Raw genomic sequence first — 288,358 nt, 5'->3', positions numbered from 1 at the left:
AGTCATCAAAAATAATCACCCCTAAATCCCTTTCCTCAGATGTTGAGGTTAGGACTCTATAAAATATTCTGTACTCTGCCCTTGGGTTTTTACATCCAAGATGCATTATCTTGCACTTATCCACATTAAATGTCAGCTGCCACAACTCTGACCATTTTTCTAATTTACCTAAATCATTTGCCCTTTGGCTTATCCCTCCTGGAACATCAACCCTGTTACATATCCTAGTATAATCAGCAAAAAGACATACCTTACCATCAAGACCTTCTGTAATATTACTAATAAAAATATTAAAGAGAATGGGTCCAAGTACAGATCCCTGAGGTACCCCACTGGTGACAAGCCCAAGCTTCAAATATACTCTACTGACTACAACCCTCTGTTGCCTGTCACTCAGCCACTGCATTTCCCATTCCACAATATTGGAATCCAAACTTAAAGATTGCAGTTTATTGATAGGCCTTCTATGTGCAACAGTGTCAAAAGCCTTACTGAAATCTAGGTAAGCAATGTCTACTGCACCACCCTGATCTATTATTTTGGTTACCCAATCAAAAAAAGCAATACGATTAGTTTGGCATGATCTCCCTGAAGTAAACCCATGATCTTGACTCGGCTGTGGTATTCGTTTTGGTTATTCTCTGGTTCGCTTTGACTTAGGTCTGTTTCTGACTATTCTATTTACTATCAGTCCGGCCATTCTAAGGACCGGCTTAGGTATTTATTGTACCTATAGAAGAGTTATTATTCTGCGTATTGGGTTACCCATTTCGTGACAGTAATGCAGCTCTGTGTAATCCATCTCAGTGATCCTGGCTGTATGAGATAGTTATGTATGTCTCTTTTTTGTGCCAGGTTTTTGTGTTGTATCAATGTATTTTACTCAGCTCTGCCTGTTGTAGGAGTATCTCAATAGTCTAGGTCAACAGTTCTGTGTATTTAATTTGTATATTTGTGTTGTGCCGAGCTGTGTATATTGTGTGAGTAGCTCTGCATTATACTCAGCTCCTCTAGATTGTAAGCACATTTAAGTAGGATTCCTCATCAACCCATTGTTCCTGCCACAATTTGTAATAGTTTTTTTAAATTTGTTGTTAAAGTCCCCTTAATCAGATTGCAAAAGTTCCAGAATAAGCTGGTGTTATAAAAATACCATTAGTGATAATAATAGTTCTCTGTATTGTACCTGGATCTGTGTATTGCATGGGTAACTATTTATTGTCCCCAGTTCCGTGTTTTCTATATGTATCTCTGTATTGTACCTTGCTCTGTGTATTATATGGGAAACTCTGTATTGATGAAGTGCCCTACCATCTTAAAACTTCACCAGGGGCCACTGCTACAGTCTGTGATAAACTTTTTATTAACAGAGCAGTAAATAAAAACTTCTAAAGTAAACAAACTGCACTGTAATAGCGGATTGGGTGCTCAGCATGCCCCCTTAAGTAATATGTCACCTTTAGTTGTGATATGTGTGCTTGTGGTGTCATCAGAATATGTGCGCAGACGATTTGCACACGTGGGAGGTTATTAACCCACTTCAAAATAAAATGTTTTTTTTCTGAATAATATAACATTTATTTCAAACAGGGATTGCCTAGCCAGCACATAAATGTAGTATAACAATGTTATGTATTGCTTTCTACCTGGGAATATCTACAAACAACCCTTTTTACTTAAAAATAAGATAGTTACACATCTACACAGTAAGATTGGTTGAATAATTACTAATTACTAAGGTCCATCAAGCTCTAACTACCAAAATAATTTTGAAGTAATTCAAATCCAACTGTGTCAAAAACAAACAAAGTCCAAATCAGATTTCCATTTGAATCACCTGTTTATATCATGCATATTAACTGACTTACCGTATTTTTCGCTCCATAAGACGCACTTTTTTTTTCCCTCAAAAGTGAGGGGAAATGTCTGTGCGTCTTATGGAGCGAATACTTACCTGTCTTGTAGCGTTGGCCGGCAGCACAGGGCGCACCGCGGTACTGGAACTTGAATTTCAGGTTCCGGTTTCCGGCGGGACTGAAAGGAAGTGTGCACACGCTGAGTGCACACTTCCTTTCAGTCCCGCCGGAAACCGGAACCTGAAATTCAAGTTCCAGTACCGCGGTGCGCCCTGTGCTGCCGGCCAAAGCTACAAGACAGGTAAGTAATTATGGGACAAGGGGAGGGGGACAGTATGGGAGAGAAGAATATGGGAGGGGGGGGATGAAGTCTATGGGGAGGGGGGGAGAGAGATGAAGTCTATGGGGAGGGAGGGGGGGAGAAATGAAGTCTATGGGGAGGGGGGAGAAATGAAGTCTATGGGGAGGGAGGGGGGGAGAGATGAAGTCTATGGGGAGGGAGGGGGGGAGAGATGAAGTCTATGGGGAGGGAGGGGGGAGAGATGAAGTCTATGGGGAGGGAGGGGGGAGAGAGATGAAGTCTATGGGGAGGGAGGGGAGAGAGATGAAGTCTATGGGGAGGGAGGGGGGGGAGATGAAGTCTATGGGGGGGGGGAGAAATGAAGTCTATGGGGAGGGGGGGAGAAATGAAGTCTATGGGGAGGGAGGGGGGGAGAAATGAAGTCTATGGGGAGGGAGAAATTAAGTCTATGGGGAGGGAGAAATGAAGTCTATGGGGAGGGAGGGGGGGGAGAGATGAAGTCTATGGGGAGGGGGGGGAGAGATGAAGTCTATGGGGAGGGAGGGGGGGAGAGATGAAGTCTATGGGGAGGGAGGGGGGGGAGAGATGAAGTCTATGGGGAGGGAGGGGGGAGAGATGAAGTCTATGGGGAGGGAGGGGGGGGAGATGAAGTCTATGGGGAGGGGGGGGAGATGAAGTTTATGGGGAGGGAGGGGGGGAGAAATGAAGTCTATGGGGAGGGGGGGAGAAATGAAGTCTATGGGGAGGGAGGGGGGGAGAGATGAAGTCTATGGGGAGGGAGGGGGGGGAGAGATGAAGTCTATGGGGAGGGAGGGGGGAGAGATGAAGTCTATGGGGAGGGAGGGGGGAGAGATGAAGTCTATGGGGAGGGAGGGGGGGAGAGAGATGAAGTCTATGGGGAGGGAGGGGAGAGAGATGAAGTCTATGGGGAGGGAGGGGGGGAGATGAAGTCTATGGGGGGGGAGAAATGAAGTCTATGGGGAGGGGGAGAGAAATGAAGTCTATGGGGAGGGAGGGGGGGAGAAATGAAGTCTATGGGGAGGGAGAAATGAAGTCTATGGGGAGGGAGGGGGGGAGAGATGAAGTCTATGGGGAGGGGGGGGAGAGATGAAGTCTATGGGGAGGGAGGGGGGGAGAGATGAAGTCTATGGGGAGGGAGGGGGGGAGAGATGAAGTCTATGGGGAGGGAGGGGGGAGAGATGAAGTCTATGGGGAGGGAGGGGGGGAGATGAAGTCTATGGGGAGGGGGGGAGAGATGAAGTTTATGGGGAGGGAGGGGGGAGAGATGAAGTCTATGGTGAGGGAGAGATGAAGTCTATGGGGAGGGAGGGGGGGAGAGATGAAGTCTATGGGGAGGGAGGGGGGGAGAGATGAAGTCTATGGGGAGGGAGGGGGGTAGAGATGAAGTCTATGGGGAGGGAGGGGGGGAGAGATGAAGTCTATGGGGAGGGAGGGGGGGGAGAGATTAAGTCTATGGGGAGGGAGGGGGGGGGGAGATGAAGTCTATGGGGAGGGAGGGGGGGGAGAGATGAAGTCTATGGGGAGGGAGGGGGGGGAGAGATGAAGTCCATGGGGAGGGAGGGGGGAGAGATGAAGTCTATTGGGAGGGAGGGGGGGAGAGATGAAGTCTATGGGGAGGGAGGGGGGGGAGAGATGAAGTCTATGGGGAGGGAGGGGGGGGAGAGATGAAGTCTATGGGGAGGGAGGGGGGAGAGATGAAGTCTATGGGGAGGGAGGGGGGGAGAGATGAAGACTATGGGAGGGAGGGGGGGAGAGATGAAGACTATGGGAGAGAGGAGAAGACTATGGGAGGGGGGGGGACACTATGGGACAGGGGAGAAAAAAAATATTCTGAACAAACTGTCCCATAGTAAGAAACACTATGGAACAGTTTGTTCAGAATATTTTTTTTCTGGGTTTCTTCCTCTAAAAACTAGGTGCGTCTTATGGTGAGGAGCGTCTTATGGAGCGAAAAATACGGTATCTTTTAATATCCTGCTTTGCCTCCAGACCCTTTTTTTAAAAAAAAAATAATATATCTACTGATTCTGATAAAATAATGTCTGCAGTCAGACAAGAGATCTGCAGCTTTTGAGTATTGTTTTAGCAATGATAAAATACACAATAAATACTAGGGATCGACCGATATTGATTTTTTAGAGCCGATACCGATACCGATATTCTGTGAACTTTCAGGCCGATAGCCGATATAATTTGCCGATATTCTGTACATTTACCATTTTGGAAAATAAAAAACTATTTCTAAAGGTAAATGCACAAAATATACATGCCACGTGTAGTGGATGCAGTGTGTTTAGACAGGGGAGCTGTGTATGTGTTTGTAGTGGATGCAGTGTGTGTGTAGTGGATGCAGTGTGTGTGTAGCGGATGCAGTGTGTGTGTAGCGGATGCAGTGTGTGTGTAGCGGATGCAGTGTGTGTTTGTGTAGTGTGAGTGGTGTGGATGCAGTGTGTGTTTGTGTAGTGGATGCAGTGTGTATTTGTCTAGTGTGTATATAATGAAAGCAGCGTGTCTGTGTAGTGTGTGTGGGTAGTGTGCGTAAAGTGAATGCAGTGTGTGTAAAGTGAATGCTGTATATACTAAATGCAAAGTGTGTGTGTTTGTGTAGTGTGTGCATATAAGGAATGCAGAGTGTGTGTATTTGTGTTGTGTGTATAGTGAATGTAGTGTGTTTATATAATGCAGAGTGTGTGTGTTTGTATAGTGTGTGTATATAATGCAGTGTGTTTGTGTAATGTTTATATAATGCAGTGTGTTTGTGTAGTGTTTATATAGTGTGTGTGTATATAATGCAGTGTGTTTGTATAGTGTGTGTGTATATAATGCAGTGTGTGTTTGTATAGTGTGTGTGTGTGTGTATATAATACAGTGTGTTTGTGTAATGTTTATATAATGCAGTGTGTTTGTGTAGTGTTTATATAGTGTGTGTATATAATGCAGTGTGTTTGTATAGTGTGTGTGTATATAATGCAGTGTGTGTTTGTATAGTGTGTGTGTATAGAATACAGTGTGTTTGTGTAGTGTGCATTATATACACATACTATACAAACACACTGCATTATATATACACACACACTATACAAACACGCTGAATTATATATACACACACACTATACAAACACGCTGAATTATATACACAGTGTGTTTGTGTAGTGTATGTGTATAATAATAGTGTATGTGTAAGGGGGCATTTTTTAATAATTTTTTTTTTTATATTAATTTTTTTTTATATATATATTTAATTATTATTTCTTTTTTGTTGTCCCCCCTCCCTGCTTGTTTCCTTGCCAGGGAGGGGGGATATGTTAATCCCTGGTGGTCCAGTGGCATTAGTTTAGCGAGGGGAGGGGGGGTGGGGTGGGCAGCAAGCATTTACTCACCTCCCAGCAGCTCCTCCAGCTCCCCAGTGTAAATCTCGCGAGACCCGCGGCCGTCAGAGCTGGCCGCAGGTCTCGCAAGATTTACACTGGGGAGCTGGAGGAGCTGCTGGGAGGTGAGTAAACGCTTGCTGCCCGCCCCCCCAGGACCGCCGGGCTTGTAATGAGCCCGGCGGTCCTGGGAGGTATTATCGGCAATATCGGTATCCCTATTGGCCGATACCGATATTGCCGAAAATACCGAATATCGGCCGATTATATCGGTAAAACCGATAATCGGTCGATCCCTAATAAATACAGTGGGTTACATCTACAAAACAGTACTTTTTTATTTTAGCAGGGGAGGGTCCATTTACCAGTATACTTAACCCCTGAAGGACAGAGGCAAGTTCAGATCTTAGAATTTGAGCTACATGTTTGTTCAACCACAATATACCTCTTTAACCCCTTCAGGACCGGCCTGTTTTTGCGATGTTTGTACGTTAAGGACCAGAGCAGTTTTAACACTTTTGTGGTGTTTGTGTTTAGCTGTAATTTTCCGCTCTCTCATTTACGGTTCCCATACAAGTTATATATTGTTTTTTTCAAGACAAGAAGGGCTTTCTTTACATACCAGTATTTATATTATGTCATATATTGTATTTAAAAAAAATAATGAAATATGGTGAAAAATAAAAAAAAAAACATGTTTTTGGACTTTTACTTGAAAAATCTTTTACTTATCTACAAAAGCTAATGAAAAAAACTGCTAAATAGATTCAAAATTGTGTCCCGAGTTTAAAAACACCCAGTGTTTACATGCTTTATTGCTTTTTTTTGCAAGTTATAGGCCTATAAATACAAGTAGGAAATTGCTGTTTCAATATATATATATTTTAAATGTATCAATAGTGACATTGTTACACCGTTATCTGTCATAAATCCCCGAAACACACCTAACATGTACATATTTTTTAAAGTAGACAACCCAGGGTATTTAAAATGGGGTATGTCCAGTCTTTTTTAGTAGCCACCTAGTCACAAACACTGGCCAAAGTTAGCATTTATATTTGTTTGTGTGTTAAAAATGCAAAAACCGCTAACTTTGGCCGGTGTTTGTGACTAAGTGGCTACTAAAAAAGGCTGAACATACCCCATTTGCAATACCTTGGGTTGTCTTCTTTTGTAAATGGTATGCCATCATGGGGCTAATTCTCATTCCTTGGCTACCATACGCTGTCAAAGGCAACCTAACCAATCTGACAAATTTCAATAAAAAAAAAAAAAGTAAAATCAAGCCTTATATTTGACCCTGTAACTTTCACAAACACTATAAAACCTCTACATGTGGGGTACTGTTATACTCAGGAGACTTCGCTGAACACAAATATTAGTGTATCAGAACAGTAAAATATATCACAGCAATAATATCCTCAGTGAAAGAGCTGTTTGTGTGTGAAAAATGCAAAAAACTTCACTTTCACTGACAATATCATCGCTGTGATATGTTTTACTGTTTTGAAACACTAATATTTGTGTTCAGCGAAGTCTCCCGAGTAAAACAGTACCCCCATGTACAGGATTTAGGGTGTCATAGAAAGTTACAGGGTTAAGCACAGTGCTAGCAAATTAAATTATCTGGACTTTTGGCCTGGGTTGGCAGGCAGGTCCCTCAAATTGCAATCATTAAAATTACTTAATTAGGTAAAAATATTACATAAATATGCACGTAGAATTTTAATATATATACATATTTATATATTTGACGTCTACGTGTATATTTATGAAATTATTAATGTAATTTTGTATGTGGACATATGTATATTTCGTATTATTTTTATTTATTTATTTATACATAGATATATATATCATTACATTCTAAGTGTATTTTGATATAAATATATATATATCAATATCAAAATACTGTTAGAATAAAATTGAATATATATATATAATTTTTTTTTAATTATTAAAAATTATTTTTATTTTTTGTTATTTATTTTTATTAACATATTATTTGTATTTTATAATAATATATATATACCATATATATAGTTATTATATATATTGTATATATTCGTGTGTAATTTAAATATAAGTGTATTTTTATATTAATATACGTATATATAAATATAAAAATACACTTAGTGTGACATTATATATATGATACATATACATATATTATATATATAGATATAATACATGTATATATATCATATATATATACACATATTATAATTTTTTTTACACTGATTTTTTTTTTTACTTTATTTTATGATTTTACACTTGCAGGGAGACTGCCTGTCAGCACAGACAGTCCCCCTGCAGGCAGATACAAAGACCCCTATTGCGGTCATGTGATCGAGTGATCACATGGCCGTGGGGTCCTGATCTGCCGAGGGGGGACTGCCCGGGCAGACAGGCAGTCCCCCTGGACCGGGAGGAGAGCTGATCGCCGCCGTGGGACCGACGGCGATCAGGTAAGTAGCCCAAAACCGTTATGACGGTTCAGGACCGTCAGCGGTCCAAACGCACGTTTTACCGCTGACGGTCCTGAACCGTCAGCGGTCCTGAAGGGGTTAATATTAAGTGCACCCGCACTAATTGTATATCATTTTGTTCAGAAGTAATAGACCTTTATTTCACATTACATATTTATATATGAAACCATTTAATTTGAATAAAATAAAAAAATAAAAAAAGTGTGAGACATAAGGAAATATTATTTTCCAAGTTGAAAGGGTTAATTTAAAAACAAAATTGAATTATATTTATTTTTTTAGAATTCTTAATTTTTCTTGTGTAAGGAACATACAAGCATGCCTACAATGCCACAACAGCGTTTATATGCAGTACATCAGGAACAATAATGTGACATGAGTTAGCAATGCACATTTTTAAGGTATAAAGCAAGTCTGTGCTTATTCTGCCAGTAAACAGAAGAGTAGGAGTTGTAATCATGGCTAGTTAGGTACACTGGCACACTAGTAGACATGTGCAATATGTACATTCAGACGAATTTCGTGCAATTCGGACATTCGGATGCTTACGAATTGCCGAAGTGCCCCATTTTTTAAGGAATTGCCGAATATAGGGTTAGGTTTCGAATTGCTGAAGTTTCGAAGTGCTGCGGATTTCTGTGGCAAAACATGTGGTTAGGGGTTAGAGTTTAGGGTTAGGGTCCTAATTGCCGAAGTGCCAAACCGAACCAATTGCCATTGATCCGAATTGCTGAAGCAGACTAATTTTTTCACGTACCTGAATTTCCGAACCAAACCAAATGTTTTGCCCATGCACATCCCTACAGACTAGGAAATCACACAAAAAAAAATTCAACTAAAGTGTGACATAAGTCATTTGTCAGGTCTCCATATTATGCTTAGGCCAATAATGCCCAGGAAAACAAACTACTTAATTCAAGAGCTCAAGACAAGGGACTTGTTTTTCATTCCAACAAATTAGTGAGGGGCTAAAGCTTGTCTCGGAACAGTGGAAAGCATACCGACATCCCGGGGGAACGCCAGCCAGTGTCCTGTTTGACTTGGCTAGCCGGAAGCAGCCATCAACTTGAATGCCTTTGCAGTCAATTGTGGCAGTAGAGTAGCCAGTAGGCGTTTGAGGAAGTGGGGCAGTTTGTGCTCAGTAACGGATTCGGCAATACCCCTGATTTTAAGGTTATTGCGCCTCCGAGCGTCATCCAGAGTATCCAGTCTAACCTGCAAGGCTTTGTGGGCTGCCTGGAGTTGTTGTATCAGCTTGTTGGTGTCTGTCTGCTTTTGGGCTATGAAAGAGATGTTGTCCTTGTTGGTCTGTACTCTGGCTGTTACTGCTGTCATATCCTCTCGGATTATGTCGACATCAGAATTGAAAAAGGCTTTGCTGTTGTTCATCAGAGCCTTGATATCCCCCTTAGTGGCTAGGGCTGTCAGGTCTTCCCCCTGTTAGGAGTGATTAGACCCTCTGAGCGAGGTATGTCATCATGTGCATCGAGGAGTTCTTCCTCAGAGGAGGAATTGTGGGGATCTGGCTGCGGTGCCATCTTTAGCTTAGGCAGCGGTTTCAGGAGGTCGGCTTTGTCTTCTTTCCCATTAGGTTCTAAGGTGCTGGTCCCAAGCACAGGCGGAATTTGGGTATGTAAGTGCCCCAAACCCGGTGTGTTCAGTGCCAGTTGCAAGAGCTTCGTCGACTTGCGTCTGCACCCGTTAGTGTCTTAATTTATTTTTTTAACATTGGTTTTTAACAGTTTTTGACATGGTACCAGTGATCTCTCTGCCTCTCAACAAAGTGACGAAAGAGAGGAGCAGAGAACAATGTACAATGAATATTGTAACAGTGATCACTGACATTGGCTGCCAACAAGATCACGTGACATGATCACTGACATTGGCTGCAAGGGGACTGCCTAGGTTGCCAGTCAGACCCTCGGGCTGCAATTGAATTCTGGGTAAGTAGGTGGGCCAGATCGTCAGGACGTGCTATGCCGTCCAAACGTCTTTACAGACCTCCTTTTTTGTACGACGGCATGGCATGCCCTAATGTTAGTAAGGGGTTAATGGATCGCAGAATGTATGTTTCATGTTTATTCTACTTACTCAGACTTGCGGCAGGTTTATGGACTCTGGAAAAGTTATTTCAAACATGTATACATGCAGAGATCTGTGCACCGAATTATGTCTCCAAACTTGCTAGCACTCATAAATAATCCTGAAACAGAACATGGAAAGCTTAAATAAAATATTTTATTTCCTACAATGCTCTTACTTCTATGTGCTCAGATGTCTACTTCCAAATGAAAACAAAAACTATTTTAAAATAGACTTGCAGGAATTTCCAAATGTACAAGTTCAATAATTAAATGTCTGGAAACCATTATCAACTAATAGTGGCATCTGTCAAGTTAAATTGAAACACACTATTCACTAATATTCTCAGTTAAGTTGAAATATAGATCAGAATTTACAATATTTTGTAGTACAAACTGAGAGAAGTCCAGTGAACAAGCTCTTTTCTTGTTACATTTAAAGGGACACTATAGTCACCTGAACAACTTCAGCTTAATGAAGCAGTTTTGGTGTATAGAACATGCCCCTGCAGCCTCACTGCCATTTAGGAGTCAAATCCCTTTGTTTATGAACCCTAGTCACACCTCCCTGCATGTGACTTGCACAGCCTTCCATAAACACTTCCTGTAAAGAGAGCCCTATTTAGGCTTTCTTTATTGCAAGTTCTGTTTAATTAAGATGTTTTTACCCCCTGCTATGCTAATAGCTTGCTAGACCCTGCAAGAGCCTCCTGTATGTGATTAAAGTTCAATTTAGAGATTATTTAAGGTAAATTACATCTGCCTGCCGGCCATTGAGGTGTTTTGTAAATTTTTAACTTCACAGTACCCCTTAGCATTACATTATTATATCAATAGATGTAGTTATTTAGTTTTTTGTGCTCTTGTGCCTTTCTGTATGAATTTGCATTCATTGTTCAACTTGTCCTTATGCATGCATATCTCTCTATTTCTGTGCAAATTAACCTATTGTTAACCGATTAAGGCATGTTTTAAACTATGCTACATTGCTACTGTTATTGGAAATCAATTAAATATAGTTTTTGTATGGTTTCTTGAATTTTTGATTTGACATATCATTTGGTTTCTTTATGATCAATTATAGGCAGTATCTCTACCCGGTTAGGAAATACAAATGCAACCTGTGGTGGAAATTAGGTGGCTTCCTTTTGTACAGAAATAAAATAGATATGAGTCATGTGTGAAGACTAGTGTTTATGAGCAAGAGCCACACAGAGCATGACTGCTGACCCATCACACATATTACCATTGTTGTCCCCCAATAGCACACCACTTCTTTAGTGGATAAGGGCAACAGCCACAGCTTTATATCAATCTTTAACATTATCCAAAACCCTGTCAGCTGATGAGCAGATGCCCAACAGACAGTTCTCCAACCTTTTCTAAAGAGCCTAAACAGCCGGCACTTGCCATTAGCTCCTGTGCAGGCTGTCATCTCTACAAAGAGACTCTTTGTTTTGTCCTTTTTTTCCCTCGGCGCTGTCCAGGAAACCACCAAACTGGGACAAAACAAAAACACACATCAAGACCACAAACGTCCCAAACTAGGGTGGGAGGGAGGGAAAGTCAGTCTGCTCCTGTTCCTTGACTCTGCTGACTGGTAAGTCTCCTCCCCCAGCATCTTTCAAAACCATCCAGTTTGCAACATTAATATAAATTTTAATCCAGCCCACTAGGCATGGGCATCAGTTATGCTGCACCTTCCCAAGTTGTTCAGGGGAAACTTGATATGTATTATTTTGGATTTTTTTGTTTATATTTCAACCCTCTAATATTATGGTATGTTATGCAGAAATCATAAAAGATGAGTAAAAGAATACCAACTTAGTAGTAAACAAATAATAAACTGCTTAGTAATAAACAAATGCATACAGATATATACTTGATTTTTTTGCTCTTCACCTTCACTTAGAATATGTTGATTGAAAAGTGCAGGTAGAAAACGTTATAGAGGACAAGGAGGGTGTTAGAACATCCTGTTGGTTATCACCAGAATTACCTGCCATGGCCTTGTAGTTCTATCCAGACCGAGCCTGCACAAGTACTTGTGGAACACTCAATGATTAGACTAAACAACAGAGTCAATGCTAAAAAATGTTAATGTTTATTAGACAGGACAAAGGTTTTAAGGAATTCTACTAAGAGGCAGTCTATGGGTGTCTCATTAATTAGTAATCAAATAGTGACAGTTGTTAAAGGACCACTATAGGCACCCAGACCACTTCAGCTTAATGAAGTGGTGTGGGTGCCTGGTCCAGCTAGGTTTAACCCTTTTGCTGTAAACATAGCAGTTTCAGAGAAACTGCTATGTTTACATTATGGGTTAATCCAGCCTCTAGTGGCTGTCTCATTGACAGCCACTAGAGTCGCTTCCGCGCTTCTCACTGTGATTTTCAGAATGCGCCATGGCTCTTGCCGTGCATGCGCATTCAGCCAGGGACGTCAGAATAGGGAGGAGAGTCCCAGCGCCGGGATTATCCCCTTCCTCCCCCTTCAGCGCCACGGGAGTGGTACCCTGAGGGTGGGGGCACCCTCAGGGCACTATAGTGCCAGGAAAATAAGTTTGTTTTCCTGGCACTATAGTGGTCCTTTAATTAACAGCATGTAAAGCTTTTGCAAAGACCATGGTAAATGTATACAACAAATCATTGAAATAAAACTTATGTAGAGGGTATAGGGATGGTCGTGTGCCAAGACTAAGTATGTGATGTTGTGGCATGGTCAGATGCAAAACTACGCATGTAATGTCCTTGTAATGTACATTAATCAATAACAAGAAATGGCATACTGAGAACTACAAAGCAGCTTAGTACATTAATCCTTTCAGTGCTGGAATGTTAGCCAGTTTCACATTAACTCTTTCAGTGAAGGAATGTTAGTCAAGCTCATATTAAACCTTACAGAGGGAAATTGACTTTCTGTTTGGGTGTGCCTAGCTTTACCTGTTACACACCTCGTGCATGCTCATGATACCTGGATACTTTTTGAGAACCAGAAACAACAACCTTGGATTGAATTCAGAGGATTAACGTTTTGTGTCCTCATTGAGTTTGCTGCAAGTTACAAGACATTTATATCAACATGTCATGCAACAAAACTTGGTAATCTAATTCTAAATCAAAGCACATGGAATCCTTTTACCTGTTTCACTGGGTTTGTAAACATCAATATTCCCTAAAAATCACAGAAATAAACTGCAAAGTCACTGTTTTCCCATATAATCTTTCTAAGATAACATAAGCAACAACAAAAAAATATATAAAGCAGCTAGCATTACTCAGAGTTTTACTTCCACTTTAACCAATCAAATAGTTCCTGGAAATAATAATAATGTGATTTCGAGTTCTCTAAAATTGTTTGTACTAAGTAAAAATATTCAAGGCAGCACAGTTTGTCCCTAGAACTTTGCATTTCAAAAGCAGGAATATTTCCAAAATGAAATAAATACACAGACTAAGTGTAATAAAAATAAAAACAGAAGATACTTCCAGAACATGGTTTGTATTATGGACTACAATTTACAACGTCCTCGGATTTATTCATATTTCTCAATTAATGAAAAGTTTCTGATTTGGCATTAGCATGACAGTGAGTTTATACTATGTATATTATGCTTAAAGGAAAACTATAGTGTTAGGAATGCAAAACTGTATTCCTAACATTATAGTGCCTTCTGCACTGCCTCCCCTCAACTCACCCAGAGCCCCCCAGTGGCAAAAACAGGGCTCTAATGTCCCTTGACACTGGATCAGGCTCTTCTTCCACTGACATGAACTTATTGGTGGTGGGGACCTAATGAGCATGCACGGTAAACCTCAATTCTTTCCTCTTGGAATTTCAAACATGCTGGACGTCCTCATGCTAAGAATGGATCCGGATCATTTCTTGGAGTCACTCTGTAAAACTCCAAGAAGCACCTCTAGTGGCTGATTGGTAGACAGCCACTAGAGGCAGTCTTAATGTACAACATTGTAGTTTCTCCAAAAAAACTACAATGAGAGAACAGGGACACTGCAAATATCAATGAGATAAAGTGGTATGGGTGCTTATTGTGTCCCTTTAACTCACTGAACATAAAATATAATTCTTGCAAAAGTATATAATTCAGTATGCCTACTCATAATATTTTCTGGTATCTCACCTTTGTTAGATACAAAACATGTCAACTAAATACATTCTTGACAAAAATAGAAGTGTTCACTGATCATCGATAAACTGTGGAATAACAGTAGGTTCCTAGCTAGTACTTTATGTTTTGCATGAACTGCTATATGTGAGTGTATGTGTTAGTTATTAACTATACAGAAAATTAAGAGAATTACTAAATTTGTAATCCAAATACTTTTTTGGTGGGTGGAGTGAATTTTAAAACCCTCTGGTTTACTGAATGCAAACATGTTTTAGAAAGTCTTGAGACTAAAATCCATAAATCCCGAGAGAAAAATAGTCAGGAAGGTAGCAACCTTGAATAGCCGATTTCCATAGAGGGCAGAAGATATATACGTTACTTTACTTTTGCTGAGCACTTCGCAATGAATGAATTAAATAATATTGCACATGAATTTTAATACTAGGAGTACTGGAATTTCAATATTGTGTCAAAAGCACAATATAATAAGCTCATTCAAAAATATATTATACAGAAAAAAAATATAATTGCTTAAGAGAAAACGTCTAAAAGTATAATTCATCAAAATAGTCAAGAAGGGGAAGTTGAATATATCTGTTACATCAATATATGGCTCATTTACACTAATTTCAAGCAAGTTTCAACACCGTATTCTCCATGTCAAAATGCTTGACTGAGTATGAAATATGTGATACTGCTGATAAAAATGTATGGATGAGAATATTTTCTTTAGCAGGCCAGAGATAGCAGGTTGTAAAAAGAGCCAAAGGCATGTACCACATTAAATCTCAGTTTTATTTTTATTCTTCAGTTATAAAACAAGTATAGAAAACACACAAGAACATGTGTATACACAAACACACACAAAATAACAAACTGGTAGTAAAATAAAATATTATATTAAACCTCAGTTTTTTTCTTATGGTCCCCAAAAAAGCTTATGTTAAATATTTAATTAAAATGAAAGTAAAATTGTTAAGAAGGGGAAATTATGCTTTTCAGTAGACTTGGAGATTTTTTTTTAATTCTGAACTGCAATTTGTCTGAATTTGGGCTGGTTGTGTGATCATATGAATTCCTGAACTCCAAGTCAATATGTATTGTCAAAACAATTGACTTCCCCAATGGCTGAGCATGTATGTTATGATTTGAGATTCTGAAGTCCACGGATGGCTCCATAAAAAGAGATTGCAAGGGAACAGTCACTAAATGTTGATGTAATTCACTGATAAAGTGAGAAGTGTATAATTCAAAAAAGGAAGGGCAGTAAAACACAACAAAAAAACTATATATATTATATATTTAAAACATATATTATAGATCTATGTATAAATATAGATTTTATTTTACTGCTTCTCCTGTTTTCTCTCAATTGGTTTTGTTTTCCCAATTGATTTATGAACCAAATGCTGGGAAAATGCTTGTATAAGTGTAGTGCAAAAAATATAAATAATATTATGTTGTGTTTATGCTTTGCAGTACACTGATTGGCCCATTTTCCTGCCCTTCTGTTTCATCTGATATTTTTTTTTTAAACCGGGTTTAATTTTCAATATTCTGCCGAGCCAAACCACCATATGCCAAAATTACACTGTCCATAAAAAAATTATATTTTTGGAGAATATTATTCAGCTGAACAAACTGTTCCGACCATGCACAAGCATAGTTAACGATATATATTCTTTTTTACAAGAAATATTTTGTCAGTTTAAATAATCAAGTTAATTTCTGTTTACTAGTTTACCAAGACCCATTTGCCTTCCTTCTGTGTTTTCAACATGGCAATGAATGCATTTATATGATTCAGTTCCTCTGCATTTATGCAAATATATTGTAAATAGTGCCCCTTTCTCTTCAGACATCCTGTTACAATCATTGTAAGTTAGACCTGAAAGGTAACCTATGGTGCTAGGCATATAAAGTTGTATTCCTAGCACTATAGTGCCCATTAGTACCCCATTCCCTTTGCAACTCTGAAAGCGTTAAAAAAAACAAACCCTTAATTCACTTACCAGATTGCAGCACCAATGCACCTCGGTGGTGGGTTGGGCTCCACCTCTGCTGCTTCTCTGCCTGTGTCAGCAAATGGGGGGTACCTAATGAGCATACGCAGTGAGCTCCATGAGACTTCTCCTAGGAAAGCATTGAATCAGTGATTTCCTATGGGTTTTTTTTCACTGACACTGGATCTCCTCATGTAGAGTGTGGGGATGTCCAGAATAATTTAGTGAACCTGAAGTCCACTAAGAACCTGGAAGTGCCTCTAGTGGCTGTCTGAAAGACAGCCACTAGAGGCAGTCTTAACCCTGCAAGGTTATTATTTCAGTTTCTCAATAACTGCAATAATTACAATTCCAGGATTAAGGGAACAGGGGCACTGCATCCAGACCACTTCAATGAGATGAGCTGGTCTGGATACCTATAATGCCCATCTAAGTGTCCAATCTAGCAATCACAAGTGGAAAAAAGGATAGGATTACAGATATTCTGTCTCTACGCAGATACTGACCATTACAGACCCAGAAAACTCGTTACCACAGTTGTTACAAGAGATAACGCAATATGGGGAGGTCTCCAATTTTAAAATGAATATCAATAAAACCTCAGCTCTAACCACAAACATAGATAAAACACAGTTACAAAGATTAAGACAAAATTACCAATTTAACTGGTGAATTACACAGTTACCATATTTAGGCATTCTGTTAACATCCGATGTAGACCGTTTAATGGAAATAAACTTTATGAACCAATTAAAAGAAATGAATAGACTCTTGAGGGAATGGAGGCTCTACGAAATTTCATGGTGGGGCCGCATAAACACGATAAGGGCCTACATAGTCCCAAAATGGATCTACCTATTCCGTATGATACCTCTCAAGATCTCAACTCACTGGCTAAATCTAATACAAAAAAGTTTTACAGACTTTATATGGAGGGGCAAGAAACCCAGAATTAATTCACTAACATTAGCGAACAAAACTCACCGGGGTGGCTTGGGGTACCCATTAATAATAAATACCTATCATGCAATTATGACGTCACATGCCCTAAACATACAAGCTAAAGATTGCAAAGAACAAGCATGGTACAAATTAGAACTATACAGAGAGGAGGTGACAAATCTAGAAATATTACTTTGGACCAACATAAACAAAAGGGCCTGTTTACCAGAAACCAAAAGTATAATTATCTCACAAACAATAAACGAATGGTATACAATAAAAAAAAAAACTGGGAATAGCGGATCAAATCCCAGACACTTTATCTATAAATTTGGTAGAAAATATTATGGAGGATATAAATATGGAAAATTGGTATAAAAATTTTGATACCTGTATCAATGATCTATATAGAAACGATCAGATAGAAGACTACTCGACCATAAGAACAAGATTAGACTTACCATCTAGGGAAATTTTTAGCTATTTACGTATTAAAAGCTTCCTAAAGAAGCACCTGATAAAATACAATGGGGATACAGGAAAGTTACTTAGAAAGATCCTAACCAAAGAAACCACGAATAAAAAATACTCCACAATAATAGAGTTACTTAATCTCACAAACCAACCAAATACTCCCGTGATCTTTAAAAAATGGGAAAGAGATTTGGATAGCAAAGTCGACTTTAATTCATGGTGCCAAGCTTTTCAAAAAATTAAAAAAAAACTCCACTCCCTAAATATATTGGAAAACTTTATTAAAGTCAGCTACAGATGGTATATGGTTCCAAAGAGACTAAATAAAATTTGTCACACTAACCCTCCAAATTGTTGGAGATGCTTTAATCTAGACGGCTCTATGCTACATATATGGTGGAGCTGCCCAAGAATTCAACCAATATGGGAGCTTATATATAAAATAATAACACAGATAAGTAATATACAGCTAAACTTTACACCAGAAACTGCTATACTGCATATCTATAATAACAAATTAAACAAAAAAAAAAATGAAATATTAGTTATTCACTGTTTTATGGCCCTAAAGCTGTTGATTGCAAGATCATGGAAAAAAACAGAAATCCCTAACTTACATCATATAAAAGAACAAATTCTGAACCAATTAGAGATGGAAAAAGGAACAACCTGGTATAACGATAACAAAAATCAAAACCTACTAAGAGAGATATACAACTCTCTTATAATAGACATAAAACAAATAGAATAGAATAGAACCGGTCTAAAATCACAATGAGATAGAGATCACCCATTATATACTGTTAGATATTAGTATATTTTAGTATATGCTGGATAGTATGAATGTAGATAAACTAACCATAGATAAGAGACAACAAATGCAATTAATAATAATTTTCTTTTTTGTATATGGATTAAAAAAATTATATGGCTAGGATATAAATGTATGGTAATGTATTGCATGTTGGATTCATAACAGAATCATGTTTTATGGATTAAGTACAAATGTTAAAATTTAATGTTTTGTAAAAAAAGAAAAACTTAATAAAAAGGAAAACTTAAAAAAAAAAAAAAAAAAAAAAAAAAAAAAGGATTACAGATATTCTGTCCAGGTTGCCTTGTTGCTGAAACGTACCTTACTGCATGAGTAATATTTTTGTAAAGGATAACGGAATAAATGAAAAAATTTAATTGTGTAAATGTGCGTAATTTAATATCTTAGGTTTAATTGAAAAACAGTCTATACGTAACAAATAGTTTATAAACATTTTATATTTGCATTCCATTTTTGAGTTATGTATCTTATGTTTCAAATAAATGCTAAAAAATATTAATGAAAAAAAACAAAACATAGTAGCAAATGGGTTAATGAAAACAGGATGCTTACATTACTTTTATAGTCCATGCAAAAATCAATGACAAGGATCCTTTACAATTATTTCTGCTTTTGTGGTATATTTTTTTTGTTTTACGACATGTAAGCTCTATCCCCAAACTGCACGCTCCATTACTGAATTTGAAATTCAAATCAAAAAGGTTAAGAAAACATTGTAATCAACACTATAACCTTCATTAAACAAGAATCTAAATTTCACAATATTTTTCAAGGAATTTAGTAAAGCAAAATAATTATCTTATTTTGCCTTGAAATGTGATCCAAACAGCATTTCCTCTCATCTTAAACCACAATACATTAGTTTGAAAAATGAAAACAAGACTTTTATTGGATTCAGGATTTGCTAAATGTGCCAAGCAAAACATCCTTGTTTTCATTAAAAATTGAAAAACAAAACTTTGATGTTTGAATTCACAATATATCATCGTAGTCAGTGTGAGTTTATGTTGAGATGTAAAATGTACATCTACTGGAAGACTATTCATTTTAACTTTGCCTTTACATTTGAATTAGATTTTATATATCAGGAATTAAAGGACCACTATAGGCATCCAGACCACTTCAGCTCAATGAAGTGGTCTGGGTGCCAGGTCCCCCTAGTTTTAACCCTGCAGCTGTTAATCCAGCCTCTAGTGGCTTTCTCACTGACAGCCACTAAAGGCCGCTTCCGCGATTTACACAGAGTAAATCGCACTTATTTGACGCTGGACGTCCTCACGGAGTCCAGTGTCAAAAAAGATCTCCATAGGAAAGCATCAGCTGTTCCACTGCCCTTTGCAACAGCCTGATTTTAAAACTTACTCAGCCCAGCAAACAACCCAGTGCTCCATCAGCTGTTCCACTGCGCTTTGCAACAGCCTGATTTTAAAACTTACTCAGCCCAGCAAACAACCCAGTGCTCCATCAGCTGTTCCACTGCCCTTTGCAACAGCCTGATTTTAAAACTTACTCAGCCCAGCAAACAACCCAGTGCTCCATCAGCTGTTCCACTGCGCTTTGCAACAGCCTAATTTTAAAACTTACCCAGCCCAGCAAACAACCCAGAGCTCCATGAGCTGTTCCATTGCCCTTTGCAACAGGTATCCTTCTGGAAGACCGTTTCCCTCCCACCCCAAGCTAATTTCCTCATTTATAGATAATCTCCCACACAACTTTCATTCTCCTGAAATGACAGGTACAAACACTGATCAGCATATCCCTCTAATCTCTTAACCCTATAGAACACATACCCTCTCTACCTACACACACCAATATTATATACTTTTATTGATTTATTTTATTTATTTTTCACTATTTGTATTTCCTTTTCATCTACACACCTCATACCACTAGCATGAATCCAAATCTAACCCTGGTCCCCCAGCTAAATCTAGTCCTAATCTCCCCACTAAAAAGGCCTCTCTTTTGTGCACTGCAACATCTGTAGCTTGCTCCTTATGGACTGGATGGACTACAAGCCTGGTGTTCCCATAACAAACCAAAATCATTGTGCTCTCAGAATCACGGTTAACAACTAAAATATCAGACTCTGCCAATGCAATACAGGTTTATTCATGTTTTAGAAATAACAGAGCAAAGAGAGGAGGAGGCATTGTTATTTATGTTGACAAGTCCATAAAATGTACTCCTTTAAAAAACAATAACTCCCCTTCTGTTTTGATTTCCTTTCTGGCACAATTGAGATCCCTTTCACTAAAACTATCATTGTTGCTGGAATCTACCGTCCACCTAGCTTTTTTTAATGTAATTTTTTTTATTTTATTTAATTTCGCTTTTTTTTTTTTTTTAACAATTACTGAGTGCCTCGACCCCTCGAGGCACTCAGTAAGGGTAAGAGCTCTGAAGCCTGCGGATGCTTCAGATGCTCTTTCCTACACTGCCGGGTGCCACGTGCGGCAAACCCGGAAGTGATCGCTTCCAGCGCTCAAAAAAGCCGCGGACATACCAGGTACGTCCGAGGTCCTTAAGGACCATTTGATGTCGCCCGTACCTGGTACGTCCGCGGTCCTTAAGGGGTTAAATGATGTCCAGTAAAAATGGTGACTTGCTATATTAAAGGGACACTGTAGTCACCAGAACAACTACAGCCTATTGCATTTGTTCTGGTGAGTAGAATCATTACCTTCAGGCTTTTTGCTGTAAACACTGTATTTTCAGAGAAAATGCAGTGTTTACATTACAGCCTAGTGATAACTTCACTGGCCACTCCTTAGATGGCTGCTAGAGATCCTTCCTATCTCAGTCTTGCTTAGGGGGAAAGTCCCTGGTGGCCCTCGGCCTAAGTAGGCAATTTGCCCATAGATCACAATGATTAGAGGACATTCATCTCATGACCATAGTAGACTAATTGAGCACAGATATTTAAATGGAATCCTGGATCTGGAAGACATCACAGCCAACTGAAGAAGCTTTCACAGCGAAACACGTTTTGGCATACAAGGACTGCACTACCATAGACTGATAAGTCCCTTTTTATTTTGCTTTTATGTATTTTTATTCACCTTTGATTTTACATTAATAAATAGTGGATTTAAGTACTATTTGGTAGTCTGTCCGATTCCAGGTTCCAGACTGGGCAGTGTAACCCCACAAATTGACACCAGGCATTTACACCTGAGAGCCAAGGCACATATTGGCTCTTATGAAGGTGAGAGTCCCCTTTTATGAAGTGATTTGAGCTTATTATAAACACAGACATACTGCACCATAATCTACTATGTTTTGCTTGCTTTGAGATTCCTGTTTATCCAAAAAGGTGGGGTGCTACCTATAACAGCACAGCTGCGTTATTATAGAACCTTATCCTCAGGTTCTGAAGATTGTGAGTGTGTCTACCTTTATTTATTTTGCAATTAATATATTGCAAATATCATCTGCACTAGATTTGTTTTACGTTTTTTTCTCTTTTATGTATCACTCTACTTTAAGGTTTACATTACCATACAGAGGGGTAAGCGAATACCTGCTTGTCTGTTATTCAGCGCTCCACCCACTGATTATAGGGTTTATCCTGTTAATCGTTTTTCTCTATGTATTTATGGTGAGGGAAGAAAGGTATCCCCTCACGGGTGTTTAAGAGCAGCTATTCACACGTTGATTTTGAAGCGCTACTTGTGAGTCACTTCTGCTATATAGCATGGGTAGTTGGAGCGTGAAGAGTTGCTGTGCCCGAGAGAGACCCTTTCGGGCCCGGTCTCCGGTCCTCCCCACCTTCTTCTCTGTGGTGGATGGTATCAGAGGTGTGCGCCTCTCCAACTCCTCCCAGAAGTGCCGGAATATCCTTTTAAGCCATACTTGCATGGCTCATCTGTGTCACAGTAGTAGCCAGAGGACTGTGTTGTAGGCATATGCAACTGTGTGGGAGGCCCCTCCGCCATCTTGTATGGACCATGCTCCGAGTGGAGTCTGTGGCTTTCAGCAGGAACTGCCTGAGGTCTGTGTATCGGGTCAGTGGGGACCAGGAAAACCTCCAATGGTCCAGAGGGGGGGGGGGGGGGGGGTCAGCGGAACTGCTTACAAGTCGCTTCATGCCACGCGTCTGTAGCTGAGAGATCGGCTGCCTCTCCCAGCTATCCGTCCGCAGGAACCAGTAGGCCGAAGATCTGGAGAACCGTGTCTCACTTCCAAGCCACTGCTACTCTGAACCAGAAAGGTCTGCACCGTGAGTGTCGGTCTGCCACGTATTCCGGATCGATTCTGACGGCAATAGGGTCAGGTAAAACAGAATATTTGCTAAAAATTACAGGAGCTGCACGAGAGTACCTCCAGCCATCTTAGAGGTCAGGCTCAACCCCTCCCGCCCCTCACCCCCCCATTTTTATCTTATTTCTTTCTTAAGGGTTAGCCTTACCATTAGTTGCAGTCACTACTAATTATTTGCTCTCTCGAAAAATATATTTGTGTGCGCCATGATATTAACATGTGTCTTTCCACCATAACCATTTCAGTAAGAAGTGTTCAGTGACCCATAATTTTCAGAAATGGACCTCTAGAGAGCTGATTTACTGCTCTCTTATAGTTGACAGGAATAATGGAGGTAAACTAGTTAATGGGACTACATTGTGCTGAGCAACTTGCTCAATCCAGCTGTTTAAGTTAGTTATAAATACATGCACAGAAAACAGAGAATTAATAAAAACACTATGGAAATATAAAGCTATATGTAACTGTTATGCTGTTGTCACCATGCAATGACAAAATGTAGCAATAAGGAACTATACAAATGAAAATAAGGTTAAAGCAAGGACTAACTATTGCAGAAATACACAGTAAACATTACAGAATCATATATGCTTATCTTTTTACAAGAGTAATTGGTTTTATAAATCATACTGTAAAACATTTTAGACCAGAAAGCGGGGAATTGCAAAATAACGTGGTAAATAAAACCCAAAGATAAAGTACAACAGCACAATTTAATCTCTAATAGGCCATAAAATATCATAAGATAAACTTGTTTACGTTCAGATAACATTCTGTATTATTTTCTTTAAAGTTTATTTGTGAATACAATACAGTATTTGTTGTTGTTCATCTGGGATGTGTTTTAGTTCTGTTTTTTTCTTAAAGGGTGTTTGATTAGGGTGCTCCTAAAGTTCCATCTTGCTAAAGGCACACTGTAGGCACCTAGACCACTTAAAGGAGCACTATAGTGCCAGGAAAACTAACTCGTTTTCCTGGCACTACAGGGTTATTAGGTCCCCCTCTCCCTTGTGACCCCCCCCCCCCCCCTCCCGCTGGGATGAAGGGGTTAAAACCCCTTCAGCCACTTACCTTAATCCAACACCGGGCTCCCTCTCCTCCCACTGACGAGGTCAGCTCCGAATGCGCATGCGTGGCCAAAGCCACTAGAGGGACTTTCGGGTGCCTAGGCAACTTTTGGTCAGCTAAATGACACTGGAGGTCCTCACGCTATGCATGAGGACTTCCAGCATCACTGGAATCCCCATAGGAAAACATTGCGAGTCCAGCCATTGCCACGCATACGCAATAGGTCTTCCCCGCCAGCTGATGTCGGTAGGGGAGGAGTGAGGGCGGACCTGAGCCTGCGCCGTCTACACCATCGTGGGGAGAGCATTGACGGAGAGGGAAGCTATAGTGCCAGGAAAACAAGTTTGTTTTCCTGGCACTATAGTTTCCCTTAATCAGAGTGCTACATGCTCTTTGATGAAAGAAAATGAACCTATAAAGAGGAAATAACCGAGTGCTAACTCTATCATTTAGTTAAAATTTAAACATTCCCTAGTTATTTTGTGAGAAAAACAAACGTATAGCGTACTGGATATAGTAAAGATTTAAATACCAGTACTGGTATGCAAAGAAAGAATTAAAGAAATAATGCACTAGCTGGAATTCATGAGCTGAAGCTTGATACTGTATTTTATCTTTTTGTTTAGTTTCATATGATACACTTATTACTTCTTTTCCAAAGTCCCCTGTAAGAAAAAGGAAAATTGTTGAATACTGACTACAATTTTCTTTTTCTTATCAATCACCATGACACAATGAACTGAGTGCTAATCGTTCTCATGAGAGGAACAAATTCAAGAAAGTGGATGTGTGCAAACATATATAAAATTAATTTAGAATATTAATTATATATATAAATATGCATTAAGTTATTATACTCATATACACAATATTTTAAATAGTTTTTTTATTCATTGTTTCAATACATCTTGTGTTTTACGAAATAATAACTTTGCTTCCTTCATCTCCTGTCATCCCTTAATCCATCAATTCCTAATTAATTCCAGAATCTCGTTGTTCTTCTGTCTTTGAGAGCTAATGCAGAAAATTGACACACTAAACGGCACATTCTAAGCTTAAGAATTACCTATTGCTATTACCTATTACCTAAGAAAATTCCGTGACCACTGCTCCTAACAGTTTATTAATTTAATTTGCCACAAAAAAAAAAATTCCGCTAAAGGCTCACCTGGCTGTCTGCATAATTTATTTTACTATAGGTACTTTTGCCATAGCTTTCTGTGACAGAGCACAATCTGCAGCTGTAGGCATGAACAGCCAGAAATAGCTTCACTCATGAAAAATCTTGATAATACATTAATTTGTATCTTTTCATGAATTTAAGTACTCATCACTACATGTGCTCTAATCCCTGATCTGCAGGCTATCTCGAATATGCACAGCACTCTCACTGAAAAAAGCAGGAGACAGAATTGGCTGAGGAGTCTCAACTTTTTACTAATTTACTGGATTTTCAACAAGTTGAGGAAATTCAAGAATGTTTTTGTTTCATTTGTATGTTGATATATATTTTTCATGCATTAATTCTGTACTACTAAATAGTAACATGCCCAAACCCATACTCCACTGCAAACAGCCCCATCCATACATGACACACAACCACACAAGCAGCATCTCCCCCATACACACGACATCCCCACAAGCAGCATCCTCAGAAACAAGCAACATCACAAATAGCCTACTATCACAAATGCAACACAACAAGCAGCAGCCCCACACAAATCCCCACAAACAGCATCTTAACAAACCTTGCATTATGGCATCCAATTGCATACCCAAACCTTTTGCAAATATGTGTAATATATATATATAATATATTTAAAACATACACCCTGTTCCAAATTATTATGCAAATTATATTTTACTCATTTACCTAAATAAGTGATGTAAATAACAGTCAGCATAATTCTCATGTTATCAACTATTAAGAGTACAATTCAAATTTTATTGAACAACCCTCCTAATGATAACAGTATTTTTTTTAAATATAAAAAACTTACAATGCACTGTTCCAAATTATTACGCACAGTAAGTTTCAAAACACTTTATAGGTTGTAAAGAACTGAAAATTGTCATTTGTTGTGTTTGCAGCATATTTACTGAAATCAAAAGCTATTTCAATCAAATTTATAACAACATTTTAACTTTTTAAACATTTTAACAGGTCACGTTACATTTAACATAGGACCCCTTATTTGATAGCAGCTTCACAAGTCTTGCATCCATTGAACTTGTGAGATTTTGGACAGTTTCTGCTTGAATTTGTTTGCAAGATGTCAGAATAGTCTCCCAGAGCTGCTGTTTGGATGTAAACTGCCTCCCACCCTCATAGATCTTTTGCTTGAGGATGCTCCAAAGATTCTCAATAGGATTGAGGTCAGGGGAGGATGGAGGCCACACCATGACTTTCTCTCCTTTTATCCCCATAGCAGCCATTGATGCAGAGGTATTCTTTGCAGCATGAGATGGTGCATTGTCATGCACGAAGATGATTTTATTACGGAAAGCATAGTTCTTCCTTCTGTACCAGGGAAGAAAGTAGTCAGTCAAAAAATCCAAATACTTTGCAGAGGTCATCTTTACACATTCGGGGACCCTAAAGGGGGGGGACCCTAAAGGGGCCGACCAGCTTTCTTCCCATGATTCCGGCCCAAAACATGACTCCACCACCGGCTTGCTGACGTTGCAGCCTTGTTGGAACAGGGTGGCCATCCACCAACCATCCACTACTCCATCCATCTGGACCATCCAGGGTTGCACAGCATGAATAGAAGGTTTATGCACAGTTGCAAGACTCTGGAGGACTCTACACCTTGATGTCCGTGGGACTCCAGAGGCTCCAGCAGCTTCAAATATCTGTTTGCTGCTATGTAATGGTATTTTAGCAGCTGCTCTCTTGATCCGATGCATGGATCGGGGAGAAATCTTCCTCAATGTGCCTTTATCTGCATGAACCCGTCTGTGCTCTGAATCTCTTAATAGTGCGATGATCACGCTTAAGTTTTCGTGAAATATTGAATGTTTTTATACCTTGTCCAAGACATTGAACTATTTCACTCTTTTCGGCAGCAGAGAGATCCTTTTTCTTCCCCATATTGCATGAAAATGGTGCTCTGCTTAATAATGTGGAACACCCTCCTTTAGTAGTTTTTCGTTAAATTGGGCTCAGCTGGCAATCTAATTATCACAGGTGTCCTAGATTGTTTTCAGTGATCAAAATAGCCCTGAGAGACAATGCCATCCATGAGTTAAACTGAAAAACAAAATATTTAATCTTTGTGACACTTAAATAGAATTTGCATAATAATTTGGAACAGGGTGTATACATTGAGAACACTGGCCTTGGGGCAGCAAGGAGGGTATATCTGGTCTTGATGGTGGGTTTGTTTTTCCTATTACAATAAATGTGAGGTATAAATGATTGTGTATTGTGTACGCTAACACAACCGTATTTAGCAAAAATAGGTGTTTGCGTTGCAAACAAGGTTGGTACTTGTGGATTTACAGTTATAAAGTTATTGTGCTTGATTTTAAGAAGAATTGCACGTTGCTCACACACTTACACAGCATACAGTAGTCTGAACAAACAAAAAAAATAAAAGTATTTTCTTCCTGCAATCCATTATAAAACAATACTGTGAAACTGTAAATTCATGATTCCAAGTTGGTGTTAAATGCTAGAGGCTAGCAGTAGGATGCTGCACTAACCAATGACACCAGCCTCTCAATGAAAAAGCAGGCTATCTCTATCACTCAATGTTTTTGTGAGTGCCACTGTGGCAGTAGCTAGGCAAGAAGAAAATGTTGTCCTTTTCTGTTTTCCTCCACTGGTCACTTCTCAGATGGTACTACAGTGTGCAGCACTGCCATTCAGTGTTGCCACCTTCTTCAATCAATTGTATTGATTCAATTTATCTCTATGAGGAGATACTGATTGGCCAGGGCTGTGTTTGACTTGTGCTGGCTTTGCCCCTGATCTGTTTCCTTGACAGTCTCAGCCAATCCTGTGGGAAAGCATTGTGATTGGCTCAGAGAATCACTTGATGATGTCAGCCAAGCAGGCAGAGCCAGAAGCAGCAGACTTGAATACAAGTAAGATTTTATAATACTTATTCTGGTAAGGGAGGGAGGGCAGGGAGGGCTAGATGGTGGTTTTTACACTATAGGGTCAGTTTGACGAACTGAACCTTGTTACAGGTGCTTGGATGGGCCTGCTGGCCAGCCCCTTACCAAAAGACTACGGGCCAAGTCAATGACTGTAAAGACCCATATTTTATTCCCCCTGATTCGGCACTTTCCATAGAACTGAGCGCTAGCTACCTGGCCGTTCGTATGGACCAAAACCGCGAATAGACTTCAGGGGGACTTAGCCGTGAATGCCCTGGAACTATTTTCAGCATGAAGACTTCATGGTTCCCGGTCGGTCCCCCAGCGGCACTTAGCCGCAATTCTATGGAACTATTTTCAGCATGAAGACTTTGCGGTTCCCGGTCGGTCACCTGCGGCACTTAGCTGCGATTCTATGGAACCGTTTTGAGCATGGGATCATGCGTTTGGTCGGTAAAAACTATGACTTCCATAGAATTCCTAAACCCCTGAACTGATCTGGGTGATTTTTGGATATGTTGGTCACCCAGATCTGGGCTATCAGGGGATGTAACATTTGTTGGGATATTATGTGTTTTGGGGTACTTTTGGGACTGGAGATAATTGGGTTAATACAGTATCTGACTCAATTATCTCCCAGGCAGAGGAGAGGGATTGTATGCTATATGTGTGAGTGTCGTGCATTGGAATACTGTTCTTATTGGTCTGTGAATATTGTAACTCAGTTCCTCACAAGGTCCATGTGGGCGTACCCCTTGCATGGGGATTGTCATATAAGGCCAAGAGTGGCACCATTAAAATCAGTCCAGCTTTACCCTCAACATAGAGCCTTGCCTCGTGTTTGTAGGGACTTGCTATGCAAGCTATAACCACTAGCTCTTATAAGAGCTTCACAGCTATAGTAGTAGGAGCTGGAGTAGGAGAGGTTCACCCACTGGAAGCTGGATCCTGGTCTTGGGTCCAGGGTGGGTGGAGGACGGTGAGACCTCAGCCAAGCTGCGGCGGTTTTTGGGGTCTACAGTGCTTATGGTGTCGTGGAGTACTTGGAGTCCTCGGTGAGCACTAGGGGCATCGACTGACAGAGGCACCCGGTCGGGGTGTCAGGCGGTCCGTCACAGTCAGGAATATATGTTTGTATTGACCCTATAGTGTTTCTTTAAGTGCCACTGACGGCTAGCTAGGTAGATAGATACAGCACTACCTTAAAGGGACCCCATAGTCACCAAAACAACTTTAGCTTAATCAAGCAGTTTCTGTGTATAGATCATGTAGTTTCATTGCTCAATTCTCTGTCATTTAGAATTTAAATCAATTTTGTTTCTATTTATGCAGCACTAGCCACACCTCCCCTGGCTGTGACTGACACGGCCTGCATGAAAAAAAGTGTTTAATTTTCAGTCAGATGTAACTTTAAAAGCTTTTATCTTCTGCTTTGTAAGTTGAACTTTAGTCACACACAGAAGGCTCCTGCAGGGTATAGCAAGCTATTAACTGAGCAGGAGATAATTAATTCTGAATTAAACAGAATTTGCAAAAAAAAAATTAAACATTAGATAACTCTTTACAGGAATTCTTTAGGAAGGCTGTGTAAGTCACATGTAAGGATGTGTGGCTAGGGCTGCATGAACAAAGTTATTTAAGTCCTAAATGGCTGTGAATTGAGCAGTGTGACCGCACGGACATGATCTATACACCAAAACTGCTTCATTAACCCCTTCGCGACTGATGACGGTTCAGGACCGCCATCGGAAAAATCCCCCTGAACCGTCTTAAAATCCTTACTCTCCCGGTCGCCCGTCGTATGTCTATATGTATATATATATATATATTATAAAATAAAAATAATAAGTAAATTAAAATAAATTAAAAAACAAAATATAATAAAAAATTTAAAGAAAATGATATATCTATATGAAATTTTATTCTAACTGTATTTTGATATTAAAATAAATTTATATATATATATATATTTATATCAAAATACTCTTAGAATAAAATGATATATACATCTATGTATATATAAATAAATCAAAAAAATACAAAATATATATATATATATATATATATCCGTATACATAATTTCATAAATAATTTCATAAATATACACGTAGACTTCAGATATATAAATATGCATATATATTTAAATTCTACGTGCGTATATATGTAACATTTTTACATAATTAAGTAATTTTATTGATTGCAATTTGAGGGACCTGCCTGAGAACCCAAGCCAAAAGTCCAGAGAATTTAATTTGCTAGCACTGTATTTAACCCTGTAACTTTCTATGACACCCTAAAACCTGTACATGGGGGGTACTGTTTTACTTGGGAGACTTCGCTGAACACAAAAATTAGTGATTCAAAATAGTAAAACATATCACAGCAATAATATTGTCAGTGGAAGTTACTTTTTTGCATTTTTCACACACAAAGGGCACTTTCACTGATGATATAATTGTTGTGATACGTTTTACAACACTAATATTTGTGTTCAGCAAAGTCTCCCGAGTATAACAGTACCCCCCATGTACAGGTTTTATAGCGTTTTGAAAGTTACAGGGTCAGTCAAATATTTTTCATTGAAAATTGCCAGGTTGGTTATGTTGCCTTTGAGAGCGTATGGTAGCCTAGGAATGAGAATTACCCCAATTATCAGGGCCGCCATCATGGGGTGACAACCATAACGGTTGTCACGGGCCCGGCGACCCTGGGGGGCCCGGCTGCCAGGGCCCCACGTGTAGCGCTCGATGATGGGGCCCATCGGGTGGCCCACTCACCTAGGGCCCTGTATCTTCAGGGGCCCGGTCAGCGCTGCGGCCGTGCAATAGCGCGACCAGGCCCCTTTTAAAAAAATCTCAGCCGCAAAGTACTGCTGAGAGGAAGTGGCCATCGCCTCCTCCCAGCTCCCTCCCCTCAGCGCCGCGCGGGAGGGAAGAAAGACAACCGCCGCTGGAGCCACGCCGACTCCCATCAGCCACAGCCTTCGACCTGCAAAAAAAGGTAAGACAAATTAGCTGTATTTGTGTATGTTAGTATGTATGAAGGTAAGAAACAGGAGCACTCACTTGGATTTTTCAAATGTGTATTAACCGTTTAACCACAAATCAACATCAAAGTATGTATGTATGTATGTATGTCAGAATGTCTGTATGTATGTCAGAATGTCTGTGTGTATGTCAGAATGTCTGTGTGTATGTCAGTAAGTCTGTGTGAATGTCTGTATGTATGTCAGAATGTCTGTGTGTATGTCAGAATGTCTGTGTGTATGTCAGAATGTCTGTGTGTATGTCAGAATGTCTGTGTGTATGTCAGTAAGTCTGTGTGTATGTTAGAATGTCTGTGTGTATGTCAGTATGTATGTGTGTATGTCTGTATGTATGTATATATGTATGTATGCCAGTATGAATGAATGTATGTCTGTGTGTATGTATGTAATGTCGGTGTATGTATGTGTAAGTCCTCATGCATGTGTGTCTGTATTTATGTTAGTATGTGTCTATCTGTCACTATGTATGCCTGTGTGTCTGTATATGTGTGTATGTCTCAGTATGTGTGTGTCAGTACGTATGCCTATTTGCGTGTATTTCTGTTTCAGTATGTGTGTCTGTTAGTATGTATCTTTGTGTGTGTGTGTGTGTGTGTCTTTGTCCTTTTGTATCAGTGTGTGTTGTTGTGTCTGTGTGTGTGTATTCCTGTGGGCGGGATTTGGAGGCGGACCCTGTGGGCGGGATTGGAGGCGGGCCCCATGGGGCCCAGACCCTGAGCTTAGTTAGGGGCCCCAAAATGTCTGGTGGCGGCCCTGCCCATGATGGCATACCATTTGCAAAATAAGACAACCAAGGTATTGCAAATGGGGTATGTCCAGTCTTTTTTAGCAGCCACTTAGTCACAAACACTGGCCAAAATTAGCATTAAATTTAGTTACAATTTCACTATTGATAAATTTTAAATATATATATTTTGAAACAGCAATTTCCTATTTGTAATTATAGCCCTATAACTTGCAAAAAAAGCAAAAAAGCATGTCGACACTTGGTGTTTTTAAACTCAGGACAACATTTTTAATCTATTTAGCTGTTTTTTCATTAGCTTTCGTAGGTAAGTAAAAGATCTTTCAATCAAAAGTAAAAAAAACATGTTTTTTTTTAATTTTTCACCACATTTTATTTTATTTTTTTTAAGTAAATTATATGACATGATACAAATAATGGTATTTAAAGAAAGCTCTTTTTGTCCTGAAAAAAACCCAATATATAACTTGTATGGGAACAGTAAATGAGAGAGAGGAAAATTACAGCTAAACACAAACACCACAAAATTGTTAAAAGAGCCCTGGTCCTTAACGTACAACATGGACAAAACAGGCCGGTCCTGAAGGGGTTAAGCTAAAGTTGTTTTAGAGATTTTTGTGTCCCTTTAAAGGGACACTCTAGGCACCCAGCCCACTTCTGCCCATTGGAGTAGTCTGGGTGCCAACTCCCACTACTCTTAACCCTGCAAGTGTAATTATTGCAGTTTTTTATAAACTGCAATAATTACATTGCAGGGTTAACTCCACCTCTAGTGGATGTCTATTAGACAGCCACTAGAGGTCACTTCCTGGGTTCTAGCACGGGAAACCTGTGCTAGAGCGTCGCTGGACGTCCTCACGCTGTGTGAGGACCTCCAGCGTCGCTCAAAACCCCATAGGAAAGCATTGAAATGATTTTTCAATGCTTTCCTATGGGGAGACGTAATGCGCATGCGCGGCATAGCCGCGCATGCGCATTAGGTCCCCTCGGCCGGTGGGCGAGATCAGTCTCGCCCACCGGCCGACGCAATGAAGAGGAGGAGCGTCGCGGAGGCGGAGACAGCGACGAGGGACATCGCCGCTGCCTCAGGTAAGTCACTGAAGGGGTTTTCACCCCTTCAGTAACCGGGGATTGGGGGGTGGGAGAGGGACCCTCCAGTGCCAGGAAAACGGATTGTTTTCCTGGCACTGGAGTTTCCCTTTAAACCTAGTCTCACACAAGGATCAATGACACAACAGCAATCTTCTGTCTTCCACACAAAGTTGTTTGACGTTTCCCTGGCTATAGCTAGTTAACTAGATACTGCAGTAAGCTAATTTAAATTTTTGTCTTGTGTCTCTCACCACTGTACATATCCGGACGACTCATACACATATGTGCAAAAGTAAATATATCTCCCGACTCTCATCCCATTTATATAAGAAGTCCGTATGATTTTACATTTCATTACATTTTAAACCATAAATAACATGCATTCCCAAATTCTCTTAGGGGTCTTACCCAACCAAGAAATTTATTTTAGTTGGTATTTCTTCTTCATCTTACTGCATGTATTCTGCATGGTAACAACTCTATTTCACAATATACATAAATCATAGTGTTTATGTTATACTATACTAAATAGTAAATGCTATATGTATGTGGTTTGTATAGGTATATGTAATTCAAGTTTAAGGAATATGTATACATTGATTATCATGATACCATAAAACCTAGTTTGTGGTGTTCCTTTATTATGGAAAATCTTTAACTGTGAAAGGGTTAAGCCACAAGCTTTAAGTTTCATAGACTTCAGTTAACAGCTCAGCCTCTGAACTAACACACTGTTGGAATTTGAGCAAATCCTTTAATTTCCCTGTGGACCTCACAACTATAAATCAGCAATTAGAAAAAAGTCAAATTATACCAGAATTCCACTTAATGAGAGTTGCTGTTTACATTAAAAAAAATTACTAATCTGATGTATTATGTCATTGGTGATTAGCCACCAGGAATATAATTAGATTGTTGATATAATGGCTATACAAATAAGCCTATATATATATATATATATATATATATATATATATATATAGAGTTTGTATATAATATGTAATTCCAATATCCCTATTGATCTTGCCAATAGACCTATTGCTCTTAATGAAAATCACCATTAGTTTGCAAGGCTGTTAGAGCTAATTAAAGCTAATTAATGCTAATAATCAAGGGGGTTATTGATACTGTTGATATGATACAAAATGCAACATGGATTTAGAATATGGTTTCAAATAAAGGTGAATCTCTTTCTTTCACACTTTAATCGGACTATAAACTATATGTAAAAATAATAGGGGGATATCATTCTACTATCCATGCACTATTTTTTTTTAATTTTTATTTATGAGTGAAAATATTGATTGTAGCCTCACCTCCATTTAAAGGGATACTCCACTGCCCCCCTCCCTCCCCCCCAAAAAACAAATGTTATTTAGTAGATATACCCACAATGAAAACATTCACAAACTGAAAGGGACTCTATAGGCACCCAGACCACTTGAACTCATTAAAGTGGTCTGGGTGCACGGTCCCTGTCATTTTAAACCTGCAGCAGTAATTATTGCAGTTATTGATAACAGAAATAATTAGAAAGAATTACCTTGAAGGGTTAACTCCACCTCTAATGGCTGTTTACCACTTTTGATTGCCTAACTGATACTGGACGTCCTCACGCTCTGCATGAGGCCATCCACCATCAGCTAAAACCCCATAGGAGGGCATTTATTAAAAGGACATCAACGCTAGAATCCAGTAAGTAACAAAATGTTTTTTAACCCTTTCTGTGCTGCAGGGGGGTGCACAAGCGAAGGGGGCACTACAGGGTTTAGTGCTCGAAATACAACTTTGTATTCCTAGCACTATAGTTTCCCTTTAATTATGCATTTGTTGATTGGGGGTATATTTTAGAACAGTTTGCAAAAGCTGCTTATCTCTTTTTTCCAGCTTTTGCAATCTCTTCCCTTCTAACCCAGCTCACACATTCTGTGACCGCTATCCAATCACAGACTTCCCAATGCAGCTCAATTAGAAGGCTTTGCAAGGCACATGCTCTCAACAATTTTCTGCTGCTTGAGGTAAGCCCCACTGACCTAAACAACCATGACTGCAGACCACTTCCATTCCCGTTGCCCCCCAATAACGACAAGACACCTGAGTATTGGATAAGGGCAACGGCCACAGCTTTATTATTCCAACGTATCAACTCAGCCAGCTTTATCACCACCTGTCGGCTGTTGGGGTGACTACCCAACAGACAGATATACCGGATAATTCCAAGAGTCCGTACAGTCTGCCTTCTGCCATCAGCCCTGGCAGCTGCGACTCCCCAAAGCCTTGTCTTGCATTACTTGTGCTGGCCAGGACCTCCGCCATAGCTGTGACAAAAAGAAAAGAGAAACAACAAACCCCGCAAAACACAGAACCACATACATAATCATCCTAAAGGGAGGGAGGGAAGGGAAAAACCTGATCCAGCCTTCTTTCTAGGAATGGTGAGTACCCTCCCCTTGCACACATACTTATACGGTCCCCAATATTGCCACAATTGTATCCCATAAGTCCACACCCCTTACTGTGTGGCAGCAGTCATGCCTCCCCTTCCTTACAGTCCAGGGGATCCCTTGACTGCTGACCACTTCCATTCCCGTTGCCCCCCAATAACGACAAGACACCTGAGTATTGGATAAGGGCAACGGCCACAGCTTTATTATTCCAACATATCAACTCAGCCAGCTTTATCACCACCTGTCGGCTGTTGGGGTGACTACCCAACAGACAGATATACTGGATAATTCCAAGAGTCCGTACAGTCTGCCTTCTGCCATCAGCCCTGGCAGCTGCGACTCCCCAAATCCTTGTCTTGCATTACTTGCGCTGGCCAGGACCTCCGCCACCGCGGTGCCGACCCTGATCTCCATTTGTCGGCATCGCGCCCCCCGCTGACAGCGCCGTTTCAATCCCACCTTGGATACCCACGTTAAGTATATCCAGCCCAATCGGATTCAGATGAACCCCATCAGCCCTCATTAAACTCCGATTGTCCCCTTCCAACTCCGTGTGTCGAACCGACACACCGCCAAGGCAGCGAACAAACCTCGAAATCGCAACGTTAAATTTCCGCCTAGCCCTCTCCAACCCTTTAGCATGCGGCAAGGCTTGCCAGCATGGACGGGGGACAATCTCTGACCACACCAAACAACATTCTGCAAATAATGTCATGCACCGAGCCAAGTCCTGCCGTACATCGTGTATTAAATCCACTGTCCTTACCCTACCCAGGTCATTTCCCCCTGCATGGATTACAATGACCACTGACCCAGACACAAACCTGCTGAGAGAAACGCACTCCGGGTAGATTTGGCACCATGACAGACCCCGGATACCCCTCCAACGAACCCTTGCTAACTCGGCTGGGATCCCCAAATTTCGACCATATGAACGTGACTCTGCCCGTCGAGCAGCCCAATAGATGAAAGAGTGTCCTACAATCCAAACATACCGGGAAGAACACCCTAAAACAAAGGACAAGTTACAGTAAATGAGGCCGCACGTACAGCTGATACCTACGAGATGACCATCTACCCAATCGCTGCACCTGCGACCCCGAATATCCTAAAACACTAGCCTGAGTGGCTGTTCCAATCCTAAATGAATGAGGAGAGAAACCGGTTGGATCCCGACCACAATACTGCAACGCCTTAACCAGCATTGATGCAAAGAAGCAACAGGAGAATGCCCCCTGAAACAGCAGACACTCACCTTGTGATACACAGACGGCCTGAAGAGCCGCCAACAATTGACCCAGCAAGTCGAAGGAGATCGGCCGACGTAGGTCCGGACCTCTCCGACTCCTCCAACCTCGCATTACCCTCTGTAAGCAAAACTCTCTGGTGATGTCCCTCCATCCCAGAAACCGAAACAGGAAAGACAGGGCAGACAACGCCTTGTCTGCCGCCGAACAAGACCTACCAGCAGCGAGTAACGCATCCAGATACCTTAAAGTGATCTCCACCCGGGCCGCCTCAGATGACAGCCGCACTGACCCATCCACCAAAGCCAACCAACCCACCCATACCGACCTGTATGCCTTCCAAGTAGGGGCTGACAAGGAGTCCGACACCAAGGACATCAAGCCGCCGAAATTAGGTCCCATAAGTAGGAAGGGCAGCGAAGATCCTCGCGATCCGCCTCTGGAGCTGACTCCCGAAACCGGTCCCACTGAAACCGAGAAAGAGAGTCAGCTACCACGTTCAGCTCCCCCGGTACATGCCAGGCCTGCATCCACACATTAAATTGCAAACTAAGCAACACCAGATGCCGCAAGAGAGCCAGAACCGGAGGAGACGCAGAAGACGATCGGTTAATCACATGGACAACACTCATATTGTCCGTGTGAAAAACCACCACCCGATCCCGCAGGTTCTCACCCCACAATGCCAGGGCCACTACTATGGGGAAAAGCTCCAGGAAGGTAAGGTTACGCATAACAGGTAACTCACGCCATTGTGGAGGCCACGCCGCAGCACACCACTTGCCCCTAAAAAAGGCCCCAAACCCGACTGAACCAGACGCATCAGTGAAGAGATTCAACTCTGAATTTGACACCGCTTCATGCAACCAGCATGACCTTCCATTATATTTGCTTAGGAAGGAACTCCATACCTGTAAGTCCGCCCGCAGCTTGGCCGTGACTCTGATGTAATGATGTGGCTCCCTAATACCAACCGTCGCCAACGACAGGCATCAACAGAAAGCTCGACCCATAGGTAGAACGCGACAAGCGAACGCTAGATGACCAAGCAACACCTGTAACGTTCTGAGCTGGACCTTCCTAGCCCCTTTTACCAGATCTACCATCCTCAACAGAACCACAAATTTTTCGTCGGGCAGGCGAAAAATCATACGAATCGAATCGATTTCTATACCCAGAAACTACTTTCTTCTGCTCCGCCACCGGCACACCAAACCTGTGCGTGTAGCGTTACTTACCTTATCCGGGGGCCGGCCGCGGTCCTCTCTTCAAGACGCGCGCGGTCCTGCGGCTGCAAGAGCCGCGTGCGGCTCATCCGACTCTCCTAGCGGGAAGACGGGCAGTGACCGCGAGATGCGGTCACGTGTCCCGCCTGCAGCTAAGAGCGCGCCGCGAGTCTCGGGCGCGCTCTTAAAGAGACAGTGGGAGCCTAAATTGCAAAAAGGCTCCCATTGGCTCCTGTCATGCCAATCACCCCATACACTTACCTGTTGGGGGTGTGGAAGTGACAGGAGCCAATCACATTAGATTGAAGGCTACTTATACTCACCCTTTTCCCTTAGTTCCTTGCCCTATCGTGGTTTCTGCTACAGTTCCCTTTAGTGCTTGTTGTGTTCAGTTGTGTTTCTCCGTATTTGACCTTGGCTTTGTATTCTGACTTCGTTTTCGCTTTATCCTTGTCTGTACTGTTTGCCGGCTTGCTGATTCCTGTGTACCAGACCCCAGCTAGTTCTCGTTTACGCTGTCTCTTTGTGCCCTTGACCTCGGATCGTTCCTGACTCTGTACTTCTCCTATTACGTCGAGTCCGGCCACTCTAAGGTCCGGTAGACGTATCTTTCCTCTGTGCTGTCTTCTGTTTGGCTGGATCCTGCGTGTAGGGGTATATACTCGTTACATTACGATAGGGCCATGGACCCCGCAGATTTAGTTCAACAGATGGCGTCCCATGAGGCTAGATTTGTAGAGCAGGATCACCGTATGGATCAGATAGCTCAGGCTCTCCAGACGCTCTTAGCTAGAACCATTCCAGCAACCGCACCTAACCCTCCTACACCTCTGCTTCCTGAAGTATCGACTGTGTCTAATGCTACAGCCCATTTAACGCCTCCTCCTAGGTATGGAGGGGATTCTAAGACATGCAGAGGGTTTATTAACCAAATAGAGTTTCATTTTGAGATGTATCCACGTTCATTTCCCACAGAGAGGTCTAAAGTTGGGTTCTTTATGCACCAACTTACCGACAAAGCACTTGAATGGGCAAACCCTATTTGGGAGGCTAATGGACCTATGGTGCATGACTTTCACAGTTTCCTTACAGCTTTTCGCAGAACTTTTGACACTATGAAAAGGTCTAAGAATGCCGCAAGAGCATTAATGAGGGTTAAACAGGGTTCTAGGTCTGTGGCTGATTACGCTATTCAGTTTCGTACCCTTGCCTCACAGATAGATTGGACCAATAATGGGTTAACTACTGCCTTCATGGAAGGCTTATCAGACTCTATATTGGATGAGGTAGCAGCTAAGGAGCTTCCTATTGCCTTAGAGGACCTTATTGACTACCTAATCGATATAGATAATAGGATTCGTGACAGGCTCTATACCAAATTCACCAAATTAGATCTTAGAGGAGCATACAATTTGATACGTATAAAAAAGGACCACGAATGGAAGACAGCCTTTAACACTAGGTCAGGTCATTATGAGTATACCGCCATGCCATTTGGGCTTTGCAATGCCCCAGCAGTATTCCAAGAATGTATTAATGATGTCTTAAGGGACTTTATTCACTCATTTGTTATTGTGTACTTGGATGACATTTTAATATATTCTACAGACTTACACACTCATCACAGACATGTTACGACAGTTCTGAAGACCCTTCTTGCTAATGGTCTTTATTGCAAACTAGAAAAATGTCTATTCGACCAATCCGAGGTCCAGTTTTTAGGGTATTTGATTTCCGCTAAGGGTTTTCGGATGGATCCCCAGAAGCTCGCTGCGTTCATAGAATGGCCTCTGCCGCAAGGTCTGAAAGCCATCCAGCGTTTTCTGGGTTTCTCTAATTATTATAGACGTTTTATCAAAGGTTTTTCGTCTATCGTAGCACCTATTACTCGTATGACTAAAAAGGATGGCAATACACGTGCCTGGTCTACCGAGGCACTTCAGGCTTTTGACTTTCTTAAGACTACGTTCGCCTCTGCACCTATTTTACAGCATCCTGTCCCCTCATTGCCATATATACTTGAGGTTGATGCTTCCGATATAGGGGTAGGTGCTGTCTTATCCCAAAGAGAGTCTCCAGACAAGCCATTGCATCCTTGTGGCTTCTTTTCTAAACAAATGTCCAAAGCAGAAAGGAATTATGATGTGGGTAATCGCGAACTCCTTGCTATCATTTTAGCACTCAAAGAATGGAGACATTTGTTAGAGGGCACTAAGGATCCTATCCTCATATTTACGGATCATAAGAACCTATCCTACCTTAGCGAAGCTAAAAGATTGTCTTCCAGGCAGGCTAGGTGGTCACTGTTCTTGTCTCATTTTAATTATATAATCACCTATAGGCCAGGTGATCGGAACACTAAAGCGGACGCTCTGTCCAGACAGTTCGAGACTATTGACAAACAGGAGATTGATGTCACTCCTGTCATTCCCCCAGACAGGATAATAGCAACTACTATATTGTCTATTTCCTCGTCCCTCTTGCAGGCCATACAAGCGAAACAAAGCATGGCACCTAGCGAGAGGCCTAATGATAAATTATTCGTTGACATTCCCGAGAGACGGGATATTCTGTCACTGTATCAAGATACGAAGACTGCTGGACATCCTGGTATTTCCAAAACGGTGTCAGCCGTTTCTCGGTATTTCTGGTGGGATACCTTACGTAAGGATGTTACTGACTATATAAGTGCTTGTACTACTTGTGCATGTATGAAATCCTCTCGTAGAGTTCCTTGTGGGCTGTTGCATCCGTTACCCATTCCCGAGAGACCTTGGTCTAATCTATCAATGGATTTTATTGTTGAATTACCCCCTTCGAATGGTAACACAGTCATCCTAATGATAGTAGATCGGTTTTCCAAAATGGCTCACTTTGTGTCTCTTCGCAAGTTGCCCACTTCCAAGGAACTGGCTCTTATCTTCGCTAGAGAAGTGTTTCGATTACATGGTATTCCCTTATCTATTGTATCCGATAGGGGTAGCCAATTTATTTCCAGGTTCTGGAAAGCCTTTTGTTCGGAGATGGGTATTTCTCTCTCGTTTTCTTCCGCTTACCATCCCCAGTCAAATGGAGCTGCTGAACGTGCCAACCAGTCTCTGGAGCAGTACCTCCATTGTTTTGTGTCTCACCATCAGGACAATTGGTCTGACCTGCTTCCTTGGGCTGAATTTGCTCGGAATAACGCCACTCATGATTCTTCCGGCAAAAGCCCTTTTTACGTTGTCTATGGCCAGCATCCCGTGGTTCTTCCGGCTGCATTCTCCTCACAGGGCATGCCAGTTCTGGATGAGCATTTGGCTGGTTTGCGTAATACTTGGGAGCAGGTACAGCGTTCTTTGGTGGACTCTGCTGCCCGCCAGAAGGCTCAGGCTGACAAGCATCGCAGAGCAGCTCCTTCCTATGTTGTGGGGGACAGGGTTTTGCTTTCCACACGGAATATTCGCCTCCGGGTGCCTTCTATGAAATTGGCTCCCCGCTTCATTGGTCCTTATCGCATTATACATAAGGTTAATCCCGTTTCTTATGCCTTGGGTCTGCCTAAGAATCTGCGTATACCTAATGTATTTCACACCTCGTTGTTGAAGCCTTACGTACGCAACCGCTATACCCGGCATACTCCCCCTCCTGTCTCTGTGGAGGGTCATGAGGAGTTCGAAGTGTCTGCTGTTATTGACTCTCGTTTCCTTAGGGGTCGGCTTCAGTACTTGGTACATTGGAAGGGTTATGGGCCTGAGGAGCGCAGTTGGATTTCTGTGGATGCTGTTCATGCTCCCCGCCTTGTACGTTCTTTCCATTCGCGTTTTCCTGCCAGGCCTGGTCCTGCCCGCCCGGAGGGCGTGTCCTCAGGGGGGGGTACTGTAGCGTTACTTACCATATCCGGGGGCCGGACGCGGTCCTCTCTTCAAGCCGCGCGCGGTCCTGCGGCTGCACGAGCCGCACGTGGCTCATCCGACTCTCCTAGCGGGAAGACGGGCAGTGACCGCGAGATGCGGTCACGTGTCCCGCCTGCAGCTAAGAGCGCGCCGCGAGTCTCGGGCGCGCTCTTAAAGAGACAGTGGGAGCCTAAATTGCAAAAAGGCTCCCATTGGCTCCTGTCATGCCAATCACCCCATACACTTACCTGTTGGGGGTGTGGAAGTGACAGGAGCCAATCACATTAGTTTGAAGGCTACTTATACTCACCCTTTTCCCTTAGTTCCTTGCCCTATCGTGGTTTCTGCTACAGTTCCCTTTAGTGCTTGTTGTGTTCAGTTGTGTTTCTCCGTATTTGACCTTGGCTTTGTATTCTGACTTCGTTTTCGCTTTATCCTTGTCTGTACTGTTTGCCGGCTTGCTGATTCCTGTGTACCAGACCCCGGCTAGTTCTCGTTTACGCTGTCTCTTTGTGCCCTTGACCTCGGATCGTTGCTGACTCTGTACTTCTCCTATTACGTCGAGTCCGGCCACTCTAAGGTCCGGTAGACGTATCTTTCCTCTGTGCTGTCTTCTGTTTGGCTGGATCCTGCGTGTAGGGGTATATACCCGTTACAGTGCGCCACTGCACGTAACGCCGACAATAACTGGGCACACTCCACCCCCTCCCGAGGACCCACAAACAAAAAAATCATCGAGATAATGCGTAACTGACGCAATACCTGAGAACTGAACAACTACCCATTTCAAAAACGAAGCAAACATTTCGAAATAGTAACAGGAAATGGCACAACCCATGGGAAAGCACATGTCATAAAAATATGACCCTTGAAACTGACAACCCAGAAGGTGAAAACATTCCGGGTGAACCGGCAATAACCGGAATGCCGATTCAATATCAGATTTTGCCATGAGTGCCCCTACTCCCGCTTTTCTAACCAGCGACAGCGCCCGATCAAAGGAGGCATACCGGACCCTGCTGAACTCTCTGTCAATGTCATCATTCACTGAACTCCCAGCCGAGTAGGACAAGTGATGAATCATCTGAAAAGAGCCAGCCTCCTCTTTTGGGACAAGTCCCAAAGGGGAGACCCATAAGTTAGAAAAAGGGAGAAAATCGAATGGCCCAGCCATGCGACCCAACGCTGTCTCCTTAGCCAACTTTGCGCCCAACAGGGGCTCCCTGTCCTTGACTGACCGGAGATTGTCAGCCCAACGTGGCTCTGGGGAAAAAACAAAGGGGATCCAAAAACCCATGGAAAACCCTTCCCCCAGCACCACCGCGTCGTGGCGTCTAGGGTAAAGCTCGAGCCACGGCAACATCCTTGCCACGCTCACTGGAGTCTTCCCCCTTTGCCCCGTCGTCTCGCCCCCCCTGCCTTAGGCACAGGCTGCCTCGCCTTCTTAAAGCACCGCATTGCGGGGTGAGCCCCTCCACAATGCGAGCACTCATGCCTAAACCGACAGGAGGAGTACCACCTGCAGTGGCTCTCGTTAAAGAGCCAGCACACTCCTTTCTTTGGACCAGCCGGTGCCTCTGAAGGAGCCCCGGCTGCTCCTGAAAAGGGGGAAGGACGACTGGGAGTCATTATCAGCAGCCATAGGCTACCATCCTGGGTACTAAAATCTAACCCGGGACACGCCGCCATCTTTTGGCGGAACTGCTGGTCATACCGGTACCAGCTCTGACCGCCATAAACCTTATATGCACCCCAAATAAGGTCTAGGTAGCCGAACAAGGAAGGCGCCTGCTCCGGAAAACTCCTGGTTATGATAGTAGCGAACACGGCAAAACCTTGCAACCAATTCCCAAATGTCCGTGGGAGTTGCTTGCTCTTCTCCGTGTCCTGGGGATCGCCACGACGTGGCCTATCCACGGAGTCCTTCTCAGGAGGGACCAGTGAGAGGAAATCTATAAACTCTCCCTTTAAAATCTTATCACATGTCTCTACTGGGACATGCATGCCCAAAGGAGACAATTTACAGCTGGGTAGTGGAGGGCGGAACACCCCTCCCCATGCCGGCGTTGCTGGGGCCTGCACCCCTAGGCCCCTATGTGTCTCGCTGTGCGCAGTGGGTGGCAACCTAGGTACAACCTCCCTATGAGTCTCACTGTGCGCAGCGGGTGGCAACCTGTCTACTACCTCCTTAAGCAGGCGCAGCAAGTCCCCTTGATCCTGATGTGACCCCCCAGCTAGGCTACCCAAGCGCTAGCGCAGGCCAACTGACCGCTGACAGGAGCTGCCACGTGAGCCCGCTCTCCAGGGCAGTCGCCACAATCTCCTTGTTGGTCCTGGTCATCTGAGTCATGGGATCCTGACTCCGACTCCTGTGGGTCAGCTGTCATCCGGCCGGTCCGCCAGTTGCTGGGTCCACTACCAGCTGGGTTGCTGGTAGTGACCATTCTTCTTCTTCCTCCATTGCCTTCAGCTGCCAGGGGCCGACCCCCCGCCACATTGCCTCTCCGGTGACTCCCTTCGCATGTTGTGGCTCTCTCCTGGCTCTCCCGAGCCTCTCAGCGCCGAATTTGCCCCACTTCCGGGTTCCTCTGCCCCACTTCCAGGTTTCGCTGCATTTGCGCACGTGATGTCATCACGTGCGCGCCGCACATCACTGCCGGCGCGACCACGCTCTGTCCCGCCGTCCTGGTGAGCGCGTCATTTCCGTTGCGGCCGGAAGAGAAGGAGGACTCCTCGAGCGCTCTTCCCGCGCTCCGCGGCCGCCTCCTGGCAGCCCGGGATCCACTGCTCACCACGCCATCAACGATCCTGGTGCTTCTCTCGACCGGAACAGCCACCTCACCGCCACCTCGTCTCACTGGGCTTGGAGAAAGACGAGTAGGAGGCCTAGACCGCCTAGGCCTCCTACCACTCGCCAGCGATGGGCTCTCTGCATCCCGCAGGTCCTCTCCTCTGACCTCCTGGGGTAAACCGGCCATCACTTCAGCCAGAGAGCCAGCTCCATGAGAAGAACGGTAAGCCTGCAGCAATCCCAATCAAGGCAACCTTAGACACTGCAGCCATCTTAAGAATCAGCAATCAGGTAAGAAAATAAACTCCTCAAATCTGAAATTTTCTTTTTCTTTTTTTTAGTATATGGAAAGAAGGGAAAAACCTAATCCAGCCTTCTTTCTAGGAATGGTGAGTACCCTCCCCTTGCACACATACTTATACGGTCCCCCATATTGCCACAATTGTATCCCATAAGTCCACACCCCTTAGTGTGTGGCAGCAGTCATGCCTCCCCTTCCTTACAGTCCAGGGGATCCCTGGAAGTAACAGGATCTGTTGTCTGATTGACTGCCAGAGAGGTATATCAATGGTAATTTATAACTAAAGCTAAAGTGTTTTAGGTGTTGAGAGTTTTCCTTAATATAGCACCATTTCTGAATTGTTATATACTACAAATCTTTAATGAAAACATGAATAAAAAATGTATGTGTGGTGAAAGTAACCTTGCCACTTGTACTTGAAGGGGCCTGCTTGCCAGCCTCCTGCCCACAGACTATGGACCCTGCAGGGAAACCTGTAAAAGACTACCGAACTTGACCAACTGTTAGCACTGATTTCCCTGAAGCTGTTTTGGGTATAGGACCATGTGCACGGTCGGTCAAAATTCCTGAATCGATCTGGGTGATTTTTGGATATGTTGTTCACCCAGGTCGGGGGTATCAGGGGATGTATTTTTAAGGTACTTTTTGTGGTTTCATAAAATTGTATGTTTTTTTTTGTGCTTGGAGGTAATTGAGTTAGATTAGTACAGTTCCTGATTCAATTATCTCCCAAGACTGGAGGAGGGATTCTATTGTTTGTGTATGGGAGTGTCTCACTGTATGACTCTGTTTTTATTGGTTTATTCACTTTGTGTGCCTGTGCCCAACAAGGTCCACCTGGGTGTCACCCTTGTTGGGAAACTTGCATAAAAGGCCAGTGTGCCTCCATTAAAATCTTGTTCCTGCTTACCCTCAACATAGAGTCTCATCTCATGTGTGGGGGAAACGGCTGAATCTATCCTGGGGATTGCTATGTCACTATACTCCCCAGGAATTATAATCACTAGCTGGATGCTAGATCCCGGCCTTGGGTCCAGGGTGGGTGAAGGATGGTGAGACCCCAGAACAGCTGCATCGCTGGAAGTGGGGTCTGCAGTGCTTATGGTGTCTGGTGGAGTGCTGGAATTCCTCGGCGGAGGAATTCCTTGGCGGAGGCACTCGGTTGGTGTGCCAGGCGGTCCGTCACAGTATGTTAAATACAAAAAGTCCTTGCACTTTTGGTTCTAAAAAAATTCAGAATCCCTCGTGCTAGTCCTTGGCATACATATACAAAATAAAAAAAAATGTCTGCAGAAAATTATATAATTTTATTTACCCATTAGTAGATGAGTTCCACTATACTGTGTGGCATATAATACAGGTGAAATTGATGATAAACGTGACTGTGCTACTTGCATGATCATACAAATTTGTGTTGAAAAAGAAGTGCAAAATGGAATTATATCACAAACCATCATAATACACAACAGAGGTATACTTCTCTAGGTTACTTTTTGTACAGTACAAGATCTCCCAGTAAAAACATATGGGGTCTAAGATATACTTTACCCCATGACTGCCATCCTCTGGTGGCAATATATATATATATATATATATATATATATATATATATGTATTAAGGCCTTTTGGCCTGTAATTGTGGGAGGGGCGTATGACACACCTCTTCCCTACTTAAGGGACACCCCTTACCTGGCTCCATATCGTTCGAGGTCAGCGCTGCATCATTTCCACTTCCGGGTCATCCAGACGCCATTTTACCTCATTACTCCATGAGGTTTTTTTAAGCAGAGCTGTGTCAGGAATCCAGCCACAGGCTTTTCCGGCCTACCACCTTCTTTCTTCAATCCATCGCCGTGGATGGTGTCCAAGTGACTCACAAACTGTAAGTCAACCTACCCGTTATGCCAGGCATCAGTCCCACGGCACCATGCACGGGTCAGGTCCTCACTTTACGGCTGCATTTTGTCTAAGTCTGTTCTAAAACCATTGCATGTTCATGCATATCATTCGTTTAAACCCCCTACCGGTCTTTGGGTGTACTACAGGCTTCTTAGACATTATCGCATTTCATGTACAAACCAACGAACCACTGCATTTTCACCTACACACTGACCCCTACCGGTCATTCGGTGTACTACAGGCTTCTCAGACATTATTGCATTTCATGTACAAACCATCGAACCACTGCATTTTCGCCTACACACTGACCCCTACTGGTCATTCAGTGTACTACAGGCTTCTCAGACATTATTGCATTTCATGTAAAAAACAACCTTGCTTCATTTAAACGATTGTCATTTCGGTTTGTGTTTTCTGGTCGGCACTTATTCATAGTATATTCTATGCACGATTGCTGTTCACATTAAAATGCATACGGTTAAGCTATTCATGCTAACTTCTGTTTCCCTTCATACTAAGATTCGGTTATTCTGCTCTGGATCTTTTTCGTGAGTTACATTTCATCATTTCATGTATTTACATTTGGTTAAAAAGTTGCTTGGTTAAATAGACAGACCATTTTCATGCTATTTTTAAGGTATCACTTATTACATCAGGGTATGAAACCAGCTAACATTTCTGTATAGACATTGGACTCCCACGCTTACTGGAGTTTTTTTTTTTTTTTTTTTATAATTATCCATTTCATTACAATTACATCAGCCTACGTTACAGGCCTCATTTCTTTGTTGTTAACCATGACACAAGGATTTAATTCCTTTTCATGTATACTCGGGTTGAATCACACGTACTGATCCAACCAATCATACGTTTCCTGCACAGTAATCGGTTAAACTTTGAAATACTTATTTTACACGATCTTAGGTTGTCTATTTTGTTTCAGTTTGCTTATTATATATATATGGTTTTAATAATAATAGTTATTTTATTTTACAATGCAGATATTACTGTTATGGTTAGCCTACATTACGGCTACTTTTTCTGTCATGCTCGTACGACATACCACGAGTTCAAGGACACGGTCCTATTTTCAAAGAGTATAATGGAGAAATGATGTTATTACAACCATGTACATTAAGATTACATGGCACTAACTATTCAGGCCATTTCTTATCATACTCATACGATATACCACGAGTATATAAGAACACGGTCCTACCTTCCACAGAGGGTTTCGGGTTGAATCACACGCATTGGTTCAACCACTCATACGTCACGTTACAACATTTTCTGCATAGATTGTCATTTCACATAATTTCACATGGCATTTACAAACTCAGGCCTTTTCTTGACACACTCAGACGACGTAACACGAGTATTCAAGAACACGGCATATACGTCTCACAAGACTTTCGGTTTTTGAATCACACGTTCTGGTTCATACATTCTGCATATTGTCACTTCACATTAAAAAGTCCCTTGCATTCCCAGATCAGTTTAGTGACATGCATATCATCTGATCACCTTCCATATATACACATTACACGGCCAATCCCCTGCTGCCAGGTATCGGACTCAGCGTAACGCTTGTCACCAAGCATGGGCAGTCATGTCACTATCATACTCATAGATTTTACACCTCCCACACATACTGCTAGAAGTCCTAATCACAGCCTATACAGATTACACAGGTCTCACAGGATCCATTCTCACTCTATCCCTTTTTAGGTTTATCCAGGTTTTCATACCTGTCGAATCTCAAAACTGCATAGATACTACCAGGTACGTAAGCCTGCTCACGTTGTAGTTCACATACGTTTCATTCTTCTAGGCCATAGAGTACTGGCAAGTTAGGGGTATAGGCCCAAATAGGTACCTCCCTTCTTGGCATTTCTGCCTATCGTTTAGTGGTCCGCGAGGCCAACACCCCGCCTCAACGTTTCGGAGGCAAACGCCATCGGGCCACACGTGAGTTAGCCGCCTCGCAATATTATAGAGAAGGCCTCACCTGTCACTCCCTCCCCCTGTTTTCTTTTACAATCACCGAGAGGCCTACGATTCCTGCCACTACGACGGGTGGCCTCAATAACCCCTCGCGCCAACTCATAGACAGAGCCTCTCATAGCCACTTGGCAACTAGCAGGGCCTCACCTGTCACAAAACAAGATTAATTTTTCGCCTTTCAGGCCTAGTTAGCCTGCCAGTATCACCCCTGGGGAATCGGTCACTACACCCCTTACCATGGCTGGGTCGGCCGCTGCGACCCCTCCAGCACTGGTTGAGTTGCAATCACTTTCTCCAGCCATCTGTTTCAGGGCACATGCTAAATCTGTGTCCAAATAAAATGTATCTCAAAACTATACTTAACATCAATAAACATTTCTGTACTTACGACATTACTGCCACATCATCCATCTAGACATTTGGTGGAATTCATTATCTCGGGTCTATCAGAAGGATTCACACAGGCCTCATACACATGCCTTCCGGAATCCTGGAATGTCCTAATTTACAATCCGCACAACAAACCCTACAGCGGTGGAGACACTCATAGCCAGGAAGTGGCAGAGGACTTCCTATGGGGGCCCTTCCAGTCCCCTCCGTTCACCACATGGCGGACAAACCCCATCGGTATTGTCACGGGGAAATCTTCTCACAAACAGAGACTTATCATTGATCTATCAACACCTCACACCTCTGCCACTCCTAGTCTGAACTCCCTCATACCCTCTGAGGAATTTTCACTGCAATATTCCACCATAGATCACGCTATTACGGCTATCATGCAGGCAGGGGCCGGAGCATGGCTCAGTAAGACTGATATCACAATGCTTTCAAGTTACTGCCTATCCACCCTACACTGTGTCACCTGCATGGGATCAAGTGGGCAGGGAACTACTATTTTGCTCACGTTTAACATTTAGGTTCCAAAGTAGTCCGGCCATTTTCGACGTATTCCCCGAAACCCTATGCTGGTTTTATTAAATATAGCCAGATGCCCTACAGTTATACATTATCTGGATGATTTCTTACTGGTCGAGGAGAATATTTCCCCTCCCAGTAGCCTAAAAGAAACCATCAGTCTATTCGAACAGGTGGGTGTCCCAAGTCTCCTCCACCAAGACTGAAGGACCAGATACCTTCATCACATTCCTGGGTATCATACTAGACTCAGCCACCATGCAAGCTAGCCTGCCACGCCCAAGGTAGAAAACATTCTGATCAACATAATCTCTACATACAACTCGGTACTTGCAACCGCAAGAATTACAGTCTCTGCTTGGGTCACTGAATTTTGCCATTCGCATCATACCTCAAGGCCGGGCTTTCATCTCACAACTCCTTTACATTTTTCCCACTTTTAGACATGATGGACACAGGTCACCCCTGGATACCCAAGCCACGGCAGGCGTAATTATGTGGAGAAAATTTTTAACCACCTTGAATGGTAAAAGCATGTTCCTTCCAAAATTGTCTGACTCCTCACCTACCATTTGGTCAGACGCGGCGTCTACCACAGGTTTTGCAGCAATTTTTCAGGAACGAATGGCTTTGGGGCAGCTGGCCTTCAGAAGTTCAGGACCTGGAGGGTTTTTCCACTACCTCAGCTCTGTTTGAGATATATCCCATCGTGACGGTTGCATGGGTGCATTTATGGGCAGGTTCGTCTGTACGTTGCTACTCAGACAACCAAGTAACTTGTCACATTATAAACAAGGCCGATCCAAATCACTGCCTATTATGAGATTCTTGAGGAAACTCACTTGGCTGGCTGCATGTCATAATTTCTTCTTGTTTTGTGTTCATGTTCCAGGTGTATGTAACACTGCTGCTGACAATTTGTCTCGCTTTAATTTCCAGGCTTTTCGTCAAATACTCCCGTCAGCCGCACTCACAGCCACGAACACCCCACTATTCCACCATCTAGTAATGGACTAGATGCTATTATGCAACATAGCAGAACATTGTCCCAATTAGCACTGTCTACTAATACCCGGGAAACTTACGATAGAGCTTTCATTTGATTTAAAGATTCCTTTCTGAACACAACATCTTACAACCTTTCATCGTGACATCCTGGTTGGGCTTTGCTTCTTTTTGCCACCTCAAACTCATACTATCATACAACACAATCAAACCATATCTGACAGGCATCCAACATCACATGCTAACTTTACAACCAGACAAATCAAGTGTCCTTCCACCAATTAAGAACATCCTTAGGGGTATTCAGATATCCGAACCCCCACGTACGGCCCAGAGGCTACCCATAGATTTCCATATTTTTAAAGACTTATACAATTCACTAGATTTAAACCCTTTGCCAACAACACAAACCTCATCGTTAAAACCGCCATATACGTAGCCTTGTTTATGGTTTCTTGAGACCAAGAGAATTTACCGCCATCAGCACAACACAGTCCACTCACATCCTATTTCATTCACACTTAACAAAACACATGGACTATTATATCTTGACTCTGCCTCACTCCAAAACCAGTCAACATGCACTTTCAGTAGAGGTTAAGTACTATCCTACTCACAACAGGTGGAGCCCCGTCAAACTACTGGACTGATATACCCAGCATAACAACGAACCACCATCTCAACCACTTTCAGTCTATAAGGTTCGGTACTCACTACCACCACCTTTATGTCACACGTCAGGTCTTTACTTACACAGCTGGGCCTCAAATCAGCTAACTATTCGGGCCACTCCTTCCGCAAGGGAGCGGCCTCCACAGCATCCAGTGCAAACATTCCAGTTCATGTTATCAAGTCTCTAGGGCGCTGGAAATCATCGGCTTACTCTAGATACATACCTAACCCGGTACAAGAAGTAAGAAATGCCTTTCAAGACATGTCTGGTTAAAGTATGTATATTGCTGGTATGTAATAAATTTGATTTTCTACTTTTGCCCTCTTTATTTACAGGCCTACCTCATCGTCGGTTCCGGCACACCACAACCGACTTGCTCTTTTAATACCATCCTACACTTATCAGTGTTTGTATCTTCTGTACTATCATGAGCCCTTAACACAAGTATTAAGGCCTTTTGGCCTGTAATTGTGGGAGGGGCGTATGACACACCTCTTCCCTACTTAAGGGACACCCCTTACCTGGTGTCAGGGTACCTGGAGTCTCTACCTTTGAGAGAGGTAGAGACTTAGAAGGTTATCCGTCCGGACGCCATGTCAACTCGGTCTCCCGCGGTTCACTCGGTCTTGCTAACGCCGGCCGCGAGGGAGTCACTTCCTTTTATAACAGAAGGACCGGAGGTAGACGTCATGACGCTAACCCGAAACATCCTGCCACTCAAATCTCGGGAGACGAATCAGGACTCGCCGGAGGCGTGTCCCCTCTCCCTAGCCAGGATACTTAACGGTGGTTCTCTCATTCACTCATTGCCCTGTCGTGGTTCTAGTCCGCCTAGTCACACAGTGCTTTATGATTCACTTGTCTTTTGGTTCTGACCCGGCTTTGTTGTTTACTCTCCTGCCTTTCTGTTATCCTTGACCCGGCTTGTCTCTCGCTTACCTGTCCTCTGTTATCCTCGACCTCGGCTTGTCTCTGACCATTCTATTGTAGTTCTACGTTAGTCCGGCCATTCTAAGGACCGGTATACGTATCAGCTACTCTTTGTACTCTGCGTGTTGGATCCCTGACCCGATCCTGACATTACGACAGGGCCATGGATCCTGCAGGTACAAATTGTCAGCTTGGTTCTCCTGATCCTAGGTTTGACGCCATGGATCATAGGATGGATCAGATGGCTCTAGCACTACAGGCGCTACTGTCTCGCCCTATTAATCCACCTGAGGAGAGGCGTAACACTTCTGCTTCTTCTGTGGGTTCGGGGTTAGAGGTAGCTACTGTAGGTGCTTCTTCCCAAGTTACCCCACCTGTACATTATGCTGGTTCTCCTGAGAGGTGTCGTGGCTTTTTGAACCAGATCAGTATTCATTTCGAGCTACAGCCCCGTTCATACCCTACTGATAGGGCAAAGGTGGGATTTATTATTACCTTACTCATTGAGAAAGCTCTGAGATGGGCGAATCCATTGTGGGAGAATGATAATCCATTAGTCTATAACTATAATTCCTTTGTAGCTGCTTTTAAAAGAACTTTTGACCCTCCTGGCAGGAAGGCCAATGCAGCCAAATTACTGTTGCGCCTTAGACAAGACAACCAAACACTTGTGGATTATGCACTAGAGTTCAGGTCTTTGGCGGCAGAGGTAAAATGGAATGAACAGGCCTATATAGACGTATTCTTAAATGGATTATCTGATGTAATACTTGATGAGGTAGCGACAAGAGAACTTCCCGAGAATCTGGAGGACTTAATTTCCTTTATCTCTCGTATTGACGAACGTCTAAGGGAGAGACAGAATACTCGAGAGAGAACCGCTAAATCTTTCTCTAGACTAGTACCATCATTTCAAGTTTCTGAAACCAAAGATCCACAGGTTTCAGAACCTATGCAGTTAGGCCTTACTCGTCTCTCAGAGGAGGAAAGACAGTACAGGAGAAGAGAGGGACTGTGTATGTATTGTGGGTTCAGAGGTCATGTACGTTTGAGCTGTCCCAGCCGTCCGGGAAACGCTCGCACCTAAGTTTCTCTAGAGGACAGACCTTGGGTGTTTCGATTTTGTCCTCTACTCATAACTACAAAGAACATAGACTCCTATTACCGGTCTCTTTAACTTGGGAGAAGGGAACTTTAGAAACTATGGCATTGATAGACTCCGGCGCTGCTGAGAGTTTTATCGACCAAAAGTTTCTCACCAAACACACTATCCCATCCCAGTTAAGGAAGACACCCTTGGCTGTTGAAGCCATTGATGGTAGACCTTTAGTTGAGCCTGTGATTTCCCGGGAGACCACACCTCTTTACTTAACTACTGGTATTCTACATAAGGAGGAAATATCCCTACTACTCATTTCATCCCCTTCTGTTCCCATAGTCCTGGGATACTCCTGGCTTAAGAAACATAACCCCGTTATAGATTGGAGATCAGGGGAAATAGTTTCATGGGGCCAGAATTGTCAAGAGAATTGTTTAAAGAAAGTGTCACCGCTTTGTAGTGTCAACTCAATTAATGACGCTACTGACTCTACCAAAGCACAGATACCGTCCTTGTATCAAGATTTAAAGGCAGTATTTGACAAAAGAAAGGCTGATACCTTACCACCACATAGGCCTTTTGATTGCAAAATTAATTTACTTTCTGGTACCATGCCCCCCAGGGGTCATGTATACCCTTTGTCCACGAATGAAAACTTAGTTCTAGAAGAGTATATTCGTGAAAACCTAGACAAGGGGTTCATTAGAAGATCCTCCTCACCTGCTGGGGCTGGATTCTTTTTTGTTAAAAAGAAGGATGGTTCTTTAAGACCTTGCATTGACTACCGAGGTCTTAACAAGATAACCATCAGAAATGTTTATCCGATTCCCTTGATCACCGAGCTTTTTGACCGATTAAAAAGTTCTAAAATTTTCACCAAGTTAGACCTTAGAGGTGCTTATAATTTGGTGAGAATCCACGACGGTGACGAGTGGAAAACTGCATTCAATACTCGATATGGGCACTATGAGTATACTGTAATGCCTTTTGGTCTCTGCAATGCTCCGGCAGTATTTCAGGACCTTATTAATGAGGTTCTTAGGGAGTTTCAAGATGACTGTGTAATTGTATACCTTGATGATATTCTTATACATTCCAGGGATATTGAGACTCACCACAGACAAGTCAGGAGGGTTTTACACAAACTTCTTCAGCATGGCTTGTACTGCAAACTAGAGAAATGCAGCTTTGACCAATCCCAAACTACGTTTCTTGGTTATGTGATTTCTGGGGAAGGGTTTGAAATGGATCCGGAGAAGCTCCAATCCATATTAGAGTGGCCTTTACCTCAGGGTCTCAAGGCTATCCAGAGATTCATTGGTTTCTCTAATTACTACAGACGTTTCATTAAGGGATACTCCTCTATCATTGCTCCCATCACCAACATGACCAAACAAGGGGCTGAGACTAAGAATTGGTCTACTGAAGCTCTTCGGGCTTTTGAGACACTCAAAGAGCTGTTTGCTTCCGCACCAATTTTAGTTCACCCTGATACTACTCTACCTTTCCTACTCGAAGTAGACGCTTCTGAGACAGGTATAGGTGCTGTTCTGTCCCAAAGGTTGGGTGTAGATAAACCATTACATCCTTGTGGATACTTTTCCAAAAAATTGTCCGGTACTGAAAGCAGATATGACATTGGTGACAGGGAACTACTAGCGGTTATAATGGCCTTGAAGGAGTGGAGACATTTATTGGAGGGTACTTTGCATCCTGTTACTATTTTGACAGATCATAAAAACTTATCCTATATTGGGGAGGCTAAACGACTATCATCTAGACAGGTTCGTTGGTCCATATTTCTCACTCACTTCAACTACGTGCTCACATATAGGCCAGGTTCTAAGAATTCTAAAGCCGACGCCTTATCTCGCCAATATGAACCTGCTGCCGTATCTGAGCCGGTTTTGTCCTCTATAGTACCCAAGTGTAACATTATCGCTAACACTACTCTCAAAGTTCATTCCCCGCTACTTGATCAGATAAGGAACTTGCAGCATCTGGCACCTAGACTGACTCCGGCTTCCAGACTTTTCGTTCCCCCTGAACTTCAATTGGAGCTCTTACAGTGTCTTCACGAGAGTAAGGTGGCTGGTCATCCGGGTGTCCGCAAGACGTATTCTTTGATCTCCAAGGATTTCTGGTGGCCGTCGTTACGGAAGGATATTAAGGATTTTATCGGGGTTTGTGTGGTCTGTACCAAAACCAAACTACCGCATACGCTTCCTTGTGGTCTTCTACAACCGCTGGAAATTCCTGACAAACCTTGGTCCTGTGTGGCAATGGACTTTATTGTGGATCTGCCGGTTTCTAAAAAGCACACTGTTATCCTCACCGTAGTCGATAGGTTTACCAAGATGGCACATTTCGTACCTTTGCCTAAACTCCCGACTTCTCCTGAATTGGCGGAGGTCTTTGCTAAAGAGATTTTTCGTTTGCATGGGATTCCTTCGGAGATCACTTCTGATAGAGGCTCCCAATTTGTTTCACGTTTTTGGAGGTCGTTCTGTTCTCAATTAGGCATCAAATTGAATTTTTCGTCCGCCTATCATCCTCAGTCTAACGGAGCTGCTGAACGAACTAACCAGAAGATTGAGCAATACTTACGTTGTTTTGTTTCCGAACACCAGGACGATTGGGTCGGTTTGATTCCTTGGGCAGAGTTTGCGCACAACAATCTTGTTTGTGACTCCACGCATTCAAGTCCCTTCTTCATGAACTATGGCTTTCATCCATCCATTCTTCCCCCGGTTTCTCCTTCCCAAGGAGTGCCGTCGGTTGATGTCCATGTGGTCAATTTGAGGAAGTTGTGGGATCAGACTCGACAGATTCTTCTACACAATTCTGTACTGGTAAAGAAACATGCTGACAAACGTAGAAGGGCGGCTCCGAATTTTGTTCCGGGCGATAGAGTGTGGTTGAGCACTAGGAATATTCGTCTTAAAGTTCCTTCCATGAAATTCGCTCCTCGTTATATTGGTCCCTACAGGATCTTGACTCGAATTAACCCAGTGGCATATCGTTTAGCTCTTCCAGCTACTTTACGCATCCCGAACTCCTTTCACGTGTCATTGTTGAAACCTCTAATCTGTAACAGATTCTCCTCCACAATCGCCCCTCCGCGCCCTGTTCAGGTGGAGGGTCAGGAGGAGTATGAGGTTAACTCCATTATTGATTCTCGTGTCTCCCGGGGACGAGTACAATATTTAGTTGACTGGAAGGGATATGGTCCTGAGGAGAGGAGTTGGGTACCACAAGAGGATGTTCATGCTCCTCGTCTTCGCAGGGCATTTCACTCCCGCTTTCCATCTCGCCCCGGCTCCTTCCGCCCGGTGGGCGTATCTGAGGGGGGGGTACTGTCAGGGTACCTGGAGTCTCTACCTTTGAGAGAGGTAGAGACTTAGAAGGTTATCCGTCCGGACGCCATGTCTCCTCGGTCTCCCGCGGTTCACTCGGTCTTGCTAACGCCGGCCGCGAGGGAGTCACTTCCTTTTATAACAGAAGGACCGGAGGTAGACGTCATGACGCTAACCCGAAACATCCTGCCACTCAAATCTCGGGAGACGAATCAGGACTCGCCGGAGGCGTGTCCCCTCTCCCTAGCCAGGATACTTAACGGTGGTTCTCTCATTCACTCATTGCCCTGTCGTGGTTCTAGTCCGCCTAGTCACACAGTGCTTTATGATTCACTTGTCTTTTGGTTCTGACCCGGCTTTGTTGTTTACTCTCCTGCCTTTCTGTTATCCTTGACCCGGCTTGTCTCTCGCTTACCTGTCCTCTGTTATCCTCGACCTCGGCTTGTCTCTGACCATTCTATTGTAGTTCTACGTTAGTCCGGCCATTCTAAGGACCGGTATACGTATCAGCTACTCTTTGTACTCTGCGTGTTGGATCCCTGACCCGATCCTGACACCTGGCTCCATATCGTTCGAGGTCAGCGCTGCATCACCCTCCCACCCACTCCTCATTATTAACTCCTTTTCTCTTTACATTTCTTCTTGGTGGGCCCTCTTTATTTACAGGCCTACCTCGTCGGTTTCGGCACGCCACAACCGACTTGCTCTTTTAATACCATCCTACACTTATCAGTGTTTGTATCTTCTGTACTATCATGAGCCCTTAACACAAAAATAAATATATATATATATATATATATATATATAAATATTTTAATTAAATATTAAAACGATGGCAAAAACTGCTCAAAAAAATTCAATTAAAACAATAATACTAGGATGTTCATGTACATATGTAAGAAATGTCTGAAGGATTCATATATACATTTTCAATAGCGTATATGTCTTGTGGTTTGTGTGTGCATATGTGCTTATGGAACAAGCATACTTACCCAGGCTTCTACAAGTCTGGAATTGTAATATTAAGTTTCCTTAATCCTTATATATATTTATAACCGTTTAACGCACCGCAAACAACCGCAAACAGTCCATTTGCACAACCGCAAACTCCTCATTTGCACAAAGTTGGATACCAAGATAGCCATGTCCCGTTCCTTGTCCTCACTGATGTAATTGAAGGGCTCTTCCTCCACCCAGCCACATACAACACAAGTGGCAAAAAAATTCCCAGCTCCGCAGAGGCTGTCCTAGCACCCCGGTCATACAAATAGTTGTTAACAGCTTTTTCTTGTTGGAGCAGGCGGTCGAACATTAGGAGTGTTGAATTCCAACGTGTCGGGCTGTCGCAAATCAAGCACCTCACTGGCATGTTATTTCGCCGCTGGATATCTGAAAAGTGCGCCATGGCCGTGTAGGAATGCCTGAAATGGCCACACACCTTCCTGGCCTGCTTCAGGACGTCCTGTAAGCCTGGGTACTTATGCACAAAGCATTGTACGATCAGATTACACACATGTGCCATGCACGGCACATGTGTCCACTTGCCCAAATTCAATGTCGCCAACAAATTTCTTCCGTTGTCACAAACCACTTTGCCGATCTCCAGTTGGTGCGGAGTCAGCCACTGATCCACCTGTGCGTTCAGGGCGGACAGGAGTGCTGGTCTGGTGTAACTCTCTGCTTTCAGGCAAGTCAACCCCAAGACGGCGTGACACTGCCGTATCCGGGATGTGGAATAGTACCTGGGGAGCTGGGGGGTGCCGTTGATGTGGAGCAAGACGCAGCAGCAGAAGAGGACTCCGCCGAGGAGGTTATGGAAGAGGATGGAGTAGGAGGAGTAGAGGAGGTGGCAGCAGGCCTGCCTGCAAGTCGTGGCGGTGTCACCAACTCCTCTGCAGAGCCACGCATTCCATGCTTGGCAGCCGTCAGCAGGTTTACCCAATGCGCAGTGTAGGTGATACACCTGCCCTGACCATGCTTTGCAGACCAGGTATCAGTGGTCAGATGGACCCTTGCCCCAACACTGTGTGCCAGACATGCCATTACTTCCTTTTGCACAATCAAGTACAGGTTGGGGATTGCCTTTTGTGCAAAGAAATTTTGTCCGGGTACCTTCCACTGCGGTGTCCCAATAGCTACAAATTTTTGGAACTCCTCAGACTCCACCAGCTTGTATGGTAAAAGCTGGTGGGCTAAGAGTTCAGACAAGCCAGCTGTCAGATGCCGAGCAAGGGGGTGACTTTGTGACATGGTGTTTGTGATGTGCGATCATGTGCCTTCGCAAAGCAGTTGTACCTAGGTGGGTGTTGGACTTCCCACGACTCAGTTTCTTTTGGCATAGGTTGCAAATGGCATTGCTGTTGTCAGAGGCAGACACACAAAAAAAATGCCACACTGCTGAGCTCTGCAATGACGGCATTCTGGTGGTGGCAACAGCATGCGTTGATTGCCGTGCTGTCTGGCTGACCCCGGGTGCCGATGCATGCTGTCTGACTGTGCCACTAGCTCCTTGCGACGACCTCCCCCTGCTTCCAACTCGTCTCCTCCTCCTTCTCTCTGTCTCCCCATCTGAACTTTCCCCCTGTTCTTCTTCTGTTCTAGCAGGCACCCACGTGACATCACGGACGCATCGTCATCATCAACCGCTTCACTTGTATCTGACAACTCAGGAAGCAGCAGCGGGTACATCATCATCATCATCATCATCATCATCATCATCATCACACCGTACGTCCATGTGTGTAATGCTGCCTGACTGAGACATATCCCTGTTATCTACATCCTCTGGCAATAATGGTTGCACATCACTCATTTCTTCCAACTGATGTGTAAATAACTCCTCTGACAGATCAAGTGAAGCGGCTGTGGTGCTAGTGTTGGTGGTGGCGGCAGGCGGGCGAGTGGTAACTTAAGAGGTGCCCGAAGCTAAGCTGGAGGAGGATGGTGCGTTGAGGTTCCGAGTGGAAGCTGTAGAAGATTGGGTGTCCTGTGTTAGACAGTCAACTATGTCCTCAGAACTTTTCGAGTTCAGGGTACGTGGCCTCTGAACACTGGGCATTATTCTAGGGCCAAAGGGAATCACAGCACCACGACCACGACGGCCCCTGCGGGGTGGCCTAAAGTACTTCACCATCCCGCCATTTCTCATACCCAGTTACTACCCCCCACTCCCTATTATTGGTAGCAAACTTAACATGAGAGTGTTTATAAACTGAAGTACATATTATTACTAATATATAGATGTCATTTGATTGTGATGCACCAATGGGATGCGGTGTGTAACTTTTATGTACTACAGTCTTAACAAAAAGTTATTATTTTTCTTTAGACACAACTGGGTGGCTTGATAACTGGTTTAGAAACCACTGTACTTGAGTGAGATTTTTGAAAGTGAATTTCTAACTTAAGGCTAAGCTGACAGAGAATATTGCAGCTGAGCTATTTTGACTTTAATTTGAAATTCTTTTTGAATTCACTTGAATTCTCACTTTAGTATATAAACCTATCAGTGTTTCACTAAAATGGAAATTGGAGGCAAGGAACAATGAATTACATATTATTATTATTATTATTATCATTATTATTACATATTTTAGGCCACGTGGACAAATTGGGGGAAAAAATATCAGATCAGTGTCTAGCTCACCTGATTTGTCCTTTAGTTTGAACTGACCTGTGTCTTCTACATTCACGAGGGGCCATGTTTCTGAGATTTATGTTAAAAGAATGAACCTAGTTAAGGTTCTATTTATAAAATACAATTAAACATGAGAGTATCTCACTGCAGGAAACATGTAGTTTATGTATAAGGTAAAACACACATGTATCTTACATAGAACATAATCATATCACTGTGGTACAAAATGTAATTCGTTATATAGTCAATGTAAAAAAAAATGGCTTTTAATTAAATTTCATATGTATATCAGCACATTAAAACACTAATGGAAATATATAACAAATATTGTTTTTCTGTATTTAGTCTTGAATATGGATGAGATGATCACTGCCTTTCATATTTATGCTATAATCTATCTTGCTAAGCCATAAATTGGCAGTTTTTTTTATTTCCAATATTTAATATTATTGTATCTTATCCCTTTCAAGTGAAATTGTTTTGTGTATATTATTTCATACCACTCACTATTTTCAGCCAAAATAAAAGAACATAAAACTAGGTCAGGGATATAATTAGAGTGATATTACATTTATCACAGTGCCAGCAGAGAATACTTACCATAAACATCTCTGTTTTACAACTCCAAAAAGCTTATAACAGTGTAATCAGCAGCCACTTTAAAATGTATATCTTTAAATAAACTTTAATATTATTTTTCCTTTGATTCAAAAACCGTATGGTGCCACTCTAAAACATGAACATTAATCTATCCATTGTGGTGATCAACTTATATTAAATGTATAAAAAGTAGAATATTAAACTTATAAACTAAATATATGCCAATGATGGTAGAGGGTATTTTATATCAGCATGCAGCCACAGTCAGATCTGCCACTAGGGGGTAACAGCCAGTACAGGCCCGGTCGATCAATTGGCCCACATAAGGCAGTCTGCATTGCGGTTTTCAAGCAGAACATGCCTCTTAATATACCACAATAAGTGACTGCCTGCCCCTTGTGCAGCAGCACTGGGAGGGAGTGATGTCAGATTAATTCCCCCCAATGCTTTTGGAAACCGAATTGGAGTTTTGAAGTGAAGCAAAGAGCCCACAGCCCTTTAACTGGTCGATTCCCCACTAGACTCCAGGAAAGCCACCCTCCAGCTACAAACCGTAACTTAAATGGGGAATAGCTAAACAAAATATACATTTTACTGCGTTACTAGTATGTGTAGTACTGTATATTTGTAGCATTGTGTATGGGTGTGTGTAGCGGGTGTGTGAATATAGAAATGTGTTTGTGTTTAGTCTTACAGGGAGAAAAGCACTATAAAAATCGAAAATTATTATTATGTTAGTGTGTGTATATATAAATGTTTATATATGCAGCAGAGTGTGTGTTTAGCAATGTGTGCAGTAGAGTATGTGTGTGGCAGTAATGTGTATGTATAGTAATGTGTGTGTAACTGGGCACATGTTCATCTGCTTATCAGATTGTGTGTAGACGACTGTGTGTAACGGTGTATGTCTATATGTGTAGTGGGTGTGGGAGTATCTGTAGTAGTGTGTGTGTGTATATATATATATATATATATTAGTATCCTTGTGTGTATGTTTAGCAAAGTGTGCATATAGTATTATGTGTTGTGACAGACTGCCACGTACCCAGGCTGGGTACCTCCACCATGCACGCTTCCTAACAAGAACCGGGACACCCGTAGCGCTTCAGCCACTAGCTGCTGCAGCTTGGCTGTGATCTATCCGAAGTTTCCCACCCTGGAACAGTGTCCTGTGTTACAGCTCCAAGCGATTAAGCTCTCATGCAGAGAGTATAGCTGTATAACTGTCTCACCCAAACACTAGCCGAGACTCAACAGAATTATCTCCCATAGTACAAGAAAACTCCTAAGACACACATAATACTATACAGCAGACGAAAGGGGTCTCTGGAACAATGTGACAACCACCTTCCGGGAAAGGGGGGGGGGGGGGTGGAAGGAGAATAACTAACAAACAAATGCATCACACACCCTGTACCATAGGAGTAATCTGGGGACCTAAATAAAGTGTCCATCTTCAGCCCCTAGTGATGGTGACTACAGTCACATGTGTGCCTGCTAGTATGTATTGGGGTGTGAGTTTGTGTCCTTCAGTGTGTATCTGTAATGGTGCTTACCTGTGTTTGTGAGTATCCTGGTGTGTGTTAGTGTGTGTATCCCATGATAGTGTCTAAAATGTATACCTGTGTATCAGGGGCGTACCTAGAGCATTTGGCACCCCATTGCTTGGCATCCCCCCCCCCTCCTGCACCCCCCCTCCCTCCCAAAAGAACCTGTAATTTTTTGTTTAATGTTTTCCTTTTTTTTTTCAATTTGTAAACTGTCAGCCCCTCCTACAAAACCCTTGTCCTGCACCGCCCCCTGCTACAAAACCCCTGTCCTGCCCCTTCTACAAATCCTGTACTGCCCCCGTCTATAAAACCCCTGCAACCCCCTTCTACAAATCCCCTGCTTATCCCTCCTTATAAACACTCCTGTCCCAATACAAAACCCCTGCCCCTTCTACAAAATCCCTGCAGTCCCAAACACACATTTACAGGCGTACAGTCACACACAGTTACAGGCAGACAGTCACACGCACACAGTCAAATGCAGACAGTCACACATACAGTCAGCCGTGTGTGTGGGTGTTGTGTGTGCAGGCAGTGTATGTGTGTGCAGGCAGTGTATGTGTGTGCAGGCAGTGTGTGTGTGTGAGGGCACTGTGTGTGTGTGAGGGTGCTGTTAGTGTGTGTATGTGTAAGGGTGATGTGTGTGTGTGTGTGTGTGAGGGTGCTGTTAGTGTGTGTGTGTGTATGTGTAAGGGTGATGTGTGTGTGTGTGAGGGTGCTGTGTGTGTAAGGGTGCTGTTAGTGTGTGTGTATGTGTGTGGGTGCTGTTTGTGTGTATTGTGTGGAGGTGGGTGGGCCATTTAGTTAATATCTCCCCTCCCTTCTTACCTTATGTAGGGAGGGGGGACCGTGCTGCTGCCATCCCTAATGGTCTAGTGGTGAGTGAACTTTACACCCGCAGCTTGCGGGGCTAGAGTTCACTCTCGCGAGATCTGAGCGTTGCCGTGGCAACGCTTAGATCTTGCGAGAGGAACCTGGCGGAGCTGCTGGCTAAAGCTCCCTGGGTCCTCTCCTGCCTCCCTCCATGCTGCTGTGGGCTGGTGAGGGAGATCTTTGATCTCCCTTACCGGCCCACAGAGGGAGGCACATAGCGTGTGCCGCAGGGATTAGGGTGTGCCCAGGCACGCCTGGCACACCCCGTGCGCATGCCTATGCAGACAGACACACACACGGTTACAGGCAACATCAAACAGTCACAGGCAGACAGTCACACATACATAGTCACATGCAGTCACACACACAGTTATAGGCAGACAGTTACACACACACACAGTCAGTTACAGGTAGTCACACAGAGTTACAGGCAGACAGTCACATTTACAGTCACGCACACACACAGTCACAGACAGAGAGTCACACACACTTACAGTCACACATACACAAAGTTACAGGCATGCAGTTACACACAAATACACACAGTTACAGGCAGTTACACGCACACACAGTCACACACACACACACACACACACACAGACACACACTCTTACTTACAGACAGTGGGCTGGAGGAGGAGTGGATTCCCTGAAGTCCTTCCCTGAAGCCTGTGGAGAAGCAGACATTCCATCTTACTGCACCTCCATGTGCAGCAGTAACCGGTAAGGGCCGTATTAAGCCCCACCCCCGCCACCGGTTTGACTCCACCCCCGATTTATGTTAGCTCCGCCCCCACTTTTCCTCCGTGCGGCCAGTTCAGCAGCTCTTTGCTTGTGTGAGCTGTTCTGGCCGCTCGGCACCCTAACTAACATGGTTGGGGTACTGACCGGCCACAGCTCATACAGCCCCCTCCAGCCCCCAGACCAGGGTCATGACACCCCCCACCCTGGTGGCACCCGGGGCGGACTGCCCCCTCCGCCCCCCCCCCCCCCTTAGTACGCCACTGCTGTGTATGTGTTTTTATGTATGAGAATGTTCAACTCTTCATGGGTGCTTGTGTTGAAGCAATGTCTGTTTGGAAGTATTTGAAGAGTGGCCCGTCCAGTAGACTTGTAAGGGTCCCATCCAGTAGGCTTGTAAGGGGCCCAAAGAATTTCGATGGTCACAAGGGTTTCTGGGGTTTCCTTAATGCATTATTGAAGTGCACAGATGCCCTTAATCCATATGTACACACCAGGATAAAAATATTTAAAGCGGCACTGTCATGCCGAATCCCGTTTTTTTTTTTTAACCCCCCTCCCACCTCCACTACATTCAATCGACCCCCTAGTCACCCCCAAATGCCCCTAAGCCCCCCAAATTACCTATTTTTTATTCTTTATCTTCTGCCCCGATCTATATTCATCTTTGTGTGGGTAGGTGAAGTCCCTATGGGACACGTCATCTACCCACACTACACAGACTGTAAGATTCCCGCACATGCCCAGTGAAACACCTGGACATGCGAACGGGAATTTCACCTATTCATTCATTCATCAGACAGACGAATGAATGAATAGAAAAAATCAGATGAACAAACTAACACTGAGTATCAGTGTTAGTTTGTTCGTTCAGTTTATTACAAGGAGGGAGCTACCGGCGTGCAGCTCCCTCCTTGTAATATGTAACTATAGAAGCGGCAGGGAGCAGAGCTCCCCACAACTTCATAAGCCCCCCAGGTCCCCCCCTCACTCTATGGGGGTCAATATGACCCCCATAATAGCACAAGGGAGATTCAAATCTCCCCAATGCCCCTACTCGCTATACCGTAGGGGCATGTCCACTGTAAAATAAAAAAATGGTAATAAGGGGGGGGGGGGGGGGACAACCTACTGTCCTCCCCCCCTGGCCCCCACCCCTGCGCGGTGCGTGGGGGCCCTGATAAAACAATAAGGGGGGAGACCTACTGTCCTCCCCCCCGGCCCCCACCCCTGCGCGGTGGGTGGGGGCCATTATAAAACAATAAGGGGGGGACCTACTGTCCTCCCCCACGGCCCCGACCCCTGCGCGGTGGGTGGGGGCCCTGATAAAACAATAAGGGGGGGACCTACTGTCCTCCCCCCGGCCCCCACCCCTGAGCGGTGGGTGGGGGCCATTATAAAACAATAAGGGGGGGACCTACTGTCCTCCCCCCCGGCCCCCACCCCTGAGCGGTGGGTGGGGGCCCTGATAAAACAATAAGGGGGGGACCTACTGTCCTCCCCCCGGCCCCCACCCCTGAGCGGTGGGTGGGGGCCCTGATAAAACAATAAGGGGGGGGACCTACTGTCCTCCCCCCGGCCCCCACCCCTGAGCGGTGGGTGGGGGCCCTGATAAAACATTAAGGGGGGGACCTACTGTCCTCCGCCCCGGCCCCCACCCCTGCGCGGTGGGTGGGGGCCCTGATAAAACAATAAGGGGGGGGACCTACTGTCCTCCCCCCCCCGGCCCCCACCCCTGCACGGTGGGTGGGGGCCCTAAATGAACCCCCCCCCATCAAGGTGACTAGGGGTCCCAAGCCCCTAGTCACCCCCCCACCCAAAACATCCCATACCTACCCCCCTCACCCTAAAAATAGTGAGGGGGGAATAAAATAACTAACCTGTAAAAAAAAAAAAAATTTAACTTACCATTTGACGTCTTCTTTTTTCTAAATTCTTCTTTCTTCAGCCCCCCAAAAGGCCAAATAAAAATCCATCATACCCGTCGCACTTTAAAAAACAAAACAAAAAACGAGCGCAAACAAAAATTAATCCATGTTCACCCATGGAGGGCACGCCGCGTACTGAGCTCCGCAGGGCGGGTCAAGGCTTATAAAGCCTTGCCCCGCCCTGCAATTAGGCTTAGAACACACTGATTGGTTGGTTTAAGCCAATCAGAGTGCTCTGTGTCATTTTACACAGCGTGGGAAAATTCAAAAGAACTTTCCCACGCTGTGTAAAATGACATAGATCATAGCAAGGAGAAGGAAGGGTCTGCAAGGAGCAGGAAGGGTCAGCAAGGTGCTGGAAGGTGAAGCAGCACAAAGGTAAAGTAGAAGGAGCAGAAAGGATCAGCAAGGAGCTGAAAATAGCAGCAAGGAGCAGGAAGGGACATGAGCACAAAGGTGAAGTAGGTGAAGGAACAGAAATTAGCAGGAAGGGTCTGCAAGGGGCAGCAAGGAGTAGGAAGGGTCTGCAAGGAGAAGGAACGGTCTGCAAAGAGCAGAAAGGGACAGAAGGAGCACAAAGGTAAAGGAGCAGAAAGAATCAGAAGGAGCACAAAGGTAAAGTAGGAGAAGGAGCAGAAAAGGGTAGCAAGGAGCAGAAAGGGACAGCAAGGAGCACAAAGGTGAAGTAGGAGAAGGAGCAGAAAGGGTCTGCAAGGAGAAGAAAGATCAGAGAGAGACAGGAGCAGAAGGGGGAGCACAATAAGCAGAAAGTAGCAGAAAGGTAAAGGAGCAGAGGGAGCCAAGGAGGAGAGAAGACAGTGTCAGAAGAAAAAGAAGACTTTGTCAAATGAAGGAGAAGAAAAGGAGATTGGAGCAGGAAGGACAAGTGAAGTGAACCCTCCACTTTATTCTGGACACCACATCATAAGGCTTTGGTACCTGGGCCTGGCAGGGAAACTTTGGACCTTCTCATCTCCCCAGGTAAAAAAATATCAGTGTTAATGTGTTCACTTTTATTTACTGAGTGTCAGGAAGCACAGAGGGCCGCTGGGGAGAGGTGTCGCTGATTGGCTAGAGTGGTCAGCTAGCACTCTAAGCCAATCAGTAGCTCCCCATTCAAAAACATTTTTATGAACCGGGAACTAGCGATTGGCTTAGAGCATCAACTGACCACTCTAGCCAATCTGTAGCACCCATCCTGACCTCAAACTGCACTTCCTGACACTCTGTTTCAGAAGCCGAATACCACTGAGCGACCTGGAAATCTGGAGCTGGAGGAAGCCTTTAGGGTTAAAACATTTGAGAGTGGGGGCTTCAGGGGCTTCCTGGCATCATAGCATTTTCATTTAGATGAAGTTGTTATGGTGACCAGAATGTTTCTTTAATTTGCTTAAAGGAACACTATAGTGTCAGGAATACAAACATGTATTCTTGACGCCATAGTTGTGAAAATGCTATTCACCCTGGCTTTATGTGATAATGACTATGCTCCTCCCCTTCATGACACTGTCAAAAAGGGACCAAGCATGGATGTCATTACAATTATGCCCCCCCTGGAAAAATTCCTGCGGACGCCCATGATGTCAGTGTTTGTCTGTATCTGTGTATGACTGTGTTTCTATGTAACTGCATGTGTGTACCTATGTGTCTGTGTATATGTGAATACATCTCAGCATTTTGTCTACACTACACACAAATACAACCCTGCATCCAAATGTCAACACTATATAAAAACACACCACCATATTCAAAAACCACACTACAGAAAAATGCACACTTGCATTCAAATGCCAATACGTGCAAACACACCTGTACATTCACTCACACATACTCCATACAAAAACATGCTTAAATTCAAACACACAAACACTGCTCGGTGCTAAATACATAAAAAAAAATACAAACACTGCTCTGTGCTAAATACATTTTAAAAATTGCGGGTGTTTTTTTTTTACATTTTTTAGCTGGGGGGTGCCAAATATCGGATCCGAAATAAACTCTTTCCACCGGGCATGACAGCGAAGCACTTCCTCGCATTCGACCAACGCGACATATCACGACTACTCCACCTATACCGCCAGGGAGAAATCTTCAAATACAACGAACTTCTCCAAGCGGACACCTTAACCACATCGGACCATTTCCGATATCTACCGCTCCGGGACCTGGCGCAACAGCCCATGATCAAGCAAGCAGGCATCTCACCTCCGACGACATTCGAGAAGCAGTGCTTCGACACACCCCTAAAATCGGGACAAATCTCCGCCCTCTACAACACACTGACGACCCACGCCTCACAGGTCAACCTCACCTACATCGCCGCGTGGGAGCGAGATTTGGGACCACCAGACGACCCGAGCGATTGGGCAGAAATCTGGGAAGCGACAAACTCTATAACGGTCTGCGTCACGCATAAAGAACAAGCATATAAGACGCTGCACCGTTGGTATCTAACCCCACAAAGACTATAAAATGGGCCAAAAACCCGACGATGGGTGCTGGAAATTGTGTGTTGCTACCAGCTCCTACCTACATTGCTGGTGGACATGCCCCAAACTCAAACCACTCTGGGGTCAGGTAGGTAACCTCATAGAAACGATTATAAACAAACCAGTCACCACACAACCATGGACCATGCTTCTCAGCAAACCGTTAGATTCACTAACAAGGAGTGAAAACAAACTAACCGCCCGCATCAACCTAGCGGAACTGTGGGCCGACCCGAAAATCCCCACGACCACAACCCTAATAAGCAAAATCAAAGAAACCCGCGATCTGGACGAACTAACGGCACAAATAAACGATACGTATAAAGCGTTCCACCGCATATGGGACCCCTGGGACGCGAACCACGCGAAACTGAACGAGAATGCAACGAATTAACGTTTAACAGCTCAAATCAATGACCCCGACGAACCTCGCCCCAAGCCGAACGAGCACCGCGGCCACGCACAAACCAGACGGAACGGGCATCCCCTCTCAACTTGAACCCCCCCCCCCCCCTCTGGAGGGGGGGGGGGGATGTGTGTGCGCTTTTAATTACTTTTTTTCTCTTTTCCCCTCTCCTCCCCCTGCCCGCGCGAGGCGAGGAACGGCACCTCCCGCCAAGCCACCCAACACAAAACCAACCAAACGCGGAAACCCGCCCCCGCCCCGACCCCCTAGTCACCCTGTCCAAAAGCACACGGGGTCCAGACCCCCGATAGCAACCCTACCCAAGGCATGCAAACAGCACCTAACAGCCATCAAAATACCCAGGAGATACAGGCCTTGCAACCACGGACATGTCCCTAGAACACCCATCCCTCGGTGACCAATGGACCACTACACGCCTGCAACAAAGGGCAAGAACACACGCCCTGAACCCTAGAGCGCACTGACACACAACAGCTAAAAACGGAGGGTTCCCAAACACCTGAAGGCTGTAACATGAGGGAGCACACAAATGGAACCACACGCCAACCCGCCCCTCCCCTCCTCTCAGCCCTCGATCTCCCGCACGGTCGCCCACCCAGCACAAACACAATACAGACCCTATAAAAGGGCGGTGCGGCTGCGGGGGGGGGGGGGAGGGCGGGGGGTAGGGGGAGTAAACCGATAGGACACCCCTATTCCCTCCCTTTTATTCTGTACCCTTCCCCGACCCAAAGAGCTAGAGTCATGATAAATGTCATGTACAGGGCAACTTCGAACAAGCAACTACCAAATGACGAAAACGCTGAATGAACACCAAACAAGAATTACAAGCATGACTGTTATACCCCACAAATGCAAAATGTACTCTATGCAAAATGTACCAATACTCTTATTCCCTTGTTGTCTTCTGTACCCCAACCCGAACGAACACGAAAATCTTAAAAATAAAGAATTAAAAAAAAAAATGAATTGGATTAAAAAATATCTGTTGGCCATGCTTCCATCCTTAACATTTTAAAGATGGTAGTTCATAAGAACAGGGTCAAGCAGTAAATAATGGGGGCAACAAACCTACAGACCAGCAGAGGGTAAAAACAACTCTTCACTTTCCAGGATGACCACCAACTCATTTGAATGTCACACAACCATAGGATAACATCTGGTGACCTACAAAAGAATGGCAAATATCAGCTGGAGTGAATTGCACAGTGAGGACAGTTCAACAGGATCCTAGGGTCAAGTCTGATGTTGAACGAAGGTAGAAAGATACTCTTCATCAATGAGAAGCAAATAAGAGTCATACTGAGGTTGCAAAAGACCATAAGGATTTGACAGAAGAGGTCTGGCGTAAGGTCTTTTTCTCTGATGAGTGAAATTTTCAGCTTTTTCCAACACCTGGAAAAGCCTACAAGTGACATGGACTTGCCCCCACTTTCAGCAATCGGCAATGAAAAAGACTGGTAGAGAGTATGCCAAGACACATGTTGTGATTGAAAATATACAGATTTTACTATTACCGTGACGTAAAGTCATGATTTTATTAACGACACGGAGGCGAGTATTATGCTGCACTCTTTCTTTATTTCCCTCAGCAGCAAAGAATTTTTTTTCAAAACATAACCAGTATATAACATTAAAGTCTGAGAGTAGTATCTCCTTAGCAACAAGAACAGCCAATAAGGTTTCTCTCTCTAGCATAATAGGCTCTGTCAACTAATCCTATTATTCTTTATTTGCGATCCCGAATAACAATAACCGTCCAACCGAAAAATGGTCCGAGTACAAAGGGAATATCCGTAACGATATGCAGATTAGGCTGTAAAAGAGGAGAAATATGGTAATATTCTAGTATAAAACTGGGCGTATGCATGAATCACTGGTCATTGTGGATAGCGTTTAATTATTTAAAGCTATTGTGAATAAGTATTAAGGATTGAGAAACATAACCGGAGGGAAAAACTTCATGACATCAGGACTTACTGTGAACCAATTTACCCCTAATCCGTCCCTTGTGGTTAAGATGAAGTAATGACAAACATAGCATGAAGAGAAAAAACTCCATAAATCAGGACTTACCGTGAGATCAACTTACCCATATTCCCTCCTTCTTCGGGCTGGGAGGGAGGGATAATACTCGCCTCCGTGTCGTTAATAAAATCATGACTTTACGTCATGGTAATAGTAAAATCTGTGAATTTTATTAAGACACGGAGGCTCCTATTATGCTGGTTTAAAGCTGGGAGACTACCATTCCCGCAAAGTGTTGAATGGGTTTAAAATACAAAATCACGAAAGGTGGATTCTGATGACCAATCGGCCGCTTTCAGAATGTCTTCAAGTTGACAACCAATCGAAGAGGCCTTGGAAGCCATCGCTCCCCGTACAGAGTGAGGTGAGAATAATGAAGTGTCAATGCCCGCTAAGGGCATAATCCATTTAACCCAGCGAGCTAGGGTAGGAGTAGATACTGGAAGGTGTGTTTTTTGGAATGAAACAAAGAGTTCATGTTTCGTTATGTCTCTTAGTGTGGAGGTGCAAAATTCATAAGTTTGCAAGCATTTGACCGGGCATAGGAGCGGCCTGTTAGGAAACGCTGGGTATGATACTCTTTGATGACGTCTTTGTTCTTTGAGAAATATCGAAAGTGACCCCTTCGGGGGTGTAGGAACGTGCGGTGAGGTCCAGAGCTCTGACATCGGAAACCCTCTTGCAGGATACGAGGCAAAGGAGCATAACCAGTTTAGCAGACAGCTGTTTCAGGGATAGAACGGCATTGTCTGGCCATGATTCTAGAAAATTGAGGATGATGGAGATGTCCCACAGTACCGAATATCGTGGAAACTGGGGACGTGCAAATTTGATGCCGCGTAAGAGTGTACATATCAGCGGATGGCGTCCTATCAGGATTCCATCTAAACCTCGGTGTGTAGCCGAAATGGCCGATCGGTACAGGTTCACTGTACAGGGAGTGCAGAATTATTAGGCAAATGAGTATTTTGACCACATCATCCTCTTTATGCATGTTGTCTTACTCCAAGCTGTATAGGCTCGAAAGCCTACTACCAATTAAGCATATTAGGTGATGTGCATCTCTGTAATGAGAAGGGGTGTGGTCTAATGACATCAACACCCTATATCAGGTGTGCATAATTATTAGGCAACTTCCTTTCCTTTGGCAAAATGGGTCAAAAGAAGGACTTGACAGGCTCAGAAAAGTCAAAAATAGTGAGATATCTTGCAGAGGGATGCAGCACTCTTAAAATGGCAAAGCTTCTGAAGCGTGATCATCGAACAATCAAGCGTTTCATTCAAAATAGTCAACAGGGTCTCAAGAAGCGTGTGGAAAAATCAAGGCGCAAAATAACTGCCCATGAACTGAGAAAAGTCAAGCGTGCAGCTGCCAAGATGCCACTTGCCACCAGTTTGGCCATATTTCAGAGCTGCAACATCACTGGAGTGCCCAAAAGCACAAGGTGTGCAATACTCAGAGACATGGCCAAGGTAAGAAAGGCTGAAAGACGACCACCACTGAACAAGACACACAAGCTGAAACGTCAAGACTGGGCCAAGAAATATCTCAAGACTGATTTTTCTATGGTTTTATGGACTGATGAAATGAGAGTGAGTCTTGATGGGCCAGATGGATGGGCCCGTGGCTGGATTGGTAAAGGGCAGAGAGCTCCAGTCCGACTCAGACGCCAGCAAGGTGGAGGTGGAGTACTGGTTTGGGCTGGTATCATTAAAGATGAGCTTGTGGGGCCTTTTCGGGTCAAGCTCAACTCCCAGTCCTACTGCCAGTTTCTGGAAGACACCTTCTTCAAGCAGTGGTACAGTAAGAAGTCTGCATCCTTCAAGAAAAACATGATTTTCATGCAGGACAATGCTCCATCCCACGCATCCAAGTACTCCACCGCGTGGCTGGCAAGAAAGGGTATAAAAGAAGAAAATCTAATGACATGGCCTCCTTGTTCACCTGATTTGAACCCCATTGAGAACCTGTGGTCCATCATCAAATGTGAGATTTACAAGGAGGGAAAACAGTACACCTCTCTGAACAGTGTCTGGGAGGCTGTGGTTGCTGCTGCACGCAATGTTGATGGTGAACAGATCAAAACACTGACAGAATCCATGGATGGCAGGCTTTTGAGTGTCCTTGCAAAGAAAGGTGGCTATATTGGTCACTGATTTGTTTTTGTTTTGTTTTTGAATGTCAGAAATGTATATTTGTGAATGTTGAGTTTCACTGGTTGGTTTCACTGGTAAAAATAAATAATTGAAATGGGTATATATTTGTTTTTTGTTAAGTTGCCTAATAATTATGCACAGTAATAGTCACCTGCACACACAGATATCCCCCTAAAATAGCTAAAACTAAAAACAAACTAAAAACTACTTCCAAAAATATTCAGCTTTGATATTAATGAGTTCTTTGGGTTCATTGAGAACATGGTTCAATGATAAAATTAATCCTCAAAAATACAACTTGCCTAGTAGCACAGGTGTCGACTTAAGCAAATCTTAATCCTATATATCACACACGAAATGTCTATATAATGCCTGAAACCCTTCAAAATATACTAAGCAAGCCTCTAATCTTGTTGTTATACCTGTTAAAAAAAAAAAATGTGCAGGATTCTCTCACTACATCACTACGTATAAGCTATGTATTGTGAATCTACTGTTGGCTGATGTGGCACGACAAAATGTGTGATTTTTATTCTGCACTACAAAAATAAAGAATTAAAAAAAAAAAAAATACAACTTGCCTAATAATTCTGCACTCCCTGTACGGTAGGCTTTGCCATCTTCAAACAGTGAAGTTAGGAATTGGAGGATCGAATTCAGAGGAGCTGATATGGGATCCAAATCTCGTTCCAGGCACCAATCACGCCATCTGTTCCATGAAGACTTATAAGCCTGTCTCGTGCCAGGTGCCCATGCGCCCTTGAGAAGCTGGAGAGTTGCTTCCAAAACTCCCTGGATTGCCCAAGGTCCCCTGAAATCAGCCAAACTGTGAGATGTAGAAGGCCTTGTTGTATCAAGGGATGAGGGGATCCGTCCGGGTCCTGAAGGAGGTACTCGAAGTGTGGGAGAATGCAAGGTATATCTATCGCCATCTCTAAGAGGGGGGAAACCATGGTTGGGAGGGCCATAACGGCGTCACAATCACCAGGGTTCCCGTCTGGCGTCGCAGCTGCAGTAGGCAACGTGGGATCATTGCAAACGGTGGAAAGGCATAGTTCCTTGTGGACGACCAATCTTGGGTGAACGCATCTGTTGCCAGTGCTGATGGGTCCGGTCTCCAGCTGACAAATCTGGGCAGTTGTGCATTCAAGCGGGAGGCAAAAAGATCTTTGTCCATGGGGCCCCATAATGACCGGATATCTTCGAAGACCCTGGTGTCCAGTCACCAGTCGCTGGGGTCCCTGAGGTGTCGTGAGCACCAATCCGCCGTGGTATTGCAGAGACCGGGGATATATTCTGCTCTGACAGAGATGCCGTGTGTCAGGCAGAATTGCCAGAAATCTCGTGCCATGTTCGCCAGGACCCTCGATTTCATGCCCCCTAGGTGGTTGATATATTGGACTGCTGATATATTGTCCATCTTCAGGAGGATAGAGCACTGGGCTTGAGTTGGCGAGAAACTGCGGATCGCAAAGGATCCAGCCAGAAGTTCCAGGCAATTGATGTGGAGGGATGATTCCATGTCGGACCATCTGCCACCTGTAGATCCGTTTCCACAGCGTGCACCCCAACCGAGTAAACTCGCGTCGACTCTATTATGAGATCTGGTGTGGTGCCGAAGATGGCGCGACCATTCCAGGCTTCCATATGGAAGAGCCACCATTTTAGTTCATCTTTCGCTTCCGAGTTTAGGGTGATCCAATCCATGTAGGCTACCCCGTCTCTCAAGTGGGAAGCTTGTAGACGTTGAAGTGCCCGATAATGGAGGGCGCCCGGAAAAATGGCTCGTATGGAGGCCGCCAGAAGACCCATCACACTTGCCAACTGTTTGAGAGTAAGCTGGGGAGTTGCCAGCGTGCGTTTGATTTCCTTCTTTATACTGTTCAGTTTTGTCATTGGCAGATGTAGGGTCTGCAGCGTAGAGTCCACGATGAGACCCAAAAACTCTATGTGTTGTGTGGGAACCAAAATGTATTTCTCCCAATTGATGAGAAAACCTAGTTTTTGTAATAGAGTCTGTGTCCAGTTTAGATGGGTCTTGATGAGTTGGCAAGATTGACCCATGATGAGGATGTCGTCTAAGTAGATTATGAGACGTACTCCTCGACTTCGTAGTAAGGCGACCACGGGCTTCATAAGTTTGGTGAAGCACCACGAGGCTGAAGATAGTCCGAAAGGGAGACAGGAGAATCTCCATTTCCTTCCCTGCCATATGAACTGCAGGAAGTAGGGCAATCGGCACCGTAAGGTAAGCGTCTTGTAGGTCTAACTTCACCATCCAACCTGATGGTTGGAGGAGATCTCTTAGACAGTGTATCCCCCTCCATTTTGAAATGGTTGTATGATACGTAAGTGTTGAGGTGTTTCAAATTGATCACTGGGCGGACACCACCGCCTTTTTTGGCAACTAGGAATAGGTTGCTCACATACCCTGTTTTGGTCATAGGGATTTCTGTGATGGCTTTTTTTCTTACCAAGTCCCGGACCTCCTTGGTGACAAGGGTTGCGTCTTGTTGTGAAAAACAGATTTCCCGTGGTGGGGAATGTTGCATTGGTATAGACAGGAAATCTATGACATATCCTTTTACAGTGTTTAGTACCCAAACATCTGATGAAATGTGGGACCATACATGGAAAAAATGACGGAGTCTGCCCCCCACTGCCCCTAGGGAAGAATGGAACATGAGAGGACTTACCATAAGGTCGTCGTCCTGAGTGAGCACTTCGTGGTCCGCGAGCAACCCATGGCCGCCCACGTTGTGGGAAGAAGGCCGGGGCGTTGCAATGTTCCTGCAAACTAGCTCACCCAGTATAGGAGCCTCAGTTCTGTCTAAATGAACTCCTGTTAACACGGCCGGACAGGCGGCTCCTGGCTCTTGCGGCCCCACCAAAAACCTTGGTGGGTGGAATACTTTGCGCATGTTTGATTGCGCTTTATCAAGGGCAGTAAACATATGGACGAAGGAGCCGAGCTCCTTGACGAAGTTGTCTCCGAACAGGAGACCTTTAGCTTGGGTGCCCGGCTCATTCAGAGCCATATTCACTAATTTGGGTTCAATTTTCAACAATATTGATTTGTGACGCTCCGTGGCCATCGCAGTGTTGGCATTGCCAATTAAACAAATGATTCGTTGGATCCACCCGCTTATGGCGGCCCAGTCCAAATCTTGGTTATCTTCGACCATTTCAAAAATCTTAGTTGCCGGACCCAAGATGTCTAATACTTTATCCTGGCAGTTGCGCAGGGAAAAATCCAAGCCTTTGTTAGGCTTCCAACCTGTCTTACTCAGGAATTGTATCATTTTTGGGTCAACTGCAGGTGTTCTGCAGGCATCATCAGGGACCGTGGGTCATGGGCATTCTGCCCGGAGTTTATTTCGCGTCGCCTTATCCAAAGGCTTGCGTACTCTAGACGCTTTATATCTCAGAAAACACACAAAGAACATAAAGTTATATGTCCCTGTGTAGCACCCGTACACAGGGCCGCCATCAGGGAGTGACAACCATAACAGTCAGCGCTGTGGCCGTTGTATAGCGCGACCGGGCCCCTTTAAAAAAAAAAAAAAAAAGCAGCCGCAAGTGCTGCTGGGAGGAAGTGCTCACTTCCTCCCAGATCACTCCACGCGGGAGGAACGCGCCAGCCCAGCCAGCCCAGCCAGCCCAGCCAGCCCAGCCAGCCCAGCCAGCCCAGCCAGCCGTGAAGAGGGAGAGCCAGGCAATGAAGAGGGAGCAGCGCCGACTCCCATCATCCCCAGCCACCCTCCTGCAAAGAAAAGGTAAGAGACAGGAGGGTGGCTGGAAAATTAGCTGTGTGTGTGTGTGTATGTATGTGTATGTGTCTGTGTGTCTGTATGCATGTATGTGTATGTCTGTATGCATGTATGTCTGTATGCATGTATGTGTATGCATGTCTGTCTGGATGCATGTATGTCTGTGTGTCTGGATGCGTGTATGTATGTCTGTCTGTGTATGTATGTCTGTATGCATGTATGTCTGTCCGTGTGTATGTCTGTGTATATGTATATGTCTGGATGCATGTCTGGAGGCATGTCTGTGTGTATGTCTGTATGTCTGTATGTATGTCTATGTCTGTCTGACTGCATGTATGTCTATGTATGTTTGTGTATGTCTGTATGCATGTCTGTCTGTCTGTATATATGTATGTCTGTATGTCAGTATGAATGTATGTCTGCATATTATTATGAACGTAGGTCTGTGTGTATGTGTGTATGGATGTCTGACTGCATGTATGTCTGTCAGTATGTCTGTATATATGCATGTATGTCAGTCTGTATGTCTGTCTGTATGCCAGTATGTATGCCATTATGAATGTATGTGTGTATGGATGTCAGTGTCTGTATGTATGAATGTGTGTGTGTGTGTGTATGTATGTCGGTGTCTGTATGTATGTTATGTGTCTGTCTGTCACTATGTATGCCTGTGTGTATGTCTCAGTATGTGTGTGTCAGTATGTATGCCTGTATGCGTGTGTGTCTGTTTCAGTATGTGTGTCTGTTAGTATGTATCTGTGTCCTTTTGTATCAGTGTGTGCGTTTGTGTCTGTGTGTGGACCCAGTGGCCGGTATTTGGAGGCGGGCCCCAGGGGGCCCAGACCCTTAGCTGAGTTAGGGGCCCCAAAATTTCTGGTGGCGGCCCTGCCCGTACACACTACCCCAAGGTCTCCCAGGAGGGGGCAGTAGTGTAAGGAGCTACCCAGAGACAGAAGTACCGATATGAGACTCCAGATGTCTCAAAGGGGCTTAACCCCAAATAGAAACACACTAAAACAATGAAGTATGCAAACAGTCTCAATATGTAAGTGAGACTCTCTGCATAGTCTGGAAAAATATATATAGCGTGGTTAAGTCTACATACAAAACCTGGCTATCAAAATAATATGGTCAGAGACCCCCAGACAAACAAAGTATATACAAGTGATCCTACAATCCTATGCCAACCTAGAGTGGTATAGAAAAGGAGATAATTAAGTGGATATCCTCACTCCACCCTAATAATAAGCTGTATTGTGATCTGCTATAGGGATATGAGTGCCAAATATCTGTATAGCTGAATCTCCATAATCTATACACCCTATGGGATGTCAATGTTAGACAAAAAATTAGTGGCTCAAAGTTTGAGCTATCTCCAAAACAGAGAGAGATGGAAATTAGTATAGAAAAGAAGGTCAGTCAAAATCAGACTGATAGTTTAAATTAAAAAAGCCTCTCTCCCTGTAAAACTAACTAGGTTAGTTAAAGCAGAGCAATTTCTTTGCTATGCAATCTAAGGAATTCTGGAGGGCTTAGAATATTTTCCAGTTACTTCAATATTTTATAAAGCCTGTAAGTGCAGAATACAAAAGATGCACTGAAACACATCAAACTATCAATGTTGACAGAGGATCTAAAAAGTCAACATTAGTCGAATTTAAGGTATCATTACATTTGTACATTAGTACAGGCATAGGAAAGAAAAGAAAGAAATTAAATCAAATAGTGATCATGGTGCTACAAACACCAGTGCCCAGTGCAGAGAAAACGCCCAACGTACGTTTCGGTGCTAAGGGAGTGCACCTTTGTCAGGGACCAACATATGACTGATGGAAAGCCTCTTAAATATCCAAGCTGCCAGGAGACATGAATACCTTGTGGCCAATAGGATGCAGGGGTGTGTGACACCAGCTGTCCGTAATATCCACCCTAAACAACTACCACATCAAACCACGAATCCCGTGGTAAGTGTGGAGGAGGAGTCCGGAGCCGGTCACGTGACCCGCCGCGTCGCGCGTCACATGACGCAGCCGGCACTTCCCCAACTAGGCGGGACCCACTCGTCAACGTCACACGGCTCAGCCCATCATCCTCACGTGGGCGGACCCCAGATGACAGCGGGGCGGAGTTGAAAATGTGCCGATATCGGGATAAACCTAAAGTGCCAATATATGTAAAAAAATGCATGCAAGTCCCCCTCCATATATATTCTTTAGAGGGTGGAGTATCCAGTCTTACTCCTACAACAAGTATGTCAGGGGGTACTGTGGTACATGATCTCCTACTGATATTGTGAACAGTAGGAAAAAGTGATAATGCTAATAACACATGTATAAAGAGAAATAGATGTAGATATGTATACATGTGTGAGCATTTATACACTTACAGTACGGTCACACCGATGCTCAATCTATATGGTGGAGTATTTTGAAATACAGGCAAGAAAGTTCAATTTAAAGTGATAAATCCAGCCTATATATCTTCCTTACTGGATGAGCTTTATACATATATCTGAAAAACCAGATAGTAGTGCAGCTACCAAATCAAGGTGTATCCCACATAATTTTTTTAAAAAGACACTGGGGGATTTTGTCTAGAGATCAGTACACATATATAAGTGCCTTAGGTATACAACTGTTTCCTAATGGCAATGCTGGCATGCTAGGTTTAATGGTCATTATACGGTATTCATGTCTAAATAATAAAGTAATAGTGATGAAAATAAAAAAATGATGACAGTAAAAATAATAATTAAACTAAAATATGCACACTGTGAAACAAAACACACGCTATATTTACAAATTTACAAGTGTATCAGGTCAATTTATATCTCTCAAGATAAGCATGTACATATATACTGTACAAGGAGCAGAGACAATTACGGGTATATAGGTCTCCAAAATGGTGTCACAGGTCTACAATGAAGGGTGTGTATGAAAAACCCTCATTTAGTCCAGAGGGTGACAGAGTTTTGAGCTTATAAATCCAGAAGCTCTCCCTTTGGAGTAGCTTCTTATCCAGGTCCCCACCTCTTGGTCCCAATGTAACCCTTTCAATACCACTGAATCTAATCCCTTCAGATGAACCACCATGGTACAATTTCAGATGTTTAGAGACTGGAGTGTCAATTAGTCTTTTGGGGTTAACAGAGTTGACATGTTCCCGTATTCTGAGTTTAAACAACCGGGAAGTTTTTCCCACATAGAGTTTTTTACATGAGCAAGAAAGAAGGCTTTATATCTCGCCACATGGTCCGAGGGCGACCATTACGCTGACCGTGGGTGGCACAGATCATCGGGGTCAAATAGGGGTTCCCCATGGGGGTCCAGAATCGTATCCGCGTCCCCTGGGGCTTTTTGCTCCACATGATATGTATCGGCTTGAGACGCAGTGTGGTCTCGGTCAGGACCGTATCCTTCTGCCAGGCTATCTGATTCCAGATCCGAGGGATCTTCCGAATCCAGATAGGTCTCCTCCTCAATATCGCTGAGATCCGACTCAGAATCTAGTTGGGCTTTTGCCCTTTTCCATAATCTAGCCGATTTTGTCCGGCTAGTGGCTCTTTTGCACGGTGGCGGAATTGACGCACCATCTGTGACAGGTGTATAGCTGTCCATCTGTGATATTGAGCAGTGTTTTGCTTTGGCCAAGGCCTTGCGGACAGCCTGAGGCTGTACAGGGGTCGTGGTTGGTAAAGCCTGGGTAATAGCCGGTTGAGACGATTTCTGTGCCTGAATGAAGGCATGTTTCAGTGTCTGTGACAGTGAGTCAGACATCAATCCCATGGCTGAGGTAAAGGCTTTAGTCATAGCCTGTGACATCGTTTTGTCAAATAGAGTCGGCGCGTGGTGAAAGTCCCGAAAGGGAAGCAGGAGCGTTCGTCTAAATGGTCGCCACGAATGGCGAAGGTTAGACAAGTGGTCGTGTCGGGGGAAACAACCGAACGCACAAGTTCATGGACTTAAGCGTTCGTGGGAAAACTACACGAATGCCGCGATCCGGCAATAGGCTATTAGGTTCGGTGAATGAAGCGTCTAAAAACAGGTGAATGGCGGTCGGACCTGACAGGCTAAGATAGCACGAAAGCGCTGTGACAGGACACCAAGAATTCCGTTAGACTTCCCTGCGCCCGATCAATAAAGACTGGGCTCAGGGTGTCAGGTCTGGAATCAGGGCTCAGAGTGTATTACAAAACGTAATATAAAAAGGAAACAATTAAGTAGTAAAGTAGAAGGAAAACTGTACATGACAGGGGGGAATCAGTTAAAGGGAGACTTGAATCAAACTGGTATCTGGACTTAGAAACCTAATAAACCAAAGAAATTAGATAATAACAATCAGTAATTACACTAATAGTTACAACAAAGATTACAATATGATAATTAGATTAATAATACAAAGTAAGATCCCCACAGTTAAGGAACCATTGGGACCTGATGTTACTTAACTGAGGGAGCAGCAAAGAAAGAGGAATAGGATTGGTTGACAGAGCCTATTATGCTGGAGAGAGGAACCTGATTGGCTGTTCCTGTTGCTAAGGAGATACTACTCTCAGACTTTAATGTTATATACTGGTTATGTTTTGAAAAACATTTCTTTGCTGCTGAGGGAAATAAAGAAAGAGTGCAGCATAATAGGAGCCTCCGTGTCTTAATAAAATCAGGATTATTCCACTTTATATTGATATATTTTTTTTTTAAAAACAAACATTCGTATTATGTTGTTTAAAAATTAATATGAACTTTTTTTTGCATTATATGAGGTCTGAAATCACTGCATCTTTTTTTAGTATTTTAAGCAGTTGTTATTTTCTGCAAATAAATGCTCAAAATGACATTATTTCTATTTGGCATTTGGGAAAATGCTGTCAGTTAATTTTGTTTAAATACATACCTATAAATAGTAAAAAATGAAAAACATTTTGCAGTGATCTTTTATTTTGGTTTTTAAGTCAATCAATCTATTTATATATACATATCATTAATAATTATAAGAATCATAAGAATTATATTATATGTAATAAGTAGTATACATAATTCGTAATATATATATTTTTTTCTTAACCTGTAATGTTTTGATTAAATAAAATGTGAATTTCAAAGCCGGAGTAACAAACAAAGTCTTACGGGGGAAAAAAATAATAATTTTTGTTTACAAATCGCACAGCCGTTTTACCATCTTCTCCTATAAGCATGTAGTAAGTGATGTTTTATTTCAAAGAATTGAAGTAGGCAGTTTCATCTTTTTCTGTTGACTTTCAATTCTTAAAGCAGAGTAATTTCTTTGCTATGCAATCTAAGGAATTCTGGAGGGCTTAGAATATTTTCCAGTTACTTCAATATTTTATAAAGCCTGTAAGTGCAGAATACAAAAGATGCACTGAAACACATCAAACTATCAATGTTGACAGAGGATCTAAAAAGTCAACATTAGTCGAATTTAAGGTATCATTACATTTGTACATTATGCCATCTTGTCCTTTATAAACAGATTTAAAACAAGTTTAAAGCATGTTTAAAACAATGCTCTCATCTGATTTTTTTTTGTTTTTTTGGGCCCAGCAAAATCTTAAAATATATGTCCACGCTCTAGAAAGATATACAGTCTTATACACAAATATAGATACACAAACAATGCAAGAACTGTACACAGGGAGTATGTAGGTGAGCCAGCAGTGTCCATTGGTTTAGTAAACAGGGGCAGCTGTAAGCGCAGTTGGTTCCCTTATTTACCACTATAACCAGGGCCGTCTTTAAAATTGATTTGGCCCTGGGCAAGAATTTGATGGGGCCCCCTGACCCCACTCCCTGACATGCAATCACGCTCTCCACTTCCCAACGCAGTAGCGGAACCATTTTCCCATGCTTGCAGAGTCGTATTTAGCACTGAGTTGTGTTCGTGTGTTTGAATGGAAGCATGTTTGTGTATGCAGTATGTTTGTGTAAATGTAGGGGTGTGTTTGTATGTGATGTTGGTGTTTGAATGGAAGCATGCATCTATGTGTAGTTTTTTTTTTGCTTGTTTTTTTAAATGCTGGGGTGTGTTTATATATATAATTTTGGTGTTTATGTATTGTTGACGTTTCAATGCAGGACTGTGTTTGTATGTAGTGTTGAAGGTTGAATGCAGGGGTGCCCTTGTGTGTAGTGTTGGCGATTTGAATGATGAGATGTATGCACATGTACACATAGATTGCCACACTCACACACACACACACACTGGAACACATGCAGATACACAGACAAACACTGATACTAACACACATGCAGATACACACTGACACAGATACACACACTAACCCATACAGACACACATACATAGACATATATACAAACACTGACACATATGGATACTCAGACACACTGATGCATATACTGACACACATGCATACACAGATAAAAACACTGACTATATACAGATATACACACGCAGGTACACACACTGACAACATACAAATACATACAATGATAACATACAGATACACACACTGACTCACATACAGACACGCAGATACACAACCTGACACACATGCAGATACACACAGCCCACATAGAGAAACATAGATATACTAAATACAGATACACCGATATACATACTGACAACAGAGATACACACAGACACCCTGACAGACATACTGATACACACACAGACACCCTGACAGACATACTCACATACATACACAGACATACTGACACACATGCACAGTTTACATTTTTACACACTGACAGACATACTGACACACTGACATACTGACAGACAAACTGACATGCACACTGACGGACAAACTGACATGCACACTGACGGACAAACTGACATGCACAGAGATATACTGACACACACAAAGGCCCTGACAGACATAGTGACACACGCACAGACATACTGACACACACAGAGACATACTGACACACAGACATAGTGACACACACAGACACCCTGACACACATACTGACACACACAGACATACTAAGACACACATACACAGAAATGGTGACACACACACAGACACCTTGACAGACATACTCACGCACAGATATACTGACACACACAGACAGACATACTAAGACACACACACACAGAAATGGTGACGCACACACACACACAGACACCCTGACAGACATAATCACACACATACACACATACTAAGACACACATACACACTGACAGACATACTGACACACACACACACACGCACATAAATGGTGACACACACACACAGACACCCTGACAGACATACCTACACACATAGTAACACACACACACACACACATGCAAAGTTTACATTTATAAAGCCAGCCTCCAGCCTACCTTATGGGTTCCCTGGGGTCCAGTGGCAGGCTGAGGTCATTGGGAGTGTGAGGATCTGGCACTCCAGCACCCTCCTGACGGCCTTATCCTTCCTCCCGCGCGGCTTCATTCTATCTGGGAGGAAGTGACTCACGGCAGTCACTTCCTCCCAGCCTGCTGCGGTAAAACAAGGGGGCCCGGTCGCGCTGTTAAAGGGTCACAGCACACGACCGGGCCCTCTTAATGTCGTGCGCTGGGCAGCTGCCCCGTTTGCCCCGCTTTAAAGACGGCCATGACTATAACGTCTTAAAGCATAGAACTTAGCAGGGCTAACCATACAGATATCTTAGCCATAATTTTATATAGTCAGTAAGAGATTATCTATTTAAAATATCTAAATAATTGAGAATACAATATAAAATAAGGATTGTCTTGAAAGCAATAAAGTTTTGTCTTTTAGATATTTATTATATAAAAATATAAATATAGACATAAAATCTATTACAATAATTTATAGCAGAGTTTATAAGATTAAACGATATGCTTGCAATATCATTAATAGAAGAACATAACCTCCTGAATATGTCATCATGTCAGCCTCTCAGTCATTATAAGATGGAGCAGCATCTGCCTCCAAATCTCTCCTCTCTGTGTGTTAACATTTAAAAGGTACACATATTTATACCTTAGGTGTCTTCATTTTAGGGTTACCGTAGTTCATATATGAAAAAGTAAAACTTTTTATTTTTGTTCATACTAGGGACCTCCCTTAACTTGGCAAAAATACAAGTCCATAACTAAAACGTAAGGGTGCACACGTCATGGGAAATTCCCTGACTTTGGGCAAGATGGAATCTTAAAGTCCGAACATCTTTATCTATTTAGGGTTACCGCAGTATATTATGTACTGAACGGGTCGTAGCATAGCCTTGAAACTTGTTTATGCATTATTAAGTGTTCTTGCATAGCAAGACCACTTAATGTTCTCACATATATATTATTCTTATTATAGCCAAATTTACCACCCTAACTCCTCCCACAGTTTTTACATTACATAGACAGAAATATACCAAAACATGCGGATTGTTCCCGATTGGTGTGAATGAATGGCAAAATGTTCAAAACTAGAGTGGGAGCTGGCAAAAGCTGAAAAATCAGGACATGATTTATAAACTGCCACCACTCCCTCATTTTCAAACCCACCTACACAAATCTTATATCAAAACGTTCCGCTATCCCCGCTGCCACTAAAACTGTCCACGGCTAAGCCATAGTCCTGATAGTTTTCACGATATGACCATTTGTTTGCAACTCACGCCGTCCATTGACAGTCATTAAAACTCTACTCTAGCCAGCTCAAATTTGAAGGGCAATTTCTAAACTGCGACTGTGCCTCCATTATTAATGTTTCAGAGACATACTATGCATCAAAATGTAGGTGATGTAGGTGATTCTAACAATATAAAGCTCTTCACTGTAGGATTTATAGTTTTTAAAATACAACTGTTTGAAGATGGCAACTGCCAGTGAAGTGAGCAATTTGGAGCAGTTTGTTTTGTTTTGCCCTATTTGAAATCTATTAGTTCCTGTTGGCAGTTGGTGGAATGAGGGATTTGAAAGATTTGAAAGCTCTTCTCTGCCCTTGCTGTAGAGTGAGTGAACCACACTCCAGCCTTTCCCCAGTTACTCCAGCCACTCCAACCACACAACAGTTACTCAAGCCACTCCACCCAGTTACTCCGCCCACTCCAGTTATAGATTACTGGTGGAGGCAAGAAAACTTCACACAATTTCCCCAGAAATTTTAGCTTTTCTAGTTGCTGTTTGTTTTCGGTTTTTATTACATGCACATTTGAGGTACATTTCCTTTATATTAGCACTTATTATGAGATCTTAGAAAGATATTCATAGGATAGCCCAAAAGCGGACACACATTTAGATAAATAGGATGCTTTTTGCTAAGTTGATGATTAGATATATTTTTATAAATATGAGGATTCAGTTCCACCATATGGCCATATTGTGTTAGGCCAACACTACTTCAAAGTACCCCAATATCACTGGGTCCTACACTAATTCTACCATGGGAGAAAAATTAAATAGTGCGGGTACTAAATAAGCAAAAGTGTATTTTAATAATCTGTTGTAAGAACTTTTGTATATATTATTCCTCAGGGGTCACCCCCACTCATGAGTTTTACAGTTACCAATTTCTGTTCTTCATTTTTATTGTAAGAACTTTTATAACAGATTATTAAAATACACTGCAACGTACTTAGCACTAGCACTCTTTGATTTGTCTCCTACACTGGAATTAGTGAAGGACCCACTGATATTGGGATACTGTGAAGTAGTGGTGGGCTTAACACAATATGATATGGCCATATGGTGGGCATGAATCCCCATATTTGTTTGCTGAGATACGTGATTTTAAGTAGCCTTATAAAATAAAAAATAGATTTGTATGTGTGCCCTGTTCCTTCTGTATGATGTATATATTTTGCTCTCTATGGAAGCACCATTCCTGTGAAATGCATGTTCTGGGTGTGCACTCAATTTCCTTTTTGTCTTTACTGTTTAGTGATTGATAGAGTTCATAGTATAGTGTTTAGACATTACTCCCAATCAGTTAGCGCAATCAAGATTTTTCTTTGAATTGCTTTGCAGGAATACACATGATACAACACGCAAATACCAAGAAACAAAGCAAATACAATTTTCAAATAATTTTTATTAAGCCACAATTGAAGAATCCCTGATGACATGAATGCCCGATTTTATGAGTTAAAATATGAAGTTTGTGCTTATTTGCCTTGTGTATAATGGTACCAGCAAACACCTTGAATTGTATCTGATTAAAGGCCAATCTGTATGATTTTTTATATTGTTTGTTAAAGTAACACTGGAGGAAGGCACTAAAACCGCTTAATCTCATTAAAATAGATAAAGTGCTTGGAGTACCTGGGCGCTGAATCGTTTTCAATTTGTTAAACACTGAATGAAGGTCCCCGGACGCCTGCTGTCCGGCCCCTCTCTACTGCTTAGGTTCATACTTAAACATTAGTTCAAGCAGCAATAGTTGGCAGTGATAGGAACGCCACCTGCTGGCTCTCAGAGTATCACAGACATCTATTGCTGCTATACACTGGTATAGCTAAGGTGGAGTTTAACTACTCCAAGCAAGGGATGTGCAGTAGGCCCCTCATTAGGTGTTAAACTATTCATGATTTAACATTAACCATGGAATAGGTGCCGTGGATTGCAGACGTTACAACCAATTCAATTAGACAAAATTGTTATAGTGCTAGAGTGTTTCTTTAAATAAAATTTCATATTTTAACCCACATGTTCGTATGATGACATTTTTTCATATGTTCGATCTGTTTTGCAGGAAATCACCTGTGGCAAAATCGTCAAGTAGTAATTAAGTTTTATTAAGAAGTATGTTTTCTAACTAACTTGGGATTATCATTGGTCGAAGACGAATTTTCTCTATCTTGTTTCTCTAACTTCTAAAAAAGAAACAGATTATTATTATTTATTCATCTTTTTAAAATTATTTTTAATTTGAGTAGCTAAGTATCATCCCACTGAAAATTACACTTTGTCTACTATGTTGACTGTTTTTGCTATAAATCTGAATCCAACTTACTTTTTTCATTTTCTTTCTATGTATGCTTGAGAGGTACTCCCTGTACTCGTTGTACTCTTTTAAAGAGCAAACAACCTAAACAAGAGATTTTCTTTTAATTCAATGTCATTCAGTTAAATTTATGTACGCAATATATGTTAGCGTAAAATTAAATGGTAGTGGCATGTTGCTTGTTTTGGTTTTTTATCCTACCTTATCATCGCTGGTGATAAATCCCTGCTGACGTATCCGTTGTCGAGGGATTTTACTCTGGTAATATTCTTTTAAGCATGGGTCATGCAGGTTATTGTAGGTTGTCCTCATCAAACGACAATATGGATCCTCAAGGTCAAATGATGGACTTGGCTTATAAAGCTGCAAAAACATTATAACATAAAACATGTGTGCACTCACTCTGTAAACCTATTCTGAAGAACAACCATTAGCATAAAACAACCAATATATAAAATAATTGGGGATTGTTTGAAAGGTTAAACATAGTAGGTTAAACATAGTAGACTAATGCTTATCCACTTCAGCTATTTTGTTATATGGTAGAAGAGTTAATAATCTACAATAGAACTAATGATTGATGTGAGATAGTAATTTATAAAATCTTTTAATGCTTACGTACTTTAATTGATCATTTCCATGGTTTGGCATTAAATATACAACCTTTCATATCAATCCGTAGCCCTATTTCAATTGTCTTGAAAATATCTGCTTACTAGTCTGGATTAGTATTAAATACCTTTTCCGAGAGCTTGGTGGTACAGAACTGGACAGGTTGTTTAGGACTCACTGGAAATTTCACTCCAGAAGGAACGCTCACAAATTGTTCTGCTGGGGGTGCTCTAATGAAATCCACCTAAGCAAATATAAATTCAGTTAATGTAGATTGCAGAACATATGTAATATACATATTAATGTGATTTTTTTTTATAATTTATACTTTGTTGAAGAATGACATTCACAATAAACTAAAAAAAAAGAAAAGCATCAAGAAAATGACGATGTAAAAAAAAATCTCAGGTTCACAGCCTGTGTCTGCAAAATGTTCCCTTCCTAATATGAATCGGACTATGGATTTAAATTGTAGTGTATACCTTTTCCGAGGGTTTTGTGGTAAGCATCGGGATCCGATTATTAGGACATGGTGGGAGTTTGATCCCCGAAGACGTATTTTTGTGTGTTGGCCTGGCTCTGATGTTAGATGCCTAAAATAGAGAATCATTTTATAACGATTTTATGCATGCATATATAGGTAAAGTAATCCCTTCTATGACTATTCACATTCCATTTTATTTTTTCTGATGATGAGGCATCAAATTAGTCACCAAAATTATTATACTTATATGGGGGGTCCATATGGATCTTAATAATTATACTTATCGCCATACATTGGACATAAAAAGGAAATCAACGGGGTTAGAAGGTCAAATGGGCAGGGGGCTGCATGGATCTAGTGATTACATAACCCCCATTCACCTTGCCATGTGTTGTTTCTCTCGAAAGAGCTGGAAACATCTGATTCTTCTTGCTTGCAAATCTTTCTCCATGGTTATACAGTAATAACTGTTAAGGTAGGTCCTGGGCAGCAGATATATATAGCCTAAACTGTCAATGACATCACCACAATGCTGTGACCTCATCAGATACCTTTAAAGGACATCCCACTGCCCGAATACAAAATTCATTAAAAATCACTGTTAGATATACCCCAAATTAAAAATTGCATATATTTTATAATGCATTTTTTTTTATTCGGGATATATCTAAAAACAGTATGCAAAACCTACAGTTCTCTGTCCACTGCCTATGGAAGTCCTCCCCTTCTAACCGCGCCCAGACTTTCTGGGCTGTCCAATCACAGACTTCCCAAAACAGCTCAATGAAAAGTATTTGCAAGACAGGTGCTCTGATTAATTGCTGCCTCTTGAGTTTAGCTACTATAATCTTTCACTATTAAAGGCAGGTAGTTAGTAGCAGCTACTAATTAATAACTGGCTTAAAAACTTGCAATTGCAATTTTTTTCTGGCTGTCCATTAGTAATGTCTGCTTGCAGTGATACCAACCACTTGTAGATGTGTTGCTCATTGGTAAAACACAAAAACATATGGTTTGTAAGCTGATTCTAACCACAATGTGCCTGTAAGGGATCCCAGTGAGCGTACTTTACTCTATGATTGGCCAGTTAAAGTGTATGGCATTCCACTGTACACATGGTTGCTATTAAAGGAACACTCAAGGCACCATAAAAACTTAATCAAAATGGTGCCAGGAGGCCCCTAGACACATTCTTATTTCAAGTTGTTTCACCCCTTTAGGTATGAGTGTGCCAGGGGCCTCTGGCATGCTTGTAGCTGGTAACTCGCTGGAGTTATTGGGCAACACACACTCTGCATTCACTACACTAACACACACTGCATTCATTGCACACTAACACACTCTCTGCATTCACTACACTATGCACACACTCTGCATTTACTACGCTGACATATACTATGCATTCACTACACTGACACACACTCTGCATTAACTACACTAACACACACTCTGCATTCACTACACTAACACACACTCTGCATTCACTACACTAACACACACTCTGCATTCACTACACTAACACACACTCTGCATTCACTACACTAACACACACTCTGCATTCACTACACTAACACACACTCTGCATTCACTACACTAACACACACTCTGCATTCACTACACTAACACACACTCTGCATTCACTACACTAACACACACTCTGCATTCACTACACTAACACACACTCTGCATTCACTACACTGACACACACTCTGCATTCACTACACTGACACACACTCTGCATTCACTACACTGACACACACTCTGCATTCACTACACTGACACACACTCTGCATTCACTACACTGACACACACTCTGCATTAACTTCACTGACACACACTCTGCATTAACTTCACTGACACACACTCTGCATTAACTTCACTGACACACACTCTGCATTAACTTCACTGACACACACTCTGCATTAACTTCACTGACACACACTCTGCATTAACTTCACTGACACACACTCTGCATTAACTTCACTGACACACACTCTGCATTAACTTCACTGACACACACTCTGCATTAACTTCACTGACACACACTCTGCATTCACTACACTGACATACACTCTGCATTAACTATACACACAACATCCTCTACACAAACATCTTGTATTCACAGTACACACACACTACATCCACTACACATTCAAACACTCTGCATTCACTATACATAGACACTGCGTCTAATACACACACTACATCCACTACACAAACACTACACAAACACACACTACTTCACTGTACACACACTACATCTACTACTCAAACACACTCTGCATTCACTATACACACTGCATCCGCTACACAAACACACACTCTGCATTCACTGCACAAACAGTATCTAATACACAAACACTACATCCATTACACACATTCTAATTCATTTCCAGTATACACACCACATTCAGTCCTGTATCATTGTCAGCGGACTAGGTAGGAGTCCTGTGGGTGTTAAGTGTTTCTTGCATAGCAAGACCACTTAATGTTATCTCACATATATATTATTATTACTAGAAAAGGTACAATTTCTGGGGAAATTGTGTGAAGTGTTCTTGCCTCCACCATTAGTCTACAACTGGAGTGGGCGGAGTAACTGTTATCATTTATATAGCACATTTAATTGCAATGTTGTTGCACAGTTACATTAAACCATACAGTTATAAAAACATTAGCAGGTGTAAAAGGCTTTGTCTTTGACATCACTTGCTGCTGCAGCCTTGCACAGGTCAGAGTATTTTTGCGGTTGCTATCTTCAAACGGTCGTATCTTAAAAACTATAAATCCTACAGTGAAGAGCTTTATACTGTGAGAATCACAAGACCCAGGCCTACATTTTGATGTATATAGTATGTCTCTGAGATATTAACAATGAAGGCACAGTCGCAGTTTAGAAAGTGCCCTTCAAATGTGAGCTTTGCAGAGTGGAGTTTCAATGAATGTCAATGGACTGCGTGAGTTGCAAACAAATGGTCATATTGTGAAAACTATAAGGACTATGGCTTAGCTGTGGACATTTTTAGTGGCAGCAGGGATAGCTGAACGTTTTGATATAAGATTTGTGTAGGTGGGCCTGAAAATGAGGGAGTGGTGGCAGTTTAGAAATCATGTCCTGATTTTTCAGCTTTTGCCAGCTCCCACTCTAGCTTTGCCATTCATTCCTATGGGACAAATTGCGCCACAAGAACGACGATATTCCGTGAACCATTTGGCGAAACGTTCCACAAAGTAATAGCAATCCGATCGGGAACAATCTGCACGTTTTGGTAAATTTTCGTCTATGTAGTGTAAAAACTGGGAGGAGTTAGGGTGGCAAACTTGGCTATAATAAGAATAATAATAACTAGAAAAGCTACAATTTCTGGGGAAATTGTGTGAAGTGTTCTTGCCTCCACCAGTAGTCTACAACTGGAGTGGGCGGAGTAACTGTTATTATTTATATAGCACATTTAATTGCAACGTTGTTGCCCAAAGTGCTTCACAGTTACATTAAAACATACAGTTATACACACCATTAGCAGGTGCAAAAGGCTTTGTCTATTATTATTATTATTATTATTGCCATTTATATAGCGCCAACAGATTCCGTAGCGCTTTACAATATTTTGAGAGGGGGGGATGTAACAATAAATAAGACTTGAAGACTTGATAAGGTTGAAGAGGACCCTGCTCAAATGAGCTTACAGTCTATAGGAGGTGGGGTATTAGAAACATTAGGATAGGAAATATCAAGTAGGAGTGAAGCAGAGCTGGAGGAGAGAGCAAAGCACTATCCCATAGGGACAGGTATGTAAGGGAGAGATTACTCTGGGAGGCCATACGCTTTCCTGAAGAGATGGGATTTAAGGCCCTTCTTAAATGATTGAAGACTAGGGGAGAGTCTGATGGCAGTAGGCAAGTTATTCCATAGGAGAGGAGCCGCCCGTGAGAAGTCCTGCAAGCGTGAGTTGGCCGTACGGGTGCGAGCAGCGGTCAGGAGGTGGTCGCGGGCAGAGCGGAGGGTACGAGGAGGGGCATACCTCTGGATCAGTGAAGAGATATAAGAGGGGCTGGAATTGTTCAGTGCTTTAAATGTATGGGTTAGCACTTTGAATTGACTCCTATAGGATACAGGGAGCCAATGTAAGGACTGGCAGAGGGGCGAGGTGTGAGAGGACCGACTGGATAGGAAAATCAGTCTAGCTGCAGCATTCATTACAGACTGTAGCGGGGCAGTACGGCTTTTGGGGAGACCAATCAGGAGAGGGTTACAGTAATCCATGCGGGAAATTACTAGAGCATGGACAAGCTCCTTGGTAGCATCTTGCGTAAGAAAGGGGCGGATGCGGGCTATGTTTTTGAGTTGGAACCTACAGGACTTGGCAACAAACTGGATGTGAGACTCAAAGGTGAGACCAGAGTCAAGAATGACGCCAAGACAGCGTGCTTGTAGGGATGGACTTATGTGGATATCACTGACTTGAAGGGAGAGTGAGAGAGGAGGATCAGTATTAGGAGGAGGAAAGACAAGGAGTTCAGTTTTAGAGAGGTTAAGTTTGAGAAAGCGTGACGACATCCAGTCAGAGATGGAAGAGAGGCAAGCAGTGACACGTTGCAGGACGGCCGGGGAGAGGTCCGGTGAGGAGAGGTATATCTGAGTGTCATCAGCGTACAGGTGGTAGTTGAATCCAAAAGAGGCAACAAGTTTTCCAAGAGAGGCAGTATAAAGAGAAAATAGAAGGGGACCAAGGACAGAGCCTTGGGGAACTCCAACCGAGACAGGGCGAGGGGAGGAGGTATCCTTGGAAAAGGAGACACTAAATGAGCGTTGGGAGAGATAGGAGGAAAACCAAGAGAGGACAGAGTCACAGAGACCGAGTGATTGAAGAGTTTGAAGGAGGAGAGAATGATCAACTGTGTCAAAGGCAGCAGAGAGGTCAAGGAGAATTAATATGGAGTAGTGACCTTTGGATTTAGCGGAGATTAGGTCATTAGTCACTTTGATAAGAGCGGTCTCAGTAGAGTGGAGAGGGCGGAAGCCAGACTGAAGAGGGTCAAGGAGAGAGTTGGAATTAAGGAAGTGAGACACACGGGTAAAGACAAGTCTTTCCAAAAGCTTTGATGAGTAAGGGAGCAGGGATATGGGACGATAGTTAGAGGGGGAGGACGGGTCAAGAGATGGTTTTTTCAGGATAGGTATTACAGTGGCATGTTTAAGGTCAGCAGGAACAGTGCCAGAAGAGAGAGAGCAGTTAAAGATGTGTGTTAGGATAGGCACTTGCTGCTGCAGCCTGGCACAAGTCAGAGTATTTTGGCAGTTGCCATCTTCAAATGGTCATATTTTAAACACTATAAATCCTACAGCGAAGAGCTTCACATTCTGAGAATCACAAGACCCAGACCTACATTTTGATGTATAGTATGTCTCTGAGATATTAACAATGAAGGCACAGTCGCAGTTTAGAAATTGCCCTTCAAATGTGAGCTTTGCAGAGTGGAGTTTCAATGAATGTCAATGGAAGGCGTGAGTTGCAAACAAATGGTCATATTGTGAAAACTATCAGGACTATGGCTTAGCTGTGGACATTTTTAGTGGCAGCAGGGATAGCTGAACGTTTTGATATAAGATTTGTGTAGGTGGGCGTGAAAATGAGGGAGTGGTGGCAGTTTAGAAATCATGTCCTGATTTTTCAGCTTTTGCCAGCTCCCACTCTAGCTTTGCCATTCATTCCTATGGGACAAATTTCACCACAAGAACGACGATATTCCGTGAACCATTCGGCGAAACGTTCCACAAAGTAATAGCAATCCGATCGGGAACAATCTGCACGTTTTGGTATATTTTTGTCTATGTAGTGTAAAAACTGTGGGAGGAGTTAGGGTGGCAAATTTGGCTATAATAATAATAATAATATATATATGTGAGATAACAGTAAGTGTACTGTCCCAGTACATGTGCCCGCTCTGACAGCATATCTGAGCGGGCACATGTGCTCTGTATACTCACCTCCGCCTCCCTGCACTTCCGGGTTCAGTGTGAAGTGCAGGGAGACGGATCAGTGTTGATCCTGCCCCCTGGTGTTAAAAAAATAAAGTTTATTTAAAATCCCACCCCCCTTTACCCATTTTAATAAAAAATTAACCCCTTCCCTGCCAATTGATCACTGACTACAGTGATCAATTGGCAGGGATTACATTTTACTATGATCTGATTTTTTTTTAACCCCCTGAGGGTTAATTATTTTTTTTAACCCTCAGGGGTTAAATTAATTTTATTAATTAATTTAAATATTTTCAAATTATAAATTTAGCTAGCTGGGGAGGGTGGAAGTTAGTGGGGAATTGGGGGATTTAGTATTAGGCTAACTAGGGTTTAACGTTAAAAAAAAGTTTAAAAATAAGCTTTAAAAAGTAAAAAAATCAAGTTAAAAAAAGTTTTAATAACGTTTAAGTAAAAAATTAAAAAAAATAAACCCTTTACCCAGTCCAAATAAAAATGAACCCCTTCCCTGCCAGTCGATCACTGCCTACAGTGATCAAAATACAGATCACAGTATTATACTGTGATCTAATTTTTTTTTAACCCCTGACAATGAACTTTTCTTTATTTTTTAACCCTCAGGGGTTAAATTTATTTAATTAACTAATTTAAATATTGTATAATTAAATATTTTGCTAGCTGGGGTGGGTGGGAGTTATGGGAAAATTGGGAATTTACTGTTAGTGCTGCTTACTACTAGTTAGGGGTCCACGTAAAAAAAAAGCGTAGAAAAATGTTAAATCTGTAAAAAAAAGTTTTACGAAAGTTTAGGAAACTTTAAAAAAATTAATAAGCAAAACAAAAGTTTAAAAAATAGTTTTAAAAAGTAAAAAAAAATACATTTAATAACGCTCATTACCACTACACCTGGTACAAGCTAGCGGAAAAATGATCCCACGCTAAGGTTCAAAATATGCCTTTTGAAATACCCTGGGATGTCTTCTTTAAGAAATGGTATGGCTTTATGGGGTATTTGGATTATATAGCCTGGTAAAATACTCTAAAATGGGACATGGGCACAGCGTAAAAATTGAAAGTTGGAAAAAAAAATGGAATGGCTGTGTCCCAAATGTGCCCCTCCGATGTCCACATATACCTGGCAAAGGTACATACGGGGGTATTTTTGTACTCAGCAGACATAGCTGAGCAACATATGAAGTATTATACAGTGGTAGTACACATAAGGTTTGCAAAATATACTGTGTAAACTCACTTTGTGTGTCAAAAAGGCAGAAAAAACGCTTATTACCTCTACACCTGGTACACGCTAGCGGAAAAATGATCCCACGCTAAGGTTCAAAATATGCCTTTTGAAATACCCTGGGGTGTCTACTTTAAGAAATGGTAGGCCTTTGTGGGGTAGTTTGAATTTAAAACCTGCGAAGATGCTTGGAAATTGCACTTAGGCCCGGCGTCAAAATTCAAAGTTCGGTAAAAACTGATATGGCTTGGTCTCCTATATGGCACTGTAGCTTCACGAAATAGTGCCATAGACATACAATGGGGGTGTCCTTTTACTCAGAAGACTTAGCTGAGCATAATTTGGGGGGTTTGAACTTAGTGGCACATATGAAATATACAAAATGCCCAGCAAAAATGCAATCCGTATGTTAAAAATGCACAAAATTACTTTTTACCACATACTTTGGCATGTAATGGTAAAAAAATGGGGGCATGTTAAGGCACAATATGCACCTTATGAGATACCCTGGAGTGTCTACTTTTACAAATGGTAGGCCTTTGTGGGGTTTTTTTGAACAGTCAAACTGTTATAATACCCCAAATGGAAGCATAGGCTCATTAAATCCGTCTCTCAAAATTCTACTGTGAATAGTGAAAAGGACAGGTCTCCTACATGGCACTGTAGCTTGACAAAATAGTGCCAAAGACATACAATGAGGGTACCGTTGTACTCAGCAGAAGTAACTGAACACATAATAAAACTTTGTACAGGAATAGCACACACCAACTTTACAAAATACACATGAGAAGTTCTTTGTTATAAGTTTGTGTGCGAAAACTCCCAAAAAACAGAATTTTACTCCAATATTTAGCAGAGGTTGGCGGTAAAATGGCTACGTAGAAAGTGTCAAAACAACCTTAGGTAAATAGCCTGTGGTGTCTACTTTATATAAATATATACTTTTGTGTGGCAATTTTGTTTTCTTTTATGGCTATAAAGCTTACAAGACAAACATACCAAATTCTAAAATCGCTCCATATTAAAAGTTTATTTTACTCCTTTGTGACCTGTAACTACCAAAAAAAACTGAAAATCCCAGACACGTTATATATTCTGTAAATCAGAACAACTAAATGAATTTATTTTTAATTACTTTCCTTAACCTGCACTAATTATGTACACATTATTATTGCAAAAACTGTAAAAAAAAATCAAAATTTTTCATTTTTTTGCATTTTTTCTGTATTTTTTTTATAATAAATAAGCATATATATATGTTACATCAAATGAAAGCCCTTTCTGTCCTTTAAAAAACGGTATATAATATGCGTCGGTGCAATAAATTAGTCAAATGCAAATTGCAGTTGAACGCAAACAGCAAAAAATGCAAAAAATGCCGTTGTCATAAAGTGAAAGACAAGCTTCCGAAGCTCTGTCCTTAAGGGGTTAAATGTGCTTTATAAATAAATACTAACAGTTACTCCACCCACTCTAGCTGTAGACTACTGATGGAGGCAAGAACACTTCACACAATTTCCCCAGAAATTGTAGCTTTTCTAGTTGTTATTGTATTTCGTCTGGGACAAAATGGTGCAAACATATTGTGCACTGCAAGTAGGTAAAAGGTTATTGCTTAAAGAAACATGTATGAAAAACAATATGTTCCATTTCTAACATCTTGTCAGTTTGCAATATCACTTAAAGACAAAGTACACAGTTTGAGAAATATAATATTTGCATTTTGCCCATAACACAGCTAGACCCCTGTAGACCAATAAATAGAGAGACTTTAGAGACTTTAGTAAGAATATATTTAAATCTTTATAATCTTAATATTTTGGTGCACCTGCAGTTACTCTGCAATACAATATTTGATTCTCAATAGGCTTCTCAATAGGTTTAAGCCATCCAATCAGAGTGCTCTGACAGGTAAATGAAGAGACTGACAGGTAAGTCTCTACATTTACCTGTGACAGCACTCTGATTAGTGCTCTGTGTCATTTTACACAGCGTGGGAAAGTTCTTTGGAATTTTCCCACGCTGTGTAATTTGACTCATAACTCTCTTATTGGTTACTTAATCCACCAATCAGAGAGTTATGAGTCAAATTACACAGCGTGGGAAAATTCCAAAGAACTTTCCCATGCTGTGTAAAATGACACAGAGCACTCTGGTGGATTTCAAACCAACCAATCAGAGTGCTGTGACAGGTAAATGTAGAGACTTACCTGTCAGTCTCTTCATTTACCTGTCAGAGCACTCTGATTGGATGGCTTAAATCCACCAATCAGAGTGCTCTGAGCCTAATTGCAGGGCTGGGCAAGGCTTTATAAGCCTTCCCTCGCCCTGCAGAGCTCAGTCTGCACGGAGCCCTCCATGGGTGAAGAAGGATTATTATTTTTTTGCGCTCGTTTTTTTTTTTTTTATTGCGTCGGTTATTATGGTTTTTTATTTGCCCTTTTTTGGGGCTGAAAAAGAAGATTTTATAAGAAAGAAAACATTGAATGGTAAGTTTTATTTTTTTTTACAGGTACTAAGTTAAAGGTCCCCCACTCATTATTTTTAGGGTGAGGGGGGTAGGTAGGGGGTTAATTTTTTGGGGGGGGAGGGGTGACTAGGGGTTTAGGAACGCCTAGTCACCTGGGAGGGGGGTTAACATTTTTTTTAGGGCTCCCACCCGCCGCTCAGGGGTGGGGGCGGGGGGAGGACAATAGGTTCCCCCCCCTTATTTTACTGTAGGGCCTCCACCCACCGCTCAGGGGTGGGGGCCAGGGGGAGGACATTAGGTGTTCCCCCCTATTCTAATTTAGGGCCCCCACCCGCCGCTCAGGGGTGGGGGCTGGGGGGGTCAATTGGTCCCCCCTTTAGTTTAAAAGCACGGGTGGGGGCTCGGGAAGGGGACTCCTTTTTTTATTTATTTTTAAAAAAAAATTAACAGTGAGCAGCCAGAGGCTGCTCACTGTTTACTAGACATGTCCCTACTCGCGGTATAGCGAGTAGGGGCATAATTTACTAATACTAAGTAATCTTTACTTAGTATTAGTAAATTTGTCTGAAAGACCAATTTAGATCTTTCAGCCTTTTAGTAGATAGCTCCCTAATACCGTGGGAATTAGGGAGTTATCTACTTATTCATTCCTGTCATTACACTGACTGGCCAAGTAACATTTTATATGAATGTATGTTACTTGATTGTTGTAAGTGTTGCAAATGCTTACAGGTGAATCCTGGCTATGTTTTTATACTTTTTATTTAAAATTGTATACAATGTAACATTCTTCTCTTTTCACTGGGTAAGTATATTAGTACTTAGGCAATACTGTGCTTCGGAACTTTGGCACTTTGACACTTCGGAACTTAGGCAACTTCGGCACTTCGGAAATTCAGTAATTTCAAACTTCGGGACTTCGACAATTCGTCACTTCGGCAATTTGGACATTCGGAAGTACCCGAATGTCCGAATTGCCCGAAGTTGGTCCTAATTCATATTCGGACCGAAACGAATTGCACATGTCTAGTGAACAGACTGATTAAAGTGGCACTATAGTCACCAAACCAACTTTAGCTTAATGAAGCAGTTTTAGTGTATAGATCATGACCTGTGGTATCTCTGCACTAAACTCTTTGCCCTTTAGGAGATAAATCACTTTTGGTTCTGTCCATGCAGCCCAGCTACACCTCCACTGACTGTGACTTCCCCACCCTGCTTTAAAAAAATAGTTTAATTTTCAGTCAGATGTTAACTTACTGTCAGGAGGGGGCAGTGGCCCAACACGAAGAATCAAGTCAACTAGAAAAACATATTACCGGGCCTTAGAATGGTTGGATTTAACGTAGACAGAATAGTCAGAAACAAGCCGAAGTCAGGGACACAGACAGGAACATAAACGAGAAGACAAAACCAAAGGGTCAGCGATACCAGAAATATGGATAGTCAGAATAAGCCAAGATTAAAAAAAAAAACAGGAATAATACTAAACGCGCTCTCGGATAACCAAATAAGTAGAAACCACGACAGGGCAAAGAAGACATAAAGAAATGGGCTTATATAGCCCTTCCAAATCATTCATTGGTGGACAGGGATCACCGGACTCCAGAACGTGCATGTGCGCTCATTGTGTGGCTGCACACGAACATCTGCGTGACCTCTAACCCTGTTGGAGGCAGGGCTATATCTTATGCTGCTTTTACAGTGGCCGGCGTCCATAGGAACACCACGCTCGCTGGGAATGGACGTGCCGGCGGATCTGACCGTGATCCGCAGCAACTTAGATAAGTTTAGTCTTTTGTTTAAGTGGCCGCACCGCACAGTGCCTTGCAAAAGTATTCACCCCCCTTGACTTTTTACCCATTTTGTTACATTACAGTCTTAAGTTCAATGTTTTATTAATCTGAATTTTATGTGATGGATCAGAACACAATAGTCTAAGTTGGTGAAGTGAAAAGAGAAAAATATATACATAAAACTATTTTTTAGAAATAGAAAACAGAAAATTGGAATGTGCGTATGTATTCACCCCCTTTGTTATGAAGCCCATAAAATGCTCTGGTGCAACCAATTACCTTCAGAAGTGAAATGATGTCCACCTGTGTGCAATCTAAGTGTCACATGATCATTACATATACACACCTCAAACCCAGACCTCAATCCAATAGAAAATCTGAGGTCAGACTTAAAGATTGTTCACAAGCGCAAACCATCCAACTTGAAGGAGCTGGAGCAGTTTTGCAAGCAGGAATGGGCAAAAATCCCAGTGATAAGATGTGGCAAGCTCATAGAGACTTATCCAAAGCGACTTGGAGCTGTGATTGCCACAAATGGTGGCTCTACAAAGTATTGACTTTAGGGGGGTGAATAGTTATGCACATTGACTTTTTCTGTTATTTTGTCCTATTTGTTGTTTGCTTCACAATAAAAAAAAAAAAAAAAGTTGTGGGCATGTTCTGTAAATTAAATGATGTAAATCCTCAAACAATCCATGTTAATTCCAGGTTGTGAGGCAACAAAACACGAAAAATGCCTAAAGGGTGAATACTTTTGCAAGGCACTGTAAGAACTAGACTTGAATGTAGCGGAAACATTTGTTTTTTGACCGAATCACTTCTGCAGAAAAAAAAATATTTTTTTGGGATGGCTGGATTTCTTTTTTTTTCTTTTTTTAAATTCTTTATTTTTGTTGTGCATAGGAGATTGCAACAGTGCTTGTACAGCCACATTAGCTCTCACAAGCGCTATTTTCATATAGTGATAAACATATATGTGGTATATAGATAACATGCACATTTTTGTAATTTGGCTTTACATATTATTACTAACAAGCTTAACAAAATAATAACATTAAAAAAAGAAAAATAGGTAGACAAATGCGTATAATCGAGTAGGATTTTAACAAGTATGTGCCATGAGGAACAGTGCTATACTAGCGTGATGGAGCAGTAGGTTATCCGCACATATTGATAATGAAGGACAAAGTTAGATTGTATTATAGGAATGGTTTGGGTTATGTGGGAGAGTACGATTAGTGCCTTAGAGTTAGCGTTAGATAGGTCACGTCGTGGTGAGGTAACCAGGCCTTAGATATAATAACAACAAAAGTCATAGTTTAAATGGGTAAAGTAAATGTAAATAGGGTCTAACATGCAATGCTAGTATCTATTTTGGTCAGTTTTATCTGGCGCAGGTTGAGCGAGTGATGGCTTCTAGCAGTTCTGAGGTGCCAAGCCCAGTGGTAGGATAAAAGCAGAATACTCTCGTTGCTGTTAGGATACTGGACATTGGAGTCATTAAGGTGCTAATGGGAGTCACCAATAATTAACATGGTGGCCTAAGGTTGCTAGGGTAGGCTGTGTTACAGGCATTTTTAATTGAATTTAAGTACATTCAGGTAAAGGCGGACAGCCAGTGGTTAACCAAACATAAAAAAAACAAAAAGATCAATTCACAACAATAACTATGACATCTTTTAAGCAGCATTGTTCGGCTTGGTACCAGTAGGCTGGGCCACAACTGCAGTCAATACCTCGGCATGGTATTTTGCTCTACTGTGTTTAATTATGGAGAGTAAGGCAGCAGCTATAATTTTGCCCTAGGTGCTTGTAGGTACAGTTAAAGCATGACAATAGCTGAGGTTAGGTTAGCAAGTAAACAGCTAGTGACTGTTGTTAACTAGGGCTCACCCGTGCCCCTACACAAAGCAACCCGTCAGTATAGGGTCACTTGTGGCGCTCCCGGTGGCGCTTGAGGCCATTAAAGTGTGTCATGCTTTCGGTAGGATAAATGTGCCTCAAGAGCTCGATGTTGAGATTGACAGGCTGCTATATAGGGTGTTCGGTGGGCCAATGTGTAGGGTATATACCCATATTGCACTAGGAACATTAGTGTATTGTGCAGCGATCTGGCGAAGGGCACATAAAAGTGAGCGAGATGGCAACTAAATGGCAAGACAAGTATATAAGATAGCGTGTGTGATGTTAATCATCATTAGTATTGTCAAATTAGGTAACCTCATAACTTATTCTAAGCCTGGATAATATCTGCCCTACTGGACTAGACTGGCCTGGCCATTGGACTACCGGTAAAGGGATTCGGCAGTGTCAATGGCACCTTTACCCATAGTCCAGAAGGCCGTGTGAGCATAGTCTCTTCGGGGTTGTGCTACCGGCAGAGGATGCAGTCTCTGGGTCTGGGTAGCTGCCTGGGTATCAATGTCACTATTCGAAGTCTTATGGGAGCTCGATGGTGTGTGGTAGCGGTGATCCCGTTCCCGCACTCTGTGTCCCGGAGTGCCGCGGCTAACAAGGGTACACTGTTGGTGATCGCGGTAGGCGCTTGTTGCATTCCCCTGACAGCCGGGGTCCCTTTGGGTGATGTCGGGTGTTGGCCTTAAGTGGTGACCACTGCGTATGAGTCCGGCGTGGATCCTTGTGGTATGAATGGGGTCACCTTGGCCGGATTCCACGTATGGGTCGGTGTGGCATTATTGAGTGGTCCCTCCTGGGAGAGTGAGTCGTGCGGCAGGCCGAGGGTCCGCAGTAGGGCCGAAGCCTCCTGTATGTCTTGTATCATATGCGTGTTCGCCCCCTGTTGTACTAACAGGGTTCTGGAGGACTGCCATCGGTATTCAATTTTGCGTTGTTGGAGTATAGCGGTGAAATGGCGTAGTGACCTTCACCATGCCAGGGTGCCGCTGGACAGGTCTGCAAAGAAGGTAAATTTCATGGTCTCATAGTGGAAAGGGGTTTTACCCCTTAGGGCAGAGAGGATCGCCGCCTTGTCCCTGCCGGTTCGGAAGGACGCTATTACGTCTCTCGTGGCGGTGGCAGGGGCCCTCGTTGACTTGGGGACCCTGAAGACCTCCTCCGGGGTAATTTTGCCTTGTCTGTGCGGCATTAGTGCGGAGAAGATGTGTCCCGTGACTTTTGGCAGCTCGGTTGCTGATACTTCTTCAGGGACCCCTCTAATCTTTATGTTATACCATCGCCTGGAGTCCTCCTGGGACGCAAGGCGACGCTCATATTGCTGGTTTTGCATTTGCAGGTTCTGCACCGTCTGTTGCAGTGTGGCTATGTTCAGTGCGTGGGATTGAGTGGATCCCTCCAGTTTTGTAATGCGGCCTGTCATGCTTTTCAGGTCCGTGCGTTGCGCTGCGACATCATCGTGGATATGTTGCTGCAGGTCTGCCAGCAGTGCCTTCAGCACCGCCGTGGTTTCCGGCTCTGAGTCCGCTTCTGCGCCTTTTTGTTTCACCTGCCTTGTAGGGGTGGGAGACGGCTGGTCCTCCTCATCCATGTCTTCCGACAGTTCTTCTGAGAAATCCGAAAAGCCGCCATGTTGTGCCACGATGCTGGAGCTGCATGCACCTCGTGCTTGACTCCATAACTCCCCAATCGTGAGCCCCGAGGTAGGCTTCTTTGGTATGGTTTTTTTCCCCTTTCGCCCCATGTGGTGTTTGGGTACGATTCAGTCGTTTGTGAGGGGATGAGGGGGTATTGCAGTCGTGTTTTCTCCGTTTGGTGCTTGGAGCGATCAGCATGCGACCGTTCTCTCCTGCAGTCAGGCTCTGCCCCCGAAATGGGATGGCTGGATTTCAACAACATGGCACTTGAGATTGGTATTTTTGTGTTCGAGAAAAAAGATTCAGAAAAACAAATCAGACAAACCAAAAAGCTGTATAAGTTGGCCAATTAGTGTACTGCAAAATACATAAACATAAATAGTATATTTAATAGTATTGGCTGGTTAGGGCATTGGTAACATCGCCTTTGCTGGTGCAAGACAACTAATGATATATATCCACCTACCATAGATTGTAAACCTGTTTGAGTTGGGCCTTCCTCACTTCTTTCTCTAATTGTAAAGTGCCGCAAGAAATGTTGGAGATATATAAATAATAATATTTTATATTTTACAGTACGATGATACATTTTCTCACAATTTGGTTCACATATCAAGTGAGAAAAAGTAACCAATAGGGGGAAAAAAGAGAAGGAGCATTAAACAAAAATCTGTATTCACATAGATAAAGAGTTATACATTATACTTTTTTTTTTTTACTTGATCTATGAATAAGTTCAACATTTAGAGATTGCACTTATTCATTCATCATCTTTTTCCCCTTCAATCATTATCTTTTTTGGAGCCATGGTTGGAATTCAGTATCACAAATTAAAATGAACATACTCATCTATTGCACATTTGGGGCTTTGTAATTTGGTTTGGCTTGGAACTTGGGAATTTGAACAATCACCCAATCAGCTCTAATTTGGACAAATTTCTAGTACATAACAAAACAAATCTCGAAGTCTAATAAAAACTGCATTTAGAGATATTGTAGCTGATACACTTGTAGCTAATCATTTCTTCTACTTACTCTGAATCATGGAGATGGTTATATATACAATAATGATATATAATAATGATAACAGATGGTGAAAAAAGTGATAAGTGCTCTCTATCCAATAAAGCAGCTATTCACCAACAAGGAGTTCATTTTACCTTGTGAACAATAGAACAAAACAAGCAAGTAAATTAGGTGGACAGCGCTAAGAATTATTATAATAAAATCATACATACACAGATAGCAGCAGATTTCGCAATTATGTGTCTTACTCTTAAAAAAAGGGAAATAAAAGTACAATGATAGTGCAGTATGTTATGAATAATATGGTTATAAAGATATATTCCAAAGGGGCACTCACGTTTTCCAGAGCTTAATAAGCTCTATTTTAGGAGCCTGGACGGAACAATCCCCGTCTAAGGATTTCTTTTTGCTGGTATCAGATTCCCAAGGTAGTGCGATTCATCATATGAAAAAAATAAGGATGTATACCAATGGTACAGTACGTATGTAAAAGTAGGATGAGTAAATAATATTTGACCTACTTACATTTGCTAGAGCAATGACCTGCTCTAGTGTATGGAGCTTTAGGTGGAACAATCCCCACCTAGGGATATATGTAGATCAGGAACAGCAGAGTGATGGTGAGAGTATAAGGAGCTCAAGAATGACTGGGTATTAAAACAGAATCTTTATTAGTAAACAGAATAAATACAACTATTTAAAAGTGAACTATATAGTAAAAAGAAGTATAAATAAAACCAGTCCTTGTAGGCAATCCTTAATCTCCACTTGACATGTTTCGCTTAAAGCTTTCTCAAAAGTGAATGTCTGCTGTTCAGGTCAGTTGATGTTTAAATAGTCTCTTAATTTCTCTATTCAGTTCTGGTGTGTATAGTCTGTAATTCTATTTCCAGGTCATTTGTTACATCACTTCCGGTTTGGTGGATATCTCCATGATGATATGTCCAGGAAGTGATAGTAGCGCCATTTTGGATAAGGGCAAAAGTCCAGTTAACTAAGTGAAAGTAGCGCCATTTTGAATAAGGGCAAAAGTCCAGTAAACTACGTGATAGTAGTGCCATTTTGGATAAGGGCAAAAGTCCAGTAAAACAAATCTGTACTCCTGGTTTCAGGTAATTCGTTACATCACTTCCGGTTTGGTGGGTATCTCCATAATGGTGTATACAGGAAGTGATGGTAACGCCATTTTAGATAATGGCAAAAGTCCAAGAAAAAGAGGGGTTAATATAAAAGTAAATTAAAACAAACAAATCAAGGTGTAATCTTGCATATTTTCTGCATATATAGTTATAGAGATTATAATAGTGCTAAATGCTGAATAGGGATCGCCGTGTATCACATGTATTTACACAGCGATCTCTTCTAAATAGTACTAATAGACATCTGGAACAAGTCTGGATGTATATAATAGAAATCCAAAAATTTTTAGATAATATATGTATAAAAGTCGAAGGAAATTTGGTTAAAAAAAAAAAAAAGGGGGAAAAAATCATATACACAAATGAATTATAAAAAAACTTATTTAAAAAAAATCTAAATTCTATATTGTTCCAGATGATAGTACAATTTTGCAATCCAAACATTTTATGATTGATTGTGCATAACTTTAAAAAGAGTGTATTATAAAAAGGATATTATAAAAAATGTATTAGATCGAATTCTATATTGAGACCGCTTGGGTGCAGGGTGTCTAGGCGGTGGACCCATTCCATTTCTAGTTTACTTATATTTTTAATATTGTCACCTCCTCTCCAATGAGGTTTATATTTGGCGATTCCTATGAATTTTAATTGACTAGGGTCTTTATTGTGCAGTATAAAGTGGGCGGAAACAGAGTGGCTCATGAGTCCTTTTTCTATATTTCGACAATGTTCGCTTATTCTCACTTTTAGTGGTCTAATTGTCCTGCCAACATATTGTAGTCTGCAAGGACACTCTAACAAATATATTACATTGGTACTGTTACACGTTTTTACATCACATATGCAAAAAAAAATGTTCGTATTCATTGATTTAAAATTTGGGATGAATTCGTCATTTTTTTGCGTTTTGGTACATGCTGCACATACATTACATTTTAAAAAAAAACCTTTCTTAGTGTTTAAAAAATTCTGTTTGTTTTTTTCCTGTGTATGTTTATGTTTAGTGTAGTTTTTAGTAAGTTTCATTTTTAGATTGGGGGCGCCTCTAAATATTGTGGTTGGTTTATCGGGTAAGATCCTTTTTAGTAGATTATCCTCTTTTAGTATGTTCCAATGTTTATTTATTATTCTTTTAATCTGTTTGCTTTTATTGTTATAATCAAATATCAAAGGGAGGGAAAATTTATTGTCTGGTCGAATTTTGTGAATTTTCTTCGTCAATAATGATTCTCTATCTGTGTTATCTATTTGTTCTATTTCTTTGTCTAAATACTTTGCGTTATACCCCTTTTCTATAAATTTCTGTTTGATATTGTTAGCATGTAATTGAAGGGTGTCTTTTTCGGAGAAATTTCTTCTTAATCTAAGGAGTTGACTTTTTGGTACCCCATTTAGCCATACTGGGTTATGGCAGCTATCTTGGCTAATAAAAGTATTAGCATGTACTTTTTTAAAATGTGTTTTTGTTGAAAGAGTGCAGTCTTTAATATAAATATCTAAATCTAAATAGGTTACTTCCTTTTGACTAAAATTGGCTGTTAAAACAATGCCCTCTGTATTTGTATTTAAATAATTGATAAAATCTTTTGCTTCGGATATGGGACCATCCCAAATAAATAAAAGATCGTCGATGAATCTAACGTAGGAGACCAGGCTTGCTCCCCAGCCATGCCCCTCCCATACATATCTATTTTCCCATTCTGCCATGAAGAAGTTGGCATAGCTGGGGGCAAACCTGGTTCCCATAGCTGTGCCGTTTGTTTGAAGGTAGAAAGAGTTGGCAAACCAAAAGTAATTGTTATGTAATATTAGGTTTATGCCCTCTAATATAAAATTTACTTGGGTTGGGTTCATATCGTTATATTTTTCCAGAATAATTTTAATGGCTGTGGTACCTTTATTATGTGGAATAATAGTATATAATGATTTTACATCACACGTGATGAGGATGTAGTTTTCTTTCCATGTGATAGTACTAAGTTTGTTAAGTAGGTCTATTGTATCTTTGAGGTATGATTTTGTTAATTTTACATATGGTTGGAGCATAACATCGATGTACTCAGAGAGATTAGCTAGAATAGAACCTATACCGGAGACTATTGGTCTACCAGGTGGGTTATTTGGGTCTTTATGAATCTTAGGTAAAAAATAAATTACTGGGATTTTGGGATATTGTATATTGATGTATTTATATTCTTGTGGGCTTAGAATTCCTTTTGATTTGCCTTCATCTAGAAGTTTTATTAGGCGGGTTTTTATATTGTTTGTGGGGTCTTTGTTTAGTTTCTGGTATGTTTGTGTGTCATTTAGTTGATTATATGCTTCAGTCTCATACATATCTTTGGACAAAATCACTAAACCTCCCCCCCTTGTCCGCTGGTTTGATTACTATTGTTTCGTCATTTTGCAATTCTTTAATGGCTTCTCTTTCTTTCTTGTTTAAATTAAATTTGTCATATTTATGATTTGTTTTCACTTTGTTTAAGTCTCCATTGACTTTCTTTTCAAAAATTTCTAGTGCACCTGATTTGTAATAAGAAGGATAAAAAGAAGATTTATTTTTTAAAAAACTATTTTTATAATTATCATCATTTGTCATTTGGTTGTTCAATTCTGTTGTTTCTACAGAGGTATGTTGTTTATCTTGTTCTGCGTTTTTAGTAAGATAAAATCGTTTTAAGGTTGCGTTTCTCACAAACTTGTTCAAATCTATAAAAGCCTGAAAATTGTTGAAAGTTTTAGTTGGTGCATATTTTAAACCTTTGCTTAGAACACTTATTTGTAGACTGGTGAGAACTTTATTGGATAGATTGAATACCCCTGTATCTTTGATATCTTTTTTTATTTCTAACATCGGTCTGTTCTCCCTTTTTTTATTATAGTTGTGCTTTCTTCCTGCTCTTCTTCCTCTAGGGACCTTTTTCGCCCTAATACAGGAGTAAATGGAAGGTGATTCGTGTGTCGTTCTTTGTTCATGGGTATTTCTAAAAAAGATGTCTCATCCAAATTCTCTGAAAAGGATAAGGTGTGATATCTATTATTCTTTAACAGGTCTGTGGGTGATCTTAATCGTGTTGTTTCACTTTTTTTGTTGTGATGTGTTTTTGAGGTAACATTATCCCATGAATATTTATCCTGTTCCCTTCTTTTCTTGGGGGATATATATCGGTGCGTGTATCTATTTGTTTTGGGTCTAACTACTAGTGGTGTAGGCTCACATGGTTTGGATCTATATTGTGTGATATCTGTCTTTTTTGTTGCCATATGTGATGATCTGTTGTGAAATAGATCTTTATCTTGGTTAAGTGTCATTTTTGTATTTTTTTCTCTATTTTTATGCCTGTAATTGGGTGTAGGTGACCTACGTGTTGGGGAGTGTCTTCTAGGAGAATATAGTTTGTTGTGTTGACGGTTAGATCTTAATCTTTGTCTATATGGGTAATTTCTAGAGGTAGTGTAAGTTGTTTTTTGTTTATACTGTTGGTTATAATTTCTTGTATAGGAATATTTCTCATTGCTTTGTGTTTTCTGGTGTTGTATGTTCTCACTTGTTCATGTGCATAGTCATATTTATCTCGGTTGTATTTACTTATTTTGATTTTTTTAGTTTCAGTCTCTATTTTTTCTACATTTCTTTTAATCTTTTGTGAAGAATCATAGAATTCCTGTGTGTCACTGAAAGGGGTTAATTGTTCTTTCAAGTTATTTATTTTTTTATCTAAATTGGTTAGTCTAAATGACACACAAACATACCAGAAACTAAACAAAGACCCCACAAACAATATAAAAACCCGCCTAATAAAACTTCTAGATGAAGGCAAATCAAAAGGAATTCTAAGCCCACAAGAATATAAATACATCAATATACAATATCCCAAAATCCCAGTAATTTATTTTTTACCTAAGATTCATAAAGACCCAAATAACCCACCTGGTAGACCAATAGTCTCCGGTATAGGTTCTATTCTAGCTAATCTCTCTGAGTACATCGATGTTATGCTCCAACCATATGTAAAATTAACAAAATCATACCTCAAAGATACAATAGACCTACTTAACAAACTCAGTACTATCACATGGAAAGAAAACTACATCCTCATCACGTGTGATGTAAAATCATTATATACTATTATTCCACATAATAAAGGTACCACAGCCATTAAAATTATTCTGGAAAAATATAACGATATGAACCCAACCCAAGTAAATTTTATATTAGAGGGCATAAACCTAATATTACATAACAATTACTTTTGGTTTGCCAACTCTTTCTACCTTCAAACAAACGGCACAGCTATGGGAACCAGGTTTGCCCCAGCTATGCCAACCTCTTCATGGCAGAATGGGAAAATAGATATGTATGGGAGGGGCATGGCTGGGGAGCAAGCCTGGTCTCCTACGTTAGATTCATCGACGATCTTTTATTTATTTGGGATGGTCCCATATCCGAAGCAAAAGATTTTATCAATTATTTAAATACAAATACAGAGGGCATTGTTTTAACAGCCAATTTTAGTCAAAAGGAAGTAACCTATTTAGATTTAGATATTTATATTAAAGACTGCACTCTTTCAACAAAAACACATTTTAAAAAAGTACATGCTAATACTTTTATTAGCCAAGATAGCTGCCATAACCCAGTATGGCTAAATGGGGTACCAAAAAGTCAACTCCTTAGATTAAGAAGAAATTGCTCCGAAAAAGACACCTTTCAATTACAGGCTAACAATATCAAACAGAAATTTATAGAAAAGGGGTATAACGCAAAGTATTTAGACAAAGAAATAGAACAAATAGATAACACAGATAGAGAATCATTATTGACGAAGAAAATTCACAAAATTCGACCAGACAATAAATTTTTCCTCCCTTTGATATTTGATTATAACAATAAAAGCAAACAGATTAAAAGAATAATAAATAAACATTGGAACATACTAAAAGAGGATAATCTACTAAAAAGGATCTTACCCGATAAACCAACCATAATATTTAGAGGCGCCCCCAATCTAAAAATGAAACTTACTAAAAACTACACTAAACATAAACATACACAGGAAAAAAACAAACAGAATTTTTTAAACACTAAGAAAGGTTTTTTTAAATGTAATGTATGTGCAGCATGTAAGAAAACGCAAAAAAATGACAAATTCATCCCAAATTTTAAATCAATGAATACGAACAATTTTTTTTGCATATGTGATGTAAAAACGTGTAACAGTACCAATGTAATATATTTGTTAGAGTGTCCTTGCGGACTACAATATGTTGGCAGGACAATTAGACCACTAAAAGTGAGAATAAGCGAACATTGTCGAAATATAGAAAAAGGACTCATGAGCCACTCTGTTTCCGCCCACTTTATACTGCACAATAAAGACCCTAGTCAATTAAAATTCATAGGAATCGCCAAATATAAACCTCATTGGAGAGGAGGTGACAATATTAAAAATATAAGTAAACTAGAAATGGAATGGGTCCACCGCCTAGACACCCTCCACCCAAGCGGTCTCAATATAGAATTCGATCTAATACATTTTTTTATAATATCCTTTTTATAATACACTCTTTTTAAAGTTATGCACAATCAATCATAAAATGTTTGGATTGCAAAATTGTACTATCATCTGGAACAATATAGAATTTAGATTTTTTTTAAATAAGTTTTTTTATAATTCATTTGTGTATATGATTTTTTCCCCCCTTTTTTTTTTTAACCAAATTTCCTTCGACTTTTATACATATATTATCCAAACATTTTTGGATTTCTATTATATACATCCAGACTTGTTCCAGATGTCTATTAGTACTATTTAGAAGAGATCGCTGTGTAAATACATGTGATACACGGCGATCCCTATTCAGCATTTAGCACTATTATAATCTCTATAACTATATATGCAGAAAATATGCAAGATTACACCTTGATTTGTTTGTTTTAATTTACTTTTATATTAACCCCTCTTTTTCTTGGACTTTTGCCATTATCTAAAATGGCGTTACCATCACTTCCTGTATACACCATTATGGAGATACCCACCAAACCGGAAGTGATGTGAAACCAGGAGTACAGATTTGTTTTACTGGACTTTTGCCCTTATCCAAAATGGCCCTACTATCACGTAGTTTACTGGACTTTTGCCCTTATTCAAAATGGCGCTACTTTCACTTAGTTAACTGGACTTTTGCCCTTATCCAAAATGGCGCTACTATCACTTCCTGGACATATCATCATGGAGATATCCACCAAACCGGAAGTGATGTAACAAATGACCTGGAATTAGAATTACAGACTATACACACCAGAACTGAATATAGAAATTAAGAGACTATTTAAACATCAACTGACCTGAACAGCAGACATTCACTTTTGAGAAAGCTGTAAGCGAAACATGTCAAGTGGAGATTAAGGATTGCCTACAAGGACTGGTTTTATTTATACTTCTTTTTACTATATAGTTCACTTTTAAATAGTTGTATTTATTCTGTTTACTAATAAAGATTCTGTTTAATACCCAGTCATTCTTGAGCTCCTTATACTCTCACCATCACTCTGCTGTTCCTGATCTACATATATCCCTAGGTGGGGATTGTTCCACCTAAAGCTCCATACACTAGAGCAGGTCATTGCTCTAGCAAATGTAAGTAGGTCAAATATTATTTACTCATCCTACTTTTACATACGTACTGTACCATTGGTATACATCCTTATTTTTTTCATATGATGAATCGCACTACCTTGGGAATCTGATACCAGCAAAAAGAAATCCTTAGACGGGGATTGTTCCGTCCAGGCTCCTAAAATAGAGCTTATTAAGCTCTGGAAAACGTGAGTGCCCCTTTGGAATATATCTTTATAACCATATTATTCATAACATACTGCACTATCATTGTACTTTTATTTCCCTTTTTTTAAGAGTAAGACACATAATTACGAAAACTGCTGCTATCTGTGTATGTATGATTTTATTATAATAATTCTTAGCGCTGTCCACCTAATTTACTTGCTTGTTTTGTTATATAATAATGATAGCCTTAAAGGTTTAGGGATGTTAGTGGGAGTGTGACCAGGGACAGTGCTGTCCTGAGACATTTTAAGTGACAATTTAAAATGTATTTGTTTTGATTTACAATTTAAAGTTGTATATGCAGTAAAGGATCTCATCCAGTTCATTGTTTTTTGTTTTGTTTTTTAATTTATTATTTTCATGTGTTGACTTCAAATTTAAAGCTTGCATATTATTAAGACACCTTTGTAAAATGTTTAATATTTTGCAAGATGTTGCATCTTGTTTAAACATATCCAATTGCACAGGGAATTGTCTTTGTTGATTAAAAATGTAAATGCTAACAAATCTTAAGAGAGCAAAACAATCTTGCAAAATGTTGGATTAAAAAAAAAATATATATATATAACTTCTTATATTTAACAGTATTTTCCTGTAATCCCCATCATTGTAGTAGTGGCTTTCATTTTTCACAATCTATATGGCAATGGAACAAGGATTTAAGCCTCACCTGATGAAAGTTTGTGAAATAAGACTGAAAGTTTAGAAAATTAGTTATGTTTCTCACTGAGAAAGCATACACCCACCAAAATGGCAAAGAACACACCACACATAGTAATTGCTACGGCTCCCGGGCCGCCGCACGGCGCGTCTGTGCCCGACCAGCACGACCGCGCCGATAAAGCGAGCTTACCTGCTCGTCGGCGAGCCGGGAACCGCTCCTCCGCGTGTTCTGGGCAGTGTTCCCAAACCAAAGATGGCGTGGACCATGAGGTCGCGTCCATCAATGGCTCTGCCCCCCAAAATTATACGAACGTGATTCACCCCAGTACCTTGCCCTGTCGTGGTTTCCTTTTCCTGGTTCCCGAGATTGTGTTTGTCCTTGTGATTCTGATTTTTCTAGTATTTTGACCTTGGCTATTTCTTGTTATTCCGATTTCTGGTTTCCCTGACTTGGCTTGTTTAAACGGTATTTGTGTATTTCTGGCTTCCTTGACCTCGGCTTCCCTTTGACCATTCTCTGTCTCTAAGGTATTAGTCCGGCCATTCTAAGGACCGGTTTCCGTTCTATCCTTTCATTTCCTTTTCATTTTCTATGTATATGTTTACATAGTATCTGCGTGTTGGACCACAGTAGCAGTCGTGACAGTAATATGTAATGGCAAAGGACAATAATAGGATTATTCACTAAAGTGAATTCAAATGTAAGTTCCAAAGCTAGCTATGAATTTAGTTTGGCTACTCTGGCCTTAAATTATAGGATCATTTTAGTAAATAAGCCTGACAGCTGACAGTTTACTGGGTGTGATGAGCAACTTGGGTGCCAAGTCAATGAAGCCTATAGCTTATGGCTCCTTACCTACAAAATGTTCTAGAGTTGGCATCCCACTAACACTCAACTAGAGTGTCCTCTTTCAAGTCAAGGGCTACAAACTTTCATGAGCTGCAATGTTAGCCTTGAAAGCATACTTGAACTCAACTTTAGAAAGATGAGTTACTCCTTAGTTGTAAATGAAAGGTCTTTCACTTGCTAACGTAAATACCCCATGGCATAGACCAGCGTAACTCACCCAAACAAAAGCATGAGGACATGCTAATGGGAAACAGTAACTAACTTTATTCTAGGCAGCCAGATAGCTTAGAGGGTGAAGAAGCATCTCTAGGTACTGCTGACTCTGGCTATCTAGAGAATAACACAAGGAAACACATCCAGTTTCTAGCATTTACTCCAATACAAAACAACAAAGCAAAACATTCTATAGGCAATGTCTGCTTTTTGCATCATGTAATACCATGCCCCCATCCCTTCAGCAGTATTAAAGTAATGGAAAACAGTATTGTTAAGACACATGCGTTGTAGACCGTTCACAACAGGTCAAGTGTACTCCTTACCTTACAACCACTACAGCTGGCTGTAAGTTTGACATTCACTGTGAATTCACCTTTAATTCACACTTTGGTGAATAACTGTTATTGTGTCTATTTCACTCCAAAGTAACTAAAACAATATCCTGACCCGGTTAGCCTTTCAGTTTGTGCAGGTTTACTACCATTTTTTCTCCTTACTTCCATTACTGTTTCAGCATGGAGTTTATCTTTTAGATGACTATAAATTAGAAAGAAACATTTTCAGCATAGTACAAACCATCTTAGAGCTAGAATAGTATTACTTAAGACAGGTATCCAATTGACTGAAACAGAAACCATAATGGTGATGCAGGGGAGGGACCTTCTTCAGATCCAGTGGCTGATCCATGAACCATTATACCAGGGATGAAGACTGCATTTTTTTCCTAATAAAATTATACAGCTTCACAGGCTTTTCTCAACAATGCTTATTCATTATTAGCAAGCACTGTATATGGCTGAATCTAAGCTTATCTTATTCTGGAGCCTTCACTTCCTGTGTGTGGTCTGACCTCACAACTAGATAAAAACAATAAAAAAAAAACACTTTGCAACCCGCAAGCAACAAACTGAGAGGTCAAATGAAAAGGTCGTGATATAGTGATATACAGATTTTGGTCAGTCCTAGTCTGAATATTCCTCAATTAGTCTTTGTGGCTTTCTGATGGTTCTGCCACTAGATGTGTATTTGTGAAAGTGTGATGTGTCTTGTAGAGATTCTCCTGCATCATTTATGTCTGAATGTTCCCCTGTGTTGCCAAAAATGGCAATACTAAATTGCCATTCACCTCCCTGTCCTAGAGTTGTGTAGGTACAGGCTACATTTTCCAATCAATCGCCTATATCGCTTGATACGTCTATGTCTGGTTCTTGCAGTTTGCCTTGAGAATGGTACTGGCTGAGAGTCATCCAGTTTTCTTTTTATGTGTCTGCCATAAAACATTTTTACACATTCTTTACACCTTCTGTGGTGCTGTTCTATAGTTTAGCAAAGCTGTGTGTGGGTGGATCCTCACCAGAATGATAAGGCTTCACAAGTATCAATACACAGTAGGGATGCGGTTAAAATATTAATGCTGAGAATACTTATCTTAAACTTTTTCAATCTTCTAATGTATATGAGAACATGAAAAAAAACGAAGCTAAATAATACATTATCAAGTGCAGATCAATTATATTAATTATTATATGCAGGCAATTAAAAATAACCAAAAGTAATTACATTAGATGTCTAACAAAGTAATAAATTCATGAGTACACAGTAAACTGACTGGAAGAAGCACTAGTTGTGAAATGTGTCTCATTCTATGTGATGCATGATGGCTGTAGAAGGAGACGGAACTCCTTTCAGCGTTCTGGTGGAACTCCGATTCTACTATTCCCTCCTAGGTCTGTGTCTTACATTTACTGCTTTATCTTGCTTTATTGCACCACAAATACATTTTTTATATTTCATCTTCCGTGGATATTCTCTCCTTGGCGCATGAGCACAACTGTAGAAGAACCAAAGGGAGACAGTGCGTGGAAACAAAATGGAGCTTATAGCTTTTGCTGGCTTATACAGGCTGGGATCAGATATTAGAGCCAAGGCTGGACTCTATCTCTAGTAAGTGGCGGGTGTCATCAGTTCCTCTGCTGCTACATGCTATTATGTTCTGGTTGCCTGTCTCGGAATCCAGCATATATTTTTATATATATCTATATGTATATACATAATTCTTTTTTTTTTTTTTTCCAAGATAAGAGTTGCCTTTTTTTTTATTTTTTTTTTAGTTTCATTGCATTACATTGTCTCTCAACAGCCTTACACGTACCCAGTAAATATTTTTTTATTTCAGCTTCTGCTTATCTGTTACTCTGAGTATATTATGGGCTGAATGTCACACACTTGAAAATATCTGCAAGGAAAGTATGGTTCATTCCTATCTTTAAGACTGTAGTAACACCATATCTTGAAAATACTGCCAATCATTTCTTACACACTTGTTCTAAAGAAGTATTCCTCTGTTTTACAACCTCTGGATATGGGAAATAAGCATCTAGTTTGTACAAGACATCCAAGCAATCCTTGTGAAAGATCAACTCCAATGTTGTGCCATGGAATTGTGACCATGTCTTCTTGCTGTGCAGTTTGCCTAGGGAGAGCAAAAATACAAAAAAGTACCCCTTTCTTGTTATGGGTAATTCAAGTATTTAACTGGAAATCTAAAATGAATAAAGAAGACTTCTCATGCTTTAGAGTTTTAAGTGTACACATGTACACAAACTGGTTCATTAATTAGGGAGCCAGCTCAGCCAATATTAGCTCTATTTGATTGTAGTAGGTTAGCAGTATCACAATCGAACATCAAATTATGGAAGTGGTAAGTATCTCCATCAGTGAGTCTCTTCTGAATTTCCCTCAACATTTCAATGTTGATCATGAGGTGGGACACCGACAATGGATTGTAAAAATCAAGTATAGCAAATTTACTAAAAGTATATTAAAATCTTACATGTAAAACCATCCACATAAGAAAAAGCACGTTTCAAACAGGTCTTCATCAAAATGCATTACAGTGGCTGAGTACAATTTTCCTTAAATACTCCAAAAGTCTCTTTGAGAAATCCAATTTCATTTGGTTTTGGCTAATCTCCAATGATATTGCTTGATTTGGCGAATATCCAATCGCATCATTCGATGTGGGGAATCTCCAATCGTGTGCTTTGGTTTGGGAGAATAACCGTGTGCTTTTGGTTTGGGAGAATAACTAATAGGGTGCAATACTTGCCACTGACAAATCAAATTGGTTATGACAGTTCTCTAATGTGACATGATATATTATTTTACAAATCGACATTCCCCATTCTGTTTTGGTGTACAGACCATGCCCCTGCAGTCTAAGTGCTCATTTCTGGTATTTGGCTCTTGGTCCATGACAGAGTTCCCGATGGTCAGTCCGCCCATGTAAATATTTCAAAATATGTTGGAAGCTAAAATACATTCTTTAACACAAGCTCTTTTAATCTCTAGTATATCTTCATGTCATGCTTTACAGAATTTTCAGAAACTTGATCTATTCTGAATTGTGGAATGTTTGACAATAATGTTTGACAATGTGCTTTAGGCAAAGCAAATAAACAATATAAAATATTCAGAAGCTTGATGAGAAGGTAATAAACAATATTCAGAACGCTATTTTCTTACTATAGAAAAGTATTGATATTTATAAAGCATTGTAATTAAAAATGTTTTACAGACTTCTAAATTTTTAATCCATTCTGATTATTATGTTGGAAAAATCCACTCTTGGGAAAGAAAAAACTGAACACTTAGATGGAGATTTATTGAGATAAAACAAAGGTGCTACTCTGGGGCAAATTGCTACATATTGAAAAGCATTCTATTGATTACCATGGCATATCCTCATTTATAAATCCCCCCCCCCCCAAAAAAAAAGCTACATTTTTGCCTTTTTCAAATCTCTCTTCAACCTTCTCCTTGTTGCTCCATATGCGTGTTTAAGTCAAAACACTTAATATATCAGAACAGCCGTTTTCCTTTATAAGGTGTCCAGGTTTCTATTACATACATATATATATATATATATATATATATATATATATATATATAGAGAGAGAGAGAGAGAGAGAGAGAGTCACAGTACTAGCACTATACCTATAGGTGATTTTTGTAGTCTAGTAGCTAATTCACGTCTACTATTGTATCTGCAAAAAGTGGCCATGGATACTAGCAGAAAAATGGCACCAAATAAGTCTGAAAACAAAGGAAAATACAATTCAGCAGCATCTAAATATGTAAGTCATTGAGTTGGAATTGATGTCTTGTGTGTTTTGTTTTCTTTGGCAGTGTTTAAATATAAAAGTTATATTTACTTAGTTTTGTGGTAAAACTAAAGCTTAAAATAAAACGTTAAAAATAAATTTGTATTAAATTTATTTAATTTTAATAGTTTATAAAATTGATGTGATTAAAATGTATATTTTGTTAAGGTATGTGAAATTAGAAATACATAAATGAACATCAACAAAAGCTAACTGTATTATTTTGTTAATTCATTGTTTTTATTATTATAGTTACACAATATCAAATTTCAATAGCTCAATGCTTATGCATAATAGTCAAGTTGAATATCCTTCAAACGGTTTTTCGATGTATCATTCTTGGATTTATTGTTTATCACACATGAAATACTGCCTTCATTTTATCCACAAAATCCACACGCATAAATTAGATGCTTGAATCATCTCCATGCTGCTACACAGTTTTCACAGGAAGGAAAAGTCAGATACCTGGGAGTAAAATTGATTCAAGCAGAGTGTAAAGTCACAAAGACAGACAAAGAGGCTTTCTATATACCACCACTTCCCCCTCCTTTCCAACGCAGTAGGTTCTCTAACTTGCTCTAAGTAAGTTCTGCTGTAATACATAGAAACATAGAATGTGACGGCAGATAAGAACCATTTGGCCCATCTAGTCTGACCAATTTTCTAAATACTTTCATTAGTCCCTGGCTGGATATACCATATGCTTGTTACATTACTGAACTGTTGCCTGTACCCCACTTAGTTTTTTGATTGATCACTGACACTATTGTTGTGATTTACTGTCACCAAACCTTAGCTCGATGCAATGTCTGTGACTGATCTTCTGTTGCTTACCTGTATAATAACATTTCATTCCTTCATATGTCTTCTGGTTATCCTCAACAAGTCCTAGGACCTGCGTAATAAAAGGAATCATTTTGGGGGAAATAGATTGTATCTAACTGGTCAATGAAGCCCACCTCCTCTGTCTTGACAAGCATTAAAAAAATCCATTTAGCAATGATACTGATAAGTATGCCAAATAATATCTAATCAAAGAAATTATATATTTTTATATCTTCATTTTTGTTTTAACTAAATTTTATTTGACTTGTATAGTTATTACAATGACATATGAAATTACACAAAACAAAATTAATCATAGAACTAAATGAAAAAGTTAAGTAAAAATATCCATATAAATGTATGTTTTCGTTTGTAAAAAGAATTGATTGAAAAGTGCAAGATTGATTCAACAGCTGAAAATCAATATCAGCAAAATAAAACAAATATATATATATATATATATATATATATATATATATATATAAAACAAAAAATAAGACATACTGTTGTATTTATTGCTAGCAGGAAAACAAAAAATGCCAAATATATTTTATGAATGGATGGGTAATTGCCCAATATCTAATATTGAAAATGATGGAATAAAAATACATTTCTTCATTATTATATATTGAATATCTAGTCCAAGACATTTGTAAAATGAGAATGTGAGTGTAAAGTGTCTCAATAAAACATAGTCCCTTAATTTTAAAATATATAATTCATGCAAATGAAAGTGATCTAAGGTTAATGTAGCTTGATTTTTTTTCTGTAAATTAGCAAAACTGGCAATTTTGAAAATGTCCAAAAGCTTTTATAACTAAAGCAAGCATTATACATTGCTCAAAAAATAAAGGGAACACAAAAATAACACATCCTAGATCTGAATTAATTAAATATTCTTCTGAAATACTTTGGTCTTTACATAGCTGAACGTGCTGACAACAAAATCACACAAAAATTAAAAAATGGAAATCAAATTTTTCAACCCATGGAGGTCTGGATTTGGATTCACACTTAAAATTAAAGTGGAAAAACACACTACACGCTGATCCAACTTTGATGTAATGTCCTTAAAACAAGTCAAAATGAGGCTCAGTAGTGTTTGTGGCCTCCACGTGCCTGTATGACCTCCCTACAAAGCCTGTGCATGCTCCTGATGAGGTGGCGGACGGTCTCCTGAGGGATCTCCTCCAAGACCTGGACTAAAGCATCTGCCAACTCCTGGGCAGTCTGTGGTGCAACGTGACGTTGCTGGATGGAGTGAGACATGATGTCCCAGATGTGCTCAGTTGAATTCAGGTCTGGGGAACGGGCGGGCCAGTCCATAGCATCAATGCCTTCATCTTGCAGGAACTGCATACACACTCCAGCCACATGAGGTCTAGCATTGTCTTGCATTAGGAGGAACCCAGGGCCAACCGCACCAGCATATGGTCTCACAAGGGGACTGAGGATCTCATCTCGGTACCTAATGGCAGTCAGGCTACCTCTGGCGAGCACATGGAGGGCTGTGCGGCCCCCCCAAAGAAATGCCACCCACACCATTCCTGACCCACTGCCAAACCGGTCATTCTGGAGGATGTTGCAGGCAGCAGAACGTTCTCCACGGCGTCTCCAGACTCTGTCACATCTGTCACATGTGCTCAGTGTGAACCTGCTTTCATCTGTGAAGAGCACAGGGCGCCAGTGGCGAATTTGCCAATCTTGGTGTTCTCTGGCAAATGCCAAACGTCCTGCACGGTGTCGGGCTGTAATCACAAACCCCACCTGTGGACGTCGGGCCCTCATACCACCCTCATGGAGTCTGTTTCTGACTGTTTGAGCAGACACATGCACATTTGTGGCCTGCTGGAGGTTATTTTGCAGGGCTCTGGCAGTGCTCCTCCTGTTCCTCCTTGCACAAAGGCGGAGGTAGCGGTCCTGCTGCTGGGTTGTTGCCCTCCTACAGCCTCCTCCACATCTCCTGATGTACTGGCCTGTCTCCTGGTAGCGCCTCCATCCTCTGGACACTACGCTGACAGACACAGCAAACCTTGCCACAGCTCGCATTGAATGTCAGTGGGACAAGAATAAATATGGAATGAGATGTCATGGTTACATCATGAAAATACTGATAGTAAAACCTTAAGAAGAATCGGAAAATGCTAAAAGTTCAGGAATAAAGTTTAGAAACCCATAAAAACCATTAAAGGCTCAAGTAGTTTTTAAACTATTTTTGTTAAAACTTACACGTTTAAGATGTGTCTGTTTAATCAAATATATTATTGAGGTCCTTTTAATTATTAGCACTGCAGTTTCCCTGATGGCACTCAGGACTTCCTCGCACCATATCAAATTCATTGTGATGAAGGTTGGTATGATGCTCAGAGTGTCCCTTTATGATATATTAAGTCAACTTTTTTTTTCAAGTTTAAGTAATTTGTTTCTGGTTCTATCAGTACTATTTTCAAGCTTCCTTTTGAACTGATTTAATTTGTTTCTGCTTACTTTATTTATTTTTTTCTAAAAAATCAATTGCATTTTCAGAGTTTAGTGGCTAGACCCAGAATGGCATAGATAAGTGCCAACTACACAAATCTCACAGAATATTTATGCAATTTAGATGTGCTACATTTTTTAAAATAAAATATTGCTTTACATAGTTTTGGTTTATATAATTGGTTTTCTGTGATCAAAAGTTATTTTTTTTTTTTTTAGAAATCAGAACATGCATATTTATTGTTATTATGTTTAAGTCACAAGCTGTTTTAAATAAATAAAAAAGATCTTGACTGAGCCACATCTCTTTACTATGATGTGTTGCTAAATCTGTTGCAACACGTCAAAATGCATTTTTTTTTTCTTTTAGCAGAATCAAGAATTACTTTATCATTTTACATTAAAATGTAATAGGAGAAGTCATCAAATAAACAGGCATGCCATAAAAAGCTTGAGCTTTATTAAATAATCAGTTAATAAACTTCAAATAATGATTGCTCCCATACTGAATACAGAATTTCCTGTGACAGTATGAATATGGAATTAGGGCAGTCTCTTGGCTGTTAACATATCTGCAGACTTACAAAGACGATGATACACAGCTGGTTGCCCTTTAGCACATAAAGATAGTTAGAGATTCAACATTTTCCACTTGTCACAGCATGAATCATTTGGCATTTATGAAGTGGGATAATCTAACTGAAAATGACTATCTGAATTAATGATTTTAGGTTAGATGAGCTAACAGGAAGTAATTTTGAGCAGAGCATCTTCACAGCCCTATTGCTTGTAGGTGTTTTAATTTTTGTTCTAAAGAAATGATAGTTCACATATTCTTTATGATTAATTGCTACATAATTTTAAATAGATTTGTGCATATATATACTTTTACTTTTCATGAGTAAATTTAGAACATTGATGTCATTATTTGCTAAACGGTAAATGTGGGCCACTGGCAAGATTTCCTGTCTCCCGGTCTAGTGGGTAATGCTAAAACTTGTTCTTAGATCAGTAAGTTTAGCCTACAGTTTCCTTCAGTAGATCTGTTTCCTACTATGTTTTCCAACAAAAGGTAACACCTGCCATTTTGTTGGATCCAAGGTGAGATATTTTTGTGACTTACCATTTTGTCTACAAAAACATACATGATTGGACAAATATTTGTCACTTGCCAATATCTAATTAACCATACACACAGAGAATAAACAATGAAGGCAGAGTTTAGTGAGTGCATTGGATATTGTATGCTATACACACTCACGCAAGGCCAGATTAAGAGCCCATTGGTCCTGGTCCTGACAATTATGATGGGCCTTATTACAGAATCCTATCAACAGAAAACACTAAAACAGGCATACCTCCCAAGCATTATGTATCTCGTCGAGGTGGTGCTGGAGGGACCATACAAGATGCAGCTATAAGAAAACCCATAATCTGTGCTAATCTCTTGCTTTCATCTTTCAAGTAAATCCATACTACCTTACAGCAGTGTCTGGTAAAGCAATAAAAGAGTGGGTCACTGACGCGAATCACGTAACCAGAATTGCCCAAAGGGGCGAACATGCCCAAAAAGGGGGCGCTTCTGTCTGAAGAATTGGATGCTTTCCAATCAAACAGGCTATGCAGAGAGTACCTTGAGCTTGGCATAAATGCGCTCAATGTTGGGCAAGTTCTATGTTTTTTAAGGACTGTGCCCTAGCACTCACTTGTCCACTGCTCTCTTTACCTTGTTACTAGCAGACAGAAGCCCTGATATACATTCTGGGACAGAGAAAAAAAATGTATGTTGTGAATGTAGAAGAAAAGGATCATGCCTCTGTTTTAGAGAGACCAAAGCAGGAAGAGTATTTGCATAGTGAGCAAAGTCAGCTTTACCTTAACTAATTTCATTGTCAGCTAGTCCACACAAGTGTTGTTCCCCTACATCCAGTTTAAGTTTCCATACTTAAGCTGGATCATGTAAAGAGTAGTTTAAAAAAAATAAAAATATATATATATATATATATATATATATATATATATATATATATAAAGACAAAATATGAGGGAAGGCTGCTCTCCGGACTTTAAAACTTCAAACTTTTATTTAGGAAATGGTTAAAAAACGACCAACGTTTCGGTCCCCGCTCGGGACCTTCCTCAGGGTCAAATAGAACAGCAAACACTACAGTACAATGTGACAGTGGCAAATATATACTCAAATAATCAATTAGTTACTCACCCAAGGTGTGTTTCCGTGGATTCCTGCCATCACCCTGTGCGCTTCCGGGTGTGCGCGCGCATGTATACGCATCACTTCCCTTCAATTACGTGTCTACGTAATGGTTTACCCATCACCCTGGAAACCATATCAACAAAACGGCCTGTTTTTAAAAACAGGACCGTGATCCACAGGATGGAAGATGCTATAAGTATATTTACAAAAAACGTGCATCAAAGTGTTTATACTTAATACGATCTATTGTCAAAAAAGAGAGAACATGTGCAAATTAATATTCATATAATTAATGTTGATGCCTGAAGCAATGTGCATTAACCCCTGAAAGGGGTGTGTGGGTAATTGTATATACACGAAGTGTATCATAACTAGAGTTGTGAGACCACTAATGTCTCCTATTAAAGTGCTAGTGAAATATATAAAGTGCTAATAACTTTACACCAAATTGTGCAAAACGTGCAAATAAAGTGAAACACCCCTGCTTACTGTAGCTTAATGTGTAAAACAGCTGTGCATACCAGTGTATTACAGCAACTCCAACATAAAGATACAACTAATAAACATATCCATTGCTTTCTATCACTAATTAAAAATACTTTCATTTAAAAATTATTTTCAATTAAAAAATTTTTCCAAGCTAGCTGTGAAACTTCATATAAACGAATAATAAGTATTGTTCTCATTTAACCCCATAGGAGCCACTGTATCCAGTTGATGGATCCAAAAAGTCTCTTTTTGAAGGAGCATCTTTCCTCTATCTCCTCCTCTTCGGGGGGAGGAATGTGATCTATACCCACAAACTTCAATGATGCCAGTGGGTGCTTCTTTTCCAAAAAGTGCCGTGCAACCGGTTTGTCTGATTGTCCATCCCTATAGGCTAACCTGATACTCGACCGATGCCCCCTAATCCTTTCACATAACTGTGTCTCCGTCTTGCCTACATAGTGGAGGCCGCATGGACATACCAGTTTGTACACCACATACTGGGTTTTGCAAGTAATGGTATGCTTGATGTCGTAGGTCCTGTTTGTGTGTGGGTGGTTGAATCTCTTTGCCGGAATCATATGTCCACATGTTACACACCCTAGGCATCGCACACTCCCCCGTATGTTGTGTTTAACTGCACCTGCATAGCTCTCCACTGGGTCTGTACGAACAAGTAAATCCTTGAGGCTCCTGTTCTTCTTATAACAAATAAGTGGCCTCTCCTTAAAGATTTTTGGCAAGGTGTCGTCCGCTGAAATCATTTTCCAGTTATCTTTGACAATGGCTGATACTTGGCTAGATGAATTGTGGAAGGTCATAGGGAAGACCAACCTCTGTTCACGTTTCTTAATTGGGAGCGCCGGAGCCAAACGAGCTTTCACCAGTGCATCATCCAACACGTGAGCATCATATCCTCTTTCTAGAAATTTTTGGGTCATAGCCCCAAGCTGTATCTCGGCCTTGTCTTTGTCTGAATTGTTGCGGATCACCCTCTGGAATTGGGCTTTCGGAATTGATTTTATCAGGGCAGCGGGATGGGCACTCCTAGCATGTAGCAGAGTGTTACGGTCCGTGGGCTTAGAGAATAATGTGTGTTGTATGCCGTTACTGCCATATGAAATTTCAAGGTCCAAATATTGGACCCGGTCTCCACTAATATTCGCTGTGAACTGTATAGGTAGCGGAAGAGCATTCAATTCGTCGACCATAGTGGCTGCTGCCTCATGTGTGCCCTGCCAGATGATCAGCAGGTCGTCGATATACCGATAGTATCCAATAATTGAATGCTGGTATGGAGTCAAGATGTTGATGGTTTCATAAACGTACATGTACGCGTTGGCATACATGGGAGCCATCGCCGACCCCATCGATGTACCAGCCACCTGTAGGTACCACTGGTCCTCAAAACGAAAGTAGTTGTTATAAAGGATAAGCGACAGTAACTCCAACACAAATTCGATGGGCGGACCCCGGTAGGTAGACGATCCGTGTAACACCTGCCTCATAGCTTCAATGCCCCCTGTATGGGGTATCACTGTATATAGGCTTTTCACGTCCATCGTTATAAAAATTGGAGCTGTGTTGTTGAAATCCAACTTCCTAATTCTATCCAGTAACGTTTGTGTATCCCTGATACAAGTGTGGAGCTGTTCAACTGGCCCCTTGAAAATGAAGTCGAGCCACTGGGCTATCGGCTCCAGTATGCCATCGATTGCCGAAACAATGGGCCGTCCAGGGGGTTTATTAGGATCTTTATGTATCTTGGGGATACTGTATATGACCGGAGTACGAGGGAATGGTTTGTTCAAAAACCTGTATAGCTCCAGACTGATGAAGTCAGCCCTAAGGCCCATCTCTAATACATCTTCAATTTTTCTTTTAATCCCCAGCGTAGGATCACTTGTGAGAGGGCAATACGTATTTACATCCTGGAGCTGTAGTTTCAAATCCTCCGCATAGTCCACATAGTTCATAACGACTATGCCCCCTCCCTTATCCGCTTGGCGGATAATGATCGAATGGTCCTGCGCAAGATGTTTAAGTAAAGAGCGCTCATGCTTGGAAATCTTGTGTTGCTTCCCCCTTGGGTTTGAAAAGACCTCCTTTGCCATCTTGGATGTAGTCATCAGGAAGGTCTTAATGGATGCTCTGGTGGATTGAGGATCAAATGTAGATTTTACTCTAAATCTCTCAGGTTTGGTGGGCATATGGTGTGCTTCATCTTTATTACTGGTATGAAAAAATTCTTTAAGCCTCATGTTTCTGCCCATAGTAAACAGCTCGGTACTCCATTTAAAAGAGTTGGGATAGCTAGTTGGAACAAACGTGAGTCCTTTGCTAAGGATGCTGATTTCCTGGTTGCTGAGTTGTCTATGGGAGAGGTTGAATACTGGGGTCACTTGCGGAGGGGAGGCCTTCCCCTTGTCACTACCTCTGCCCTTACGTCCTCTCCTATTCCTGTAAGGTCTTTGCCTCTGACCCTGCTCCTGGTGACCGTGCCTGGATCGGTCTGGTCTAAAAAAGGTGATGCTGTAACTGGCGTGTCGGTCTCAGACATAGATTCTCCAGAGGTTACATCGATTGTAGTAATCTTTGGACGAACAATCCTTTTACGGAAGCGTCTGGGTCTAGGTGGACGATCGCCTGAGAGCCACCGATAGACCCGATGGTCCTTGTAATCCTGCTGAACCATCTCGAACTTCTGTTTCTTGAATCTTACCAATTCATTCTTATACTTTAGCAGTTCAATTTTAAGCTGTTGTTGTAGCTTTAAGCCCTCCGCAGACGCCAACATCACTGCTAGTTCAGTCTCCATAGCGAGAATCTGTTGTCGCACTTCCACCAGGTCACTCTTGACATCCTTGATAGTGATGAGTATCAGATCAAATGAGGCTTTGTTCAATACATGGGTCCAATCCCTGCAGACTGTCACTTTATGTCTCCCAATAGAGGGTATGCTCAACAGCCTGAAGCCGCGCGGAATCATCTTCGCTTTGAAGTAGTCTGATAAAAATAAGCCATGTAGGTCTAAATCCACGCTTTTCTTGTGCAGGCGTAATAGCTTAAAATAGACATCCCTCGTGGTATTTTGATTGGGTAATTCCTGGCTAGTCTGTTCCCATAGGATCTGGGCTGCCTCCTCCGGCGTAAATTGTAAAGTTTCAACATTCGTATTCTGTTCTCCAGCTAGCATTAAAAATTCATCCATCTCAGACAATAGACCAAAAATAGATGGTACTGTGTGTAGACTGTATGGGAGCTGAACGTGCTCCAATTTCAATTTAAAGTGCAATATGAATAGCACACGATGCTGGTGCACAAAGGGCAGAGAGGTAGAGCCCCACACTCCCTCAGAAATAATAGAAAATAGAAATATCCCTTGCACTCACGCTTTAAAGTTAGTCCAATGCCGGGCGCACCACCAGAGCTCCAAATCATGTAAAGACAAAATATGAGGGAAGGCTGCTCTCCGGACTTTAAAACTTCAAACTTTTATTTAGGAAATGGTTAAAAAACGACCAACGTTTCGGTCCCCGCTCGGGACCTTCCTCAGGGTCAAATAGAACAGCAAACACTACAGTACAATGTGACAGTGGCAAATATATACTCAAATAATCAATTAGTTACTCACCCAAGGTGTGTTTCCGTGGATTCCTGCCATCACCCTGTGCGCTTCCGGGTGTGCGCGTGCATGTATACGCATCACTTCCCTTCAATTACGTGTCTACGTAATGGTTTACCCATCACCCTGGAAACCATATCAACAAAACGGCCTGTTTTTAAAAACAGGACCGTGATCCACAGGATGGAAGATGCTATAAGTATATTTACAAAAAACGTGCATCAAAGTGTTTATACTTAATACGATCTATTGTCAAAAAAGAGAGAACATGTGCAAATTAATATTCATATAATTAATGTTGATGCCTGAAGCAATGTGCATTAACCCCTGAAAGGGGTGTGTGGGTAATTGTATATACACGAAGTGTATCATAACTAGAGTTGTGAGACCACGTAATTGAAGGGAAGTGATGCACGTAATTGAAGGGAAGTGATGCGTATACATGCGCGCGCACACCCGGAAGCGCACAGGGTGATGGCAGGAATCCACGGAAACACACCTTGGGTGAGTAACTAATTGATTATTTGAGTATATATTTGCCACTGTCACATTGTACTGTAGTGTTTGCTGTTCTATTTGACCCTGAGGAAGGTCCCGAGCGGGGACCGAAACGTTGGTCGTTTTTTAACCATTTCCTAAATAAAAGTTTGAAGTTTTAAAGTCCGGAGAGCAGCCTTCCCTCATATTTTGTCTTTACATGATTTGGAGCTCTGGTGGTGCGCCCGGCATTGGACTAACTTTAAAGCGTGAGTGCAAGGGATATTTCTATTTTCTATTATTTCTGAGGGAGTGTGGGGCTCTACCTCTCTGCCCTTTGTGCACCAGCATCGTGTGCTATTCATATTGCACTTTAAATTGAAATTGGAGCACGTTCAGCTCCCATACAGTCTACACACAGTACCATCTATTTTTGGTCTATTGTCTGAGATGGATGAATTTTTAATGCTAGCTGGAGAACAGAATACGAATGTTGAAACTTTACAATTTACGCCGGAGGAGGCAGCCCAGATCCTATGGGAACAGACTAGCCAGGAATTACCCAATCAAAATACCACGAGGGATGTCTATTTTAAGCTATTACGCCTGCACAAGAAAAGCGTGGATTTAGACCTACATGGCTTATTTTTATCAGACTACTTCAAAGCGAAGATGATTCCGCGCGGCTTCAGGCTGTTGAGCATACCCTCTATTGGGAGACATAAAGTGACAGTCTGCAGGGATTGGACCCATGTATTGAACAAAGCCTCATTTGATCTGATACTCATCACTATCAAGGATGTCAAGAGTGACCTGGTGGAAGTGCGACAACAGATTCTCGCTATGGAGACTGAACTAGCAGTGATGTTGGCGTCTGCGGAGGGCTTAAAGCTACAACAACAGGGTGATGGGTAAACCATTACGTAGACACGTAATTGAAGGGAAGTGATGCGTATACATGCGCGCGCACACCCGGAAGCGCACAGGGTGATGGCAGGAATCCACGCAAACACACCTTGGGTGAGTAACTAATTGATTATTTGAGTATATATTTGCCACTGTCACATTGTACTGTAGTGTTTGCTGTTCTATTTGACCCTGAGGAAGGTCCCGAGCGGGGACCGAAACGTTGGTCGTTTTTTAACCATTTCCTAAATAAAAGTTTGAAGTTTTAAAGTCCGGAGAGCAGCCTTCCCTCATATTTTGTCTTTACATGATTTGGAGCTCTGGTGGTGCGCCCGGCATTGGACTAACTTTAAAGCGTGAGTGCAAGGGATATTTCTATTTATATATATATATATATATATATATATAGATATATAGATATAGATAGATATATATAGATTTTCTTTTTTTTTTTAAATCAATGGGCCTATTCTATGAGAATTAGCCTGGAACTGCAGCTACATCAGCCCCTATGTTAATTTGGCACTGCACACAAGCACAAATAGCTTGTTACGAGTTTGCCATACACACCATCATAATTTGAAGACCGTTGTATATATAAACACACAGTAGCGCAGAAGCCTACGATAGCCCACACACTAGCATGCATACAAACTAGATGCATGTTAATGTATCTACACAGACAGAAAAAGTGCACATATAAAAAACAAAACAAAAAAAACGCAATAACATTTACATACTCACTCAAACAGACATACATAGAAACAGCCAAGCACATATACATACACACAGTCCCAAACACACTAATACACATATATAAACAAACACACATGTATATAGAGATATATAGTCACACATACATAGAAAAAATATCTGATAATGTAATTTTCCCTCTTTTTTCATCCACACACAACTCACATTTCACAGAGGGAAAGACAAGGAAAGGGACTTTGAGTCCTGATTTCCTGATGCCAACTATTAGAGAAGCAAGATATCTGTGCATTGCACAGTTTGGTAAATCGGAAGAAAAAAAAAAAACAATCGGCCCAAATTTTAATCAATTGTGGTTCAGAGCAAACAACTCTACAAGTTTAAAAATGAAAAAAGCATTGAGGAAATTAGATGAAAGTTTTCTTCAAAACCTTTTTTTAAATTAAAATTTGAAGAAAAAAAAAAAAAATAGAAAATTATACAGTTCACATGCAAGAATTATACCTGAGGTATGTACCAGATTCTGAGTATATATCAGTGAATCATGAAGAAAATACATCTATTCCATGTTTAAATATATCCCAATAGTTTTAATAACCCCTCCCTGGAATGACAGAACTCATGTTTCATACCTCCCAACATTTCAAATGGATATAAATGGACACTTACATTTTAGGGGTGAGAGCAGGGAAGTTGCCAAAGGCAGGACTGTGCTGGGATCTTTAACCCCTTAAGGACCAAACTTCTGTAATAAAATGGAATCATGACATGTCACACATGTTATGTGTCCTTAAGGGGTTAAAGTGATTTACTTATATTAATTTTTGGAACTAAATTGTAATTTAGAACAAGAAGAATGTATATTTTATCTTATTTACACGGATTGATTTCTAGACACATTTACTGTAGTTTAAAGGGACTTTATAGGCAACCAGGCCACTTCTTCTCAATGAACCCCTTTCCCACACCTGATTATTCTTGCAGCTGAAGTGGTGGGAAAGTATTAGAATGATGATCGATGAACTCAGCCAAAGAGGCAGAGCTGCATGCTGGAGACCACCACTGCGAGAGAGAAAAGATAAGTAAACTCACCTTTTTTACCCGGGCGGTCACCTACAAATTTGTATTCCTAATGCTATTGTATTTCTTTGGAGACACATTACTGTGAGTATTGGAGCTCTGTTTTACATTCAGACACATTAAAGGACCACTATAGGAAACCAGACCACTTCAGCTCAATGAAGTGGTCTGGGTGCCACGTCCCCCTAGTTTTAGCCCTGCAGATGTAAACATAGCAGTTTCAGAGAAACTCCCTGACAGCCACTAGAGGCCACTTCTGCAATCCTTAATGCGAAAATCGCATTAGAGGACACGCTGGACGTGCATAGGAAAGCATTAACTAATGCTTTCCTATGGGCGGTTTGAATGCGCATTCGGAGCTGGCGTTGGCAGGGAGAGGAGAGGTCACCAGCGCCGAGGGAGCCCGGCGCTGGATTAAGGTAAGTGGCTGAAGGGGTTTTAACCACTTGAGCCCAGTGGGAGGGGGGCCCTGACGGAGGGGGGACCTAATAACCTTATAGTTCCAGGAAAATGAGTTTGTATTCCCTGCACTATAGTGCTCATTTAATAATATGGATCTCCTAGAAAAGAAGTACATTAGGATACAAAAGATGGACAGATGGATTTGAGCCCGAAATAGTGACGGTCCCTCCTAAATAGGGACACGTGGGAGGTGTGAAATTGGAATTTAACTAAACAGTTTTGGCTATTTTTTACCTATTAGACAATTACATCTAATATGTGCCACTTTAGTATATGTATTTCTAAGTGAATGAAAATTATTCTCAGTTCTGAATTTAGCCTGCTATATGTGGGTTGATCATATAATATACTGTATGTAAGCAAACATTTCAGATGAGTGTGTTATAGTGAATTTAATTGTAACTCTGTGTTGCTTTTCAGTGACACCGCTTGTGGCACTAACATTATCTCAAGTTATATAAGGATCAGTGCTGGCACATATCAGTAACTGTCTATCAACCTAACATGAATCATTTATGAAGGAGCATTTGCAAAGTGATTTTAGTTGCCAATTCCCTGTATATTAAATTTAAATGGCTGGGAGTGCATCACAGTGGATTTGTATTTATTTAAAGTATTATATGAAACTTAAAAAATAAAACCAAGAAAATAAAAAAATGGACATTTGGAGGTTTCACCTAAAAGGAAAAAAAATAAGTGGATAATTTTATTGAAGTAAACAAGTCACAATTTGTCCACTAATTTAAAATGTGTAGTTAACTGGGTTCTGTTTGAAAAACATTTTTTATTTATGAGTGGTCAGAGTTTGATGTTAATAGAGCATTTTCAAGTACAAGTACACATCTAAGAAACATCTACAGAGGCCTAGGATTATATTTAATGGTACCATTCAAACACAATAACCCCAACAAGTTACTGTAATTGTTATGGTGCCAGGAGTGTACTGGCACCCCCATTGTAAGGAGTAAAACCCCTAACGATTCTCCATTGTTAGAAGTGGAGGTGAATAGCAGCAACTAGTAAGTCCCAAGAAAGAAGTCAAACCAATCAAGAATGGTTTAAAGAGTTCCTTTAATATGTATTTATAATGTCATTCTAAATGTATTTTGATTTAAATATATGTATATTAATACCAAAATATAGTTAGAACAAATTTAAACCGGTATATAATTTTAAAAAAATAAATTTTAAATTATTTTTTATTAGATTTTTTTCATTTTTTTTCAATTTATTTATATATTATTTTTATTTTATTTATATTTATATTTAATCCACGATCCTGCACTCACATTTGTAGTATAAGTGCCACTGTGCTCTTTCAGCCAAATCAACATAAATCTCGAAGAAAGACACACGCTGGGCTTTTTGAAGATAATTATTCGTCTTTACTAATAACACACGGGTTACAGCAAATTGACGTTTCAGTCCATCATAGGACTTTCATCAGGATAACCCCATAGCTCCAAACACATGGGGGCCATTTATCAATGTAAAAACCGACGCTATTCTGAGTTAAAGTGACAAATCAAATGCAATCATTATGGCAACCCATAAAACATTTCTCAACATTAAACACTTTGCAACAAAACAGTACCAGTTCTGAGTTTATCAATCCCTCCCAAAAACTAAAAATAATTTATGTGCTCATAAAAAGAAATGTAATTGTCAATGACTGGTAACTTTATTTTCCTCTTTATGGTTCTATGTCCAGCTATTCTTCAAAAATTACAAGAATATGATTTAAAAAACATATTGCTCGCTTGAATTATTATGTGAAAATCTTAATGTACCTTACCTAAAGAAGATATTTTCTTTCCCCCTTGCTCATTGTAAGCTGCAACATGCCCTATTCACAAGTTCTATCTAGGGACCCTTACTGAATGAGACAAAACCATCTGGATATGCATGGAGGCATTCAGATTTCAAAATCTGGACATTGTTCCGAGTATTAAACAATACCTGGATTCTGAAATTTTGGCCTAAATAAAGGCCCGAATTTGAAACAAAAGCAAATAAATGATTATTTCGGAATGGGCATAAGATATATTTGAACATGATTTTCTTGAAAATCAATGCATTGCAAATGTCAAAATTGTATACTTTATAGAGGATTCAGATGTGAAAAGCATTAATTTTAAAATTTACAGCGAATGCCCCTTGCCAAACAGTACAGATTCAGCCAGGATGACTAAATTCTGATCAGATTTTGCTTTAGTGAATATGAAAATTGCAAATATAGTTGGAATTCTGGGCATTTTAATACAATTTTGTCAATCCTGGTAAAATTCAATATTTGATAAATATACCTGTAAATGGTCTATTCTGGTTAGTACAGTCTTTCTAGATTTTATATATTGTCTAGATTAATAATGATTTATCTTCATTTATTATTTTTTGTTAGACTGATTGTTATTGATTAAATTTATTACTATTATGTTACCGTCTGATGCTGTTCTCTTTATATAGAATCCTAATCATGTCAATTATAATACAACCCGCACATTGCTTATTTTGCTATTTAAGCTGCATTTTCCAAGAAACAGCCAAGAGAATGGAATAAAATAGGACATCTTTATTATGAATAGATCTTTGTCTCATCGATTGTGAGAAATATTTGCTTTAAGTCTCTTGACTGATTCCTTTTTCTTGTTGTGTTAAATCACACTAGAGAGAACTCTTGGCAATTAAAACCAGCCAAATTCTGAAAACATTTTCCTGGCAGGCACTTACAATTTTTGGCAAACAGTATGAGTGCATAAATGCTAACAGATTCAAAAAGCTGGAAGGTGATAGATTGTTGTTTTTATTATTTAATTTAATTTTTGTATTTTTTTGCCAACTGCTACACAAGTAATTGTACTTTATCATAAAACAAACAGCTGGCATACGTTAGCAAAATGTTGTTGACCTTGTATGTTTGTATTTTAAAATAAAAACTGTTATGGTTACTATTGCATTTCTTTTGAACTTGGCATAGTATTTAAAACTGCTTCAAGTGCACTATTGGTTTCATGCCGAAATCATACTCCTGAATGGTAATAAGTACAATTTTTTTATAATTGAGCTAATACGTATATTCAGCTGCAAATTATTGTATATAATTGATTCATAAGCTTTGGCTGATTTTTCTTCACTCTGTTTGTGATGTACACCATTGTCAATGCATTGTTTAGTTAGTCACTTCTATCTGTGGGGTTGGTTGATTTAGTGATCATGATTTTTGATTTGTTTGATTATTTTGAATATCAATTTTGTTTTCATATTTTTTTTTCATTGCCTCTTTTTATATATATTTATATGTTTAGATATAGAAAAACACTGCTAATTGGGTTACCCTCAAAAAGTTCAAAAATAAGTAGTTACAGAGAGATGAAGAAACTGGCTGTACCTAGTAGTAAAAAAAGAATGTACAGGAAACAAAATAATAATCTATATGTAAGACAGCACAATGTGTGGTTATATATTGAATAATAAAATTCCTGAAATATGGTGAAATAGAAATATGGACTTATTATATTAGTCCAAGGTAGCTTCTTATGCGTAGAGACATCCTGTGGAATGGACAATTTTCGGGGACAACCAGTTGTTTTCAGTACGTCAACATATGGAATGAGAATAAACAAAGAATAGGTCTCTGATAGTGTAGTATTTTCAAATAAGTGAACACTTTTAAAAGAAAGGAAATGCACTTACAAGTAAAATGCTACCACCTAGCTCAGGATCAAGAGCGTATTGCATTGTTTTCTGACTTAGGAACTGGCTGGTATATATGCATGTAGAGCAGATAACGTAATTAGGTGTGGCCCTGAACATAGGCTGATGGAACATCTCATAAACTATATGTGGACATGAGTGTAATGGATCCCCAATACTTTAGTTGAGTTTATCCGCTGTAGTTCTCTCAAATCCCCAGTAAAGCAATGATTATAGCTCCCAATTCCCCAAACATCAGCCTAGACTTGATGAAGGGTAGAAATGAATGTGCTTAATCATGGCCAAATGGCCCACTTATATACAAAACAAGGATGCAGTAAAACACGCCCAGAACACTCCCACAAAATGTCCACCAATTCCTCTGTCAGAGTGACTAGGCATAAAAACATACAATATCAAAATACATAAAAAATACATACAAAACAAATAGGAATCCCCACAAATTATATATTGTTAAATAGCCCTGATCTGAGAGCCTAAGTTCTCCAAATAGCGTTCAGACCCATGCAGTGTAGGGGAAACGCCATCTTGTGGAACTTCTGACCGGCTTCACACATGGTCCTATCCCCAAAACAGTTCCAAGGCGCTATGTGCTTTTGCCGGTAAACTTCCGGGAGCTTCTGCGGCCGCAATACGGGGTGCTCTGGCTGGCTCCAAGGAAGCGTTTTTTCACCTTAGTCTCAGGCACCTTCCCTCCAAAAAGCACTCTCCTGGCGGATTACAACGTGTTTCAAAACCGCAAACCAAGTTGTTCGAGAACCACACTGTCACCTCATGCCGAATTTAGTTCCACAGCAGTCACGGCTAAATACAGCTGGGATTATTTGTGGGTTTGGTTCATGCGAATGGCCACCAGAGAGACAGCTTTTGGTTCCATTCGCATGAAGGGAAAGTGCCAAACCAGGGGCACCCAGGGCAAGCTACTAATGGCGGTTAGGGAGATTTAACTCCCGAACAGAGTCTTCGTATATGGCCTATAGTCAGTGGGGAGGAGGTCCTTCATGAATTTGTAGCAAACGTCCAGGGCAAAGAGCATTTGTCACAATAAGCACATAGAGAAGATGCCAATAGTTTGTATTTTTATACCAGGTTGTCTATGTGATAAGAAGTCACACTTACCAGCATGGAGCCTCACAATCCGCTCTAAGGAATCCTCTCTCTGGGATATAGGTATAGGAATATACGTATTAGCTCAATGTAATATAGAATACAAGCACAAAAAAACCCAAAAAACGTATAGTGTTCTCTGCTTATGGCAATGCGTAGATTGAGATGACTATCTACCTATATTTTTGTAAGCATTCAATTGCTCTGTGATATTAGCATGGGTGGCATAATCCAGTGAAATCAAAGATTTCAACTAATTAACAACATGTGAGTCCTGAATAAAATGCTATTTATAGGGTATCACAAAACAAAAAAATGCTTTCAGTGACATCATCTGTCACTGTAAGAGGCACATGGCTAGTGGCGGAACTAAAGTAAAGAGGGATTTGGTGCAAACAAATGTTGGGGGCCACCTGTTGCAAGGATGGAAAAAAAAGGATGATCCCTGTCTGTAGTACAATGCTTTCCCAGCTGGGGATATACCATTTGCCCATCCAAGGTTGTATTTAGCACTGAGCAGTATGTTTAAATATAAGCATGGTTTTATATTGAACATGTGTGAATGTAGGGTGTATTTGTGTATAGTGTTTGTGTTCTGTGTTTTATATACTGTTGTCATTTGTCACTACTTGTATGTAGTGTTTCCTTTGAATGTAGGGGTGTGTCTGTATGTAGTGTTTACGTTTGAATGCTGAGATGTATGCACAAATACATATACACTGCCACATGAACACACGCACTGATACACATACACACAGATATACACACACAGACACACATTGACACACATCCAGATACACAGACACACAGATACATACACTGACACACATACAGATACAAACAGTGACGCATATACTGATACACAGCTACAGACATGCAGATACACAAACACAAACTGACGCACATGCAGATACATAGACACAAACACATACAGATACACAGACACACACTAATACACATACAGGTACACAGATACACACACTGACATACATGCAGATACATAGACACACAGATACACAGGGGCACACATTGACACACAGATAGGTAGAGATGGTTATTAAAAAAAATAACGTTTACATAAGTACATTTGGTTTCTGTTTCATATTAGAATATGCCAATTTTCTTACTTTTATGTGTTTATCTCATACTTTTTTTTTTAATAGAAAGATACAATTTTAATGTAAAATCTCAAAGAAGTGGTTGGTTGCTGTGTCCCTGTAGTTGTAACCTAGAAACTGCAATGTTTCCATTGCAGGGTTAATATACCTCTATTGGCTGTCTCCAAGACAGCCACTAGAGATACTTCCGTGTTGAGAAACGAGTAAAACTTGCTTCTAGTCGGGCGGGGTCTGGCTGCCAAACTGACTGGTCGCATACACAGTGTGCCTTGTGAGAGATACCCAATATAGGGCTTTAATCTTGAATTTACCTCAACAACCTCCACCATATCGAAACGGGAAACAATCAGCATACAATCCTTTTACACTTAGACACTTCTTGGCTTCCTGACAAGCAACCTGAGTATAAAACACTATTGCGGCCTACCTGTCGGACCGAGTGTGGGAGAAACAGCCAACTCCTTGCTGGCTTATCAGCTGGAACATGTGCACGTCCTCAGGGCTCCCGCTCCTCCCCCATGGCGGTGGAGGTTATCCCAGCCCCAGCATCCAGGCTCTACTCACCTGACACAGGCAGACCTGCAACGCAGCCTATGATCCTGCGGTGTAAATCTTGTCCCCTCACTGGAGCCAAGATGGTAGATGCCACGACACTTACCACACTACGAGGCCTGATGGAGGCTACATTGGCACAACTAGATGCCATCTTCATGGTCACCTTGAGGAGAGGTGAAGAGAAGTAAGCCTGCCACAACACTTGCCTCCCAAAGTCAAGCGCAATGTGTTTGTCACTACGCATCGAAAGATATGTGGAAAAGCATCCCGAACTTCTTCCACACTTCTGAGTCCTGCATGGTCCAAGACCCTCTCCCGCACCCTCTGGGTCCCTCTCCCGCCGGGCTGAAGGGGGAGGAAGGGGTTAAATTCTTACCTTTCTCCAACACCGGGCTCCCTCGGTGCTGGGGTCTCTCCTCCCTCAAGAGCCGCGCGCGCATTCAGTTAGTCCATAGGAAAGCAGTTCTCAATGCTTTCCTATGGACGCTGGCGTCTTCTCACTGTGAAAATCACAGTGAGAAGCACAGAAGCGCCTCTAGCGGCTGTCAATGAGACAGCCACTAGAGGCTGGATTAACCCTAATGTAAACATAGCAGTTTCTCTGAAACTGCTATGTTTACCGCAGGCAGGGTTAACCCTAGATGGACCTGGCACCCAGACCACTTCATTAAGCTGAAGTGGTCTGGGTGCCTATAGTGGTCCTTTAATATTTCTATAAAAATGTGCAACATCTCTCAATGCCACACAATGCAATGATATGTCTGTTATTGCACAGCTTGCTTTGTTGTTGGGGCATGGCAAGTCTGTTTTTAACCCATTGCACAAAGAAAATAAAGATTGACAAAATAAAAAAACTTGCTTCTCAATTAAATGCTACTCATAGAGCAGTATTCAATTGGCACAGCCAAGGAGACGAAGCGGCAGGAAAGAGACCAGTGTAAAGAGAGCTAAAAGGTAAGAAAATCTCACCTTAACACTATAGCGTACATGCATGTTTACATTTGTAAAGCTATATTTAACTTGCTCTCAAAGTGATAAGGGGATCATGACTGATTGGGATTAGAAAATAACACTCTAATAGGAGCTATTTGTATTATCTGAAAGGCTTTGTGGATCCAATATAGTTCACTATAGTGCAATTTAATAGTGATTTATGTCATACATAGGGAAAGAATATATTTAGACAGGGTGATGTTTTGTGGATAATGGAAAATGGTTTTCCATTCTCTAAGGACATTTACTGTTTGACAGCATTAGCTTACTAAAACAATCTACTTTTTTTCTTACTGACTCAGTAATTTACTATGTTTTCAATTGTTTTACTTTACAGAGCGTTTTGTAGAGGTATCTTTGTAAACTGTGAGGTCATGGTCCTAAAACTGAGCCAAGTAGCTCAAGTAAAATTGCAATTCAATTAGATTCTGCGCAAGAAAAGTAACATTGACAACGAATGTCAGAAAATATTATTGTATCCCTGAATATTCTTGAAGCAATATAAAAGGTAGAAAGAGACAAGATCTTAAATAATAAGAAAACATCTTCCGCATATTTTACCTTCATTATAAAAAGAAAAATATTTAGTCTGAGCAGATAGTTCTTACTTGTTCCTGGATGTATATACTCAGGAACAGCCATGTTTATAAATTTGTAAGAAATACATCTATAATTGTAAGTGGTTTCTGTTGTATAATATCATTTATCTTTAACTAGGTGTACTCTTTTGCATTGCAACTACTGATGTAATAAGTAAATCATTATAAGTATAACCTCACTGGTGGATGGCCAATCCCATGATATTTAAGTACTCATTCTATAAAAATGACCTTATCCACCTCCACAGTAATATCAATAGATACCCAGGACCACATCCTATGTCCCTAAGTAGGTTTGAGTAGGTATGAATACTTCAAAACCTTTTCCTTTTAATCGGGTGGAATCAAATGGAAGATCACCGAGATGTATTGACCTCAATTTTCCATTATGCTCAGCTAGCCTTAAGTCTCGTTGAGCATCTTAGGGTTTGAAGTACTAATATAGGTTTGATATATGCCTTTTGGCCCCCCTGTTATTCAGTAAGAAAACATTATACTAACCAAAATCACTATTGTCCGCTGGTGACCTCAATGTCCTCAATATCATATTTACCTTTAAGTGTTATAGGGTGGTATTAAGTAAATAACAGGTGGTATTAAGTAAATAGGTTTTCCCTGTGGTTCTGCCCTTTCCTCTCATCCATGCCATGTGAGTCAAGGTTTAATAATGAGAGAGGGGTCTGCTTCTGATCATTGGACCTTTCCAAGTCTTTGTATCATATAGTCTTATTGTTTATATATATTTCTTGTATCCTTACTACAGCTTGTTTCTGTCCACTCTCACCCATCTCTGGGTTTTCCATTATTACACCTTAATGAAGGTTTCACATTAACAATGTCTACCGGTAATACATATCTTGACTTCTGCATTCTTATGTATTGCAAGACTATTAGAATAATATTAGTAATGCAACACTATTAAATTTTACAGTAAAAAAATAAAATAGTCCTGGTATCTGGAATGGTCAGCTGTCGTATAAGAGCAGCAGACTGGCAAAGTATTATGGGGGTGAACTTCTACAAGGGATCTACCTTTGGTTACTGTTGCTGTTTATTTTCTTATAATTCATCGGAGGATGTTTCCTGTAGCTATTTCTACATGGGCATCAGAGGATGTTTCCTGTACCTGTTCCTACAATAAAATATTTTACTTTCTAAATCCAACACAAATATATTCTCGTGTTTTGATCTTTTAACACGGTGTTTTTTTATGAAAAAAAGCCATGTCACACCAATTCAAGCCAATTGGGCGTAGGCAGGTAACATTAAATTAAATTAACACCCTAACAACAGCATCATCCTACTAAATTGAAACTAGTTTACCTTCACAGCAAAGTCAATTTTGCAAAGTAGTATACCACCGTGAGCTCTGGTTTGTTTTATTTATAGCTATTTTAGTGTTATTTACATTATTTGTTTTGTGACTTAAAGACTTGCTCAGACATTGTTTTAAAATTGCTTTTAAGCCTCTTTTATTGTTTTATTGTTTTCAAGTCCAGAGTCAACAATATGACAGTAAAAAGGTATGAGTATAAAATGATACACAGTATCTAGCAGCAACAGGAGATATTACTTTCTAAAGTATTGCGCGGGAAGGTTCAACATGTTTGAAGTGCAACATATCCTCGCTAGAGCAAAGACCAAATTATGAGAGATATTCAGTATATTGAGAGTAGGCAAGATGGTATGAAAAAATTAATACCAAATAAACCAGTGACCAAACAAACATAGAGCCTCATAGCTTTGGTACCATGCAGTCATTATATTATTTTTTTACCATACCGTTGACTCCTTTAAACCCCACCTTAAACCCCCGTCTCTATGAAACAAAGCAATACAGTATTGGTGAGCTTTTGCAATGCATTTGCCATACAGTAGTCCATGGTCCTGTGAGTAGTTACATAATCATGGTGGAATTAAGTGGACATTTAACAGCTCTTGAAATGTGTGTTAGAAGGATTATTTGTTTTTAAACTTCAGTGGTTGGTCTAAATAAAAGCAATGAGATTGTTTTGGGACTGTTTTCAAGGACTTTTAGAGTTTAATTTCAAGCGCATTTGAAGGAGCTACAATCCCAACCATTACCATGATATTAACTTACATTATAGGGCTGTCAGGATAAGCCTTGCATATTTGTATTTTGCTCAGGGAATAAGCTAAACACATCCAGTCCAGCTTTTGAAATGAACTCGTGCTTCTATGTAAGGGTTGTTCACAGGGCATTCACCTGCATTGAGCTCCGAGGTAGAAACTCATGCTGCTTTGGAATCAAAGCAGAAACTAAGAATGTCTTACCAACTTTTGTTTTAATATGTGGTAATATGTGCATTCTGGGGACACTCAATATTTCTATATTTATGTGTTAATGCATTGGGTTAGATTGTAGACCAGTGATTTCCCACGTAATCAGCAGGTGCAAGCTATTTTCCTGTGATATGATCTTTCTGCTTAATGTACTGGTTGAGAAATAGAAAAGAGCACCTGTTACAGAAACTTTCAAGCACCAAAACCACTACAGTGCTCTGTATTGATTATTGTGCCAGGAGTGCCCTGGCACCCTGCCCCATTGTAAGTAAACAGACCATTTCAAAATTTTAGAATGTTTTGCCTTTGGGTTCAACTCAGAAAGACATAAGCCTCCTGCTTGAGATATTCCTGGCGTTGCAGGGCTTAGCTCATTGGCTGAGAGTAATCAGCTGACACTCACAACCAATGACCCAGTTCTGCACAGCAGGGCTTAGCTTAGGACAGGTAATGAAAGCTCCTGATAGGCATTTCCATATCTCAGACTGGAAGAGGAGAGGTGGGTATCTGCACCTGGTGGACCCCAAGTAAGACGTAAAAACATTCTTAAAAGTAGTTTGACGTCTTAAACTGGCTGGTAGCCAGGGCACTCCTAGTACTATAAAAAAGCATAGTGTGCTGGAGCGGGGCCTGGTCACAACTAGTAGGAGCTCCTCACAGAACTCTCAATTTTAGTGGAATCCTGCAAAACTTGACACTCAAACCTGAAACTGGCAGCATCTTACCTGCTATTAAAACCAGCCTGGAAGATTTGGTCCGGTCTCCAGAGGTGCCGGCTAACTCTGGTCCGCCGGAGCCACCAAGGCCTAGTGTGCACACTGGGCAGGAGAAACATCCGATCTCCTGTCCCACGATGCAACACTCTCTCACAGTGAGCTACAGCGCCCTGTTACTCCTCCCTCTGGACCGGCGGGGGATATCCCGGTCCCCACTGGGTTGCTTTACTCACCACTGCAGCCAAATAGGCAGCCAATTCTGTTTGGTACCACACCGCAGCTGATTCCCCCAAGATGGCTGACACGCTCACACCACATAAGCATGAGCTGACTGAAACATCACTTTGCATGCTTCTGGGCAAAACTTGAGGCCTACATCATGGCGGCATCCCCTCAGATTCTGGAGAAAGAAACAGGTGACAGTGGAGCAGAGGTGAGAGGGCCTCCTCCGGCAAAGCATATCAGCAATCTCCTGTGTTTCCCAGCACTGGCCTGCCTAGGCTGAGGGCCATTAGGGACGTGGTCCATGTGCATCAACCACCGAGACGGAAGACACCAGAAGCTTCCACAATTCCCCTGTAGGGATGGACTTGAACTCCAATGCGAGCACTCGAATCCGTGGTTCCCTGATGTTGGCCTTCATCACGGCCTGGGGCAGGAGGGGCCCTACACCGCGCTTCCGCCTTACTACACTTCGCGGCAACCATCCAGCATTCCCAACCTTCGGCATCGGCTGATGCTGGACTTAATCCCAAAGGCATATTGCCTGTACCAATAGGAGTCTCCCTAAATCCAGTTGCCACCATACGGCCCCTTCTAAGCACCTTCTAACCAATATGAGCGATGGTTTTATTTTGCTCTATTTTTTGTGTTTTACATACTGTTAATTTCATTTGCAATTCAGAACTGTGCCAGTAATCCCAACCCCAGTGGCTCCTTACTCCTGAAACACTACTACGACTACGACATTTTACTGTGCTTTAATCCCCATGTCTAGCTAGCCTATCTGTTAAACATTAATGCGTTTTCCAGCCTAGACATGTCGAACTAGCCTGTCCCTTCTCGTTATTAATAATTCTCTTAAAAATGCTATGCAATGTGCCTTAAGTTTTAAGCATAACTTTTTAAGCATAGCTACTTTTTAAACATGCATGTGTAGCCTAGATATTTTCCTATAGTTACCCAAGCTTTCCTAGCCTGTTATCTCTAACAAATATAAATTCTGCTATTTTATCTGCCGTGTCATTGGTTGCTATTGAATTGCTTGCATCTGCTGTCGTGGCGTTGCAAGCTTCAAGCTTGTCTGTCATTTTATGCACAAGAAAAATAAAGAATTTTTAAAAAAAAAACAGTGTGCTGTGGTGGTTATGGTGCTTGAACTGTTACTTTAACTAGTTGACAGCTTTTTTCTTTTTGTAGTTTCCTGCTGAGCTACAGCCAGCCATAGCATTATGTAGCAAACCGTGCTGCCTGCCAACACTGATCAGCCACAACAATAAGATCACTGACTGGTGAAGTGAATAACATTGATTATATCATGTGTACTGTGGTCGTTGCTGCCTTCCAGGAGTGATGGGAGTGAGCACAGGACTTATCTTTTTGTATTTGTATTCACTTTTTGTATCACACAGCTATGTTACAATGATGCCGCCCATCCCATGTGTTCCCTGTTAAGGGTTAATAAGTATATAGGGGTGTAAATAAAAAAATACCCCTCTCTGTCTCATTAGAGATATCATTGCCAGAAGCTCAAGGAAGCACGGTAAAAGGTCAGAGTAGGACCCGTCTAGGGGGGTCTGCCATGAAGTTGGCAGGCGGGCATTCCTTCCAATGGCCATTGGAGTAACTAAATAACCTCCATTTGTTTAAATATACATAGGGATTTAGGAGAGCGCAGGTAACTTTTACTTTTGGTAGGATATATTAGGCAGCAAATGAACAGTCAGTTCTTAATTTTCATGTGTTGGAAGCAAGAAAAATCGGCAAGCGAAAATATCTGAGTGACTTTGACAAGGGCTAAAGAAATAGTGATGGCTAGACTACTGAGTCAGAGTGTCTCCAAAAATGGCAAGTCTTGTGGGGTGTTCTTGGTATGCGGTAATTAGTACCTACCAATAATGATTCAAGGAAGGACCTCCAGTGAACCAGTATCAGGGTCATGGGCATCCATGGCTCATTGATGCACAGGGTAAGTGGTAGCTATAATGTCTGGTTCGATCATATAATAGAGCTACTGCAGCTGAAATGTCTGAAAATCTTAATGCTGACCATGATAGAAAGGTGTCAGCACGCACAGTGCATCGCACTTTGAATGGTCAGAGTGCCTATGATGACCCCTGTAAATCGCCAAAAGCACCTTCAATGGGAACATGAATTGGACCAGTCATCGATGGAAGAAGGTTGGCGGAAGTGATGAATCACATTTTTATTTAGATCAGGTGGATGCTTGGTTGCGTGTGTGTCGTTTACCTGGAGACGAGATGACAGCAGGATACACAATGGGAAGGCAGGCAGGTGGAGGCAGTGTTATACTCTTGGCAATGTGCTGGTAGGAAACCTTGGTTCCTGAAATTCATATGGATGTTACTTTGACATGTGCCACCTACATAGAAGTAGACCAGCTTCACCCCTTCATGGCAATTGTGTTCTCTGATGACAGAGGTCATCAGAAGAACAATGTGCCCTGCCATACTGCAAAAATTGTTTAGGAATTGTTTGTGATTTGCTGGAACAGCACATCTGATTCATTGAGGTCCCACTTTGCAATTTGCAGGACTTAAAGGATCTGCTGCTAATGTCTTGGTGCCATTGCATATACCACAGTACATGTTCAGAGGTCTTGTGCTGTCCATTTCTTGATGGATCAGAGCTGTTTTGGCAGTTCAAGGCTGCTTGTTTTGTTGTTTTGTTTTAAGAAAAGCTTAATTTGTGGGTTTTTTTCAAATTTATATTTTATTATTTTTTAGCAAGTATGATGCGGGATACAGAATGAAGAAGGGGAGGGTAAACAGGGGGTTACATTGATTTACAGTTCTCGTATGATCATATTAACATTGTCGTTGGAACAGAGGTTGACACTTAAAGGTAGTTACCACATTGATACAATACAGATTAGCGAATCTATTGTTCACGTGGTTAGGTCACGGTTCGGTGCCTGCGTGTCATCGTTTCGTGTAATGAACGAGCTAGAGTTAAATCATGAGTCGGGGGGAGGATGGGGAGGGTGGGGGATATATCGGGAGATGATGGATTAGTTAGGGGGGGGCTTGAGAGTACCTTAAGAAAACCTTGCGCCTAGTATTCTACGCGCTGTATGAGTACAATTGTTCGGTTAGCATGTCTTGGCTTACCTGGGGCATGTTGGGGGACCCGGGGAGATGGTTGGTTGTGACTTCGTGTTAATGTCAACACGGTAGTCGAGTCCAGAGATCCTACTTGTGTCGTTTGGTACCCCTTCCCATTGACCCCATCCCGTGTCAAACGCTAATTTCTTTTGTGGGGACATAATTGCCATTCTCTCGTATGTCTTATATTGGGAGATTCTATTCTGGAGTTGGGTCAAGGATGGGCAGATCTGAGATTTCCAGTTTTGCGTCAGCAGATTTCTTGCTGCCAATATAGTGATGGCTGTTATTTGTTTTTGTGTGATGGAGAGGTCGTCAGGGAGTATTAGTAGGAGACAGGAGGTTTTTGTCAGGTGGAATTTGGGGATCTGCAGTTGGTCTAGTGTTGTCGATACTGCGGTCCAAAGAGGCCGGATATCGCTACAGGACCACCACAGGTGCTCCAGAGTGCCCACCTTGTCATTGCACCTCCAGCAAGTGTGTGGTGTGTTGGGGTATATGCGGTGGAGCCTCTGGGGGGTCATGTACCAGCGGTATAGGAGCTTTCTGTGGGCTTCAATGTGCGTATAGCACTTTGTCCATTTGGAGAGGCCATTGAGGGCCCGAAGCCAGTCTTGGTCTGTCAGTGTCGTTTCACAGTCTGTCTACCAGTGGGTCTTGTAGGGGTATGACGTGGTGGAGTAGAGCTCTTGCCAAGCTTTGTAGCACAGTGTGAGTGTTTTGGGTTTCGTGGGTGCCGTCCAGCACCTACTCAGAAGTATGGAAGGGGTAATATTGGTTGTGGATGGTGCGGTATGAAGTGGGAGCGTGTGTGCTTGTAGTGCACTTTTGATTTGTAAATAGGAGAATATTGCCTTGTTCGGGAGTTGCCACTGTTGCTGAAGGATTGGAAATGGGATCGTACCATTAGTGTCTAACAGCTGTGACAGTGTTGTGATTCCTGCTGTGGTCCATACTTTTAAGGGGATATTGGGCACTATAGCCCGTAAGACGGAGAGTGGGGATTTGGGGTGCAGTCTGTCTCTGTGTCCCACTTGGTCCATAAACGTATCCCATGTGGATATTGTGATTTGTGTGGTCAAGAACAGGTCATTGCGTTTGGCCCTAAATTTCCTCGGTGTCCACAGGTATTCTATCAGGGAAGCATCTGTGAATTGTGCCCTCTCCATGTCCACCCATTGTAGCATGCCTGGGTGTGCATGTAAGAGCACGCCTGCAGAAAGTATCGCGGCTTTGTGGTATAATTGCAGGTTGGGGAGACCCACCCCTCCCAGTCGTGGTGCTGTTTGGAGAAGCCTCAATGATACCCTTGGTTTCTTCCCGTTCCATATGTAGGTGCCACATAGTTTTTGTAGGGCTTTACAAAATTGGGGGGTAATCCCCAGTGGTATCATGCGAAAGATGTACAGGATACGTGGGAGGATCATCATCTTATACGTGTTAATTCTCCCTAACCATGAGATGTTAGTGTGTTTCCACCTGCCCATTTCTACCTTGCATGACGTCAGTAAAGGTTTATAATTCAAATGTGAGGTGGTAGAAATTGAGGCGGCTATTTTTACTCCTAGGTACGTGATCGAGGTAGACTTCCAATCAAACTGGTGGGAGGTTTGGAGCGAGGATAGCAGGGGTTTGGGTAGGTTTATTGGTAAGGCTTGGGTCTTATCTTGGTTAAGGCGGTAGTAGGATATATCTCCAAAGTGATGTAGGAGGTCTAACAAGGGGGTGAGGGAGCGGTTTGGGTCCGACAGTGCTATAAATATATCATCGGCGAACAAGGCCAAGCTGTATGTTTTGTTGTGGATATCAACACCTATTATTTCGGGGTGAGATCGGATCTTCTGGGCTAGGGGCTCTAGTGCGAGTATGTACAGAAGGGGTGACAGAGGACAACCTTGTCGGGTACCATTTGTTATCGAAAAAGCAGTGGATAGGAATCCACCATGTGAGACTTTTGCTGCTGGGCGGTGGTATAGGGCCATAATGCTAGTGACAACGGGTGCCGGGAAGTTAAAGTGTGTTAGAACTTTGGCCATGTAGGTCCAGTTGAGGCGGTCAAAGGCCTTCTCCGCGTCTAACGCGAGAAGGAGGCCTGGTGCTTTCCTGGATTCTAACGTTGAGATCATATTTAGAATTTTTCTGGTATTATCTGAGCCCTGTCGACTCTGGATGAACCCCGACTGGTCATTATGAATTATTTTATGGAGGAGGGGGGCTAGCCGGTTGCTGATCAGTTTTGCATACAATTTGGCGTCTCCATTTAGGAGAGAGATGGGTCGGTAGTTTTTGCAGTGTGTTGGGGGTTTGCCGGGTTTGGGGAGAGTGGAGATGTGTGCCAGGAGCATTTCGTCAGGTAGCGCTCCTTTAGTGGCGCACTCATTGACTAGTTGGAGGAGTAGTGGTGCTATGGTAGGAGAAAATGTCTTGTAATATTCGTTTGTGAGGCCATCTGGGCCTGGCGATTTATGTGCTGGGAGTCGGGAAGTTGCTTTCGTGAGTTCGTCTAAGGAGAAGGGTCGTGTTAAGGGTATGAGGTCTTCTTCTGTCAGTTTGGGTAGGTGGAGTGAAGATAGAAAACAGTCTATTATATCTGGTGTCGGCTTAGTGACGTTGGGGTCTTTTTTCAGGTTATATAGGTCGCCATAGTATTTGGCGAACTGGTCTACGATAGTTTGGGGGTTCGTCACTTTCACACCCTTTGAATCGTGGAGGAAGGCGATCCTGGAGGCGACCGTTCTTTTCTTTAGCTGCGATACCAAAATAGCCCCAGCTTTGTTGCCACTCATAAAAAAGTTGTGTTTAAGCTTCCTAAGTGTGTATGTCGTTTTTGCCAATTCGAGGGTGTTTAGCTTGTTATGAAGGGTCAGGAGTTCTGATTTTGTGGTGGGGTTTGGGTCCCTTTTGTTATGGTGAGTTAGATTGCGGATATTTTCTAAGAGGGTGTTGTATTCAGCCGTTCTCCGTTTTTTGGCATGGCTAGCATGTTTTATGAAGCTGCCTCTGATGACCGCCTTATGCGCTAACCAGATATTTTCAATTGAGGATTCACCAGTTTTGTTTTCGGTGATATAGTGTTGTAGATCTTGTGTTATTTGGGACACTACTGATGGGTCTGTTAAGAGAGATTCATTGAGCCTCCAGGAGCCTGAGCCCCTGTTGGAGAATGTCTCGTTGATGCTGAGTGTGATGGGGGCATGATCTGACCATGTCATTACTCCAATTTTGGCTCCTTCTATTCGGGCCATTGATACGGAAGGAATAAGGAATCTGTCTATCCGGGAATAACTGTTGTGGGCTGCCGTGTAGCAAGTGTGGTCTATATCAGTTGGGTGTAAAATGCGCCACGGGTCTACTATGCGTGCTGCGGCTAGTGTAGAACATATCTTTGTTGTAAGTGTGTGCCTATTTTTGAGTGTGCAACTTTTGACTTGGGCTGTCGAGGAGGAGTCCAGGGTACTATCTAATAAAAAATTTGTGTCGCCTCCAATGATCACCTCCCCATGTTTGTACATATCAGTTAACGCTAAAATCCTCAGCAAAAATTCATTTTGGTTATCATTAGGACTATACACATTAACGAGAGTATATGGAGCATTGTTCAGCATACATTGTATAATGAGATAACGGCCCTTCTTATCACTAATCTTTCTAACTAAGGAAAACACCACATCTTTGCCAATTACAATGGAGACCCCCCTTTTTTTGGTCGAGTAGCATGAGTGGAAATCGTGCGGGTACCACTTGGAGGTAAATTTGGGTCTAGAGCCCCATTTAAAATGGGTTTCTTGGAAAAATGCCACTTGGGCTCCACTTCTCCTTGCCTCTTGAATGGCCAGACGCCGTTTATTAGGGGAGTTAAGCCCTTTAGCATTGAGGGACATTATTTTAATTACCATTTAACCAGTGCGTGGCGTGCTGCGCCAGTGGTTCGTGAAATGCAGCCCAGTCTGTCAATTTCTCGTTTAGGCCATGCTGGGGGGTATTCTCGTGTTTTGTAGCCTTGATAGGTATAGGCGGTTTGTAATATTGTGCATGATGTAGATTGAGTTTGCACGGTACTCTCGGGGGGGGTGGGATAGGGTTGGGAAGCAGAACAGGGGATTAAACTATATACATAATTCCGAAAGTCACATTCTGGTGACATGTGGTTGCCTAAGGCAACGGAGACGAAAGGCTACTAAGGCCTTGGGGGTGTACCACACGAGGTGTAACACTAAGGTCTCGGTGCGTGTGAGATCTATAATATCATAACATAGAGCATGGTGCAGCCGGGTGTTACTCACCCGGAGCGGCTAGGCTTATGGCCTTTAGTCAAACCCTGGTAGGGTGATCGGTGGACATATTATAACATAAACATAACATATGAACGGTATAACCTGTATTCAAAGTCTTTAAGAAAGGGTGACCTGGCAGTGGTCATATATTCTCAGGTCGGTGCCTCTCCTGGGTCTGTGCGTGCTTGGGAGGCTCTAGACACTCGCGACCAGTCCTTCTGCAGTGTCTTAGGTGTTTGGGCCGGGGCTGGTTTCTTCTTAGGGCTGGTGGTTACGAAGGGTACGTCCCAGTCTTGTAGCGCCTTTTTGCCGTCCTCAGGGGTCATGATGGGTCTGTCGATGCCATTCCTTTTAACGAGCAGTTTTGTGGGGAAGCCCCATTTGTAAGGGATATTTGCGCTTCTTAGTGCTTCGGTTATTGGTGCAAACGTGCGTCTTTTGGTCATAGTCGCCGCAGAGAGATCTGTAAATAGTTTGATATCTCTGTACTGTTCTGGCCACTTGTTCGCGGTCCTAGAGGTCTGCATGATCCTGTCTTTGACAGTGAAATGGTGCACTCTAGTGATTGTGTCTCTTGCAGTTTCAGGTGGGAGATGCTTAGGCTTGGGGAGTCTGTGAGTTCTGTCGAGTATGAGGTCAAACTCCGACAGTGATGGGATCAGAATTTTAAACAGGTCTTTAACATATCTGGGTAGGTCCTGTTGCGTTATGGTCCCAGGTATACCCCTTATACGGATGTTATTCTGCCTGCTTCTATCCTCTTGGTCGGCCATCTTGTCTTCCAGAAACTTAAGCTTGCGTTCAAGTTCAGTGTAGGCCTCAGCCAACACGTTGTGGGCATCCACTAATTCTTCTGACTTGTCCTCTAAGGAGGCAGTGCGTTCTCCTATGCTGTGGATGTCAGCTTTGATGTCTGCAGTCATTTTTTGGATGTCAGCTTTGAATGAAGATTGCAGTTCCTGCATGATTAGCCTGATTGAGGCGTTTGTAGCTGGGCTGTCAGGTGCAGTTTGATATTCTCCTGATTCAGAGCTGTGGATGGGAGAGTGCCGATCGTCGGCGCCATCTTGGATTTTCGGCTCCGCGGTTTGGGGCCGTTCCAGGTGCAAATTTAGGGTTTTTTGCTTAAATTTTTTCGACGCCATCTGTGCTGGGTGTTCACCGCTATCTGGGTGTTTCTGTCCGTCCGTTTTCAGGGTTTAACAGGCTTGTAAAGTCGATTTATTGCCGCGGACCGGGAGAGCTCCGTTTCTGCACGTCCGCTCACATGTGCAGTCAGGCCACGCCCTCCTTAATTTGTGTTTTATTAGCTAATTTAATAATTTCTTTAAGTAACTATACATAGGTTTACAGTGCAATCATGCAATGTGCAATTCCCTGGCATTTTGTGAAATAGATTTGTTATGTACATGGTGTGCAATAAAGTTTGAAAAAGTGATTTGTAATTCTTAAAGCATATGTCTAGCTATAAATGTGATCTGCTCCTCTGTATCTTGTAGATTTGCAGTAAATTGTTTTGAAAGTAATATTTAAGTTAAATGAATAAAGAACATATTACATTGTATTTTAAAATACTAATTAAAAGTAACGTTATAATATGCCATAGCATAGCTTCCATGTAAGTATCATTGTAAGGACTTTGAAAAAAATATAAAAAAAATTATTAAACGCCATAGCAGCTATACAGTTATATAATAAATTACTTTACTGATTTTTTTTCTTTTATTGGACTATATAACTTGAAGTTCCATACTATTAAATTAACCTTCCCATACCTGCGATTGTACCTGTCCTGTACCTGTCCCTGTTACTGCGTTAAAGGGACACTGTAGGCACCCAGACGACTTCAGATCATTGAAGTGGTCTGGGTGCAGTGTCCCCTTTGCACCTAGTGCTGCAATGTTAAACAGTGGCTGTCTACCAGATTTAGATTTATACCAGTGGCCTCCTGGATCGAAACGGACCTTTGGTCCGGTATCTGATGCTGGACGTCCTCACGCTCTGGATGAGTACCTCCAGCGTCAGATTTTTCCCCATAACAAAGCATTGATTCAATGCGTTCCTATGGGGAGGTCTCATAAGCATGCACGACCCTCCTCTGTCCTGCATGAGAGGGGGTATACATGATTCTACAAATATATATACTTATATAGATCCACCTGTTGTGGAGTCTGACAACCACCCAACACTCACCAAGGCCTATTAGACAAAATGGTATCTTCTTTCTCACTGGCTTTCTCATCTAAACCAGAAACATATACACATATTAAAGAAAATTAAAAGATAATATGTGTGGCGGGACACCGCCACTAAGTGCCATGCCTACTGAATATTCAGATGTTTTGGTTCTGCATTTTGTGTCCCCAATGTGTATTATTATGATTTTCCCTTGTTGAATGTGTGTTTCCCCTTGTACTTTAACAATGTACAATGCATTCTACTTGTCTACCACGCGGGGGCGCTCCGGCACACGGAGTCCCGTGCGCCGGACCACCCCGATACTCCATTTAGAATGTTTAGTTAGAATGTTCACACCTCGCTAACATCCCGAACCCTGTATTTGGTCCACGTGTTGGGGACCGCCCTACCCACTCCCAACGGAGCTATAGTCACTAATTTTCCCCTACCCGGGAGGGGTAGGCTCGTGGCTGCCCAGGAGAGAGCTCTCTCCGGTGGATACCTGCGTGGGGATATCCACTGGAGAGAGGGACGCGTGCCAGTGGGGAATCCACTTACTGTCACAGAGTCCTGTTGGCCGCATGGACGTTTGTGCCGACCAATGGGAGAGGGAGCGCCCATTCAAACTGGGTTTGCGCTATTCTCCTGGTTGGTCGGTACAAGTGAGCGCTAATTGGTCACTGCGGGGCGCAAGCGATCAATCAGAGAAGTAGCGCTCTTTCAATCGGGGTTTCGCGCCCTTTCTTTTGATTGGGTGGCAAAACTCTTCTCCTCCCTGAACACTGATTGGCACCAATTAGTTTTGTGGAACGCTGTGGAACTGATTTCGGGGATGTACAGAGTCTCAAAACCCAGACTTTAGACCCTGGTATCTCGGACTCTGTACACCTGATAGCCCCGCTATTTGCAGGGATCCCGGATAGGACCCGGGGCTATCTAACGATATATGTTTTACCTTCCTTTCCCGGAGTCCCAAAGTTTACCCCCCTGTATGTAATGTGTCTTAAGGTGTAACCCTGTATGCTGTTGGTATTTCCCAGAGTGGGGGATGGTTCTCTGTATCCCAGCCCCCTCCTGTCTGGGATTGTGTTATGTTGAATTGAGGCCCCCTGCAGGGGTCTGTGCATAAAAGAAGCCTGTTTGCAATAAAGAGAAGTCAGTGCTTAAACCTCCAAAACTGTGTGTCATCCTGTTATTGGAGAGAATGAAGATTTAACCCCAGTGTCTGCTGTTCCAGCTTGCAGGAGATGCAACGGGGAAAAGTCCTTGTAAGGACTAAGAGCTTCCAGGGCTGAGTGTCACCTCTGCCTGGGAGCGCATAGAGCTAAGTCCCCTAATCATGTAAGAGTTCCTGATCGGCTGAAGGAAGGGAACTAGCGGGAGCAACTGGTTGGGTTAATGGGCGTCCCATTACAATATGAATTAGAATCCTGCAGTCTCCGATAGAGCTTTTAATGCCAGCCGCTACTGCTCCACCACCTTTTTTGACAGCAATGATGTGGATTTACATCATATTACATTATATTATTATTATTATTATTGCCATTTATATAGCGCCAACAGATTCCGTAGCGCTTTACAATATTTTGAGAGGGGGGATGTAACAATAAATAAGACAATTACAAGAAAACTTACAGGAACAATAGGTTGAAGAGAACCCTGCTCAAATGAGCTTACAGTCTATAGGAGGTGGGGTATTAGAAACATTAGGATAGGAAATATCAGGTAGGAGTGAAGCAGAGCTGGAGAAGAGAGCAAAGCACTATCCCATAGGAGAGAGCAAGAGACAGGTATGTAAGGGAGAGATTACTCTGGGAGGCCATACGCTTTCCTGAAGAGATGGGTTTTAAGGCCCTTCTTAAATGATTGAAGACTAGGGGAGAGTCTGATGGCAGTAGGCAAGTTATTCCAAAGGAGAGGAGCCGCCCGTGAGAGGTCCTGCAAGCGCGAGTTGGCCGTGCGGGTGCGAGCAGCGGTCAGGAGGTGGTCGCGGGCAGAGCGGAGAGTACGAGGAGGGGCATACCTCTGGATCAGTGAAGAGATATAAGAGGGGCTGGAATTGTTCAGTGCTTTAAATGTATGGGTTAGCACTTTGAATTGACTCCGATAGGATACAGGGAGCCAATGTAAGGACTGGCAGAGGGGCGAGGTGTGAGAGGACCGACTGGATAGGAAAATCAGTCTAGCTGCAGCATTCATTACAGACTGTAGCGGGGCAGTACGGCTTTTGGGGAGACCAATCAGGAGAGAGTTACAGTAATCCATGTGGGAAATTACTAGAGCATGGACAAACTCCTTGGTAGCATCTTGCGTAAGAAAGGGGCGGATGCGGGCTATGTTTTTGAGTTGGAACCTACAGGACTTGGCAACAAACTGGATGTGAGACTCAAAGGTGAGACCAGAGTCAAGTATGACGCCAAGACAGCGCGCTTGTAGGGATGGACTTATGTGGATATCACTGACTTGAAGGGAGAGTGAGAGAGGAGGATCAGTATTAGGAGGAGGAAAGACAAGGAGTTCAGTTTTAGAGAGGTTAAGTTTGAGAAAGCGTGACGACATCCAGTCAGAGATGGAAGAGAGGCAAGCAGTGACACGTTGCAGGACGGCCGGGGAGAGGTCCGGTGAGGAGAGGTATATCTGAGTGTCATCAGCGTACAGGTGGTAGTTGAATCCAAAAGAGGCAATAAGTTTTCCAAGAGAGGCAGTATAAAGAGAAAATAGAAGGGGACTAAGGACAGAGCCTTGGGGAACTCCAACCGAGACAGGGCGAGGGGAGGAGGTATCCTTGGAAATGGAGACACTAAATGAGCGTTGGGAGAGATAGGAGGAAAACCAAGAGAGGACAGAGTCACAGAGACCGAGTGATTGAAGAGTTTGAAGGAGGAGAGCATGATCAACTGTGTCAAAGGCAGCAGAGAGGTCAAGGAGAATTAATATGGAGTAGTGACCTTTGGATTTAGCAGAGATTAGGTCATTAGTCACTTTGATAAGAGCGGTCTCAGTAGAGTGGAGAGGGCGGAAGCCAGACTGAAGAGGGTCAAGGAGAGAGTTGGAATTAAGGAAGTGAGACACACGGGTAAAGACAAGTCTTTCCGAAAGCTTTGATGAGTAAGGGAGCAGGGATATGGGACGATAGTTAGAGGGGGAGGACGGGTCAAGAGATGTTTTTTTCAGGATAGGTATTACAGTGGCATGTTTAAGGTCAGCAGGAACAGTGCCAGAAGAGAGAGAGCAGTTAAAGATGTGTGTTAGGATAGGCACAAGACAAGGGGAGAGAGATCTGATAAGGTGAGATGGGACAGGATCAAGTGGGCAAGTGGTGGGGCGAGAGGAACGGAGAAGTGCAGCCACCTCTTGTTCAGTAGCTGGGGAGAAAGTCTGAAGGGTAGGGAAAGCATGATTTATGTGTGGTTGAGAAAGAGAACGGCAAGGAGGGGAGAATTGTTTCCTTAGCTGTTCAATCTTGTCAGTAAAGTAATATGCAAAGCTATCAGCTGTAAGGTTAGTTTTGGGGGTGGCCACAGCAGGGCGGAGAAGGGAATTAAAAGTGTCAAAGAGACGTCTGGGATTGCGGGAGCACGAACTAATGAGAGAGGAAAAGTAGGACTGTTTGGCGAGGGCGAGGGCTGCGCTGTATGAAAGCAACATGAATCTATAATGAAGATAGTCTGCCTGGGTGCGGGACTTCCTCCAGGAGCGTTCAGCACAGCGGGAGCAACTCTTACATGTTACATGTTGGGGGCATGGTTATAGTAAGAATGTTCCCGCATCTAGATAGCATCTAGATAGCAGTCTTTCCAAGTGTCTTGTGACCTGTTGTGGTTTCTCATTGACCTAATAGTGTGTTCTTAGTGTTCTGATTCCCTGTATTCCTGATCCGGTTTGCATAATGACTATTCTGACTTCTCGTACCCTAGACCTGGTTCCGTTTATTAAATTATCATATTTTAGATGTCTCTTAATGTTGGGTTGTCTAACGTTTTTTCTTTCACTCTGTCTTGCATGAAGCTCCGCCACATCTATGGACTGTTAAAACATCTAGTCTTTCTCCTACTGAGTTTGGTTGTGCGTTTTGGAGGGCAAAATGTCTATTAGTTGAGATAAACTTACCTCTTGTAATTGAATTGCAGTTTCCCCACTAGCATCTATGAGAAGAATGCTATTCAATTATTATTAAAGAGATAAGCTTATCTAAAAAAGGTCTAGCCCCAAAGCTGATATCTAATCAAATAGGTAAATATAGCTTCCATGATAACAGTAAAAATGTTCTCTATTGTCTACAATAGCAAGCATGATACAACACCATGACTTGGAAAAAATAGAGCAGTAATTGTTTTTAAGTACTTTATTTCATATTATATCAAACATTCTCAGTCTATTGTGCATATATATATATATATATATATATATATATATATATATATATATATATATATACACTATGGGGTAGAGATGTGATAGGCCAGGTGGCACATTAGTAGCTGTTTAAAACAAGTATGCCATGCCATCATCTTTTATATTTTTTATTGTTTGTTTTTTTGTTTTGTTTTTTCCAAATATTTATTCTTGAAACTATATAACTAAGCCAAGCATCAGTGTAGAATGTTGCTTCTTGCCCTCTATGCCACCTCTAAGAGTTTACACATCCGATTTACTTCCTTGTCATTACTTCATACTGTTCTATCATGTGCATCCATGTTGATTGAACACAAAGAACCATAAAAATGCAATCACTTGAACTAGTAAATAAAGGACAGACTAGTACTATGGCATTTTCAATGGCTACCTTTGTGCGTGTGTGTGGGTGTGCGTGCGTGCGTGTGTGAGTGTGTGCGTGCATGTGCCTGTTTATGTGTGTGTGTGTTAATGTATTCCTATATAGGCATATTCAGTAATACATTAAAATCAATAAATTAATAATTGTTCTATTGCTTTATGCAAACTTTGACACCAAGCTAGTTTTACGAAGTGATACCTGACCAGATAATGGTTTTAAAGTTAAATACCAGTTTTTTGTTTGTTTTTTTAATTTATTTTTGATTCTGCTTTCATAGTTGCAAAAAATAAAATAAAACAAATTCATCTTACTTAACAACCTGCAAAAATAGCAAGCGCACAGACTGAAGTAACATATGGCAGGCTTTTGATTCCAAAATCTAGCAGTTATTTGACATTACACAGTGATGTTGTCACTAGTTTAGTACATGTAATCCCCCACATTTCTCCAATGAATTGCTGACAAGTGAAAGTGGCACAGCATAGCGTAAATATTACATCAGTGATGTGAAACTACAACATGTTACAACTTTGTTCCAGAAGAACAATGCTTCGTACATTCTCCGGGGGATTCCAGAGCTCTCAGTGAACTGTGTCACATGTAAGCATCTCTGTTTATCGTCTAGTCCTTCAGAAAAGTTCTCCTGTCAAGACATTGATCTGAAATGTTTTACACAGAATTTCATTTCATAAGATCAGGATCCAAATGAGTATTTAACTATTTGCTTCACTGGCCCGACAATTATACCAACAGTATTATAGTGCTAAAAAAACAAATATAAAGACTCCACACCAAAATAGATATACGGTACTCAAAGTTGTATTCAAAGAGTAAAAATATCACTTCAGCACATTTAAAAAAGCAAGTTGAAAGCCAAGATCACATACAACACAAACAAACACCATATGTACACTCAAAAATATGTAATATTTAAAAAAAAATATGTGACACATCTAGGTTTTAAAATCACTAATTAGTGTACTGTGTGCCTCCTCTACTGGGTAGAGCAAGCCCTAACTGAACAGAAAATAGGGAAAAATATCGATATCCAACACTCCCAGAGATATTATACTCAGTGTGTCCCTGACATATGCTAGAAGCTCTGTTGATTTTTTTTTTTTTAATCCTATCCAAATTGGGTCACTTCTACTTGAGTGGTAATAAATAGTATGATGTGGATCAAGATGAAACAACTTCCTCGAAGGAAGTGAATAGAGGCCCCAACACAGAGCTCACCCCATGATCCAGAAGCCTTCTTCACAGCATCAGTGCATCTAATGATATAGTTTCCTTGTGCATCTTGAGAACAGTTCCTCAGTGTCCCATTTGCAGCAGAAGAAGTGGGACTTTGAGACAGGAATAATAATAAGACTTGTCCCACCGTAATTTAGATGGGTGGGTGGCCTGGAATAATTGTATATGTACATTGTTTTCCTACTTCATGAATTAGGTCTGTTGTAGTTTAAGAGCAAAGTTAAAAAAAAAAACCAAATGATCATCATACTGTTTGTAAAAATCATTACTTAATAAAGGTGAAATAAGTATTAGTTGCATTACATCTTAATAGAAGTATGCCAAATCAAGTCATGATTGGTCCAAGCAGGGCCAGATTAAGAGCCCAGTGGGCCTGGTGCTGACAATTATGATGGGGCCTAATAACAGAATCTAATCGACCAAAAACATTAAAACAGTCAAGCGTCGTGTATCTGATGGAGATGGTATTGGAGGGAAACTCATAGGGTGCAGCTATGAGAAAACACACACTATATGCTAATCTCTTTCTAATATGCTTTCATCTATCAAGTGAATCCATGCCCCCTAAAAGCAGTGTCCAGTGAAGCAGGAAGTCAATGGGCAGGGTAAAAGGGTGGGCAACTGATGTGAATCACGTGACCAGAACTGCAAAAAGGGGCGAACATGCCCAAAAAGGGGCATGTCTGTCCAAAGAATTGGAAGGCCAGCCTGGCATCAGTGTCCCTATGTATCACAGTGTCAATGTCGCCCAGTCCCCTAGTCTCCCAGTGTCCCCATTTCTCCCATTGTCCCCATGTCTCAGTGTGTCCTGTGTCACAGTGAGACATGGGGACACTGAGAGACCCGGGGACACTGAGACACTGGGAGACATGGGGGCACTGAGACACTTGTGGATACAGAAATTGGGACATCGAGACATTTGGGGACACTGGGAGAAATAGGGACACAGACACTAGGGACAAAGAGACATGGGGACACAGACGCTGGGAGATATTGTCATGATCTTGTGCAGGTCAGATAGGAGACTTATGGGTTGACTTCAGGTACTTTATTAGTGTTTTAAGACATATTATGAAACTTGAATGAAAACAGACTTTAGGCAATATGCCACAGGTTACTTGCACATAATAATGAATGTCTGTAATTTCCAGGTAACAAAGGCAGGCTGGTTTGAAATATAGGTAAGGGTGGAGCAGGATTGAAGGTAAGTCTGAAGCAGGTTCACAGGAGCCAGGATATGAAGTCTTTCAATAAGAACACTAACTTCAATGTAAAGGCCTTAAACCGGAGACTACAGGATTAACCAATGTTCTAACAATCATTACTGAAAGTCTCTTGGAACTATACAAAACTGTTTCTTTCTTACTGCAATTAAGCTCCTGCATATCACCTGAGAAAAAGACTGAGACTGTCTTACCTTCCAGGAAAAGCAGGAAACGAAAGCCGTTAACAAAGGAAGAAATACAAAAGAGACTTCAGTTCCTGGCTCTAGATTTACCTTCAAACCTGCTCCTTGCCTTGATTATTCCTCCAATGAGCACATTATCAGGGTTATTTACTAGTGAAACTCTTAGGGATTTGCTAAAGTGAGAAAGTTCAGTGAGAAATTTAAGGTTAAAATAGCTGAATTAGCAAACTTCTCCTGTGCTTAAAGTTTGAATGTTTTATTTCTATAATTTGAAATTCAAATTGAATTCACTTTGAATTCCTGAAATTTCCCACTTTAGTGAATAACTCTGTATGCATTTTGTATTTGCCAGAGGAATATAAAAACAGAGTGACGTGTCATTCCACTGTTGCGCTAACAATAAAGTCAATGCGCCCTGCAATCTTTGCATGGTCACCATATGGGCAGGTCGAAATAAACCCCAACAACAAAAAATCTCCATCCCAATAAGACATGGGCAATAATGGTGTATGGGTCAAATCTGTCCACAGCTTTAATAAGTTATCATATACATAAATTAAGTCATTGCCCCTAACCCCTCAGTACAACTCAACATTTCCCACACGTGATAAAAAAGGCAATGACCTATAACTGTAAACAATAAACATTACCAATATAATGAACAACAATTAATAATATAATCATTGATAAGTAAAGTGCCAACAATATTTTAAAAAACCATGGTAGGTGTATACACCTACGCCAACCCTACACCCTACACTCACCAGGTTCTGAGCTACCAACCAGCTTGAAACCTACCAAACATATAACCAAACAGTATTAAACCATCTTCCTAACCAGCTGACTTAACTACTCTGTCCTTTTAGAACTAATCCCCCCCTCCCCCCGTAATATTCTTTTCACCAACCACACTGCTGTGACAAAACAGGGCAAAAAGAATAAGGACACTAAACCAAAGGGAGGGAGTTACAAACTCAAGCTAAGTTAAATTAATAATAACAAGATCTAAAATGGATGCCCGATTTATACTAACCCAGCCCCCAATAATTTCCCCATATGACAGACTAACTCCACATAAGCCCGCCTCCTAGCCCTGTCAATGAGCCCTTTCCACTAAGCAGTGCTCTTTACATGGGGCTACAGGGCCAATGTTCAGTGTCTTCATGCTGAAAAGGATGAAACCCATTCAGTTGCTCATAATTTTCTCTTCCTTTTAGTTTACCATACTGATATTGTTAACGTTGTTTCATGAGGTGCTGGATACCGAATTTTGAAAACTGAGACATGCTTTTGAATTTTTTTTACATGCTCAATATTACGTGTTTTGCAGTATTCTGCTTTCAAACCTGCTGAATCTGCCCTAGTTCCCTCTGTCTGAACAAGAGTACATGATGTCATAGCTTCATAAGCCCACTCTTTTTGTTCCTTACTTCTAAGCCGTGTTTCTAGAATAACACAACTGTGCATGCCATCAAATAGCACAGCAAAGGTTTCTGGGTGTTGTAGTTTATCTAACAGTTTTAATAAGAAGAATGCAAAGATGCCTAAATAAATGACTAAATGTAGTACTGAAGCCTCTGTTTAAAGAGGAACAAAAGAAAATAAATATAAGTTGCCTCTGTTTTAGCATGCTACTTTAGAAAGTCAAAATGGTCATATAACTTTAATTGGAAAGACATTACCGATTTATATTTTATCTTGATGACATCACTGGAAAACCATTCAGTCAGCAAGGGACCCTCTTTTCTATCGGTGAGGGGCTTCTCTACCCTTAACATATAAATCAGCTGTCAGTTTTCTAAACAGAGAGACCAACTACCTGCCTTAATGAAATCTAGGAAACCTGACAACTATGACTTAAGGGCTGATATTAATCATATCAGAAAACCTAGTCTCCTTTAAATAAAATTGATATGGTCATTGCACTTTGCAAGGTTACATACATTATTTAGACTTTAAACATGTTACTTGTTGTTTTATGTTTTAATTTATTAAAGCTGAATATCATAAACATTCATATATTTTTTCACATAATGACAGGAAATGTTGAATCATTGTGTTCCATACAAACATAAAGTAATTTTTTTTGTTAAACCATTTTTTAAGAATTTTAATTCCAACTGGATGGCACATCATGTTTTTATTTTATTTATTTATTTTTATTTTCATGATGTTTGAATACAGAAAATGTGTTAGACTCACAAACTTCTCTCACCAGTGTTGATTGCGTTCTATATTTACTATCCTGTTTTTTTTGTGTTTTTTTTATTTGGCCAGGGTATAGAGGTTTGGACTTGGCACTGTATTATCCAATTTGCCAAGTCAGCATCTGTCCTGTATTTGTCAGTTAACATATGTAAAACAAATATATATATACATGAATCATATAAGACACAACATGTGCATCTAACATAATCTCACTGCAAAAACGAATCACATTGTGTTAGTGCAGACATGTAATATAGTGTACCGATTATTGCTTTTACCTCAGGCATTTTGTGTACATGAATGCTTTCCTCTTAATAGAAAAAGACATTTGCCTGTATCTGAACAAATCTCCAAGCCTTCAACTATCCACCTGGACACTACAGCTGGTCTATTTGGAGAACAAATAACAATAAACCCAGTTTGTTTACTGGAATTTGCAAATTTGCTGGATCTAAGTGCGAGCATGCGATAATCGTATAGCTGTTCTCCTTGACCCATGTGCAGGTATGAATTTTCACAGTGTTCTTTAATATCATAGCCTTCCATTGTTTTGAAGAAAACCAAGGGTAGATATCTTGCTCCCACTGGGAAACGACTGTGTTCCCTGAAGGAAAACGGAGAAATTCAAAGATATTGCAATTGAGGTGAGACCCTGTTTTCATGGTCAATGGACAATGAGGATATGCGTGCATAAAAACTGTGTAATCTGGAGAAATATAAATACATTTAAAACAGCCCCAATCTGCATCATCACAAAACTGTCAGGGTTATTCACTAAAGTATAAATAGCCCGGTAACGAAAAGGGCAAGATCATCTGACTGCATATAGGGTCATTCAGACTGCAAAATCTGGACATTGTTCAATTGTTCACACTATTTAAACATTTCTGGATTTTTTTGTATTCAGAACCCAGAATTTGGTCTGGATTTCAGCTAGACCAAACAATATTGGACGGCTGGGCTGAAATCTGGACCGAATGCTTCAAATCCAGGCACAAATTTAAAAGACAAATCAGAATTATATGCCTGCTGTCAGACTATGGATGGAATCCCCCCCATTAATTGTATTAATTACCCCACTTGTTAAGGATATTCCCCCCATTCATTTTATCAATTATCACCACCTGCTGGCCACCAGTGGGGACAGGTGGGCAGGCAGTCATTTGTCTCCCCCAAATATATTAAATAATTATTTTTTGGAGCTTGTATGAATTAGCATTATAAAGCCGAGTAGCTAGCATGTTTCATATGGAGAACTATTATGTCATGCATTATCATTGCGTATTTGGCACCTGTAGCGATCAATCTATCACACACTGGATGTTTGATTAATTAAAATCTTTTTTGCACATCACTTTATAAGTTTCTTTTGTGTTTTGTTTCATAGTATTTGTGGGGTTTTATAAATAGGTTCACTGATCACACTCTATTTATCAGGTGGATCTATTAACATTTGTTTTTTAATTCCGTTTTTTTTACTTAGTCCTCTTTTACATGCATATATGTAATACATAATTTGTATATTTGCATTAGATACACTTATATTCATGGAGCATGATTTGTGTTTTGGTGGATGGTATCCACTAATAGTTAGAGTGTGGATGCGTTTATTCAATTTCCTTAGACACTAGATAGTGTCCACAGGTAATAGAGCGCCTCAGTGGTTGGTAATGCAGCATCCACTAGCCTGGTATCAATGAGTTGAAGCGCTGTGCCGGCATGAACGTTTTTTTATTGCACGCATGTGCGAACATGATAGCGTTGCGTGCATGCACGACCCTTGCTTTTAGAACGCATGCGCCATATATTGTTGCGCGCGACGGCAGTCAGGACACTTGCGGGGTGTGTGGATATAAGCGCTTGCTTGCCAGCAAGCAAAATGGCAACTGTGGACGTTAAATAAAGCATGAGTATGCTCAGTAATTACTTACTAAAGGTTTGCGTTATCATAGCACTAATATCTATTACTTGTTAGGTATTGTTTCTGATTTGGCTCTATGAATATTTTCAGTGCATATAATTGATTCTGATATAATATTGTACCAGCACTTGAAGTGATGGTGTCACTTCCGGAGGTGGTAAAAATTGTATGCTGATGGTAATCAGCTGCAAGAGGGCTTTATAAGCATGCACATCTGAATATGGATACAGGTACCCGTGATAAAGGCAGCCAGCTGGTGCTGAAACGTTGGGGGGCTTGGTGACTCGTGTTTCTGTCCTGTGGCATATAAGAATCTTTTTGGCATTGTTCCATTGTATTACTGTATTTGCCCTTGCTTCTGTCATTGTGTTTATTATTTTTTCTATGTTTTCGCTTTGGTACTTTTTGTATATAATAAAGCTAGAGTTTTTTTGAAGTTGTTATAGTGTGCATTCTATAATATATATATATATATATATATATATATATATATATATATATATATATATATCAAAACAGGTAAAGGGAGCACACTAGGACTTCATTTCAGTGAGACAAAATTATTTACTGTATCATGAAAAAATACATGACCTGTGAGAAATACACAAAATCAACGTTTCGACCCTCCTGGGGTCTTTATCAAGGGTCGAAACGTTGATTTTGTGTATTTCTCACAGGTCATGTATTTTTTCATGATACAGTAAATAATTTTGTCTCACTGAAATGAAGTCCTAGTGTGCTCCCTTTACCTGTTTTTTCTATTATACATAACGCGGGTTTGCACCTAGGCATTTTTGTTTTTGTTAAACTAATTTACAGGAGGAGTACCTTGCCTATCTATTTTTTGAATATATATATATATATATATATATATATTCACACACATACCATATCTCGGCCAATAACCCCTGTATTACTATAAGAAAGACTCTTAACATCCCTTATGCCCCACACCTGTCATGCCTATTATCTACTAAACAGTGAGCAGCTAGCGTCTGCTCACTGTAACTAAAAACTGTAAATAAAAACTAGCCTGTGCTTTCCAATCACTAGGATTCATTGGGGATAGGGCCTGCAAAATAATAGAGGAGGGCCAAAATAATAAGGGGTGGACAGATCATTGTCCACCTACCTGCAAGCTGGTGGGATCTACATTTTGAACAGGAGGCTTTGTGTGACCCCCTCAGACCAAACCCATAGACAGCAAGTGGGATCTATTAATTGATTAATCAGGGGAACATGATATTCCCTGCATCCAGACCCAGGAATGACAGATAGGACTGTTTGTTTAATAACTGGGGGGACCTGATCCGTGTGTGGTTTCTGGGGGCTATTTATTAATGAATATGGGGTGGACATCCTAAAGTAAACCCCCACAATCATGAACTTCAGTTGGGATTAGGATGTGATAAGAAGGGTGGCCATTTGTCCATTCATCTGGTGGTTAAGGGTCCCCAAGCCACCTCAAATAAAATAAAATCACCCTCATAATAGTCAGGGGATGCAATAAATCTAATACCTTTAAGAGAAAAAAAGTTTTGCTTAAATTCAGTAATCTTTCTTTGAAATTCGTCATGTCTTTAGCCCATACAATGGCCAAGAAAACCAACTGTGCTTTTGGAAAAGAGAGCCAGATTGCAAACAACAATACATTTTTTTAAAAAAAAAAAAAAGGCGACGCAACAAACATTAATTAATTTGAACCCTTCTAGTCTTTGCACAGAATGAAGTTTCAAGGTAGGAAAGGGCTTTATAAAGACTTTCCCATGCTCTGAAACCTCAGTAGAGCACTCTGATTGGTTGGCTTGTAAGCCAAACAATCAGATCTCTCTGACAGACAAGTCTTACTTCTCTTGAGACTTATCTGGGTTTTTATGCAAATACATAGGTGGGAGGTGAACTATGGCATGTCCACAGCTTTATGGATGGGGGGACATTAGGTCCTAACTCACTGGCCACATGTGGTGGCAGGGAGGACTCTAAGATGTCCCACACCCACATTTGTTTTACAAGTAATAGCCGCCATCCACTTGCCATGGCCATAATGACCCTGGTCAGCTTATTTATTATTATTTTTTTATTTATTTATTCACATATTTTAATATGGTGATTGGCTAGCAAGTGCTGAACAGCCACCAGATGGTTAACCTTCCCACCACCTAGGTGATTGTTGGTTGCTAGCGTTGGATTTTAACAATCTGGCACCATTTGGTCTGGCTGAAATCTAGACCAAATTCAGGCTTATTCAGTGTATACTCTGCAACATCTGGACAAAATCTGCTTTGCATGCCAAATTTGGAATTTAGTGAATTACCTTGTTAATCTTTAAATGTGGCCCCTGGGTATTTTTATTTTTATTGTTTTTTTTTTTTTTTTTGGATTACCATAAAAAACAGACATTAAGAACATCTCAATTATTTTATTTCTTGCTTTATTTCTAGAAATCATAATTAGAAAGGAATTATGCGAACTATAAGATTTTATTCCAGACTGTTTGTTTATTTTATTTTATTTAATTACAACATCATATGGATTCAGTATGCTACGATGATGCAGTATTCTTTGGCTCTGGCAACAATGCATCATGGCGGCTGCTCATATAAATAATATGCGACCTACTACAAGGTTAAACTACGCGAAAAAGAAGGATGAACGGTGGAATTGCAGCAATAATTATTATAGTTTAAGTGTTTATAGTTACATTAACAAAAAAACAATAATCAGTTATAGATTTAGTAATGACAATTATTACAGATTCTAATTCACTGGCTTTTTGTTTACAGATCAAATCTCTCTCTGTCAGCCACCGGGATTATATTTTATATTTAGGTTAAGAAAGAATGTTTCATATACTCTTTGGAATTAGCTACTCAAATACAAAAAGCCACAGCTTTGCTAAAATTATTCTAGTCTTATTCCTGATTATCAGACAGAGGCAAATGTTTACCCACTTACATGTCTGCTGAGCACATTAAAATTCACAGTATCAGCTTTTTACCAACAATGATAAAGTATCTGTATTTAAAAGAACAAGCATAGTGTCAATTCAACTCTTAATAACAAAATAATTACTTTTTGAAGGAAAGGTTCATAATGTGGGAACTAAAAGCCGTTATGCAATTTAGTTTTTCTCTATCTATTTTTTTTTTTATTTTTTTTTTTAAAATATAATTACGGAAAACAGACAGGCTGTTCTTTTGTAGAGTGTTCTTGATGGAAACTGGAAATGCTTAAAAATCTTTTACATAAAAATGTGATGATTTAAAAGTACCCTTAAGGTAAACTCGGTAAGCAGTTTATTACATTGTGGTATTCTAGAAACAGGAGACATATATCATTACCCAACAAAATCATAGAAATGTCATTTTAAATATAAAACACACTATTCATTTTTAATAAAAAGTCTAGGAATATGACGGTATATCCAGCTGTTTGAATGGATAAGACCCATATGTAATTGGACCTTCTTAAAATGTCAAGAAAAGGCTTAAGTGCTGAATTGTTGTAGGAAGAAAATAGTACTTCCTCTGAATACTATATATGAAGGCATATTTAGAATGTTCCAGTTACATTGTATAATCTAAATAATACGGAGAATTTAAGACAATGCAACTAAATGAGTAAATAAATAGTCCAATGAAAAAAATGTGATGAGGGATAAAATGCCAAGAAGCAAAATTTTTTACTTTAAAAGACAATCAAGTATTTAGTAAGGATTTGTGACGTGCCAGACACAGTAAATTGCTAGGGTGTTTATGATTTAGTGTACATGATAGATGTCAATCTGTACCCGTTAACATCCTTAGTGACTATTTGCACTAAGCTACAAGATTGTTTTTACTTAAATGTAACCCTAGAGCAGGGGTAGGCAACCTTCAGCACTTTAGATGTTATAGACTACATGTCCCATAGTGCTTTTACAGCCAAAGTGCTGGCAAGTCATTAGGGGAGATATTCCACATCATCTGAAGTTGAAGGTTGCCTACCCATGCCCTAGAGGCTATTAAACCCTTTACAATATGTTTGGCAAATTCAAATGCTTGTTTCACTTAAAGTGCAAGGATTTAGATTACAAACATCAAAAGCATTATATAATATCATGAGGGTGGTCCATTCTGGATTTTTCATTGGTTGGATATCTAGGATGTCCACAACATATCTCTTTGATGGGTGCCTCAATAATGTGAAATTCATTATAATTATGTAATAGACTAAGTGCTAGATAATTAAGGTTCTGAATAGCCTGCTATCAGACACTTGTTATTCACTAGACAAGTGGTTTAAACCCTGTAGTCAAGACACATACATATTGCTAAATCAGTTCCAAAAGAGGTCAGCGATTGCTGTCCAACCACATAATTAACATTCTCGTTGATGAGGGTTCTTAATTATTTACTTGCAAGCTGCTAGCACTGTTAGTGGGCAAATAGTTCTTCACCATCTTCCTTCAAAAGATCAGTACCTACTGCTGTAACGGAGCTTCCTGTACCACGGTTGGGTACCTCTGCCGACGGATGCTCCTAGTGCTTTTTGAGGCCTGTAAGCACTCCACCAGACACAATCAGCACTGCAGACCCCACAAACCGCCACAGCTTGGTTGAGGTCTCGCCATCTCCTACCCACCCTGGACCTACGACAAGGCTTCAGGATCCAGTGGGTGAACCTCTCTTCCTCCAGAGAGTCAAACAGGAAAAGCTCTTACAAGAGCTAAGGGAATCCAAGGGAGTATAGTGATTATAGCAATCCCTTGTAGTGATATAGCTGTTCCCTACAATAAGAGACAGAACTCAGTATTGAGGGCGAAGAAGTCTGTAGGTTTAATGGTACAGGTCGGCTTTACATACAATTCCTCAGGCCAGAGGACCACCCCTTGGACCTGATGGAGCATCAAATTACAAACTGTACAGACCAATAAGAGCAATGTACCAATGTCCGACACTCCCACATACAGCACACAATCCCTCCCCTCTGCCTGTGATATAATTAAGGTAGATAATGTACGAACTTAATTATCCCCAGGCAGAAAAAACAAATTTTTACACAAAGTATAGAAAACACTGCAAAACATAACATATCCCCTGATAGCCCTAATCTGGGTGAACAACATATCCAAAAATCACCCAGATCAGAGTAGGGATTCAGGAAATTCCTGGAAGTCTCTTTTGACCGACCGCACACATGGTTTCATGTCCAAATCAGTTCCAGAGAATTAGGCTGTGTGGCTGGTCTATTTAAAACAGTTGAAATACCGTTCAAATTACCAAACGGAATGGTGAATGGTCATAGTTAAAGTGTGTCTCTTGTTCATGGGCTTCTTTTCACCGAACGCCGTTCGACTCCCATTTGAATAGTCGATGTTCTTTGTAAGGTAACTGTTCAGCGGTGTTCGTGCCATCGTGTGTCCGATTTGAGTTCCATGAACGCAACGACAAAACATAGCTGAACACTTTCGACTAAATAAGATGGCCGCCGCCACGTGTTCGATTGTACGAATGGCGGCCTCTTTGACTACTTCGACACTTCGACTGTATCCGAAGTGCCATTTTGCAGAAAGTGAATGGAAGGGGTTTATGGTTAACAAACAGACAAACCAGAAAGTGAATGGAAGGGGTTTTAGGTGAACAAACAGACAAACCAAAAAGGGAATGGAACAGGCTTTAGGTGAACAAACAGATGAACCAGAAAGTGAATGGAAGGGTTTTTAGATGAACAACCCGACTGACCAGAGAATAGATTTATAACCCAGAGAGAGAGGATCTGTCACAACTGCCATGCATAATATATAAATGGGGTAGTTCATAAGAAGTGCATCCTTATTTATTTGTTAAAAATCGTAACATGACATGATAAATAGCAATCAGATCTCATAAACAACAGGGCATCAAAAATAACAATATAATGAGAAATAGTGTCCAAACAAAAAAATAAACACCAATACAAAAATAAAATAAAAGTCAGCCCTGTGCCTGCTGGAAGGAGAAAGGGAATGAAAGTTGAAGAGATAGGTTAAATACCAAAGAGGGCTCTGTAAGCGTTTCACGTCTACCCTAATGCTTTATCAACAGAGCAAAAAACAAGTAAATAATAATATGAGAATGTGCATCCTGTTGGTCAATTCAGACAAATCAGGTGTTTAGTGAATAACCCGCTTTAAAACCATAAAACACTCTTTGAAATATTTGTTTTATAACTTCTAAAAGTTAATTGAAATCCTAGACATATTGGGCATATTAGCAATCTGGAATAATTAGTGAATCTATACCGAAGCTGACTGAGGAAGCCGTTTTTATCGGCTACCAGTGGGCCTACATTTAGACCACAGAACCATTTGTATTGTTTTTTATATTTTTATTATTTTCTAGAAAATATTTTTAATAGTCTTTTTCTGTAATAATTTTTCCATTTTCTTACCCATCTATTGCATCCTGCAGAGTGATTCCAGGGAAGGGGTAGTGTCACCCCAAAATTTGACTCTAGGCCAATACACTTAGAGCCAGTTACCAAAAGGCTCTAAATAAGGTGAGCACTTCAAACTTTGTCTATAATTGTACAAATTACCATCTAAGATACTGCACTTAGATTATATCATCTGTGTCTATTACATACAATGTGGAGAGGAACACACACACTTTTCCTTTGAGAGAGGGGTCGTGTGATCTACCCTAAAAGACACAGACGTGTGGAAGTTTAGAGCCTTATAACTGGAAGAGGCTCTAAGAAATGTGAGTTCATATTCATTTAAAACTCACAAAACCTTTTGAAACACTACTTAATACACTGCACAATTATCTGTATATTTTTTTTTTCTGTTTCCTTTATATGTACATCACATATCAAGTGTGACATAGAGGGGTAAGCATTTTTTCAGCACTTTTGTAAACACATTCACTTACCTCACATTCAGATACAGCGCTGCACTCTTAAGAACTGAAGGTTCAAGAGGTAGAAATACCAATTGAATCTAAAGCTCTTTTGGCCTTTTGGTGATCATTTTGTAGAAAATAGACTAATAGATTAATGCAGAAATATTGCCTCAAGAGCACTATAGTAAAATACACACTTACTAAATATACTTTCTAAAGAATGTGTTCCATCATAAACTAATCGCACCACAATCTTATATGCAAGTATTCAAATATGTCAATAAAACAAGTATTTGAATATGTGAGTAAAAACAAAAATTAAGAAATCAAGAAAATGAAAAATAGAGCTAGTTTAATAATCATATCTGCTGTTTTAATCGTAAGAACAATGACAGTCCACATATGCTGTTTTAATAATGTTAAGAACCAATGCCACTCAGTTGTATTTCCTCCAAGTGGTATTAGGGAGCACAATATAATGGTCTATGGACATATCTCTGAATCAAGGATTTTCATCTTACTTCATCTAGGCATATGATCAGTAGCCAGCTATTTTCAGAAGGATTATAGGGCATGCATTTCTATAAGCATTCGTGATTAGTGCATCGTGAATTGTAGGTTCTCTTAGGACTAAAAATAACAGGCTAAATCCCCAGTAATTTATCCCCTTGAGAAACAATAGTTCTAGCTTTAACCCCTTCACTACAGAACATTCTGAGTCCCTGTTTCCAACATGAAAATCATTTTGGGCAAGCCGAACCAAAATGTAATTTGCATAATTGTGTTTCAAACTAAATTCGGTCAAACATATTTTGTTTGGAACCTCTTACTCATTGCCAGAGGGTGAGGTTTCTACATTTAAATTAACCATGTTAGTTAACTTTTTTAAATTAAGTAAAAGCCTGTGGGTTAAAAATTACCCTCATATTAGTACAACGAAGGTTTTATATGCTGCGGGCTTATCTTCTATAATAAAAGATTAGTGGCTATTGTTGCCCAGTTGGTAGAAATGCACCGCCCCCCCCCAATGACATTGAGAGGGGGGTTCAACATTAGATCACTCCCCACAACCTGTTTCCCCACAGTGATGTTTTAATTAAAAATAATGTGGAGGGAACATGCCTCCACCCTTTGGCAAATGGTGCGGAATATAAATAAAATGAACAAGGAGGGCTTAGGAGAGCTGGCTGCAATTAATATACATGGGGAACCAAATGTCACCTTTCAGCCCCCATAGGGCTCCCTACAGGTATTATATTAATTGGACCCACTGCCTCATTATTCTTAGGGTGAGGGGAGTAGGCTGTTGATTTGTTTTTTGGAAGGGGGTGGATAAGGTTTTGGGGAACAATAGGAACCTGAGGGAATATTAGCAGTGAGTTGCCTTAGGTTAGGTGTAGGGTTAGGATTATGGTAGGACTAGGGTTAGTGTTAGGTAATAGTTAATTATACTACAGGGGTTATGGTTGTGTAGGATTAATGTTTGGGCAAGGCAACGGTTATTTCTGTTTTATGGTTAGGTTTAGTGTAGGGGTAAGGTTAGGGGTAAGGGTAGTGCAGATAAATGGTGAGAGTTAAAATGGTGAGAGTTAATGTAAGCATCGGGTTAAGGGGTGTGGGGATTTATATAGTGTTAGCATTAGCTACCAAAAACTAATTTAGGGTTTTTTCAAATTTTTTACATTTTATTAACATTTATTGTTATGTTAGGCATACATATTAAAAGAAAGCCTTTTCTGCCCATAAAGAAAAACTTTTACATTACTGTGGAACACATGGCACAAATTCTAGGTTTTGTTTTGGTTCAAAACTTGGACAATTACCTCAATTCTGAAGTGGTTAAATGGAAATGTGGCTGTTATTTTCATTTCAGAATTTCATTTGGACCAATGAAATTCAAATTCTAGGCCACGGCTGCATCTTGCAGCTGTTTAGTGGATAAATCCATAAATTGTTTGGTTTCCATATTTAAGGTTACCATATTAGGGATCTGTTTAGTAAATTGATCCTTTCAGGTATCCTTATGGAATCACACAAGGATTAGTGAGCTATCTACTAAGAAGTTAAAAGACCAAAATTACAAAACCCCCTGCCTTTTCATAATTTTGGTCTTGCAGACAACTATACTAATACTAAGTAAAAAAATACTTAGTATTAGTAAATAAGGGAGGTTAAATCCTCAATTCAGCCCCTACCCTCTGTGCAGCGAATAGGGGCATGTCTATTGCCAGTGCCTGTTCGCTGTCATAGGAAACTTATTGCTGTCCAGTTGCTAATCCTATAAAGGGGAACATGGCACAGTGGTGGGGCACCTAATAAAATGTTTAACTTGGGGGGGATATAGTAATTTCCCATGCCCGTGAGTTGGGTTATTAAACTAAACTGTGGGATCAAGCATCCACCTGCAGCCCCCACCCATTGTCGGTGAGTGGGGGTCCTTAATAATAATAATGGGGGGTGGAACTATTGTCCCCCCTAGGCTACACCCAGTGTGTGAGACCCTAAATAATAAAGTGGGAGTGGACCTATTGTCCTCTTCAGCCTCCACCCATTAGTGGTGGGAACCCTAAATAATAATGGGGGGTGAACCTATTGTCTCCCCACCACCCACCCATTGGTGGCAGGTGGGGGGTTGACCTATTGCGCCCCCCCCCCCCCAGGCCCCACCCATTGTTGGCTGGTGTATGCTTATTATAAAAATAATTCTCCCCCAAATGTATAGTCACCCACCTGGTGACTATGGGTCCTCAAGTCCTTAGTCACCTTCTCCATAAAAATACCTTACCTACCCCCTCACCCGAATAGTGAGGGGGGGGGGGGGGCAATAAACCAAATACCTGTAAAATTAAAACACTACTTATCATTAGATGTCTGTTCAACCAATCATAGCACACTAACTCAAATTGCAACGTGGGAAAGCTTTATAAGGCTTTCCTTGTCCTGCAAGCTCAGTCTGCATGAAGCTCTCACGGAGGAAGATGTTTTTTTTTTTTCTGCGTGTTTTTTTATTGCAATCTACTCCTTTTTTTATTTTAAAAGTTCAACGCAACTTAATGGATATTTATTTGGCTTTTTTAAGACTGAAAAAATAAGATGGGGGAAAAAAAGCTGACATCTAATGGTCAGTATTCATTGTATACGCGGCTGGTAGACCACTCCTTGTAATAAACTAAAATGAACAAACAAAGAATGAATAGCAAAGACGAAATTTCATCCAACAAGAAATTCGGGCTTCATTTTTATTCATTGTGATTTGTATTCCTTTATTCGTCTTTTGTACAAATGGACAAATAGCTAAAATTAGGTGAAAACGTGTTGATCCGAAAATGAATACACAAGTCTAATATAAATTATATATATGTTTCTGCTTTACTGTGACATTATCTCTTTGAATACACACACACAGACATGCACAAACATATACATGCACACACACTGGTAAGCAAGGAACAAAGCTACATAGATACCCACTAAAACATGCACAAATATTACACTTTGTGCCAGTCTCTGCTCACCACCTTGTCAGTGACCACCCCTCATATCTCATTAATAAATTCCTGAATGCTGAACATGGAGACCCGACCCACACATAGAATGTTCATAATGTACAGGGAATTGAGCAGGAGATATATGTTGATTACCCTTTCTTTTCTATAAACGGGCAATTTAATGCATACAAATAAAACAGATATAACAGAGTGTGTATGCAAACATTGCTTTACATAATTTTTTTACAGTTTATACTTGACTCTCAGCAACCATCAATATTTGAATGCAATTGAAAGGTCCCTATTTAGTCCCCACACAGACATACATACACACACATACATGTACTCAGAAATGCAGGCACATGAATGAATGAATGACATAATAAAAATCATTTTGTAAAACGTCTACTGATGCTACATGCACATTAGGTGGAGGTCAGGTCAGACCATAAAAGCTTTCCCTCTAATTTATGCTGTTAGCTTATTGTTATGATTACAGAAGTTTAAACACCATCATGCTGGGACAATTAATATTTTGCTCAGCATGACACATGCAACAATCTCTAGCTGTTAGCACAGTTTCTTGTAATTAACATAGTAAATTTTAATTTCCACGAGGGCACACAACAGTATCACTCACTGCCAAATATAAATACTGCAAAGTGACAGTTTCGACAGTTTCCTAAAATATCTGAATCTTTCAGTCTAAATGTGTGTAATTTTCATGCTTTCCCCATTTCTAATAAAGGTGTTTGCATAAATATGCACACTCCTTAGGGCAGTTTGTGTGCATTCCTGGCAGAATTTCCCAGGTATATTGGCTTTTGTCTATAGCCATAGAGTGAATGATGCTAGTAAAAGTGAGCTAAAATCCATTCCAGATTTTTCTAAGTAGGTACCATGTCATACCAGCTATTAAACTAAGGCAAATCTAATTAGCATAACTTTATCATATGAAGCATTGTAGTACATACTAAAATTAAAGATTATAATCTAGGTATTCTAGTTTTTGTTTTTGTTTTATGTTGTAATATGTTTTGTATATATTACTTTTCCAACTGATACAACCTAAATTGTACATTGATTCAGAAAATGGGCTATGACATATACATCAGTATAATAAAGAGACTCATTTTTTTTATTTAATATTTCTTTATTGAAATGTATTATTATTTTCAACATACTCTTACATTAGAATACATTATCCTTATCATGTAGTAAAATCAAATATTATTTAACAATCTAAACATGTAAGCATCTACATACACAAATAAGATCAAACACATAAAGACCAACAATGTCCCAATACACCTTCCCTCTTCCCCTCGTCCCTGCCCCCCTCCCCCCCAGGCCACATGAATATATTACTCTGAAATATGATTGTATGTAATTAGCTCTTTAAAACTCAAAATTACACCACCAGTCCTAATATTTAATTTCCTTAAATCTATGCCAAGCTTCCCATCTTTTGTTATGTTCCTTAATTCTACCTTATTCAAAAAAATTATATGTTCAAGTGAATGGATTTTTAGCAATTATCCCAATCCATTCTTTTAATGGAGGGGGATAGGGTGGTTGCCAATATTTTGGAATCAGCAATTTAGCCAAATGTAATAACCTGATTGCAAGAGAGCTTGTATATGCTCTTACTGATTGGTTTGTCTTATGAATTAAATTCAATGATGGAGTTGCTGCAAGCAAATTGTTTTCTATCTGGTTTATCGTGCTTATGATTTTTTCCCAGAAAGGTTTTATTTGGGAACATGTCCACCAAATATGTATATATGTACCTTCCTCTTCTAGCATCTATTCAAATTAGAATTTCTTTATTTTATGTAAAACATATGGTATCTTATACCATCTGGTTAAGAGCTTATGCACATTCTCTTGGTTTCTTATGGACAGTGAGTAGTGATGTCCCGAACAGTTCGCTGGCGAATAGTTCCTGGCGACCATAGCTTGTTCGCGTTCGCCACGGATGGCGAACATATGCGATGTTCGGTCTGCCCCCTATTCGTCATCATTGAGTAAACTTTGACCCTGTACCTCACAGTCAGCAGACACATTCCAGCCAGTCAGCAGCAGACCCTACCTCCCAGACCCTCCCACCTCCTAGACAGCATACAATTTAGATTAATTCTGAAGCTGCATTCTTTTTTTTTAATTTTTTTTTTATTTTTTATTTTTTTTTAGACAGAAGTGTGTTATATTTGAGCATGCTAGGCTAAACGTGCATATATCATGGCTAGTTGCACTGAGGGTATGAGTATATAGCAGTACATTGTTGTCAAAGATGGCTGTCATGTTTAGGGTGTAGCTTGCACGTTATCAACTGTGTATTTATATCAGCAGCTCCACCACTAGTTATAAACCAAGTGTGAGTTGCCCCATGAGATGAGACTAGTGAATAACATAATATATGAACGGTTAAGGTAAAGGCATGTAAGGAACTTTGACAATAAACTCTGTAGGAGGTGAAATAATTACATGTTTAAACGCTTGCTACTTTACGATTAGTTAATGTGCAGAGAGCAGTTCATGTGATCAAAGGCATGGTGTGGAGGATCGGCTATAGTGGGACATGCTTGGCAGGCTGCTGTTTACTGCTTGTGCTCATCCGATCCCTTCTGGGCGCCAGGTGCAGACCCTGGGAGTCCCTGATACCTGGAACAACAAAGGCAAGTCTCTGGCTGAGTGCCGGGTTCACGGCTTGAGGTGGTGGAAGCTTGTTTTGTCAGGTGGTCGGATCTGTCCCGGTGGTGCTTCACGTCCGGTGTGGGATTGTGGTGGCTTAAGGTGGAGGCGAGTGCTTGACGTGGGGCAGGCTCTGCATTTCTGTTTGTGCCTCTGGTCCCGTCTTCGACGCCTTTTGCGTTGGTGGATTTTAATGGGGACTGCTTCGCTTAGCTGTGGTGGAGCTTGTTGGGGCTGTGGTGGAGCTTGTTGGGGCTTCCTGCTTGTTATTTGCTTCCAAAATTGATAAAAGCGTCTGTCCAGCTTAGACTCCATATCCTGCCATGCTTTGCTGGTACCAGGAGAACACGCGGCACCGCCATATTGGGAGAGTCGCAGATGAGTATGTCAGCCTGGGCGGCTGTGCTCTGTGCGTCCATTAGCTCCAGACAGCCTCTCAGGGGTGGACCGGGATAACCCCCACCGGTCCGAGGGGGGGGGGTAACGGAGCTCCTGCCGGGAAGTAGCTGCTCCTGGGCATCCCAGGATCAGGAGATCGTCCGCCTCTCCCACCCGGTGAGCACCAGGCCACACTTGCCACGCGGAGGTAAGTAAGACTCTGTCGAGTTGCTGACCACTATTAAGCATGTCGGGTTGGTCAGGTAGGAGCAACATTGCTGGGTCATCCCCTTCTGGGGTGAAATTTGCTTGTTGATAGCTGCTTAAAGTGAGATATTGAGGGAGCTCACACGAAGTGCGTCTTTCCTCCATGACAGCTAGGCCCCGCCCCCCGGAAGCTGCATTCTTAGTGAGAGGAGGGACAGTGTAGCTGCTGCTGATTTAATAGGGAAATCGATAGCTAGGCTAGTGTATTCAGTGTCCACTACAGTCCTGAAGGACTCATCTGATCTCTGCTGTTAGGACAACACCCCAAAAAGCCCTTTTTAGGGCTAGAACATCAGTCTGCTTTTTTTTTTGTGTAATCTAATTGCAGTTACCTGCCTGCCAGCGTGTGTGTCAGGCTCACAGCGTATACTGTGCCCACTTGCCCAGTGCCACCACTCATATCTGGTGTCACAATAGCTTGCATTAAAAAAAAAAAAAAAACTTTTTAGACTGTAATATAATAGCAGTCAGTTTCCTTCACACGTGTGCGTTTCAGGGCCTGCCAGGGCACAGTGTCACACCAGTGCAACTCATATCTTGTGTAACAGTAGTGTACATTTAAAAAAAATAAATACAGGGGGCTTGTTGTCACCTTTCGGGGACCCTTGGTGTTGTACGTGGCTGGGTGGAGGAAGAGACCTTCAATGACATCAGTGAGGACAAGGAACCGGACATGGCTAGCTTGGTATCCAACCTTGTGCAAATGGACTGTTTGCAGTTGTTTGCGGTGCGTTAAACGGGGAGTTTGGTCTGTCACTGTGAAGCGAGCGTAACCCTTACACTACCTGATCGATACAACATCATACCTGATGTTTTAAAGCACGTTATTCCAAACAATTTAGGAATGTTAGGTGATTTATGCCCTTCATGGATTAAAACCAGACTCTGCATCAACTATGTAATTTTCCATGGGAGTTTTGCCATGGATCCCCCTCCGGCATGCCACAGTCCAGGTGTTAGTCCCCTTGAAACAACTTTTCCATCACTATTGTGTCCAGAAAGAGTCCCTGTGGGTTTTAAAATTCGCCTGCCTATTGAAGTCTATGGCGGTTTGCCCGTTCGCGTACATTTGCGGAAGTTCGCGTTCGCCGTTTGCGAACGGAAAATTTTATGTTCGCGACATCTCTAACAGTGAGCATTAGTGTGTTATTTTGGCAATTTTATCTGTTTCCCAATTCCTAATATAACGTTTGATTGATGTTTCATTTTCTGTTAGATTTCTATATAACTTGGAGATCAATCCTAGCTGGGAATCTTGTGCTCCACACATTTTTTCAAATAAAGTATAAGATTTAGGAATATGGGCTTTTTGTTTTAAAGTTGTTAAAAAATTGTATATTAGATTTTCTAGATAAAACTTCTGCAAATTATAATATTGATGTTTTTTTAAAGTATCATATTCATTTATAAAATAACATATAGTAGGTAATGAAATTTTAGATGTGAAAATTCTTTCTAGGTTCCTTCCATCCAATCCAGGTGACAATTCTAAATTATAGCAAAGCTGGTCATTATAGAGTTTATGGAGATAATATTCTCTTTTTTTGTTAATGTCCTTTAAGATTTTATAAGTACCCATAGCCAAACGATGAACTCTATCTTCCAAAACCGATTGAGTGTCATATAGCCAGACCAAGTTAATGGGTATATTGAATGCATTTTGTTCTAATTTAACCAATATTTTCCCCCCAATATTACAACTAATTACTCTGGACAGGTATATCGACTTATAATATTTCTCAGTGTCTGGATTCCTATACCTCCCCTTTTTTTTCATTTTGGTCAGATATCTAAAACCCAGTCTAGGGCTTTTCCCTTTGCATATAAACTTTTTAATCAGTCTGTTATAAGATAAAAAATAAGCTTTTGGGAATTTCTATTGGTACTGTTTGTAGAACATAAAGCAATCTTGGAATAAAATTGATTTTAATCACATTGATTCTTCCAAACCATAAGATATTTAACTTGATCCATTTTTGGATATAATTGGGGAAAGGGGACATCCTTGCCATGTTCCATTTGACAGGGAAATTGGCCCCAACCTATCTTCGTTAATACAGACCTTTGTTATAGGTGTATGATACCATGTACTTATCCACTTTACCATTTGAGGTCTTAAGCCTATATGTTCTAGAACTTTAAATATGAAGAACCAATTTACCCTGTCAGACGCTTAATCTGCATCAGTTGTCAAAACTAATGATTGAATTTTCGTTCTTTTCGCTTCATAAATCATATTTATAACACTGGTTGTTGCATCTCTCGCGCCCTTCCCCGATACAAACCCTACTTGTTCTATATTAACTAAATTAGTTATTGATTTTTTTAATCTTTCATTCAGAATTTTAGAAAATATGTTAATAGTAGAGTAGTGTGATTGACCTATAATTTGTACATAATTCTATGTCTTTACCTGATTTAGGGATGACTATAAATTGAGATTCTTGTGATTGTAAAGGAAGATATGCATCTTCTGATAGACCTCCATATAATTTACAAAATAAGGTCCTATGATGTCTACAAATGTTTTATAATAGACCATTGTTAATCCATCCAATCCTGGACTTTTACCATTTGGAGAGTTTTTATGGTCCTAATTATTTCTTCCAGTGTAATAGGTTGGTCTAAATTATTAATCGTATCTTCGTTTAACTTAACTTTCATATGATTCTTTTGGTATTGGTTTATCTTCTTATTTCTTTATTTTATATTTACATTTCTCTTATCCGGTATATTATATAATTCCTTATAATACTGTGAGAATATTTCTACTATTTGTTTTGTTGTATTATATATATTTTCACATTTTTTAATGTTTTGGATATTTTTGTGCCCTTCTGTCTTTAAGTGTTTTAAATAAAAATGAGTCCGCTTTATTGCTGACTTCAAAAAAGCGTCTTTTTACTATCATATAGTTTCTTTGAATTTTTGGATTGATTATTTTTGCCAAGTCTGCTCTTAACGCTAAGATTTCTTTATATAATTCTGGTGAAGTGTTCAGTGAAATTAGTGATTTCTAATTAATTTAACATTCTATTAACCTTTTTATTTTTTTATTGTATTAACCCCGACTAATAAATTGTCCTCTAATAACCACCTTATGGGCATCCCATATACATGGAAATGGTAATTCTGGTGTATAAATTTCTTTAAAATATTGGTTTATATTTAATCTAAACTTGTCTAATGCCTCCTTTGATTTTAATATGTTTTCGTTTAATCTCCAATTGATTATTTTCTTTTTTTAATGAGGGGATTTTTAATCTTCGCATAATAGGAGAGTCATCCGTCCAAGTTCTAGTACCTATTTCTATATTCTTTACCAAGTGTAAAAATCTGTTTGTCAAATAGAAATAGTCAATGCTTCAATATCTATTGTGCGGAGCAGAGAAAAAAGGTATAATCCTTAATAATTGGATTGAAAACTCTCCATATGTCTATCAATTGTAAATTGTTTAAATCTTTTTTAATGTGTTTAAGTTTGGAATATTTTAGAGTGGAGGAGCCTGTAGAGGTATCTAGTCTTGGGTCAATTGATACATTAACCCCTTAAGGACCAAACCTCTGGAATAAAATGGAATCATGACATGTCATGTGTCCTTAAGGGGTTAAAATCCCCCCCCCATGAATAATTATACCCTCAGTAAATTCGGTTAGTTTATTTAATATAGAACAAATAAATATATTTTGTTCCTTATTTGGGGCATATATATTGGCTAGTGTAATCTGTTGTTCACCCAAACACCCCTTTAGATATACTGCTCTTCCTTCTTTATCATTAAATTTTTGTTTTAATACAAATGGGATATTTTTATTAATAAATATTGCCACTACTTTATTTTTTGTTTGGGTGAATGTGAATAATATATTTGTGGTACATTTTAATGATTTATTTATGGTGCCTTGTCTTTTTGAAAATGTGTTTCTTGGATAAACCCGATATCTATTTGACGTTGCTTCAGTTCTCTGAACATTATTGATCTCTTTAGCGGGGAATTTAAACCATTGGCATTAATTGAGATAAGATTTATTCTTAATAATTTTGCATTAATATTGGAGTTATGAGTCAATTATGAGACTAATTGTTGAAAGTATTAGACTGGATAATTGTGCTGTGTTACATGGAATCTTTATTTATATTCAATGCTTGATTTCTCCCTCATCTATAATAACAAAATCTACTTGATTATTATAATTTGTTTTTAAAACATAGTTTACAGCAATGAGTGTCCAAACTGAAAGAAAAATGGATACAGTTCCATGACTCTTTTAACACATTCCATCCATCAATCAAATTAAAAATGGAATATTCCACTACATCTGTGAATTTTCTGGACACCACTGTGACATGTAACAATGGCACAATCCACACCTCGGTTTACAGAAAACCCACAGACAGGTGCAGTTACCTTCACAGCCCCAGTTTCCACCCCTCCCATACTAAACAGGGAATCATCTGCAGTCAAGCCACTAGGTACTATCGCATATGCTCTGATCCTAATGACCGTAATTCCCATCTAAATGCACTCTCCCAATCTATGAGACAGAAGGGCTACAAACCAAAGACTATTACCAAACAAATCAACTCTGCTGTAAAAACTCCACGCATGCGCCTGCTACAGTACAGAGAGAAAGAAATATCTACACAAGTGCCACTTGTGGTCACCTACAACCCAGCTCTTGAGGAAATACAGAAAATCATCAAAGACCTACAACCAATGTTAACAGAAGATGAGACTCTGAAAAATATTTTCTCTGAACACCCATTTTGGCCATCAGACAACCACCAAACCTCCAACAAGAATCAAGCAACAGGAAGCTGCCCATTAATGGAAATAATAAAGAAAACGGGACCGGTCAATGCAAAAAAACTTGCTGCAAACTGTGTTGGCACATAGGCACACACAACACAGCCACACACAACAATACAACCTACAGCATTAAAGGATCATATTCCTGCACATCCAGCAATGTGGTATACATGATTCAATGCACCAAATGCCACCTAGGATGCTACATTGGGGAAACCACCCAGCCATGAAATGGCAGAATGAATATGCACAGACACTCCATTAAACACCACAAAGAAGGATCGTACTGCACTCCTGTGGGACACCATTTTACCCAGCCTAGCCACTCAATGAAGGACCTAAAAATCTAAGTATTGAAAGGGGGTTTTAAAAATACCCAAGAAAGAAAAACTTTTGAAACCAGAATGATCAAATTGTTTAACAGCAAGAATAGAGGACTGAATATTGATTTGGGTTTCCTGTTCCACTACCAACACTTTACATGAACACTCCCCCACATTATCTCACTGTTCTGTCATATGTATCAACACTATAAAACACATTTATATTTGTGTATATGAGTTCATGTGCATGTATTTGTATGTGTCCATGTGTTTATGCATTTGCATATATATATATATATACTGTATATACTCGAGTATAAGCCGACCCGAATATAAGCCGAGGCCCCTAATTTTACCCCAAAAAACTGGGAAAACTTATTGACCCGAGTATAAGACTAGGGTGGGAAATGCAGCAGCTACTGGTAAATTTCTAAATAAAATTACATCCTAAAAAAATTATATTGAATATTTATTTACAGTGTGTGTGTATATACTGAATGCAGTGTGTGTGTATGAGTGCAGTGTGTGTATGAGTGCAGTGTGTGTGTATGAGTGCAGTGTATAAGTGCAGTGTATAAGTGCAGTGTGTGTGTATGAGTGCAGTGTGTGTATGAGTGCAGTGTGTGTATGAGTGCAGTGTGTGTGTGGAGCTGCACAGGAGCTGCAGGACAGGTAAGTAACATCTCTGCAGCCCCTGTCTGTATTATGGCAATGCAAATTGCCATAATACAGACTATTGACTCGAGTATAAGCCGAGTTGGGGTTTTTCAGCACAAAAAATGTGCTGAAAAACTCGGCTTATACTCGAGTATATACGGTATATGTATATATATATATATATATATATATATATATGTGTGTGTGTGTGTGTGTATGTATAAATGTACCATATTCTGCACTGTCTGCTTGCTGTTTTATTTCTCCCTCTCCTCCCTCACTCTGATCTTCAGAAATATATGTATGACCCTCTGCAAGAATGGTGTCTATTTTCTATCAAACCTGTGTCTTATCTGCACTTATGTCACTTTAACCCCTATTTCACCACTCAACTTTGAATTCTATGTGTTGTCTTGCTCAGAAATGCTTCAGACTTGAGAAAGGGGGGTTCTCCCGAAAGCTTGTCATTAAAAAATTAAGTTACTCTAATAAAAAAGGTATTACAAGCTACAAATGTTATCTGTTTTTTACATACATACATATATATATATATATATATATATATATATATATATATATATTGTGAGCGTAAAAGTGGAATAGTGCTTGATGGAAGATATATCAGGCCTGATTTGTTAAACAGTAGCCAGAGAATTTTTAGTTAAATGCCCCAGGGAGAGAGAGAGAGAGAGAGAGAGAGAGAGAGAGAGAAAAAAAAAACTATTGTGTTTATTGCAAAGCTATTTCGTTTTTTGGGAAAATTGGTAAGTGGGAAAGCCACCCAATAACAGATAGTGATTTCTGTCTAGTAAGAACTCAAGTAAGAGCAATGAATTTTGTTTTGTTTATTATTATTTAAAGCAGATGTTTTTTTCTATCAAATAAAAAAGGAAAACCGAGCTGAATGTGTCCTGGACTTTGTATACCCTAGGCTGTGGTTACTGCAAGATCAGTGACAAAATCCTACCTGTAAAAGAGGTGGTTTGTTACATATGGTGGAGAATGCGGGCAGCCACGTAAGCCTGAGGGTAGAAGTCATTTAAAGCTCAACATGAAGGATGTTATCAAGGCTCTGATCCAATCTACCTCTGTGCAACAGGAGGCTAACAGGAGAGCTGCAGAAAACAGTGCAGCCCTGCAGCAACTGGTGCTGGCCCAGGCAGAGTGTGCTACAGTCCTGGCCAAAACACAGATGGAGTGCACTGAGTCCTTGGTGAAACAGATTGCTGTGACACAAGCAGAGATGTTTAAAGGAGCCCGTGAGGAGCAGCAAAAAGTCACCCAGGGACTACAACAGGAAATCCAAGCTATCTATGCAAAGCTGAATGGAGACCCTGATGGAAGATACCAGGGGCCAAAGGTGATTCGGGCGAGCCACTACCTTCAGAAAATGACTGCATCAGATGATGTTGAGGCGTACCTTCTGGAATTTGAATGCACTGCTGAGAGGGAGGGATGGCCGGCTGATGAGTGGGCAAGCATACTGGCACCGTTTCTAAGTGGAGAGCCGCAGAAGGCATATTATGATCTAGAACCAGCGGATGCAAGTGACTACAGCAAACTGAAAGCTGAAATCTTGTCATGACTGGGTGTAACCTCTGCAGTACGTGCCCAAAGGTTCCACTCATGGTCATATTCTTCTGACAAAGCCGCGCGTTCCCAAATGTTTGACCTCGTACACCTCACACGGAAATGGCTACAACCTGAAATCCATTCAGCTAGCCACATTGTGGAAACATTAGTAATGGACCGGTTTTTGCGTGGTTTACCAGCTGCCCTGCGTCGCTGGGTCAGCCAAAGTGATCCCCATACAGCTGATCAACTGATTGCCTTGGTGGAAAGATATGTGGCTGCAGGAGAACTGCTACGTCCTACTTCACAGGAATACCCCCACAATCCTAAGCCCCAAAATACTGCAAGACCTGGTAAGACTGTTCAAGGTTTAAGGGGAGCTGAAGAGCTGCAGCTATATACACAAAACACCAGGGGGGCATCCAGGTCTAATAGGCCTGAGAGAGGAACTAATTGGTGGTCAGATTTTACTGTCAAATATTTCAAGTGCAAAGAGGATGTTCATATGGCCAAAGACTGTCCATTGAAAGATGAACCTATGGAATGCAATATGGGCAAAGATGAGGGAGCACATTCATTTTTGGTCAACTGTTATGGTACTGTTAACAATGACTATGATAATAACCCTCATAAATGCTGTGTAACTGTGAATGGAAAAATGTCTAAAGCATTACTTGATTCAGGTAGTATGGTTACGTTGGTAGCAGAGTCTATAATACCTTGTGTAAAACCTGATCATGTACAGAAAATAGGCATATCTGTGTTCATGGTGATAAAAAGGAATACTCCACTGCGGCAGTAAATATTGGAACCCAGTATGGGGATTTAAAATACCGAGTGGGTGTAGTACCTAGATTAGCCCATGAGGTAGTGATCGGTAGAGACTTTCCACATTTTCTAGAATTATGGGCAGCTGTACAAAGGATAGACCAAAGTTTATCAGAAATTAGTCAATCTGCCGAGGATAATGTGTTCCCTTTTTCCGATATTGACTTGGGTTTTGACCACTGTGACAGAAAAATAAGAAAATACTGCCCTAAACCAGTATTAATTAAGGAGATAACTCAGCTCATACTAGTGAGGAGCCTACTAATACTGCAGACAAGGATAATGACTTAATTGATATTGGGATCAGTCCGGGTAATTTTAAAAATGCTCAGTGGGAAGATCCCACTTTAGTGACAGCTAGAAATTATATTAAAGTTGTAAATGGGGTTGCTAATCAGCCAGGAGAAGCACTGCCGTTCCCCTATTTTCAAGTACAAAATGACCTAATTTACCGTGTAGAAAAAAAGGATTCAGATATCATTAAGCAGCTGTTGGTTCCCCAGACTTACCAAAACATAGTACTAAAGTTAGCTCACAGCCACATATTAGGGGGACACTTGGAAATCGAAAAAACTAGAGAGAGAGTCCTTAGAAGGTTTTACTGGCCTGGAGTGTTTGCTGCTATTACAAACTATTGCTCCTCATGTCCTGAGTGCCAGTACAGGGCTCCTTTCAAGACTTTTCGTAGCCCACTTGTACCCTTACCCATAATTGATGTACCTTTTTGAAAGGATCGCTATGGACTTAGTGGGGCCACTGGTAAAGTCCGCTAGGGGACACCAGTATATATTAGTCATCTTGGACTATGCAACTCGCTACCCTGAGGCCATTCCCTTGCGTAATACTTCTGCAAAGTTAATAGCTAAGGAACTTATGTTGATGTTCAGTAGGGTGGGTAAGAAATCCTGACAGACCAGGGGACCCCGTTCATGTCCAGAGTCACAAAAGAATCGTACAGGCTCTTGCAGGTTAAACATCTTAAGACCTCAGTATATCACCCACATACTGATGGTTTAGTAGAGAGGTTCAACAAAACCCTTAAGAGTATGCTACGTAAGGTAATTGATGCAGATGGAAAAAATTGGGATTTATTATTATGTCATCACGCAAATCACATGACGATCGGTGGTCACTTCCGGGTTTCGATTGAGGGGAGGAGGGTGATTATCACAATTGGTGAGTACACTACATTTTTTTCTTATATATTGATTACTGTTTTGGGTATATGCTGACCTTGAGGATGACCCGAATGGGTCGAAACGTCGGTCATCTTATTGTATACCTTTTGATGGATTAAACATTTTTTTACTATTTGAAAGACCCGTGAGTGCAGCCTTTTTTCTACTTGTATTGTGTATATATATATATATATATATATATATATATATATATATATATATATATATATATATATATATATATGTTTATGTGTGTATGTATGTGTAAATATATATATATATATATATATATATATATATATATTTGTGCTCGGAATATAATACGTAATGGATAGTAGCTGTAAGGGCAAAGTTGGTTGTGGTGTGACGAAACCAACGTACGAGTGGGTCTGTAAATAAAAGAGGGCCCACCAAGGAGAATGTAATTATAACAGGGTGTAAGTGGGTGGGGACAATCAGCTGAACGGCAGAGGTGAGTAGGGGCTGGGAGTTTAAGTAGGGGACTTACTCCTCCCACAAATTCAGGCCTGATGGCCTTTCTACATATATATATATATATATATATATATATATATATATATATATATATATATATATATATATATATGTGTGTGTGTGTGTATTGTTGTTTTTAAAAGTTTGCATACCCTTGGAAAATTGGTAATATGTGTACTATTTTTAAAGAAAACATGAGTGAGCAGGCAAAACACATTTCTATTTTTTCTTATGGGATTCACATATATCTGTAGGTTATAAAAGGATGGCACAATCATAAAATAAAACATGGCAACAGAGAAAAAAATTGAATTACCCCTGTTCAAAAGTCTGCATACCCATAGTTCCTAATACTGTATATTGCCCCCTTTAGCATCAATGACAATGTAGAGTCTTTTGTAAATGTTGTCTATGAGGCCCCTAATTCTTGCAGGTGGTATAGCTGTCCATTCGTCTTGACAAAATACCTCCAGGTCATGCAAAGTCTTTGGTTGTCTTGCATGAACCGCACATTTGAGATCTCCCCAGAGTAGTTCATATAATGATATTAAGGTCAGGAGACTGTGATGGCCACTCCAGATCCATCACCCTTTTCTGCTGTAACCACTGGAGGGTCAGCTTGGCCTTGTGCTTAGGGTCATTGTCATGCTGGAAAGTCCAAGAGCTTCCCATGCGCAGCCTTTGTGCAGAAGAATGCCAATTGTCTGCCAGTATTCTCTGAGAACATGCTGCATTCATCTTGCCATCAATTTCACAAGATTCCCCATGCCTAGAGAGCTCACACACCTCAAAACATCAGTGAGACACCACCATGCTTTACAGTGGGGATGGTATTCTTTTCACTATAAGCCTTTTTGACCCCTCTCTTAACATAGTTCTTGTGGTTGTGACCATAAAGCTCTATTTTGGTCTTGTCACTCCAAATTACAGTGTGCCAGAAGCTGTGAGGCGTGTCAAGGTGTTGTTGGGCATATTGTAACCGGGCTTTTTTGTGGCATTGGTGCAGTAAAGGCTTCTTTTTGTCTCAACCATGCAGCTCATTTTTGTTCGAGTATTGTCGTATTGTGCTCCTTAAAACAACCACCCCGTCTTTTTCTAGAGCAGCCTGTATTTGTCCTGAGGTAACCTGTGGGTTTTTCTTTGTATCCCGAACAATTTGTCTGGCAATTGGGGCTGAAATCTTTTTTGGTCTACTTGACCTTGACTTGGTTTTAAGAGATCCCTGAATTTTCCACTTCTTAATAAGTTATTGAACAGTACTGACTGGCATTTTCAAGGCTTTGGATATCCTTTATAGAGATGTTGCGAACATAAAATTTCCCATCGCGAACGGCGAACGCGCATTTCCGCAAATGTTCGTGAACGGGCGAACCGGGTGAACCGCCATAGACTTCAATACACAGGCGAATTTTAAAACCCACAGGGACTCTTTCTGGCCACAATAGTGATAGAAAAGTTGTTTCAAGGGGACTAACACCTGGACTGTGGCATGTCGGAGGGGGATCCATGGCAAAACGCCCATGGAAAATTACATAGTCGATGCAGAGTCTGGTTTTAATCCATAAAGGGCATAAATCACCTAACATTCCTAAATTGTTTGGAATAACATGCTTTAAAACATCAGGTATGATGTTGTATCGATCAGGTAGTGTAAGGGTTACACCCGCTTCACAGTGACAGACCAAACTCCCCGTTTAACGCAACGCAAACAACCGCAAACAGTCCATTTGCACAACCGCAAACTCCCCATTTGCACAAGGTTGGATACCAAGCTAGCCATGTCCCGTTCCTTGTCCTCACTGATGTCATTGAAGGTCTCTTCCTCCACCCAGCCACGTACAACACCAAGGGTCCCCGAAAGGTGACAACAAGCCCCCTGGGACGCCTGCTGTGTTTGGTCTTCCACCTCCTCAAAGCCACCTTCCTCCTCTGACTCCTCTTCTTCAGACTCCTCTTTCTGCATTGCCTCTCTCTGTGTTATTATAAGGTGTGTTAAGTAGGTCGGTCCTCCTACTTCAAATTTGGGGCACTGCACGTGTAATCTAATGTGCCACCAGATAGGAGTGGTGTGTTAAGTAGTACTATTCTTCTCAGTTTAATCCCTGTTACGTCTCCTATCAGGGGACGTGTATATGGCATCGATTTTAGGAACCGGGAGATGGAAAAAGATGCTTGGTTGGTCCTCCTACTTCAAATTTGGGGCACTGTGCGTGTAATCTAATGTGCCACCAGATAGGAGTGGTGTGTTAAGCAGTACTATTCTTATCAGTTTAATCCCTGTTACGTCCCCCTCATCAGGCCTTTTTTAGTCGAATGTATCACCCACTGTCAGTCCCTTCGGGATCCATCCCTCATTCATCTTAATAAAGGTGAGGTAATCTAGACTTTTTTGACCTAGGCAACTTCTCTTGTCAGTGACAATACCTCCTGCTGCACTGAAGGTCCTTTCTGACAGGACACTTGAAGCGGGGCAGGTCAGAAGTTCTATCGCAAATTGCGATAGCTTAGGCTACAGGTCAAGCCTGCACACCCAGTAGTCAAGGGGTTCATCACTCCTCAGAGTGTCGATATCTGCAGTTAAGGCGAGGTAGTCTGCTACCTGTCGGTCGAGTCATTCTCTGAGGGTGGAGCCCGAAGGGCTGTGGTGATGCGTAGGACTTAAAAAGCTCTGCATGTCCTCCATCAACAACACGTCTGTAAAGCGTCCTGTCCTTGCCGGCGTGGTCATGGGAGGAGGAGGATTACTTTCACCTCTTCCCTTGTTAGATTCCCGTTGTGCTGTGACATCACCCTTATATGCTGTGTAAAGCATACTTTTTAATTTATTTTGGAACTGCTGAATCCTTTCCGACTTGCGATAATTCGGTAACATTTCAGGCACTTTCTGCTTATACCGGGGGTCTAGTAGCGTGGACACCCAGTACAGGTCGTTCTCCTTCAGCCTTTTTATACGAGGGTCCCTCAACAGGCAGGACAGCATGAAAGACCCCATTTGCACAAGGTTGGATGCCGAGCTACTCATTTCCCGTTCCTCCTCCTCACTGATGTCATTGAAGGTATGTTCTTCCCCCCAGCCACGTACAACACCACGGGTACCAGATAGGTGACAACGAGCACCCTGGGATGCCTGTTGTGTTTGGTCTTGCGACACAATGGCAACTTAATTTGTTATCTATTAGTGGCCGTGTCAACACATATTCCCTAAATGAACAAATTCTCTATGAATTAAATCTATTCTCCCTTTTGATACACGGAGGTTACTCATCTCTCATTTTTTTATTTTCTGGGGCAAACCCTTGAATGTCCCAATCATCATCCCATTTATTTATCTTAATTCTATTTGAACGCCTCTTATATGTAGGTTCTCAGGTTCGGGCTATTATACCCCGTGTGCCATGGAGTGGCACTGTTAGGGTTAGCTTACCCCGAATCTTGCTACTTTGCTGCTTGGAATTACTATAAGTCACTATATGTGCCTCAATGTAAGACCTGGACAGTGTGACATTTACATATATTGTACCGCTCTCCATCCAGCCGGCACTGTTTGGGTTACTGTACCTCACAAACGTGTCATTATTACAACACAGTGACTTTACTCTTTGACACGGTTATAACTAATCCCTAGCATCCATCTATCCGGCTCTGTTAAGTCTATATGCCGTGATTTAATTTCACTCATCCGGCATAGTCATATTATATATGCCGTGACTCTATTTATTTAATCAATTTCTATTCTGGAATTTACTGATGTTCCGGTTTCGCTAGGGTTAATTTAATCTAATCTATTCCAAGCTTTTCCGCTTTTCCGCCCTCCATCTCATGACGTCAGATCTACGAAGATGATTTGACGATGATCACTGACGTCATGTTTAGAGGCGAAGCTTTAAGTGGATTTAAAAAGAGGAGCGATTCAGTCCGCAAATTGCTCTTGATAAAGGCGACTTGTCTCGCCAAAACGCGCGTCGGGCATCTATTCAAGCGGATGATTTTAGCATAGGTCTATTTTTGTTTTCGTTTGACTCACTTTTCTACTTTATGAAGGGATAAGATTCAGCTTATCACTATTTTCATGCTAGGGACTCCTTCCCCCAAATCTCCTATAGCATATAATTAATTTGATAGATCTGGGCTGCTGCTTTATCTCTAATGTCACAAATCCATTTTGCCATTAACCTATTTGGTGCACCTATTTATCTAATTACAGATTATACTTACTTTGTACCTAAAGGGTTTCCATCCTGCATAGTGACTTAATTTTTTCCTTTTTTGATCCAAATACTTAGGGATCATTATTATTACATCTTTATCTCAGATAACCAGTTGCTCAATATCAGTTTGTTACATTTACAACCTTATCCCTTTGATCATAGATTATTACTGTTTATAATTATATTTGGCAATTTTGTTGCTAAATACTTGCAGTAATCTTCCTGATCATTTATTTTGCACGAGTCAGTATATAATTCCATATGGTTCTATTTTATTTATGTCTGTTTAGTATTTTTTGAGTTTCCCCCATGAGGGACTAATAAAGAGTTTTTTTTTTGTTTTTTGCTCTCTGCGCTCCACCTTGATACTTATCATAATTGCAGAGCAGCTTTTCCCTATAAGGATACTAGGTCTTTTTGGGAGGCAGACTGTTCATATCTGCCACCCATTAGTCCATTTTTTTCTTCCATATTTCTAGGGGTTATGCCCCATTGTATCTTTCAACCATCACAACTCTGGTGGATGGACCTGTTCCATTTCTAGCCAGTGTTGTTCTCTTTAATATATATATATATATATATATATATATATATATATATATATATATATATATTCATATGTGTATCTAGGTTACCTGGCACCCAGGAAAGCAAAGTAAATTGCCCCCTCTTCCTGAACTTTAGATCTTGTGTGTGTTTCTCTCTACAATACCCAAAACAACAGTTTTTACTGAAATTACAAACACACACTCACATTTATACACACACAAACATTCATAAATAAACCTGCACAAATGTGTATATACACAGACACACACACACAAACATTCATATGCACACATGCTCACATTTATCTACAAATACTCAAACATCTCTGTGCCGGCATGTGCCTGCGTGTGTCTTTCTGTGTCTGCATGTACCGGTTGGTGTCTGTCTGGTTGCCTGTGAATGCCTGTCTGTGTATGTGTGTGCATGACTGTGTGTGTCTACTGTCTGTGTGCATTTATGTGTATGTCTGTATGCAACTCTGACTATGCAAATATTTTTGCTAAGTGGTGCAATTAAGGAGAGGCAAGGTGGGGTTTTGAAAGGGGCTTTAGGAATTGGTCACTAAATTATTTTTGTACTTAAGCCCCAGGTGTTTTTTAACCATAACTACACCCCCAACTGTCTAAAATATACATCTACAAAATACAAAAATTATAGTCATATTTCACAGAACCATAGAATTAGAGAGCCCCATTATATAAGGAATGTTTGATAGGCAGTTGTAGAATTGTACATTTCCATTTAGTTGAATCGTACATTCCCTATTTAGTTGAAACTCACAAGTAAATGACATCAAACAGAAAACACACCATAACACTGCAATATGTATTATATTAAAAACATAGGAATGGCAGTGTATTGACATTTGTACATCAACATAGGGTTCTCAGGGAAGTATAATGCGTACCTTGGATACACTGGATATTCCACTGGTTTCTGCTAGTATGGTCCAAAATAAACACAAAACAAATGTTGACTAGATTGGATTAAAAGTAATATTAAAAGTAATTATTTTCTACATAAAAATAAAAAAAAAATTTTAATATAAAAATGAAGACTATATTTCATAGAAAAAACAAAACAATATTCGCTCACGTTTGAGTATTAAATTAGTTTTCAAACCTTCAAACAAGTTTATACTTCCATTATTCAGTGTATGTATTAATTATGCATTATTAATAAATACATTGTATTTATTTTCTTGTATTTGTTTATTTTACTCAGAAAATGCTATTATTTTCATCTAACGGGTATTTTCTTTGTATGTTATTAGCTATTAACTACAATCTTTAAAAGAAAGTTGTCACTGAGCATTTTCACAGAAAGCACCTTTGCTAACTATTTTGCCATTCTTGCACGACCTTGCAGCAAAAAGCATGCTTGGATAATTCATGCAGGATGATAGTAGTCAGCAGTCTGTCTGCAAACATTCTGCACTACTGGCAGTCTTTCGATGAAGATGAATGAGTGTGCATCGGTGACTTTGGCTATGCTAATAAGAGAAACGCAAACAGTTTAGTTCATTCACACCATTTTGTTCACAAGAGTTTTACACATCATGAGAAGCAGAGCAGAGTTTACTAGAACATTAAAGGCTCGTCCACCCACACACATTTCTGACTACTTTCCCCATTAAAAGTACATTTGCAACCTTTGTAATTAGAGTATATTTGATTCAGAAACAAAAACTAGCGATTACTGCTATCAGTGATGGCTGTTAATGTTTCAAGATGGAGGAGCACTAGAGACTGCCACAATGCCCCTCCCTTGACCTGTCTGTCCTCTTACTTAACCCTTGTCTACTCCACTCTGTAAAATAGAGATATTGTTGCATCCTGTTCAGTACAGGTAGTTTAATGGTTCCTTCAGCTACACATGATTTTTTTTCTCTCTATCTCATTCAATATATACACACGAACATATATTCTCATTGTCACTTAAAAGTACAGACAATTAAACTCTCTACCTCCCTTTTAAATATATACACACATATATATGTGTTGTAATAGCATTGTGGAATCAAGTTTGGGTATCTGACAGAGATCACAAAGAAATAAGTAATTTACCGCTGTGTGGGTGCAATCGAAGAGAAAAGAGCCTGCCCTACTAACCGGCAACATGTTTGCCCACCACTGCTGGTCTCCAGCAATGCATCCAATTGTACATGTTGAGAGCCAATATGGGAAACACCAAATGAACACAGTGTCACCTTTCAAGATAAATACAATTGCAGTACCTTTATGTCTCCATTATAAACACACATAAACTGGAGATCAAAGGGATAGGGAACCACCACACTGATAAACCATGCTATCTTACGCGTTTCGTGTCTTTAGCACTTCATCTGTATATTTAAAATGAACGAATAAAGGTACTGCATTTTTCCTCCATCATGCCAAGACAGACTATAGATCTTAGATTCTAGGTGTTGTCTGATTAGGAGTCTCTGAGGTCTGAGGCTAGTCTGGGCACATAGCACAAGGGGTGTTGGCAGAGCAGCCAGCTCCAAAACCAATATAGTAATAAAATATAAATAAAACATTAACTGCATTAAAATAGGCTGCCTGTCACAAATGTCAGTCCACCATTTTTCTTCTCCCATGTCCTTCTTGGAACCCACTAGTATATATTGAATTTTAATTATATATCTAATTTTTTTTTTTTTTTAAACGATTCGGCTTAATCAGACTTCAGTTAGACAGATTGAAGCTGTTTGGTGGAGTGAAAACATTAATATACATATGCACAGACCTGAAGCTGCTGTTGCTGATTGTATAATATGATTTGACATCTGTTAATGTATGGCAAACAATGTTCCTTTCCAAGTAATATGCTAACCTACACCTTTCATTAGACTGTCAAAGCAACATTGCCTCAATATATAAGTGTGTTAATGGGTACCTTTGGCGTAGATGCACCCAATAGTTAACTTTAGTGTATCTAACTCCTCCCACCTTCTAAATGTAAAAAAACAAATGTCTAGTGCAAGGGAAAAATGTATTAACCCAATGCCGAATTGTCTAATGATGCCAACATATCATCTTCCTATAAGAATAGCAATCATTAAAAAAAGGATCATTATCAAAACACATCAATACCAAATGTAAACAAAAAATAAATAGAATATCTGCAGCAAAATCAATCCATATAGTCAGTCTGCTGAGTGAAAATGCATGGCAGCTCTAACACTGGGTATTTTTAATATTTATTTGCATTCCCAATAGCTGTCAATGTATGTGTATATATTATCAAGAACAGCAGTTCTAAGGATATGTATCCAGGTAAATGAAAATGCAAGGCATGGCTGCAAAATATAAGGCAACAAATAGGGCCTACAAACAGTATGGTACAACACTGGAACATTAAACCCCCAGGAGAGCCAAAGTGATTTGCTGGTAGGCACCAGCGAATCACATCACTCTATTTATCTCCATTATAGGAGTAAATCTATTCAATTTTGCTGTCTGACACTTCCTTGTAACTGTAACATTGCAAGGAGATACTCAGAGCTACCTTCCTGTAATTAAAGCAGGGACAGGCAAAAAAATTAAACTGCATGCTTGGATTTCTTATGCATCAATTCTTTTTTTTTTTTTTTTATGTTATTCAAGTGATTTTATTTATTCATCTTTTGGATGAATAAGTGAATCACCCAACATTTGGATAAATGTGCATTCATCCAAAAAGTAAAACACAAGACTAATAACCAGTCAGGATGCTCAGCATTATCAGCTTGTGATGCCATTCGATTTTTCTGACATCCATCACTCTATGTAACTGACATTAGCTGGATCTGACTATACTATCTTGCACAGTTTGATTTAATGAGCAAAAAAAAAAGGCTAATTCACTAGATCTATGACAGTGGTAAGGACAAACAAAGGTGTAGTGTGTTTTGGATAGTTTTTTCTGCCTAAAACTTTAGTTAAAGATTTAGTCTTAGAATTAACAGTGCAAAAATAACAGATCAGCTTTAACCCTTCACGTTGGTAAATAAAAATGTTGAGATTGATATACAGCCAAATGGTTACTAAAGATTAATAATTGTTTTCTATTTAGCACTTTTGTCCCCCAGAGGACTCAAAGACGTTTTATGCATGTTCACAAATTATAAACACATCTGCAACCATTATTATTCTATATTTCATAAAGTAAGTGAACGTGTTAATAGTAAATTGCAAAATAAGCAAAACTAAGAAGCAGCAGATTGTCTAAACAAATAATATATAGTGTACTTTTATCATGCAATGTTATTGAAAATAACAACAAACCATGTCAAATGGATCAACTGTTAATTAAAAGTGAATGATAGCTGGAAAAGGTTATATGCCAAGAGCAATAGATGTAATCCCTACTTCAACATCCAATATACCTGTCACTAGTGCTTCTGCAGTCTTTGCAGTAAATTGGCTCAAATAATTATTTTCCCATGTGTGGGGTACTTGAGGACACATCTTGGCGACTTGAGATGCGTATATTCCATTCTAAATGCATCATATGTTGACGAGGATTAAAAAGCAACTTGTTTATTTTACGAGACAGGGTACTGTTTTTTTTTGTTTTTTTTTAAATGAATGAAGTATCATGTCTACAAACTACGACAAGGAGTGTGGTCTATCAAAATAATGTTGCACGGTACTATAACTTGGCAACCTGCCTCTTGGAGAAAATTAGTCAAGTTGTTTTGCAATAGTACTTTACACTTTGGTTAATGCAATTACAGCAATTGATTTGGCAGGCCAAGGGACAGGATTTGTGCTTAAAGCCAAGAGAAGCCTTGACACACTTTGTTAATTTCTACACAAAAGTTGTTATTATAATAATGTACATCTGGCACCAAGAGTAGTGAGGATGCAGTTAAATGAGTAAGACATGCTTAGAAGCTCCCCTTGTTTGGGATTATAGTTGTTCAGTGGGCTGTATAATTGGGCTTTCGAAACACTTCCAGTTCATTTGGCTTATGCCTGCACTCAACAAGCATCCTTAATGAAAGGGCAATGACAACCCTTTATGATAAAAAGAGTCTTTGTATTTCAATTTCAAAAAGCATGGCTTAATACAAAACTTTACTATCATGATACTTTTGTAGAATTCGTGCTACTGAGCTCACGCAAAATTCAGTGTTCGGGTTGGAAAGTCTTATTTTACACATCCTAAAACTGATTAGGGTTTCCAGTTTGTTACGGTTTTATCTGGCAAGTAATAGTGTTTGTACAACCAATGCAATTAAGAAATATATATTAATTTTGCCAGTTTTAATTAGGGATATTGCTGCATTTTACAGCGTCTCAGTAACTCAAACTGAAATTATTGGAAAAAAAAATCTCAAAGGTGAATGTGTGCTCTGGATGTATAAATGAATGATATCACCATTTAGACATAAAAGCAATTTTGTTTTTTTTTAAAATAAGAATACAATAAACCGATTTATATTATATTCTTGGTGTTATATACCCCAAGAAGATTCAAGCATTTACAACCCATTTTAACCAGATCCTAATTAATAGACGACACCAGGGCCGGCCTGTCCATAGGGGAGGAATTCTGCCACCCTGGCCGTTAGGAGTCCAGGCCATCTCTGCTGCATATATATATGCAGCAAAGGGGGCTCTCTAATCATTAAGGCAGACTGACCTTTCAAGTCCTTGGTCTCTGACCCAGGGCCCGACAACAGGAGAGAGTCCGACAACTTGCCCTGTATGCCGGCGGGTGGGGGGCCTCTCCACTCAATCTGCCCAAGGAAAGCCTCCAGTCTACAGCTCCGCTGGGTGTGAGCTGCAGACCATGTGATGGAGGTCTCACAAGCTCACAGAGCATTGCCGCGGGTTACCACCGCAATGCTCTGACCGGAGCTCGCGAGAACTCAAACACGTGATCTGCAGTTCACACCCAGCAGAGCTGCAGACTGGAGAGCGATCCCATTGGACCACCATGGAAAAGGTATGTCAATGTGGGGAGGCTTGTCACAACCTCCCCACAACCTGCCCACCCCATACACCTTGCACTGCCCCACAGCCTGTACCCCCACATACCCTGAACCATCCCCCACAGCCTGCCCTCCCACAGCCTGTCACCTCACAGCCTGCTTCCCCACATATTGCACCCCCACACCATGCTCCCCCCCACCCTGCTCCCCCACAGCCTGGTTCACCACAGCCGGTCTCTCCACACCCTGCCCCCCACAGACTGCACACCCACACTGTCACTCCCACAGCCTGCCTCCCCACACTGTCAACCATAAAGCCTGCCCCCCACTGCCCCCCCATACTGTCACCTTCTTACACACTGCTCCTTCAAAATGTCACCTTCCTACACACTGACCTCTATACAGTCACCTTCCTACACACTGTTTCTCTGTACTGTCACCTTTCTACACCATGTCCCTCTATACTGTCACCTTCCTACACACTGTCCCCCCCTTTCAGCACTCAGGTAATTTAAACTGCTTACCCCCCAGCACTTATCCAACACTACATGCACCACACAGACACTACTACATACACAGACACTACATCCACACACAGACATTACATCAACTAGACATTCTGCATCCACCACACAAATACTGCATGCACTCAGGGCCGCCATCAGGGGGTGACAACCATAATGGTTGTCACGGGCCCAGAGCGGAAAAACTGCTGCAGGTGCATCTGCACCAGGGCCCATCAGGTGGCCCAAACATTTAGGGCCACCCAATGGGCCCTATATCGTCAGGGGCCCGGTCAGCGCTGCGGTCGGGTAATTGCGCGACCGGGCCCCTTTTAAAAAGAAAAATTGCGGCTACACCGCAAGTGCTGCTCGGAGGAAGTGACGGACGGTCACTTCCTCCCAGCTTACTGCGCGCGGGAGGAGAGCGGAGGGAGAGCAGAGGAGAGGAAAAAGGAGAGGAGAGGCATCCCCTAGCTCCCATCATCCCCAGCCACCCTCCTGCAACTTAAAGGTAAGAGGAGGGTGGCTGATAAATGAGGTGTGTGTGTGTGTGTGTATGTATGTATGTATGTGTGTATGTCAGTATGTATGCCTGTATGTGTATGTCAGTATGTATGTCTGTATGTGTATGTCAGTATGTATGTCTGTATGAGTATGTCAGTATGTATGTCTGTGTGTATGTCTGTGTATGTCTGTCTGTATGTCAGTATGTATGTCTGTGTGTATGTGAGTGTGTATGTCTGTGTGTATGTCTGTGTGTATGTCAGTATGTATGCCTGTGTGTATGTCAGTGTGTATGTCAGTATGTATGTATGTGTGTGTATGTATGTCTGTTTGTATGTCAGTATGTATGTCTGTGTGTGTGTATGTCAGTATGTATGTATGTATGTCAGTATGCATGTATGTCAGTGTGTGTATGTCAGTATGTCTGTATGTATGTGTGTATGTGTCTATCTGTATGTATATGTATGTCAGTGTGTATATATATGTCTGTATGTATGTCTTTGTCAGTATGTATGTCTGTGTATGTGTCTGCAAGTATGTATGTATGTCAGTATGCATGTATGTCTGTGTGTGTGTGTGTGTATGTCAGTATGTCTGTATGTATGTGTCTATCTGTATGTGTGTGTGTTTGTCAGTATGTATATATGTCTGTCTGTATGTATGTCTGTGTGTGTGTGTGTGTGTGTGTCAGTATGTATGTGTGTATGTATGTATATATCTGTCAGTATGCATGTATGTCTGTGTGTGTATGTCAGTATGTCTGTATGTATCTGTGTATGTATATATCTATCTGTGTGTGTGTGTATGTCTGTATGTATGTATATCAGTATGTATGTGTATGTATGCCATTATGTATTTATGTGCATGTATGTCTGTTTGTATGTCAGTTTGTATGTATGTCTGTTTGTCAGTATGTATGTATGTATGTGTCTGTCAGTATGTAAGTATGTATGTACGTCAGTGTGTGTGTCTGTATATCAGTGTGTGTGTGTATGTGTATCTGTGTATGTGTCTATATGTTTGTGTGTCTGTTAGTATGTGTGTATCTTTCTGTGTCTGTGTCCTTTTGTGTCTGTGTGTGTGTATTCCTGTGGGCGGGATTTGGAGGAGGCGCTTGGAGTTCTAATATACAAACGCAAGTCCAAAAGGTCTGTCATTGCTCTAAAAATCCAAGTGGCAGACAGAACTATATAAATGCACAAATGAAAACCAAGTCACTTGATACCTTGTTACCCAAGAGGTAGGGTTTCATCCCTACACAATTCACAGTATTGGGGGGACAGCACATCCAGTTAACTTGGTCCTCATTGTTTAAAGCAGCCCTGTCACTTTCAGAAGTCTTTGCATATTTGTCTGTGTGAGCCAGGGAGTGAAGTTCTCCCTCGTTGGAGATGGCATCTTCTTTCTTCAGCTCCTGGTGCTTTAACCACCACAAGCCACAATGATTGATGTACTGTCACACAAGATTAAATATATCGAAAGCACCTGCAAGTGGAAGCTAGCTCAATTCCACCCTACTGTCAGGGTACCTGAAGTCTCTACCTCCGAGAGAGGTAGAGACTTAGACGTCTATCCGTCCGGACGGGCTGTTTCCTCTGTTCCTCGCGGTCCACCCGGTCACGTAAACGCCGGCCGCGAGGGAGTCACTTCCTTTTGTAGCAGGACGTCCGGAAACCGACGTCATGACGCCAGCCCGGAACGACCTGTCACTCAATCCTTTAGAGACTAATCAGATCTCGTCGGAGGCGTGTCTCTCCCTCCGAGCCAGGGTATTTAAACTTGCTTCTCCCATTTGCTCATTGCCCTGTCGTGGTTCTAGCCTGTCTAGTCACACAGTGCTCTGGTATTTTCTGTTATCCCTTTGGTTCCGACCCGACTTGTTTGACTTACTCTGTTTACCTCTGTTATCCTTGACCCGGCTTGTTCCTCGCTTACCTGTCCTCTCGTTCCCTCGACCTCGGCTTGTCTCTGACCATTCTCTATACTCTCCATACGTTAGTCCGGCCATTCTAAGGTCCGGTATACGTATCCTGTACCTGCTTGTACTCTGCGTGTTGGATCCCTGTCCCGATCCTGACACCTACCTCCCATATTGCTTTTTGTTTTTTGTTATTTTTCAAATACACTCCCTCCCTTTTTTCTCCCCTTGCCAACCAAGAGCATGTGTATGACCTCTGATATGGCGAAATAGTCCAATCACAGGCTCCTCTATGACATTGGAGTGACGTCGGACACCCCAGTGACATTGGAGAGTGTGCAGAAAATAAATATGGGGAGCTTTGCTCGGCACTGGATTGCAGGGGAGTAAAACCTTGTTTTTTATAGTTTTGTGTAGACCCCATTAACTTTTTTAATGTGTATATATACTTGTTACATTTGTGGTAAAATCTAAGGACTTCTTTTACTATTATAGGCATGTATGTAATTAGTTTTTGGTCACTTTCAACTCATATTGTGTTGTGTAGTGTCCACACTCAGTGCCAATAAAGTTTTGTGCGTTTTGAACCGACCACGCATGCGCGCCGATGACTTCCTGATAGCTACTGGTCCTTGGAGGTACCCGTAGCTGAATGGAATTCTATGTCGGTATGCGCATGCGCTACGGCAGTTTTTAGCGCGAAGATAGAAGATTTAGAAGGTATAAGAAGAGAGCGATTTGGAGAAGATATTACAGCATCTACAGCTCCTGAGGAAGTCCAGAAAAACACAGGACGAAACGTGTTGAGCCTTTACACAGCAGTCCAGAGACTTCATCACCACTATTGCATTAGGAGCCGCAAGTATTTTCAGCCCTAAGAGTCGCGACCCAGGGCTGTTTGCAACATCTTTGTATTTGTTAGCTCAGTGGTTGGTGTTAGCTCTCTGGTCTCCAATTGTTTATTATTGCTTTTTATTTTTTATGAAATAATACATTTTGATATTTTAATATATTCACGTACTTGTTAGTATTGATTAGCGCCCTCACTAGGGGGGGATTTGCACCCTCCCCTTTTTTTCTTAAACCTTGTTTTGCAGGCAAAAACATATTGAGAATATGTTTTTCTCACATCAAATCTCAGTAAAAGCACAATGAATGTTTTCCTTTTCCATTTCACAGTTTTTGGTAGCTGTCTAATCTAGTGGGTGTTTTTAAAGGGAGATAAAGTATCTATCGTTGCACGTAGCATTAAATGTCAAAACCCACGCTAATTTTGTTTTTGGGAATATTTTTTCCAGTTTGTGAATTGAATATTGATGCTGAAAGGTAAATACAAAACAGCAACATAGGTATAACATACACAAAGGAAATATAAATATATAAAAGATAATGTAGAATATTACAGTAGCAAGTGCCTTTTTCTTTTAGATGCATATAGTTACATGATTTCAGGAATTTTAAAATGGGAACTTTGCTGCAATTTAAACCAAAAATAGAATTTTGAAAGTTACCCATAACTTGGTTTAAACGTTTTTCATGAGCTGTTTAATTTTCTTTTAGATTTATATTAAATATTTAGCAAATTACATCATGATCCATTAAGATGCGGCAAAGCCAGGACAAACATGGCAAACGTAGTGAAAAAATAGAAACATTATTGAATTTTTCCTCCTCTCTGTATGCTTTGTCAGGTGCAAAGGACGTATCACAATGATTGACAGGGAGCTAAGATGGCAGCACTCAGTAGCCAGATAAAGAGGTGTCGATTTCTACATTTAATTACATTTTTCGCACTGCTTGAGACCATTTTTGTTAAAAATAGGGATAAGTAAACATAATATTAAGCATCCTGGGATGTGACGATTCCCCTTTAATTTTATATGAGATATCGCACATAAATGCATTCATATTACTTAACATTTTGTATATACAACTCAAAAATGTAAAGAAAATGAAGTAGGTCTTAGTACAGGTATATCACCATTTTAAAAAAAAATCTGTCGAAAATAAATACCAGGTAAGAAGTATAGGTTCATTGCCTTTACTGTTACCTGTCAAGGTATTATAACATCTTTCAACCCATGTCAAGTAAAGTGCACTGTTCTTTATTACAGGAAATAATGGCACATTTGTAGATTAGTGATCTATGACTTCCCGGTATTTAGTTACCAATCTAGAATTTTTTTCTGTTTGTATTCCTGAGCTGCTAAGGTCTGACCTGTGTCTTGAAAGGTTTCTCTTTTTTTATATACAGCTGAAAGCATGAAGACTTTCCAAGGTCAGTTACTGTAGCGTGCCCAGTACATTAGTGGGTTGCTCGTGGCATGCAGTGCAGATTCCTTTAAGTGGCTGAAGGCGTTTTGTTTGATTTAACAAAAACTGTCAAGAAAATCTCCCGAGATGGAATTGATCCTAGAAAATAGCTCCCTATTCCAGGAGCAATCACATTCCTCTATAATTATCTTGCCATGTATACAATACAATTTATGCTACAGTTCTAGTGATACAGTCATTTCCATTGATTATTACTGGAGTAGTGGGCATGAATGCTTTAATGCATAAAACGAGTGCTATAAATACATTACAATTACCACACCATTCACAAAGTGCTGTTAAAGAAAAAAATAACACAGAAGCTCACACGCTAGCAACTAAGCAAGAAAAATACAGGAAAAAAACATTGCAAAAAAAAAATATTGTGAAATAGAATATATCCCACTCAAGACATTTTTATAAATAATTGAATGCTTTCTCATTCCTGTCAGTTCCCATTGAAATAAACTGTCAGAAAAGGAAAATTTGTTTCCATTTAATAAATAAAAATAGCAATAACTGTATCAACAATGAAAAATGAAAAGTTGAACTCTACAGAGAGAGTTAAGAAGAACAAATGTTTGTGCTTTCCTTGTGATTTAGAACATTGGCAAGCTCTGCTAAAACATTTCCTATTACATACCTGTCACAATATTAAATGGACTCTATTATAAACTGAAATACAATTTGTGCATGTAGATATTGTGTAGAATGGCCGTAGGTAGATTGGTGTTGAAAATAAATGTGATTTTGTATAACCCCTTAAAGGGATACTCCGCTGCCCACAAAACACACTTTAGTAGACATGCCCAAAATGAAAACATGCATATACTTAATTGTGCTTTTTTTGTTTGTTTAGATTTATCAAAAAGCAAGACGTTTCAGCAAAATCTGGAGAGTTCTTGCCTGCAGCCTTTTTAAACCTTCCACTTTTTCCCCAGACTTTCTGTGGCTGTCCAATCATATACTTCCCGACATGGCTCATTGAGAAGTCTTTGCAAGGCAAGTGCTCTAGGCAATTGCTGCCTCTTGAGTTGCCTACCAGGAAATAACAGGACAGGTTGTCTGACAGCCAAGTTTAATTTATAGATTCCGTTTCTATTGAAATCAGCACTTTTGGTAAAATGAAAAAAGAGGACACACTCTGCACACATGAAGCACATCAGCAAGTGATCTGGGTTTTGGATTTTCCTTTAAGAAATAAAGGATAGGCAAATTGCTTTATATCGTAATGTGCCTTGTATGTCAGAGCTCCTTAAAGGGCTAATTTGTGTTAAGGCAACTACCTGCCTACTCATCAGATAACCTTAAACAACACTGTCCATCACTATATTTCATCCCTCATTGGAATACACACTTCCTTTAAAGATGTGCTTTCTAATCATAAACTGTCATTTCCACTTACATTTCTCATTTATCTTTCATTTCTCATTTACCTGGTCTTTGTTATTTGAGAATTTGCTCATGTGTTCTGGTATCCTTCGCCCTCGTTGTCTGTCTTAACCTGAAGAGTTGCTGTTTAGGTAGCTTATCTCACAGTCGATAATATGCTGTTTATAATTCTAAAAATAATCCCTTATTTTACAACTCACTGTGCAACAAGGAGGTGTGCAAAGAATTCAATCATCACAGCCGGGGGGACGGGGACGGGGGGGGAGGGGAGTGGCAAGCGCGCATAAAGAGTGATTTAACTTCTAAATGGCAGATAATTAAGCTGTTAGAATGGAGGGGCATAATCTATACACCAACACCACTTCATTAAACTGAAGTAGCTGAAGTAGTTTTGGTGCATAAAGTCTGAAAGTTAGTGACAACTTACTTCAGTTCCCTTGCTGCTCCACAGCACCTCTGAGTGCATGTACGAATACAGAAGACGGGCAGCGATGTCTGAACACTACCTGAGCGTTTGTTCCATCCCGTGGGACAGTTCCATGGGGGCAGCTGGAACTGAATAACCTCCCCTGGCAACCCCATACATTTAACAGCCATACTCTTATAGGGTGGTGTGGAGACATGTTAGAATTACTCATTGCTATCGGTGCTCTGTTTTAATGGATTACCTGACCTTTGCCTTGCCTTTCCGCTTCTGAACCTTGTTGCCTGGATATTTGACCTTTGAACTTGCGTTTGTCTTGCATTGTCTGGATTTGTTTGCCATGGACTTTATTTATTATTGTTTATACCTCTGCAAGTACTGCATTTTGGGTTTTATATTACAACCTGACATTTACTCCTATCTTGTGAGTGCATATTCTAAGCTTGCTTGCAGGGCCGCCATCAGGGGGTGACAACCGTGACGGTTGTCACGGGCCCGGCGGTCCTGGGGGGCCCGGACTGCTTTGGCAGTCCAGGGTCCCACAATTACTTTCTGCACATATATATAGCGATCATCGCTATATATATGTGCATCCGCGGGCCCCCCGGCTCCCTATACTTGCAGAGGGGGCCCAGCGGACTGCAGGAACACTTTCCAGCATTTCCCTGTCTCTAACTCCCGCGAGACGTGCGGCCGTTAGAGCGTTGCCATGGCAACGCTCCGCACGGCGCGCACACCACATCTCGCGGGAGTGAGAGCAGGAAATGCTGGAAAGTGTTCCTGCAGTCCGCTGGGCCCCCTCTGCAAGTATAGGGAGCCGGGGGGCCCTACAATGGCACCGGACCACCAGGGATCAAAGGATCTTCCCCCCTCCCTGAACCAGGTAAGAAACAGGGAGGGGGGAATAACAAAAATAAATTTACATTACTAGTACTACATTTACATGCATACACTACTAAACACATACACACACTGCATTCATTACACTCACACACTGCATTCACTGCATTCATTACACTCACACACACTGCATCCACTGCACTAACACACACACTGCATCCACTGCACTAACACACACACTGCATCCACTGCACTAACACACACACTGCATCCACTGCACTGACACACACACTGCATCCACTGCACTGACACACACACTGCATTCACTACACTGACACACACACTGCATTCACTACACTGACACACACTGCACTAACACACACACACACTGCATCAACTGCACTAACACACACTCTGCATTCACTACACTGACACACTGCACTAACACACACACACTACATTAATTGCACTGACACACACACTGCATTCACTACACTGACACACACACACACTGCATTCACTACACTGACACACACTGCACTAACACACACACTGCATCCACTGCACTAACACACACTGCATCCACTGCACTAACACACACACTGCATTCACTACACTGACACACACTCTGCATTCACTACACTGACACACACTGCACTAACACTCACACACACTGCATCCACTGCACTAACATACACACTGCATTCACTACACTGACACACACTCTGCATTCACTACACTGACACACACTGCACTAACACACACTGCATTCACTACACTGACACACTCTGCATTCACTACACTGACACACACTGCACTAACACACACACACACTGCATCCACTGCACTAACATACACACTGCATTCACTACACTGACACACACTCTGCATTCACTACACTGACACACACACTGCATTCACTGCACTAGCACTCACTGCACTAACACACACTGCATTCACTGCACTAACACACACTGCATTCACTGCACTAACACACGCTGCATTCACTGCACTAACACATGCTGCATTCATTACACTGCACTAACACACACTGCATTCATTGCACTAACACACACACTGCATTCATTGCACTAACACACACACACTGCATTCTCTACACTGACACACACACTGCATTCACTGCACTAACACACACTCTTCATCCACTACACTAACACACATACTGCATTCATTGGGGAGGGGGGGGGGCAGGCCGGGGGGGGCCCAGACCTTGTGCTTTGTCAGGGGCCCCAAAATTTCTGGTGGCGGCCCTGCTTGCTTGACATATACAGCTGTCCATACAGTTGGATAGACGCGTTCGGGAAATGCAGACATGAAGAGCCGCCTCCATGTGCTCCTTTGGGAAACTCCCTTCTGTTTCCTCATCCTTTTTTGGAAATCCACTGGTCGTTATGCAGGAACCTATGCAAATCAGACTTGTAAAACTGTATCTCCATCCCGATGAACTCACTAGGAGGAGAAACAACAGATTGTGTTTCTACTGTGGCAAGCATAATCACTTGGTCAAGACCTGTCCTGAAAAGGGAGCCAACCGTAATTGTAAGCAACAACCTTGTCCTGTGTTTATGCAATTCTCCTTACACATAGCATGCCACCTATCTATTCCTATTCTATTACAGTGAAATAAGAAGAAAGTGACTGAATGCCATGATCAATTTGGGAGCCAGTGTTTTTTAGATATTTCTATTGTTGAAAATATTTATATACCATTGTCTCAATAAAGAATATTCTATGTGCATCAAAGTCACAGTTGGTAGTCCTTTTTAAATCTGGACTTGTAACCAAAGAAACTTCTTCCATTGTTGTTAACATATGTACCGGCCATGAGGAAACATTACAGTATGACCTGATAGCCTCACCTCTATTTTCTCTCATTTTGGGGTTGCCATGGTTGAGAACTCACAATCCACTCATTTGTTGGAAGAAGGACATGGCGTTCTTTAAGTCCTTTTAAGAAAAGATCTCTAGGCAATTGTCTGGAGCTCCGAATTTGAGTTGTATCACATCTTCTGGGTAACAATAAATGCCTGGAAGACGTGCATGTTTGTTCCATGCTGCAGGACAGCCATTGGGTGCGAGTGTAACTCAATAACCTCCCACGGCAATCCCAGGCTTCTGACGCCCATACACAATAGGGTGGTATGGAGGCGTGTCAGAATAAGTGTGTATACTGATAGACACCCCATATTTAAACTGTGAACAGCTGAGCTATCAGTGCTCAGTTGTTCTGTGCTACTTCCTTGCAAACTACCAGTGATATTGTTCTTTTTATCCGGATTACCTGACCTTTGGCTTTCCTCTCCACTTTCAAACCTTTTTCTCTGGATATTGGACATTTTGACTCTCTTGACCTTGCCTTTGCCTTGCCCTATCTGGATGTGTTTGCTTTGGATTTTATTTATTATTTTTTCTTCCTCTGCAAGTACTGCATTTAGGGTTTCGTATTTCAAACTGACAGGGCAGAACTCACAGAATGAAGCAAGTGCAGGAACTCTTGATGCCTTTTTATTTAATATTTCTTAAAGTACTGTTGATATAATTCTTAGTTTAAGTGAATAACTCCAAAACTGTATATAGAAGGTTGAAGCTTTAAAACTCAGCAGATTTATGGACACAGAACAATATAAATATATTTTGTTATTTTAAACAATAGATATTTTTTAGAAACTATTGCATATATGGTTGTCTGTAAAAAAAAAAAAAAAAAACCCCAACCACTATTAAATCCTTAAAGACCGCGGACGTATAAGGTACATCCAACAAAAAAGGTCCTTAGGGACCGTGAATGTACCTAGCATGTCCGCGGCAAGTATATTACTTACCCGATCGCCACCATTCCCCCACCGGCGATCAGTGTTGCTCCCAGTCTGGGGGGACTGCCCGACAGCCCAGACAGTCCCCCTCGGCAAAATAGGCCTCCCCTGGGCCATGTGATCGCTCTGAAAGAGCGATCACGTGGCCACAATAGGCGTCCATAGTGCTGCCTGCAGAGGGACTGCCTCCTAAACTGACAGGCAATCTCCCTGCTTCTGCTTCTGTAAAATAAAATAAAAAAATATTATTAAATAAAAAATAAAAAAATAACATATATTATATAATAACTACATATTGTATCATATTATAAAATATAAACTATAAAATATAAATATTAAATATAAAAAGTAAATAAAAAAATGTAAAAATAATAAAATAAATTAGATATATATATATATATATAATTTTATTCAAACTGTATTTTGATATTAATATATATCAATATCAAAATACACTTATATATCTATGTATATATATAAATAAATAGAAATAATATACAATGTGTGTGTGTGTGTGTGTGTGTGTATATATATATATATATATATATATATATACACACACACATAATTACATAAATAATTTAATAAATATACACGTAGACTTCAAATATATAAATATGTATATATATATATTTCAATTCTACGTGCATATTTATGTAATAGTTTTACTTAATTAATTACTTTTATTGATTGCAATTTGAGGGACCTGCCTGACAACCCAAGCCAAAAGTCCAGAGAATTGAATTTGCTAGCACTGTATTTACCCTGTAACTTTTCATGACACCCTAAACCTTGCACATGGGGGGTACTGTTTTACTCTGGAGACTTCGCTGAACACAAATATTAGTGTTTCAAAACAGTAAAACATATAACAGCAATGATATTGTCAGTGAAACTGATGTTTTTGCCTTTTTCACACACAAACGGCACTTTCACGGATGATATCATTGTTATGATACGTTTTACGGTTTTGAAACACTAATATTTGTGTTCAGCGAAGTCTCCCGAGTATAACAATACCCCATGTACAGGTTTTATAGTGTTTTTGAAAGTTACAGGGTCAATGTGAGGCTTGATTTTCAATTTTTTCACATTGAAATTGCCAGATTGGTTATGTTGCCTTTAAAAGCATATGGTTGCCCAGGAATGAGAATTACCCCCATGATGGCATACCATTTGCAAAAGATGTGAGGTGTGTGATTCAGAGATGTAGCGCTCAAGAATGTATGAATTTAGTATGAATGGATGTCTACTTGAGATGGACTGTAGCTATGTCAACACGATTAAATATATATTGTAACAAGAACGAAATTATAAAATAATTGTTTTAACAAATGATGATAGGGTATCTGATATTACAGCATCTTATAAAAAAAAAAACTATCAATCAAATACCAATATCTGATGTTAATACAAAAAAAACAGTAAATGAGTAAGTGGAAAATTATAGCTAAACACACCGCAGAAATGTAAAAACAGCCCTGGTCCTTAACAGTAAGAAAATTGAAAAACGGAAATACATGTATGGAACCCTCATGGAACTATAGCATCTGACTACTTCAGAACCTAATTCAGAATATTTTTCTAAATTTGTGGCTTGATTGTTACTTTAATAGCTCTATGCATATAATTCATGTTACTGCGAGTGAAAAAACATGTTCCCAATGCATATATACAAGCTATTTTAGAATCTATCCTGCTCTACCTCACTAGCTGTTAAGCTGTATTTATACATTTCTTGCCACATAAAAAGACGTGCAACATCAATAACAAAAGAACAAAACCCTTATTTTTTTTTGTCTTTATTTTATTCTTCTCATAACTGTTGGGGTATTAATAAATTATTTTGAAGTGGGAGAAAAAAATATTTCTTATATCTTGTTCAAGGGTGCTGAATTATTTACTTGTCCAAGGCTTCATTGATTTTGGTATCCTGGTCTTTGGGCAATCAATGGTCTTCATAGAGTTAAAATATAACAATAAAGAAAACTACAATAACTTTAACCCTTTTGCCTCTTTGTCTTTTTTCAATTGCATGGACCCAGGATATCATGAAAACATCTTATTATGTTTTACTTTCCCACAAACCCATTTGAATCCCAATATCGTACATTTGACTTTAAGAAAAAAACTAAAAACATTTTTTTTTTCAAGTTAATATATTATTTGTAATTGTTCAGCATTAGTTCAATTGTGCAGCCTGTAAAGATTTCAAATGCGAAGTAATCTGGAAAAGTTAATATATTATGTTTCACATATGAATATGCAATCTAAGATTTCTGTGACTCTGGCTCATCACATAATACTATATGTACGAATAAGGTACACTGAGGCAGAACCCAAATAAGTGTCACAAATGTGCGTTTTGTTTTCTGGCTTCATAGCCCATTATCACACTTAGTACCATGACAAAATTCATCTGTGCCCCCAATGGCAGAACTTGTGTGTAGTGTTTGCGTTTAAATGCCGGGGTGTGTTTGTATGTAGTGTTAGCTTTCAAATGTAGGTGTGCTTTTGTGTGCAGTGTTGGTGTTGCACAGCAAGTAAGTGAGCAGCGGTTGAAAAAAGGATCATCTCACCCTATCGGTGTATGAAGCAACATCTACAAAGAAGTACTAGCTACTACTGCCAGTAAAATTTACACCCACATTGATTCACTGACATAGCATTCAGTAGACATGTGCAATTCGTTTCGCATCTGAATTTGCGACTCTACAGAAAACGTAAACGAAATGAAAACTAATGAATCAGTAACAAATGTAATCAGTTTGTTTTAGAGCTATTCATTTTGACAAAGATAGCTAATTAGGGAGTTATATACTAAGAAACTGAAAGAGCAAAAACTGAAAGTGCAACGTTGAGATAAACCTTCCAGTCACATCCTTTTTTGGGGGGTGGGAAGAGGGGGACGGGAGGTGGGATTTCAATACTGAAAAACAGTCACTGACTGTGGGAAAGCTTTGTTCTTCTCAGGGTGGAAGAAGTGGATGGGTGGTAAATAAAAAAGGACTCCTGTTAACAATATTTCATTAATATAAGACAACAGAAGGAAAAAGATTACATTTTCTCACTTCCTAGCAACTCAGAATTACCACAGCAAAATGGCTGATATTAAATACATAAAGGGAATCAACACAGTAAAGGAGGAGACTGTATTTAACCCCTTAAGGACCAAACTTCTGGAATAAAAGGGAATCATGACATGTCACATGATTAAGGGGTTAAAAGGAGAAAAACTACCATAACAAGAGGACATAATCTTAAATTAGCCATTCGGTCAGGCAACATTTTGTAGCCTTTTTTGCATATCAGTACAGTCATAGCAACCTTTTTTTTTTTTTCAGCTGTTCTAGCTGTCTGACAATCTCGGATGTTTTTCGATACCGAAATTTGGCTGTAATAGTGACTTGAACTAAATTATGTCAAACTGAAAAAAAAAACAATTATTTTCTGCTGAAGTGCTTATGAACAACAAACATTTTTCTTTTTATTTCATCCTACACAAGTCTATTGTAGATGTTGTGTGATATAATTTGGCAGGGGCTGCACTAAGGAATTATGTGGACAATTAAGGAGTACGGTTGGGATATGTAAACTGGGATATGGAACCATGCCTTTTGGAAGAGGTGATGTGATAGGAGGATAAAAATGTGGACGTTAAATGTGATAATGGCTGATATATGGTAAAAAAAATTTTATTTTTTTTTATTCTTTATTTTTGTTGTGTAGGTGGTTACATCAATTCAACAAGCGCCACAACAGCGCGATTCAAGATACATAACATTGTGCCTGTGGCATGTGAGGTCACACAATTTTAAGTTTTATAAACATGCGTAACTAGACATAAATAATGGAATACTGATTCGAGAAAAAACCCTCTAAAAACGGAATATTTCACTCCTAAAGACAACCACACAACCAGGGGAACTACCCTGACCTCATGGGACGAAAACATAAAAAACAAGGGGCGGACAAACATGCTCCAGGGCTGACGATAGGAGACATGTGGCGGCAAACACGCAGCACGGGAGAACCCAATATGGCGGCCCTCCACGGAGGCTGCTCGGATTTCTACTCGGACGACTACTCTGAAGGCGCAGAGGAGGATTTCCTCCCACCACCAGCCCCTAAACAGCCGGCGAAACCTAATAAGCCCACAGCGGACAAAGATGCTGAACTGGTTACTACTGGGGTACTGAAGGCACTGCTAGCCGACCTACAGAGGAATATGCTCACGGACGTCACCGCACTGAGGGGAGAGCTGCAGGGCCTGACTGGCCGCATAACAACACTGGAGGCACATATCCTCCCTTCAGATGGCCGTACAAGACTTACAACGCCAAAACTTATTATATGAAAGGCGTTTTGCGGCCCAAGAGGATAACAGAAGGAGCTGTAATCTAAAGGTCAGAGGGGTCCCAGATGACCTGCCAGAGACGGAATTACCTCAAACGTTGAAAAAAATGCTGACGGCCATACAACCCGCCAGCCAAGCTAAACCCATCACTCCCACGGACTTTTTCAGAGTCCCCAAACCTTCCGGGGCCCCGGCCACAGCCACCAAAGATACCATCCTCACCTTCCGAAACAGGAAGGACAAATCGGCGATCCTCGCCACACTCCGAGGCAAGACCCCACTACAGTTTGAAGGCATGAGCCTGACATTCTACGCTGACCTGTCCAGGGCTACACTGGCGTGGCGCAGGTCACTCCGTCCCTTCACAACCTTGCTTCAGCGCAATAATATAAGGTACCGCTGGCGATCCTCCCAAATACTCCTCGTTCAACAATGAGACAAAACACACCAAATCCACGACGCTCAAGAAGCAGCCAACCTCCTACAAACCCTGGGCCTGCCACAGGTTACACAAACCCAGGTGAGTGCCTACGAGCCTACCTCCCCAAACCGCAACTGGGACCCGGCACGAATCCCCGCGTTTGTGCCGAGAAATAATACACCGGACGCCTACGCCTCGATCACCACTTGAATAGAGAGGCACAGGCAATCCCACTCACCTCCATAGAGCAGTGAACTACCTTTCAGAGCTCGACACTCTCGGACGCACCACTTGTCCAATTTCCAATTGCGGAAACCTGATCCCCTGTCCACCGAACTACAAGCAACACCTTTTTATGTGGGTATCGGCCTCCACGGAACAACGCAGCTTACCCGAAAACCAGTGAGCTCCAACTCCACGGACAGTTCTCCCTTATCCCCTGACAGCGACAACTCGGAAGCGCACTATGTACACAAATCGACTGCTCCTGCTCCTGACAACGTTCGCCTGCAACGACGTCCCGACATCAGATTGGCATACTAGACCACCGAGGAAGGCATGGGCCGACGGCGGGGTGCACTCGCAGGGACTTACGCTACCCACCGTTGTTCTGGCCGCACTATCTAAACGCGCAACCCTGGGACATCGTTTCTGAGTTGGACTTTTATTAGGACTGCTAATGTTAAGGACATGTTTTCATGTATCCTCAGTTATTAATGGTCAAGCAATAGCCAGGCTGGTACCCCAAACCGCTGCCATGCGAGAGCGTTGTTCAGCTGCATGAGTTAAGTTTTGTTGTGTTTCTGTTTTGTTTTAAGCCACTACTGTGACACTGACATGCATAGGGGGAAATCGGCCAATCAACGTATCTGGCCCACCTGTCTAGCCTCCAGAACCGGCATTGGCTAATCAGGATGAACTGCACCAGAGACGGACTATGCTTCTACTAGCCCTGTGAAGATTTTTCTATATCTTTGAAGGCATTTTTCCTTTTACGCCTAGATTACGCGTTCTTCATTGTCTTGTTTGCACCAGTATCTTAAGCTATGAACCTCATGCTGACACTTACTCACACAGAGAGTGCAAAGTCTTAAGATGCGCAGAATCACTCAACTGACATCGCTGTACTATTGTATTATGTTTCTACTGATGTTTGTTTAATGTCTTCAGGTATCACAGCGTGCAAGATGCTTAGCACTCGGAGGTAGCATGTCTTCCCTGGGCTTACTATGTGCTCCAGCAAATTAGTCACAGGTTTAACTCCCCAATTACTTACTACTGCTTTTTTAGCCTACTATTGCATCCGCATAGGTTTTGAACGTGTCATTCCCCCACTGAACTACCTAACTCCCTAGCGTAGTTAACATGCGGGGTTAAGAAGCTTTAATATAGTACTTAGGGCAACTCACACGCCATGAAAAGCAGAGCAGAGAACAAACTTTTTAGTTTTCTTCTTTGGCAAAGCGACACCACTGTATACAAACCTGTGCAGCTTCATCCCATACCCACCTAGCATATACCCAGCTTAGTATAACGGCTCAATAGGATGTGTTAACTTGGTAAAACTGGGTAGCAGCATCTAAATCTCTAGAACTACTCTTCTGTTATTTCAAGTTATTCATGTTATATAGTTAATCTTGTATCCTTCCTTTTTTGACGAGCTGAACAGGATAAACCAACTGTCCAGCGACTATAATATATATAAAAAATGTGCAGGATCCTCAAAAACAAACAAAAATGTGTTGTCTAACTGCATGCAACGACTAAGATTCACTATCTCTTCTTCAACTACTGTCCCTACACGTTTGTGTAGTTCATCTTGTATAGCCAGCATGTACCCAACCTGTTTTATTATTTACTGTATAAAAAAATATGTGCGCACTTACAAATGCTTAACACCTGTCCGAACTCTTGAATGTTTTTATTACTTAAGAATGCTGTTGTGGCATTACAGTCATGCGATTGTTTATACATGCACATCAAAAATAAAGAATTTAAATAATGGAATACTAGGAGCCAACAAATTCGTACATAAGCAGCCGTTTGGTACTCTATGCTAATTCCGAATCACTAACCCGTTGGTTTTGTGTATGCTCGTATGTAGTGGAGCAGTAAGCTTAAGGTTCAACATGTGCACTCTGTGGAACTGCGTGTAAGTGACCCAAGGCACTGCATGCAATACAAAATCTTCCTAGATACGGCCTACATTGTGCGGACCTGTTTCCCGTCATCTGTGGTTCCTAAGCAGAGCAGCGTTATATTTGTATTTGTTTGCCCTTAGGGGCCTGAACGGGTAGCGGGATATTACATCCTCTTTCATCTCTATATTGCATCGTGGACCCCGTTGGAGGATTGAGATATTGGGGCCCCCTCCGGGAGTGTGCACGAGTGGCAGACTCAGGGCCAGAGTGTTGGGTGGAGAGTGTGGGAAGGCTGCGGGATACCCCGTTCTATGCGTGTAGGGCAGCCATGTATGGTGAAGTTTGGACGGGGAGTCGCTGTGTCTGGTTATGTGCGGGTTTCCGCTGTCTAAATGGCCCGGGCTTTCCCGATGGCGGGAAGGGTCATGTGTGGTTACTGAGATGCCGTCCCTAGAGAGCGGGAACCTCTATGCTTAATATGTCCCCCGATTGCGTTCTGCCAGTAGGCATCATCCCTAACTGTATAAAGATCATGCTTTACCACATTAGCAATATAGACATATTTAGCAGTATTAACGTATTGGCAACATCATCACATTAGTAGTATAATCCCACTAGCAATATAAACACATTAGCAATATAATCACACTAGCAACACAATCATATCAGCGGGATAATCCTATTAGCAGTATAAACCTAGTAGCAGTGTAACAGAAAGAAGGAAAAGTAAAAGAAACCATGGGAAGGGTATTAGTGGCCGGTTAGGCTTGGCCTTCCCCTTCTAAGGCACTCAGGTGATGGCTGCAGTCAGTGTAGCGTGTGTGGGTCCTCCGGGAACAAAGGGTTCTGTGGTAGCCGGGTTCCACCTATGCGGTTTGAAGGTCGTGTGGCGTCGTCGCAAGGCATCCTCCGAAAAACCCAAGGTGGAGAGGTGAGCCTCCGCTTCTTGCAGGTCCGCAATGAGGTATGTGGAGTCTCCCTGCAGCACTTGGAGCTTGTGGGGTGAGCGCCATCTGTAGATGATGTTGCGCTCGCGGAGCACGGTGGTGAAGGGCCGAAGGTTGGAGCGCCAGGCCATAGTCCCCCTGGACAAGTCCGAATAAAAAGAGAGAGTCATGTCTTCAAAATTGAGCGGGGTAGTGTGTCTGACGGCGGCCATAATCGCTTCCTTGTCCTGTCGCTTCTGGAACTTGATTATTAAGTCCCTGGTCGCTGTAGCTAGGGCCGTTGGCGGCTTTGGGATTCTAAATATGCCGTCGAGGCCTACTCCCTTGGCTTGCTTTGGTGGTAGTAGTTTACTCACCAGGCGCCTCAGGAGGTGAGGAAGTTCGGAGTCTGGTACAGATTCCGCGATGCCCCTGATCTTCAAGTTCTGGGCTCTTCGTGTATCCTCCATTGCTGCTAGGGCTTGGTCAACTTTTAAGTGTTGCTATTGCAGCCTTTGCATCTCCTGCTGTAGGGAGGCCACTTGTCTGGTATGCGTTTGGGAGTTTTGCTCCACGGCCTCCACGCGGCCCGTAAGGCCCTTTATGTCTCGTCGCATATCTGCTACATCCTCCTGAATGTTCCGGCGGAGCTCCGCCAGCAGCTCCCGCATTTCGACTTTCGTGACCGGGGCTGTGTCTGGCTGCACGGTAGGTTTCGTATTGGGTTTCTTAGGTGGCCCTACTGCGGGCGTACAGAGCTCTTCTGGCTCAGAAAGCATATCGTCTGAGTCCTCAAAGTCATTGATGTAGGCGGCCATGTCGGGTTCTGCTGCGCTATGCGCTCGCCGCCATAGGTCTCCTATGCTAGTGCCCTGCCTGGGCAGATCTTGCTTGGGCTTTTTGGTTTTCCTACCCATTGTTGCTTCGTGTGGGGGCAGCTGGGTTACTTTGGGGGGTGATTTTCCCAAGTTTTTAGGTCGTTTAGGCCGATATCGCCAGGAGCTCCCTGCAGATGCGACCAGTCTGTTCGGCAGTTGGCTCCGCCCCCTATATGGTAAATTTTAATATGGAAAATATGACAATGGGAAGATGGTACTTCAGCTTGGATAGCAACAATAGGACTTTGGGTATATGACTAGTGTTTAGAATATAAAATATACACATGCAGTTGTGGGTAGCAACTGGGATGTATATGGTTATGGCCAATAGGAACTATGCATAGGACGAAGGTTAGGTAGAAGAGACATAAGGGTACAGAAAAGACAAGAACAATCACAAAAATAAATAATAGCATTATAAAAGGGACATAGATGGCAAAGAGAAAGTTGAATACACAAAAGAAAGGCACACATAAAAAAGAACACTACACCAAAATATAGGGCAAAGGAAAGGCACATGCAAGGTCTCAAGAAAGGATAGGCAAAAGCCCACAAGTTGGACAGGCTGAGGGGTTAAAGTGGCGCATGTAGGAAATATCCTCACACTCTTTATCCATGTACTACCTAAATTACATAAAAATCTGGTCCAACCCCCCTATAGTGGCTGGCTGTGAATGTAGTTTATAACCTTTGATCCAATTTGTGAACGTCTATCTCCAGCCTTTGGTTATGTGGTCATATGTTCAGGATACCATTAACTTTATTTGCAAGATGGAAGCCTTTCACGAGGGTGCATTACTATGCATCCTTTCCCCTTTCCAGAGGATGTATTACTATGTACCATGGATGTTAGTAGTCTTTACACATCCATACCTCACAAGGAGGGAATTACTTTTGCAGAATTGAAACAACTTGCTGGAAAATGCAGGCTTAGATATATTGATTATATCTTCTTTATTTGGATGTGGGGGGCTGAGACCCTGGTCTCTGATTAAATTCACTCTGGAATACCATCCCGAAAGGATTAATTTCATGAATTTTCTCTTGGACATATGGGACGGTAAAATCTATATAGACTTGTATCAAAAACCTACTGATAAAGTATCTTATCTCCATGCCAGTTCAATTAATCAATTTGGGTTTAAGAAATGTTTGCCATTTAAGGCACAGGGCTTGCAGAATTGTGTCAGATGACACACAGTTTGTGGAGCAATCGAGTCAACTTGAGCAGGCTTTTACCTCCAGCGGATATGACTCGGTGGTAGTTTCAGAATGTAGCAAGAGAGCTAGATCTTTGGAGAGAGGACAACTGTTGAAAAAGCAGGTTAGACTCATAAATAGTAGAGAAAAACTCCCAAAAGTCAGAGTTGTTGGGAGGGAGATCTACCCTCCCTGGCAGGTACATGGTCTAACTGCCCTAAGTACTCTTTATATTTGAGATTTACCAGGCAGACTTCACTTAAGACCCAGACCCAGTGTGTTTAGCACTTTTTTCACCTTTTTAGGTTGTAGTATTTTTGGTTATCTATCACCGATTTTTTATATTTATTATTTCTACTGTTACTTCCTATACCATGGGATTTGAGTTATTTACACTTATGTATCGGCACACCCTTTGTTAGTGGTTGTTGGAAGCTGGACTCTTGCTCTCCCTCCCAACAACTCTGACTTTTGGGAGTTTTTCTCTACTGTTTATCGCTTTGGGTTATGCCCACATTTGTTGCCCATCTAGTTCTCTTTTTGACTCCAGGGTCAGTTCAATCTCACTCTGAAGTAATGTTTTCCTTTATATTTACTAATTATGTGGTTTTAATACCAGGACTAACGATTTTACCATTTAATGAAATTTACTTAACACCCTTTTTGAATATATGTACATTATGGCGGGGTTCTTGTCCAACAAACCGGACAGCAACCTATGGTGCAGGGACTCAGATAATGTGTTTTCAGTCAAACAATTAGATTATTCAAATCCCACCCCTGACATTAACCAGTCATTTAACACCCTACAAAATCTTTATAAAAAAAACAAATTAAATCCAGTTCATCTCTTGAAAACTATATCAAGAAGGAGATGATCCCCCGGGGTCTGAGGGTCCGGAATTTACCATCGTCTTATACAGATAATACTGAGTTAACGAAAGAATGGGAGTCTGCAGCTGGAATGTGGAAATTTTAATAAAATTTGAGAAAGAGAAAGTACTAGAGGTCAATTTAAACCTTGAGAAAGAGATTGCCACAGTACAACAATATCAATCCAATTCAGAATTTACTCAGTTTGAGACTAGACGTAAAAACAACCTAGATAATTTTCAAAACAACATAAAAATATGCAAACATCAGAAATTCATCAGGGACTCTAGAGACTACCAAACTAATAATGTCTACAAACACTTTAATAGAAGAGTAAGGACTAATTCTGATAACTACTTAACATCAGACTATGAGTCCTCTGATACGGACACTGATGCAACTAGTGGATCACAAACTGACCCCCAGCCACAGACCTCAACTGCTTCTACACATACCAACCCTAAGGGAATACTTAAGAAAGGGGTGAATTTTTTTAGAGATGGGTCATTTAGATGGCATGCCAACCCGCAGAAACAGATACTCCACATGAAACAGGGAAGGGAGCAGAGGAAGGGGAAACGGCAGGAGAAGATTTTGATCCCTGATAACGGCTCTGACCTGGACCTAAGAGTCATTAACCTCTCTAAACAGGTCCTTAATAACATACACCTCTCATTACTAGAGAAAGGGTTATCCTTCGTGCCAGTACCCCCTCTTAACAAATTCATGTGGGTTAAAGACCTCCATCTATTTGCTCGGAAATTAGCATTGCATAAATTCCATGAGATTAATAAAGAAAAGAAGGCAAAATCTCATGGCATGTCAAAAAGAGAATATGAGGGCCTCATGACCCTCATGGATTTATGGGAAGAAAACAATGAGACTCGTCACCTTAAATATACCAATCTCAAACAAAAAAGTAAATTTACCCCATATCTGGGAAATTATCGTAATATTGATCTGTTCCTAGAAACCATGAAAAAGGAAATTGACAAACTAGATACTAGATCCCTTGATTTTTACCCAAATATGAACTTGTCCAGAAGAGAGCAATTAGCTCTAAAGTCCCTTAAAAACAACACTGAAATCATCATGAAACCCGCGTATAAGGGTTATGATGTATCTCACAAATTATGTGCAAATGGTACTTAATGTTCTGGAAGATGGGGGTACATACAAAATCCTAGGGTCGGACCCCCACCAATGACTTTCTCAAAAAATACAAGGAGATTCTAGACAAGGGCCGCAGTAGAGGGTTGCTGTCGGGGGATGAATATGAATTCATCCTTAATCGTCACCCGAAGATAGCAACCGTCTACTGCTTGCCTAAAGTACATAAGAGCATGACTTCATCCCCGGGTCGCCCTATTGTTTCGGGCATAGAGAATTTGACACAAAATGGGAGCACCTACATGGACAAAAGCCTAAGACCCTTTGTTGAGAAACTTCCGTCTTACCTTCAAGACAAAAAACAGACTCTCGCCCTCCTGGCTAACCTCGAGGTACCACCTCTAGCTAAACTTTGTAGCCTAGACTTCGAGGCTCTGTATTCATCGATCCCCCATTCGAATGGCATTAGACATACATGCCATTTCTTGGAACAAAGAGGTGAGTCTGCCATGGCACACACTGCATTTTGTTTGGAACTCCTCGAATATATACTCACACACAACTACTGTATCTTTAAAAACAAATATTACCACCAAATCAGGGGGAATGCGATGGGGACAGCTTGTGCCCCAACGTATGCCAACCTCCATCTAGGGTGGTGGGAGGAGAGTTGTCCCAACACACAGGGATCTCACAATATCTCCCCTATTGCGTTGCTACATTGACGACGTCCTTATTGTGTGGCTGGGTAGCCGCGAGGAATTCAACAAATTTGTTCGGATTCTCAATATTAACGATGAAAATTTAAGATTTACTAATGAATTCGGGGGTTCAAGTCTAAACTTTTTGGACCTAACGATTTCCATTACAGTTGAAAATAAAATACACACTACTCTCTACCGTAAGCCATCTGCATCTAATAATCTTTTGAGATGGGACAGTTTCCACCCGACACCTCTCGAACAAGGCATCCCAACAGGCCAATACCTCAGGATTAGACGCAACTGCAGTACTATTGCCGAATTTAATATTAAGGCCAGAGAACTAAGGAGACATTTCAAGGCGAAAGGGTATCCTAATAGATGCCTTAAACGGGCATATAAGAGAGCCCTTGATTCAGACCGCAACAGCCTGGTTAGTGGTAATACCCAGAAACCATCAGAGGACCCTAAGGGGACTATTCGATTAATATCTACCTACGACGCAGGCTGGGAGAATGTAAAAAGTTCCCTCAGATGCTTCTGGCCACTGCTAACTGGCGACTTACATCCTCAAGAAGTACTAGCCCCAAATATTACCATCACGGCCCGCAGAGGAAAGAACTTACGAGATTTGTTAGCTCCCAGCCATTTGAAAACTGGATCTCCTCCCACAACATGGCTCCAGATCCCTTTAGTCGGAACCTATGGTTGTGGGAGATGTATTTCCTGTAAATTTATCAAAAGGGACTCAAAAAGAGTGAAAGACAGTTTAGAGAAGGAGGAATTTGTTATAACCTCATTCTTTAACTGTAATACGGCAGGTATTGTATACCTATTGACTTGTGAATGTAACAAAAAACTATGTGGGTAAAACATTCCGCCCTTTTAAGAAACGGATACAGGAACATATCAGATCATGCAAGAACTTGACTGAAAATCCACTTTCAAGACACCTTCACTAATACCATGATAGCGACCCTAAGGGGCTACGCTTTTGTGGTCTGGAATTAGTCAAGAAGAACCCTAGGCGAGGGGATTATGATAAATTCCTTAGACAAAGAGAATGCTTTTGGATTTACCAAATTAAAATCTTGAGTCCAAAAGGTCTCAATGAAGGATTTTCATTCTCCCCATTTCTCTAACATTTAGATTCCACTTTATAGATACGCAGAGTTCTTGGTAATCACCAAGTGTATGTATATATTTCCAATTAGTATTTTTCTTTAACATATTTTATTTGGTAATTTCTAACTTATTTAAATTTCTCATGGTTTTGGGTACCCACTATTCAGAAAGTTCTGAATTCTGTTTGCAGCTAGTATATCTATGGTGATGATAAACCTTCAGATAAATTGAAGACATTTATCTCTACTTCACTGTATTTTCAAGCTCTAGGATATTACCAACACTATATTTTCAATTAACAACATAACAATAGACTGCCAAGTTATAACAGTGATACAGTATTTTTATGAATAAACTATCCTAATAGTCATATATTGTTTTGGTTTTAATTCAGAGACCTAGGGATTACTTGTGATACGTTCATATAGCGATCTATTTTGATAATTATGAATTTACACATGTTTCTCCCCGGTCCGTAAACCTATCTGATTGAGCAACATTTGCCCCCCCCCCCCCCACTTGTTACGTGGCAGTACAGGTTTGGCCACATGATGTGTTCTGATGGGCGGGCTCTTACCCTTTAAAAGTCTCGGCGGGCTCTGAGTAATTTCACCGCTCTTGACAAAGGCGCCACATAGCGCCAAAACGCATGTCGAGCAAGATGCCAGGCTTAGGCTTTATTTTTAATTCACTATGGGTTTTTCTTTCGTGGTAGTCTCGATATATGTTTTTTGAAATGATTACAAGTTAGCAGGGGAATACCGACAGTTCTGCCTTGGTAGCATACTACAAGAATGAGATAGGAGATTTACGGGTCTTTAGATTGCACAAATGTTCTGCATTTATCTTATAATCAACCTCAGGATTCATTAGAGACCACTCAACACTTCTCTCTTTTGCAACACTGTATCCCTTCTTTTACTAATTTACTATTTGGATACTCATAGCTACTTTGTACATATATTTTTTTTCATTGTTTCCAAGGGGGAAAGATATATATATTTCAATTGCTCCTACGATTTTGGCATTTGAGTTGCTGACATTTTTGCAGGTGGAGATACCTGGTAGTTTAGATCTATAGATGGATGATTTATAAATATCCACTTGAGACGTCTATACCTTTATCCACTGCACTGCAATTCTTACCGATTTTTTTGTATATCTATTATCAACAGCATTTGAGAATTTATTATAGAGCAATGTCTAATAGGAAGGCAGCTTATACCACTTTACTGCTCCATTAAATATCCAGTTAGTCTGGGATTGAGTTTAGATTCAGACTATAAGGAGGAGATTCTGTTCCACCTACATCTCCCCTACAATAGAGGCTCTGAATATTATCCAAAGATATATGCAGGACTTCTTCTAATTCTATATACCGTATATACTCGAGTACAAGTCGAGTTTTTCAGCACATTTTTTGTGCTGAAAAACCCCAACTCAACTTATACTCGAGTCAATGTCTGTATTATGGCAATTTACATTGCCATAATACAGACAAGGGGCTGTGTAGGAGAGGTACTGTCAGAGAGCATTTACTTACCTCTCCTGCAGCTCCTGTCAGCTCCCTTCTCCTCCGCGCTGGTCCGGTCAGCTCCCCTGTCAGCTCCCAGTGTAAGTCTCGCGCGAGCCGCGGGGTCATAGCGCAGCCGCGAGACTTACACTGGGAGCTGACAGGGGAGCTGACTGGACCGGCGCGGAGGAGAAGGGAGCTGACAGGAGCTGCAGGAGAGGTAAGTAAATGCTCTCTGCCAGCCCCCCTCCACTGAACTGCCACTGGACCACCAGGGAGTGAGAGCCCCCTTCCCTGCCATGTATCAAGCAGGGAGGGAGGACGAAAAAAATATATATAAATAATGAAATAAAATAATAATATTATAACAAAAAAATTCAAATAATAATTAAAAAAATAATAATAATAAAAATGCCCACCCCCCACCAAGGCTCTGCAACACATACACAAAGACACACTGCTTCATACACACACTGCACTCATATACACACACTGCACTCATATACACTCACTGCACTCATATACACACACTGCACTCATATACACACACTGCATTCATACACACACTGCATTCATTATATACACACACTGTAAATAAATATTCAATTAATATAATTTTTTTAGGATCTAATTTTATTTAGAAATTTACCAGTAGCTGCTGCATTTCCCACCCTAGTCTTATACTCGAGTCAATACGTTTTCCCAGTTTTTTGGGGTAAAATTAGGGGCCTCGGCTTATATTCGGGTCGGCTTATACTCAAGTATATTCGGTAAGTACCCTTTACCTATATCTCTTTTATGCTATTATCTACGCTCCCTGGCAGGTACATGGTCTAACTGCCCAAAGTACTCTTTATATTCGAGATTTACCAGGCAGACTTTACTTGAGACCCAGACCCAGTGTGTTTAGCACTTTTTTCACCTTTTTAGGTTGTAGTATTTTTGGTTAATTTATCATGGATTTTTAATATTTCTCTATTAAAGATTTATTATTTTTACTGTTACTTCCTATACCATGGGATTTGAGTTATTTACCCTTACGTATGGGCACACCCTTTGTTAGTGGTTGTTGGAAGCTGGACTCTTGCTCTCCCTCCCAACAACTCTGACTTTTGGGAGTTTTTCTCTACTGTTTATCGCTTTGGGTTATGCCCATATTTGTTGCCCATCTAGTCCTCTTTTTGACTCCAGGGTCAGTTCAATCTCACTCTGTAGTCATGTTTTCCTTTATACAGACTCATAAATAAATGGTTGCCTTGTGTGACCACTTTTTTCACTCACTCTCAACTGCTTTTTTTCAATGTTTTTGCTATTTTCTTATAGAAACAATGTAACAGCAGATAAGAACCATTCGGCCCATAAAGACTTTCATTAGTCCCTGGCCTTATCGTAAGTTTAGGATAGTCTTATGCCTATCCCACGCATGCTTAAACTCCCTCACTGTGTTAACCTCTACCACTTCCGTTAGAAGCCTATTCCATGCATCCACTACCCTCTCAGTAAAATAATACTTCCTGAAATTATTTTTAAACCTTTGCTCCTCTAATTTAAGATTATGTCCTTTTGTTGTGGTAGTTTTTCTCCTTTTAAATATAGTCTCCTCCTTTACTGTGTTGATTACCTTTATGTATTTAAATGTTTTTATCCTATCCCTCCTGTCTCGTCTTCCCTCCAAGCTACGATATGGTCTCCAGTACTGCGTACAATACTTCAAGTGAGGTCTCACCAGTGTTCTCTACAATGGCATGAGCACTTCTCTCTTTCTACTGATAACACCTCTTCCTATACAGCCTAGTTTACCTAAATCATTTGCTATTTGGCTTGTGTTTGCAATTGTTTGATATCCATGAGAGCAGATAAATGTTGTGTATTTTTTAACCAAAGTTTAAAAGGTTAAACAATACAGACAATTTTCACAGTCTTCTTTGTTTATATTAGTGAAGGACACTCTGTATGTATGTTTTTTTTTTTTTTTTTACAAGTTCAACAGGTATTATGGTTTTTATTTGCCCTTTTTTTTATAAAAAAAGAAGACATCAAATAGTAAGTTTAATTTTTTTTTTTTACAGGTACTTGGTTCTTTTATTCCCCCCTCGCTATTTTTAGGGTGAGGGGGGGGGGGGTAGGTAGGGATTTAATAATGTATTGTTTTGGTTGGGGGGTGGCTAGGGGCTTGAGGACCCCTAGTCACCTGGGGGGGCATTTTCATTTAGTGCCCCCACCCACCACTCAGGGGTGGGGACCAGGGGGGAGGACAATAGGTCCCCACCTTATTGTTATATATGTCCCCCACCCGCTGCTCAGGGGTGGGGGTTTGTGGGGAGGACAATAGGTCCCCCCATACTCATTTAGGGACCCCACCCACCGCTCAGGGGTGGGGGCTGGGAGGATGACAATAGGTCCCCCCTCATTGCTTTTATGGCCCCCACCCACCACTCGGGGGCCAGGGGGGGAGGACATTAGGCCCCCCATACTCATTTAGGGCCCCCAACCACCACTCGGGGTGGGGGCCGGGGGCAGGACAATAGGTCCCCCCCTCACTGCTTTTATGGCCCCCACCTGCTGCTCAGGGGTGGGGGCCGGGGGGAGGACAATAGGTCCCCCCCATACTCATTTAGAGCCCCCACCCACGGCTCAGGGGTGGGGGCTGGGGTGAGGATAATAGGCCCCCCTCATTGCTATTCATGGCCCCCACCCACCATTCACGGGTGGGGGCCGGGGGGAGGACAATAGGTCCCCTCCCAATTCTCATTCAGGGCCCCCACCCGGCGCTCAGGGGTGGGGGTCGGGGGGAGGACAATAGGTCCCACCTCCTGATTGTTTTTATTGCCCCCATCCGCTGCTCAGGGGTGGGGGCCGGGGGGGGAAGGACAATAGGTCCCCCCATTCTCATTCAGGGCCCCCACGTGGCACTCAGGGGTGGGGGCTGGGGGAGCACAATAGGTCCCCCCTCATTGTTTTTATGGCCCCACCCTCTGCTCAGGGGCAGGGGTGGGGGGAGGACAATAGGTCCCCCCATAATCATTTAGGGCCCCCACCCGCTGCTCAAAGGTGGGAGCCGGGGGGGGGCTAACCTGTCACTCCCTTTCCACCCTCTGCATTAAAAGTCACCGAGCGGCCAACACCCCGCAACAAGGTTCGGTGGCCACAAAATCCCCTCGCGCCAATGTGTAGATAGAGCCTCTCAAAGCCGCTTGGCATCTCGCAGGGCTTCATCTGTCACCAACCAAGTTTAATAATTCGCCTCTTGGCTTTAGCTAGTAAGCCAGTATGTCATGATTGTATTCACTAATTACCGGGTTATTCAAACATGTCTCAACAACAAGAAGGTGGAAAGATCTGGGCCTGTACGGCACAAGTATAAGTTTAAAGCAGTAATGTGGCAGATACTATGAGGTAAAGGTAAGTTCCTTCTGTTTTAGTAATATATATAAAAAAAATCATGGGATGTTAAAAAAAAACGTAATTTTCCAAGAAGCTTGTATATTTACTCTAACCCTCGCTAAGTCCTCCATATGCATTCGAGCTTACGTTACATAAGTCAATATTAAGTACGTGTTCCGGTATGTTCAAGATATCCAACAGGTTATATTGACTTTCTGACCTACTATCTGTACTTTTCCAGTAGTTGTACATCTATAAGTGAATTTGCATACAAACAATTTTGGATACCACGATTATCAATTTAATTTTTATATTATTATAATTGCTATGCTAATATGTCAATTCGTATACTTTCAAGAGGTCCTTCATTATTCAAATTAATATATGTCTCAATACTAATAGGTTCAGTTCACGTTTATATGCTGTTAATTATATTCACGCCACCTGGGTTGGTCTAATTACTTATACTAATCTTGTTCTACGGCATTTCCCCAGTCAGCTACTTTATTAACCCCTCAATTTTATGCAATGTATATTTTGGTTTAGTCTCTTATATATTTACAACATTACCTTAGTCTTTGTATGGCTCTCGTGTATGGCAGATTCCAGATTAAAATTGTACACAGTATTCCTCCTCCATGTTATAAGGTATTTCAAGTTTGGACCCTTAGTGGTTTCCCAGTGACTGCTGTCACCTAAGTCTCTCTGCTCATTACTTATTTCAGGTCACAGGTAAGTTGTCCTTCATTGCCTCTTTGTTTACCACGACAGGTTAGTCAACAGGTATCAACTGGCCTTATCACTCCTATCGGGGCACACAAAACCAAAAGTTTTTCATCTCTTACTCTATATACGGACTTTTTGCCCCTAACACAAGTATTAAGGCTGTTTGGCCTGTAATTGTGGTAGGGACATGTGTTTTCCTTACTTAAAGGGAACCCTTACCTTACTCCACACCGTTCGTGTTCTAGCGATTTGCATGGCCCTCCCTCCACTCCCAGTGCTCAACAAATCCTCCTTTTCCTCGCTTTACCCTTGGGTGGGCCCTCATTTATTTACAGGCCCTACCGCATCGTCGGTTCCGGCACACCACAACCGACTTGCTCTCATATTCTAAACTACTCTTATACTTATTTCTTACTCCATATACAGACTTTTTGCCCCTAACAAAAAATAAATATATATATATATATATTTGTGCTCGGAATTTAAATACGTAATGAATAGTAACTGTGAGCAAAGTTGGTTGTGGTGTGCCGAAAAACCAACGTACGAGTGGGCCTGTAAATAAAAGAGGGCCCACCAAGGAGAATGTATTTATAACAGGGTGTAGGTGGGTGGGAACAATCAGCTGAACGGCAGAGGTGAGTAGGGGCTGGGAGTTTAAGTAGGGGACTTACTCCTCCCACAAATTCAGGCCTCCACAAGTTCAGGCCTTTTAACTTGTGCTCGGAATTTAAATACGTAATGAATAGTAACTGTGAGCAAAGTTGGTTGTGGTGTGCCGAAAAACCAACGTACGAGTGGGCCTGTAAATAAAAGAGGGCAAAAGATAAACTTGAGAAATACACACTTTATTGCATTTTTTTTACAAAACCAAGTTCCTAAAAGCTTGGCGAAGCTCTTTCTCTGGCTGTGGAATATATGCCGCATATATGGAGGATTTCCACCGTCCCAGTCTCTTGATGATATGGACCGGTGTGTTAGTGCTAGAGGCTGCAGAGGCGGCTCCTATACGGAAGGAGTGCCCAGAGAATGTCGTCGGGTTGTGTCCGAGCTTAGCTAACAAAATTCTGATATGAACCATCAATTTAGCTGTGGTTAACGGGTGCCCTTGTAGTGTTAAGAGCGGAGAGTCCTGTGGGTGATCGTGCAGAGATGACCGTAGGTGATCTAATACTTTAACCGGACACCAGGCATTATCAGTAGGGAAGAGAGGAATTATAGTAGGATGTAGTGATTGGTTGGTTTTAGTTGTAGGGATCGAAAGTTGGTAGTGATCCTCTATCTTAGTGAGGTGTGATATTTTAAGACTTAGCTTTATATCTCCTTGGCAAATTACGGTGAACTCTCTAGGTCTGAGAAAACCGTAGAAAGCGAGATATATAGCAGATTTAATCACCGTATTAGTGCCGATGTCGAATGGGGCTGTGTCAAGGAGATTGCTAAGTGACCTGAAGATAGGCCCATCTATAGGTAATCTAATGGTAGAGAGTGGAGGTGAAACCTTAGTTATACCTTTCAAAACCTTTTTGATGGGATATGAAGAAAGGAAAGGTGTGTTGTTAGGGGAAAGGGTGAGGCTGTGGTGCTGGACCCCCGTGAGATAGAGTTTGATGGTGTTGTGGGATAGTTTTAGGTGTAGGTGGCAAAAGGAGGCAAAAGCCACCATGGTTTGAATAGAGAAGTCACCTTGTAGACCGAACTCTGCAGTGAATTTATTAAATATATTAAGAGCCCTATTGTAAGTGATAGCCGTGTTTGGTGATAATGCTTGGTGAGTGAGTGCTCTAGCGTGGTTCAAGAGTGTGCTTAATCCAGGATTAGCTCGTGGAACCGTGGTGTCCTGGATGGTTGTAGGTGAGCCGTTGGGAGTGCCTGAGAAAATGCCTGAAATTGAGAACGAGAAAGAGCGTCAGCGGCCGTGTTGTGAATCCCCGGGATGTGAAAACAAACTAAGTGAAACTGGCCGGATGCTGCCAACCAGGTCAGCTTGCGAATCAGCCGCATGATGGTTAGGGAAGATGATCGCCCTTTGTTCACGATTTCGCAAGCTGCCGAGTTATCAGAGTAGCATTTGACTGCCTTGCCAGACCAGAGATGACCCCAGGTGTGTGCGGCCGCCACAATGGGATAGATTTCAAATAAAGCTGAGGTCTCTCTGAATCCTGGCAAGGCATCCGTCTCAGTGGGCCAATGGCCCCTGAACCAGTGGTTCCCGAAAATGGCTGCAAAACCGGTATTGGCTGCTGCGTCTGTGTGGATGATGGGTGAAGAGGTGGAGAGAGGGGGAATAAACATGGAGATTCCATTCCAGTCTTTCAAAAACTTCCCCCACATAGCTAGGTCAGCCTTGGCGTGGGGGTCCAAAGAAACTGTGCCAGAGTCCGGAACTCCGTGCATCAGGCAAAGAAGTCTGGATATGAAAGATCTTCCCTGCGGAATGATGCGCATGGCAAAGTTCAGGGATCCGAGAAGGGACTGAAGTTCCTTCCTAGTGCAAACATCATTCCGCAGGAACAAGTCTATTTCCCCTCTCAAACGTGTCAGTTTGTCGTGAGGGAGGCTAGCTTTGAGGTTAATCGAGTCCAGTTCTATCCCCAGAAAGGTCAATTTGGTAGTGGGGCCTATAGTTTTGGCTGGGGACAAAGGGACTCCAAGTGTGGCAAATAGTGCAGTAGTGCTTTTGATTGATGTGGGTGATGTTGACCCTGGCTCTATAAGTAAAAAGTCGTCGAGGTAGTGGATAACGGAGTGACACCTGGTGATGTTCAGGAGCAGCCAGCACAACGACTCTGCGAAAATGTCGAACAGTTTGGGGCTGCTACGAGAACCGAAAGTGAGTCGTGTAGAGAAGTAGTATAGATCACGCCATTTAATACCGTGTAAGTGCCAGAGTGAGGGGTGCATGGGTAGTAATTTAAAAGCGTTAGTAATGTCCGTTTTGCTAAGCCAGGGTCGGTTACCAGATGAAATTATGGAATGTATGGCGTCGTCGATGGTTACGTATTGAAGTGAAAATTCGTCTGCTGGAATGAGTGCGTTTATGCTAGGAACAAAAGAGGAGTGCGGTGCCGATAAATCAATAATTAAACGTTTTTTATTAGAATATTTGTGAGTAGCGATGCCAATGGGGTTAGTGCGCCAGGAGGAAAATGGTGAAGAGGTGAAGGGGCCTATCATAAACCCGTTGGTGATTTCTGAGGCAATGAGGGAGTCTGTGGAGACTGGGTCTAAACGTGCAGACTGTAGATTAGGACATTCTAATGTACCTGGGGGAATGGCAACTATACCCGTGAGAAACCCTTTAGTGAACCCTGTGGTGAGATAATCTACCAGATGCCTGCTAGGGTGAGACCTTAGATAAAAACCAGGTTGTCGATGTTTATGTCGGTTAGTCATTTGTTTGGTGACAACCTGGCTGGACACATGGTCTTAGTATGTGCCCTGAAACATATGGAGCAGATGTGCAATAATCTACAGGCGCTGAAACTGCAGGAGCCTGCGTTAAAGTTATTGCACACCTGTGCCTTCCCTAGAAAGGAGATGGGCCTACCTAGCTTATCCCGAAGACCACCTGATGACTTGCTGTAGGGGGTGAAAGTAGAGTGAGGTGTGAAAGAGTGAGAGGTGGGTGTGGAGGTGGTGGCATCTGCTTCGACTGGACATAAGTCCGCCATGTGGGATGTCGAGTTGCATATGGCACAAGCCGGGGGCCTGAGTCCAGCGAAGTGGCGACAGAACAATTCAGTGTCCATCTGACCCCAGTTCATTTTGATATTGAACTGTTTTAGATGGGTCGCCGCCTTCGCTGACACTGACTTGTGGTAGTCATAGAACGAGGAGCCCCCGTACTTGATGCCTAGATCCACCACCTTGTGCAGATAAAGGTCTAACTCCTCTCTCCTGTGGGGGTACACTGTGCAAATAACATCTCTATATATCCCGAAGGCTATCACAAACTGTGGGATTGATAATTTTTTATTAAGCCTGGGATCCCTCGTCTTGAGTACCACAGAAATGTCGCCATAGTTGAAGGCCTTGTTCTCAAGAACATCCTGGGAGGCTATGAGCAGAGACACCAGACACACGTCCTTCCCGTCTAATATATCTTTCTTGATAGAGTCAGGGACGGAGTGTGCTGGTGACTCAAATGGTGTAATGGTTGTGCCTGGTGCTAGGGGGGGGGTATGGGAGGGCATGTAGGTATGATGGGTACAGCCGTGATAGGAGCTGGGATTATCGTGATAGGGGCTGGGACTATCGTGATAGGAGCTGGGACTACCGCAGTAGTACCTGGGGAGGAGATGGCGCTCTCCACCTTGGATAGTCTTTTATTGAGGGCCTGAAGATTGGCCAAGATCTCCGCCAGGGTATCCTGGTTGGACGTGCTGTAACTTGGTGGTAGTCCTTGAGAGCTAGTGCCTGGCCTAGGCTCGGGGGCTTGGTGGGTCAGTAGCCTATAAAGTTCAGCCTTTCTGGCTGTGGCCGGGAAGGGGATTCCCCTGAGCCTAAGTTCGGCCGTAATTTTGGGAATAGTCCATGCTCTCAAGGACGTGGGGGTTGAAAAGGTGAGAGAATCGCTTGGAGACTCGGGTCTGGTTGGCGTGAATGGTATATCTTCAGTCAGTTCTTCGGTTGGCATGGGTTCTTGGGACATTCTAAAAAGGAAATGATTATGCGAAGATACATTAGTGAGGAAGTACGGAAGTTTGGGGTGTGTGGGGGGTGAGGTAAATGGAAGAACTGGACTGTAATGCTAGATGCCGAAGCGAAGAGTTTAACTGTTGAATGTTTTGGTAGGTGAGGCCCTGCTAATGCCAAGTGGCGGTGAGAGGCTCTACCTATGATTTGGCTTATGACGTGATTGCCACAGACGTGGTGGCGGGGTGTTGGCCTCTCGGTGACAGTAAAGAAAGATCAAAACGTGTGGCCGTGACGGGTGAGGCCCTGACTAGAGCCCTATAGTAGGGCATGCGAGGCGTCTAACTATGATTTGGGCGTGGGGCCGTACCTCCGTGTTGAGGTGGGGCGGGGATGGATGGCCCCGCAGGATAGGATTAGGACTAATAGGGTGAGCTTAAGGCGTAAGGCCTAGACCCTGTAGCCAGTTCGATTGTATACTAAGGGTATAATGCGTGGCCTGGAGTGGTGTGTGGATACCAACCTTAACTGGACGCAAATGGTTTCTGGAACCTTTAGGCAGATTAAGTGTAGTGAGTCTTGTCGTCTGGCTGTCCTCGTTGAAGAATCCTGGGAATTTAAGAAAGATGTTGATGTATTTATACGTATCGTGGTGGCGTATGATTTGTTTTCTTTTTGATAGGGGCGACATGCGTGATCCTGCGTTGAGGGATCTGGAATGTTTATGGAGTTTGATTGGGATGATTTTTCCTATTTTTTGAGAAGGCTGAATGAGGCCTAGGGTTGGAAAATGGACGTATTTGGGAAGGGCGTAAGTACCTGAAGGTATGGCTGAGTACCGGGTCAGGATTTGGTGTATGATCCAGAGCCTGGAGGCCGTATGACCGTATGTCTGGATAGAAAAAATAAAGTAACGAGATTAACGTATCGTGGGCGTAAGCTTCTGAAAAAGCAGAAAGGAGATGATGAGACTACGTGAGGTCTTGTAAGAGGATTTGTAAGTAGAAATTAGAGGACTATACCTTGGTAGGACGTACAGAAATTTCGTATGGACGTAGTAGGTTACCAGTGTAGACCGGTGGAAGCCTAGGTTAAATTCAGGAGCTTAAGGATTGACTGAACAAAATATACATAGTTAACAACAGGTGCAATGGTATGTAATGAATTTTGTATTTTAATTTTATATATTCAAATGAATTTTACTTAGACCGTGAAGACAAAGAGTGATAAAATACCGTACCTGTTCCTGTAAAGAAAAAGGCCTTGAAACTATCAACTTTAGCTCAGAAAGTGAGAAACCGAAGTATTCTGTAAAGTCAAAAATATGTGGCGGCGTGATTATATGAGAAATGCTTTAGCACATGTATTTAATGTTCCGGGTGTATTTACTGTTTAGACAAAGTATTAATTAGTATATGTGTCGTTTTACAGAAAATTTAGGGTAGCGAGCCGTATATTTTATAATAGTAGTGGGAGTATTAAGGTTAGTAAAATGAATATTGCTGTCTAACATTGATAGAAAATCGAAAAGGCTGGTATTAAAATGAGTAAAATATATGACACTAAACAGACGAGTAGGTATTAAATAGTAACCTGATGTAGATTTATTTAAAATAGACCTAAATGCATACAGTAGCCTATTTAAATAAGATCTAATCGCATATGTGTAGGAGCGTCGTGTTTGTACTTAACATAGTGAATAACGTATGAATATGTAAACGATATGTAAACGATATGTAAACGCTATGTAAACGCTATGTAAACGCTATGTAAACGATATGTAAACGATATGTAAACGATGAGAAAAAGTACCGGTGCGAGCGTAGATTAGTTTAAACGAGCATGTAATAGTGTGATTAAGTTTAAAGGGAGCCTACCCCCACGTTTTTAGGCCCGAACGGCGGGAAAATAGCGGAACGCTATTTCCTTCGCCTAACTCACGAGTACGTGCCGGTGTTGAGACCGGAAGCCGGGTACCTCGACCGGAAAACGGCTTGGAGGCTACGAACGGACGGAGGGCTTGTACTGAACGTCTGTCTGCTGGAAACACGAGAAAAATTCTGGCGGGAACCGGAAGTGCTGGTTGCTATGGGGACCAAACAATCAGCTGAACGGCAGAGGTGAGTAGGGGCTGGGAGTTTAAGTAGGGGACTTACTCCTCCCACAAATTCAGGCCTCCACAAGTTCAGGCCTTTTAACATATATCCTGCTACCCACTATCATTGTATTATTATATGTACTTACATAAAAGCATAATAAAAGAAAAAGAGCATTAATATAAAATAATTGTAATTGTATAATTAATTTAAAAAGTAATTAAATATTACCTGAGTATTACCTTAGAATCTCTATACAAATTGTTCGATTAAATAACGAACTGAAAAATGTCATTGTTCTTTGATGCATACATATGTAACAGGCTTTGGTACTTTATTCTATGTTATGCGTGAGTCAATTAAACTAGCAGAAAGCCAATGTTTTATTCAGATATTAATGTAGAAGTATCATCATTCAACAGCAGGATTACAGGTTTATAAAAGAACAGTATTAAATTCTTGGCTGTTTGTATGGTATTAGCTCTGTTACTTGACAAACACCCAATTTCCTAACAGCAGTAAATTATAATTTCTTGACTGTTGGTGCTCTGCCTCAGAACATTATCTTAACAACAGTTATTATATCTGATTGACCCTGCGACTTCAACATATTTAAATAAAAGAGGTTCTGTGCCTGTTCGTGGGTTCACGACAAACCCCCTGCTATGGCTTAATTGGCAGTTGTAGACCTCAGAATTGCTGAATTCAGTCTGGCAGATGTAATATAAAAAATGCAGCTTATTCTAGAATAACTAGAAGCTATATAATTTTTTTTTGTTGAAATTTGACTCTTAACAAAAATGCTTGAATGACACTTTTTACAATTCAGGATTTATCAAGACAAATATCCCACTAAAATCTGATGTGAATATTTTGATGATTAAAATAAATTGTGACCTTTTAATTTTTGTTACTTTTACTTTTTCGTTTCGTACTTTTTAGTTAAAGTAAGGTCTTCTAAGTTTTTATAAGTTTATGTATTTATGTTTATGGCCAGAAAATGTCTGATGGCAGTTCAATAAATTTGAATTCAAGTAAACCTAAAATATTCCATTTTTAAAGGTACATTTTTATGAAACATTTACACAATCCTTACAGTTATATACACACACACTAATAATTAGGGTTCGAAATTCAGTTCGAGACGAACAGCAGTTGGCCAAATTGGGGCTGATCAGGTGATCAGATGAAATTCCGATTTCTGAGTCACCACGTGTTAGAATCTTGGGGAAACTGACTCGTGCAAGCCCAAAAATGATCACTTTTATTCATGATTTGGAGTGTCGTGGAGGAAATAAAGTAGCTTATTTGCCATGATGGACAAGTAGTCTGTCCAGTCATGAGGGTGGTATCTCCTGTCCAATCAAGAGGTAGGAAAAAAAATGTATTGATAGTTGTGGACAGACAGTAAATGTTAATTATATTCACAGATCAAGGGTGACACTTCCACGCTCTATTCTATAATTCCACCCTCTATTCTATAATTAATGAGGGCCCCCACCTACAGCTCATGGGATGAAGCATTTTCTAGCACTGGTTACCCAGTCACTAGTTTTTGAACATTTAGTTGTTCAAGGTATTTGTGCTGATGTATACTGCTGCCATTGCGACCACCTAAAAGTGGGCTTGTTTGTTTGGTTTTGTATTAGACCGCCATGTTACAGTGCTGCTGCCCACCCCATGTTTACCTTATTAGGGTTAATAAATGTGTAGTGGTTCAGAAAAATACCCCTTTCTCTCCCATTAGAGCTTTTGCCTTTTAGTTGAAAACAGCACAGCAAATTGTTATTGTGTAAGACACATGGCAGGCAAGCTTACACTTTAATATCCATTGTAGTGATACAAAAAAAAAAAAAAAAAACAGATATTTAAATGTGTATATGGACTTTGGGAAGTGCTCAGATAACGTATTGTTTTAAATTTTTGGACAGTGGTTGGGTTCACCGACTAAAGGGCTATGTTAAGCTTGCATCAATTACACCAGGCTGGCAGACAGCCTCTGATATAATATAATATATGTGGGCCACTCAAATGGAAGATACCAATACATGTATATCGTTATAATGTATCAGTTTTGTATTACAATCAAACGATATTTTAAGTTTCATTAACTAATTACCAGCTCACCTCTCCATTCACCAATTGTGATCTATAGTTCATTTCGATACCTGGAATACCTTACCTTACTAAGAATACCTGACTATGCTGAAAACCCTTAGCCTGCTATACCAAGATGCAAATAATGTCACTTCCCCACTCTTCCTATATTTAAAGTGAAATCATCATTATGATGTCATACACTCTGTGTCTATGACGTGTATGTTAACCAGTGCATGTTTCTTTTATTTTCAATATACTTTCAATTTGAAGTCAAGAAGAAATATTTTAAATTGTTTTAAAGTGGGGTCAACAGCATAAACAGAAACTGCACTGAATGACTTTTTTACATCTGTTTTACTATGGAACTATGTAGCTATCAGCATTACAGCAATCTGCACAGCACCAAATCACTGCCGACCCACTGAATCCACGCTTTCTGGGAACTTTACATATGTCTTCTCTCATCACATAACAAATATCTGCACACATGGCTAAAGCAATAAAAGGTGTTTAACCCCTTCAGGACCGGCCTGTTTTTGCGATGTTTGTACGTTAAGGACCAGAGCAGTTTTAACACTTTTGTGGTGTTTGTGTTTAGCTGTAATTTTCCGCTCTCTCATTTACGGTTCCCATACAAGTTATATATTGTTTTTTTCAAGACAAGAAGGGCTTTCTTTACATACCAGTATTTATATTATGTCATATATTGTATTTAAAAAAAATAATGAAATATGGTGAAAAATAAAAAAAAAAACATGTTTTTGGACTTTTACTTGAAAAATCTTTTACTTATCTACAAAAGCTAATGAAAAAAACTGCTAAATAGATTCAAAATTTTGTCCCGAGTTTAAAAACACCCAGTGTTTACATGCTTTATTGCTTTTTTTTGCAAGTTATAGGCCTATAAATACAAGTAGGAAATTGCTGTTTCAATATATATATATTTTAAATGTATCAATAGTGACATTGTTACACCGTTATCTGTCATAAATCCCCGAAACACACCTAACATGTACATATTTTTTAAAGTAGACAACCCAGGGTATTTAAAATGGGGTATGTCCAGTCTTTTTTAGTAGCCACCTAGTCACAAACACTGGCCAAAGTTAGCATTTATATTTGTTTGTGTGTTAAAAATGCAAAAACCGCTAACTTTGGCCGGTGTTTGTGACTAAGTGGCTACTAAAAAAGGCTGAACATACCCCATTTGCAATACCTTGGGTTGTCTTCTTTTGTAAATGGTATGCCATCATGGGGCTAATTCTCATTCCTTGGCTACCATACGCTGTCAAAGGCAACCTAACCAATCTGACAAATTTCAATAAAAAAAAAAAAGTAAAATCAAGCCTTATATTTGACCCTGTAACTTTCACAAACACTATAAAACCTCTACATGTGGGGTACTGTTATACTCAGGAGACTTCGCTGAACACAAATATTAGTGTATCAGAACAGTAAAATATATCACAGCAATAATATCCTCAGTGAAAGAGCTGTTTGTGTGTGAAAAATGCAAAAAACTTCACTTTCACTGACAATATCATCGCTGTGATATGTTTTACTGTTTTGAAACACTAATATTTGTGTTCAGCGAAGTCTCCCGAGTAAAACAGTACCCCTATGTACAGGATTTAGGGTGTCATAGAAAGTTACAGGGTTAAGCACAGTGCTAGCAAATTAAATTATCTGGACTTTTGGCCTGGGTTGGCAGGCAGGTCCCTCAAATTGCAATCATTAAAATTACTTAATTAGGTAAAAATATTACATAAATATGCACGTAGAATTTTAATATATATACATATTTATATATTTGACGTCTACGTGTATATTTATGAAATTATTAATGTAATTTTGTATGTGGACATATGTATATTTCGTATTATTTTTATTTATTTATTTATACATAGATATATATATCATTACATTCTAAGTGTATTTTGATATAAATATATATATATCAATATCAAAATACTGTTAGAATAAAATTGAATATATATATATAATTTTTTTTTAATTATTAAAAATTATTTTTATTTTTTGTTATTTATTTTTATTAACATATTATTTGTATTTTATAATAATATATATATACCATATATATAGTTATTATATATATTGTATATATTCGTGTGTAATTGAAATATAAGTGTATTTTTATATTAATATACGTATATATAAATATAAAAATACACTTAGTGTGACATTATATATATGATACATATACATATATTATATATATAGATATAATACATGTATATATATCATATATATATACACATATTATAATTTTTTTTACACTGATTGTTTTTTTTTTTTTTTACTTTATTTTATGATTTTACACTTGCAGGGAGACTGCCTGTCAGCACAGACAGTCCCCCTGCAGGCAGATACAAAGACCCCTATTGCGGTCATGTGATCGAGTGATCACATGGCCGTGGGGTCCTGATCTGCCGAGGGGGGACTGCCCGGGCAGACAGGCAGTCCCCCTGGACCGGGAGGAGAGCTGATCGCCGCCGTGGGACCGACGGCGATCAGGTAAGTAGCCCAAAACCGTTATGACGGTTCAGGACCGTCAGCGGTCCAAACGCACGTTTTACCGCTGACGGTCCTGAACCGTCAGCGGTCCTGAAGGGGTTAATAGGCACAAATGGTATTGTACGTAATTGGTGCAGAGATATTTCACTGAAACAGAAGGCAATCTTTATTACAGATGAGACCAAAGAAAACTAAATGGCTGGTAGTTAATGGTATTATTAGTAAACCTGAAATAGTACTTGTTAATTAAATTTAAAGTTATAGCTGCAGAACAGAAAGTCGTAGTGCATTATAAAGTATCTCAGAGCCTGCAAGCTGTATATGTTTATCTTACAGGAACACGGTAGTGTTAGAAATATAAAGCTGGATTCCAAACACTATAGAGACACTATGCCCCCCTTCCCCAAACTTTTTTCACTTACCATATTCCACTGCAGAGGTCTCTCTGCGCTGGCTCCACCTCCTTTGACGTCATTGAGTGCACTGCGCACATTAGACCTTCCACATATAAAATATGATGAGATTAAGTGGTATTGGTGCCTGTAGTGTCCCCTTAATGCATCTTCAAATATTGTCACTTTCACAGTAATCGTAGCAGAATAATTTTCATACAACCTTGAAGTGACAAATCTGTTTTCCTGGCACTGCAGTGCCCCCATCCCATGTTGCTGAAGGGGTTAAAACCCCTTCAGTGACTTACCTGAATCCAGCGCCTCGGCGCTGGGTCAGGCTCTGCCCACTCTCCTCCCCCATCAACGTCAGCCAATGGGGGAGACCTAATGTGCATGCGCGTCAATGGCCGCAGGCGCATTAGACCTCCCCATAAGAAAGCATTATTCATTGCTTTTCTATGGGGATTCCGGCGACGCTGGAGGTCCTCATGCAGAGAGTGAGGACATCTAGCATCGTGTTTTAAGAAGCCGGAAATCCTTCTAGTGGCTGTCTGATAGACAGCCACTAGAGTAGAACTTAACCCTGCAAGGTAATTATTGCAGTTTATAAAAACTGCAATAATTACACTTCCAATGGGCAGAAGTAGTCTGGGTGCCTGGAGTGTCCCTTTAAGGGGTTGGCAGGCACCTCAATCTTTCCTTATAAGATAATCAAAAAAATACAAATCTAATTTTCATAGATTTGCTTGAGACTTAAAATACTGAAAAAAATAAACTTGTGTTGGGTAAGAAATAATTTTTATTATCATGGTTCAGGGCACTTTACAGTATCTAAAATAAAACATGAATTAACCGACACATTGTGCTAATAGCAATGCTAGCAAATATAAATACTATTTAAAAAATATGTTCTCTGCCCCACCTCTCAATCAACTCCCGGGCATATAGGTCTATGTTAACGGAGGTTCTCATGTTCTCCGAAACTACAGCAATAATTACTCCTCTAGTATACATGACCCATTTTTACTAGATGAGTAAAGGAAAGAGGTGACAAATGTGACACTGCTCTGTGGCCAATGCATTGGCAATAAAGTGTCATGGGGAAGGAGTTGCTTGCGGAAGTGTTCCCAAGCAGGGTGAACTGAGGGAAGGATGCAGTGACCATTAAGCCTTTGTTATGGAGGACCAGGCATCATGGGCGTAGGAACCCCCAAAAATCTGGGGGGGGATAGCATTTTTACTCGCCGGGTATATTCTTAGTCAGTAAACTAGGAGTTGTTTATCCCATTGTACCGCGCTACGGAATTTGCAGTCGATATATAAATTATTGAATAATAACATTAAAGGGTCACTACAGGGAAGGGGTTTTACTTACCCGGATACAGCGCCAGGATCCTCCTGATTAGAACCACCCCTACCGCTCCCATGAATATTAGAACCACCCCTTCCATGCACAAAAGAACCCCACCTACCCCTTCGACGCATATTAACCCCCCTACCGCTTCCATGCATATTAGTACCCCGTAACCCCTTCCATGCATATTAGAACCCACCCTACCCCTTCCATTCATATTAGTATTCCCCTAACCCCTTCCAATATTTTTTCTACCCCCCCCCCTCCTCCCTTCCATATTAGTAGCCCCCCTATCCCTTCCATGCATATTAGTACCCCCTAACCCCTTCCATGCATATTAGAACCCACCCTACCCCTTCCATTCATATTAGTACTCCCCTAACCCCTTCCAATAATTTTTCTACCTCCCCCCTCCTCCCTTCCATATTAGTAGCCCCCCTAAACCCTTCCAATTATTTTTCTACCTACCCCTCTCCCCCTATCCTTATTAGTAGCCCCCCTAACCCTTTCCAATTATTTTTCAGACATGTTAACTAACGCCAGTGCTGGAGTGCCGCCGTGTTTACATTAAAAGGCCTGCAGGGACAGGCTATAGACACCGGAACCACTACATTAAGCTGCAGTGGTTCTGGAGACTATAGTGTTTCTTTAATGTGAGGTAAATTAGAGATTAGTGCCACGAATAATATGCTAGATTGCCTACTTACAACCAGATGAGGATGAGGGCTCTAGCTGCAGTCTGGCTCCACTGGTCTGGTGTAGAACAGGCTCTCTGGAGGCTGTTTGTAACTGTGGTCACAAAAATCAATGTTCTGGGAGAACGGGAAGCAGCTCCATTTTTTGGGGGCCCTTTACACAGCTCAAGGTCTGGGTCCCAGGGTCCACCTTCATGTTCCACCAATGAATTTGTTCACAGGGGGTGGAGTGTGTAGGGGATGTCCTGATATGTGTGTAAGGAATGCACTGTGTGAATCTGTGTTTGTATGTGTAAGAGCTGCAAGGTGTGTTTCTGTGTATGTACGGGATGCAGTGTGTGCGTCTGTAAGGGGTGCATTGAGTGTGTGTACGGGGTGCATTGAGTGTGTGTAAGGAATGCATTGTGTGTTTCTGTATGTGTAAGGGTTGCATGATTGTGTGATTGTGTGTGTGTGTGTGTGTGTGTGTACGGGGTGCATTGAGTGTGTGTAAGGAATGCATTGTGTGTTTCTGTGTGTGTAAGGGTTGCATGATTTTGTGTGTGTGTGTGTGATGGATGTCAATCTCTCTCCCTCCCTTGTCACTCTTTTTTCTCCCCTCTCCCCTACCTCTATTGTAGCGTGGCCGAGCCCTGTATGATCCGCGGGTACAGGGAGATTTTGTTTCCTGTACCCGGCCGGACTAAAAGGAAGTGCACACTCAGTGTGCACTTCCTGTTAGTCCGGTCGGGTACAGGAGACAGATGCTCCCTGTACCCGCGGACCATACAGGGCTCGGCCACGCTACAGTGAGGGAGTGACAGGAGGGAGCGCTGAGCGCTTACCTCCTGTCAGCCCCTCTCCTCATGCTGTGCCCGGACGGTGCGCCCTCATGGACGCACCAGCCCAGGCAAAGCTGCAGCCGTCCCCCCCGCATGATTTGCTGTGGGGGATGCGTCCCCCCACCCTCGATTCCTACGCCCATGCCAGGCATGCGTGAGAGGAGGTCTGTATTCATATGACAACTTTTAAACATTTGCTGAAGATTCGGCTTGCACAAAGCACAGACTAATTTTAAAACATGCCACACGATGACGAGTCATCCAAGCACTTTGTTGATATCATATGCACATTACAAAATACGTTATTGCCAACCTAGCAGACTTGGAAATGAGTATGCAAGGGCATTTTGGGTTCATAGCTAACTTTCTTGCCATTTCCTCTTATAAGCATGCCATTAATAAAAAAAAATACATAGATACCAAATGATACAAATGTGTTAATGTGTCTATCCACTAAGATCTGTTTTGGATTTTTTTACAAAAAAAAATAGTTTTAAATAAAAACTAATTTGAAACAGTGAAATTATAATGATATTGAGTACTTTCTTACAGAACACAACTCTCACCTGATTAAAAAGGATTCAAACCCCACATTTACTATAATATAATACCTTCCCTTACAGTTGACAGTATGGTAGGAAATGTCAGGGCTGTCTTCACATCTCCCAGCTGTCAACATTAATCTATATCGTAAAGTTAGGGGGGTATATGAATTAGGGCAGCATGAGTCAGGTCCCCCCCCCCCCTTTGTTAGCAGTGGGCTCTGGGGACCATCACTTTTATTTGTGTCCCCCACTTTGCAACACATGGTATGATATTGTCCTTTTAAAACCCATATTGGCCCAAAGTCAGCCAAGACATCATCTCTAAAATGAGCAGAAATATGTAATAAGAATACCAGGAAATATTAAATTGTAGGTGAAAGAGGTGGTGCCAAAGTGTTGTTTCACATTTCAGGCAGATTGGAGGTTGCCGTTTTAGATCTCTGTATAAAAATTTAGGATTGCTGGAAGGGTTGAAATAGTACCTTTTTGAGATAATTGAACAATTTACACAGAAAATGTATAATATTTCATAATATTAGTATAAGTAGCTTTGTAATGTACTAATGTTGTGTTTCCTTAAAAATAATTAATACCTTGTAATTTTATACTCGATATATAAAAAAGAAGAGTATTTAATCAAGGAGAAACAAAAATGTCATTACAATCTATTTATTCTTCATTAAATGCGCTTTCCCGAGAAAAGTGTATTTCAATTGTAATGATGCTCTGAATATGTAGAGATTTAATTCACATTTGCGCTATACACAAATGGATTAAAATTAGGTAGTTAAAATGAAATATGCATGTGTTCTTTATTACTTTATATCACATTTGTTTGCCAATGAAAAGACTAAAAGAGAAAATGTGACTGTACAAAGTATATGTGATGCAACAGAAAAAAATAAACTATAAACATTTGTATCCAAAACCCAATGTTTCCTTGTTTACTTAAATATTTTGATTTTACTCTCACACTTACTGCATTTGAACTTTGTTGGGGTACTTTTTGAAATAACAAAAACCATCATAAAAGTTGAAAAGTTAAGTCACGGGGGCATGGCCTGACTGCCGATCGGTATGGCTGCATAATCTGCGGGCTCCCACTCATCCACTTTAAATCCAGCACGTACCAGCAGCATCTACTAGCACACACCACAGCAATCATGCGCATAAAGTCTACCTCAAGCTCTGGGGCAAAATCAGTGCATATGAAGAGGAGGGAAGGACGGGAATCCAGCCTCTCACCAGCATCTACAGCAGGCACTGAGACACCTGAAGGAGCAACGGGTAACGCATCGAAAATCCTCACCAAACTGCTTGAAGTCAGGAACTACCTGGCTGAAGAAATAGTGCGGAGCTCCCATGAAGTAAGGGCAGAAATCCAAGTCCTAGGGCTACGCACAGCGGACCTAGAAAACAGGGTCGAGACCATAGTGCGGGCACATACACCACCGTAGCCCACTCACACTCCATAGACAAACAGCTAAACAATCTAGAGCTGCTTGTGGTCCAGGCAAATAGGTCCAGGCAAAACAACCTTAGAATCCGGGGCCTACTGGAGATGCCCAACTAGGTCCAGTGGGAAAAATGGAGCACTATTTTAACCACTTTTTGCCAGACATCCATGAAGACAAATGGATGATCGATAGGGCACATCGCACCAGAAAAACGGAGGGCTCCATGCCCAGAGACATCATAATGCGTTTTCATTTCTTCTCCACAAAGGAAATAGTCCTGCGATACAGCAGAGAGCATGAGATGACCTGCCAATACGCCACCATAGCCATATACCAGGATCTCTCTCCCTCCACCCTTCAGAGACGCCGCGAGTGGAATACCATCACGGATCAACTGAGGCAGAGGAACATACGCTACACTTGGGGTCACCCATTTAAGCTTGTGACATTCAAGGATGGGAAAACTACAACCCTGCTACTGGGTGATGACCCAACCCAGTTCCTCCTTAAACTGGGCATCGCTGCACCACCGAAGTGGAACCTCCCCAAGCCAAATCGCCCTGAGTTTCCCTCTCTCCCAAGAGACTGGTATACTGTGAAAGATACAACGCAGCACCACACCTGAGCGACACCGGTGGAGATCGTACCGTTACAACAGTAACAGCATTTACTCCACGAACTGTCTGGTTATCCCACAATCGAAGCTCAGCTAAGTGTATTATAAAGGGGCTCTTGTGGGACACGGGACTGTGGGGACTAACTTAACCAAGAAAGAAATGTTTATTAATTAGATAGCGGAGGGGGAGGGGGATGTAAATAAGTTGAATAAAATGCACTGTACGGTTGGCATGCTACACATCTTAAAGAGAGGTGCATTAAGGGCTATGGGAAACTCTGATAGCAGCTTTTAAGTGCTCCAGCCTAATTAGGTTTCTGCACACTAGCAAGGTACCACAGGAAAATGTCGGGAACCTCGACAACTCTCAAAGAGAGTACTACTGCCCCAGTAGGCGCACTGTGCACTATAGCCCACAGCTGTTCCCATGGCGGCCCACTCCAACGGCTTCCACGCTGTGAAAGACAGGGTCCCTATTAAACCGAACCCCCCAACATATGCAAGGAACCTCACACATCCGGCCGCTCTGGCATAAGGCCGGTGACATACCCTAAGAATACCATTCGCCACCTCACCAATTGGGGACAGACCATCCGCCCCCAGATTAAATATGATTTCATACTGTACATAGTTGCCTTATCAAATGGAAGAAAATATCCTTATTCAAAACAAAAAAGAAAGTTACTTGTCTTGACCGTGGATAAAAGCTGGATATGTTTAAAGAGCAAGTGACAGGTATACACTTATCTCAAACCAAAGAAAAAAAGGGGTTTAAAGGGGTTTAACGTGATCAGAGTGAATACAGATCATTGATGACAACCTTTCCAGAGTTAAAAGAAGCTCGGGTCACCAGACGGCCAATATGACCAAAACCGTTCACCATTTTGCCAAGATGTTTTTGTTCCTGTCACTGTCACACAGTGTCCTGCAGCAGAGAATGATCTGTATTCACTCTGATCACGTTAAACCCCTTTTTTTCTTTGGTTTGAGATAGGTGTATACCTGTCAATTGCTCTTTAAACATATCCAGCTTTTATCCACATTCAAGACAAGTAACTTTTTTTTTTGTTTTGAATGAGGATATTTTGTTCCATTTCATATCAAATAGGGGTTAAGCCCCAGACATCACTGGAGTATCTCTCTGGTGATTATATTCAGGGTGAGAGGTTCTGCAGGAGCAAACAACTCCCAACTGAATATTTCTATAGTTGCCTCATCCCCTTTTTTATTTAATGCACACAGAGAGCTCTAAGTAGAGCCATGGGATCCCCTGTAGAGGGGATTCCAGGGGAAGCCCCTACAGTGACTGCACCCGGGGCAAGGGTCTCCTGGGATAACCACACAATAGCACAGACAAAGGGGCAACACAGCAGCTAAGCCCTAAATGGGGCACCCCACTCCCCAGCTCTTGAATGACAGCGGGGGCACATGTCCTTAACTCCGAGGGTGGGCAGCCACAGAGCACCCTGTATATCAAGGTTCTGGGGAGGAGTTTGCAAATGTCCACCCCTTACCACCACATTGCAGATACAAAACCCTGAAAAGTATCAGAGGGTAGGAAGCACCCCAGGCCCAATACACAGGCATACGCTGATGCAGTAGGCGTGCCCAGCGCTGGACTAACTATGCAAACGCACAGCATGAGCACTGATAGTGGATCAGAGCGGGGATTGGCCACGCCTAACTAGGGAAAGTTAGTTCTACCAGTAGGGGGGCTTCCACCCCCACCTTATTCTGGTGATATGTAAGACCAGAAAACAATGTAAATATCTGTAGGTTCTTGACATATATTGTTTTGTTTATTGGTTCATGGTTTACTTTCACTTATGGCTCAACATGGCAATACTGAGATACAAGGCACGACACACATAAAACCCTCACAAACTCTCCCATAGGGGTGGCACCTTACAGAGGGGCACTCAGCCCACGCCTCCACAAAACTAGGACTTCAGCAAACTTCCCCTCCACACCCATGGCCCTTAAAATAGTTGAATGTTAAAGGCCTAAACACCCCAAATAAACGTAGACTTATGTTGAGAGAAATGAAAGCAAAGGGAGCTGACATAGCGCATAGTGACACACCTCCCCTGGTCGACACCCATTTCGCTGAGAGACAGGACGTACACCACAGCACAGGAGGCGAGGAGTAACAGAAAAAATGCAGGGGTAGCAGTGCTTACCCATAAACGCTGCCCATATGTAATCAAATAGCCAGGCAGACCCTGAGAGGCGTTATGTGGTGGTGATGGGAACCCTTCACAATATAAAACTTAGTATCATCAATGTTTATGCCCCCAATGAATCAGATGTCTCCTTATGGACCTCATTGGAAATGACAAACATTGGTGGGGGGGTTGTGGTGGTGTGGGGAGACTTAAACACGGCGTCCGCCATGTCCGTCGAGTGAAAGGAGTGCGAAACCAGGGACCCTGAGATCTAAGGACGGGGGGGGGGGACAGGACAAACTCCTTCATACGTTCTTGACCCATACTGGCCTATTGGATGCCTGGAGACTGCAACATCCCGGTACACAAGACTACACGTTTTACTCAAACCTACACAACACTTACTCAAGAATCGACAACATATTTCTAAACGACACTGATATGAATAAAGTTATTCACTCAGAAATCAATGACATTACATGGTCTGACCATGCAGACATAGCGATTACACTAGGTAAACTACAAAACAGCACTAACTAGACATGGAAGCTGAATTCTAATCTTCTAAAAGACGAGGATGTACTGACCTCTGCTAAAGAGGCTCTCACAACCTATTTCACACAAAATTCCATGCCAGAAATCAACCCTACCATGCTTTGGGCAGCACACAGGCAATAAGGGGGCACCTTGCTAGCCACCCATAAAAAGCTCTTGGAGCTACAGTACCTGGACGACAGCTGTACGAGAACACCCACAGGGAAGCAGACTTGCTATGGTACATGAGGTAGTCCAAAACGCCTTCTCTGGCTCTCTCACTGGACGCCGAGAAGGCGATTGACAGGGTCAAATGGCCCTTCATGTTTGAAGTACTCCATAAAATGGGCTTCTCAGAACCCTCTATCACTTACAGCACTATATACGGACCTGAGAGCACAAACACAGGAGCACACAAGACCCCCTTCCGCTTAGGCGATGGAACACGACAGGGATGCCCCATCTCACCATTGCTATTCGCAATCACCCTCGAACCACTACTCCTGGCCATCAGAACAGATCAGATCTGGAGATCAGAGGGGTAGATATAGCACACCAACCCTTTAAAGTGTCGGCATATGTTGACGATATCCTGCTTACACTCTCTGACCTGATACAACGCATGCCCAAACTTGAAACTTTACTAAACCAGTACAGAGAACTCTCAGGGTAATTCAGCCAATTCAGTACCAATGTTCTTGAATCTCTTGGTCCCGGACAAAGCAACCATCAGACAGTTATAGCACTTTAAAATAGCAACTGACGAATTTAAATATACAGAAAACAAAAGGAAATCAGCACTAATTAACAAACAATATGTAGATAGGCAGCAACCCAAACGAAGAGACCCCTCAAATCCTTCAATAGATGAAAAAATACAAAGACATGGGGTAGGGCTGCGCCAGCGGAAAAGTAAAATAATGTAAAATAGTCCAAAAGAGTCTCACGAGAGCAACAATGCTTGATGGGATATAGATGAGTAGTTGTTTCAGTAGGGGTGCATCCTGGTGTCTCAGGGTATTCGCATATGTGAAAGACAGAGATACAGGAACAACCAGTAGTGCGATATGTTTAAAATCCAAAGGGTAAAATAGTAGTAGAAGGTTGAAAACTCACATTTAAAAGAGCTATGGCCAGCTCTGGTGTGAAGAGTGTAGAACGGTATAATCCCCGCTGCTGGGATGTGTAAAGGAAATGCGTCTATCAGCGCCGTCTGGTCATCCAAAGCTTCAGGGGAAATAGAAAGAGGCGACAATAGTGCTCTCAATTTGATAAAAGTAAGTCAAAGTTACTAGAATAATACTTACAGGTATAGAGCAGAAAATACTGCTCTTTTAATAAAGCGTTGGTGGTATGATCCCCACCTGGGATTTTTTTTAAGTGCAGGAACAATAATAAAAAGCCAGGAAAGTAAAAATAGTAGAAGTGCATAAAAATACAATAAAAAGAGAATTGGCACAGTAAAGTAACCAAAAACCTTTAATTGATCTAAAATACACAATTTAAAATAACCATTATGCGTTTCACCAAAAAGGCTTTCTCAAATGGCATAAAGAACCAAAATTGTGTATTTTAGATCAATTAAAGATTTTTGGTTACTTTACTGTGCCAGTTCTCTTTTTATTGTATTTTATGCACTTCTACTATTTTTACTTTCCTGGCTTTTTATTATTGTTCCTGCACTTAAAAAAATCCCAGGTGGGATCATACCACCAACGCTTTATTAAAAGAGCAGTATTTTGTAAAAATAGTAGAAGTATTTATTTTGTAAAAATAGTAGAAGTATTTATGCACTTCTACTATTTTTACTTTCCTGGCTTTTTATTAGCCCTACCCCATCTCTTTGTATTGATGAGTTTAAATACCTGGGGGTTAACTTAACAGCAGACCCGGCATCCCTATATAGGCACAACTATACCCCACTATTTCACACCCTCATAAGTGACTTAGAAAAATTGATGGAAAAATCGATGGAAAGGCCCATCTTGTGGATAGGGTGCTTACATTCTGTAAAAATGAACGTCCTGCCGAGACTGCTGTTTCTGTTTTAGTCCCTGCCCGTAAGAGTTACTAGGGGGGACCTGGCGTCAATGCAAAAAGCAATCGACTCATTCATGTGGCAGAAAAAATGGCTTAGAGTGGCTCGCAGCCTGCCCTACCAACCTAAATATGGACTGGGTCTTCCAAATCTTTATCAATATTACCTAGCGGCACAACTAACCCAGGTCAACTAACACTGGCACTCACCCCCAGACCATAGGAGATGGGTAGGCATAGAATCCTTACTGAAGGGTGCAGACCTTCCCCATTTCTACCTCTGGGTTCTCAAAGCTCAGAGGGCCATACTGAGAACAACATGCCCGGCAGTCCTCAACTCCATCCAGATCTGGGACCAGGTAAAACAAAAATATGCAATGGGGAGCAACTCTTCTCCCTTGACTACAATCCTTAGAAGTAGGATGTTACTTCCTGGGATGAGAGCTAGGGACTTCAGGGGAATAGAGGCTAGAGGGCTACAAAGGTACATACATTTACATGTCAATGGAGACATAGTACTTATGACCATCTCCGAGACTAGACCCCACTTCAGACGAGGGACTATTTCGACTATATGGAAATTAGAGACTTTGCACGGACCAAGGAATTACGCACAGCAGCAGAGCGTAAGCTAAAGTTTTTTTAGAAACTGTGTTTTGACGAAACAACCCAGACCAAACTCATTACCCTACTTCACCAACACATTAGTTCAGAGTCAGGAGAACGGGGAAATCTCTGATACACCGATCAATGGAAAAGCCGACCTGGGAGATGTTCTAGAGAGGACTGAGTGGGAAGAGATATGGTAGGTGTTTGTAGCGGATGGTACTAGGGCTATCCTAAAAGACTGTAGTAAAATTGCAATTTGTGTGTTGTTTTCTATTTGTATGGTTAAACTGTATGTAGGATTCGTATGATTGTTCGGTAGTTTCCATCCGTACTCCATACGAATGTAAACTACCGAACCAATAGACCACCCCAGAGAGAAGTGTGTACCTTATTAAGCTTTCACACTTCTCTAACCGCAAGTTAATCGGTACTTTATTGATGTATCTGGGTGGCCGCCGTTCGGTATACGAACACGTGGGGGTGGCCATCTTACGCACGAAAATCTCAGCGGTGTTTGGTCGTCGAGTGTCTGGAACTCAAATTGGACACTCGATTACCCGAACACCACTGAGACCTCCAGGGCTCCGTAACTCCCGAACGGGAAGGCTAATCAGCCCCCCGTTCGGCAAGTTTAAAGTACCGAACAAGGGGATTCATACGAATGCAAGGTTAATCGTGGGTGGCAGTATTTTATGTGTGTTTTACCTCCCGAACGAAGACCGACCGCAAGGCCAAAACACATGGAACCCTTTTCGGATACCACCTCGAGTGCGGTCGGTCAAATTACACCCTCCACCTAACTCCCGAACCCCTGGTCCGATCTGGGTGAATTTTGGATATGTTAGTCACCCAGATCAGGGCTACCAGGGGTTACCCAAAGTATTGTTATCACTGCTTGTTTTAGGGTACATTCAGAACTCGGGGAAAACTACAGCATGTATAATGGGATTAAGTGTCATACTGAAGGGAGGAGAGGTGTGGGATACTGTTACACTATTGGATACTGTACTGATTAATGTGAATCCCTCACTTGCATGGGAGAATGCCTTATAAGGAGACTGTGTGGATTAAAAGTCGGTTCTGCTCCTGATGCTGTGTGTCGTCCAGTCATTGGGATCTGTATGGGGATAATTATGGATTACTTTGCTTGCTGGAATTATTACTTTATGGTAGTTTTACTACTTGTTCCTGAGCCTCACTGGGATTTTTAGTGGAGTTAACCTGTGGAATACCAGGCCTCCGCTACATTGGTTGGCAGCGCTGGGAGCCAGACTCACAGAGGAACAAGTACCAATGGAGTACGGATGGAGATTGACTATTCTACACTAAAACGCTCCACGCTAAAAGACCTCCTGGAAGCAAGGGGCATTCAAGCCAGCAATAAAAATAAAGTGGTACTTATTACCGAACTAATGGCGGAATACCGAACAGATGGCGGTTCGGTTCCCGAACATAGTAATTCGGCAGAAAGACAGGAACAAATGGAGTTCCAGAGACAGCTACAATTTAGGTTGTCTTTCTATGGAGAGAACCAACCAGCAGAGATCATCTCCAAGACAATGACGGAAGTCCAAGAGTTTATACTGAGGCAAAGGGTAACGACAACTCCAGAACGTAACTCAGCAGTAAACGGAATAACAGAGGGTAAGCCAAAAATACCTTACCAGGCATTTAAAATGTATGTGGAGGCAGAGGAAGATATAGATGCATTCCTCCAAGATTTTGAAAGACTGTATAACTTGCATAACATCAGCTCAGAGGATTGGGTCCCCATTTTAGCTGGGCGACTAACCCGGCGAGCAGCAGAAGCTTACCGTACTGTACCCGACAAAGAAATTCGGGACTACAGTCGGGTAAAGGAGGTTATATTGGCTCGGTATGCCATCACACAAGAGGCATACCGAAGGCGGTTCAGGGAACTAAAGAAGGCGGAAAAAGACTCCCATGCAGAGTGGGCTTGTAGATTACAGAGGGCGGCTCTCGGATGGGTACAGGCTAACAAAACACGGTCCATGGAGGACATATTACAAATGTTGCTGTTGGAACATTTTTTTGATGGGGTACCAACAGATGTCCAGGAGTGGGTAAAGGACCGCAATCCCACATCCCTCACAGAGGCAGCCAGGAAAGCGGATGACTACGTGGATGCTCACAGGCAATAAAAACCTGTAGTCCCACCACCACCACCGAGAGCAGCAGCCCACTACTACCAGGACGTGATCGCGACACCCTATGGCTCAGTAGTTCCAATTACCACCGTGGAACAGTGGGAAGTGCTACATGAGGCAGATCCCGTACAGGCAAATGCTGATAACCGCCAGCATCACAGACAAACTGTATACCTGGAGGGTAAAGCTGTGCAAGGGCTCCACGACTCAGGAGCCACTATAACTTTGGTCAAAAGCCACCTAGTCTCGGATAAAGCCAAGACAAGCAAGACTGTAGCCGTCGGGGTAGCCCGGGGAGCAGTATACCGGCTACTTACAGCAAGGGTTCATCTACATTGGGGAGCGGGGTCAGGAGAGGTGGAAGTGGGGTTGATGCCACAATTGCCCGTGAAGGTTTTGCTGGGAAATGATCTGGGAAGGCTCACGTCTGCTTTTGAGCCCAGGACCCCAACCACAGGGGAAGCACATCCCGTGGTCACCAGACAACAGGTCCGCACCCAGGTCCACAACACACTGCCGGAGGTTCAGGTAAGAGATCCCTCCACTTCATTAGATTGTGTCCCCCGGGCCCCTCCTAACGAATTTGCAGCTGAGGTGATAACTGACCCTACTTTACAGATATATAGGGACAAGGTCGCAGCTGACCAACCCGGGGGGGAGGGCGAGAGATTTATCTGGGATAAGCAGCTATTGTACAGGGAGTCTGACAAACAGATAGCCGGGTCAGACCCGATAGTTATGAGGCAACTAGTGGTGCCGCAGCGATACCGAGCGGAGTTACTCCGGATAGCGCATGATATTCCGCTATCCGGACATTTAGTCAGTCGAACCAGATACAGGCTGACCCAAAGTTTCTTTTGGCCGTGAATTAGCCAGGAAGTTCGCAGGTATTGCAGCACTTGCAATACGTACCAGAGGGTAGGAAAAAGGGGAGACTGACGAAAAGCAAAACTACACCCCCTACCCATAATCGAGGAGCCTTTTAGCAGAGTAGCAGTGTATTTAATAGGACCCCTCCAGAAAGCTAGCCCATCAGGCAAGAAATATATCCTGACGGTTGTGGACTATGCCACTAGATATCCAGAGGCGGTGGCTCTAACTAATATCCACGCTGGAACGGTAGCTGAGGCCCTCATGCAGACCTTCTCCCGGATGGGGTTACCCAGGGAGATCATCTCAGATCAGGGTACTCAATTTACCGCAGAAGTCACCCAACACCTCTGGAAGTTCTGTGACATTAAGCCCATTATCAGTGACCCTTACCACCCCCAGACTAATGGGCTCTGCAAACCGATCAACGGTACATTGAAACAAATGCTCCGAACCTTCGCAGAGATCCACAAGGACTGGGAGCGATTCCTGCCGCACCTCCTCTTTGCTTACCGGGAGGTGCCGTAGGAGTCCACGGGGTTTTCCCCGTTTGAATTGTTATTTGGGAGAAGTGTAAGGGGGCCACTAGACCTGATTAGAGAACATTGGGAGGGAGACCGGAGCGCAGACGGCACCCCCATCATACCATATGTGTTGGCATTCCGAGACCGCCTAGAAGCATTGACTAGGACGGTAAAGGAAAACCTTCAGGCGGCTCAGACCCACCAGCGCACATGGTACGATCGGGGCGCCAGGGACTGTAGCTTCCAGGTCAGACAGAAAGTTTTAATTTTAAAACCTGTCCGTCATGATAAGTTACAGGCCGCCTGGCAAGGCCCTTATAAAGTGATGGAACAAAGATGTGACACCACTTATATAATTGGCTCCTGCACTGGAACTGGAGGGCGACGCATGCTCCATGTGAACATGATGAAGCCCTACCAGGAATGCTCCGAAGAGGTGACCGCTATATGTGCGCCCAACTCTGACGAGTTTGACAGCCTCCCTCTCCCAGACCAGTTGTCTGGGGATTTAGGCGAGGTTGCACTGGGAGACCGGCTGAGCCCCCAAGAGCGTATAGAGGTACAACAGCTGTTAAGAGAGAAGCAAGACACCTTCTCTAATGTACCTGGATACACTCCTCTGGCCACTCACCGGGTAGAAACCCCAGGACAACTTCCCATGTGCCATACTCCCTACCGCATCCCTGAAGCGGTACGGGAAAATATGCGCAAGGAGATCGATGAGATGCTCCAGCTGGGGGTGATTGAGCCCTCAGACAGTCCCTGGGCTTCTCCGGTAGTTCTCGTGCCAAAGTGGGATGGTACGACCCGTTTTTGCGCGGACTACCGGAGATTGAATGATATAACTGTGTCCGACACCTATCCCATGCCCAGGATAGACAAACTACTGGACAGGATGGCCAGAGGCCAATACCTCACTACCATTGACTTGTGTAAGGGGTATTGGCAGATTCCCTTGGCCCCGGATGCCATTCATAAGTCGGCCTTTGTCACCCCATTCGGCTTGTACCAATTTAAGGTCATGCCATTTGGGATGAAAAACGCCCCGGCTACCTTCCAGCGGATGGTGGACCGACTCCTAGATGGGTTCCAAGACTACACCTGTGCATATTTCGACGATATTGCCATCTTCAGCAATACCTGGCAGGAGCACTTGGCCCATATAGGAGCGGTTCTAGACAGGATTAGGGAGGCTGGTTTGACGCTGAATATAGGGACGGCCGAGGTACAGTATCTGGGCCATCGGGTGGGCTGTGGGAAACAGAAACCAGAACCAGCCAAAGTAGAGGCCGTAGCCCAATGGCCCACCCCTAGGACTAAGACTCAGGTGCTAGCGTTTCTGGGGACAGCAGGGTATTATAGGAAGTTCATCCCCAACTATAGCGCCCTGGCCAAACCACTTACTGACCTGACCCGTAAGAACCTTCGCTGCCAAGTAACCTGGACCCCGGAGTGTGAGCAGGCATTCCAACACCTGAAAAATGCACTGATAAATGCCCCTGTCTTGGCAGCTCCCAATCCAACTAAACGTTTTCTTGTTCAAACAGACGCTTCTATGTTTGGATTGGGAGCAGTACTGAGCCAAGTCGGGGCCGATGGCGGAGAACATCCCGTAGCTTACATCAGTCGCAAGTTACTACCCAGAGAAGTAAGCTACGCCACCATCGAGAAGGAATGCCTGGCTGTGGTGTGGGCCCTGAAGAAATTGAGCCGTATTTGTATGGACAGCCCTTTTCATTGCTCATGGATCACAACCCGTTAGTATGGCTTAACCGGGTGGCTGGGGACAATGCCAGGCTGCTGCGCTGGAGTTTGGCGCTGCAGCCCTTTGACAGGTTGTCGAGACAAACAGACCTGGAGAAATTATCCGTGAGCCTCCCCGGACATCCCCAAGCCTATCCGTGTTGGATCAGACTGTGTATGCCGGCTTGTGGGCAAGGGGGGCAGTGTAGCGGATGGTACTAGGGCTATCCTAAAAGACTGTAGTAAAATTGCAATTCGTGTGTGTATGTAGGATTCGTATGATTGTTCGGTAGTTTCCATCCGTACTCCATACGAATGTAAACTACCGAACCAATAGACCACCCCAGAGAGAAGTGTGTACCTTATTAAGCTTTCACACTTCTCTAACCGCAAGTTAATCGGTACTTTATTGATGTATCTGGGTGGCCGCCGTTCGGTATACGAGCATGTGGCGGCGGCCATCTTACGCACGGAAATCTTAGCGGTGTTTGGTCGTCGAGTGTCTGGACCTCAAATCAGACACTCTAATTCCCGAACACCGCTGAGACCTCCAGGGCTCCGTAACTCCCGAACAGGAAGGCTAATCAGCCCCCCGTTCGGTAAGTTTAATGTACCGAACAAGGGGATTCATACGAATGCAAGGTTAATCGTGGATGGCAGTATTTTATGTGTGTTTTACCTCCCGAACGAAGACCGACCGCAGGGCCAAAACACATGCTGCAGTGATATAATGCTGCAGTGATATATAAGGAATATAAAAGAACAGGAATAATGTTCTCTCCCGAGCATCCATCAACTCACCACCATGAACAGTCCTCGTGCTTCGAAATTCTTTACCAGTATATATTCTTACTGACTACTGTTTGCAAATGAACATAACCTACCAAGTCAGCTAATTACACCCACCCTACTGCATAGTTAGATACAAGGCTGTAGACTTATAGCGTATTTATTCTGTTATGTTTAATTTTATTTAAAAAAAAAATCTAAAATAATGGTGCTCTTTCCTTATCAATGCCTATCCAAATTACTGTAACCAGCACATTTCTGTCAAAATGTTCTTTTATGTTTGCCAAAAGATGACAGCACCGCAAAAATAAAGAATTGCAAAAAAAGTTAAGTCACGTTTGGGGTGGTATTATTGTTGTTGGTTCATTATTCTTCCTACCAGAGCAGTTTTAATTATAATAAACACAAGTAAAAAAAAATTGTCCCCAATACTATATAAATACAATATGAATAAAAATACTATATTTAAATTTTTTCTTTAAAAAATAATCCACCTTAAGCAAAGCAACTAGAGGAATTATATATCTACCGCACTTCAAGAATACCATGTGACATTATGGGGATTTCATTTCATTTCATTTGTCCACATCTCTGAGTTCCTATTAGAAAAGGTCTGCTGCTTATTCCTCGCAAGCAGGCCAAAAGCATTTGTTCAACATATATGTTGATACTAGGAAACCTCTAAATACACGTTTTTTGGCTTACTTTTTACCAGGGAATAAATTCTAAAGTGATTAGATGTAATGTGCTGAAACATATATATGTAGAGATATCTCGTGGGCCACTTTCTTAAACCCATAATTTAGGTCTTAAATCTGTAAATAGGAATAAGCAAGAGAACCCACAGAAACTTTGCATACTTGTTGCTTATCATGTTGTCTCATAGTATTTTGGAACTTGGGTAAGAATGTCATTCCACTAGATGATGATAAAGTGGCACTTAAATTTGTTTTATTTATAATGTCCATAATAATTATTATACTTATCTTTGCTCTGTACAACCTGCTTTGCCAATGAAAAAGTACCCAGACCATTTTAACAAGTTCTATTGAATTTGATAAAACTAAATCTCTAGGCAGGTTCTTACTATAAACTATTTTACCTGCAGTAGGTAAAATTTCCTTAACTCAAGTCTCATTGGATGACCTCTTGTTTTTGTTCTTGTACAGATATGTCAATAAACTCTACACCAAGTAAATGTTTGTATTAACCATCTATGTATGTATATATAATTCTTTTGAAATACTGAAGATGCTCCTTTTGTAGAGTAAAAAAGCAATAAAAACATACCTAGTCATTCTTCGTTGTTCAAGTTTTGACATTTGCTTATTAGTTTTGGAACCCTCCTTCAAACTCTTTCTAGTTGCTTAATGTTCTCCCTTAAAACCCTTGCCTAAAATTATGATATTTATTCAAGGTGGGGTTCATTGATTTAAAACAAAGCGATCTTACATATTCATCACAATAATTAATACCCCTTTTGTATATTGCCATGCCTTTCTTTAGTTCACAACTTCTAAGTGATTGCAAATAGTTCTGTTGTTTCCAACTGCTCTTAAGTCCTGTTCATTTAATGATGTTCCTAACTCTTCAACAATTAGAGTAGACATTTCTTGTTTATTAATGGTTCTAAGATGATCTTAAAAAGATTTATCTTTAATCTACATCAAATCTTTCATGTCTGTTTACGGTATCCTGATTCATTTTAAACACTCTGTAGCAAATAGTGTTCATACAGTATTATCTTGCCTAATTCAAGTCATGATAAACAGATTATACAGAAAAAGACAAATGGATGCATTAAAGATAGTTTGACATGTGAAATGGTTTGTTCATTTTAAAAAAAGACATTAAAAAGAACTCAAGGTGGCAGTTTCGCTCAAAAAGTTAACGCCCAGAAATCTTAAGATTTTTTTAAAAAAGTTAATAAAATCTATACATAAAGATTATTCTTCAAATAAGAACTGTCTATTTTTGTTTTTAAGAAATTCATTTGTGTCCTTATATTTCCCTTGTTTTTTTTTATTTTATTGGAAGTAGGTATTACTTTTTATGGAAGTTTTATCTATTAGGTAAGATAACACTGGCTGAGTTTACATTTACAATGTTCCATTTCAGTTGCTAAGATAATTTACACACAATCCATCAGGCAAAAGAATCCCACAGAAAGGCCAACTGCAGACATCTTGGACAGAAGAGAATAAAATGGCAACGCTTTGATATTGAGATCCAGAGCAAGGAAGAAAAGATAATAAATATAAATAAAAGCAAGTGGCAAGTGGTAAGGACAGAAAAACTAAATGACAAGAAAACATGATAGTGCTACTCTAATAACTGTTCAAATAATTTCCACACCATAGATTAATTGGTCTGTAAATTCTGGGTTGGTATTTCAATATATTTAAATATGGTCACAGTATCTGTTTTATGTCACTCCTTAAGTACAATTTCAGAAAGGAAATGATTTTTCAACTGTTATAAAATAAATCCGCATCCGCATAATGTGAGAACTAGGACAGTATCTTTAGTGGATTTCTTGGATTAATAAGGCACTACCTATCACTTTAAATATGGATTATAGATCATAGCTGATGTTTTAGCAGCACTCTATAACACTCTTTATATGTATGCACTATAGCACTTTATCTATCACTTTAAATATGGATTATAGATCATAGCTGATCATTTGGCAGTACTCTATGACACTCTTTATGTGTATGCATCATAGCACTTTATTTATTTCACTGCACTGTTGCGCTTTAATTTGGGTATATATACCCATGTCTGTCAGGTGGTGGGCAATGGTTGAATTGTATAATATTGTATCCATTTAAGTATTCCCTCTGCAGGGATAATTAAAAGCTCCATGGGTGGGCGGCGTCCAACTCCAGGTTAGGTGTTCACAGGCGGCCTTAACCACGCGTGCACATAAATTTCCTAGGAGATGTAGGACGCTCGCTCAGCTGAAGCTCGCCGAGTGATTGATGACAGGACAAGAGCGTTGATCGGACGATCCACGTCCTGGTTACCATGGAGAAGTTTCTCACCTTTCGATATGTGTAAACATAATTAGTATGCACCCAGCTGAATTCAACTCCCGTTCATGCACCCTGGGAGTCAGTATGCCAGCTCAGGGGCGTACCTGGAGCATTTGGCACCCAGGGCTGATCCTATATTTCGCACCCCACCACCCCACCACCCCACACCCCCTTCCCAGTGATTTTTTTTAATGTATTTAGCCCCGAGCAGTGTTTGTGTGTTTGAATGCAAGCATGTTTTTGTATGGAGTATGTGTGAGTGAATGTACGGGTGTGTTTGCACGTATTGGCATTTGAATGCAAGTGTGCATTTTTCTGTAGTGTGGTTTTTGAATATGGTGGTGTGTTTTTATGTAGTGTTGACAATTGAATGCAGGGTTGTATTTGTGTGTAGTGTAGGCAAAATGCTGAGATGTATGCACATATACAAATATACTCACATATACACACACTGGCACACATACACTGACACATAGGTACACTCATGCAGTTACATAGAAACACAGTCATACACAGATACAGACAAACACTGACACACACACACACACATACAGACACACAGAGAGAGACACACAGGCACAGAAACATATACAGATAGAGACACATATAGACACACTGATACAAACACAGACACACAAATAGATACCAATACACACAAACAGATACACATACACACACTGACACATGCAGATACACATATACCAACACACATACAGATACACAGACATACAGATACCAATACACACATATATAAGTGTGTGTGTGTGTGTCTGTGTGTGTTTGTATAGTGTATGGAGTGTGTTTGCATAGTGAATGCAGTGTGTGGTTGTATAGTGAATGCAGTGTGTTTGTATAGTGAATGCAGTGTGTATGCTTGTATAGTGTATAATAGTGAGAGGGAGGGGGTGATGGTGAGAGGGAGGGGGTGATGGGGAGAGGGGGTGGTGATGGGGAGAGGAAGGGGGTGATGGCGAGAGGGAGGGTAGAGATGGTGAGAGGGAGGGGTGATCATGAGAGAGAGGGGGATGATGTGAGAGGGAGAGGAGGTAATGTGAGGGAGGGGGGATGATGATGAGAGGGGGGTGATGATGAGGGGGTGATGGTGTTAGGGAGGGGGGTGATGATAAGGGGGTGATGGTGTTAGGGAGGGGGGTGATGGTGAGAGGGGGTTATGGTGTTAGGGAGGGGGTGATGGTGAGAGGGAGGGTGATGATGAGAGGGAGAGGGGGGTGATGGTGTGAGGGATGGGGAGAGGGGACTAAATACCTTAATTCCCTGGCGGTCCGGTGGGCTCCCTGGTGGTCCGGTGGCCATAATATCCGGTCAGCTTCATAGAGCTGCAGACTATGAATCTCGCAAGACACAGTCAGAGTGTTGCCGTGGTAACCTGCGGTAATGCTCTGATTGATCAGATCTCGCGATACACATGGTCTGCGATGGACGCAGGAGGGACATCTCCTAGAGTGTCTATTTTTTAAGAATATATGGTTTAAAAGGGGTAACTTGCATTCGCTGGCTTCAAAAATATCCCAAATAGGACATGGGTGCATGATGACCAGCTGTGAAAAAACAAAGTTGGAAAACTGGAATGCACACCCTCCAAATAAGGTATTTTAGCCCCCAGAGAACCCGACACACCTATACATGGGTGGTATTACTGTACTCAGATGTTGCTGAACACATATTTGGGTGTTCTTTGGCAGTAACCCTTAAAGTTCTCAGTACATGTATCCTAAAATTGCTATGTGTGTCGAAAAAAATCACTAATTATATATTTTTTTTAAATTTGGCATAGATTGGTGGTAAAATGGTTGCATGAAAAGAGTCAAAATACCCCAAGTTTAATACCTTAGGTTGTCTTCTTTTAAAAAATATATACATGTGAAGGGTTATTCAGGGATTCCTGACAGATATCACAGTTACAATGTAACTTTCGTTAATTTTGAAAAAAAATTGTTTGGAAATAGCAAAGTGCTACTTGTACTTATTGCCCTATAACTTTCCCAAAAAAGCTAAAAAATATTATTATTCTAAACTTAGGACAAAATGTAGAAACTATTTAGCACGGGTGTTTTTTGGCGGTTGTAGATGCGTAACAGATTTTGGGGTTCAAATTTAGAAAAAGTGTGTGTTTAAAAACAATTTCATCATGTTTTATATTTTTTTTTATAGTAAATTTTATGATGTGATGAAAATAATGGTATCTTTAGAAAGACCATTTAATGGTGAGAAAAAATGTATGTAATATGTGTGGGTACACTGAATGAGTAAGAGGAAAATTACAGCTAAACACAAACACTGCAGAAATGTAAAAACAGCCCTGGTCCTTAACGAAAACGTAAGAAAATGGAAAAACGGTCTGGTCACAAACGGGTTAATGAAGCCCATACCAATTTGTTTTACTTTTAATTGATCTTAAATTACATAATGTTATTAGCTTGAAATGCACGCCTTGCAAATTATGAGCTAAAATACATTATGTTCTTTAATGTATATTATTTTCACAACGTAGATTTGTAAATTATATTTAGGAGACATGATAAACCGTGGTCTTAGTGATAACTACCTACAGCTAGATTAAAAGGCAAAAACTAAAATTTTGCTTATCTACTTTGGCTGGGTTTCTTCATCATTCCTGCCAATTATCATAATGAACATAGTGCCATACTGCTGAGGGATATGTATAAGGAAACTTAGACAGGAGGACACCAGAGAATTGCAGTATTGAAATCATTAAGGAACTAGATGCACCTCCATAAACTCTAGAAATATTTTTTTTTGTTTAAATAACAAGCTATTATTTATTATTCTTGAGGTAAAAGTACAATTGCTTAGTAATTAAAGGATTGTGGGCTATGTGCACTAATGTTTATTGATACAGGATCCTAATTGTATTATGATAATTAAAGGAACACTGCAGGCAACATAACTTAATTTCAAAAATGTGTTTATGGTAACTTGAGCTTTTGGGCACTGTTAAACCTAAAATTTGCTTAGGCAGTGCCTTTACAAATGGCCCCTTTTTGCATTCCCCGATTTCTATGCAAAAGCATCAATTGGTCACCTGGATGCCAGTAATAGTCTGAGCTGACGTTCTTAGACTGTTACAAGCATCTCATTGTTAAAAATGAACGTAAAAGGTACAACGAGGCATACATGTACGTGAAAATAATTGGAGAAGCTGAATTCAAAAGGTTTTATAAATATTTGTTTGTTTCTCCTTTTCCTTTTCTGTCGTTATTTTGCATGATAAGTATCAGTTTCAATATTTTTTTGAAAGCCTATCTACACTTCAATGGACTGCTTTTAATCTAGTTTTTTTGTGATTTAATAAGTTTATTATTTTAAGAGTAGTGCTTTTTGAGCTAAATTGCCACCTGGAGTTTTTTAATCTCTTTTTTTCTGTTTTAATATTTTATATTCAAATAATGTATTTCCTTTTTCTTGCTTTTTAGATGTTGAGTTTTGAGTGCAAAGTACCAACATCTTTAATTTGGCTGCTAGGCATATGGGGATATTCAAATGTTTATTTTTTTCAGGAATCTGCAACTTTGAAACGTAGAATTTATTGTGTTAGTTAGTTTTCTAATTGTTCTATTGCATGGATGTTGGACAAAAGGTCTACGTTAGAAGCAATACCAAATCTAGACATGTGTCTGTATTAGTTGATTCCAAAACTAATGACGACAAGCTTGTTTTATGGTCAGGATATGTTGTGAGTGTAGAGTTACTCTATTGATTAGAGCTGTTGTAATGAATGTTTTTTTCAGTTACTGTGACTTTTTTTTGCTAGCTTGAACGGATCCAAACATTCCACTTGGAACTTTCTCATTAACAAAGCATTTTCACCCATAGAAATGCTACTGACTGCATGTTCTTTCTGCTTTCACCATTCTCTGTAAAATGTAGAGCACTAGTTATTATTATTATGATATTTATAGAATGCCGTCAAATTCCACAACGCTTTACAATGGGTGGACGAACAGACATGTAGTTGTAACCAGACAAGTTGGACACACAAGAACAGAGGGGTTGAGGGCCCTGCTCAATGAGCTTACATGCTAGAGGGAGTGGGGTAAAATGACACAAAAAGGTAAGGATAGTATTAGACTACACTGTGTGCAGAATTATTAGGCAAATGAGTATTTTGACCACATCATCCTCTTTATGCATGTTGTCTTACTCCAAGCTGTATAGGCTCGAAAGCCTACTACCAATTAAGCATATTAGGTGATGTGCATCTCTGTAATGAGAAGGGGTGTGGTCTAATGACATCAACACCCTATATCAGGTGTGCATAATTATTAGGCAACTTCCTTTCCTTTGGCAAAATGGGTCAAAAGAAGGACTTGACAGGCACAGAAAAGTCAAAAATAGTGAGATATCTTGCAGAGGGATGCAGCACTCTTAAAATTGCAAAGCTTCTGAAGCGTGATCATCGAACAATCAAGCGTTTCATTCAAAATAGTCAACAGGGTCGCAAGAAGCGTGTGGAGAAACCAAGGCGCAAAATAACTGCCCATGAACTGAGAAAAGTCAAGCGTGCAGCTGCCAAGATGCCACTTGCCACCAGTTTGGCCATATTTCAGAGCTGCAACATCACTGGAGTGCCCGAAAGCACAAGGTGTGCAATACTCAGAGACATGGCCAAGGTAAGAAAGGCTGAAAGACGACCACCACTGAACAAGACACACAAGCTGAACGTCAAGACTGGGCCAAGAAATATCTCAAGACTGATTTTTCTAAGGTTTTATGGACTGATGAAATGAGAGTGAGTCTTGATGGGCCAGATGGATGGATTGGTAAAGGGAAGAGAGCTCCAGTCCGACTCAGACGCCAGCAAGGTGGAGGTGGAGTACTGGTTTGGGCTGGTATCATCAAAGATGAGCTTGTGGGGCCTTTTCGGGTTGAGGATGGAGTCAAGCTCAACTCACAGTTTCTGGAAGACACCTTCTTCAAGCAGTGGTACAGGAAGTAGTCTGCATCCTTCAAGAAAAACATGATTTTCATGCAGGACAATGCTCCATCACACGCGTCCAAGTACTCCACAGCGTGGCTGGCAAGAAAGGGTATAAAAGAAGAAAATCTAATGACATGGCTTCCTTGTTCACCTGATCTGAACCCCATTGAGATCCTGTGGTCCATCATCAAATGTGAGATTTACAAGGAGGGAAAACAGTACACCTCTCTGAACAGTGTCTGGGAGGCTGTGGTTGCTGCTGCACGCAATGTTGATGGTGAACAGATCAAAACACTGACAGAATCCATGGATGGCAGGCTTTTGAGTGTCCTTGCAAAGAAAGGTGGCTATATTGGTCACTGATTTGTTTTTGTTATGTTTTTGAATGTCAGAAATGTATATTTGTGAATGTTGAGATGTTATATTGATTTCACTGGTAAAAATAAATAATTGAAATGGGTATATATTTGTTTTTTGTTAAGTTGCCTAATAATTATGCACAGTAATAGTCACCTGCACACACAGATATCCCCCTAAAATAGCTATAACTAAAAACAAACTAAAAACTACTTCCAAAAATATTCAGCTTTGATATTAATGAGTTTTTTGGGTTCATTGAGAACATGGTTGTTGTTCAATAATAAAATTAATCCTCAAAAATACAACTTGCCTAATAATTCTGCACTCCCTGTAGTGATAGTTGCAGAAGAGGAATCAGTTGGGAGCTATTAACAGTTTAATTGATACGCTTTTATGAAGAAGTGAGTTTTTAACGATTTTTTTGAAGGAGTGGAGACTGGGTGAGCATCTAACGGAGGAGGGAAGTGAGTTCCACAGGAACGGTGCAGCCCTCGAGAAATCTTGAAGGCGAGCATCAGAGGTGGGAGTACGGACAGAAGATAGACGTAAGTCTTCAGAAGGTCGTAAGGGCCTAGACGGGACATACTTGTGTATAAGGGAGGATAGATAGGTGGGAGCAGCATTATGTAGAGATTTGAAAGCAAGAACCAGAATTTTAAATTGAGCTCTATATTTTATAGGAAGCCAATGTAGGGACTGACAGAAGGGTGAGGCATGGGAGGTGCGGGCGGACATTCATTATTGACTGTAACGGCGCAAGTTGGGAGCACGTAAGGCCACTGAGAAGCGGATTACAGTAGTCAAGGCGAAAAAAGGACAGTGGAATGGACCAACACCTTAATCGCATCTGGCGTTAAGTAGGGGCGGATGCGTGCAATGTTTTTGAGATGGAAATGACAGAATTTGGCGATAGATTGAACATGAGGCTTGAAGGAGAGGTCGGAGTCAAAGAGAACACCTAGGCAGCGAGCCTGCATGGTGGAGCTGATGGTAGCACCGTTGACTTGGAGGGAGACAGACACAGGAGTAACAACACTTGAGGGAGGAAAGACCAGAATTTCAGTTTTGGTCATGTTTAGTTTAAGGAAGTGGGCAGCCATCCAGTTAGAAACAGCAGAGAGGCAGTCAGAGAAACGAGTCAAGAGGGACGGGGAGAGATCAGGAGAGGACAGGTAGATTTGCGTGTCATCCGCATAGAAATGATAATGGAAGCCAAAGGAGCTAATGAGTTTACCAAGGGAGGCAGTATAGATGGAGAATAGTAGGAGACCAAGGACTGAACCTTGGGGGACACCAACAGAGTGGAGTTGGGGAGAAGAAGAAGAGCCAGAGAAAGAAACACTGAAAGAGCGCTGGGAGAGGTAGGAGGAGCACCAGGAGAGAGCAATATCTTGTAGACCGATATTGTGGAAGATGAGAAGAAGCTGTTGATGATCAACAGTGTCAAAAGCCGCAGACAGGTCAAGGAGAATTAGGATAGAGTAGTGACCACGAGATTTTGCAGCGAGTAGATCATTGGATACTTTTCAGGTCGTGTCAATATCTCCATTGGTACAGAACTGGAAAATGTTCACATCTCTTCTTGGTGTTAGTTTAGTACTGGTTTGGGTACCATTGATATATAGACTGCGTGTGAAAGGGAATACACAAACCAAAATATCTGGCACCATCATTTCATTTTAAGTAGTTTAGATCACATTTCTACCCTTTCTGGTGTTTGGTTTGACAACAGCAGAATATCTTGGCAGTGTCTACATATTTTCTGGCATTTAGTTTCTGCCATTTTATTGCCTACCTAGAAAATTACATACATATTCAGGTTTACCCAGTTATGTGGATACTAAGAGTATATGTGGGTGCACACAATGAGAAAAGGGGAAATTATGTTTGGACAAACACATGGCAAAAAATTTCACAATTATTGTGTCATTATATAACCAATGTACATACTGTCCAAAATGTAAAATGCTCAACTAGGATGCAAACAAGGTGTAGAACTATGTTGTTACTTTTTAAATAAATTTATGACCTACTTATTAATGTTTATAAAACTAAAAATAAATATAATTTAAAAACAAGAACAGTTAATTTTATTTACAAAAGACTCCAGATTAAGAATAAATTATGAGCTTGAGCAGTATGTGCAAGCATTTTACATTGATTTCAATCTGAAGCATTGCAAAAAAATCATCAAACTGTTTCATCACAATATCATGTTCGTGTGTGCTCCTAGATTACAGGACTGATCAGATTTTAACTTTGGCGAAAACGCAAGAACCTGCTGCAATTTTCAGTATGTTCCTGGTTGTTTCATCATTTAGATGCCTATCGGCAGGAATACTGCAGTTTTATACACCTACATCCTAAAATAGTACATTTCAATGGACTTTTGGGCAGGGTACGGGTTTAAATAATATTGGGCACACAAGTAAAACATCAGGATATGGCCAAATACAGGCAGAGATTTACTATAAATGGGCAGGTTGTTCAGTAGAATTAGGCTTATTTAGTTAAGTCAGTCATATTTTTGTTCCATACAGAACCCTTAACATTGGCACTCCTTTTAGTCTAGTTTGCCCCATGGGGATGCTTTACTGTTCACATCCTTGACTCTAATCTTATAATATTATAGTGTTTACCATAATCCTCTATATTTTGTTACAGCCTAACTAAACGCTTTGCAAAAGAATACGTTAGTATGGTCTTTCTGAAAATTCCTTTTATTTTAAAAAATAGTCATTTTTACTTATATTTCTTTTTATTTTTCTATAAATGCTCATATTAAAGCACAAAATGCAAAGTGAAGTTACAATTAATGTTATTCCTTATTTTATTATTGCATACTTATGAATCCAAGAGATGTTTTTTACTTTTATATGTGATAAAAGAGCAATTGCAGTCTTTCAACATTTACAATTCTCGCATAAATTCTGTATTAGAATTTTATTGGACAATCTCTCAATGTTAGACCTTCTAACAGCTATAGAGTTGTTGAGTTTTTTATATTAATAATAATTTTCAACACTTTAGTTGCGGAAATTCACAAAACTAAGTTCTAAATTCAGATGGTTATTTTTAAAAAATATCTAAAATTCTTTTTGTAGCCAGGTCAGGGCCAGCCCATCCATAAGACGAAATGGGGCCATGGCCCCAGGCGGCACTTTAACAGGGGCGGCATTTGCCACTCCTGCCGTTAGATGCCTCTGCTGCATAAATATATGCAGCAGAAGTGGCTCTCTAATTATTTGGGCAGACTGACCTGTCGGGTCCTCGGTCTATGACCGAGGGCCAGTCACCAGGAGGGGGCCTGGTGGCCTGCCAGGGCCCCTCCACTTAGTCTGCCTTGGGAGAGCCTCCGGTTTACCCCATACCCTGTCCCCCACAGCCTGCACATCCACACCGTCCTCCCCACATCCAATCCCCCAAAGCCTTCCTCCACACACACTGCCCCTTCACCCACAGCATGCACATCCACACCCTGCCCCTCAGACTCTGCTCCTCCACAGACTGTCCCCACAGCCCACACCTCCACACCTTGCAGCCTCCCCCCAACCCCACAGCCTGCCCCCAACACTGTCACCTACACAGCCTGCCCCCCCACAGTTTTCCTATTCACTGCCCCCCCACAATGCTACACAGACATTACATCGTCTACACAGACACTGCATCTACTAGACACACTACATCCACAACACAAATACTGCATGCACTACACACACTGTGTTCACTACATAAACAGACATTGCATTCACTACACACACTGCATATTATAATAGATGTTGGTGTGCTTTTGGTGCGGGAAGGGGAGGGAATGGGAGGGGGCAGCCTTTCATCCTTGGATCCAGGCAGCACAATTTCTTGGGCCAGCCCTGAGCCAGGTTCACGTATTTATACAGAGAATGTTATCTTTAGTTGAGTCAATTCCATTGACTGACACAATCTACTTCTACCTAGGTGTTTTGCTTTGGTAGATGCATTACCAATTACTAGTGATGTCGCGAACATAAAATTTTCCGTTTGCGAATGGCGAACGCGAACTTCCACAAATGTACGCGAACGGGCGAACCGGGCGAACCGCCATAGACTTCACTATGCAGGCAAATTTTAAAACCCACAGGGACTCTTTCTGGCCACAATAGTGATGGAAAAGTTGTTTCAAGGGGACTAACACCTGGACTGTGGCATGCCGGAGGGGGATCCATGGCAAAACTCCCATGGAAAATTACATAATTGATGCGGAGTCTGGTTTTAATCCATAAAGGGCAAAAATCACCTAACATTCCTAAATTGTTGGGAATAACGTGCTTTAAAACATCAGGTATGATGTTGTATCGATCAGGTAGTGTAAGGGTTACGCCCGCTTCACAGTGACAGACCAAACTCCCTGTTTAACGCACCGCAAACAACCGCAAACAGTCCATTTGCACAACCGCAAACTCCCCATTTGCACAAGGTTGGATACCAAGCTAGCCATGTCCCGTTCCTTGTCCTCACTGATGTCATTGAAGGTCTCTTCCTCCACCCAGCCACGTACAACACCAAGGGTCCCCAAAAGGTGACAACAAGCCCCCTGTATTTTTTTTTTAATGTACACTACTGTTACACCATATATGAGTTGCACTGGTGTGACACTGTGCCCTGGCAGGCCCTGAAACGCACACATGTGAAGGAAACTGACTGCTATTATATTACAGTCTAAAAAGTTTTTTTTTTTTTTTTTTTTTTAAATGCAAGCTATTGTGACACCAGATATGAGTGGTGGCACTGGGCAAGTGGGCACAGTATACGCTGTGAGCCTGACACACACGCTGGCAGGCAGGCAACTGGAATTAGATTACACAGAAAAAAAAAAGCAGACTGATGTTCTAGCCCTAAAAAGGGTTTTTTGGGGTGCTGTCCATACAGCAGAGATCAGATGAGTCCTTCAGGACTATAGTGGACACTGAATACACTAGCCTAGCTATCGATTTCCCTATTAAATCAGCAGCAGCTACACTGTCCCTCCTCTCACTAAGAATGCAGCTTCTGGGGGGCGGGGCCTAGCTGTCATGGAGGAAAGACGCACTTCGTGTGAGCTCCCTCAATATCTCACTTTAAGCCGCTATCAACAAGCGAATTTAACCCCAGAAGGGGATGACCCAGCAATGTTGCTCCTACCTGACCGACCCGACATGCTTAATCGACATGCCACACCTCCGCGTGGCAAGTGTGGCCTGGTGCTCACCGGGCGGGAGAGGCGGCCGATCTCCCGATCCTGGGATGCCCAGGAGCAGCTACTTCCCGGCAGGAGCTCCGTTACCCCCCCTCGGACCGGTGGGGGTTATCCCGGTCCACCCCTGAGAGGCTGTCTGGAGCTAATAAACGCACAGTGCACAGCCGCCCAGGCTGACATGCTCATCTGCGACTCTCCCAATATGGCGGCAGCCACATGTCCTCCTGGTACCAGCAAAGCATGGCAGGATATTGAGTCTAAGCTGGACAGACTCTTTAATCAATTTTGGAAGCAAATAACAAGCAGGAAGCCCCAACAAGCTCCACCACAGCCCCAACAAGCTCCACCACAGCTAAGCAAAGCAGTCCCCATTAAAATCCACCAACGCAAAAGGCGTCAAAGACGGGACCGGAGGCACAAACAGAAATGCAGAGCCTGCCACACGTCAAGCACTCGCCTCCACCTTAAGCCACCACAATCCCGCACCGGACGTGAAGCACCACCGGGACAGATCCGACCACCCGACAAAACAAGCTTCCACCACCTCAAGCCGCGAACCTGTTACTCAGCCAGAGACTTGCCTTTGTTGTTCCAGGTATCAGGGACTCCCAGGGTCTGCACCTGGCGCCCAGAAGGGATCGGATGAGCACAAGCAGTAAACAGCAGCCAAGCATGTCCCACTATAGCAGATCCTCCACACCATGCCTTTGATCACATGAACTGCACTCTGCACATTAACTAATTGTAAAGTAGCAAGCGTTTAAACATGTCATTATTTCACCTCCTAAAGAGTTTATTGTCGTCGTTTCTTACATGCCTTTACCTTAACCGTTCATGTATTATGTTATTCACTAGTCTTATCTCATGGGGCAACTCACACTTGATTTATAACTAGTGGTGGAGCTGCTGATATAAATACACAGTTGATAACGTGCAAGCTACACCCTAAACATGACAGCCATCTTTCACAACAATGTACTGCTATATACTCATACCCTCAATGCAACTAGCCATAATATACGCACGTTCAGCCTAGCATGCTCAAATATAACACACTTCTGTCTAATAAAAAAAAATGCAGCATCCGAATGAATCTAAAATGGATGCTGTCCAGGAGGTGGGAGGGTCTTGGAGGGAGGGTCTGCTGCTGATTGGCTGGAATGTGTCTGCTGACTGTGAGGTACAGGGTCAAAGTTTACTCAATGATGACGAATAGGGGGCAGACCGAACATCGCATATGTTCGACATCCGTGGCGAACGCAAACAAGCTATGTTCGCCAAGAACTATTCGTCTGCGAAATATTTGGGACATCTCTAGTCTAGATAGATGCCTCTGGAATGGGAGGTATGGGTTGAGATGGTACGCATACCAGTGTCTCAGGGGCCAAATAAGCATTTCTGGACAAAAGTGTCTGATGGGCCTTGGCAATCTGGTCCCTACGGTGATCCTGTTCTTAAAATCTTGCCTCATAGGAGGCCATTTGCTGTCCTAAACCTGCAGGGCACATGGTCCTATCATAATGTCATGATGTAATACCCCAACACGCAGAGTTTAGGATAGCAAGGGACAAGACTAGGATATAACTTATTACCTGGACTTAGAATGGCCAGACTAAACGTCAGACAGAGATAAAGCGTAATCAGAAACGAGACAAGGTCATGGTAACAGAGAGACTACAAAAACGAGAACAAGCCAGAGTCAAGTAGATGGTAATCAGTCACACGGGCAAACAAGACAGGAAAGGGTTAAAGATAAATTCAGAGTCAATACCAAAATAAACAAAGTAGATCAAGGAACGCACTAAAGGGTACTGACACAGAAACCACGATAGGACAAAGTGGATAGGGCTAGGGAAGTTTAAACATCCTTTAACATTTGATTGGCCCACGTCATGCCTACGCCCCCAAAACGTTCGTGTGTGGGGGTGCTGGAATGACGTGGGCCAATGGGAGCCTGAATCAACTTTTGGCTCCCACTGCCCCTTTAAGAGCGAGTTCATGACTCGAGCTGTGCTCCTAGTGCCAGGCGGGCCACGTGACCGATCACTGCGGCCAGTGCACACGGCTAAGTCAGAAAAGGAGATCAAGCCGCATGCGGCTCGTGTGGAGGCAGGAGTGATCCAGCCACGCGGGGCTCATGCCTAGGAGCCAGGTCGGTCCCAGGATAAGGTAAATACAGCCACAACCACTTATCCCAATCACACACCTTTCCTAACGTCCTATCCCATTAAAAGCATATTACCGCATATTTAAATAAACAGATAGACCCCCTACTTCATCCAGGTTACCGATCGATGGTTCGTCCAGGTTACCGATCGAAATTCTGAGCCCTCTCTGATTTACTGTACACAACTAATCGATATTCCCACAAATTTTATATAGCATTTTATGTTTGTTTGAGACCACCTTAAAAATATTGGATATCGCTAAAAATCATGATCACTATATACTTTCTCTACAAACCTCTAAAACTAACCAAACTACTCATCCGCTATACCACTTTATCCCACCTAGAACTAGTGCCCAGTTAAAATGCTTGACTCTTACTTACCCACACTCAGTCACGCCACACACATTTCACCACTACTCTCACTGAATCCCTCTGACTACAGCTAAATTCATCTTCTACATCAGAACACTACTCCTAAGATTGGGTTGCATCCATGTCTCGGGTCTTTCATTTAGAAAAGGGGCAGCTTCGGTCGCCTTCAACACTGACACTCCAGTGCATATTATTAAAAGATTGGGCAAATGGAAATCCTCAGTCTACAACCGATATATTCCTCATCCCGAGAAAGAAATGAGGAAAGCTTTTAAAAGTTTGGCTTTGTAAATTTGATGCAATAAGTGTGCTTTTCTTTAATACCTTTTCACCTTCTTTGCATGAAGGTTTACATATATTACTAATATGTTTCTGAACATATATATTATATTATTCACTCACTCTTTCACTCTTTGGGCCGGCCTAAGACATGATGCTGCCTAGGTCCAACGATAAATGACTATAGGGGATTGTAACGGATCGCCTGGCACCCCGACTGGGTACCTCCGTTGAAAGATGCTCCTAGCGCTTCCAGAGGACTCCAAGCACTCCACCAGACACCATAAGCACCGCAGGCTGCAGCTATCTCCCTTCAGAACGAAGCAGGAACAAGCTCTTACAAGAGCTCAGTGATTATAGCAAGGGAATATGCCTAGCATAGCAATCCCTTGTAGCAGATTCCCCCAATAAGAGACAGGACTCAAGTTGAGGGTAGAAATAGAACTCCCTGGCTGCTAGCTTGCAGCCCTTTTTATTCACAATCCACAAAACCTAGTACTGCTCACAGGGTTTTGCAGAACAACCAATAAACACATTACAACACATACAATGCAAGTACAGCAGCCAATCAGACACAATGGGACAATAGAAACACACCCAGCATATTCCTCCCCTCTGCTTAGGAGATAATTGAGTCAATTACTGTATCTACTCAATTATCTCCAAGCTGAAAAGTTACACTTTTTATACATTTTTATAACTTTGTGAGTTAACATCGTACATACATAAAACTTATATTATTTTAACCAGTATAACTTGGGGACAAACATATCCAAAATTCACTTGAATAGGTTCAGGGGTTTAACGGTTAGGTCGAAGTCCTTTGTTTTCACTTGCAAGCATGGCTTTTCCTTGTCCCTGGGACAACACCCTGCTGGAGAACAATGGATCCGGGGGAGGGGAAGAGGAAGTGTCCAAAAAGTTTCAGTATGTCCATACACTGTTTTTAAAAGGCCAGCACAGTACAATAAAAGTCTATTCACTGTGCTTAAAGGGCCAGTAGCCGCACGATAAAACACAGTATGCCCAAATACCGTGCATAAAGGGCTAAATCGCCCAGGGACCGTAGTCACACGGTAAGAGGCGGGCAAGCAGCCCCCTCCAAAACACAGTGGCGAAGTGGCTTTCGCTACATATCTTCCCATTCGGGGGTAGACTAACCAGGTACCTGACCTTCTGCCGGTCAGTACCTAGATTAGTCGGGCAGCCCACCCATAAAACAAAATTAGCAGAGTAGCCCACCCACAAAACAAATTTAGCAGTGTAGCCCCCCCACAATAAAGAATTCACAGAATGGCCCACCCCCGGTACATAGTTCACAGAGGGTCTAACCCACAAAACAAATTTAGCAGTGTAGCCCCCCCACAATAAAGAATTCACAGAATAGCCCCCCAACAATAAGTCATACTGGCCTGTAGGTCCCAAGTTGTGGGGTGAAACTGTGGCACCCTCGGCCTTGCTGGGCAAATGGCTGTGAGTACTTGGGGGCCAGATGCCCGATGTGCTCTGCTCCGGGGTCAGAGCTGGGGTAGTCTCAGGGTAAGGAAAAAAGGAAGGACAGAGGCCAGCGGCGCTCTGCCCAGTTGCCAGCTCTTCCGCTGAGGCAGCCTGTAGAAAGTCAGGCTCAGGGGAAGGAAACAAGGGAGGACAGAGGCCAGCGGCGCTCTGCCCAGTTGCCAGCTCTTCTGCTGGGGGGTCAGGGAACAAAGGAGTTGACTGGGGAGGAGAAATATCACTTACCTCCCCCTGGTACTCCGGCTGCTGCTGGGGGGGGAGGTCGATGCTCTCCACTTTCTGTAACTCCAGCTCTAGTTGGGGATCTGGGCCGGTTGCCCAGCATCCCTGTAGGGCCGGTGGAGAGATCTCGGTCCCATCTCCACCTGCCTGCAGGGGGTCCTCCCAGGACCAGTCTATGAGGTCCTCTACCTCGGGTACCTCTGGTTGCTGTTGGGGAGGGAGACCGGTTGTCTCTTCCTCCAATAACACATTCTGCCGCTGGGGAGTGAGACCGACTGTCTCCCCTCCCTGTAAAACATACTGCCGCTGGGGATCTGGGCCGGGTGCCCAGCATTCCTGTAGGGCCGGTAGAGAGACCTCGGTCCCATCTCCACCGGCCACCTCGGTTTCTTCCTCGTCCCACTCTACCTGTGGCTGGAGTTTCTCCCAACGTGCCCACTGGCCTTCCCTCAACGCCCTGTGTTGTAGGTTCCGGGTCACCATGTCCCACACAAACCGCACGTATTTCTCCTCTGGATTGGGTCCGTAAAACTTCAGGCGCAACCCTACCATCGTGCCAAACTCTAGTACGGAGTAGCTATACGCCATGCTTGCTGTAGCCACTGCTGGTTCCATTATGTTGCTGAAGATAGGGACGCTGCACAACTCCACAAGTTACTGGTGTCTCTGAGCTGCTTCTCCTCGCACTAGGACGCCATCCCACCGCTTGCCACCAATGTAACGGATCGCCTGGCACCCCGACTGGGTACCTCCGTTGAAAGATGCTCCTAGCGCTTCCAGAGGACTCCAAGCACTCCACCAGACACCATAAGCACCGCAGGCTGCAGCTATCTCCCTTCAGAACGAAGCAGGAACAAGCTCTTACAAGAGCTCAGTGATTATAGCAAGGGAATATGCCTAGCATAGCAATCCCTTGTAGCAGATTCCCCCAATAAGAGACAGGACTCAAGTTGAGGGTAGAAATAGAACTCCCTGGCTGCTAGCTTGCAGCCCTTTTTATTCACAATCCACAAAACCTAGTACTGCTCACAGGGTTTTGCAGAACAACCAATAAACACATTACAACACATACAATGCAAGTACAGCAGCCAATCAGACACAATGGGACAATAGAAACACACCCAGCATATTCCTCCCCTCTGCTTAGGAGATAATTGAGTCAATTACTGTATCTACTCAATTATCTCCAAGCTGAAAAGTTACACTTTTTATACATTTTTATAACTTTGTGAGTTAACATCGTACATACATAAAACTTATATTATTTTAACCAGTATAACTTGGGGACAAACATATCCAAAATTCACTTGAATAGGTTCAGGGGTTTAACGGTTAGGTCGAAGTCCTTTGTTTTCACTTGCAAGCATGGCTTTTCCTTGTCCCTGGGACAACACCCTGCTGGAGAACAATGGATCCGGGGGAGGGGAAGAGGAAGTGTCCAAAAAGTTTCAGTATGTCCATACACTGTTTTTAAAAGGCCAGCACAGTACAATAAAAGTCTATTCACTGTGCTTAAAGGGCCAGTAGCCGCACGATAAAACACAGTATGCCCAAATACCGTGCATAAAGGGCTAAATCGCCCAGGGACCGTAGTCACACGGTAAGAGGCGGGCAAGCAGCCCCCTCCAAAACACAGTGGCGAAGTGGCTTTCGCTACAGGGATAATGTATAATAAACACAGGTTACTGGCTATGGGGGGATAATGTATAATAAATAGTGATGTCTCGAACGGTTCGCTGGCGAATAGTTACTGGCGAACATCTCGTGTTCGCGTTCGCCACGGATGGCGAACATATGCGATGTTCGATCCGCCCCCTATTACTATTTGAAAAAAAAAAAGGTCCCCCCTCCCTGAGCGGGTGGGGGCCCTAAAGTAAAAAAAGTGGGGAGGACCTATTGTCCTCCCCCCTGACCCCCACCCCTGAGCGGCGGGTGGGGGCCCTAAATACCAATAGGGAAGGGGACCTATTGTCCTCCCCCCTGGCCCCCACCCCTGAGCGGTGGGTGGGGGCTCTAAATACCAATGGGGGGACCTATTGTCCTCCCCCCAGCCCCCAGCCCTGAGCGGCAGGTGGGGGCCCTAAATACCAATAGGGGGGAACCTATTGTCCTCCCCCCCGGCCCCCACCCCTGAGCGGCCGGTGAGGGCCCTAAATACCAATAGGGGGGGACCTATTGTCCATACCATTCGATGTTTTCTTTCTTCTAAAATCTTCTTTTTTCAGCCCCAAAAAAGGCCAAATAAATATCCATAATAACCGACGCAAAAAAAAAAAAAAACGAGCGCAAAAAAAAATAATCCATCTTCACCTGGCGAGGGCTCCGCGCAGACTGAGCTCTGCAGGTCGGGGCAAGGCTTATAAAGCCTTGCCCCGCCCTGCAATTAGGCTCAGAGCACCCTGATTGGTGGGTTTAAGCCATCCAATCAGAATGCTCTGACAGGTAAATGAAGAGACTGACAGGTAAGTCTCTACATTTACCTGTCACAGCACTCTGACTGGTTAGTTTGAAATCCACCAGAGTGCTCTGTGTCATTTTACACAGCGTGGGAAAGTTCTGTGGAATTTTGCCACGCTGTGTAAATTGACTCATAACACTCTGATTGGTGGATTAAGTACAGGGGAATATTCACTAAGTACCAAACATTGTTATACAGGGGAATATTCACTAAATGCCAAACATTGTTATACAGGGGAATATTCACTAAATGCCAAACATTGTTATATAGGGGAATATTCACTAAATACCAAACATTGTTATATAGGGGAATATTCACTAAATGCCAAACATTGTTATATAGGGCAGTGTTTCCCAACCCAGTCCTCAAGGCACACCTACCAGACCAGGATTTAAAGGGACACTCCAGGCACCCAGACCACTTCTGCTCATTGGAGTGGTCTGGGTGCCAACTCCCACTACCCTTAACCCTGCAAGTGTAATTATTGCAGTTTTTCATAAACTGCAATAATTACATTGCAGGGTTAATTCCACCTCTAGTGGCTGTCTACTAGACAGCCACTAGAGGTCACTTTCTAGTTTCTAGCACAGGTTTCCTGTGCTAGAGCGTCACTGGACGTCCTCACGCTGTGTGAGGACCTCCAGCGTCACTCAAAATGATTTTTCAATGCTTTCCTATGGGGAGACGTAATGCGCATGCGCGGCATTTCCGCGCATGCGCATTAGGTCTCCTTGGCCGGTGGGCGAGATTAGTCTCGCCCACCGGCCGACGTAATCACAAGGAGGAGCGTCGCGGAGGCGGAGACAGCGGCGAGGGACATCGCCGCTGTCCCAGGTAAGTCACTGAAGGGGTTTTCACCCCTTCAGTAACCGGGGATTGGGGGGTGGGATGGAGAGGGACCCTCCAGTGCCAGAAAAACGGATCGTTTTTCTGGCACTGGAGTTTCCCTTTAAGGATTACCCAGTTTTGTCTAAGGTGTTTTTCCTTTTTTTTTTTCTAAAAACACCTTAGACAAAACTGGGTAATCCTTAAATCCTGGACTGGTAGGTGTGCCTTGAGGACTGGGTTGGGAAACACTGATATAGGGGAATATTCACTAAATAACAATCATTGTTTACAGGGGAATATTCACTAAATGCCAAACATTGCTATACAGGGGAATATTCACTAAATGCCAAACATTGTTAAACAGGGGAATATTCACTAAATGCCAAACATTGTTATATAGGGGAATATTCACTAAATGCCAAACATTGTTATACAGGGGAATATTCACTAAATGCCAAACATTGTTATACAGGGGAATATTCACTAAATGCCAAACATTGTTATATAGGGGAATATTCACTAAATGCCAAACATTGTTATACAGGGGAATATTCACTAAATGCCAAACATTGTTATACAGGGGAATATTCATTAAATACTAAACATTGTTATACAGGGATTTATTCACTAAATGCCAAACATTGTTATACAGGGAATTATTCACTAAATGCCAAACATTGTTATACAGGGGAATATTCACTAAATACCAAACATTGTTATACAGGGGAATATTCACTAAATACCAAACATTGTTATACAGGGGAATATTCACTAAATGCCAAACATTGTTATATAGGGGAATATTCACTAAATGCCAAACATTGTTATATAGGGCAGTGTTTCCCAACCCAGTCCTCAAGGCACACCTACCAGTCCAGGATTTAAAGGGACACTCCAGGCACCCAGACCACTTCTGCTCATTGGAGTGGTCTGGGTGCCAACTCCCACTACCCTTAACCCTGCAAGTGTAATTATTGCAGTTTTTCATAAACTGCAATAATTACATTGCAGGGTTAATTCCACCTCTAGTGGCTGTCTACTAGACAGCCACTAGAGGTCACTTTCTAGTTTCTAGCACAGGTTTCCTGTGCTAGAGCGTCACTGGACGTCCTCACACTGTGTGAGGACCTCCAGCGTCGCTCAAAACCCCATAGGAAAGCATTGAAATGATTTTTCAATGCTTTCCTATGGGGAGACGTAATGCGCATGCGCGGCGCATTAGGTCTCCTCGGCCGATGGGCGAGATTAGTCTCGCCCACCGGCCGACGTAATTACAAGGAGGAGCGTCGCAGAGGCGGAGACAGCGGCGAGGGACATCGCCGCTGTCCCAGGTAAGTCACTGAAGGGGTTTTCACCCCTTCAGTAACCGGGGATTGGGGGGTGGGAGGGAGAGGGACCCTCCAGTGCCAGAAAATGGATCGTTTTTCTGGCACTGGAGTTTCCCTTTAAGGATTACCCAGTTTTGTCTAAGGTGTTTTTTCTTTTTTTTTCTAAAAACACCTTAGACAAAACTGGGTAATCCTTAAATCCTGGACTGGTAGGTGTGCCTTGAGGACTGGGTTGGGAAACACTGATATAGGGGAATATTCACTAAATGCCAAACATTGTTTACAGGGGAATATTCACTAAATGCCAAACATTGTTATACAGGGGAATATTCACTAAATGCCAAACATTGTTATATAGGGGAATATTCACTAAATGCCAAACATTGTTATACAGGGGAATATTCACTAAATGCCAAACATTGTTATACAGGGGAATATTCACTAAATGCCAAACATTGTTATACAGGGGAATATTCACTAAATGCCAAACATTGTTATACAGGGGAATATTCACTAAATGCCAAACATTGTTATATAGGGGAATATTCACTAAATGCCAAACATTGTTATACAGGGGAATATTCACTAAATGCCAAACATTGTTATACAGGGGAATATTCACTAAATGCCAAACATTGTTATACAGGGGAATATTCACTAAATGCCAAACATTGTTATACAGGGGAATATTCACTAAATGCCAAACATTGTTATACAGGGGAATATTAACTAAATGCCAAAAATTGTTATACAGGGGAATATTCACTAAATGCCAAACATTGTTATACAGGGGAATATTCACTAAATACCAAACATTGCTATACAGGGGAATATTCACTAAATACCAAACAATGTTATATAGGGGAATATTCACTAAATGCCAAACATTGTTATACAGGGGAATATTCACTAAATACCAAGCATTGTTATACAGGGAAATATTCACTAAATACCAAACATTGTTATACAGGGGAATATTCACTAAATACCAAACATTGTTATACAGGGGAATATTCACTAAATACCAAACATTGTTATACAGGGGAATATTCACTAAATGCCAAACATTGTTATACAGGGGAATATTCACTAAATGCCAAACATTGTTAAACAGGGGAATATTCACTAAATTCCAAACATTGTTATATAGGGGAATATTCACTAAGTGCCAAAAATTGTTATACAGGGAAATATTCACTAAATGCCAAACATTGTTATACAGGGAATTATTCACTAAATGCCAAACATTGTTATATAGGGGAATATTCACTAAATGCCAAACATTGTTATACAGGGGAATATTCTCTAAATGCCAAACATGGTTATACAGGAGAATATTCACTAAATGCCAAACATTGCTACATAGGGGAATATTCACTAAATTCCAAACATTGTTATATAGGGGAATATTCACTAAGTGCCAAAAATTGTTATACAGGGAAATATTCACTAAATGCCAAACATTGTTATACAGGGAATTATTCACTAAATGCCAAACATTGTTATATAGGGGAATATTCACTAAATACCAAACATTGTTATACAGGGGAATATTCACTAAATGCCAAACATTGTTATATAGGGGAATATTCACTAAATACCAAGCATTGTTATACAGGGGAATATTCTCTAAATGCCAAACATGGTTATACAGGAGAATATTCACTAAATGCCAAACATTGCTACATAGGGGAATATTCACTAAATTCCAAACATTGTTATATAGGGGAATATTCACTAAGTGCCAAAAATTGTTATACAGGGAAATATTCACTAAATGCCAAACATTGTTATACAGGGAATTATTCACTAAATGCCAAACATTGTTATATAGGGGAATATTCACTAAATACCAAACATTGTTATACAGGGGAATATTCACTAAATGCCAAACATTGTTATACAGGGGAATATTCACTAAATACCAAACATTGTTACAGAGGGGAATATTCACTAAATGTCAAACATTGTTATATAGGGGAATATTCACTAAATGACAAACATTGTTATATAGTGGAATATTCACTAAATGCCAAACATTGCTACATAGGGGAATATTCACTAAATTCCAAACATTGTTATACAGGGGAATATTCTCTAAATGCCAAACATGGTTATACAGGAGAATATTCACTAAATGCCAAACATTGCTACATAGGGGAATATTCACTAAATTCCAAACATTGTTATACAGGGGAATATTCACTAAATGCCAAACATTGTTATACAGGGAATTATTCACTAAATGCCAAACATTGTTATACAGGGGAATATTCACTAAATGCCAAACATTGTTATATAGGGGAATATTCACTAAATACCAAGCATTGTTATACAGGGGAATATTCACTAAATGTCAAACATTGTTATATAGTGGAATATTCACTAAATGCCAAACATTGCTACATAGGGGAATATTCACTAAATTCCAAACATTGTTATACAGGGGAATATTCTCTAAATGCCAAACATGGTTATACAGGAGAATATTCACTAAATGCCAAACATTGCTACATAGGGGAATATTCACTAAATTCCAAACATTGTTATATAGGGGAATATTCACTAAGTGCCAAAAATTGTTATACAGGGAAATATTCACTAAATGCCAAATATTGTTATACAGGGAATTATTCACTAAATGCCAAACATTGTTATATAGGGGAATATTCACTAAATACCAAACATTGTTATACAGGGGAATATTCACTAAATACCAAACATTGTTATACAGGGGAATATTCACTAAATGCCAAACATTGTTATACAGGGGAATATATAGGGGAATATTTACTAAATGCCAAACATTGTTATACAGGGGAATATTCACTAAATACCAAACATTGTTATACAGGGGAATATTCACTAAATGCCAAACATTGTTATATAGGGGAATATTCACTAAATGCCAAACATTGTTATACAGGGGAATATTCACTAAATACCAAACATTGTTATATAGGGGAATATTCACTAAATACCAAACATTGCTATACAGGGGAATATTCACTAAATGCCAAACATTGTTATACAGGGGAATATTCACTAAATGCCAAACATTGTTATACAGGCGAATATTCATTAAATACCAAACATTGTTATATAGGGGAATATTCACTAAATACCAAACATTGCTATACAGGGGAATATTCACTAAATACCAAACATTGTTATACAGGGGAATATTCACTAAATACCAAACATTGTTATACAGAGGAATATTCACTAAATGCCAAACATTGTTATACAGGGGAATATTCATTAAATACTAAACATTGTTATACAGAGGAATATTCACTAAATGCCAAACATTGCTATATAGGGGAATATTCACTAAATACCAAACATTGTTATACAGGGGAATATTCACTAAATGCCAAACATTGTTATACAGGGGAATATTCACTAAATACCAAACATTGTTATACAGAGGAATATTCACTAAATGCCAAACATTGTTATACAGGGGAATATTCATTAAATACTAAACATTGTTATACAGAGGAATATTCACTAAATGCCAAACATTGCTATATAGGGGAATATTCACTAAATGCCAAACATTGTTATACAGGGGAATATTCACTAAATGCCAAACATTGTTATACAGGGGAATATTCACTAAATGCCAAACATTGTTATATAGGGGAATATTCACTAAATGCTAAACATTGTTATATAGGGGAATATTTGCTAAATGCCAAACATGGTTACATAGGGGAATATTCACTAAATACTAAACATTGTTATACAGGGGAATATTCACTAAATACCAAACATTGTTATACAGGGGAATATTCACTAAATACCAAACATTGTGATACAGAGGAATATTCACTAAATGCCAAACATTGTTATACAGGGGAATATTCACTAAATACCAAACATTGTTATACAGAGGAATGTTCACTAAATGCCAAACATTGTTATACAGGGGAATATTCATTAAATACTAAACATTGTTATACAGAGGAATATTCACTAAATACCAAACATTGCTATATAGGGGAATATTCACTAAATGCCAAACATTGTTATACAGGGGAATATTCACTAAATGCCAAACATTGTTATACAGGGGAATATTCACTAAATACCAAACATTGTTATACAGAGGAATGTTCACTAAATGCCAAACATTGTTATACAGGGGAATATTCATTAAATACTAAACATTGTTATACAGAGGAATATTCACTAAATACCAAACATTGCTATATAGGGGAATATTCACTAAATGCCAAACATTGTTATACAGGGGAATATTCACTAAATGCCAAACATTGTTATACAGAGGAATATTCACTAAATGCCAAACATTGTTATACAGAGGAATATTCACTAAATACCAAACATTGTTATACAGGGGAATATTCACTAAATGCCAAACATTGTTATACAGGGAATTATTCACTAAATGCCAAACATTGTTATACAGGGGAATATTCACTAAATGCCAAACATTGTTATACAGAGGAATATTCACTAAATGCCAAACATTGTTATACAGAGGAATATTCACTAAATACCAAACATTGTTATACAGGGGAATATTCACTAAATGCCAAACATTGTTATACAGAGGAATATTCACTAAATGCCAAACATTGTTATACAGAGGAATATTCACTAAATACCAAACATTGTTATACAGGGGAATATTCACTAAATGCCAAACATTGTTATACAGGGGAATATTCACTAAATGCCAAACATTGTTACACAGAGGAATATTCACTAAATACCAAACATTGTTATACAGGGGAATATTCACTAAATGCCAAACATTGTTATACAGGGAATTATTCACTAAATGCCAAACATTGTTATACAGGGGAATATTCACTAAATGCAAAACATTGTTATATAGGGGAATATTCACTAAATGCCAAACATTGTTATATAGGGGAATATTCACTAAATACCAAACATTGTTATACAGGGGAATATTCACTAAATGCAAAACATTGTTATACAGGGGAATATTCACTAAATGCCAAACATTGTTATATAGTGGAATATTCACTAAATGCCAAACATTGCTACATAGGGGAATATTAACTAAATGCCAAGCATTGTTATACAGGGGAATATTCACTAAATGCCAAACATTGTTATATAGGGGAATATTAACTAAATGCCAAGCATTGTTATACAGGGGAATATTCACTAAATGCCAAACATTGTTATATAGGGGAATATTAACTAAATGCCAAGCATTGTTATACAGGGGAATATTCACTAAATGCCAAACATTGTTATACAGGGGAATATTCACTAAATGCCAAACATTGTTATACAGGGAAATATTCACTAAATGCCAAACATTGTTATACAGGGGAATATTCACTAAATGCCAAACATTGTTATACAGGGGAATATTCACTAAATACCAAATATTGTTATACAGGGGAATATTCACTAAATGCCAAACATTGTTATACAGGGGAATATTCACTAAATGCCAAACATTGTTATACAGGGAATTATTCACTAAATGCCAAACATTGTTATACAGGGGAATATTCACTAAATGCCAAACATTGTTATACAGGGGAATATTCACTAAATACCAAGCATTGTTATACAGGGAATTATTCACTAAATGCCAAACATTGTTATACAGGGGAATATTCACTAAATGCAAAACATTGTTATATAGGGGAATATTCACTAAATGCCAAACATTGTTATATAGGGGAATATTCACTAAATACCAAACATTGTTATACAGGGGAATATTCACTAAATGCCAAACATTGTTATATAGGGGAATATTCACTAAATGCCAAACATTGTTATATAGGGGAATATTCACTAAATGCCAAACATTGTTATATAGTGGAATATTCACTAAATGCCAAACATTGCTACATAGGGGAATATTCACTAAATTCCAAACATTGTTATACAGGGGAATATTCTCTAAATGCCAAACATGGTTATACAGGGGAATATTCACTAAATGCCAAACATTGTTATATAGGGGAATATTCACTAAGTGCCAAAAATTGTTATACAGGGGAATACTCACTAAATACCAAACATTGTTATACAGGGAAATATCCACTAAATACCAAACATTGTTATACAGGGGAATATTCACTAAATGCCAAACATTGTTATATAGGGGAATATTCACTAAATGCCAAACATTGTTATACAGGGGAATATTAACTAAATGCCAAACATTGTTATACAGGGGAATATTAACTAAATGCCAAACATTGTTATATAGGGGAATATTTGCTAAATGCCAAACATTGTTATACAGGGGAATATTCACTAAATGCCAAACATTGTTATACAGGGGAATATTAACTAAATACCAAACATTGTTATACAGGGGAATATTCACTAAATGCCAAACATTGCTACATAGGGGAATATTCTCTAAATGCCAAACATGGTTATACAGGAGAATATTCACTAAATGCCAAACATTGCTACATAGGGGAATATTCACTAAATTCCAAACATTGTTATACAGGGGAATATTCTCTAAATACCAAACATGGTTATACAGGAGAATATTCACTAAATGCCAAACATTGTTATACAGGGGAATATTCACTAAATGGCAAACATTGTTATACAGGTTAATATTCACTAAGTGCCAAACATTGTTATATAGGGGAATATTCACTAAGTGCCAAAAATTGTTATACTGGGAAATATTCACTAAATGCCAAACTTACTTGAAATCTGGCTTGAAATCCATCCAATCACAGTGCTCTGTGTCATTTTACACAGCGTGGGAAAATTCCATAGAACTTTCCCACGCTGTGTAAAATGACAAAGAGCACTCTGATTGGTTTAAACCCACCAATCAGAGTGTTCTTAGCCTAATTGCAGGGCGGGGCAATTCTTTATAAGCCCCCCCACTCTCCTCCCCATCCCCCCTGTGTAGCTCAGTCTGCACGGGGAGCCCTGCATGGGTGAAGATGGATTATTTTTTGGCGCTCGGGTTTTTTCTTTTTCGTCAGTTTTTTTCTGCGCTCGGGTTTTTTATTTTATTTTAAGTTCGTCGGGTATGATGGCTTTTTATTTGCCCTTTTTTGGGGCTGAAAAATGAAGATTTTAGAAAAAAGAAGACGTCAACTGGTAAGTTTATTTTATTTTTTTTTTACAGGTTAGTTATTTTATTCCCCCCTCACTATTTTTAGGGTGAGGGGGGTAGGTAGGGGATAGGTTGTATTTGGGTGGGGGGGTGACTAGGGGCTTGGGACCCCTAGTCACCTTGATTGGGGGGGATTTTCATTTAGGGCTCCCACCCGCCGCTCAGGGGTGGGGGCCAGGGAAGGGACAGTAAGTCCCCCCCTTATTGTTTTTTTAGGGCCACCGCTCAGGGGTGGGGGCCCGGGGGGGTGTACGGTAGGTCCCCCCACCATTATTATATAGGGCCCCTACCCACTGCTCAGGGGTGAGGGCCGGGGCGGACAGTAGGTACCCCCTTATTGTTTTTTTAGGGCCCCCACCCACCGCTCAGGGGTGGGGGCTGGGGGGTGTAGGTCCCCCCCACAAATTATTATCTAGGGCCCCCACCCACTGCTCAGGGGTGGGGGCCGGGGGAGGACAGTAGGTCCCCCCCTCTCTTTATTTAGGGCCCCCACCCACCGCTCAGGGGTGGGGGCCGGGGGGAACAGTAGGTCCCCCCCTTATTGTTTTTTTTCGGGCCCCCACCCACCGGGGATAATGTATAATAAACACAGGTTCCTGGCTATGGGAGGGATAATGTATAATAAACACAGGTTACTGGCTATGGGAGGGATAATGTATAATAAACGCAGGTTACTGGCTATGGGGGGATAATGTATAATAAACACCAAAAAAAAAAGAATGCAGCTTCACAATTAATCTAAATTGTATGCTGTCTAGGAGGTGGGAGGGTCTGGGAGGGAGGGTCTGCTGCTGATTGGCTGGAATGTGTCTGCTGACTGTGAGGTAAAGGGTCAAAGTTTACTCAATGATGACGAATAGGGGGCGGACCGAACATCGCATATGTTCGCCGTCCGTGGCGAACGCGAACAAGCTATGTTCGCCAGGAACTATTCGCCAGCAAACCGTTCGGGACATCACTACCAATTACCAAATAACCAAAACACAGAA

At 41.3% G+C, this 288,358-nt stretch overlaps 1 protein-coding gene and 1 long non-coding RNA gene across 2 annotated transcripts; both read right to left on the bottom strand.

Annotated features, from left to right (window-relative positions):
* Nucleotides 1-87,709: 87,709 nt before the first annotated feature.
* Nucleotides 87,710-88,565, bottom strand: LOC134608046 (uncharacterized). The gene is made up of 3 exons (XR_010090711.1): nucleotides 88,457-88,565; nucleotides 87,919-88,080; nucleotides 87,710-87,801 (listed from the first exon to the last, which is right to left on the bottom strand). It is a non-coding gene; the product is annotated as an uncharacterized LOC134608046 (long non-coding RNA).
* A 142,663-nt stretch (nucleotides 88,566-231,228) lies between these two features.
* LOC134609442 (uncharacterized) lies at nucleotides 231,229-231,912 on the bottom strand (the record flags this gene model as incomplete). Its single annotated transcript, XM_063453118.1, has 1 exon — nucleotides 231,229-231,912. A coding segment is annotated over one exon (684 nt), but the record flags the coding sequence as incomplete, so codon positions are not given.
* Between the last annotated feature and the right edge of the window lie 56,446 nt (nucleotides 231,913-288,358).

This window comes from Pelobates fuscus, chromosome 4 (assembly GCF_036172605.1).
Source record: "Pelobates fuscus isolate aPelFus1 chromosome 4, aPelFus1.pri, whole genome shotgun sequence".
In the NCBI taxonomy this organism is placed as follows: Eukaryota; Metazoa; Chordata; class Amphibia; order Anura; family Pelobatidae; genus Pelobates; species Pelobates fuscus.
This window is presented reverse-complemented; position numbering and strand designations above follow the sequence as displayed.